Source organism: Phyllostomus discolor, chromosome 2 (assembly GCF_004126475.2).
Source record: "Phyllostomus discolor isolate MPI-MPIP mPhyDis1 chromosome 2, mPhyDis1.pri.v3, whole genome shotgun sequence".
NCBI classification, from domain to species: domain Eukaryota; kingdom Metazoa; phylum Chordata; class Mammalia; order Chiroptera; family Phyllostomidae; genus Phyllostomus; species Phyllostomus discolor.
The window spans coordinates 190,267,372-190,500,556 of NC_040904.2; the positions used below are offsets into that span (position 1 = coordinate 190,267,372).

Genomic DNA, 233,185 nt, shown 5'->3' on the forward strand with positions numbered 1-233,185 from the left:
CTCAAAGAGCACAGGTGTCTAAACAGAGCCAAGATGATCATGTTACTCCCTGGGCCACATGGGTCTGCTTGGCACATGTCCCTTGGGGAACATCAGAGAAAAAGGAAGCTCGTTAAAATACCTTGTTAGGCTCCAGCTGGTTTTCCATTAAATTTGACACATAAGGGTCTAAGAATTTAAAATTTTTCTAGCCCTTGCCAAACTTCCATTGGAAATGAAAATTGCTTAATTCAGTCCTGGCATGGAGATGTTTGCTAGACCCATCTCCAATCTCCAGAAATAGAACTAATTAACAACAATGCCTACCAAGAAAGAAACACCTTTGTGAAACCTCCCGTGGTAATTCTGACCCACTGTAACATACTCCACACACATAGGGAAGAAGGTATCCTGCAGTCATCACAGAAGTGACCAGCTGTTACTTCTCTGTCCCTGCTTGTCTTTTCAAAGAGTTGATCATCTGTCGCTGAGTAATAAAAATTTTAAAACAGCATGGTTATACAGTGAATCTGTGGATAGTTCAAATTTTGACAAAGAGACTGAGAAAGGAAAAGAGGAAAACTATTCAAAGAAAAAAACAAACCTCTGATTGAAGAGAGGTAGGGGGTGGCATGAGATTAAGTGAGGAGGGTAAGGGAACAAAAATTAACCTTCTTGTAGAAACCTCGAACAAGGGGAACAGTACAATATTCTACATGCAGGAATGCCATGGCTACGTTGATATGTAAATCTGGCACTCAAACAACAGAGTATTCTTGCTGCTGATATGGTAATCTTGAGAGGTACAGAGAAAAAGTGGGCGGGCCATGTGAAATTTGTGAAATACTTGAGGTGAGCTCACTGCTGAAGTATTAGTCACATCTTGCTTCATGTGTGTTTTGTTCCCAACTTACTGTATAGATAAGTACTCCTCTGTACTTCTTGTTCCCGAGAAGATTAGTTTATTTTCATGAGGCTGTAAAATATTTCATCTCAAAAGTTTGTTTCTGTTCTAAAAGGCACTTTGCAAAATGCCTCCCTTCTTTGGCCTACTCTGACAAATATGCCTACATTTGCATACAGCACAGTACCTATTTACTCTGCATCGGGTAGAAAGTTCAGAGGCAAGGGCCTGAAGGAACACTTTCAGACTGAGCACATAGCTCAACCTCCAGCTTGTCAGCAGGAGCAAAATAAATAAATAATTCCAAGAAGGACTGAAACAGTGTGTTGACAAGGAAAAAGAGACCCCATCAGCATAAAAATAAGGAAGAGAAAATGAAGGTCAAGGAACCAAAACGTTCCATGTTCAAACTTTGCCCAGCTCCTTCCCTTCACCAATGTACTGAAACCTTCTCCTCAAACTCAATAGCTTTTCTTAATATTATCATAACTATCATTTCTACTTAAAATACTATTTTTGAAGTACAGCAGTATTAGGAGTATTTTATATTAAAATACTCCTAAACCATATATATACACACCTCACCTAGTAGAAAAGAATAAAGTGTGCCCTTATTTGAGGTAATAATAGGAAATTTATTTGACCTATAAGCAACTGCCTAAAACTGAACTACCCTTTGTAAGAGATGGCTTGCTAAGCACCACTGTTAGTCCTTTGCACTTTAGTATGAATATGCTTTTTTTTCACCACTTACTTGCTACCTACAGATTAGTTTAATACAGGGTTTAGGTGTGGAAGAAAAGAGAATTCTATGGTTTTGAAGGATTTGGGTAGACAAGATTGCTGTGGTGGAACTTGATCATTTAAAGAACAGCAAGTGGACACTGGATACCTGTAGTGTTAGGGTGACAGAGATAGGAGACAGATGAAGAACCAACAAGTAAGCAGGTACCTTCTTTCACAATCCTCCTGAGGGTTTACCCAACAGAAACACATTAGACAAGTACATCTTATTCTACTGACTCAGACCTGAAGAAGTTTAAACTTACAATGGCACATGTCATAGAGTAAATTAAAAAAACAAACAAAAAATCCAGCCCACATAATTGATCAGAAAACTTTTTATAAAAGCAGCTTTCTTCCATCAAAGTCCACTTTTGAGGTTGTTCCCAGTGTGAGATTTAGTAAGCCCAGGGTTGTTTGCTGAGTGAAAGTGTGGCAGAGCTCCTCTTCTGGAGCTGGTATTTTTAAGGAGCAAATGACTCTGGAATCCTAGGCTACTCAGGAAGGAGCGTGGTTTTCATACCTGGAGACGTCAGGAAAGCCGCAGAGGAACCATTTCTTATTTGTGAATAACCTTAACTGCTTCAAATTTTGCTTTCATCTTCTCAGTTTCTAAGGGGGAAAAATGCAGCCTAAAATTTGCTGTTGGGACCTCACCAGATGTACTTCTGACCCTAAAGATATAGTCAAACCACAACTAGTATTTATGAGAATTTAGTGTTAATATTTCTTGCCTCCAGTTAAATGCTATCTATTGCTAGATGCAAATACCTTTGACTCTTTCTTTCTGGCATTACTTTTTAATATTATGGATATTATGATTTTTCTGTTTGGTATATGTATCTATATTTATTTTTTACTCAATTATACATACTTAGATTAAAATGTCTTTTAAAGCATATTTTCAAGCCCTTCGACTTTAAAGGCTTCCTGCAACTACATAAGAAGACTTCCAGCCCTGGCTGGCATAGCTCAGTGGATTGAGCGAGGGCTGGGAACCAAAGTGTCCCAGGTTCGATACCTAGCCAGGGTACATTCCTGGGTTGCAGGCCAGAACCCCCAGCAACCGCACATTGATGTTTCTCTCTCTCTCGCTCTCTCCCTCCCTTCCATCTCTAAAAATAAATAAATAAAATCTTTAAAAAAAATTAGTTAAAAAAAAAAAAGACTTCCAACCCAGGATATATCTTTAAACCCTTTTGCTCATACACAGAATTGTTTCCAAAAACATTTAAGTCTGAGGCTGGTTAATGTCAATCTTCTTTGATCAATACAATGTTACCTGAATGGCACAGCACCTATTATTCTGTATGATAAAACATGATAATAGTAGTAATACTACTTGACAGTAAAATGTTTGCCTGAGTATTAGCTCATAGGAATGAAGGTATTGATTGCTACACAGTTGCTGACCAATTGTGCTAACAGTACAGGGTGGGGCAAAAGTAGTTTTACAGTTGTTCGTACAGAAAATAATACAATAATAAATAGTAATATAAGAATAAATTCTGTGTTTCACATCACAGCTGTAAACCTCCTTTTGCCCCACCCTGAATTTCTGTCACCAACAAGCAGTCTCTGGTGGAATGGCATGGTTGTTCTAGCTAACATTATCCTTAAAAGTTATCAGGAAAAAGTTCTTTTACCTTAAAGTAATTTTATCTTAAGTAATGCTGCCTTGCTAGTTCTGCCGAGCAGCCATCTCTGTCTCTGCCAGTCATAAATGAGTCCAAATCATTGCTCGCTTTGTGAAATAGTTCTAAAAATGTATATTCTAAGTCTATCTCAAATGGGTTTCAAAGGACACCCTTTGATTCTTATTTTGTAAACAAATCTGTGTTGACTCTGCCGCCACTGTTTATGATTGTTATAGATTCACAAAAAGCTATTTCCCAGCCTTTTCCTATCCAGTTGAAGATGAAATGTATTGTTTTAAAAAAAATCTCTCCACACACATGACCCCTGTGAACTTGGAGTGGACCTGGCTGAGCAGTTTCTAACACTCTCTTGGCAGTGGCAGTCACCAGAACTGTCTCAGTAACACCTCCCATCGTGTGCGGATGTGTGTGGAAGAACACTTCTGCTTGTTCGTGTTTTAACTCGAGTAAAATTATTATTCTGGTCCTGGCTGTTGTGGCTCCGTTGGTTGGAGTGCTGTCCCATATACCAAAAGGTCGCAGGCTTGATTCCTGGTCTGGGCACATGCCCAGGTTTTGGGTTTGGTCCCTGGTTGGGGTGTGTGCAACAGGCAACTAATTGATGTTTCTCTCTCACATTGATGCTTCCGTCCCTTTCTCCCTCCCTCCCTCCCTTTCCCTCTCTCTGAAATCACTGAGCATGTCCTTGGGTGGGGATAAAATAAAATAAAATAAAATAAAATAAAATAAAATAATAAAATAATTCTGTTTCCATTTCTGTTCTGGACTTGGTGCTGCCACACACTTTCTGGGACCTTCTACTAGAACTTATGGGTCATGTAACCACAGTGATCTATAGGAAATTTATATAGGCATATACATATTTTTCATGCAAATACTAAGCTTTTTGTTCCTTTCATTTTTTTCTCTTTAAGTTAGATCAGCCACCTTGTCTCCCCGCAAAGATGGTATTATCAGAACTGAGGGCTGATACAACTAACTAGTCTGTTACAGGACTCATTTTATAATGATCATAAGAATGTAAAAGTCTTTTAAGAGTTTGATGCTACAGCCTCTCCTGACATTCCCACTGCCCTCACGATGAGGAGATTCAAAACACAAAAGCAGCGACACCCTGCTTCAGCTTTTATCAGGACTACATATTGTCCATTAAACGTTTCACAGATTGACTTTACATTTAAGCTCTGGCCTCTAGATATTTTTCTAAGGCAGAGTATTCAACAGAAAGCAATTTTATCTTAAGTAACACTGCCTTGCTCAAATAAGCTTCCTGAGTTGTATCAGTTCCAGTTCGAGATGGCCTTGTGCTGGCTAATGCACATGCAGTTAGGGCTTGTGCAAGGAATGCTGACCTCTCACTGGAGTGTTTGGCACCTTGGTCATCAGCCTGGACTCTTACCTGCTCCTCCACACTTCACCCTTTCCCTTTTTTTTCGTGGGATTTTTCGTGTTGTGTTCTACTATTTTTGTTGTTTTGTATTTTCAGACAGCAGGTCCTAGGAGCGGGGGTTATTCTTTCCCTAATCCTGTAAGATTTTCTCCAGTTTGTTTTCTCTTGGAAAGCTTCAGGCCATCTGGTGAGTTTCCCTTAGATAGTCTCCTTTCTCACTCAGCATGGAACTTACCTGCTGATCTGCTCTGTTCTGGCTGCTGCAGGTGAGGCCCAAATACATACTTGCTCCCCACCTGCCCAGTTATAGCTTCAGAGGAAAAGATGGTACTTCCTCTCCATGGTAACCCCCATCCTCCTGACCACCTCCCCCCCCCCCCCCCGCCCCCACACACTGTTGGATCCCTGAGGTAAGTGGTACCAGCTACACTTGCCCAGTTTCCTGCCCTCCAGTTGTTTTCTCTCATTCAGGCTTGGGAAGAGCTACTTCTGCAATTTCTCCAGGTGCCAGCAGGCAGCTCAGTCCTCAGCCAATCAAAGTGCTAAGGTACCCAGCACAGCTGTTCTCTTGTTTCCACAGGTGCTATTGCTAATTTTGGAGGGGACAGTTTGTTGTGGGGAGGCTGGTGACGGAATCAGACCCCCTTCAGCATTCTTTAAGGGGGCTGCCTTCCCAGATTTCTCTCTTTAACGTTTGCAGCAAACAGGTGGACACTCCAGTGGTAGTGAATTCCTGGGTATTTTTACCCAACATCCCAGAGACAAAATGACAATGTTATTGGACATGTCATACAACCAGGCATATGAGTAATGTCCTCATTAATCAATTTGCCAAAGAAAACAGGTTGCTACCTAAGCTTGTTTGGAGAGATGTTAGCTATGTGAAGGAAGAAAAACTCAGCCATCTGCTTAAAAAAGTACACTGTCAAGATTAAAATGACATATACTTGGTGACTTGGTGTGTCTCAAAGTTAGCCTTTCCCTATGCAAGACAGCACCAACTGTACAGTGGACACTCAAGTAGTTGTTACAGGAACCTCCCTGTAATGCCTCTGGTAGTGCCCTTTGTGTGGGGACTGAGGTAGAGATAAGATGGAACCCAAGAGAGAGGCAAGTGTTACCAGATTTGTCACTCTATTAAGAAATGTCACACTAGAAAGAAAACCTTCTGCTGACGTATGCTTGATTCATTTTTTTTAATCCATCCATTCATTTATGAGATGGATTGAGTGCTCTTTCCCACCACGTGTCGTGCTATACACTAGGCACGTGAAGATTAATGAGACAGGGTCTCTGCCCTCAAGGAGCTTACACGCTAATGGAGGGTGCATTTGCATACTTCTCTGAGCACTTAAACAAATGCCTGCAGGATAGCATATTACATGGGATTAGAAAGGTATACATATGAATAAAATACAGAGAGGATCTGGGGGAAATCTTTCCTGAAGAGCTGATTTCTGAGCCAGGTCACAAAGGATGAGTACAAGCTTTTCAAGCAGGCAAGGAAAATAAAAAACATTTGCAAAGGCATACCAATATGAAGTAACAATGGGGAACTGCAGATATTTTGGTTTGGAGTAACGTAGGCACCTCAGGAGATGGGAAGAGTGGTGTCAAGAGCTAGGGCCAAATGACAGGAGACAGATGATAAATCACATTGAATGTCAAGCTGAAGAGTGGGGACTTAATTTGAAGGTGCATGGGAGCCACTGAGAGTTTAAGCAGGAGACTGGCAATTAAATCTGGGGGGAGCTCGGCTGTTTCACATGCAGTTGGCGGCTCCTCAGTATCTCTTATTTTATAATATCACATTACATTATACTGTGCCACACTTACAGTATGTGCTATATGATGCTGTGGTATATGGCATTTAATATTATTGTATAAGGCCTGACATATATTAAGCTCTGAAAATCTGATGAGTGAACAAAGACTCTGACATAAGTCTCTCACCTTTAGTCAGATGGTGGCAGCAATGACAGGACCATAGGCCAAGTCTCATGGCTTTCTTTTTCTCTAGACTCTTTCTGTCACTCACTAGCAACTAGTGACAAAGGAGCTGTTGGGAGGTCTTCATAGGTATGCATTTCAGCTATATGACAATGCCCAATATACATTCCAGAAATTAACTCCACCATCACCAAGAATTTTCATTTAATCTATTGTAATATCTCTGGGAAAGGACATTAAGTTTTAAAATGGTAGAAAAAACATGGAATTCACTCTAGAGAAGTCTCTTCTTTTCACTTTTGCTGAACTATGCCTATTTGCAAGGTGAGTGATAAACTGGAATGAATGAATACCTGTATTGTTTTTGATCCCACAGCCAGGAGCCTGCGGATGTGGAGGGCCAACCATATGCAGTGTTCTGTGTCACTTTGTATAGAGGACTTAAGCATCCATGGATTTGATATCCATGGGGATCCCTGGAACCAATATCCACCCCCAAGGCAGATACTGAGGGGCAACTAAGTTTGGGGGGAGTCAAAAGTTATACGCATATTTTTGACTGTGCTCTAAACTCTCTCATTGTTCAAGGGTCAACTATAATTCTATTTATTAGTCTTTTCTCTATGACTTCTGGATTTTACGACATACTTAGAAAAACCCTTCTCCATAACAAGATTATCACAAACATTCATTGCTTTTTTCTACTACTTTATGATTTCATAACACCATTATCCCAACACCACTTATCCCAACACCATTTATGGAATATTTTTCCTACTGATTTGGAATGCTCTTTTTATCTAAACTTATTTTGTTTGTACTTGGGCCCATTTCTGGACTGTCTAACTTCCTCCATTGATCTGCCTATCGATTTCAGCACTATACCAACTATTTTAATTAGTGTAGCTTTGGAATATATTTAAAAACATAATGGATTTAGATTTTTATCATACCATGAAAATACTCCTAATGACATTACAATAGTGGATACATGTCATTATACCTTTGTCCAAACTCATAGGACGTACACAACCAAGACGGAACCCTAAAATAAAGTACGGACATTGGGTGATTATGATGTGTCAATGTAGGTTCATCCTTGGTAAAAAAAATGTACCGTTCTGAGGAGTGATGTTGATAACGGGGGAGGCTATGCATACGTGGCGAGGTGGGAATACATGGGAAATCTCTGTGCCTCCCTGTCAACTTTCTTGTAAATCTAAAACTGCTCTAGAAAAAAAATAAAGTCTTTAAAAAATAAAATTTAAATTTAAAAAATCTAAGGGAACTAATTTTCATTCATCATGCTATTCTCATATTTATATTTCCAGATGATCTCTGTTCAAGTGCCAATCAAAATGTAATTATATGCCCTGTTGTACAGAGTAACAATGGCTAGTAAGATGATTTAAGGATTCTTAATAGCTAGTATAACTTTTATTGTTTTCATTTCCAATATTGTGGTATAAACAACATTGATTCATATCTACTTTTCATATAAACTTTTGGCTGAACACTGTTTGACAATGCCCCACTGTTTACTCAGTCTCTGTAATGAACCCTCTGAAATGCACAAAAATAGGCAGAGCCTACTGAAAACTGGAAACACCAGACCTGTTGAGAAAGAGCGCTCATGTTCATCATGCTTCTCTTCCCATAACGGCAATAAACGTAGAGGCCCAGAACCAGCACACACCGTCTTTTTCTCCTTACCAGGTATCTCCCATCTATGTATTTAGTTAGAGATGCAACTGTTCAGTCTTAGGGAAAGAGAAATTTACCAAAATGTACTAAAAAAAATTTGGAATCTTAGTAACTGCAGTCACTGTGGCCAAATGCTAACTGTTACGTGGTTTACCATAGGCTACATCGTCCTTGAACCCATGCCTTCCCCTTCTTGAAGTTCACAGGCATTCTGAAGGTCTCTGGAAACATATGAGTCACAGGTAGGGGGTTCGGAAATGAAAAGTTAGAAAGTTCAGAAATTACAACCAGAGGGAAATAACCAATGGTTTGTTGGTAAGTTCTGTCCTTCCTCATCATCAACACCCCCAAGGTCTGAAAGTTCAAAGCTAGACGTGACCTTTCTAGGACCTGCCTAGGGAATTTCTCAGTTAGGCTCCCAACTTCTGACTCCATTCATCTTGAGGTTTCAGATGGGCACTATTTTAACTACCATCTGCAGAAAAGCTGGGGAAACAGGAACCGATAGACTCAAAATAAGAAGTGGTTTTGACTGGCGTACGTGACCCTGAGCCAGATGCCTTGTGAAGTCATGAACTCTTCCTTTGAAGACTTTCTGCTTGGGTGCCTTAGATAGGTTTCCTGAATTGGGCCAGAGCTTGGCTGAAATGATCTTTCAGTCAGAGTGTGCGCGACTCATGGAAAGCTTCCCCAAGAAGGTGGCAGCCAAGGCAATCTAGAATGAGGGTCAAATACACAAAAGGGAGAGGAGAACAGAAAACAGCATTTCAACCAGAGGGAAGAGTACAAACAAAGGCATGGAGATGTGATACAGCATAGCAGGAGCTACAAATAATTCAGTGCTGTATTTTTGGAATATTAAATGCCAGGTAAGGAGTAATAGGGATAATGTTGGAGAAGTAGGGGGTGGCTGGGTCCCTGGGGAGTCCTGATATACCATGATTAGAAGATTTGGCTTTATCTTACAAATGTCTGAAGTGTTAAGCAGATGAATGACATATAATAGCCCATATATAAATATCATAATGATGACCTCAGCAAAAAGAATATAAGGCAATTTTGAAGTTAACCTAATTAATGAAAGCTGGTGAGATTCTTGTCATTTATGTGCTAGAGGATCATCATACCTATTCTAAGACTGACAAAGAGAAGTCTCTACCTAGCTTCTTACACTGGGTTAGGACGTTGCTGGGTTTATATATTTATTTATTTTAATTTTATGAAATTAATTGGGGTGACATTAGTTAATAAAATTATATAGGCTTCAGGTGTATGTACAATTTCATAATACACCATCTGTATATTGTATTGTGTGTTCACCGCCCCAAGTCAAGTCTCCTTCCATCACCATTTATCCCCTCTTTACCCTCTCTTACTTCCCCTGAGCCCCTGTTTCTTCTGGTAATCACCACACTGTTGCCTGTATCTATGAGTTTTTGTATTTTTTCTTAATCCTTTCACATTTTTTCACCTAGCTCTCTAACCACCTCCCCTCTGACAGCTATCAGTCTGTTCTCTATATCTCTGAGTCTGTTTCTATTTTGTTTGTTAGTTTATTTTGTTCATTAGATTCCATATATAAGTGAAATCATATAGTATTTGTCTTTCTCTGACTGGCTTATTTCACTTAGCATAATACTCTCCAGGTGTTGCAAAAGGTAAGACTTCCTTCTTTATTCATTTTTTTTTACCAAGTAATATTCCATTGGGTAAATGTACCACAACATTTTTATCCACTCATCTACTTATGGGCACTTGGGCTGCTTCCAAATCTTGGGTATTAAAAATAAAACTGCAATGAACATGGGGGTGCATATATTCTTTTGAAATTACTGTTTCAGGTTTCTTTGGACATATTCATAGCTGGATTTATCTATTGGAAAGATCATACTAGTAGTGTTGCAGGAAACTGTTTTAAGGGTATTGAGACTAGAAGTAGGAAAATATGTTAAAAGCATTATTGGAATTGTGTAGGTGAGCAATGATAGGGGCTTGAACTAGGGCAGTAAGTAGAGACATGTGTTGAAGAAAAAAATATCAGCAGATGTGTCTGAAGAGATAGTGTGGCACAATGTAGCAGCAGTGAAAAAGTACCTCTTAGAAAAGATCCAACTGACTGATAACCCTCGCTTCTGTGCTCTGAAATCCATCACTGCTTCTTGCTAAGGTTATGCTTCCTTCAGGCTGCTTCATGAGTGAATGTGGGAAGGATATTAAGGCAGGCCCATTCTGGGAAATGTGGGACTTCTCTGATGGCAAACTTAGTTCAAAGACATTTCATCAGCTTTGCTGAACTTTCTTAGAATTGCACTACCGTCTAAGATTCTTCCATTAACTCCCTTCCTCTCTCCCTCCCTCCCTTCCTTCCTTGATTCATTAGGGTTTGATGTCTCTCCCAGAGAACCTGGACTAAACTTATGGTGGGTAAGCTTTTGGGCTTTGGAGTCACAATAACCAAGTGTGAATCTGGCCCCACAATTCCTAGATTTGTAAGTTCAAGTAAGTAATTTAATCTGTTAAAAGTGCCAGTCTTCTTATTTGTGAAATCATAATTCTTGTATTAAATTTGTGAGGCTTATAAAGTTCATACATAGCACAGTGTCTGGCACATAGAATGTGCCTGATAAATATTAGCCATTCTTATTATTAGATATGGGGAATGAAGGAGAGGAAGAAGTCAGGGGTAATGCCTGGGTTTCTGGCTATTTACAATACAGGGGTAGGCAAAAGTAGGTTTACAGTTGTTCTTTTGGAAAAAGATGTGAAGGTTATGATTATGACAATAGCTTCATTAACTCAAAAGAATGTTACAATGTAACTGTAAACCTACTTTTGCCCACCCCTGTATATAAAGTCATCACAAATATTCCTCAAGTTGACTCCTTTTTCATATAACAGATATCCTTTTTGGGTACAAAATAGATTAGGAAATCCTTCCTTTCTTTTCTCCCACTCCTAAATTTCTTGACTCCTCCAGTTCTTATGGCTATGGAAGATAAACTGTTTTTTAAAATTTAAGTCAAGTTGGTATACAATCATAAATTGGTTATATTAGTTTCCAGTGTACAATAGAGTGGTCCAACATTTTTATACCTTACAATGTGATCAATCACGCTGCTAATTCTAGAATCATCTGTCACCATGTAAACTTATCGTGATATTATTGACTATATTCCCTTTCTCATTTTCAAGCATCCCCTACCCCCTCCTTCTAGTAACCATCCCTTTGGTCTATATTTCTATGGTTTGTTTTATTTGTTTATTTTGTTTTGTTAGATTCCACATGTAAATGAAAACACATGGTATTTGTCTTTCTCTGCTTGACTTACTTCACTTAGCATAATATCATCTAGACCCATCGTTGTTGTTGCAAATAGCAAGATATCATTCTTAAAAGAATGATATATTTCTATTTGTGTATTTATGTATATATATTAATATATATATATATCTATATATATATATCTATATATATATCACACCTTCTTTATCCATTCATCTATTGATGGACACCTGGGTTGCTTCTATATCTTTGCTATTGTAAATGATGCTGCACTGAACATAAGGGTGCATAAGTCTCTTCAAATTAGTGTTTTCATTTTCTTTGGAATAAATACTTAAAGATTAACTATTAAATGCTACATTGAAATGGACATAAAAAAGACTGCTCACCTCTGGGGTTAGAGGGTTGGTCTTTCTTTCACCGCACTACCCCAGGCACTCAAGTTCCTGGGAGGGGATGAGCTGTGAGAATTGTCTTCTGCCCTGTGAGGGAAACGCCCATTCTAAAGCTCCTTCCTGTAAGAGGGAGAAACGTTATCTGCCTTCCTTGAGGATCTGAAAAACTAAATGGGGAAACTCCAGATTAAGTGCTTTTTATAGAGTTTTATTCAGAACAATTTAACTATTAAATATGAGATAGCAAGCACACTGCAAAGTGCATATTAGCAAATGATCTTCCTCTCTCCGAAACACACTAAAAAACTTAACAAAGATGGAGTTAAAACTAGCAAAATGGAATGGAAAGGGAAAATGTAAACTCCTAAACAAAATTTTAGGAAATGAATGGTTTAAACCTGGTATGGAGAAAGTCTGGCTGATCAGAGGTTTATATGAAAAATACCACAGGTTTTAGAGTAACTGCCAGCTCCATGGAGCCAACGGTGTCATTTTGGCTTGTAAAGAAATGAATGTAATCTTTGGCTGTATAGTACTGTGGAAGCATAATACCCTAATAATGGGAAACTTCAGTTTGCTCATCTGCAAAATTAGGGGCTGGATTAGATGATTTCTAAGTCTCACACAGCTCTATGATTTTCTAAGTGCATGACCTGAAGACTTTAAAGTTCTAAACCTGAATTGCTACCTATTCAGGAAATGACCATAGAAAAGATAAATAGGCTTGATGAAAACAGATAATCCATTTTAATCTGGTTGACTTTATAGCTTGACTGATCTCAGGAGGCGGGCAGGGAGATCTTTCTGTGTGCCAAAGTGACCCACAGATACCTCCCAAAACAAGTGTGGCAATGAGACAACTTGCGTACGTCTATTTTGCACCATGTCAAGCTTTACACAAAACAATCTTTCTTGAGGTGGCAGGGTTGAACAACCAGTTTTTCCCGAAGTCTGCCTGGTACGTTTATGGTGAGCTGCTCTGTCATTCCTCTATCTTGCCATAGCCTTGAAAGGCCCCTCCCAAGCCAACTAGCTGCCTGTTGACATTGGTAATCAAGGATTTCAGAGGCAGAAATCAAGGTCAACATGGGCAGAAATGACAGAAAGGACTAGAGAACCCTGGTACACAGGGCCCCCTTACTAGGCTGTGCTGTATATGAGTTGCGGGAGGGCATAGATCCAAATTTTAGCCACAGCGTAATAGGCAGTCTGTGATGGTTTTGTGGGTAACCAGTGAGTTCCTCCCTCCATCAGTGCTGCTACCATTCTCTTCTGGACCCGTAAACAGGCATTTTCAGCATTTTAAACATCTTTTGAGAAAAGGGCATCAAAAGAGACCAATCATGGGGAATGCAAAGCTTTAATAAAAATAGAATTCCAAATATTTCAAATGGAATCTCTCTGTCTAGCTAAAAGAGATTTAGAGAATGGATCAGAAAGCCTGCATTTTCTTCGTGTTCTGCAATTAACCAGGTGCATGCCCTCAGGCAAGCCGCTCGACAACCCTGGGCCCCATTTCTTCACTTGTAAAATGAGGAGGAACACTATCTAGCTACTTCCAAGAGTATCAAAGTGCCTTTCGGCTGCCCTGGGTTATGGAGGACCCCTGACCTAGGAACAGATTATATACTAAGCAAGAAAGAAACTGTAGATAGACTTGGAGGTGATCTCTGTGAAGCCAGTTAGAAGAAGGACCCTAGAACCTTGAAGGTACGGTTCCGAAGGGCAATAAGCAAGAACTGAAATCACAGGGCTCCCTGGTTCCTGCCCCAGGTAAGTCCCTCCCAGGTACTGGCTGAGTTGCTCTGTGTCTCACTTTCTTAACTAGGTCAGGCAGAAGAGGTCACAGAGGGTGGGGCTATGACCAATGGATACCATTCTCAATGTTCTGGAAAAAGGACAGAGGTAGCAAAAAGGCCAGAAGAGGAGTTTCCACTGCACATTAGCCTCAACTGACTATCTCATTCTCTTTCCAGATTGGAAGGGACATGGGAGCCACGTAGCTTCAGCATCCCTGGCTTCTTAAATACTCATCACCTCAGCAGCACAGTCACCAACTGGGACAAAGAAATCAAGATCTGGAACCAAACAGGGTAAGTCCACGTGTTGCTAAATTAGATGTGCTTTTGGAGCTTTTTCTGGGATCCATCTACATTTATGTTTTCAGGGGAGACGTCTTTTTTTTTTTTAACTGTGGTATAATATACAAAACATGAATTGTGCCACTGTTAACTTTTTAAATATACAATTCAGTGGAGAAGCCTCTTCTGAGCATTTAGTTCTCTCCCGATGCTGATGTATTTATAGATTGTGTGCTCCCTACTAACAAAGTTTTTGATTATTCTGCAGGGTCAGACTACAGGGTCCCATCAGTTAAGCTGGGTTTGGCTCCTGCAATAGGGGAACACCCCAAAATACCAGAAACAGGACACAAAATTATTCAGTGGTCATTTCTCCTTGGTACAGGCTAAGATTGTATTTGCTGCTATGTCCCTTTATTTTTATCTCTGCCTTGGCCCTAACCACTTGTTGAGACCTGTGGCTTGCCTTTGGGCTTGCTTTCTTTCACTATACTGCATTTTTGTTCTCTGACTCCTGTCTTACTCTGACAATGAAAAACCTTTTTCCTGGGATCAGGCTTGTCTTGCCCCTCAGTGATCCTGCATAGCTTATTTGTCAGACGTGACTGACAGCTTCTGCTCCCTACCTGAGTTCCAATCCCACATCCCTGACTGCATACTGGTCATTTCCTCCAGAATGTGCCAGTTCTTCCAAGCATATTCTAATATGTACAAAAACAACCTTCATTTTTTTGCTACAAGCCAGATGCTCTTATTACCTCTGAGTCCCTGTCAATAGTTCATTAAGTCATTTCTTTTTATTTTTAAAGAGGAGTATCTTTTTATTTATTTATTTTTAGAGAGGGAAGGGAGGGAGAAAGAGAGAGAGAGAGAAACATCAATGTGCGGTTGCTGGGGGCCATGGCCTGCAACTTAGGCATGTGCCCTGACTGGGAATCGAACCTGTGATGTCTGGTTCATAGCCCGCACTCAATCCAATGAGCTATGCCAGCCAGGGCTCATTAAGTCATTTCTACAGGAGCCAAAGTCCCCTTCGATTTAATCTCCTTTCATTGCCTTTAGCTGCTCAGTCCCTAAGAACAATCAGATTTTCTTTCAAACACTGACCACTGTTTCCATCCTTTCCTCCACCCCCCCACCCCATGCCCATTTGTAGGTCCTTGCCACTTCTGACATGGTCCATTGCTGTGTCCACTCTTTCTCTAACTGAAGTTTCCATGCCAGGCTGATGCCAGACCTAGACCTACCTTCATTAATCAAGTCATGTCTGTTCAAAACCTTGAAGTTCTTCCCTATTCCTGTCCTGTAGGCTTCTTGCCCTTATCAGGTTGTTAAAGTTTCCCCTAATTTGATCCCATTATAGAAAATTCTTCGGCCATGCAGCTATGCTGTAACAGAAAGTTTAATGGACATGGAATTAGTGGACCTGCTTTCAGATCCTAGCTTTGTACTTGGCAGAACCACCTTGGGCCATTCAGTGACTGTTGGAGTCTTAGATCTCCATTTGCAAAATGGGGGATAATATCTATATCATAGAGAATTTTATGAGGACTTAATAAAATAAGTATGTGTGGAGGCAGGTTAGCATTGTGCTCAGAACCCACATTTGAGCTGACTACCTTGGTTTAAATCCAGACTTTTTTACTCAGTAATTATGTGACCTGGAGCAAGTTCCTTAACCTCTCTGGGCTTCATGCTTTTCATGGGTAAAATAGAGATACAACAGGGCATACCTCTTAGGTCTGTACATATATTGAGATAATATATCCAATGAGATAATATATGTAAAGTACTTAATACATGCCTGGCACATTGTAAGCGGTAATAGATGTAAGCTATTACTGTTATTATATGCAAGAGACCTGTTGCTTGACACTTAAGGAGCACTTAATAAATGTTTGTTAACTTTGTTGATGAATTCACCTTATCCACATGATCTCATTTCCCACTAATTCTTGCTATGCACATTTTTGTGCCACCCTTCCTCCAGGCAGGTTGACCACCTCGACTTTCTATTAAAATATCTTCCACTTTCCTTGTCTTTGGTTTTGGTATTTCTCTTTTCCAGACTGTCAATTTCTCTTCCCTGCCTCTCCAAATTCTTCCCATTCTTTAAGGTCTATCGTAAACCCTGCCTCCAGGAAACTTCCCCTAATTACTTATTTTTTCAAATCCTCACCTGAGGATATATTTATTGATTTCTAGAGAAGGAGGAAGGGAGGGAAGGAGAAAAGGAGGGAAGGGGGGAGAGAGGGAAGGAGAGAAAAACATCAATGTGTGAGAGAAACAAAGATTGGCTGCCTCCCGTACATGCCCTGACCAGGGATGGAACCCGCAGCATTTTAGTTCATAGGACAATGCTCTGAGCCAGTGCAGCCAGGGCTCCCTCATTACTTCTGTACTTACTGATTTCTCACTTTTCTGAACCAGTTACCCTTGATTCGGCATCTTGTACACTCAGATACTATTTCCTATGTATTCATTTATCTTCAACCAGTTTAAAAGATATTCCTCAGTCTAGCATTGTTTCAGAATACACAGTAAACACAGTGAATGTTTAATCTACTAGACTATTTTACCAACTCTGACTATCTCTTGGGATCGCATCCCCAGATTATAGTTAGGGTGGACTTTGGAGAAAGGGAAACACACATTGTTGTTTAAGGGTGAGGATAGATCCAGAATTCTGAAACGATTTTTCTGAACTAGAGTCTCTTATCAGTAGAATGGCACCTGAAGGTGGGCAGATGAGGGAGGTGCGGGAGTAAGAAGCTACATGGAACAAGGCCCAGCAGCCTCTGGCCAAAGTGTTGGAGAAATGCTTAAGGATGGGGTCTCTGCAGTTGAAGGGCTGGAGGCAGACCATAGCTGACACAGACAGAAAAGTGTCCCCATTCAAATTTGGTTCTTGCTATGACAGGCTTTGCCTTTAACTAGTTTCTCAAGCTTCTTACACCATGACACAACATTTGCCTTATTGAGAAACTGGTTTTGCATGAAACTTCCCATGGCTTGAAGCAAGTATCCATGACGGTGTTTGCATACCATTGGGGTTTTACCCCTCCCAGATGTGCCAATAAAGATGAAGTGGCATTGAGATGACGTGATATGAAGGACATCACTGCAGCCTCCAAAACTGAAAAGGCTGGAACTATGTGAAAGTTCATACCAGGATTTCCCAATCACAGTGAAGGCCAAGAAAGACTAGTCCAGATGCAAGGTAAAGAATGTTGTCTTTGCCCCAGTTCTCACGAAGCCTCCTTTGAGAACTGCAGCCTACACTGATCTCCCGTCTCTGACCTCCTGTAGTACATATTGTCTAGACTACACAGCTCAGTCCCTCATTTTACATGGTCTTCTGAAAATTCTCTACATGTTGGTTGTGTTCCCCTAGCTAGTCGTAAGCTTCTGAGAACACGGACTATCTCTTATACTCCTTTGCTATCTCCTGTGGAGCTTCTCAAAACAGTTTAACTCAGTGTTTGGTACAATAAGATTCTCAACAATAAGTGTTGATGATGTGTTTTTAGAAACAGGAATTCATAAAAGGTGGTTCCACAAACAGAAATAGAAGACTTGTGTTTCTCTTTTAAAGTTGTGGGCCATGGGAGTCCACCATCATTTATGGTGCTGTCAGCAGCACCAGCCTCCTTTCATCAGTCAGGGAGCTGAGACAGTACAGGTGGGACACAGAGTCCCAGTGGCTTCCCACTTAAGAGAGAGCGATGTGCTGCCCTGGAGCCTGAGACCCCTTCCTGGTTCCCCTTCTGCCCCACCACACAGCCATGCAGTAAGAGCTGTGAGGAGTATGAGAGATCACGGGACTCAACGCCTTTATTTTGTAGATGAGGAAACTTGGGGTTCAGGAAGGAGCAGCTGAGGGTGGTGGAGGAAGGACATGTGGGCTCTGGAGTCAGCATTGGACTCTAATCCCAGTGCTGCCACTTTTTAGTTGTGTCATTTGGGGGAGTCTCTTCATGTCTTGGAGCTGTAATTTTCTCATCTTTAAAGTGGGGTAATGCCTACCTACAAGGAAGTAGTAAGAATTAAGTGAGATAATGGTATGGAAATACAGTGCTTGGTAGTTAAGAGATGCCCAATACCTGTTGACCCTCTTTCCTTTCCTTCTCTTGAGTATCCTGCCCAAAGTTATAAAAAAAGAGTAAGTGCTGGCCTCTCTTGTTTTCCAAGCTAGATATTCTTTCAGTCACACACTAAAGCAAGCCTTCTACCCACTACAGAATTAAGATTGACCATTTAAATATTTTTAAATTAACTTCACTGGGGATTTGGACCAATTTCTTTGGAGCACATTTATTTGTGTCAAGAAAAAGAAATTAAAAGACAGAAATACTGAATTTCAGAGCAAAATTCAAAGGTACAGAGGTTTTCCCCATTTCCAACCACACTATGTGAACCCTGGTGATCCTAAAATAGTATGGATGGCCTTTTACCCCTTAAAAAAAATCTTGTCTCTGATATATTTACAGGCTTTGCCTTTCAACCTGATATTTTTCACCTGTTTTTCTTAAACATACTCTTCTGTCCATTAATCATCAGTTGGAACTAAACAGTGCTGTTGAGGTTCTGTTAAAGAAATAAGAAATATGCATTGATAATGATCACCATGGACTTGTGGAGTAGGTTGAGTCTCAGAAATGAAATGGACATTCACATCATTTGTAAGAATTAATGCTTGGTGATAAACCTTTCTTTCCCATGCTGGAGAAGATTTACTGGGATTGTTATTTCTTTTTCAAGTTTTAGCTAGTTAATATTCATTGTGTTTGGCTGCAGATATATTTCTAAGCATGGAGCAGAGCCAGGAGTAGACCAGAAGAACAATTTCAGGATGAAATACCCCCTCATTGTAACTGCTACAATGATCAAATTATGATCGACAGTTTGTCATTTAATGAAAAGGGTAGGTCTTATAAGGAAGAGGAGCAAAGCAGGAGCAAACCTCCCTGAAGTTTTCTTTGTGGAAGGTGTGTTAGGCACAATAATTCCCCCTCAAAGCCCTGGTCCCAATCCTCAGGACCTGTGACTGTTAGGCTACATGGCAAGGGGGGATTAAAAGTGCAAAGGGAATTAAAGTTGCTAATTATCAGACTTTAACAAAGAGGGATTGTTCTGGATTATCCAGCTGGACTCAATATCATTTCAAGGGTCCTTTACAGGAGGAGAATGGTCAGAGGAGAACCAGAGAGAGCATTAATGATGTGAGAAAAACTAAATCCACTGTTGCTAGCTTTGAAGATGGAAGAAGGGGCCATGAGCCAAGGACTGTGGCAGCCTCTGGAAGCTGGAAAGAGCCAGAAAATGGATTTTTCCCCCTAGAGCATCCCGAGGGGAACACAGCCCTGCTGACACCTTGACTTTAGCCCAGCAGTACCCATTTTAGATGTATGAATTCCAGAACTATAAAATAATAAATTTGTGGCCCTGGCCAAATAGCTCAGTGGTTTAGAGCATCGTCCTGATATACCAAGGTTGTGAATTCAATCCCTAGTCAGGGCACACACGAGAAAGATAATATGGTTGTGTTGTTGTCAGCCACTAATTTGCGGTAATTTATGTATAGCAGCAATAGAAAACCAATACAAAGGGTTTCGCCAAACAAAGGCTGACAGGCCATTTTGCCAAAAAGATGCTGCCTGGCATTCTGGGATTTCACCAAATCATGGGCAACATTTAAAGTTCCCAAAGGAACTGAGACATAAGGAGAGGCTAAAGATCAATGTCAAGGGAGCAGAGTGATCAGCAGTTAGTAGAGTGCTTCTCACATTTGGCTCCATACGCGATGGAGAAGAAATATAACTCATAACCTCTATTATTAACAGCTCTATTTGGTATCTGTATCATATCTTAAATTTCACAAAGGATTTCACTTAAATAGTCTCATTTAATTCTCCCATCAACCCTATGAGGTGGTAATTTTTACTATACTATTTTGTAAACAAGAAAACTGAAGCTTAGGTAGTTAATCTTCCTGAAATCAGACAATAGTAAGAAAAGTTGGGATTCAAACAGATCTGGTTCCAAAACATAGGTGCTTCAGTGCCTTGATATCGGTCCTGTATGTAGAGCCATTCAGGAAGGAAGTCAGTACATGTAGAAACTGCTAACTAGTTAGAGTAATTTCTATTAACAAATGGAGGTTGTGGGGAGAGGTATATACTTTATGGTGGATATCCACTCTCCATATGTCTGCTTCTCATAAATGTAAGAGTCTTCCTAGAATGCACCTATTATCAAAATCATCACTGGCCCAGTCCTGGCTGGCATAGCTCAGTGGATTGAGTGCCGGCTGTGAACCAAAGTAGTGCAGGTTCAATTTCCAGCCAGGGCACATGCCTGGGTTGCAGCCACGGCCCCCAGCAACCACACATTGATGTTTCTCTCTCTTTCTCCCTCCCTTCCCTCTCTAAAAATAAATAAAATCTTTAAAAAAAAGCATCACTGGCCCAATGGTGTCTTCTTGGTAAATGTTTTAATTCACTATTTATCACAAACCTAAATTTGACACACAAGGTCTGTCTGGAGAAAGTCCAGCCATTGCTAATATAATGAGAATGGTTTGTGTGACATCGATGTAACCTGGCAGCCAAGGAGAGTGGACTGGAATGCGCATGCGTGAACAATGATGACTTCACTGTTGACCACTTCACTGTACTAGTCAGTGAAAGAGGTAGAAGCCATTGAGTGAGTGAGCATATGTACTGTCTGGCCGTTGTATTCAAAATACCTGAGTGAGTACAGCAATGAATCTGCATCAAATTTTGTGTGAATCTTGAACATTCTTCTGTGGAAACTATTTAGATGATTCAGAAGGCTTTTGGGATGATGCAATGAGTGCAGCACAAATGCTTCAAAGATGGTCGAGCATCTGTTGAAAGTGACCCATGTTCTGGATGGCCTGCAACAAGCTGAACACCTGAGAATGCTGAATATGTACAGGCTGAAATCAACAAAGACTCGTGACTGACAGTGCAAGAACTAAAGCTGATCTGGGGATTCCAAAAACTACTGTGTCTGAGATTCTGATGCAGGATCTTGGCATGAAATGTGTTGTGGCAAAATTTGTTCTGTGGCTTCTGCTGCCAGAGCAGAAGGAACATCGTGCTGCAGTTGCTAATGACTTGATTCAAACCTCTACTAATGAACTAGATCTCCTCAAGAAGGTCATAGCCAGGGATGAATTGTGGGTCTACAGCTGTGATCCGGAAATGAGGGCCCAGTCATCCCAAGTCATCTGGTTCTCCATGACCAAAGGCAGTGCAGCAAAGTCACAGCAAGATCAAGACCACTTTAACCATGTTTTTTGATTGGGAAGGTATTGTCTATCATGAGTATGCCCCTCCAGGCCAAACAATCAGTAAATACTAACTACCTCAACGTTCTTCATCAATTGAGAGATTCAATATGATGAAAATGGCAGCAGCTATGGGCAAGTGGTGATTGGCACCTTCATCACAACAATGCACCCTCTCATGCATCACATCTTATGCAGAGTTTTTTGGTGAAACATCAAATCACCCAGGTGACTCAGCACTCCCACAGCTCAGATTTGGCACCCTGCGACACCTTTGAAAGGGAAGATATTTCAGGATGTCAATGAGATTCAGGAAAATGAAATGAGGAAGCTGGTGGCTATTCCAATAAAGGATTTTGCAGTGTTTTGAACAATGGAAGAAACACTGGGAGAACTCTGTGAGGTTCCCAGGTACCTACTCTGATGGGACTGAATTGTTCTATGTACCTTGTATCTTCTTCACTAGAGGTCTCTATTTTTCATATTACTTTCTGGACAGATGACATACAACTAAAATATAGGTCAACCCTACCTCCCTCACCTGAATCAGACCTCTACCCCGTTTCCTATTTCTTTTAAGAATTTTGTCACTAAGCAAGTCATTTAGACTCAACAGCTATAAAAACAATAACAGCTAATACTTACTGAGCATGCATTCCAGTTATTATGCAAGCATTTAGATGTCATACATTTATCCTCCCAACAACCCTATGAGGAAGGTACAATCATTAACCCCATTTTATAGATGAGGAAATTGAGGCTTACATAAGTGGCCAAAGGTGACACCCTAGCATCATCTTTCATTGCTCATCTTCTTCACTCTCCATAGATTATGAATCACCAAGTCCTCTCAATTTCCCCTCTGTGCATATTTGTTGCTTTCTTTCCGTGTCCATTATCACTGTACCAGTCTTGCCCCTCCCCCTTTTTTAATCCTCACCCAAGGACACGCTTACTGATTTTAGAGAGAGGGGGAAAGGAGAAGGAGAGAGAAGGGGAGAAACATTTATTGGTTTCCTTTGTATGTGCCCCAACTGGGCATTGAGCATGTGCCCTGACTAGGAATGGAAACCACTGCCTTTTGGTTTACCAGAGGATCCTCCAAACAGCTGAGCCAGAACAGCTAGGACTTGGCCCATTTTGACTTATGCCTGAATTGTTGCCACAGCCCAACATAGTCTATCTTTTCCCATGATCCCCTTTCTTAGATCTTTCTCATATGTGTATGCTTTGGTCAGACTAAGCCACCTAAAGTCCCACTTTTATCCCATCTATTTCTAAGTTCAAACCTTTAAACTGGAGAAGGTACACCCAAATGTCCCCAGAGGTTTATCCTTGGACAGTGTGATGCTGTGATGGTAGTAATATTTTTTATAAATTAAGTAATTTCATTATGTTAAAATTAAAAGGGAAATACGTTGCAACTATAGGTTGACATTGCAGAACAAGATACATAATAAAGATAAGCACACATTGTACTGTATAAATGTACAGCTCAGACTTCATTTGTTCCTGCACTGGGGAGCTCTCACTGGTCATCTGACCATCCCAAATATGCAATTCTATTTTTTAGAGGCAAATCTTTGCATAAAAATTTATGTAAATGTGCTTAGTGTTTCCTATGTATTTGTAAACTTCATTATTAGTATTAAAATAAAGGTACATGATAAAAGAAAAATTGAATCAAAATACCACCAAAAGATTTAGGAATGAAAAATTTTCTCTCTCCCCCAAGGGTAACCATCGATTAAGGTGATTTATATATTTTTTTACACTTGACACTTTTCTGTAATTTAAGACTTTCAGCAATGTACATGTATTGCTTTATAATAGCAAATAAGACCAATAAAGAATAATTTTAAAAAGAAATCAAATTTTCCACCATTCCCTGGTACTTATAATATAAAAGCTAAATTCTTTGGCTGAGGCCCTATGTAATCTGGCTTCAAACTACTTTCCAGGCTTATTATATACTATTCAATACAAATGTTCTGCTTCAGTTAAACTATTGTAAACACTATTTCCCTGCTGTGTCTCTAACTGTGTGTTTTCTCTTTCTGGAATGAGCTTCCCCATTCTCTTTTAATATCCCAATTCAACCTATTGTTGAAGATCTAAGTCAGTTCTACATACAGTCTTCCTAAAAAAGGAAGGAATCGGTATGTAGTGAGTATTTACAGCATGGGCTATGTACTATATTTGGTGCTTTATTTGTTATTCATTTGAACTTCAAAACAGCTCTGGATGACTTGTATTAATTACCTTCATTTTATAGATGAGGAAACTAAGTGTCCCTCCAGTCACAGAGGCAGTAGGTAGCAGAGCTGGAATGTGTAGCTGGCTAACTGTCCCGCCTCAGCTCAGTGAGCTGTCCTTTTTTCCAACTTGTGAAGCATATGTCCGAGTGAGCGGGACCAATAATCACAGAAGTGCATTCTAAGATTGCTTATACTGTTATTCTGAATACCTTATATTTTGTATGCCTTATATTTTATATGTTTGTTTATCTTAACAAAACCTCCCATGGGAAAACTGGTGTTTGAGTTCTAACTTGCTCTTTCCTAACTATGTGTCTTTGGGCTAACTCTTTAACCTTTCTTACCCTCAACTTCCTCCACTGTAAAGTAGGAAAGATAATAATAATACCTCACTCTTAGGGTTGTTGTGAGAGTTAAAAACTCAATATATGCTTTGTACAAAGGAGCTGATTGTTGTGTGTTTGACTGAACATGGCAATATTGTTTTTTTTTCAAATTCCATTTAATTCCTAGTTTCTTTATAGGGTTTAAGATATTCCTAAAACTCAGTGACCTTAAGAAGATCAGGCTTTTATCTTCAATATATTAAAAAACTGACTTTAGGGTAGGACAGGGGAGAGTAATGGGGGAAAATGGGGACAACTGTAATTGAACAATGAAAACAAAAAAAGCTGCTCCACAAAAAAACAAACTGATATTACATGAAATGAAAAAGTACTTTTGTGTTATTTGGTCAGAATATCCTGCCTTGCTGTTTAACCAACATTGAACTAGAGGTTCAGTAACTTGTTAAAGACTGTTCCTAACGGTAAATGTTTACTTACATTTATAAACAAGAATGTTGTTAGGGAATGTTGTCACTGTGAGTCCCGAAAGCCCCTGCGAATTTTTAAAGCTGAGCACATTGAGACCTATATTTACTTGGAAAATGGAAAAAAAAAAAAACTACTTAAAAATCCCCAACCTTCAAAAATAGACATCATTTTTTTCATATTCTTTATATCAGAGAAAAAAAAGAAATCACTGTGTCCATTCCAATTATTTTCCTTTAGGATCAGAGGAAAAAAAGCAAAATTCACAAATCCATTTTAGCCTTTCATTTGTTTTCAGCCTTTTGAAAGATGAAAATACACCTAATATTAGAAATGATCACTCTTTTATCCTTAATATTTTATTTCACAGTTATTAAAAAAACTTGTCAAAATAACCTGGACAAAACCCCCAAATGTGTGTTCTACATGACAGTGAAAATAAAGTTTGGGCTATGGACATCAAAAGTCCATCTGCAACTTTACTGAATTTGCGACTGAGAAATTCTCATTTCTCAGGGTACTTCTCTAATACCTGTTTGTTATGAATTGTTCGATTAAAACAGAACAGCCTGGTTATCAGGGCAGTGGGATCTCGTGGGGTTTAAACGTCCCACACCTGTCTGTAGATTGGTATTACCCCTTTTTTTTCCCTCTTAACAGTCAAGCTTCTTGAAAGAGTTGTTTCTGTTCTACTGAGTTTTTTTTTCCCATTCCTTCTTATTCCCTTTTCAACTCACCGAAATCCTGCAGAGGCAAGATTGTTTTCAGTTAAACCACTTTCTCCACAGTTACTACGGCTAAATCAAATAAAGTCTTTTCAGACCTGTCTAGTGGGGCTTCTCTAAGCATTAACTTTCTGGAAATATACTCTTTCCTGCTGAAACTCTCTTTTTTTTTGGCTTCTGTAACAGCCATGTACAACACTGCTTTCTTTCTGCTTTTCTAGTTTCTCTTTCTCAGCCTCCCTATCAGCTTCTTATGGATTGACTCTTCCTGAAACATCAGTATTCCCTTGATTCCCAACAGCTTTTTTCTCTTACTCTCCCTACATGATCTCATCCACTGGCCACGACTGCAATTAAATATGACAAATGGATCCCAAATCTTTGTTTCCTGCCCAGACATGGCCTGTGAGCTTCGGACCCATAGATGCAACAGTCTACTCCTCTAGAGGCTCCTCTATAGGCACCTTGAAGTCAACATGCTTTAAAATTAAACTTTCCACCTTTCCAACTGCCATAGTAAGCAGCACTATTATTCACCCATTTGCTCAAGCCAGAACCCTAGGAGTCATCCCTTGATGCTGCCTTCCCCTTAACAGTTCAGATCTAAGTGGTCAGCGGGATCCTTTTGATTCTAGTTTTTAACCCCTCTTACACTTGTTTTCTATTTATATTTAATTCTCTAATTTATACAAGTGTCTCTTACCTTGCTTTATGTCCTCCCCACCAAACCATTCTTTATATAGCAAAATGCAGATCTGACCCGGTCATTTTTCCTGCTTAAAATCTTTCAGTGGCTCCACCATTGCGTACCTTGAGTAAGTAAGGCCTGACCCCTTTGGCATAGCTCACAAGGCCTCTGTGATCTTGATTCTGCCTAGGTGTGTAGTACAGGCTACTCAGATCCCAGCTCTTCCATTCAACTGTGCGCTCTGGAGCACGTTAACCGTAAAATAGAGGATTAAATGATGTAATTTTCAATAGATGTTAGCTAATATTTTAAATTATGATTAATATCCTTCTTTATATGTCTTTGGGAAATAGTACTATTATTTCCTTAAGATAAATTCTTAAAGTGGAGTTGCTGGGTATACATTTTTGAAGACTTTTGAAAACATATTGCCAAATTGCCCTGCAGAATAGTTATACCAATTTATGCTCTCACCAATGGTATTGAGAAGGCCTGATTCTTCACACTCTTGACCCAATGCTGGGATTAACCATTTAAAAATCTTTGCCAAATGGTAAGTGGAAAATCACCTAGTGTTTATAACTTTTATGTCTATTTATATATTTTCCACAGAAAGATCAGATATATACTGAAAACAGGGAGTGTTACTGCTATGTACCCTTTCTTGGTTGTACACCTCAATTTGACATGGAGGTTTGTCATCTCCGTCCAAGCTGGATTTTATGTCCTTAAACTCCGTTAATGTCTCTCTTTCCTTCCATTTCTCTAGGGATAAGCATACCTCTATTTGAATTGAATGACTGAAACACTTAATTCCCATTGGACTTTTAAGCACTATATTTGGTTCAGTTTCTTCATAAACCTTTAGATGAGGAGCACCGGTGAGAGTTGGGAGACCTGTTTCTAATTCCAGTTTAGTCCCTAACTAGCTGTGTATCCTGGGGCAAGCCACTTAAACTCTCTGGACCTTCACTTGCTCTTACGTAAAGTGAGTGGGGTGGTACCAGGTAATGTCTTAGGTATCTTCTAGTTCTTACATTACACAGGTAAAACTTTTTTTCCAGGAAGTTCCTTTGGAGGCAAACTCTTGGAATACTTCCTCTTACTTTGCTGCAAATACGTCCTGCTCTCTTGCAACACAATGTCACCTCTTTGAGGCAGAACTTGCCTCTTTCCAGAACTATGATTCATTTGTATGGTGCCATGAGCCCTAGGACAATAGCAGCAACTACCACCCAAAAAGCACAGCCAAGACTTAAGTGTAAAGTAGGTCACAGTTATTTTGTGGATAGCAAAACCCTTTGAAAATCTGTTGAAAACTAGAGACCTGCTCGCAGAAACACACATAAGTATATATGCACAAAATTTTAGGGAATCCCTAGACCCTCTGAAGCCTATTATGTATTACCTATAGATCCATGAATCCTAGGTTAAGAACATTTGATTTGGGGATATTAAAGGGAACGCTGGAGACAAACCAAATTACCACAAATATTTCCTTCCTATTGGAAAAGGGTGCTGCTAAATTAAACAAATATTTATAGAATATTATTAAAACTTTAAAAAGCCAAAATAGTCATGCTTACATGCTTAAGTCTTTTAGAATAGAATGCAAACTCCTTACCATGCATTACGAGGTTCTACACCATGGTTCCTGCCCACCCTTGTTTTATACTTTTGAGCTCCACTGGCCTCTTTTTTGCCCTGGGAACACACCAACTTTCTCCAACTCATTCTTTCTGCTGGAGAGTCTCCCAGTGATTTGTTTCCTCTGCCCAGATGACTTCTCTTGTCATCTAGGCAGAGGAAACAGTTCAAATGTCCCCTCCTCATGAACGTGTTCGCCAACCACCTTTGTACCTATCCTCAAATTATTTGCTAGGCACAGCGCCAGTTTTCCCCCTACATAGTCAGTCTTGTCACAGTCCTGGCCATAGTTTTTGTTTATTTGCTCTTCGTCTTCTCTCCCTAGAAGAATGTTAGTTCCAGGAGGGAAGCGGCTTTGCCTTTCATTTATATCTGTATTCCCAGAGAGGGGCACGGTGCCTGTACATACTGGGCCTAGGCACTTGATCACCAATTGTTAAATGAATGCTTAAATTTTAGCCAGGGGTGGACGAAAACCTTAAGAAGGTCTAAGCACAAAAGATTATGGTGCTCCTCCTCCATTTAATTCTAATAACATGTTTTTGTGCCCCACCCCCATATTTAACTCTAACTAAAAACAACACTAAATTAACCATACATTTACATGTACTGAAGTGAATATAGCTGATTTGTAGATTAATGATCTGATTTAAGGCCTTGGAGCCCCTGTTTTGCTGGTGCCCTCAGTGGATGCATTTTGTCTGCCTTTGGAGAGCCTAGCACTCACGTGCCCCTTTAAACAGGCTGGAAGCAGTTTTAGGTTAAGCAGGTTTGTCTGTGCCTAGAAAAAAACCTTGCAGCAATTTTGATAGTAATTGTGTTCATCTCTAGATCAATTTGGGAAGAACTGACATTATTTACTATATTGCTCCTTCCAATCCATGAATGTAGTAAGTTTCTTTAGTTATTTACGTCTTTAATTTCTTGCATCAGCATTTTATAATTTTCAGCATATAGATTCCATACATGGCTCATTAGATTTATATCTAAGTATTTCATAGTCTTTGGAGCATTTGTAAACAGTACTGTGTTTTTAATTTGTTTCCACATGTTTGTTGTTAGCATATGTAGCTCTTTTAGTAGAACAAGGAGAAATGCACTGTTTAGTGAGTTAAACTTGTTCACTGTTAACCTGGAGACTAGTAACAATCTATTTATCCTGATAATCAAGAACCTCCATAATGTGCCTCTAAATCCCTTAAATTTAACCCAATTCTTAATCACTCCACACAAATCTCTACTATTAGAAGGTCTACTCATCCCCTCACCTGAATACACCTTATTCATTCCACCTCCTGTCTTTGCTCTGCCATTCCCCCCTCCCCCAGAACAGTCCTTCCACTGAGCCATTTTCCCCTGTTGAAACTGAACTATACTTCAAGGATGAGGTCAAAGCATTCTTCGGCAGAGGCCTTCCCTGACAAACCCTACATTGCTCCTTTTCTCAGTTAGATTCTTTTAATCAATATTGTATGCCACTCAATCATTCATTTAGTTTTGAATTAGTTTTAATCTCTATCTTGTTTTCCTAATTAGATGATATACATCAGAGAGGCTCCCATAATGGCTATCATAGAACCACAATACTTGAAAGGCACTCCAATTTAATTGCTGTATAGATGTAGAAACGGGAGAGAGGTTTCAAGATGTGTCAGAGGAAGGCTGCTGAAGGTGCAGTGCAGCATGGGTAGGGTACTCCACTAATTCTGAGTCTTTCACCCAGGCAAGATCCTTGCTCTCCACCACTAGAACAAGGATTCTCTGTCGTTTCCTTCCTTTCCCCAAATCCCAGGATCTCCAACTAAGCATATTTGAAATGCAGATCCTTTCCAACTACCCCTTCAAAAGTTCTAAAAGCAGCGGGTCTAGGGTTAGATTTTAAGAGGTTTTTCTAGAGCTCAGATAATCCATGGGAGTTGCAGTAACATTTCCTGGCCACCAGAGGACAGGGAGCAGCGGGGAAGATTGCTTCCCCTTAGCAGAAGCTTTAGAGGTCAAAGGCAGAAGTAGAACGTGAGCTCTCCATCTACGACTTTCAGGCTTTTTTAAAATTAAATACTAATGGGCTCCTTCTCCTCCTCCAGAAGATGGGCCAGAAATTCCCAAGGGCTTACCCCAATACTAACCTTAAATGATTATCAATCATAATGCACTTTAGTTGCAAGACCTAAAGGCAGAAAAGTATGGAGATGTTTTATCTTCCTCACCCACCCCAAACCTGCTTTTCAGTTCTTGAGCCAATTAAAAAGAAAATCCCTTAGGGAGGGTCCAAATGGACATTCCACAACAAAGATGTCTTTAGGGGCCAATGTCCCAAATGTAGTACATTGCAAATGGAATATTTTAGGAGCTAGATTATTCCTACACATAAATTCTGGCTCGAGCAGTGCATTCGCAGTGTGCTTTTCCGTCATTAATCACATCTTTGTTATGTGATATCCACGTGAGTACTTCTCAGTAGAAGCAGCTTCATGCTCAAATGCTCAAAGAACACTGGAATAAAGCCCCGATTGTCCTATTCAGTGATTCCAAGTCCTGGTTTGTCACCACCTCAGGTCTCTAGTTTTTCAAAGTGTGTAATGTGTCTCAAAACAAAGGTATTGTAATTAATCCAAATAAAAAATGCACAAAGTGCATAGAGTTAAATCTCAGGGTCTGGCACCTCTCAAGAGACAGTGAACCTCTGGTCTCATTTAAAGATGATTTTGCACTGCCCGATGTAGTAAACATTTTTAGAGAATTTTTAACTACTCATATTCGTTACATTTGTAAATATAAATAAGCATATGAAAATATAGCTAAGTAAAATAATAAATGTTAGGAACATTCATGTGGAGGGTTTCAACGACCAACATAATAGCTGAATGCCCGAAAACACCAGTGTAATTTTTCTTCAAGTACCTGTAACTTCTCTTTCATAACAGACGGCAGTGCCTTGCATTTTGGATTCGTCAGACTTTTTTAAAGTGACTGTAATTCTCTCAAATCATTGTTTGCGTTTCTTCAAGCTGGTGAGGCCGCTGGAAACAGCCCAAGGAGGAGGAAAAGGGTCGGGGTCTCGGGCGCGGGGGAAACCCTTCAGTACCTGTTGGGGCGCAGCGCTGAAGGCGCGCGGCCGGGGCGAGGACCCGGCGGGGAGGGGTCGGGGGCCGGTAGCTCGGGGGCGGAAGGAGGAGGCCGCGCGGCCGCCTCCTCGGGCAGCCCCGGCTCCTCCCAGCGGCGCCAGCGAAACCTGCCTCCGAGTCGCCGAACTGGGGAACGGAACGTGACCCGACCCCTCCCCGCGTGGCCGGAACGGGGCGAGGAGCCGCGCTCCGGGCTCGGGCGGCCCCGGGATGGGCGGGAGGGCGCGCGGCCCCGCCCGGCGCCCACCGCCCTGCCCTCGCCTGTCTCCTCCTTTCCCCCGGGCTCCGCTGAGTTCATTCACTGGGATTGGTTTCAAGTGACGCCATCTCTTTATTTTTAAACCAATGACCTCATCCGCGCTTGAAGTTTCCTGACCAGCGACTCTTTCTCTTTTCCCCCCAACCCCCCACTCCACCCCCCCGCCTTTCCCCCTTCTTCTGTGTATCACTGTTTGGGGGGGGCTTTGGTCAGTTTTTAAACGATTATTATCACCCCTTCCTCCCCCTTTCACGTTCTCCACGCGGCCCCCCACCTTCACCTCCCCAACTTTTTCACTCCTTTCAACATTGTTTTTTCAAGGCTGCCTGGGGGTGGGGGGAGTGAAGAAAATTTGCAAACGTCTCCTTTCTTCCTAAGCCTCCCGCCCCCGCCCACCCCTCAGAGAAGGAGAAGATAATATAGTGAAAAGAAGACGAGGAGAGCGCGACGGGACGGACGGAGCGGGAGCGCAGCCGCCCTCCCGGCTCCGCAGCGGCGCCTCGAAAGTCCGAGAGGCGAGGGGGGACCGAGGGGTGACGCCGTGACAACCTTCGCTTCCCCCACAGGGAGTCGGGAGGTCGGCGGCCCCAAAAGTAAGTGGCCTCGGACCGGCCGCGCGGACAGTGCGGGCGGGAGGGTGCGGGGCTCGGGTCGCCCGCCCGCGCCGGTAGCGTGGACGCTCCGCGGCTCGCCTCCACTCCGGACGCCGGGCGCCGCGCTCTCGCCCCGCCGCCTCTGCCTTCCCGGGCGTCCAGGCCACCTTTTCGGAAGGCAGGGTGGGGGCGACCGCGGCCCGTTGCCACACGAACGTTTGAAGCGGGGGTGTAGGCCTGGCTGGGGGCCGGGCCGAGCGGTAAGGGGGCGGGCGGCTGGGCGCGGGGACTCGGTCCGTGCGGGCCCGGCGGCCGGGTCCCGCCGCGAAGCAGCCCCTGCGGGTAGCCGCGGTGCTTGCGCGGGCGAAACTGCTCAGTTGCAGGCGCGTCTGTTACTCCACACGCCTGCCAAATGGGGCCCCGGCCTGACTGTTCCTATTATCCCAAATTCGCCTTTGGTGTAAGCAGCGAGGCCACCTAGGTGGTGACGGCGTTGCTTTCTTAAACCTAACTAACCTAGCAACAGCTCAATTTTTCATACTCGGGGCCCGAGTCATGATCTTGGGGGACCTGGTGCGCCGTGGACTTCTTTATTCACACTAGTCATAAAACGTGAGAAATAATCATAACAATAATAATAAAAAAGCCTTGGGTAGACAGCCGAGGATCTGTTTATCATGTGTGGTTCCATGTAATAAAACACCAGGAAGAAAAATATTTAGGTAAAACTGGGTTTACTTCCTAAAACACACACACACACACACACATCGGTAATTAACGAGAAAATATAAGTGGATCTTAAAATGAATGGATACTGCAAATTCTAAACAGGATTATTAAAAGTTGGCTGCAAAGATCGTAAAGTCCTGGGCGTCTCAAATTGTTCGCAGAAAGCACACCTCTAACCAGCCTATGATGGATAAAGTGGGGAGGAAAAACCTGTTGCATAATCTCATTTGCCGTGGGGTTTGCAGTGCCGTCCCCCTTGAATGAAGGGGAAGTGCGTTAAGATGCAGGGTTTTAAAAACTCTCTCAAGTTTTTATTTACCCAGTGCTCTGGCTGCCACTTCTGCTTTAAAAGACTGTAAGTAAACACTCTGCTCTTACAAGTGAACCAAACCTATCAAACCTGTTTAGAAAATGAACAGGTATGTTTCTTTTCTTTCTTTTGAGTGTGTGTGTGTGTGTGTGTGAGAGAGAGAGAGAGAGAGAGAGAGAGAGAGAGAGAGAGAGAGAGAGAGAGAGAGAGAAATTTACCATCCACGGAAGACCTTATGTCTACTATTTGGGAAACTGAAGGCTGTCAGAAAAATGCCTCTTTATGTCACTCATTTAATGGAGTGCACAGAGGTAACAACTGTTTCCTCAAAGGATTTGTACTCTTGTGAACTTCATCAAGAAAAGAGATTTCTAAAGAAAAGAATTCTTACCAGTTGAGTTACTTTTTAATTATTTACTTTTCCTCGAGAATCATGTGTATTGGTGGACACACAGTTCGGGAGACTGTGATTAATTAATTAATTAAGGCTTGTTGGAGTTCTATGTTTGGTGAAGGCAGCAGCCTGGAGAAGTAAATTGAAAAGCTAAGAACTTACGGCTCTATGTAGGTATTTCAGTCAAAATGTGACTAGGCACGGTGAAGAAAAATTAAAAAGAAAAAAATTAAGTTGTGGAATTTATTGAGTTTGAGGACTTATGTGAAAGATTGCTGTTAAAAATGCTTGGGGGTTGGTTAATATTTAACATCTTATGTAAAAATTTGGGCTAAATTACACCAGCTCAAAAGTTGATTTTTAGGTAAAATAATTTGTACTTACCAAAGTTCCACATGGAAGAAAAATTTAAAATGAGTTTATTATTAATTCTGCTGGTAACATGGTGACAAGTGTATGGGAAAAAAGTTGTTTCAGGCACTATAAACCTACATTCAGATGTAAGATAACTGAGTACCTGTAAAGGAAGGAAAAATAGTCCAGTAAAACTGAAGATTAGGGGGTCTCTTTGGCCAAAAGCTTAATGGTAGTAACTGAAAATGGGGGCAAAAGAGAAGATCCTGTTAACCCAGTCCTTTTGCTTATACATTTGAAACTTATTTGTGGAAATGAAGCAGAGATGAGATCTGAGGTGGGTGCAGAGTTTAGGCTGGGATCAGAAGGGCTAGGGTTGATGCGTGAATTTGTTTGACGCCATTCTCTGTAAATGTCTGTATTCGGAATTAAATTCCATAGAGTTTTTGGTCTGTGGGATTATGTATTGATGAAGCTGACTTACATAGCTGTCCAATATTCATGTTTTTCAACCAGTCATAATATCCTACTAAATATAATTTGCTGGAATTACCAGTGTAATTTATCCTAGAAACCCAACTTTTCCTGGAATATCTTTTTAAAAGTGGAGTTTTCTATGCTGTGTTGTTTGGACTAAAAATTTCCCTGGATGTTTAATGTTTTTTTAAAATGCTTTGCAGTCAAGAAAATAGTACTTTAAATTGAAGAAGTAAATGAATATAGGAAGTCTGATTTAGATCAGAATCCCAAGAAAAGAGAGAAAATATGTCAGGGGAAACAGAAACCAGATTTTATGACAGATCGGAAAACTAGTTAAAAGGGCTTCATAGAAAAAAAATCACAGTTGATGCTTGATGGGCTTTTAAAAAAATTAACTACATCAAAATTTAAAACCAAAACAGTTATCTACCATCATAAAAGAAAATGTTGCTAATGTTGGCTTAAGTAAAAACACAATTAAGAAATTAAATCTTGGTCAAAGCCACATATGATACAGTCCAAAGCCAGATGTCATTTTCTTCTTGATTTTCTTGTGTTGTGGGTAATTTGATATTTTTGTACATTTCATTAGCCCAGATGATCAAGGGTTGGCTATGTGAAGAGGTGAGGTTCAAAAAAGGTTGCTGGATTTAGAGAAGCAGGCTCAGGCCTTACGAAGATGCCATTCTTATACATAGACTAAGAAAGGGAGTTTGAAATGTAATCAAATAAATGATTGAACTGGATGAAATAGGAGTGGCTCAAAAAGAAGTATATAAGGCAGATTATCAAAGACAGGGACAAAGAAATAATGAAAGCTTGCCAAGGGTATGGTCAGTAAAGAAGGAAATGGGATACATCTTGGCATAAAAGGAAAAAGGCATAAAGGGAAAAAATACCCTCCTATCCGTCAGCAACAAGAAGAAGGTAATGAAACTTCACCTCTTTCTTGATTGAGGTTAGATAGATATCACCAAAAACTCACAAGATTCTTTTATTACATAAAAATTTTAATCTTGGGGGAGGTACGATGGATAAATTATGAGGATAAGTTATAATTGTATGAGCATGTAAAACTTGAAATTGCCAAAGACATTTAAAATAGAGGGGGGTCCACTACAGTTTCAGTTGAGTAATTGGAAAGGAAGGGATAAGTTATAAAAAGTTGAAACTTATTAATTTATTTCTAAATTAACTACAGATATAAATTAATCAACCCAAAACACTTATTAATGAGTGTTTTTGAGTAAAGACTCATGTACTGAGGTGGATATCAAAAGTTGGGGATCTAGGTCCATGCCTTTAATAAGGACAGAATTATTAGTATTTTAAGGCAGGTATGTATATATGCAAAGATAAAACAATTATCAGACAGCAGGGAAGTGCCAAATTCACGGTATAAAGGAGAATGAGATTGGAGGATTAGGTGAGGTAATCTTCATAGAGATAATGGAATTTGACCCTGGCTTTATAAAGTATCATCAACACGTGTATGGAGGAAAGGAAGTGGGGAAGGTCAAAGAAGGAGGCCATTCATCCATCTCTTCATTCAGCAGATTTATTTGGATTCTGTATTATGTGCCAGATGCTGTTCTAGGAACCGAACATAGAGTGGAGAATAACAAATTCTTTACCCTTATGGAACTTACATTCTAGTGAGAGAAGACAGAAGGACAATAACCAAGTAAACATTACGTGGAAAATATGATGTCAAGTGGTGATGTTTTATGAAGATAATAATGAGCAGCATCAGGAAATTATAAAAGGCTAGTTTTAGTCCCACTTATTCTGTGACAAACATATTTTGCCTATGATATACTGGTAAATAATGTTAATGATATAACCTAATATTTATTTTCAGACTAAACCAATTTAAAAGAAGTCTACACATTAACCTCATCTTTAACCAATTTTTTAAAAAAGAAACCTACAGAATGTTTTTTAGATTGAAGTATGTAAGCTTTGAGTTTTTAACTCCTCATTAACAATTTATCTACTTTTTTTTGCTGCCATTTGCTAAACTCATTTTTTGCAGTGAGGTTAATATCATTGTTTACAATTTACTTAGGGTTGTGATGTGTCAAGCTTTATACTTAGATTCGCCATTAGGATCAACGTCCCAATAGTGCTATATAGTAAAGCTAAATTCTAAGAACAGTTTGTTTTGATGGGCCTGTGTGATTGCATAGGAAACAGAAGTTGTATAGACAGTATATGTAAGCTACTTGGCTTTATTACCAGATATGTAAAATAGGTTAAAGGGTCTCTGTGTCTTGTCCACATGGTATAGAAATAAACAAATAAATTTGGACTATGTTGTGTTCCATGTATTTAATTATGTCCCCTTAAAGATTTGCAGGGGATTTAGTGGTCTCACTGGAAATACTGTCTTAAAATTGGCATTTTTACTCCCTTACAAGTAGTAGAAACCTGAAGCAAAGTGCCAGTTCTCAAATGGGGAAGTCTGGATTCTTCCTGCCAGTATCTGACTGCCAGGTTTTGTTGTTGAGATGATGTCCTTTACAGTGTCAGCTAGAAAGTTCTTGATGGCTATTTCTTGTTTTTGGACATATTTATAAAGTACTTCTCAAGCATTCTTGAAGAAATATGTTCCCTTCCCTTCTCCATTATTTCTGCAATTTTAAAGATAAAAAAATTATAGATGAAATTGAGGTAAAGGATTTATATTAAGTGTATCACTTTGGAAAATTTTTCTGTATGCAATCTAACCAGTTTTCATCGACAGTTCATTCTGATACACTTATGTAAATCTATGGAAAAGAAAATTTTTAGAGGAAGTAGGAAATATTTCAGCATTTGATACTTCAACATTCCTTTGATTTTCTTCTAAACGTAATACTCAATTTAGAGAAGTATTATAGATAGGAATACCGGGGTCTGTGGTATGTGTGTGATAAAAGCTAATGTGACGTGTACTCTTCAAAAATGTTTGAGAAGGATAGTAAAACTCAGATTTGTTTTAGTGTCTGGATGAGAAGTGGGGCAAACTGTGGTTTTCAAGAAAAAGATGTACTGTAGATTGTAATGGTATATGGCAAGGTAATTAATATTAAAAATCCTCATTCCCTTTGAAATTAATGTGGAAAGACATACAGAGAAATATATGCTACTTATTGTTTGCATTGTATAAATGAAAAAGCCCAAACAACTCATTCTGGGATAGTACCTGGTAGAGTTGTTTTTTTGATGAATGTTTGCTGAACAAATTGAATTAATTTTCAATTTCTATTGTGGTTCTAGTACCTGTCTAGCTTAAAGCACTGGTTTTTGAGGTTTGAGTTGAAATCCGAAGGGGGGTTGGTTGCCTTACAGCCTTAGGCACGTACTTGACTTGTTTGAGCAGTATGCTCACTCTGAAACCTGGACCCTGACCTCCAGATTGCCCGACCCTGTGGCTGACCTGACCTCATTTTTTTTTTTTGTAATGGCAGGTGGTTGTTTTGTATCGACTTCTCTTTCTGAGCAGCTGAGCTGTGTCCTCTTCTTGTTACTTCTCAGAATACTGAAGTGTCACAAATATGGCCTATTTTGTAGTGGGTTTCTTTTTTTGCTTTTATTTGTTGTTTGGTTGGGGGAGGGGAGAAACATATTCCTCAGGAAGACCGTTTGTTGTTTTGTGGGTTGTTTTTTTTTTAAGATTTTATTTATTTATTTTTAGAGAGGGGGAGGGAGGGAGAAAGAGAGAAACATCAATGTGTGGTTGCCTCTTATGCACCCGCAAAGGGGACCTGTCTCACAATCCTGGCATGTGCCTTGACTGGGAATCTAACCTGTCACTCTTTGGTTCACAGGCTGGTGCTCAATCCACTGAGCCACACCAGCCAGGGCAGGAAGATAGTTCTTGGTTTTGTTTTGTAAGCTGCTCATAACATATTAAGCATGGTATTATTTCTTTTTTCTTCCTAGCTTTTACTAGAAATCTTGTTTTCCTTGAAAGTAAACTGATAAGAATCATGTTTTTATGGTACAAACTAACAGACTTCATTGGGGGAGACAGTCAGGAAATTAGAACATGGAGTATATATTAGGTGGTATTTAAGAATTATAACCATAAATTTTTCTCTATATTATTGACATTGTGAGAGTGTTAAAAAAATTCATATGTTAAAGGTACATATGGAAGTATTTATAGGTAAAATGAGTGGTCAAGATGGAGGCATAGGTAGACACAATTAGCCTCCTTATGCAACCATAGAAAGACTTACAACCAGATCTCAAAACTAATTATACCCAGAACCATCAGAAAATTGAGCTGTATGAAAGTCCAACAACCAAAGGTTCAAAGACATATTCATCCAGATGGGTAGGAGGGGTGGAGTCGGGGAGACAAGCAGAGAGGATGCTTTGTGTGGGGTGGAAATGTCGTGGTGCTGGTGTTGGCAGTAGTCTGGTCAGGAGGGATACCTTGGGGGTGAGCGATTCCAGCTCCAGGCCAGACTGCACAGCGCAGGGTTCTAGTACAGGGAACATAGATCCCCATTACCTCTGGCTGTAAAAACCAGTGAGGGTTGGGGCGGTGGAAGAAACTGTCAGATTTTTGCTGCTTAAAGGGCCAGCGTGGTCTTATAACATATGCAAACCCACCCACTCGGGTATTCACCATCAGTGCAGCAGCTGGAAAGGCACCAGTTGCACGTAGGAAGGGGGTGAAGTGACTGGAAATGGAGCAAGTGCTGGGCTAACCTGGGCTAATCAAATGAAGCCAGGTGGCAGTATTTTCCCCTTTCTGAGCCTTCCCCACACAGCCACAAAGCAGTGAAGCAACTGGCAATCCCCTAAGGCTTTGCCCCACAGTTTACAGGTGCCTTTCTACATAGGCCATGCTATTAAGATGGAGTAAAAGCAGCTCTGCCTAATACACAGAAAAAAAAAAAAAAACACAGGGAGGCTGCCAAATTGAGGAGACAAAGAGACAAAGAAATATGGCCCAAGTGAAAGAACAGAACAAGAACTGAGAACAAGAACCCAGAAAAAGAACTGAGCAAAATGGACATAGCCAACCTATTAGATGCAGAGTTCGAAACACTGGTTATCAGGATGCTCAGAGAACTTGAGTATAGCACCCCCCCACACAAAAAAAAGAGGAAGAAATGAAGGTTACAGTAAATAAAATAAAGAATAATCTACAGGAAACCAACAGAGATGGGAAGGAGGCTGGGATTCTAACCAACAATTCGGAACACAAGGAAGGAATAAACATTTAACCAGAACAAAAAGGAGAAAAAAGAACGAGGCTAGGTTTAGGAACCTCTGGGATATCTCCAAATGTGCCAACATCCAAATCATAGGGATGCCAGAAGGAGAACAGGAAGAGCAAGAAATTGAAAACTTACTTGAAAAAAGAATGAAAGAATGGAAGAAAACTTTCTTATCTTCGTGAAGACATACAAGTCCAGGAAACACAGAGAGTCCCAAACAAGTTGGACCCAAAGAGGACCATACCAAGACACATCATAATTAAAATGCCAGATGTTAAAGATAAAGAATCTTTTTTTAAAAAGATGCTTATTTATTTATTTTTAGGAGGAAGAGAGGGAGAAAGAGAGGGAGAGGAACATTGATGTGCTAGAGATACATCAATTGGTTGCCTCTTGCGTGTCCCTAACCAGGGACCTGGCCCACAACTCAGGCATGTGCCCTGACTAGGAATTGAACCGGTGACCCCACTGGTTTGCAGGCCGGCACTCACACCATTGAGCCACACCAGCCAGGGCAAAAAGAATCTTAAAAGCCACAAGAGAAAAGCAGAGTTACCTACAAAGTAGCTCCCATAGGACTACCAGTGGATTTCTCAAAAGAAACTTTGCAGGCAAAAAGGGACTGGCAAATAAATAATTCAAAGTGATGAAAAGCAAGGACCTACAACTTAGGTTACTCTACCCAGCAAAGCTATCATTTAGAATGGAAGGGCAGATAAAGTGCTTCCTACACAAGGTAAAGCTAAAGGAGTTCATTACCACCCATCACCACCAAGCCATTATTATAGGAAATGTTAAAGGGACTTATTTAAGAAAAAGATCAAAACCATGAACATTAAAAAGGCAACAAATTCACAACTATCAACAACTGAATCTTTAAAAAAAAACAACTAAACAATGAGAACAGGAACAGAATCATAGTCATGGAGATCATTTGAAGGGATATCAGCTGGGAGGGGGGAGGGGAAAAATGGGGAAATGGTGCAGGGATTAAGAAGCATAATTGGTAGGAGCAAAATAGGGGGAAGTTAAGAATAGCATAGGAAGTGGAGAAGCCAAAGAACTTACATGCACGACCCATGGACATGAACTAATGGGGGGATTGCTGGAGGGAAGGGGGTACCGGGCAGAGGGGGGCATAGAGGGAAAATTATAACTTTTTATGCTATTACAACTGTAATATATAATTAATAAAACGTTTAAAAAATGAAATCATGACTAATATTTTAAAAGTTACAGGGTAAGCACAAATACAAATAAAATAGTATTGGCAAATTTTTTATTATTAAAGCTGGATAATAGGTACATCGGGGTTTGTTACCACTTTCTGTACTTTATGTATATAATTTAGAAATAGTTATAATTAGTTAAGTGGTATAGTTAAACTATGCATTACCAATTATAACTTTAAGGGAAGAAATCTAATACAGTAACCTTATGTGAGTGGATATTTGAGCTAATTGGCTAATGAAAAATCTTCACTTTGCATTTTTTGTAAGTTCTGCTTTTAGTAATATATTTTTAAGAAGGGAGAACTTTGTAAAAATATAGTCATTAGAAATGTTTAAAACTCTCTGAGACCTTGTAATAATATACCTGTAGTTGATAAATTGCTTTTTCATATTTTGTCTTTTATCCTCAGAACAAGACATGAGTTATCTATTTTGCAGCTGAGGAAACTAAGGCCTTAGGGAGATTAAGTGATTTATCCGTATCTCAGAGCCAGTAAGAAGTGCTAGAACGGATCCGAGACCTTCTGATTCATTTTCAGGTACCCAATTCTCTTATGTGTAAATAATTGTAAGTGCTTTTTTTTTAACCTACAGTTTTCAAAAATTCTGGTGCTTTTAAAAATTATTGAGGATCCCAAAGATGTTTTGTGTTTGTGGACTATGTCTATCAATATGGAGTATGTTAGAAATTAAAACTGAGGAATGTTTAAAAGTGTTCATCCATTTAAAAGTAAACTCATTAAAGGTTAATGTAGATAACATACTTTTATGAAAAGTATTTCAAAACAAAAAGAATACAGTGAGAAGTATGGTGGTGTTTTACATTTTGCCATTCTCTTTAATACATTGCTTAATAGAAGACAGATGGATTTTCAGTACTGCTTTTCAGTCTGTTGTGATATGTTGTTTGTTTGAAGTGTATAAAGAAAACCCAGCTATACACAGATACATAGGTGAAAAAGGGTGGATGGAATATTTCACTATCTCCTCACGTAATTGTGAATATTCTTTGTTACACCAAAATTAAAAAAATGGTAGATTCTTAAAGGTTAGTTGCAGTGTTAACTTTGAAACCGTATCAATGAATTTTTTGTGCTCTATAGGATTAAAAATCTATTGGTTCATTTTGCACTTTGAATGGATCTTTGTGTATATGATTTTATAACATAACACTGGTCATTTGAAAAATAATGGTGTACTGAGTTTGCAGATTTTTCAAATGTTGATATATTTGCTTATACAAATTACATTAATTAATATGACCATTAATCTCATCAAAAAAAGTCTTTAAGAATTGGAAAGCAGTCAAGATTTTAGTGTTGAGTTCAAGTTTTCCATAATTCTATTTTTTTTCTTAAAAGCTCAAATTTTATCTTTGGTAACAGATATTGCCAGTTTTTCCTTGAAGTATCAGGCTCACTTTATTCATTTAGGAGAAAATGTTTGCCAAATACCTGAGTCTGAATAAACTATAAGTTGTCTGCCAGTCATTCTCTTAAGTAAGAATGGTATACTATGAAGAAAAAACGTGTAATTTAGCTCACAACTCAATTTCGTACATGCATTTCCTTAAGGCAGCTATTGCTTTAGGTATGTAGCAGGACAGATTTTTGTGTGTGCTTCCCATTTCACCGCACAGAATGTTAAAAAAGTTTTCTAGGGTGAGATTTAATAAAATTAATAGCTTTTACCAAAAACATTGAAAGTGAAACTGGCTTTTTAAAAATAATTGATAGACAATGAGGAATATAATTATTAATGGTATAGTTTTGTCCCCCTGATTCATGCTAAAGCACTAGCACTTTGTTTATTGCTTTTGTACCATCAGAGCAGATATCAACATGGTTGTTTCAGGATAAATCATGAGATTCAAAAAGTTATTTAATGCTCTGAGTAATTCAGCAGCACTTGTATTTGTCGTCAAGCATTCACATAAAAGACGACCTTTTTTGATAATTAGTTGGCATGGATACTAGGATGAAAACAAAACTGGAAGTCTATCCACATCCATGGATTTGTCCACTTATAAAGCAAAAGTACTATCCTTGAGGCAAGATATTAACTTGCAGTTCATGTTAGCAGTAAAATATTTAATTTGATGAGATACTGCATCATTGGTAAGTGGCATTGCTGTGGTTTCCTCTGACTTTTCATTCAGCAGACATTCAGGAGTGTCAACCCTACAAAGCTTTATTAGTTCCTGGGCTGTAGTGTGCACTGCTTCAACCAGAGCTGTCTGATAAGTTACCCACTGTGATGCTTCTGTGGCTTTTTCATTTCTAATTTGAAAACAATGTTTTGCTTTTAAAGAGCTTATCACATCAGTGTTTAAAACATTAAATTTATTTATCTTTCAGTAAATTCACTTGATGATAGCAAGAATGAAGATGATAGCAGATATAACCAAGATTGCTATGCTAGGAAATACAAGTAATAAGAACACACTGAGTAAATTTCTTTAAAAAAATGCATACTTAAACCTTAAATTTGCTACCTTAGAAAATTCTGAGAAACAAGAATATACAAGCATAGGTTTCATTAGCTGCCAGAGCGATACGTTATCACCACACACCACGTGTCCTTTGGATTCACTGTTGTACACTCATGAGAGAATGAGTGTGAAAAAGGCAAATAACCTCTGTGTATGACTAAAAATAGTGGTGACATGGTGAATCCCCTGGAACGGTCTCGGGGACCTCCAACCAGGAGTCTCTGGACCATACTTTGGAAATGATGATATAAACTAGTACGGTGTCCTAATAGATTTTTAGAGCAGTCTCACATCGACATCTGTGTCAATAAAGTATTGTTTCCATTTTAACTGATTAACGTGCCAGGAGGATGGGAATGTGCTAGTGTGTGGGTGGAGCTGGGTGACCCAGAGACCGTAACCAGTAGAAGGTCATATATCATCAGTGAGTGGTGGGATAAAGGGTAGACAGGGCAGGAGTCGGCAGAAGCACTTGACTGTAACTTAAAAAATGAGCTTTTGCTTTTCCTGTGTTTTTCTTTTTAAACTAAAAAAGCACTGAGTCCACATATGTGTACAAAATACAGTGTTCCTTAAATGTCAGGATCAGTCAGCCATTTTTCCCTCGAATGTCAACAGGAGAGAGCTGCTAATGTACTTGAGAGGAGAATGGATGCTCATGGCGGTTGTTTGTCCTTTCCAAGTGGGGATGCTGTTGGTCTTTTCCGTTGTGGAAGCTGAGGGATGACAAGACGCATGAGGTTAGAAAGAAGACACTGTGAAAGAGGGGGAATTGGGAGCAGACATTGGTGATGATGGGAATAGCTATCGCAGAGTGGGCTATGGACGGACAGCGGAGATCAGCACTGAGGGTGGAGAGGAAGACGTGGGTAAACTGGGCTCTCCCATGCTCTGGGCACAGCAAGAACAGGGCCCAGGGCAGTGCAGAGATGGGCGAAACAGGAGTCATGGGGATGAACGTTATTTGAAATATTTCCATCAAAATGTGGTTGAAATAACTATTTAAATAATGGTACTGGATAGCCCAACTTTTAATGTCTCACCAGTATTTGAATTCTGTGGTTATAGCCACAGGGAAAGAACAACAATGCCATGAGTTTGTTTGTGGGGATGGTAAATTGCTAAGCTTCGGTTATAAGCATGGATATATGAAAATAATTGACTGAGTCAGGATTAGAGCTATAAATTCAAGATGAAATTTTAACACTTCATTTTATTACTAACATAGTTATGATTAAAGGAGACAGAAGTGTTTAGTTAAAAAAGATTTATCATTTATCAGTTTGGTATTTATATGGTAGTTAATTCCAAAAACGATTTGAGATGCAGAAGCAACTATCAGAGTCAGTAACCAAAAACAAACATGATCTGAATTATGTTTTTTCCCTAATATTTTCTCTGCTGATGACATTTATGTCAATAGGGTCATACAGTTGAGGTACTGTAACTGTAAAGTAATCAAACAGGTCTCCGTCTGCTATGCAGGAGAAACGTAATCCTGACACTTTTTAGTTGCATGTAGTGTAAACAATATATATGTATAATGGGAGTGAGATTGGGCAGGAAAATCAGAGCATGCCACAGAAAAAAATTTTTTTTGTAAATTTCAGGGCTGCTTTCAACTGCAGTTGACAGAAAGCTACCAACAGAGGCTTAAACCATGACCTGTTTGTATATGCAGTTCAGAGCAGTTTTGAGGTGGTCTCATGGTTGGTCCAGCTGCTCAGTCACGTCCCCAGTATCTTTCCCATCTTTGACTCTGCTTTCGTGTGTTCACTCATTGCCTCAGCTTTAGGTATCACATCCCTTCTCAGGGCAAGGAGGAGGCAGGAGACAGATCAAGCGATCCTTCTTCCTGTGCTTGCCTAACAGAGAACAAACCCTTTCTCAAAAGCGTCCATTTGGTTTTCTCCTCAGTATCATTTACTTGAACTGTTTCACAAGACTTCCCCACTCACAGTAGAGACTCGGGAAGTGGTGAATGGCTAAGGGAACGGGGTTTCCAGGGTTGGTGTAATGGGCATCATGTGTCATTTCCTGGGCTTACGTTGCTTGTTACCCAGGAAAAACTGGAGTTCTGTTAGCGAGTTAGAGGGGAAGAAATGTCTGTTGGGTAGCTGGCTAATTGTGTGTCTGTCACAAATATGTAGAAAGGGAAACACGAAAGGTATTAAGTAATTTGTTACCTTTTTTTTTTTTTTAGTCTGGAGACCGTTTTAAGTGTTCCCCACAAACAAGGCCACATCCATTTTCTTTCTTATTTTGGTGGGAGATTATGCAGACAAGGATACAAGGATACATTAGTTGTAGAGCTAATTTAGAAACAATAAGGTCTCAATTTTCTCAACTGCTAAATAAGAATATTGTATTAGGTAATCTCTGAGGTGACTTCCAGTTCTAAAACTCTTATCTCGTTTTTTCCTTGTCTTTTGACTATTTTACATTTTATTATCTTTTTTTATTAAAAAGTCGACAGGATTAGAGAGAGGATATGAAAATGTATGGCATTTTTAGGCATCTTTTAAATTTTTATTTATTTTATTCATTTATTTTTAATTTTGTGTGCCCCAGGCATGAAACAGCTCTGGCCACCAACACAGGCATCAAGCTAGGGTGAACTAAACACTTGTTTTTTGGTCATCTTGATAGCTGGGTATTACCTTCACTAAAGATCTTGGTGGTATAGAGCAGCGATTTTCAACCAATGTGCTACAAGAATTTTTAAAACATGCAATACCTGACTATTTAGTCAGGGGTACTAACCAGTCTTTTTCCTTAGATTGTCAAATAAAAAAATGACAATGGCCAACAGAACAATAGCTGTCCAGTGTGAACGAATCAAAATTATACCTATTTTTTGTCATATTTTTGGCTGCAGAATTTTAGTTATTAGTTTATGTGTGCCATGAGATGAAAAAGGTTGAAAATCACTGGTATAGAAGGTTAAAGCCAGAAATAGATTTTGGCTTTGTGGCAGTTCCTCATATTCTGCCCCAAATTTCCATTGAAAATAGAAAACTAGTTGCATTTTATTTTAATAGAGGATCATATACATATATGTAATAATCGGAATACCCTTAGTATTATACAGTGTTCTGAGAAAATGCCCCTTGTCCCAACAGAGGAGGCATTTTAAACACTGTTGTTAAAAACTTGGCAGAACATCCCCCTTTGGCCTTTGTTCTTATTTGTTAATAGTGTTCGCACTGCATATTTGCCTTAGATAAAATTAAAGGACAACTGAAGGAAAATGATTGCCTTCATGCACTATAGCAACTAAACTTTATTTGAATGAGGCAGAACCTTTGATGTTTCAGGTGCTTGAAAATGGGATTCTACTTGTGTTACAGAGATAGCAGTGATCTGGTTCCTCACGTAGAATCCTGTCAAGATTGCATGAATTTAGGTACACAGTGAATTGAAACTCATATTCCCATTTTAACAAGTTACAAAGCAATTACACTACTTACAAAAGAGGTTGTAAAAACATTGACCTAAAAAGGGTTACCCTTCTATTTATCAAAAATCTTACAGAAGGATCCCACTGTATTTCATTTGTGGTTTGTCAGCATTAGGCGATCCTGGAGATAAACATTATTAACTATGGCACTTAGGGGCCGAAAAACATCTGCAGTTTGGGGTGTATTTTTAAGAATAAAATGCACGTATGTGTATGCGTTTGAGAGCTTCTTTAAACAGCTTAAGGGCAAGTGTCTAATTTTATTACCTAAGAACATCCAAATATCAGAAGCTTTCCTTCTACCGAAACCCCTTTAAGCATGTAACTAAAACAATTTTCACTTTTCATTATGTGAATGACTAAGAGCCTTGTTAATGTAAATATTCAGGAAGCTTGGTTTTATAGCTTCTTGATTTTATAGCCAACAATAAAAATTATGTACAGCGGAAAACCCCTTCTTTTCTTGTCTGTAGTCCCAACTGAAAGACAGACTCAAGTGTTTTTTTCTGGCCAATGAATGACCTGTGACGCAGGATTGTAGATGCTGCCAGTGGCTATCTTGTTACAGAATGTAATTGATGTGATATCACTTTAGAGACATATAGTATTGGGATGGGGGAATTTCCAAGTGCCAAGTGTTGGGTAGTATGGGAACCATTTGCTAGGAAAAAGTCATTTTATACAAATTTTAAGTAAAAGTTATTGTGAAATCAGTAGAGATTTTTGTTAAAGAAATGACCTTAATTCATTTCTTAAAATTCCTTAAAATAAGCACTTTGGTTTCTGTGTCTAGTAAGCTTTTTTCTGAAACAAAGATTCATTCTTTTCCCCAGTGGTCATCAGCACGTCATTGTAATGAGCATGAACAAATATTTACTGAGTGACTTCTAAGAGTGAGGTGTTAGAAGGGGTGCAAAGAAGTAAAGCATCACCATCTTGGTCATCAAGGAGTTTATTATTGCCAGCATTTCCTTATTGGTTTAAACAAGTTACCATGAAAGTCTCCTTATTCTTTACCCTCAGGGTTCTTCAGCTGGGGGTCCAGCACACCATTCCCCACTCTTGTAGGCTGAGAGAGAAAGTCACAGTCAGAAGCAGAGGTCAGTCCACCCAAAGTCCTCTCCTGGCCATTTTGCCTCTCTCGTATGACTGCAGACTTGCACTACTTACTACTCAAGAGCAAGCAGTGTGCTCACTGGCTGCTTCTGCTGGGTAGTTTGGGAGAAGGAAGGCAGTGTGCTCAAGCAGCTCTTGGCTCTTTTTAGAGTATGAAAGGTTGGGAGGGACACAGCAAGAAAAAGTAACAGCCCTATTGCTGTTTTCTTTCTTTCTTCTTTTTTTTTTATTGAGGTAAAAACAAAATTTACCATTTTAATCATTTTTAAGTGTATAGTTCAGTAGTGTTAGCTATATTCATGTTGTTGTGAAACAGCTTTTTTGAACTTTTCATCTTACAAATCTGAAGCTCCAGATGTGTTACAAAACAAATTCCCTTCTCTCCCTTTCTCCCCAGCCCCTGTTAACCACCATTCTACATTTTTTTCTCTGAATTTGACTGTTTCAGCTACCTTATGTAAGTGGAATCATATAAGTGTCTTTTTGTGATCTATTAGTATAATGTCCTCAGGGTTCACCCATGTTATGTCATGTGACAGGAATTTTTAAGCTGAATAATTGTATCATTGTATATATGATCACCTTTTGTTTATTTATCTGTCAATATACATTTGGGTTGCTTTTGGCTGTTGTGGATAATACTGCCATGGACATGGATATACATACATCTCTTGGAGGCCCTGCTTCCAGTTCTTCTGGGCATACATTCAGAAGTGGAATAACTAGATCATATGGTAGTTCTATTTTTAATTTTTGAGGAATCGCTATACTGTTTTGCATAGCGGTTACACCATTTTGTAATTCCACCAAAAGAGCACAAAGGTTCCAATTTTTCCACATCATTCCCAACATTTGTTGTTTTCTAAGTTGTGTTTTATTTGTTTGCTTTTAATAATAGCCATTCTAACAGGTATGGGGTGATATGTTATTGTGATTTTGATTTGCATTTCTCTGATGATTAGTGGCACTGAGCCTCTTAATTACTTGGCTAATCATTTCAATATCATCTTTGAAGAAATGTCTACTTAAGTCCCTTGCCCATTTTTTAATTGGGTTATTTGATTTTTCTTTTTTATTGAGTAGTAAGATGCCATTTTCTTTTAAAAATATGAATAGCACCTTAGAACTAGTCTCAGATCGGGTGTGCTGTAGTGCAGGGGTGAAAAACAGAGTGAGTGGATATGCTAACTGCAGAGTAGCCTCTCCCATCTCTGCATTACCAGTGCAGCTTGCTTAGTTGAGAACTTTGTACTCCAAAGAGGGTAAAACAACTGTGGGACATTTACACAATGGAATACTACTCGGCCATAAAAAAGAAGAAAAATTTTGCCCTTTGTGACAGCATGGATGGACCTAGAGAACATTATGCTAAGTGGAATAAAATACCATATGATCTCACTCATATGTGGAATCCAATGAACAAACTGAACTAACAAGCAAAATAGAGACAGGCTCAGAGAGCAGGCTGACAACTCTGAGTGGGGGAGTTAGGGGGTGGAGGGATTGAGCAAAAAGGAATAAAGACTCATGGACATGGACAACAGTGTCGTGATTCCTGGGCGGTGGGGGGGAGGTATAAGGGGCTTACATGGTAATGGAAAAAATACAATAACAATAAATTTAAAGACATGAAAAAAAAAAACAGTATTGGAGGCCTCAGATTTATTCTCCTCTTCCTCATTACCTGCAAAATCAGGGGGGTGGACAAGACAATACCTGAGGTATCTTCCAGATCAAAAATTCTGAGTTTTGAGAGTATTATCTTTTACTAACTGACTTCTAGCATCTAAAATTTCTTTGGAACTTTGGTGGTATCTGTTCTCTAGACTGAGAAATCTTTGTATGGCTAGTATGAAGCAGTCCACCAAAGGTCTTGGACCTTTAGTTTCTGACTTTTTAATCTTATTGTTTCCTTGGGATTGCTTCAAATCCTGGGCTGAAATGTTAATTCTTTAACTGCTGCTATACACAGTCTTTCAGTGGGCACGCCATGGAGAGGTAGAGCTTGCACTTTGCCCTGGAGCTATAACAACAGTTGTTATATCTTCTTACAGAGGAAATAGAAGTCAAAGTTCATTGGACAGTGTATTTGTTGTTTTAAATACGTAGAGCAGACAGAATAACCAATTCAAATTCAGTGTTTTCATCTCTGTAAAATCAGCTATATTTTTGTTTTAAATGCCAGCTTTAAACATTACCCTGAAACAGACTCACAGATACAAAGAACAAACTGATGGTTGCCAGATAGGAGGGGGATTGGTGAGGGGACTGGGTGAAAAAGGTGAAGGGAGTAAAAAGTAAAAATTGGTAGTTACAAATTAGTCACAGGTATGTAAAGTGCAGCACAGGGAATATATTATAGTAAATAATATTGTAATAACTATGTATGGTGCCAGCTGGGTACTAGGCTTATTGGGGGGGCATCACTTCATAAATTATGTGTCTAATCACTCTGCTGTCTACCTGACACTGCTATAAAATAATATTGACTGTCAGCTGTAATTGACAAAAACATATTGCCGAACTGATCTGTTTATTCCTTGTCCGTGACTTTCATAGTGGTACGTATCACAGCAATTAAAGGAAAGAAGTGTGATTGTGGTGGTTGAGGTTGAAGGGTACTGTGGACTCTGCTGTGATATACTTAGAATTACTGTTAGGTTCCGTTAGGTTGATATTTTAATTTTTTTGCGTCTTACAGATTCTATCTGTCAGGTAACCAGTCTTTAGGGAACTTAGCTTAGTTATATGGAATTTAATGTTATTGCCATATGGTGCTATGATTAAAATGCTCTAATGCTAACAGTACTCTATGAGGTAATAAGGTAAACAAGCCAAATATGGTAAACCAAATAGGAATGGAGGAGGCATATGCATGGTGACTCAGTAAATGAGTTATTGGAAATTTCTGCAAGAGAACCCAATATATCTAGTCTTGTATTGTCTTTGTGCTTGACTGTGGCATCTACATTGCTTTCTGGCCTGTTGCTAGCATTGGAACATTACCAAATACTAAACACTTTTGCCAAAATACTAAATATAGCTGGGTGTGTGAGCGAGGAGGTCATGCAGGGGACTAAGGCAACTTTAGAGAGCTGTATTGTAGGAAGCTCCACAATGTTCGGGGCCACCCTAGGTCATTCTTAACCTGGATTATACAGTCAAGTCAAGGATTGAAATGCATTTGGTAACTTTATGACAATTTCATTGCAAAAGATTATCTAGGCTCTGAGGGGGCTTCTCATCACCATCCCTCTGATCATAGGTTTGTAATTTAACTATGAAAAAAATACAACCACCAGAACACTGGTAAAATGAAAAGGTAAAACTAACATATGGTCAATTACAACTACAGGCCAGAATTCATTAATGTCATTTTTCTGAGTCAGGTGTTAAGATTCCCTGCCATATGATAGCATTTCAGAAGTATATAATATATAAAACAGTCAGATGTTTTAATTATTTTCCTTTTATTTATGTTGCATGGGAAATGTCTTATTTCAATAATATAATTTCATTTGTGGTTTCTAAAAGTATATAGTGTTACTGTTATTACAACATCAATCATCATTTGTAGTAGAAGTTCTTTTTCCTTTGGATGCTTCAGAATCCATACATTAAACTTTAGAGTGGTACGTGAGGCTCTAGGACTGTGCCTTGGTCACCGTGTCTCTGATGTGCTTTGTACTTGGTGGGGAAAGATCTGTCAGGAATTATGACTGAAGTGATCACAGAATTCTGGCTAGAGGGTAGCTTTTAGGATATCATTAGACTTCATTTATCCATGTACCTTCTTATCTATTATTACAGTAACTTAAGATTTGCCCATAATTTATACAATAATAAGTAGGCTTTTCTAATTAAATAGGGCATATATGTATAAAAATATTTTGATAGTAGTAAAAAACCAGTTAATATAATTCACTGTAAAAACAACTGCAAGAAAGTAGAAAAACCATCTGACTATCTCACTGGATTCAGACAAAGCAGTTCTTAAAATCTAGTATCTGTTTATGACAAATAACTCCTAACAAACAAAACTAGGGAATTCCCAAATCTGATACCAAGATCTGGTGAGGATGCAGATCAAATGGAGCTGTCATATGTTGCTGATGGGAATGCACAATGGTGTAACTACTTTTGAAAACTGTTTGGCAGTCTCATAAATATAAACGTACCCTTACCACATGACTCATCAGTCCTACTGCTCTTAGGTAGTTACTTAAGAATAATGGAACCTTATGTTCACACAGAAACCTGTACTCGGATGTTTATGCAGCTTTATATATACTCACCAAAAACCAGAAAGAACTCAAATGTCCCACAATGGTGAATGAATATACAAGCTGCGGTACATCTCCACAAACTATTGATGCGTGCAGCAATGTGGATGCATCCTGAAACATGTTGAGTGAAAGAATCTGCACTCAAAAGGCTATATACACTATGTGATTCAGTTTAAGTCATATTCTAGAAAGGCAAACTGCAGGTATGGAGAACAGGTCAGCGCTTGCCAGGGTCTGAGGGTGGGGACGAGGTGTTGATTACAAAGGAGTGGCATGAGGGAATTTTTTGGCGGTATTGAGAACTTTACACCAAAAAACATAAATTTACACCAAAAAGCTTTATATAAATTAAAAATAATACTTTTAAAAAAGTAAGTTTAGTAATATTCCTAGATACCAGGTCAATATAAAAAAATCTGTATTTCTGTATAACAGTAATAACCAGAAAATGAAATTTTAAGATGACATAATATCATAAAAAAGAATATCAATACCTAAGGCACAGCCTAATGAAAGATGTCAAAAACCATTACAGAGCTGATTCCAAAATTTATATGGAAATACACATGGTAAGAATATCTAAGGTAAGAATATTGAAGAAAAACAGACTTGCAGGATTTACACAGTTGGGCATGCAGTACAGGATAAACAGACTGATGGAATTGATAGAGACCAGAAACAGACCCGTAAATAATTACAAAAATTAATAAATCTAAGTATATATATTTGTGTGTGTGTGTATACACACACACATACACACAATTTATGATTAAGATGGCATTCATTGTACAGCAGTGTGGAAAGAAAAATCTTTTTTCAATCTTTATTGTATTTAGTCCCCTTATATTCCCCTCTCCCCAGCAATCACCACACTGTTGATCATAGGTCAGTTGCCTATCCATATTTTTAAAAAACTTGATTTTGACCCTATCTCTTACCATACACACAAAAAAATGTCCAGGTGAAGTGTAGATTTAAATATAGAAGGTTTAAAAAGCTTTTAGAGGCTCTCAACACATTAGTCATCAAATAAAACCATATGAACTGCCACTGCACATGGACCAGAAAAGCTAGCATTTTAAAACAAATACAATTTAAAAACTTGAAAAGATCAAGTGTTGCAAGGTTGTAGAGCAACTAGAAGCCTGAATACTGATGGTGGAATTGTAAATTGATACTTTGGAAAATGGGTAGTGCAGTATTATGTTAAAGCTCTAATACTCATCATGCCTCTGACCCAGCAGATCCACCACTAGGTGTGTACCTAACAGAAAGGTGTACTTACATTCACCACATGACATGTATAAGAATGTTCACAGCACAATTCACAGCAACTCCAGACGAGAGACAGCCCAAAGGGTTCCTTAGTAGGAGAATGGATAAATGCATTGCCTGTTGTATTTTTAATGAAATACTGTATAGTAGTGAACTGTTACTAATCACAACAACATGGGCTCAAATATTATGTTGGGCAAAAGAGTTCAGGCACAGAAGAGTTCAAAAAAACAGGCAAAACTAATCTGCAGTGCAAAGTCCTTTTGGGAGGAAGGCAGATTAGTTGATGGGATGGTATATGAGGCTGGCGTCTGGAGTCTTCTATTTCCTGATTGGGTGGTACTTACATGAATATGTTAAATTTGTAAAAGTTCTTTGGACTGTATAGTCATGCTGTGTATGCTTTTTGGTATATATGTTTATAATTGAATTTTTAAAAGTTAAAAGAAATATTTAGAGTTAACCATAGGAGCGATTGGCATCCAAGATTGTATTAGTTTTTTTTTTTTCATTAGAAAAGTTCATAGTATCAATGTTGTAAGAAAGCAAATTACTTGTATCTACAAATACAAATAACTAGCTCCATAAATAAATATAGAGAACAGGCTTAAATTCTTTCCTAACTAAATCAAGACGTTCCCAGGCTTCTTGAATTTTTTATTGCTTTTGTTACTAGGGGTAAACCCATTCTTCCTGTATCCTGGTTTCATTTTGTTTTTTTCCCTTAACAAAAGAACATATTTTTGGAAACCATTCTATATCAGTGCATATAGACAGAATCTTTCTTTTTAGACAGTCATGTGGAATAATACTATATTGGTAATACATTTAGTCTATATCTCATTCATTGACATTGAAATTGTTTCTGTTTCTGACTCTACAATTAAAATGTTTCGGTGAATAATATTTCACATATAATATACTTGGGCAAGTATTTATATAGGATAAATGATTGGAAGTAGAATTTTTATTTTTATTTATTTTTTGAGTTGGAATGAGAGATCACTATCTTTATTGTCCTCATTTGAAATAACATTCTTTTATTTCATTTTCAAATAACATCAGAGTTACATGAGACCAGTCATTGGTTAGGACTTTTCTATTTTATTTAGCTTTGATTTACATCAGCACTTTTCAGGTTGGCAGCTGCTTCCATAGGCGGCCATCTCCTGGTACCTCCAGGGGACTGATACCTGGGTCCCACTCCCCAGAATTGAATGAATTTTTTTTTAGAGAGGGGGAGGGAGGGAGAAAGAGAGGGAGAGAAACATCAGTGTGTGGTTGCCTTTCATGCACCCCGCACTGGGGGCCCAGCTGCAACCCAGGCATGTGCACTGACTAGGAATCGAACTGGTAACCCTTTGGTTCGCCAGCTGGCACTTAATCCACTGAGCCACACACCAGCCAGGGCTGATTCATTGAGTCTTATGTGTGGCCAAATTTTTAGATTTTATTTAAAAATTTTTTTGTCTAGAAATAATTTTAAAATCACAGAAAAAAATATCATTGTCTACTGTTAACAGTTGTTCCTTTTTCTTTATCACTTGCTCTCTTGTTACATGATGTATTTTTCCAATTGAGAGTAAGTTGCACTCATGAGGCCCAGGCACTTCAGTGAGTCTGCGAAGAACAGGGACATTGCTGCCCACAGTAGAGCTGTTATTGATTTAATACCACTGTCCAGTCCACCCCTTGTATTCTCATCTTCTCAGTTGATCCAACAAGATTCTTCATAGCATTTTCCCCTCTAGTACAGGATCCAGTTTGAGGATCAAATGCTGCATTCACTTGTCATGTATCTTTTTAGTTTTCTTTATATTGCTAGTTTCTTGGCTTTTCTTTGTAGGTTTTTTTTTTTTTTTTGAATAACAACTTTTTGAGATACAACTTAAATACCATAACATTTTGTGAATTGAGATATAATTCACAATTATTTTAAAGTATACTGATCTGTGATTTTTTGTATATCTACAGAACTGTGCAATTATCACCACTGTCGAAATCCAGAACATTTCTGTCATTTCCAGAGCAAACCCTATATACATCAGCAGTCACTCCCCAACTGTCCTCACTCTTCCCCACAGCCTCTGGCAACCACTAATCTACTTTCTGTGTGTATAGATTTGCCTGTCCTGGGTATTTCACATATATGAGTTCATATGCTATGCTATGTGGCCTTTTGTTTGTATCTTCTTTTACTTAGCATAATGTTTTCAAAGTTTAGGGATGTTGTAGTAGGTGTCAATATTCATTCCTTTTTAATGCAGAATAATATTTCATTTTGTGGATAAATACCACATTTTGCATATCCATTCATCAGTGGATAGCCTTTTGGACCATTATAAACAATGCTGCTAAGAACATTCTTATTTAAGCATTTGTGTGTCCATGTTTTCAGTACTCTCATATCTAAAATCCTAGCTCACACTACAGTGTGTCTCACTGTAGCGCTCTGCAGAACTTTCTTGTCCATTGTTTCCTCTGGGGTCTGTAGTGGATCATTAGTTGTCAGAAACAATTGGCAGACATGGACCAGGCAGTTGAGTCACTCCGAAGTGGTCTGTAGACTAAAGAGCTTGAGGACCGTGGATCAAGAGCCTGACTTCTCTGTAACAATTATTATAGATTGTCCATCTCCTAATAGTTCATGCTTTTTGCCTACCTTACTGGGCCTTCCAATAAAATGGACTAATTTTACTAAAGGTTTCTCTCTTGTTTTTCCTGCTTAGCTTTGTGGACGATGCTGTTGAGCAGAAATAATGTCAGTATCGTCTTGTCAGATAGCTGTCTTGTGTTTGTGTTTGTGTTTGTGTTGGGGGAGAGGACTCTGTGTACCTGCGGTCCGAAGGAAGATGAACTGTCTTCCCCACCCTGCTTTCCCTCTGCTAAATCAGTGCCACAGTGAGAATCAGCAACCTACCTGTCTTTTGAAGATGAATCTGTTTCCTGGCAGGAAGCCCCCAGCTGTCAGGGAACAGCTGAAAAAAGGTTGCCTTCAGAATCCGTGGAAGAGTTTGATGGCTAGAGATGTCCTCACTCCTTCACACTTCTCTTGGCCAGAGGTTGCTTGTGAATACAGAGATTATGTAGCAGCACCCTAAAGAGTTGGGGTAGTAGGGCACTCCGAGGAAATAAATGTTGGTGAGGTTTCTCACTTCTTTCTTGTTGACTTCCAGACGTCACCACTAGAAATTCTTTCCCTTTCTCACTCTTGGGCCACTTATATACTAGGCCTTGTAGGAATGTGTGTACAAGTTTTATTTCTACGATATTATCTTAAATTGTGTCCTCCAAAAGTGACTGAGCAAAAAGGGTTGCACAACAAAATAGATGTTCAAAAACTGTTGTGTATGTGAGTGAGCCACAAGTTAGACCCTCTATTCCAGGGAGACCATCCAATGAGCATTTTCTAGTCGTGTTTCTCTTGTATGTCAATCAGGTACATTATCGAATACAAACTGACTCTGCTTGAATGCCACATTTTTTTTTAAAAAAAAAGTAATTGCAGGTACAACCTTGAGAAGGGTGAGGAGGATGTCCTTTATTTAATATAATATAGAATGTTTGGCTGGAGGCCCAAATCTTGGTTTCCGTCAGCAGCTTATTAAATGCAGTTTTACAGGACTGGATTAGAGGGAGGGATTACGAAAGGTTGCCTGCCGGTAGTGACGGGGGATTCCTGTGTGGAGATGTTTAACTTGCATTCATACACAGGTGAACACTGAGCTCTGTCTTGTCTCCTGCTAACCTTGAAAAATCTTTTCTTAACACATCTACACCTTAAAAATGATGGAGAAAGATTAGAAGCTGGATTGCTTCAACCGTAAATTCTTTTACTGAGCCGGAATGAGGCTCCGTGCCCCAGCACATCCTCGTGCTCTTTCGGTGGTCCTCGCAAGTCAATTGTTGTGCTCCTTCATTGTTCTTGGAATTAAAGAATTTGTGACGTTGGGAATTGGATCTATTACCCGACCATGTATTCAGGACCCCAGACTTGCAGCAGATTTTATAAAACCCACACCTCAAAATATAGGTCGGATGAATTACAGTATTGTGTGTGTCACCAAATTTCTGCTTTCCTTCTTCCTCTTAAATTTTGCCTTCCAAGTGGCCCGTGCTTTGTGACCCTTTCCTTGGGAGGAGGTAAAGAGTCCATCTCTACCTGTTTGTGTAAAAAGACTGATGCCCGGGCCCCAGCCCCCAGCCCCCAGAGATTCTGAGTGACTTGGTTGAGGTACATCAGAGTAGCTGCGAGTTTCCCAGGTGATTTTAACTTGCAGTCAAAGTTCAGCACTGCTGCATTAGCCAACATCTCCTCCATTAATTCTGGATCGAGTTACTTTCTTTTTAGCAGATGTTGTAATTCACAAAGTACTATCCTTCTGCACACTATTCTCACAGCAAACAAGCTTCTGGTTCCAAGGTTCCTTATTTTTCATGAGTGTTCTGTGAGAGCTTGTTGTCTCAGCATTTTGTCCTTTCATACATTTGTCTGTAACCTCATGGCAGGCTGGCATTTGGTGAGACCACCTCTCTTCACAGCCACTCATGTAGAGTGCTTAAAAGGGTATGTTTTTTTCTCACTTTTTGAAATCTCTTGCTTTCTGTGCCTTTCACAAGTCTATTAAAATTTGCAGAATATTTGGTAAGCCCTATAGTGTTGTGGAAAGCACTGTTCTGTAGAAGCTCTAGTTTCTGTTCCACCATCGATGAATTGTGTAACTTTGGGTCAATACGTAACATTTTGTGAAAGGGTTATTATTAACCTACCAGAAGGCATGCATTAGGCTAAATGGAAATCCTGTTTCAGCGATAAGATTTAAGTTTTTCTCTGGCTGACCTCCCATTCCTCCCATTATTGGCAATAACCAACTTCATTATTTTCAGTTCAAAGACAGCTTTTGCACCTTTATGTCCTCCATGTGAGAGAGACTGAAAAATCAACAGGTTGTGAGGACTGATCGATGATAAACATTGAAAAAAACAGGTGTGTTTTTCACACTTGCCTGATCCTAAGAACCTCCTGGGCATTTGTTAAAAATGCATATTCACAGTCTACACTACAGACCCCAAGTCAGGCTCCAGGGGAGGGGCCTGGGTAATCATTTAAAAAAATTTTTAATTAAAGTATATTTAAAAATTTTTTAAATTAAATTTAAAATATGGCTGCAAATTTTTTTTTCAGCAGAAGGAAGTTTGCATTGAATGTTACTCTGTGTCTGAAATAACTCAGACCAGATGGAGTAAGTGACTTACTGCCTAACTACTTAGAGGCTTGTTACTCAGATGTCACTTCTTGATGGGATTTTCACTGGTTATCTTATTGAAAATTATAAATTCCCCTCCCCTACGTACATCGGTGTACTGCTGCCTTATTTTTGTTCTTTACGTGTTCCCTTCATTTGAATCTTTTAAAATGAGAATATATTCCAGAAATTACTGAAAATACTAAGATACAAAATTGGGACATTAAATGCCATGCTAAAATTGGAGTAAAAAGAATAGAATAGAAAAAATTTTAATTTGGACTGACATTGGTTGATTGGGCTATATAAGTTTCAATTCCATAATATATCATCTGTATATTGCATCATGTGCTCATCATTCACAGTCTAGTCTCCTTTGGTCACTGTGTATTTGATCCCCTTTACCTTCTTCATCTTCCCTCATCCCCCTGATGCTCTGATAGCCATCATACTATTTTCTGTGTCTGCAAATTTGTTTTGTTTGTTCATTTGTTGCTTTCTGTTACACATCCCACATGTGAGTGAAACTATATGATTCTTGCCCTTTTCTGTCTGACTTATTTCTCTTGGCATGATACTCTTAAGATCCATCCGTGTTGTCACAAATGGCAGTATTTCATTCTTTCTCATGGCTGAGTAGTGTTCCATTTTATCACATTTGTTCATCAGAATTTTTAAATGATTCTTGTTATTAGACAAAAGTGGGAAGCTGCTCATAGGAAACTGAATGTAGTTGGTTTTCAGTAAATGAACACATGCCTATTCCACTAACTCATTTAATTTTTCTTCCTGGAGTTTTACAGATTAGCTACAGTCTAAAACCCCAGAATTCAGAAGAAAAACACACTATTTGCAAGAGCAAAAAACTGAACATTTACTGTATTATATGTAGAGGGCCTTTTAGTCTCTGATATTTACTGCCATGTGGAGCTTAATGTATCGATAGCAACTGTTAATGGTTTGGGGTTTTTTTTAACCTATTTGAGAATCTCTGCAGTGGGATAAAAGAGTAGAGCTTTGTAAAATAAACATTATTCTTAGGGTCTGTGCCATGGGCTACATTTTAGATGAGATGGCGAAATTAGATATTTTGGTATTTAAGTCATTGAGTTTCTTAATAGACAATGCTGTGTCCTTGCTTTATACTGAATTTCACTTGTGGCAGACTTAGTGTATTTGTAATGATTTTGTTTTAAATTTTAATTTGAAATACGGTCTTTGATATTGAAAGTTACATTTGGAAAAGGAACATTGCCTTGTGCTATACCATATATACTTATATTGCTTTGTATGGGATATATATGTAATGCCTTGGAGCCTGGCTGTCATGGGGATATGTAATTATATTTTTAAAATCACTTTAATTTTTTCATGCTACTAAGTCATTGTTGAATGAATCTGAGATTCTGTATTAAAACTTATTTGGGTTGATGATCATACAAAATATTTTTTTACTTAGCTCATGCGGAGAATAGGACTCAGTATTTCGACTTCCAAATCTTCTTTCTTCCTCTGAATGACATGAGCATGACTTGAGTTGTGATGAGTTGTGACCGATTAAAAATATGTATATTTATTTCCCGTTGCAGGTGTTTTACGTTTATAATGAAAAATTTGGAAATTACTGAAGACTGTGAGAAAGTCTCCCATAATGCCAACATTGAGTCCACCTGTTTACATTCTACTTTCTTTAACTTTGGCCTTTTCATATGCCTAATTCTTCTGGTTTTATAAACAGTGACCTGCCTACTACGACTTGAACCTGTACATACTGCTCTTTTTGCTTGATACTGGTCCATTTGAAGCAGGGACAGAATAGAGTACTGAGATATTTTCAGATGCTTTATGGTGGAATAATTTAATAATGTAGTTGAAATAGCCATTTTCATGGGCACATTCAGGCAGGAAGTCAGTTATTTAGTAAGGGTATATTTTGTGCCAGGAACACTGCCTTGGATTTCGACCATCACCAGTCTCTTGGGTCTTTCTTTTCCTGTCTGATTTTGTCGTCACCATTCTAGGCAGAGCCATCCTTGGAATACTAAAGCTGTGTAGTTGTAACTAGTCAGTCTCCTTCCATTTTTTCCTCATTTCAGTCAGTAGAAAGTTATGAGTGAAGCTCTTGCAGTGATTTTTCAATATTTTGTTCAGAAAGCTCACAGTGGCTTGGGCGGCTTTAGGCTTTCAGGAAACCTCACTAGAGTATTCTGTTTCTCGCTGATAGAATCTGTGCTCCAGCCAGGAAAATCTGCACAGCCGTCCTCCTACCTTAGCTCATGCACTTTCCTTGTCTGGAATTTTGTTCCCTCTTCTCTGTGGCAGCTCATGTCCCTGTTTTCCTTCAAACTCTAGGACACCTTTCTCTTTGACTTGCTGTACATCTGCTGGCATATTATCTCTCTCTATTTTTCCAAATGTCATTTTTCAGCTACTTAATATTAGGGATCTGCTATCTCTTCTGTTTTTCCCCACAGGGTCCTGTACTGGTTTAAAAGCCTATGTTGATTTAACGTAAACCAATACGGGCACTGACATTTTTCAGGGTGGGAAACAGAGGCTGTGATAGGAAGGTGTTCACTGCTGCATGTGGCTTGCCCAGACCTGACTGACATCACGCTGGAATTTGTAGAGGGAGCAGAATGTGATACCATCCAAAGTGACAGAATAACCTCTTAAAAAAGAAAAATAACCCCAAACAAATAACAAATAGAAACACCATTTTCACAAACTTTCATTGTAGAGCAAGTGTTTTGTGGGGAATCTCATTTTTTTGGACTAGGGTATTTATTTTATTCTGTGGGTTGTGAGCCATGGCTATTTATTTTATTATTCAAATTGTGTGTGGGATGTCCTTTATAAAAAACATAGCCAATAGAGTTCCTGGGAGCTGAGATAAGGGGCCTGTAATTATTTAGTGTTCCACTCTGCCCTTTCTTATTTCTCTTTGAAGATCCTCTGGATGATGGGGTTTTGCTCAAAGGGGAGGAGAACTGACGGCTCACCCCAGGTTGGGGGGCGGGGCAGGCCAGGCAGGGAAGCTCCTGGCTGGGGTGTCAGTTGGGCTCTAGGTGAAAAATAGCTTTGTCCACACATGCAGAGGTTGCTCTCTGCTTTAGGAACCTGGGTAGTAGATTATAAAAGAAATCAGAAAAAAAAAAAGAAATCAGATCTTTTTACTTTTCTTATATCTAGTGTGAAAACATTGATAATTTGTGCCGTGCTCTGAGAGTTCAGATAGAGGGTTAACCTCTAGTATCTAGATCATCAGGGCATTTGAAGGCTATTGAACATGTGAGATACTGAATGAATCATATCTACTCAGTATAACTGTAGATGAAATAGGAAATTGGAAAAATTTTACCTCTATCCTCCAAAATAAAAGTTTTTATTTTACCCTAACAAGTAATCAGAAGATTTTAAAGGTTGATAAGACACCTGAATCCATAGATGACGATCTTCAAAACCATCCAGGGCAGTTAGGATTACTCATTATAATAGTGTGACATTAGGGCCTCAGCAGCCCCCCCAAAACAAACAAACACAAACAAAATGGATTAAGGATGATAGCTTAACTGTAGAAAGGAGGCTTCCCTCTAATCATGAAGAGAAATGAAGATGATACGAAGGGGAGGGGGAGAGACAGGGAATCAGCAAAGCCTCTGAGAACATATATGGGCACAGAAACTGCAGTTACATGATGTGATGGAGCCAAACTGGAGGGAAAAGACAGGAGGTGAAAAGGACAAAGTGGAAAAGAATTGGATGAGGACAGGGAACGTCTGGCTCTCGGCATTGGGCTGCTCTGCAGATCTTGGAGTGCGTGCTGCCCTGTGTGCTGTGATTCTCCCGCCCAGGTCCTGGCCTTGTCATCTGCTTTGCCCTGTAGTGGTGGCTCCTGATATTAACTGCATCCCCCTCCCCTCCCCCCACCATCAGGACCCCTGAAGGAGGGACAGATGTAGCAACTTAAATTAGCACAGCCTTAGGAACCTAGAGTGAGCAGGGATGCTGCAGCCCCCTGGCCTTCCTCCCGTTCTTTCTTCCTTACCTGGGAGAGTAACAGGTTCTGGGGGAGACTCCTATAGAGTCTGGAAGTTCTATAGAGAAGTGGAAGTTCTTGCCTCAGAGCCAACCTTGGAAATTCACCTCAAGAGAAATGATCTGGCACAGTGGCCATACGTTTGTGGAGCTGTTGCCCAGGAATCACCCATTTAGTTTGTGTGCTGTAGGGTATAAACTCTCAACTCCTTAACGTGACATCTTAATGATCAAGTCAGCCCTGCTACTCAGACCCTGGCAGGACACCCTTACTGAGTCAGACCCAAGGTGCACCAACAGCGTTGTTGTGTTTTTGGTGAAATAATCCTTAAATGTTAAGCCATTGCAGGATTCCTCCTTCTGCAAGTGAAAAAAAAAATAGGCTTAGGAATGTCAAGTGACTCTTGATAGGACATACTAGTATCTTTGAAGAAGAGCTGAAGTTAGGAACAAAGTCTCCTGAGTCTTGGTACAGTTTTTTTTTTTTTTTTTTAAACAGTGCACCATACAACCTCACTGTTTCTAAGTTCCTGGGATTAGTTTTGGTGTCAAGGGTCAAAGAAACTGAGCAGGCCCAGGATGGCGGTACAAAGCTTGTGGTGGGGTTTTTGTGACTGTCGGGTTTTGTAGCTCCTGCTTTTACTGTTAGTGGAGCTGAGCAAGGGGCCTGCAGCTACCCTTGGGCCTGGCTGGTGTCCCATTTTTGAGGCCCCAGAGTTATTTTTAGCCTCAGGGCCTTGGAAGCAGGTGTGGTCCAGGCTTGAAGGCCACGCCTGGAATGTGTTCAACTCTTGTTGTGCACGTCTGTTTGGGAGCTGAGAATAGTGACGAGGCCGCTCTATACAGGACTTTGTCAAAAGAATCTGCTTTTGCAGCAAGAGGAAGGAAAGTCACACTATGTTTCATTTGTAGTCTTTAAACAGGTTTACTTTGGAAACTTTATCAAATGAAATACATTTTAAGAGTTAGGGAATATATTAATTTTGAAAAGAAAACTAGCTATAAATCCTTTGTATATGGAAGAAACTCTGTATTATGAGTCATACCCCACTGACCTGTTTTAAAAGCCCACGTATATAAGTCACAAGCGTGTGATTTAAAATTTAATTTTTCTTGTCCCACCCCCACAAACATTATTGTTATGGAGAGTAATTCTTTCAAGTTTTTTTGTGAAGCAGAAATTCAGCTTTTGCCTTGAGGGTAAACATAAATTTTTCTCTATTGTATTTGTTCATTTTCTTACCTCACCCAAACCCACACCTTTGTTAACAGCACTGGTGAGGAGGAATGCAAGCAGGACTGACGCAGATACTAGGACCTGGTGCTGGGGTGCATCGTGCCCTTTTCCTGATTTTTTTTTCACTTTCCAAGATTGTGGAAAAGAATATAACAGTATTTTTAATTGCCCAAGCAGAACTATTACGTGTGTTTGAGGTCCTACTTTCCCTACTGTTCTGTAACCTGATTTTATTTTCTTAATATATCATGACCATCTTTCATTGTCAAAAACTATACTTTTGCACCATCCTTTTAAAATGTTGCATGATACTATGTCATAGGATTTTTCATAATTTATAACGTATCCATTTCCCTTCTCTTGCTCATGCTCTTCCCTTTTCCAATATTTTTAACATGCGTTTTAACTGAAAGGTGAGAAGTGCCTTGTAAGTCACTTTGCAAGTATTCTTGTAAGCCATTTTGATATCATTACCTGCAGAAGAATGTAGTTTGGCATTCTAGTTTTGCTTGTTTTAGTATTAAGAGATTTAAAGTAGGAAAAATTCTGGAATATTATTGTTATAAAACTTGGGCTCAAGTGGAGGTGGTGGGAGAGTTTGGTGTTGATCATTTTTATTGTGTCTCTTGCTTGTTCCTAGAGCCTTCTGATCTTCGTTGGAAAAATTAAATTACAGCCCCTCTTCCCATTAGATTGTGTTCTAAATTGTCCAGATGTTTACCCTGGTCATAATATCTTTAATAATTTAGCTCTTTGTCAGGAAACATACACCTTATCTTTCACGCAGTGGAATTTTGTTTTTTCAGAGGTGGGGCGGGATAAAGATTATAAACTCACATTAGTGTTAACCAGCTGCTTGAGTACAGTGACCTAACTTAGCAAGTCCTCATGATATTTGATACACCTGAGACGGAGAGCTCCTCGAAAGCATTTTTCATTATTTTAATGGAATGATCCTTTAAACTAACTACTTCCTTGTTATATAAATCTGTTCAAGTATTTATCTTGTTTAACATGTCTTTGATATTTTCCTGTATTCTGCGCTATAAAACCAAGATTCTCTTATTAGTTACAAAATGTTCATGGAATTGGAAGGGTTGTATTAAATTAACAGTAGGTTAATCTTTCTTATTATAGAATTTCCTTTCATTTCTTTGGCAAATAATGCACTAATACAGGAATCAAAGTTTCTCTGTTTGTAGTTTTATGGAAGAAATAGTACTAAACTTTCTTGTATGTGTATTATAAAAGTTTAAGTACCTGGAAATGCTTTATAGATATAGCCATAGTTCTGAAGAAAAACTGAACACCTGCCACATCTTTTATGGCCATTTGCCCAATTCAGCATTACCTTGGCCAATATACACATTGGCCTCAAGCATTTGACAGAGACAGAGAGCTGCAGTCTCCAGGCATCCAAGTAGCTCACTCACCTCCCCCATGATCTTGACTTAACCATTAGAGTAAGGCCTTCTCTGACTAAATTTTAACCACCTATCCCAGCTCTTCCTTCCCTGCTTTACTTTTTCTCCATAGTACTTACCATCTGTCATAACAACGTTCTGCTTTTGTTGGTGGTTTTTAATATGTGTCTCCTGTCACTAAATTAAGAACCAGGAGGACAGGAATTTTTGACCACTTCAGTTTTGCAGCATTCCCTGCTGCAGTTCCTGACCCTTGTTAGGTGCCCAGGAACTATTAGTTGGCTGAACTTGTTACAGTAGGCCTGGCAGATGCTGAAGAAAACCAGGATGCACAAATTAGTTTCCATTTGACCTCTCTTTGGTTTGTTCTGAAGCTCTCCTCTTCAGCCTCTAGAACATCTTTATTATAAACATCCTTCCAAAACATTTTCTCCTTAACTCTCAGATTAAGCCAACCCCCTGTCACATTTTCTCTTGCCCAGGGACTCCATCCAGGACCTTCCATTCCCACTCCCTCAGGACCTCCACCCTTATCTCCATGCCCCTCTTCTAGTAGGGAGAGTTCTTAGTTCTCAGGCAGGATTCCAGGAGGAAGCACTCAATGGAGAGGGGTACGTGGTGGAGCCTTAGGGGTGGCGAGGGCTTTGTCTAGGACAGATACATGGTTTGGTGGAAGGAAGAAGAGAGCTCAGGTGGATCAGGGACAGGGACGCTGGTGCAACAGGTGTGCATAAACAGGAGGCAGTGCCAAGGAGGAATGATGGAGGCTCCACCTGAGCCCATCAGTCCCACAAATGCCTTAGCAGAAACTTCATGAAGACTTCTCCCAAACCTGGACTCTGTCTGGGCTGGCCTGTGTCTGCAGCAAAGGCATTACATTCAGCCTTTAAAGGATGGCAGCTCTTCCAGCCTTTATCTGTGGATCCTTGAGATGTATGTAAACAACCCAAGCCTCTGATTGGAGTGAGTTCTTTCAACGTGCTATTAAGTAGTGAGAGGTGGCTGGATTTTACGGTGCTAACAAGTGTTGTTCTATGTCTAGTACTTTCTAAACAGTTGTGCTTCAGGCACTCTGTCCAATTATTACCACCGCTTGTCAGAATATGTGTCCTCTAGTTTGGGCTAAGAAAATATAGTGAAGACATTAATAAGCAACTAAAAAAACATATGAAGTTCATAAAGCCTTCTTGCCATTGGGTTGTTTTGTTTGTTTTTTGTTTTGATACTAAATATATTTTATCAAATACCAGACATCAGAATTTCTGTCAGGGTTAACCCACAGCATATGAGGCAGAGTTGCTGTAGTCAGTGTAGAGCGATGATGGCCCACAGGCAAGGTGCTCTGCTTGCTTCCAGGCATCATAACCTGCTTTTTCCTCTTGTGATTTGTTCAGTTTTTCTATTATTGAAAATCTGTGCTTAAGGCTCCATTGAAAGGTTGTTTGGTGTATCTTGTTGCCTATTTTTTCAGTTTTATTGAAGGAAAAAAAATTTAAGACTAGCCTGTAGTTTAATAAAAGTAAACTTCTCACCTGATTATATCCTTTCCATAAATTCTCTGAGAATTTGAACTTGAGCTCAAGCCCAACCAAATAAGGCTCAGTTGTTCTCCTCGCTGAACAGGCCTTTTAAGCACCCCATAACTGTAGGATCCTTTTCCTTTTGAGAATTTCTCTGTAAAAAGGAAGTTTTTAAAATGGAAATGTGCCTCTCTGAGGGGTAACCCCTGCCTTCTCATGGATCCCACTTTTTAGACCAGTGGGCGTGTTCATGAGGTTTGTCCCTGACCCTGCCTGCTGTAGGCCTTGATGTGGGCCTTGGGAGCGGAAATGTTGGGTCAGCAGTGCCTGGTGTTGACAGAAAATAACCCATGGGTAGATGTGGAAACAGTGTGAGAAGGGTTCTCACCTTTTTTTTTTTTTTTTTTTTAATATGCCTAGTGTCAGTATGCCTGACTTAGAAGCCAGGATTGTGTCTGGTAAGCTGAACAATCTAATGCCTCATCTGAGAAGGGGAGAGAGATGCTTAATAGAATCATTTAAAAAGGACCGTAATCTTTTTAGAATTTTCTGGTTGGGCACCAGCTTTAAAGGCTGCAAGTACTGAACAAAATCAGAAGAAAATATTTTTTTGTCTTAGCTAGTTACTGTAATGGCAAGTGTTGGTTTTTATACAGTTAGACTGTATATTGTTAATAAAACAGACTCCACAAGTTTGCTTTATCATTAAAATAATCTTGACTTATGGTTCTCTGACATAACTAATTTAGTAGTATACTTTATTTCACTGATATTCTATTTTTTATTATCCTCACTCAAGGACATGCTTATTGATTTTAGAGAGAATGGGAAAGGAAGGAGAGAGAGAGGGAGAGGAAAGTAATATTGATGTGAGAGAGAAATATCGATCGGTGGCCTCTTGCATGTGCCCCAATCAGGGACTGAACCTGCAACCCAGGCATGTGCCCAGTCTGGGACTTGAACCCACAACCTTTCAGGTTACAATTGGAATACACTGAACCACACCAGCCAGGGCTTCGTTGACAGTCTTGCAAAGTTGGGTGCAGAGTGAATTTCAATAAATAAAACTCTACTGATTTCCATTATAAAGTCATAGGTACATTTCTGTAGGTAACCAAATGGAATTTAACACATGAAATAAATGACAGAAAAACTTTAAAAATTGTATATTAAAAGGGGAAGGTTCTTATACAACTCATGTTAATATTAAATGTTGTAAAATATGAAACATAAATTGCTTGCTGAAATGTGGGCTATATCTAAATTGGCATTTCTTTAGGGGACTTGCCCATTGTGTTCCCTGGCTTGTATGGTCATTTTGTTATACTAACATGTTCTCTCAGCCTGTCTCTAAACCTTCCTAGATAAAGTCTTTAAAAACCTTTATTTCTGGAAGTGGGATACTTTGCAAATATTTGTTTAGTGGCCTTGGTTAAGGTTTCTGGCGTTCAGTTTGATAAATACTAGTTTATTGACTTTTTTATTTTAGAGACATAGAAAGCTTTATTGTATGTATAGAAAAGGGTTATTTACGGTAGTTGTCTTCTGAAAGGAGATAACAGCAAAAGTGCCTCTCATGTAATCGAGTTGGGAAAAGTCGGACATTGGGCATAAAGGCGTGATAGGAGGGCCCCAGCTGGCCTGGGGACAAGGTAGAGGGGTGTAACTTAATCTTCATTTCACTTCCACTCTTTTACTTCAATTACATTTTCATATTAGGGTCACTTTTACCAGACCTTTGCTTGGTTAAGGAAAGGGTCCTTCTGTATCTGGAACTACTGACTCCGTTTCTCTGGGTAGTATTGACCATTTTCTGCCTGGTAAGATGGTTTGTCCTAGCCAATCTTTGGTGTCAGTGGTTTGGGCTCATGAGACTTGGCTAAAGGGAAGCAAAGATGAGAACTTCTAATTCACCTTTTGCATGTTTGCTGTCATCTCCCTCCCTTTGTCCATTGATCTGCTAACCCAGATAACTGCTTTGTCCCATCTGGATTTTATCATTGCCAGGAGCCAATCAGACTTGGAGACTCGCTGCCATTGTTGGAGTCAGCTTGCTCTTGTTCTCGGGTTTCCACTTTCTGTGCCACCCGGGCACTCTCATGGACAAGTCACGTCATTCTTTCTCAGTTCAGTTTCATTATGGGATGGGCACTTAGGGAAAACAGGGTCACCCAGTAGGAGGAGCCCTGGTTGGGGAATCAGACAATCTGAGTACAGGACCTTGCATTGCTGCGAACTGTGTCACTGAGCAGTCAGGACTTGATTCAGTGCTATAGCCTTGGCAGATGCTTTGAAAGGGTATTAGTTGATTAGCCAGGACAGATTCTGTGCTCTAGTTTCTTCATTTGAAGGCAGAGATGACTTTTGTACCTCATTGCCATTAAGTTATACTAAAAATAAATACGTTAATATAATGAAGACAAGAAATGGACTGATAAGGTAGTCTCTGGAGCTGATTTGTAACAGGTCAGGGTGGATGCAATGATTTCTCAGGTGCCTTCTCACTTTGTGTGCCTGTCTCTGTATAAGGGGCACGGCTTGGTTGAAGCTGGTCTGTAGGAGGGTGGAATTGCTTCTGTTTTCATCTGCCGAGTGGTGTCTTTTAGATTGCAGATGCAGGGCAGCTCTGTTCACCGTTTTCCTGCTTTTCTCTGTATAATCTGTAGTTGCTTTTTCACTTACTTTAGAAAACTTAGATAATTTTGTCTTCAAAACAGAGTTTGTGAGGAGACAAGGCAACAACATTATATCCACATTTTCCAGATGAGGAAACTGTGGTTCAGAGACTATGTGATCTGTCCAGAGTTACATAACATGTAAGTGCAGGGCCACTTCTCTCTATGTCCTGCTGCCTCTTCTCTGTGCTTCCCTTTCTAATTTGTAGGTCTGAGCTTCAGAAGCAGGGGCTCAGAGATGTTTGGGGGCTCTATAATTCTGGTCTGAAATCACTTAATCAAATATTTATTCAGTATCTTAAACTGTTTTTGGAACAAGGAGGATTATATTTATAACAGTGTCAACTGAGTGTCTTAGGTGCAAAACACTGTGGAGGTGGGAACGGTAATACAAAACCTCTGCCATCAAGTACGTTACCCTCTAGAAGTTGAGTGCCCATGGATGTTTCGTTTTATGTAGCAGAGAATTTCACATAAGCAGAGACGGACCAGGGGAGATAGGAATCTGAAAATGCTGAAGGTCAGGATGAGGTCCAAGCTATGGGCACAGAACTCCAACTAGTATTAGGAAACGGTCGATGACAGGAGTTTGGTAAGAACAGGAAGCACTGGGTCTAGTATGAAGGGCTCTCTGTGTGTAGGCTGCAGTCCTAGGTTAAGGTACGAGATTTTCTAAGGAGGGAGTCAGTGATTCTCTTAAGAATGAGGCACAAGAAAGTGAGGGGTGAGCCTGTGGAGAGTCAGGGAACTCTGAGGGGGGTGACCTTTGGGGGACTGGCCAGGGTTATAGCTGAAACTATTTTGGGTGGAGCCGGGTACATCACAGGTGCCCATCAGTTAGCTCAGCAGTTGGTATGACAAGAGTATTACTCACTTTTCTGCCTTTCTTCTCCCTGAGGGCACTTTAAAGGGATGTGTGCTGTTTGCACCATGGAGTGTGTGTGTGTGTGTGCGCGCGTGTGCGTGGCACACTCTCATACCATTATAGTAATTCTCAAGCCATTAGAAAAGGGGTTTTTTGTTGTTCTGAAAATAGGGGATTGCTGCCCTGGTCCTAGGCTATTGTTCTTTGTGTTATTTGCAAGAAATAAGCAAAGAAAATGGAGGGTACCCATTTGGAATAATAACACTTCAAGCAGCTTTATATAGCTCTTTTAATTTCATGCTGTAACTCATTTAGTTCTGGGTCCATGGTGATTATAATTCATGAATATATCTTGTTTTGTCTTCTTCGTATTTTTATATTTTTGAGGTAAAACTGAATTATCATTAGCATGCTTTTCTGAAGCCATACCCAATTGTCTTTTTTGTTTGTTTGTTCAAATGAAACAGTGCATCAAGTATGGAATTAGATTAATGGAGTAAATATTATGAATCATACACTCTCTCTAATCCGACGCGCTTTCTTTTTTTGACCCCATGTTTTGTTTTCTGTCTGTCTTTCTCTCTTCATGTAGGCTTCTCAGTCCAGTGTCAAGCTGTTGCAGCGAGGGAGCAAAGGTAAAGAATGATGTAATGCACTGGCTGCCCCAAAGCATCTTTTGTTGTGGAATGGTTATTCCAGTCATCTCTTTATGAATCAACTGTGAGGGGCTGCTTTGTGGAAGGAGTCCTTTGCAAGAGCACATCAACGGAAAGAGAAAGAGACATTCACTTGGAGGGCTCTTGCTGAAAATGGGTTTAACTCTCCTTTTGCCAGTCACCACCAGCCTGACCTCATACATTTCTAGTACAATGGAGTGGCTGAGCCTTTGAGCACACCACCATTACATCATCGTGGCAAATTAAAGAAGGAGGTGGGAAAAGAGGACTTATTGTTGTCATGGCCCATGAGATGATTGGGACTCAAATTGTTACTGAGAGGTTGGTGGCTCTGCTGGAAAGTGGAACGGAAAAAGTGCTGCTAATTGATAGCCGGCCATTTGTGGAATACAATACATCCCACATTTTGGAAGCCATTAATATCAACTGCTCCAAGCTTATGAAGCGAAGGTTGCAACAGGACAAAGTGTTAATTACAGAACTCATCCAGCATTCAGCTAAACATAAGGTAAGTGCTTTCCATTTTCCTTTTTATAATAAATGGATATGCTGAATGGGGAAATGAAGCCTCCTTTTTAAGGGGTGAAAATAATTCCAGGAAGTTTGGTTTTTAAACTTTGGTACCTTATGATAACTCAAAAGAATTATTAACCATATTGTCACATTTAAGACTACACATCTAGACTATATAAAGAGGCTAACTTGTTTTACTTTGGTTAGGTGCTATTTTTCCATTAATGGATTGCTAAAATTGTTTTATTAATTTAAACACTAATACAAAGTTATAGTTAATAATTGTATTAATAATTGCTTTATTGGTTATTATGTATCAATATAAAATATTGTATGTATTGATAATATATTAATACATTGTTTTATATAATCTACAAATTTATTGAAAGGAAATCATTCTTTTCAATTGTCTTGGAAAGACAGTAGAAATAATTACATTAGAAAGTGCTTTTGATATGTGGGAAAGTAAGTTGACATTGGCAAAGACTTAAGGATGTTATCTTTGAGGATTTATTTCTAGGATACCAAAATGTCATCTTTGTGACATAAATAATAGGTAAGACTATTATTTATTTTCTTCAGGAATAAAAATGAGTTTATATTTTAATTTTATTAACTGATTTCTTCATTGTTATAGAGAAGCCATTTTTAAATGGGTGTTTATTTCAAGGATTGTTATGTTTATTTTGCTTACTATTTTGTTTTTATGCTTTACCCTTTTGTAGTACTAAGGATTTAAAATCAAGTAGTTGGGAGCACATCTACTCAGAAGTTGTTTCAAGTTGCCTTTTAAAAATTGATTTTTTACAAGCATCTTAAAACCATATATATATGCTAGGTTTATTCAGTAAGTTTATGTTATTTTAATAGAAAACAGGAAGTACTTAATTTGCTTTAGCACCAGTGGTTTATGGGATTGTTTTTCTCCACTTTCTTTCTAATAGCCTCACATTTGCATTTTAGGTCGACATTGATTGCAGTCAGAAGGTTGTAGTTTACGATCAAAGCTCCCAGGATGTGGCCTCTCTGTCTTCAGACTGTTTTCTCACTGTACTTCTGGGTAAACTGGAGAAGAGCTTCAGCTCCGTTCACCTGCTTGCAGGTGAGGCTGTGGTAGCAATGAAATGGCTTGGGATCTCACTGAACTCTGAATAAGCAGTATTTCACGATGAGCTCAAAGTTCAGTAATCATCACAACTTTGGGGTTATTGTGTACAGTGATTTGTTTATTGCTGTAAACTATTCTGTTGAATACTGTCATCCTTCCACAGTGGCCAGTGAATTTTTGACTTAATTCTAATGCCTCTTCACTTGGTGTTTATTAGGTAGAAGTGCCACATACATAGATCTGTGTGCCTGTACAGATAGCTCAAAGCCAGCTGCTTCTGTCCAGGTATTTTCCTTTCACCTGTGATCTAAGAACACCAGATGCTCCACCTCTCACTCCTGCTCTGGTATTAGTTGTTACTCCCTGCCAGTGTCAGCCTCTTATTAAACATTTATAGTTCAAGCATACTGCAGCAGTCAGATCATGGTTCTTAGACATTGTGAACAATGAGGAAGGGAGAGAATATGTGTAGACTATATCTTCTGATAATTAAGGGGAATATTTTAAAACTCATTTACTTGTTTTGTGTTTACAACTGAAAGAAAGTCTCTTGCAAATGCTAAGCAACAAGGTGATTTTATAAAGTAAATGGGAAGACTACATATTTCATATCTGCCCTAAAGGAAGGCCGTGTGGGAGTTCTCTCTCATTGAATTCCAAAGCCTAATGTTCATCCCTTGCTTCCCCTGTTTTGCAAATATTACTGAAGCCCTTTCACTCACACCGGCTCACAGAGCTGAGAATACAGTTTGACAATGCACAGTAACCTTTCACACAAAGCTGCTGTGTCTGGCAGATTCTACCAGTGATAGGCAAGAAAGGGTGCTTTTAAAAATGTGATCTAAGAAAAACAAAATATTGATACTATCATTTTCACACCTTTACTCTTATTGGAAGGAGAGTGCTGTGAACTGGATGTTATTGGCAATTTGGTGTTAGAAGTATAGACATTTCAGTTTTAAGAGTGTAAGGTTAATCAGTTGCTGGTGTGTGAACACTGTTAAACTCTGTACAGGTTTAGATAAGATTTCCATGTCTCTAGGTCTTTCTTATCAGCCTTTGCTTCAGTTCCCAAAGAACAAAGATAGTTTCTTGTGTCCTTTAGATCATCTATTGCCACACCTTTCATTTACTCTGTGATTTTCTGCCTGACCTCTCTATGAGTATCCTTAAGTGAAGCCAGTTTTTCTTAGAATGCGGCTTTCAGAATTTTGTAGCTGGGAATTATAGTACTAGGTTTGGCTTTTGTTGATAGGCACATTCTTTTACTGCAAGTGTTACTGTGTTAAATGTGACAACTGTTAGTCTAGTTCCACCAAACTAGGTTGGTGAGTTTAGGAACTCATTTTGTGTTTCTTGTAACCACAGTGAGGAGCTTTGCCTTGGAATCCTGTTAATGGGACCTGAGTTTTTCCCAAAGACAGTACAATAAGATGTGCTGCCCAGCAAAGTGATTATCCCACCTCCCACCTTGCTCTTGTTGGAGACAATTTTCCTTATGGGGACTCTGACTTGACCTTTGGCTGGATGAACACTGCCCTGGAGGAATGAGCTTGTGCTGAATTTCTAATTCAAGTGTTCTAGTTACTGTTTTCCCCTTTACCATAGAGCACACCTTTGTTACCTGGGAAGGTTCTTACCAGTCGTGTGTAGCTTTGGGCGGGGCATTTATTAGGCAAGGAAGAAAAAGCACTCTGTCTGATCAGCTAGGTCAACCCTAGGGACATATGGAACAGCACACGACGTCAGAACTCTCCGATGTCTTCACACCACGCAGGAAAGGTCTCCTAGGCCTGAACGCAAGTCTTGGGAGGCAGCACCAAGAACCACAGTGAATGTATGGATGCACCGTATCATCATCCACGCTCCACAATCCTGTATTTCTTTAGTTTAGGAGGTGGCTTCAGGGACGGGGACTGAAGTGCCTTGAGAGTTTCTGAGAAGCCAGCTCTCTTACCACACCTAAGAGAGGGTTCTGGGTAGTTAAAACTCTCCCCAACCATCCGAAAGGTCCTGGCCAATTGGCAGTTTCCTTGGTTACTGTGTCTGTTCCACAGAGGAGACAGGAAGTGGGGTGAGTGGGAGAGAATGCTTGGAAAGGTACAGCCGTCAGCTCTTGGCTCCTGTTCTTTTACCAAGGTTCAGATGGTCGGAGGATGTTCCAGGACTATGAGGAAGAAGGACATCTCCACAAGTGTTTCTTCAATATTCGCTTGGTGAGGGTTGGGGGAGTAATCGTAGAAAAGCGCACTAGCTTCTCGCTGGTGCTACAGGAAACTAAAAGGTCACTGGAGACCTTTTTCACCACAGAATACCCCTGTTGTTTTCAGCAGTTAGGGATGCTTGTCAGCCTCATTTGGATATGGTAATAGAGAGACAGAGTGGTTTCTTGAAGTAATTTCTCCATCAGTTTAGAACTTTCAGCCACCCTGAGATTATTCAAGAAGAGAGGCTCAGATGTGTGAGGCGTTTTTATGGTCATCAGACGGGGAAGTGAAGCACTGGGGCCTTTCCAGTGCTTCATTCAGTTTCATTCCAGTCCATTCAGTTTCTCAGGGTGCCCTGACCAGAGAACAGTGACTTTGGAGAAGGGGAGCAAGAGGGCCTCCCCAAGTAACTGGTAGGAGGAGCGTCATAATGAGTTCTTTCCCTCAAACACGAGGAGGCCCAAACTTACCTATAGGACATAGTTCTAAGGGCACAGGAAATGAAGGCTTACTTGAAGAGTAGGAGAAGTTGTATTGGAATGCAGTGGGCTTAATTCATGAATATGGACCAGGTCCTGCTTTGGGGATGGGGCTAGCCTTTAATAGCTATTATCAGTGGGACTGGATTCCTAAGCCTTCTAACCTTGAAACTTAGAACCTGGTTCTGCAATGAACCCTGTGTAGTGACCACACGTGTGACACTTCTCAGCCAAGACCTTGATCCCTGCCTGAACAGCTTTTCCTTTTTCTGAGCCAAGTCAATATTCTAAACGGACTGATTAATTTGATAGTCATATACTATCCTAAGCCTTTCATTTTTGTCTTAAAATCTTATTTAACATTATGTTGTCATTTATCTTATTAGCTGAACTCCCCACTGGGCTCTCTGCTTCAGTTGAGGACAGTGTCTTGTTCATCTTTGTATTCTGCACAATGCCTAGCACCTCTTAAGTTTTTAGTAAATATTTGATATATAAATTAGCTTGCATGTAGGTTTATACCATTTATAGTTCATATGATTCATTTTATTAGTTTAGAATATAACTGATTGTATTAAACAGAAATGAAACTGATCTGAAAATGGAGCAAAAATGAGATTGTTTTGAAATAAACAACTTCCAAAGTATATTTGTTCAGACAGAGCAAGCATATAGTTGTTTGGGAGAAGAATCTAATATGAAAATATTTTCATCTATAGGTAGATTTAAACATGATTTTAAGATTTAATAAAAATACTCTTGCAATTAAGCTGTGCTAATTTGGGTAATCCTTTTTTTTTTAAGATTTTATTTATTTGTTTTTAGAGAAAAGGAGAGAAATATCAATGTGCTGTTGCCTCTTGCAGGCCCTGCCCTAGGGACCTGGCCCACAACCCAGGCATATACCCTGAGTGGGGACTGAACCAGCAACCCTTAGGTTCTCAGGCCAGTACTCAATGCACTGAGCCATACCAGTCAGGGCAAGGGTGATCCTTAAATATTGAACTTTAATAAGAGCTAACAGTTCTTATAAGAGTTAAACCTAGCTTCACTCATAGGAGAATATAAGTTCTTGAATCTATTGAGAGCAGTATAAGTAATTTATATAACTATTAACATGTAAATAAAGGTACTAAATCAAACCAAACCATAGCATTGTTTTACCCCATGAGGATTAAAGGGTTTATGTATCAATAGCACTCTCATCTTGGCAAAAAATAATGAATTTTGTATCTTTGGAAAGTTTTCCATTATCATTGATGGAGAGGTAATGTCAAAACCATTTTTCCACTTTCAAAAAAATTTAAAGTCAGTTATTAAATAAACACATACATATAGTTACAGACATATATCCTCACATAATTGTCCTTAAAAATAAGGCTAAAGCCCTGGCTGGTGTGGCTCAGTGGACTGAGTGCTGGCCTGCAAACCAAAGGGTCATCAGTTTGACTCCTGGTCAGGGCACATGCCTGGGTTGCGGGCCAGGTCCCCAGTGGGGGGTGCATGAGAGGCAACCACACAGTGATGTTTCTCTCCCTTTCTTCCTCCCTTCTCCTCTCTCTAAAAATAAGTAAATAAAATCTTAAAAATAAGACTTAAGAATTTGAATCAATAGAATGACAGAATGGTGTGACATAAACATTTGTTTCACAAAAAATGATTGTAACTGAGGATCCCATTGTGAGGGTCATTTATTTATTTATTTAACTTCCAAAAATTTTTACTGATTTGAGAGGGGAGGAGAAACCTCAGCATGTTGTTCCACTTATTTATGCATACATTGGTTGCTTCTTATATGTGCCCTGACCAGGTATTGAACTTGCAACCTTGGTGGATCAGGACAATGCTCTAACCAACTGAGCTACCCAGACAAGGCTATAGTCTTTTTTAAAAAAGAAACTATTATTGTTAGAAAACAAAATAACATTGTTATTGGTACCTCTAACATTGGTTAGGCTAACATTGGTACTGGTACCTCTTTTGGTCTTGTTAACCTTCAGAAAATTGGCTCTCTAAAAAATAATTTCATTTCTTGGCCTTTACTTATTTATTATGTATCATTTTATTATACTTGCCTTTATTATATTTCTAAGGGTGCCAGATTGAAAATAAAAAATAGGAAAAAAAGATGACTGTATTTGCTAACAGAAAAGTGATTAAATGGGTTAATTTAGTAAAAATAAAGATCAGTCTACAGCTGAAAAATTCTGTTCTATTATCTTTCTCTTTCCTTACTGTTGTAGCTCTGAGTAAAAACAAAAGGGATCCACAACTCTATTTTTAAAATTCTACAGCACTCATTTCTTTTTTTTTCTTTCGATTTAATCTTTATTGTATTTTTTTCCATTACCATTTCGTCCCTCTTATACCCTCTCCCCCCAGCAGTCACCACACTCTTGTCTGGGTCCATGAGTCCTTTCTCCTTTTTGCTCGATCCCTCCACCCGCACCCCAACCCCCCCAGCTGTCATCTGCTCTCCATCTACAGCACTCATTTCTATCCTGTGCTGAGGCACAGGATAACCCTACAGCAAAAAAAAAAAAAACCCAAAAAACATAAATGAATCACAGACTTCAGCCCTTTCATTTACAAATGAGGAAAATAACAGAGCCCTTGAGTGACTCTCCTAGCCCTCACTGTTCCCACTGTGTGCCCAAGGCCCATATCCGCAGTAATTCCAGAGTCTTCTGGAACTTCATCAGGAGGCGGGACTGGGAGTCAAGGGTGCCCATTTCAGACCAGGCTTATCCTGAAAGGCTCTTTTTGTGGTGATCCTCTCTCAGCCTCTGTGGATTTTGTCATATTCTTACTTCACATTTTATGGAATGAGCAGTGTATAAAAATATCTTGTATATTACAAATGTTAAAGCATTAAGTTGTTTTAGCCAGAGGGTGCTGCCAAATAAAAGTCTGAGTACTCTGTTTTATGCTGAAGTACAGCTCTGAATAAGGATAGAAGATACCATTTCTTAAGCACTTGCCATTAGGTACAGTGTTGGGTACAGTGCTGAGGGCTTTTATGAACATTTAGTCTCCAAACACACCTGTGGTCCTAGATTAACGTTTGCTGCAGTTACAGGGCCAAATGCACACTTCTTTGCTTTAAGTTAGATTTGCTAGGGTAGTCAGAGCTAGGAGTGAATAAAAATGTATTTGACTCTTTACACATTTTTCAGTTGAATGGGGATCTGCATTCAGTCAGTAGCACTGTGTAATAAATATGTAGTTTTGGTTTAATGGAATCAATTACTATTCTTCCTACTGGAAGTTCTGTAAAGCCTGCTTTTCTTGGTTATAGATTTTGCTGTATGTGCTATTGTTATCATCAGTTCTGTTATCTAGTGTGGCATTTCTTCTGTCCCGTCATCTACAGAAGGGAGATCTTCAGTCATTCCATTTCAGACCCTCTTGGTAGAAGAGAGTGAATATTAATGGATTTCAGTAGAAGTACTAGTTATTCAGGAATTGGCTGCTCTCGTGTTTAAAGAGCCCCAGTCACTGAGACCCACTGAAAACAGACTAAAAACAGGTGCTGTTTTGCCCACTGGTTGCCGTGTATTCGCTGGCTCTGCTCCAAGCTTCCGTTTGCATGAGGTTATTCAAATTGGATCATCTTTTCTCCAATTGCCACTTGCCAGTGTGTGGTAAGCCAGTTTGTGTCATTTCCCAGCTACCAGTGGCTGACATAATGCCTGAGGCTGTGTCCTTTTAAAAAATGGACTGCAGAGCAGACTAAAGATAGTTCCTCAGTTCCTCATCCTGATATTTTGCACAAGGCAAACAAAAACACCCTAGATGACAATGGTGACATCAGTCTTCCCTTGCCCCGGTCGTGTCATCTGTGTGCTCTGGAGAAATGCCAGGTCCAGACTTTTTCATTCAGTCAGCCTCTCAGTGTTTGATGGGCACTCTTATGGTTGGGCTTGTGGCTGGGCTCTGGGGCGTGGGATACCAGAAAAGCAAAAGGCTTGCAGATGTAACCTAGAAGCATGTGATCCCATGCTAAACTGCATGCTATAGCGACAAGGGACGATGCCTCAGTGTAGTCTGCAGAAGTTGGGGAATGTTTGATTGTGGCAGTGAAATTTTAATCGAACCTTGAAAGAAGAGTGAGACTTGGGTGGGGCACTCTGAGAGGAAAAGCATGATTAAAAATGTCAGGAATGAACCTAGATTTTAGGGAGCAACAGGAGACTAGAGTGGATTTTTTTGTGATGGGGAGAAATGGGAACTGAGAGGAAATGAAGTTGAATGAACATAGATTTTAGGGGGCAGCAAGAGATGGGAGCAGAGTTTTTTGTGATGGGGAGAAATAGGAATTGAGAGGAAATGAAATCAAATTATGTAAGCCCTTTAACTCAGAAGAACAGATTTGTACTTTGTTGCAGTGGGCACTGTGGGCCATTGGTGTTTTGACTGCGGCACCTCTCATCCGTCAACCACAGTGTCTTTTCTTCTGAGCTCTGCTCTTCCCCTGCTACCAGCTAAGTCCAGCAACATCATGCCTCCCTCAGATTGCTCCAGGAGCCTTCTCACATCTTCTGTCTTGCCACCTTTCAATCTATTACTCACACTGTAGCCAAACTTATATTTATGTATATATATTTTTTAGATTTTATTTATTTATTTCCAGAGAGAGAGGGAGACACACATCAATGTGCAGTTGCCTCTTGCATGCCCCCATATGGGGACCTGGCCCCGCAACCCAGGCATGTGCCCTGACTGGGAATTGAACTGGTGACCCTTTGGTTATCAGGCCGGCGCTCACTCCACTTAGCCACACCAGCCACGGCTTATTTTTATTTTTAATGTAATGCTGGTTATGTCACTCTCTAGTTTAATATGCATCAGTGTTTGAATTTAGGAAAAATTCAACAGTTCTTAACTGACTCACAAGGCCCTGCAGTGGCTGGCTCCTGCTTAACTCCACCTGATACTGCTTTAAGTCCTCAGTTCGTTTTTGTTATTTGAGCTCCTCAGGCCTTCTCTCAGGACCCCAAGCCTGCAGTGCCAATCTCTCTGGGCCTCTGCCCCACTCACCTAGGTGTCACCTGCTGGATTCATTGAGGATGTCAAGCCTTCCCTAGTTCCCAGGCAAAGTTGGTTTCCACTAATGTATGCACTCCTTTGGCCACCTACCATAATTAGTTAATTACTCATCTAATTATTTGGTTAACATGTATGCCACTAAACTGTCAATTCCAGAGAGGGCCTCTGTCTTGGTCACCACGGTCCCCATCACCTAGCACTGAGTCCAGCTCACTGTAGGTGCTCATTAAATGTCTCTTTGAACTTACGTGTGAATCCCTATGAACAGGTATCAGTCAACTTCCTCACTGCTCTGGGAGGTCATCGGGGAAGTGTGCAGTTAGCAAAGAGGTGGACCGTTGATGGAGTGGAATATACCAAAGCAGTCCTCTGGGAGGGCCTGCTGCAGGGTAGATTAGAAAGCTTTGAGCGTCACATAGAAAGGCTTGAGAGGTGAGTTGTACGGTGATTCAGGGACAGTTCACAAGTTAGTCAAATTTGATTCTTAAGAGTCATTCTCCAGAGACCAGACTCATACTCCTTTTTCCTCTTGACTCATAGCATTCTCTCCTGATCAATAACCTCAGTCCATTGTGCCCTTTGATGATGGCTGTCCCCACATCCAGCAGCCACTCCTCCTCATCTGGGGTGACTGTAACTGGTCTCCCCAGTTTCTTCAAGAATGTGCTCCTGATTCCCTGAGCCATGGGGGTATTACTGGACTCTAGACTTCGGGGCATCAGAGGAAATTCCTCTCCCCCGCCGCTCATGTAATGGTCCCGGGACAAGGCAGAAGCACACTAAGAATGTGGGTAGAAAGATGTTTTTCTTGCCCTTTGCTGCCTTTCACTCAGAGAGTCTTCTAGGGCGTTGTTGTCTAGGAATAGGAAGCGTGGTCTGGGTCCCCACCTGTACCAGTTTAGCTTTCAGCTGTCAGTGGAATCAGGAAATCCCTTTGAACACCAAAAGTGTACAAGACTTATGTCCATCAACAGCTATTCATTGTAACAAGGAAAGATTCAATAAATACGTATTGAATGTTAATTATGTGCCGAGCACTGTGCTCAATGCTGAGGTGACTACAAATACAGGAGTATGAGGCGTAATTCTTATCCATGAGGAATTTACAGTGTATTATAGCTGGAGAAATAAGAGGTCACAACACACACAAGGATAATTCGCGGTCCCAGGTCAGTGGTAAACACCAATTGCCAGATGATTGCTATAAATTTTATAGAAGTTCTGAGTTGGCAAGGCCATATCTAGATACACTGGTCAGGTAAGATTTTCTCTTCTTTTTTTTCGATGCAACAGAATAGAATTGAAACTATCAGAGAGCATTTCACATAGTAATGGAAGATTTCATCATGAAACTTGTTTCAGTGGTGATTGTATGTAGATGTTCAGAAGGCTTTAACAAAAAAATAATTTTATTGGTCATAGCAAAAAAAAAAAAGGGACATACTGCTATAGAAGGGGTGTGCCTTGTGCTTGCCTGTGGTTTGGAAAGAAATATAAAAGGGATTAGAAGGATTGAATTGCCAGAGGCAAGGGAAAATTAGGTTGGGTCATAGATTGGGAATAGATTTTGAAGGGTCTTGAATGTCTAAGAATTTTGGGTTTTATTCTATTTGGGAGCAGAAAATACATCAAAACTTTATTTTAGGGTTCTTAATCTGGCCACGGAGTGGAAACACGTTGGATGAGGGACAAGTGGCTCAGAGAGAGCTGTTACTGAATTTGTCTGAGAATGAGGCTCAGAGATGGAGAACTAGGGTGGTGGCAGGAAACTGGAAAGGCAGGGACAGGCAGAAGAGACCGGGAGAGTGGGCCAGGCAGGGATGCAGGATGAAAGAGAGGGAGATAGGGCTTTGGGTTTACTTTGAAGTGTCAATTAAGTTTTTGGCATGGAATTGACCAAAGGAGATTAAAAATGTTAGATTGGAGTTTGGGACATGAAGCTCAAAAATATAGACTTGGAAAAATTTAGTTTTCAGGTGAAAATAAGCAAATGTGATCTTCTTAATAATTCCTCCTTCCATGGCGAGGCCTTCTGATTCCTCCTCAGGAAGCCCCAGCATGCTCCTTACCCGGGCTGTTGCCTTCCTGTGTTTAAAGACGCCACAGGAACAGTCAGTGAACCTGGCTTTCGTACTTGATGGTTTTATTCTGCCAAGTGGTAGATTCTGGCCATATTTCTATCTCTTTGATTGGTTATTTTGGTTGCATTTTTCAGACCAATCTTTTTTTTGAGGAAATTTATTAAGAGTCTTGCCTGGCTGGTTTGTGTGTGTTTAAAGAGGAGGAATTTTCTGGGCATAGTATTGCCAATTTGAAATATCAGTAAAATAGTAAAAATATCACTCCATTTTTCTGAGCACTCTTTACTAAATGACACTTCAGGATTTTGCCAGTTGTTCTAGTTAATGTTATCTTGAGGAATAATAACATCTAGATGTACGAATCATAAGAAATTTTAAGTGGCATTATTTTAGCATTTAGTGATTGTTTTATGATAGTACTTTGAACAGTTTAACTCATTTATGGTATATGTGAAACTGTTAATTCAAAAATTAGGTTAGATAGAATTTCCCATTCCCCATCTGTGCCGGGTGATAGAGTTGTGTAATGTAGAGTGAACTTTTGGGCGGTGTTATTTAATGGGACATGACTTAGGAGACAGAGCTACTTTTTAGACTCCCTGGAGGGTCTCCACAGAAATGCTTGTCTGTTCACTTTCCTCTCGAGTGGATGGAGTGGATGGAATAAGAGGTTGAAAGTAATGCTCTGTATCATTTGGGACTTTTCTCTAGTTCAGTGCTGCTCGGCGGAGAATTGAGTAGATAGAACATAGATGGAGTGACCTAGTGTCATTGCGGAAAACACGCCATGCTCTCTGCCCTTCTGGAGCTGGTCTGTCCAACCTGTGGGGCGTTGCTTACCCAGGCCAACCTGTATGCATTCGGATAGTACCGTTCCATATTTTTGTTTGCTTTCTTTGGGAGGTACAAAATTACTCTGCCTTTATTTTTGTGTTCATTTTATTTAACCAGTTTTAACTCCCTGTGTGTACAGTCTGCTGACCCTAGAAGGATTGTAACCATCTTTTAGTCTGTTTTTAAGTAGCTAGAGAACTAAGTTGCCTGAATCAGTCACTTCAGACTAAAGCAGAAAATAGTGGTTTTTAATGACAATTAAAACACATCATTGTGAGATATACATTTCAGCACTTTATTTTTTAATATTTGGGTTGCCTCGTTTGTGCCCCAGGAGTACAGCAGCAGATGTGTGTTTTCAGTGAGGCACGAACTTCACTTCTCTCTGCAGGTGCAGGCTGGCTTCCACTTAAATCCTCCGCAGACATTCTGGAATACGTACACGAATGGGGTGCATTTATGTCACAGGAAGGGAGTCATTGTCTTATAAAGGGGTTAAATGACATGAGAGCTATATTTAAAAATTATGAAACTATAAATTCTGTGTAAATTCTTTAATACACAGAAATTAAGCTTTTATGTGACATATACTACTGTTTCTGTGCAGAGCCATGGAACCGTCCACCAAGGGGTAGGGAGCCGCCTGTCACTCTCCCCACTTTGGGCATCTCTGCAGACCTGCTTGACCTGAAGCCTAAGTGGAGAAGTGCTGCTTCTCCTCGGAGGGAACCATCTAGAGTAATAATGGAGTCAACGGCTGTCTCTAGTTTCACAAGAAGGACAGGGGTCCATTTTTAGAATTTGAGACTTACATTTTTAACATCACTAAGCTGCAGTAAAGTGCTACTTTGGTTTGTTATGTAAATATTCTTTCATTTTAAGAAACATTGTGATTTGTAACTGCAAGGGTCAGAGGGAAAGGAGTGACTACTGGGAATTGTTTAGTACAGTTGTGATACGTATTTTATTCTGTGTGGCAGGTTTCTTCCCTCTAAAAATTGAACTCTGTTCACATTGGCTTTCACAGAAAGTGGCGCCTGTGTTTGGGGTGGGAAGGGGACGCGCTGAACGGAAGGACTTTCCTCGGCTGAGTCAGAGTAAAGTGACACGTAAATGATGACTGCCTTTCAGCTGTACGAACTATTTTCTCTGTCCAAAGCAATAGATATGTTTTTGTTTGCAAACACACATGCTAACGGTTGGATTTGTGGAAGACCAACATGCAGGAATGTGGATTTTAACGTTGCGGTTTGTCTGCCTGTCCATCCAAATCTGTAGAGGCCGAATGCGTGTGCGCATCTCTGTCTCCCAGGACCCCATCCCCGTTTCTCCACAGGCCGGGGTGTCTGTGTGAGTCTCTGCCTCCCTCTTAAGAACAAATCCTTCTGGCATGATGGGCAGTAGCAGCTACAGCCATTCCTAGATTCAGGTCTAGCTCAGGGGAGCACGAATGGGCTGTACGACTTTTTGTTTCCTACGTTCCCAGATGATAAACAGCGTCAAATCCAGGGATAGAAGGGACTTGGCAAGACTGGATAGTGAATGAAGTCCTTGAACAACTTTTTAGAAATATTTTAAAACTTTTTCAGGAAGCTTATCGGTTCACCAGTACTGCTTTTCATGCTCAGCAAAGGAGGGTGATGAGCTGCCCTTGTGTCTTCTGCAGCGCAGTCCAACTTGGGGGGTGTGGGGCGGCCCGGGGCTGTGACAGGGTAGATAACATGCCTCTTTATTTCGGGTCAGCCATTTGTAAGGAAAAGTTTACTTACGTGAATTGTGCTTTTCTTCTCTTTAGATTTAGTTTGTAAGAGGAGAGGAACATTTTAGACATATTTCAAAGCTGAGTTGCTGATGAGACCACAGATAGTTTTTCAACAGTTTGGGGAAATCAGGCAGTGTCTCATCTGTTGTTAATTAATGAAATGAAACTGGGGTCACCAGAGTACAACAATGAATGAAAGGTCAGTGAATGGAAAAAACTGTCAGTGAAAGAGGATGTCAGCAGAGTGGAACATTGTCATAGATAAAGATCAGGGAAAATGTGCCCTTTGGCTGAGGTAGTGGTTTAAAAAAATTTTTTTAATTGTTTTGAGGGGTGGGGGAGGAGGGGTTGATTTTGTTGTCCTACTTATTTATGCATTAATCGGTTGCTTCTCGTATTTACATGCAGCCTTGGTGTATCCCACACACTTTAACCAACTGAGCTACCTGCTCAGGGCCGTGATGTAGCGTTTTCTGTGGGCAACTAGGTGCTATGGTTTGGGACATTTTAAGCTAGACTGAACACCAAGTAAATGCTCTGAGTTCAATGAAATCTGCTAAATATTTTAAGGCTGTTCCAGTTTGTGCTGGAGGTTCATTGAAAAAAATTGTGAAAAATAGGTTTCTTTTTGTTTTATAATGTGTTTTACAGTGTTATTGCTGTTTTGTTTGCCTTTTGGGTTTTGTTTTGGGGTTGAACATGGGTTTCTTCTTTCATTTATTTCTGTTCTCTGTCTTACAATTTTCTAGAAGCCACACTCACTTTTTTGAGGTCCACTGAAGTTAAAGTGCTTTAGGATCACTGTAGTACTTAATGATGGAGCAGGATCTGGAAGAGCCCAGGCAGGCTGACTCGCAGTTATGGTGGTTGCAGAATCACATCCCCTCTGAAAGTGGTTCTGAGGGTGGCCCGAAAGCCATCAAGACATAGCTTCAGCCTCACTGCCAGCATGCAAACTGTGATGTTGAACAGACCGGTGACTGTGTTTCAAATAATCCACGTGAAGGGCATTTAAAGAGGCTCTTGTGTCTGGGCTCCTGTCAGACTCCTTTCTCCTTTTTTCTCTGTCACTGAAGCTTTTGGAACCATGTGGCTTTGGGGAAGCAGGTCTCTTCCATCACTTTGGGAGAGGCCCACGCTGTTTTTAGCCTGGTACTGAGACCTGGCAGGTCACCACTGCTGGTGAGGGGAGGACTCTGCGGGAATCAGCGGGGCAGTCCCACATCCTAGAGCAGGGGTGTCACACTCATTTTCACCAGAGGCCACATCAGCCTCGCGGTTGCCTTCAAAGGGCCAAATGTAATTTTAGGACTGTATAAATGTAACTCCTCTTTCACAGTTAAGCAAGAGCTCAGTGCTACTGCCAGGTAGAAACAAGGTGCCAAGCTGGATAAAACAAGGTGGAGGGCCTGATGCAGCCCAAGGGCCTTGTGTTTGCCACCTGTGTCCTAGAGAGAGTTGAGCCCACAGTGTCTGAAGAAGTGATGTAGCACCGCAGCTGAGGGGACAGTCTCGAGCCAGGCTTCAGAGGCTCATATCCCAGCCCTGCCAGTTAGTATAGTGCCCTCTGTCTTTCTGAACCTCTATTTTTTATATCTGTACTATGGAGATGATAACAGCACCTAACTCATAGGGTAGTTGTAAAGATTGAATAAATATTTGTAAAGTGCTTAGAGCAATGCTTGTCATGCAGTAAATGTCCGATAATTCTGATTGCTCAAATTATTTGTGAGTATGATTACTTATACATTTAAAATGGAATTTAAACAGTTTCCTTGGATGGTCTTATTTCTCTTTTCTCTGAGAACACTTACTGGAGTATTGTTTTGTTGAATGTGAGTGAGAGACCATCCCATGAACTGTTTTAGAGCCAGAATAGGAAAAAAAGTATGGAACAGTTCTTCAGAGAAACATCAGAACACAGAAGTTAATAGAAGTTAAAATTTAAACTCATACAGTTAAATTATAATCAAAATAGTGCCTGACAGTTATTTTTGTTGAGTAGGTGCAAGGTAGGCAAAGAAGGATGAGATGCTTTAACATTTGGACAAAAACTACTTGGGGAGGATAACTGTGCTATGCAATTAGAGAGGCTGAAAAGGAACAAAACAATAGAAACAAAATTATGAATCCTAAACACTGATACTCATGTACATATGCCAGTGTTGGCTGACCCCTTTTTTAAGTGTGTCTGCGGATTGTACTTGCAGGTATAGTAATTCTAATCGACTTTTTTCAGTAGGTGCAGTGGCCCTATAATAGCGTTTCCTATGTGTGCGTTCCATTAACTTTTTATACATTTAGAAGGAGAGATGAGTTAGGGGGATTCCATAATCAAATAAGTTTGGGAAACTATTTGAGTTCAGTGAAATTAAACAAGTTTCTTTGGAGATACTTTTTGGAGCCTTTAATATCCTTTAATATGCTAATGTGTGCTGTGACACTCCTGGGGACATGCGATATGCTGTATTTGTCTTACTTTTTGGACCAGTATCTCGTCAGTCAACTTCCTGCGGGGCACCAGTGCTCTGGAGCACAGTTGAGAAATGTAACCTTAGAAGGATTGCTTCCCCCCGCCCCCTGCCCACTTTGTGTCTCTGGTGAATCGTAACACAGTGAAATTAAAACAACTAGGTGTAGATAAAGGTTGGATGAAGGCCTCACAGGTAAGGCTGTGTCCTAAATGTATGATCACTGCATTGAAGTAATCATTACTGATGCCTGTTAGAGTGCTTACTGTGTGCCAAGCACAAAGCACTCAGATGTATTCACTAATTTAATGCTTTTGGCAGGTCAGTGCAGTGGCTATGACCATTATCCCTGTTTGTAGATAAGAAGGCTAATAACCAGAGGGCTTAAATAACTTGCCCAACTCAGGCTACCAGAACGTGGTGCAGCCAGGATGTGAACTTGGGTTTAGGAGCCCAGTGTTCTTCCTTCTCTGCTGCTCGGCCCCGGGGCTCGAGTGTGGTTTGTATGCTGTGGAGGAGTGGGGGGTGGTGTTCCTGGATGAGTGGAGAGCATGACAGTGTGAAGTAATGAGTTTTGTGTAGCTGGAGATCCTGGTTGGAAATGGTTTCATGAAAATGTGCAGGTACAGATCCTGAGGCCTCGTCTGTCACACAGAGGAATTGGGGATTTCTGTAACGGCACCACCCAGTCTCCCTATCCAGTTACCTCAACAACTTGAGTAAGCAAATTGCTTCTGTGAAAACAGTGCAGACACTTAGGGGGAAGGCTAGGAATGCACACTTCTACATTTTGTAGGTGGCCTAGTTATCACTGACTTCCTGCCATCCTAGCTGGCTGAGTTGTGGCACCTATACAGAGCACAGGCAGTAGACACGGGAGTCTAACAGGTTATGCTTGAGTTGAACATAATCCAAGGGATAATGTGAGATGGCACTCTCTCCCTCTCCCCACACTTTTGCAGTTTTTGAGGTCATATTTTGTATGCCTTCTGGAAGGGGACTGAACACTAATAGAATGTAACTCAAGGAGATGGCTTTATGGATCTCATAAATATTTAATGAGGTTTTAAGGTCTTGTTTAAGGCTTGATTAAAGAGGTAAAAGTGGGGCTGCCCGCCCTGCCTTCTAATTAGACTTAACATGTTAGTTTTTTTTAATTAAATAGTATTAAAATATATAAGTATTTTCTATGATCCAAATATCTTTGGCTCCTGAGTTTGAACTTAGTGAGTAGTGAAGGTTTGGATAGCAAGACATTTATCTGACAATTTATCAGAATCTTTTTGGTTGCTGGGTTTGGATTTAGAGAGCAAGGAATATTTAGATTGGAAACCCAGCGAAAACCTTACACATTCTCCTTTTGTCCACCCTCAGAGGAACTGAGAGTGCCTCTGTGGCTGGATAGTTTTCCTTGTTAAGAAAGGGCAAGATTGTGACTTAATTAAGGTCATGGAGCAGGTCGTTGTAAGAACAGGACTAGAAAAAAGGGAAATCATCCGAGTCCAGGAATCTTGCCACAAAGCTGCACGTACCCTAACCAGTTAGGGTCTGTCAGCACGTCTTACAGTGCTCTGCAAAGTGAACAGGAGACCCCAGGACTCGGTAGCAACTAGGGGGCCCATGACTAACTGCCTGCCTGGGGAATCCAGGACTTGACATAGACAAGATTTGTACGTAGAGCTGAGTATGTTTCTAATACCTTTGCCATGAAAAATCTCCACAGTAGGAAGATTTAAACTTAATTCCAGGCAGATTTTTAACTTGATCAACATTCTATTTTGAAGAAATGTTGTCTGACCCCAGTTCACATTTTTTATGTCCACATTTTGCTTCTGTGGATAATTGTCTTGCCTTGGTTACTTGCTCCTTACCTCGAATCCTCTTTACATTCCACAACGAACACTCACGGGTGGGGGCTCGGGGAGTGGGGAGCAGATGTTGCAGGACATGTGCAGAGAGTGAGGAAGGGAAGAGTCATCTTGGATCAGGGCCCTCCAGGCCTGCGAGTCCCTGCTGTGGCCCCACAAGCCAAGACTTGGCGCTGGGTCGTGTGTCAGATGCAGCAGTCAGCAGTGCAGGCAGGAAGAGTGGTGTGTGCATGTGCGTCGATGGGATTTCATATTTCTTTTTTCTTCTTTTAAAATGTACTTGCTTATAAGTTGCATTCATGTACTGCTGTACTTACATATTATGAAAATTATAAAACATAAGATTTGATATTGGAAAGGGTAAGATAAAAATAAATATATCTATATATTTTCCTAATAATTTCTCCTTTTTATTTTATTTTAAATTATAGTTTACATTCAATGTCTTTTGTATTAGTCTCAGTTGTACCACATTTGATTTTTCCTTTTATTTTATATCAGTTTTAAAATTTTTCAATTAAAGCTGACACGCAGCAGTATATCAGTTTCAGGTGTACACCCCAGTGATCAGACGTTATATAACTTACTAAGTGGTCATCCCCACAAACCTCGCACCCATCATACACTATACATAGTTAATTAGAATGTTACTGACTGTATTCCCTATGCTGTACTTCACGTCCCCACGATGACTTTTCTTTTTAAACAATTTCATTGGAGTAGTTCACAGAGGCTAATATTCATTCACCTTTGTGCCTGGCCTAACTTTGTCCTGTCTGTCCTTAGGTGGGTTTGCCGAGTTCTCCCGTTGTTTCCCTGGCCTCTGTGAAGGAAAATCCACCCTGGTTCCTACGTGCATTTCTCAGCCTTGCTTACCTGTTGCCAACATTGGGCCAACGCGAATTCTTCCCAATCTTTATCTTGGCTGCCAGCGAGATGTCCTCAACAAGGTGGGTGCTTTGAAAATGTCCTTCATTGCAGGATTTATTGTTAGTAGCTGGAAAAATAGCGATCACTTGTCCGCTGTCATTTCAAACACACCTGGCTCCCAGGAAGGACGTTCACTGTCCTCAGGGTGACTCCCCAGTGAGCACTTGCATTGTCTTTTGGAGCGCTGTTTTGTTTGGTTGTAATAATGGCGACAGGAAACCTAAACTGTTGTCATATCTGCTTGCTCCTCATAGGTCCAAGAGACCTAGAATGGGATAGGATTTTTCAGAAGTTTAGCCTTATTTTCTTAGTGTATTCGTTGTTCTATTTTAATAATTGGGCACACTCAGGAAGGCTCATGCTTCCCAACCTCATGTTAATAAATGCATTTGTTTACAGCAGCACACTGGAAACGGACTGGGGTTGGGCCTGGATTGAGGACAGACTTCATGCTGATTGCTGGCTGGAGGGGAGGGGCAGCAGTAAAAAGATAATGAGGACAGGGATAAGAGTGTACACTGCAGGTCACACTGTCGGAAGCTCATTGGAGCAGTTTGGTTGAGAAAGAAGAGGGAACAGCATGGATTCTGGCTGGAAGGGACATGGGCTACACGAGGTATGCGCAGCAGAGGACCCTGGTTGTTGAGGCTGTTGTTGTGTGTGACGGTACAAGCATGACAATAGTAGGAGAACTGAAATCTTTCTGCTTCCCCAGCTCATATCCTCTTAACCAGTCATGCTAGAAAACGATGCTCTCAGTGCCCAGAAAGGTCGTTTTTCTTTAAAACCTCTAATTTATATCACCTTTAGTTGAAAAAGCAATCAAAGATATTAATTCAGCTGTTGGTGATTTACAAGTGCTGCTTTCCTAAACAAGGCAGCACCTTAACATTTTCTCCTTGAAGAACTGAAAGAATTGTGCTGGCTATAAAAGAAGCATCCCCATTGGCTCGTTCTCGCAAGGGGGAAGCTGGCTTTTCAGGGGGTGGGGGGTGGGAAGAATTATCTATCACTGAGATGCAGTGAGACATTCATATTTTTTTCTTTTTTGTTCTCAAAACTCCTGCCTTGACGCTGTTGTTAATATATCAGCTCTTACCTCGGGAGCTGCTTGTTTGAAATGTGATAGCTTAAGCTTGTAGGAGTCTTTCTGGTGAGGTCACCTTTGAGCATGTGATGATTATTAATTCTCTTTTAGAGATAAGCAAACTATGTCACAGAAAGCAAAATTGATTTCTAAAAGTCACATGCCTCCCTCGGGCAAAGCTGGAGATACTTTAATCCTCAGATCAGAAAATAAGCTAAAATTCCTAGCTAGGGATCCTGTGCACAGTTACCCCAGTAAAACTTAACCAGTCAGCCAGGATGCAAGTTCACAAATATTGTTACAGGTCATTTTGGTTACGTTTAACATTAAATTAAATGGCACATTCATTTTGCTACATACCTTTTGCAAATGTGTCAGTTAACAACCTTATGAGTGCCCTCAAGGTGAGAGCAGTTAAACCTGAGCCTGGAGTTGAGGGAGACCATTTACCAAAGTGGGCACATACATAGATACATTGGGAAGAAGAGGTTGTGGGGGAAGAATGAGTTTGTGGAAGTTCACGGGTGAAAGAACCTGGGCAAGGAGTTATTATGGAATGTTGTCAGAAAGCTTCTTTATTAGAACATGTAGGCTGGGGAATAGTGAAAAATAGGAATGCACTGGTAGGCTGGACAGCTTTGAAACTGATACATGGAAAATTTACACCCAGCCTCCAGATTCAGTGTTGAGAAGAATCGTAGTGATAGAGGATTTCGGAGATCATTTAGTCATCCGTCATTCTATAAATGAGGAAATCGGTATTCCAGAGATGTCAGATGAATTTCCTGATGATGAGTTTTGGAAACAGATTGGCCTCTCTCTCACAGATAGTATAAACTGATCTTCCTGCTCAGCTCTTCTCTCTGACTTAAACTTCCCAGGAAAATAATATGCTTCTGGAAGTTCTTCAAAGATGAAGATTTTATAATCTTCCCTAATAGTACATTCCTTTTGATTAAAATCTAGAAGCTAAAATCTTTAAAAACAACACCCACAAGACCACTAATTTTATTAGTCCTTTAAAAAAAAAAAAAAGCCCTGGCTGGTGTGGATCGAGTGCCAGCCTGTGAAACACTAGGACGTTGCCAGTTTGATTCCCGGTCAGGGCACATGCTTGGGTTGTGGGCCAGGTCCCCAGTTGGGGGCACACAAGAGGCAACCACACATTGACGTGTCTCTCCCTCTTTTTCTCCCTCCCTTCCCCCTCTCTCTAAAAATAAATAAATAAAATCTTTAAAAAAATAAAGTGACACCAAAATATGTTAACAGAAATTTCCTTGGGAGGATTGTAATATTTACCATTTAAAATGCTAGCCTCTTTATATTAATTCATTTAGCCCTCATAATAGCATTAGGAGATAGGTTGGCCCAGAGTTAAGTCATTTACCCAAGACACTGTGGCTAGGAAGTCCTTGGCTTCAAAGCTGGTGAGTGACAGAGATTCGACTCAAAACCAGGCCTACTCTGGCTTTAAGTCCTGTGTGAAACCAGAAGCGCCCATCTTCTGGAAAGAGGAGCTTTCTAGAATAAGCTGTTGTGAAGGACTAAGAAATTTTAACAGTCTATTGAATCGCAACTGAGATTCAATCAGTTGAATCTCTTTTGTTCCCTGCTTTTTCCATATCATTTTTTTTTTAATTTATTTTCCAAGAGAGGGGAGGGGAAGGAGAAAGAGAGGGAGAGAAACATTGTTCAGTTGCCTCTTGCACGCCCCAACCAGGGACCTGGTCTGCAACCCAGGCATTTGCCCTGATTGGGAATTGAACCTGCCACCCTTCAGTTCACAGGCTGATGATGCTCAATCCACTGAGCCACACTAGCCAGGGCTCCATATCATATTTTATACCAGCACTGTCAAAGAGAAATATAATGCAAGCCACATAGGTGACTTCAAATTTTCCAGTAGCCTTCTTAAGCAAGTAAAAGGAAACAGGTGGAATTAATTTTAATAACATTTCATGTATCACAACATATTTAGAATATTATTTTCACATGTAATCAACATAAGAATTATTGAATTATTTTACATTTTTTGTTGCAAGTCTTTGAAACCTGGTGTGTACTTGATAGTTACTGCACATCTCGGTGTGGATGAGCCACATCTCAGGTGCTCAGCAGCCACGTGAGGCTTGTGGCTACCACCCTGGACAGTGCAGGTCAGTACTCCCCATGTGTGCTAGTTTTTACTTATGTTTCCGAGACATGGCTGTGTGTAAAAGGCCATAGGAAGTCACTGATAGCAAAAAGAACACTTTTATTTTCTGTCTCCCTCACAACTGTACTTTTGTTTCTCAGCCTGCTCTTTGTCCTCTAGCCTTTGTACTCGAGCTGGAACAGGAACAGCTTATTCCCCTGCAAGTGGTTTGCTGGTGCCCAGTTCACATCGGAACTGAGTGGGGTCTGAGCAAGAATTTCTAGGTACCGTGTGAAGGACCAAAGTTTTTGATCAGTTTTCTCCCTTATCACTTAAAATTTCAAATAGGGACTTTTGTTTCACACTTAAATACACAAAGTGTACGATGGAATTACCCATTTTGAGTAGTGACTGAGCCAGAACTGGATCTGGTGAGCCACTCCAGCCTCCTTGCTAAAGTAGTTCTGCGGTTCCCCTTTCCCCATTGTAAACAGTGTGCTGCCGGCGCTCTTTGCGTAGCTCCTGGTTTCAGTCTCTTAGTGTGCAAAATTGGCGTCGCTGTGCTGCCTTACCGGTCTGCCCGCCACAGGGACTACTGCTTCTTTCTCTGTCGTTTTCTTATAAGAGTTAGGCAGTAGCCTAGACACAGTATATGCTGCTTTCAGGGTTTCCCTGTGGCCTAGGAAGTCAAAGGTCCTCAAAATTATCGGTAAAAATACAGCCTTTATTCAGTGTCTACTGTGTATAGAACACCCCACAGTGCACAAATTGGTTAGACCGGACGTGTTCACTGACCAGCAGTTCACAGGACCGGGTGACTAACGGTCTAACTCCCGACGCTGAGGCAGCGTGGCGTAGTGGCTGGGAGCCGGAGTGGGCAGTGTTGCATCCCAGGGCTCCACCTTACTGTCCATATCACTCTAGCCACATTACTGAATCTTGGTTTTTTCACCTGCAAACCATAATGATGCCTGCCTCTTAGTGTTCACGTGAGGTTCAGATGAAATGACATATGCCAAGCACCAAGTCCAGTGCCTGGTTTCTAGGGATACTCATTACTGGCATCACAAGGTGGACTGTACCAGAATGTAGGGTAAGTGGTACGGACATACTGTGAGTGTGGTTGGTTGAGGAAGGCCAGGTGGAGGAAGTAGAAGTTAAGGTCACTTTTGAAGGCAAAAGGAGTGGCAAATGCAAAATCATTCATTGAATTGACTTCCAAAAGAAAAATTAGAATTCCATTATCTAGAGTTGCAGTGCCTGTGGTGATTTTACAGGATCTCTGTTTTCAGCATAGCTGGACATGGGAGGCTTGACCAAATACAGCAGTTTTATTAGGGCTATATATTAATCTGTATTCCGTGTGTTACTCCACAGTGTACATCAACAGATCATAGAGTCCATATTTAAAAATCAGTTCAACTACAGGGGAAAGTGTATTTAGGTTTAGGAGAAAGAAGCTTAATGGGAAAAATAGTGCATGAAAATCATAATAAAATTAAGACATTTTTGATTCACAGATAATTATTTTTAAAAGTTTTCTTAATTGTATATTGAAACCAGAATCCATTTTTAAACAATGTTAGGGGATAATCTGTTGTATCTTACCACATGAAGCCTTTTTTATTTCCAGCTTGCTCTGTTCAGTGTAATTTCCCTACTTAGAGCCAGTTAGGAGAGAGGACAGTTTGAATTAGTGAAAAATATACATTATAGGCTTTTGGGGGGAATTAGTGAAAAATATACATTATAACAGCTTTACTGAGTATAATTCATATATCATATGATTTCTAAGCTTTTTAATTGAAATATAACTGGCATATAACATTGTATATCACCTGTTTTACAGGTGAGAAAGCTGAAGCTGGGGGAAGTTAGGTAATATTCAGTAGTGTATGTTTTACACAATATACTGAAACAACTGAATGAATAACATAAATATCTTCAGAATTGAGCAAGAAGTCATTGAGATCCATCTGTGAATAAAAGCAACCACTATTTTATAACATAGTTAGACCCATTCTTCATAACTGTGGTGCCGACGCAGTTCCATTGTTGGAAACGTTCACGGAGATGCCCTCTCAGCCACTTGTGTGCACGTGAGGACGATCAGGAGATGGAGTGAGTGAACAGTTATGTGAAACCTCAGCAGGAACCGTAACTGACTTCCGAGCCACTCGCCGCCTCTGCCCTGATGCCCTCGGCGGGCGAGCACCCGTCTCAGGGCGCACGGGGCTCCTGGCTGCAGCACGTCCACCGTCACCACTGCCAGAGGGAGTGCGCTTGTTCTCAAACCTGTTTAGGCCAGTGCGCTTGTTTTTACAGTTATGTACATTCATTAAAGTATTACCTACACCAGTGAAATATGAATGCGGGAAGAGAGTTGTTTTTCTGTGACCTAAATGAAATGTTTTCAAAAGGTTCAGGAAGGACACATTACATTACATTTTTTTTTCTGTCTAACTTAGGTAGGAGGAAGGCAACTATAAAATACTTCGGAGACAGTTACGATCTAGAAAGATTCTGTTCTGATACCATTTCACAAGTTCTTGACCATTAGAGAAATGGAAATAGACGTGGTAGATGCATTTGGTTGTGACTTGCCTATGAACTCCAGTCAGCAAACCCGTGAAAATAAAAGCCATGCTCCCTCCTGCACCAGAAGTTAGCAGATTAATGCACTATTTTGGTTTTGAGTTAAAATGTTTCAAGTACATATATGTCATTTTCTCCTTTAACTGATTTTTTCCACAGATGTAGTAATTACAAATCCAGATGAGAGAGTACTTATTTGTGGTATTTAATTCAGTAGCCAAATCATATTTAAATTTTATATGGTGACATTTTAGAATTTTTGTTTGCTTTTTTGTTTTTAAAATTGACTGTGTTTTATTAAGTCCCATGCTATTACAAAAAGAATTTTCAGGTACCACCTGGATACATTGATTTAGTAAATAGATTTTCTGAAAGTAAAATTTTTATAAATCAAGTAAAATTATTCCATTTCTTTCTCAGTTTGTTTCAGTTATTCTATTATCACTCCATTTCAACACTTCAATGTCTCTTTCCCTCCCCCTTTGCCATTTACATAAAGCTAGTATTTAAATGCATCTTTTTTAGTACCTTGCTTTATAAGTGAAGAATACTTTTGAGATATAAACAGTGTTATAAGCTTGCATTATTGATGTTTCTTAAATTAGGTCAGGACTGCCCCTCTCCACGTTTGCTGCCTGTGCGGCGTCACAGTGCAGCGTGGCGGTGGCAGCAGGCAGTGTGAGGCCAGGGAACGTGTGCTCTGTAACCGTCCCCAGCCTGCCACAGCAGCTCTCCGAGTACACGTGGCAGAAAGGCCAGCTCTGTGGTGCCTGCTGCCTGCAGGGGAGGCGACAGATGGAGGTGGGGGATAAGACTCAGATAAGTCTCCTCAGATAGACACCTGGTGTTGAGTCAGTCTCGCCTGACCCTGTTCTTACGTGGGAGATACGGTAGTAGGTGATCTCAGCATAGAAAAGCAGACGTGACCTTTGCTACAAGCACAGGGTTTAAAAGCTGTAGTAGTAAACACCATTAAGGTCTTTGCCACCTGATTATTAGTCTCACAGAAACCTCCAAGGTAATCAGAGGACTGGGGCTTGGGCACAGCTACAGGTCGGTCACTGTCAGAAGCTCCCCTAGTTCCAAAGGCTATTTCTTGACCCTGGCATCTCACAGTGGAGATGGGGTTGCAGCTTATCTATAATAAAGTCTATTGTGCCATATGTGGTAGATGAAGGGATTAGGGAATTGGCAAATTTTAGGAGGGTAAAAAAGGAAGAAAATTGCTGTCTTTCAGGTCTTTGGAAAAGATTTATAGAGGAGGCAGCATTACAAGAACAGGAAGAAGTGACCAGAGTTGCTTTAAGAGAATTATTTCAGGTTTAGAACACTTCCTGAGAGGCAGCAATGGATGACTAAATGCAGCGGGTCGTGGAGGCTTGCCTGGGAGGTGGTAGACGGGCGTAGCTGAAGAAACACGTATTGAACGCAGCTGTGTGTCTGGTGCTGAAGGTAGAAAAACAAGCAAGAATCAGTCCAAGAGCTCATACTTCACTGCTTAATAGCGCAGACAAGAATTATCTGCTAATTATAACATAGTATGCTACATGCTTTGCTAATAGTGTGAACAGAGTGCTTTGGAGGGACAGAGAATGCAATGGTTAATTATGAGCAGCAGGGAAGAGTTCACAGCGAGGTTAACTTAGAGCAGAAGAGGAACAGGACCTGCTAAGCACAGGAGCAGCGAGAGCAGCAGCACGGAGGGCGCGTGTCCATGCGACGCTGGGGGAGTTGGAGGTTGTGTGGACCTGATGAAATCCAAAGTGTGGACGAAGCACTCAGCCCTGTTAATTAGCCCTGTTAACTGTGCTCGTATGCTATTAGTCATTTTAATTACTCTTTCCCTCCACAGGAGCTGATGCAACAGAATGGGATTGGTTACGTGTTAAACGCCAGCAATACCTGCCCGAAGCCTGACTTCATCCCCGAGTCTCACTTCCTGCGGGTGCCTGTGAATGACAGCTTCTGTGAGAAAATCTTGCCGTGGTTGGACAGATCTGTTGATTTCATTGGTAAGCAGCTCAAGTAATGTTAGAAGTCCTCTGGTGTAGGTGTGCCCTCTCCCTCCCTCCCTCCCTCCCTCTCCTTTTCTTTAGAGAAGGAAGCCTGTTTCAGAGACATCAAAAGTCTGAGGACAACACACGATGCTGCTCATCTCATCTAGTGGCCAGGGTGACATGTGTGTGCCACACGCTCCCCAGGGCACTGGCCGTGTGACATTCTAGCTGACTGAACACTGCCCGGGTTAAGCCTGATAGGACCTGTGGTCGGGTGTCTGCAAGTGTTCAAAAATCAGACTTTCGGGGTTGCATCTCTCACCCACTTTTTCAAGTCCTATAGAATACTTTGGAGACTTGGGTGGCTTTCCTTAAACCATTTTGCCTTGCTGCTATGTTTTTCCCAGAGAAAAGTCAAATCCTGTTACATTCAAAGTCTTTGTGTCACAAGATTTCTGAGCCTTAGTCCATGTGCCAGTAATTTCAAGTAGTGGTGGATCTAGTAAAATTCTCTCGCACTCACACACACACTCACACACACCCTGTTGCTCATTTCTTTGGCGTTAGTTGTGACACGATCTGACTGGTGCCATGATGTCAGTCCTGGAGCCACTCCACCCCCGCCCGACTCCCAGCTTCAGGTGCTGTCGCGCCATGTGGGTGCCGCAGGGTCCGGCCTGCTGCAGTCAGTTGGTGCTGTGTGTGTGCAGCGTGGTGTTGTGGGGAGTGGGGAGCAGGAGAGACATTGCTGCTCTTGAGCAGCGTAACAGGGTCCACTCTCAGTGTTCCGCATGAGGAGTTTTTGCTCCTCCCCCACAAGGCACACAAATTTCAACACTATGTAATTAAATACTCTGAGTTGGTTAACTGTGATCTTTAAAAAAAAAGAACTCATTCCTTTTAACAAGTGAAATTATGTAAATTAAGCCTCTCACTATATATACTTGCATCTGCGAGGGAAATTTTTTATTTTTTAAAGATTTATTTATCTTTTAGAGAGGGGAAGGGAGGGAGAGAAACATCAATGTGTGGTTGCCTCTCACGCACTCCCAGCGACCCTTTGGTGCTCAATCAGCTGAGCCACACCAGTCAGGGCTTCCAGGGAAATTTTTGAGATAATGTTTTTAGAACTTTAGGTATTTCTGAAATAGTTCTCTTTTTTTAAGATTCCAGATTGCCAAGAGTTTTCATCTTTTTTTTAAAAATTTATTTATTTTAGAAAGGAAGGGGGGAGAAACATCAATTTGTTGTTCCATTTATCTATGATGCATTCACTGCTTGCTTTTGTGTATGTGCCCTGATGGAGAGCGAACCACAGCCTCAGAGCTCTGGGACGATGCTCTAACCAACAGAGCTACCCGGCCAGGGCCGAAGAGTTTTCATCTTTAAGATACATCTGTGAAACATCTTAAGATAAATAGCTTAGCTATTTCACATTCAAATAGTCACAAACAAAACTCCTAAAATGAATCCCCCCATTGTACTTCTAGGAAATACTCAGCATATCATTTAGCTTTTGCCTCTTTAAAAGGTAACAGTTGTGGTTAATGTGCTCATTGCCTATGGCTTTGATCCAGAGACATTTGGCTCTGATCTCAGCTCAAAAGTGCAATTTCAGAATCTATTTAAGAGAACCTGATCGCATTAAGTCATTGCAACGTCTGAGCTTATGGAGCATTAATTGAAGAGAGAATGTGAATAGCTTTGCCCTCGACTTATTTTCTTCTTTCATGGGAGATGCTGGTGTCATCCTGCCACTTTTAATTCATCCAAAAGGAACTTCACTGTGTTCCCAGTTGGTGAAATACACACACATACAAACATATAAGGTAATTTATTTGTAGTATCTGAAAATATTTTCACTTGCTTGACACTGTGTACTAGGGCCACCATCCTTGTCCCGTTGAGAATTCAGGGAGAATTCTCCAGCCCAATATAGGAATCAGGCCCTTGTTCACTATGGCTGCTAGGCAGGGCGTTTTGAAGCTATGATCCGTCATGGCAGAATATATAATTAGGAGGCATACCCTTGTGCCAGGAGTTAGTAACTTGTAGACTCGTAGGTTTTTTATTATTTAAATTTCAGTAAGTTTCTGGGCTTCTTGGGAGGGCTCAGGTTTTTGTGGAGCTGGCCTTTATTTGTAGTTAACGAAGGCAGCAGTGAGTGTGGTCCGCCTGTCCATGCTGGGGGGATTCATGGGGCGCCCCCAGGCCCAGCCAGCCACCTGCACTGTCTCTGGCTCCCTCCTCACTTGGCGCCGCCCCACCTCACCCACACCAAACTCATGACTTTGCATGGAGGTGAATAGCATGTGCTTCGGAGCCAAACTGGATTTCAGTCCTGCCTTAAGTGATTTTGGGTAAGTTACTTAAAACTTCTCTGTTCCTCAGTTTCCTGAGCTGGAAACTGAAGATAATGTATCTACCTCATAGAGATATTGTGAGGATTAAAATAGATAGTGTATGTAAAATACCTTGCAAAGTGCCTGGCTAATAAATAGTAGCTATTTTAAAAATTATTATGAGTCCTTTTTTCTTAGAGCTGTACTCTGTAACCTTCATTATTGCTACCTTCTTGTTAGCCTTTGAAACTTGGTGCCCTCACTGGTTCCCCCTTACCCTTTACATCTGTCATTTTCTCAGCCTTTGTTAACCGATTTCACCCCTGAATTGCTGTGGTTGTCACTGGCTTTTCTAAGATTGCCCGTCTCCACCCTCAATGTCGTCTTGTTCCTCGTTCAGGAAAGTGCAGAGGCTCCTGAACTGCCCCGGAGTCCTTAGCCTACAGACCCAGACCCTCCAGCACCTGCTCCCCTCCTGCGAAACCTCCTCTCTGGTTACTTCCTGCGCAGCTTGTGAGCACCAGCCACTGCAGACTGTTTCGGGGCAGTTTATCCCCATAGAGCTTTCCTGCACACATTTCCCTCCTCCCTGCCAGGTCTGCGTGTATTACTTCCTATGCTTTAAGGCTCAGTTTAGCATTCAGTTCTGCCAAGAAATATGTGGTAATGATCCCCACTCTGGTATAATCACTTTTTTAAAAATACGTCCTCAAAAGACTTGTAAAAACAGTGTGATGTGCAAGAAATTTGTAAAACAGGGAAAAATGAAACCTATAACCTCAACATCGTAACACATCTGTTACCATGATTTTAAAAATATTTTTCCAACCTTTTTCAAGTTTTTTAAAATAAAGATTGCTTTTTAAATGTGTATCAGTCAGCCAGCCATGTGACCAGTGTTAAGTCCTTTGCGGGGAATTTTAGAAACAAGACCCTCTAGGTCCTTGTAATCTAGTTTTGAGATGATTATTTAAAATAATGAGAAAATACTGTCAACATTAAAATAATTTTAAACCCAGGCTACTTCCAATAAGAATTTAAAGCAGCCTACAGTAGGAGATTGAGATGAAAAGATACACATATTCACAGAAATACACATTACAATGGAAGAAAAGGGCAGGAACCAAGTAATAAGAGGTATAGTGAAGTCTGAATTACAGTTACCTGTTGAAAAGCTTAGTTTTGAGCTTCTTAGCGGCCAAGGTGAAGGGGAAATCCTAAGAGCAGTGTAGGCTAAATAATCACTGTGCAGCTGAGAGAAGGAAGGGAACTGTGCAGGCCCAGGAAGGCACAGGACTTTAGAACATAGGTTAGTGTGATAGGTTATATAGTACCTACTAGTGTCAGTGTTGCTCTGTATTCATTTGTTTTATTGTGTCTGATTTCCCTATTTAAAGGGAAGCTGCTTGGTTGTTCACATACTATTCAAAAGCCCTGTCGTGTCTTGTACATAATGAATAATCGTATACATTAGAGATTTGTAATACTTATAACAGGTGGTAAGATTGGAGTAGCCTTGCATTATTCAGCTGCCAGGCCCCATTCCTTGGATATCTGTTAATCACAAGAAGTTTAATGTAAGGTTGGTACACGTTCGCCAGCATCCACTAAAGCAGGAATGAAAAGGGAAGAACTGAGCTGTGGGGCGGCAGCTCACGGCAAGCACACATGTAGTCGTTTAGCATCGAGGCAGTCACAGTGCTGGTACAGTGTCTGCTGCCACCAGGCCGTGTGGGATCATCTCGCCCACCCCCACAAAAAGGCTGCGGAAGCTCCTCAGCAATGAGAGATGGCAGTGTTGTCTGCTGAATTGCCTTGGTTCTTGGCTCTTGGCTCTGACAAGTGCCCGAGAGTCATTCCGCCACGTTATGGGTGTGAAGATCATGTAATCAGACAGTAACTCCTGGATCTCAAGGAAGGGGTAACACTTCTCTTGGTCCTCACTAAAGTGACATACTAAACCTGATTTATAGTATGTTTTGGTTTTCCTCTTAAATTCAGCAAATAAAGTTAAGCCACTCTATGACATATAGAAAAGTCTCCTGATGAAAAACAGGGATACTACAGGTTCTACGAGTCAGCATTTTAAAAGTAGCTTGACCTGGCATCTTTTTGTGTTCTGAAGTGACACCACTGTGACTAAGTCTGTCTGCCTCCCTGCTATTGAAAGAGTAATGTATGTCACATGTTTGAAATGAAGAATATTTAGAAAAACTTAATATCTCATATCAAATTATTACTTGTACACCTATGTCAGCTGTATCTAAAAACTGGGAAAAATGCAATCTCTCTTAACTAGAAAAAAGTTGAAGTGACAGTCAACATGAGTAAACAAGGTATTAGCTAAATCTTACGATTTGGGATGTTATTTCCTTTACATTTTTCTGTACTTCTGAATTTTTCTACACTAAACAAGTAGAATCATGTAATCATAATGTAGGATGTATACTCTGGGAAAGTCATCAACACAACGCATAAAATACATGATGGACAGTACTGCGTAAGTCAGTCAAGCTGAGTCAGGGGCAGACTGCTTACTGACATGGTTGGACCTTCACTGTCCTAGATGTAAACGGTGGGGAGATCATCTCCCCCTTCCTCCTTAAAAGAATATTGACAGGGAAATACATGAGGCGGACTTTGGAGTTGTCAGATGAAAGACACTGACCCTTTTTGAATCTGACTCATACAGAAAAAGCAAAAGCCTCCAACGGATGTGTCCTGGTGCACTGCCTGGCAGGGATCTCTCGCTCCGCCACCATCGCCATTGCCTACATCATGAAGCGGATGGACATGTCCTTAGACGAAGCTTACAGGTGAGGACAGGAGCATGTCCTGTGTGGCTGCCTCCCCACGGGCCCTGAAACATGGCGAGACGTGAGGGGGGTAACCAAATTAAAGCTGGTCATGCTTATTCTGGTTACACTCTTTACAGGGGACTGGGTTTTTAAATGTCTTTCCAAAGATTGGAGAAGGATGTATTTTCATAATTTAGCATGAATTCTCTGCATGTGTCAGGTGTGTCCTCAGCTACTTTGTATGTTTCAGGAACAGCAAATCCAAACAGATCTCTATCCCGTTATGTGAATTTATATATTTTCCTAATTGGGAATATATCATTTATTCTAATTAAATATGAGGAAAAAAGCTCCAGGCAACTACTCATAGAATTTCTACTTTGCTTCAAACTTCGTCATTTTCATTGTAAGGAAGGAGCCTAACCCATGCAGATATCTCCAGACTAACAACTGTCAGACCTCTTTCACTGTGTAAAGTCTCCTACTTCTGGAGTTGCCCAGATTTTGCAGTGTGTGATTTTGACTGAGTTCTCCCTCCCCACTTTCTCAGAATGGAGGGCAAGCAGGTGACAACAGCCTGCCAAGGACTGGGGTTTCCTTTTGTAACTGGAGAATCTGGGTTCTCTGCGTGTCTTATTGGATAGAGGTGGTTAGTCTTCATGTGATTAGGAATTAATAAATAGAGATGCATGAAGCTGGCCTGTTTAGGGACTTTTTTCTTTCAAATTGGGAAAAACAGAAATGAGCTGCCTGAACAGCTTCCATTTGAGGAAGCAGGTGGAGGAGATGGGTCCTCCCTGTCTGCATTAGCCCCACCATCCCTCCTTCAGCTCTTCTCCCTGTGTTCCTTGCGCGCCACGCAGAAGCCAGGAGGAAAGGCACCCTTATGTCAAGTACAGTCTTATGATGAGGACTCCACGTTCATACTTGTTACAGCTGAGCCAGTCATTTCTAGCTTTGTTAAGTTGCTTTAAGTCACTTGATATACAAGGACATTATTTTTTATTTTTCTCTTTCCTTATTCAAATGTAAATTTTCCATGTAGTTTCACTCCTGCATCTTCTGAAGAGTATCCATGAGGGCCAGGGGTCGCTAGGGTGTATCTGTTATCTCTTAAGTGTCTTTATTTCTGCAGTGAAACATAACAGCTGTTTATTGCTAATGTTGATTGATGAATCTTCTTTAACATGATGGTGACAAAAACAGACCTTAGACCTGGTTTTGAATCCCAGTGCCATCACTTAGTAGCTGTGTGATTTGGAGCAAGTCACTTAAGGACTTCGGTCCCCATATGATGGGCATAATTATACCGACCTGGCATAGCATGGTTTTGAGAACTGAATGAGATAATACTGTTACTTGATTTAAAGCATTAGCATAGTGCTAAGGCACACCCGGACAGGCCACTGTTGCTGTTGTGTGGGGAGAGTAAAGAGAAGGAACTTGGAAATGTGTGCTTCGATGCTCTGGCCATCTTTTTTGGTCATTAATTTGAAATGCGAAGTGTCTTGAGGCACTTTGGGGACTGTGAGAAGGCATGATGTTGGGAAATCAAAGGTGAAAAGGAGCTGCTACACGTGGCGGGGGGCTGGTGGTGAGGAGAGAACCGTTTCATCCATTGCATTGGAAGCTTTGGGTCCTTGAAAATAAGGAGACTAAAACTAGAGCTTTTGGGGACCTGGCATCCCCCCCCTTTCTAGCATGTTCCAGGGACATGTTATAAAGCTCTCCCCAATGCAGAGGCTCTTCTGTTCTCTACCTTGAGGTGTCTCCCTAATTAAAATAATGATCTTCCAAAGGTATTTGGGAGGATATGTCTAATAATTCTCTATCATTTATTCACTTAATATTCTTAAGATAAAGAGTAGTCATAAAATTCCAGGGTTGTTTTTTTTTTATTTCCTCTCTTTATAGATTTGTGAAAGAAAAGAGACCTACTATATCTCCAAACTTCAACTTTCTGGGCCAACTCCTGGACTACGAGAAGAAAATTAAGAACCAGACTGGAGCATCAGGGCCAAAGAGCAAACTCAAGCTGCTGCACCTGGAGAAGCCGCACGAACCTGTCCCTGCAGCCTCAGAGGGTGGACAGAGAAGCGAGATGTCCCTCAGTCCACCCTGCGCCAACTCTGCTACCTCAGAGGCAGCAGGGCCAAGGCCTGTGCATCCTGCCAGTGTGCCCAGCGCACAGCAATCACTGTTAGAGGACAGCCCACTGGTACAGGCGCTCAACGGGCTCCACCTGTCCTCAGACAAGCTGGAAGACAGCAATAAGCTCAAGCGTTCCTTCTCTCTGGATATCAAATCAGTTTCGTACTCAGCCAGTATGGCAGCATCCTTGCATGGTTTCTCCTCGTCGGAAGATACTCTGGACTACTACAAACCTTCCACGACTCTGGATGGGCCCAACAAGCTATGCCAGTTCTCTCCAGTTGAGGAAGTGTCGGAGCAGACTCCAGAAACCAGCCCAGATAAGGAGGAAGCCAACATCCCTAAGAAGCCGCAGACTACCAGGCCTTCAGACAGCCAGAGCAAGCGATTACATTCAGTAAGAACCAGCAGTAGTGGTGCCACCCAAAGGTCCTTTTTGTCTCCTCTTCATCGAAGTGGGAGTGTGGAGGACAACTACCATACCAACTTCCTTTTTGGCCTTTCCACCAGCCAGCAGCACCTCGCGAAGTCTGCCGCTGGACTGGGCCTCAAGGGCTGGCACTCAGATATCTTGGCTCCCCAGACCTCCACCCCTTCCTTGACCAATAGCTGGTATTTTGCCACAGAGTCCTCTCACTTCTACTCCGCCTCAGCCATCTACGGAGGCAATGCCAGTTACTCTGCCTACAGCTGCAGCCAGCTGCCCACGTGCAGTGACCAAGTCTATTCCGTGCGCAGGCGGCAAAAGCCGAGTGACAGGGCCGACTCACGGCGGAGCTGGCATGAAGAGAGCCCCTTTGAAAAGCAGTTTAAACGCAGAAGCTGCCAGATGGAATTTGGCGAGGGCATCATGTCAGACAACAGGTCGCGGGAAGAACTGGGGAAAGTGGGCAGCCAGTCTAGCTTCTCGGGCAGCATGGAAATCATTGAGGTCTCCTGAGAAGAAGGACACTTGGGACTTCATTGACAGTTTTTTTCTTGTTCACACACACAAAAAATTCCCTGTAAATCTGAAATATATATATGTACATACATATATATTTTTGGAAAATGGAGCTATGGTGTAAAAGCAAAAGATGGATCAACGCAATTGTTCTCAACATCTGCATTTGAGAGACCAGCTAATACTTCTCTCAAGGCAAGTGCAAGGGCAGATGCTCGAGTTCCCGTAGACAGATAAAACAGTTCCATGCAGTGAATTGCACATCCTCTTGTTCTTACTAAGTCAAGTTTTATTTGGTGTTGGAGGACAAAATCCCCTCCTGTGTTCATGTTGTGCTGCAGAAATCTCCAGTACTAGTCTTTGTCCCTTCCTTCCATAGTGCACCTTAGCGCTGAGACTGAGCCAGCTTGTGGGTCGGGTGGGTAGACCCTACTAGGGACAGAACCTAATGGTAAATCCAAGAGAAATGATCACATCCAAAGCTGATGCACAAATCCAAGATCACTGGACAGCTGAGTGATTCGAGCATCATTCTCCTGTTCAGACCATTAGGGGCCTTGCCAAGATCTACTTTAGAGCAAACCCAGTACCTCAGACAGAAAGTCGGGGCTTTCACCACTACCACGTCCGGGAGCCCGTTTTCTCAGCATTGTGAATAGGTTGGTAGCTAGTCACACTTTTCAGACCAATTTGAACCATTTATGCACAAATTTCCAGTTGGGCCTGGATGGAGGTGGTATTTTCCTTCCTTCTCAGCTTTATGAAGAAAAAGAAGGGAAACCATCTAGGGTTCAATTTAACAGCCAGGAATCTAGCAGGTGATGATTTAAGCTAAGGTTGGGAGGCTAAACAAGTCTGCCTCCCTCTTTATAAATCAAAGAATTCTTCAAAATGGGATTGGTAATCCTTTAAATGAAGATTAACTTGCTTTAAAGCCAGATGTGAGTTTATCTGGATTGTGAGCAGAGCAGCAGCAGCAGCACCTTCAAATTCTCAGCCAGAGCAGATGTTTTCCATTTGCTTCATTGCACAGATACATTTTTGTGAAAACAATAAAGTAGACTTTTAAGGGTAGCTACCAAGAGGGAGAAAGATTAAAGAAGTTTGTAAAATTGCTGAGGAGAAGCAGGAAACTTATTTCTCAATGGTTATTTTTTCCCCTTAGCATGTGATGAGGGTGATATTTCCATAATTTCCTTAGACTTTTAGATTTGCTAAAATCAGGCTGAGAGAGGCTTTAGTGAGCAAGGAATGTTCAAAACCAAACATTAGGAAGGTGAGGAGAAGGTGGCTGAATTTTGTTTCATTGAGAAGAGTGGGGAGCCAGAGCCAAGCTCTTCTCAGAAAGTACACTCCGTTACGTGTTCATGGAAGGGTCACACTATACTGAGGGGGGACCGTGGCAGTCTCTCAGTCCTTGACCTGCTATCGCTGCGGGGTCAGTCCTGGTGGTTAAAAGTAGGCGATTAAAACAAGTACACAAGTGACAGTACAGATCTGCTTTTAAAGTCCTGGCTTGGGTTTTGTCACCTACAGTATGGTCCTCCTTTGAAGCCTTAATTCACGTCAGCAGCATTTTCTATTGGGGGTGGGGTGTTACCATTGTTCTTTACTGTAAGTGTAGCTAGTTGCTGACTCATATCTCAGGTTTTTCTATGTTTGAGAAATGGACAGTCTTTTGACAAGGATGTGACTTAATGTTTCCTATGGTGACTGCTAAAACCAGCATAGAATGACATGACTTGATCATAACAACGTGACCGGTGATTGATGCACAGGTAGCGTGCTATGTGATGTGGGCTTAAATTGAAGGCAGGAAGAGTGTAAACTGCACAGGGAGTACATTGTTACCATGTTGAAAAAGTTCTGTTAAGTCATCTGAGTTAGTTTTTCTTCATACTTTCAAATTTTGGATGTAATCAGACCTTCTCAAGGTTTCACACAGTAACTTTTGATGCGTTACGTGTACACACACACAAATGTGTAACAGCTCACTGCTTTCAGAGTCTGGTCACAGCTGCTGAACATTTTTAAGAAATGAAAGCAATAGCTCCAATGTTAAGTATGTTTCCGGAGGGTTAGGGGACTTGGTTTAGATGGGATATCTGGGCAGAAATTTGCCCTCCATCGTTTGGCATTTCTCTTGGCCATGGTCCCCTTCCTTCTTGTGACTGTGATGTAGTCCTACATTACAACCTGTAGCCCTTGATTGTTAATGTCAAATAATCAGTTCTTGGAATCAAGACTCCCATGCTGAAGGGCAGCCTGCGAGGCGCGCGCTGGAGCACGTGGGCGTCTGCAGGCAGCGGGGCGGCCGCCTCTCCTCAGCATGCGAACCCAGGGGAAGCCCTGGAGTCTACTGGGATGATGCAGAATGGTGATTTTGAAGAGCAGAACTAGACTTCTGTGTGAGAAATGCTGGGAAATGGTTTAGGACATTTGTAAAGTTAGGTGGAAAGACTGTATAAATGTTTAATATGAATATAGTGTTCTTTTGGAGTAAGGTAAGCTGTTGAATGGTTAAATTGTGCATTTCTCATGTTGATGTGTCATGTGTGTTCATACGATGAAATAAAATCAAAACTGGTACCTGTTTATACTTAAATTGAGAAAGGACCTCTCTTTGCAGCTATAAACTTGGTGGGAACAGCAATGTCCAAGTGGCTAAAGGAGCGGTGGTGGAACCTATCCTGCTGTCATGTCGAAGAGGACTTAGCCTGAGCTATCAGGTCTTTTATGTGCCCTGTCATTCACATGAAACAGTGGGTTGTGAGCAGTTTCATGCCAGCCCTCATTCTTTCACACCTGCACCAAATGCACACTACAGTGTAGAAACCCAAGGCACTTGGTAAGTATCTGCTGACTGATCAGCAAGTACACAGCGTAGGAAGCACAGCGTAGGAAGAAGACGGACCAGGTACACATCTGTGGTGCACTGTGGTGGTACACTTCTGGTAGGGAAAAACAAGGAGGAATAGTTACTGAAGGTCTGTTCTCCATTCTTGCCATGTACATCTTCATGACTTCTCTGCTTATCAGTGACACTGGACATGATGACTTAAGAGACTAGAAGGTTAGTCTCATCAGTTTGTTAGTAAGGAATTACGCAGTGAAGGAATAAAGCATTTACCTTCAGTGCAAGCAGATGGAGTGATGACGATAAGAATCACAGATGAAGTCATCATTTAAGTTGGTGGTGCAAGGTGAAAGTTATAATAAGAAAATTTAAAAGGAGGATTGGGCTGGGTGAGTAAAGACAAGGAGAGCTGCATTGGCACAGACCTTGCAGAAAAACGGAGGTGTGACCAGAATAGAGGGCGTGTGGAGTAAACCTGCCTCAAGATGGAAGGTGGCAGGTGGGAACAGGTGTTTCAGGGGGAGGTGTAGATGAGGTATAAGTGTTGGGAAGGCCTGAAGGTCACCCCCCGCCCAGATCTGTCTTCAAGGCAGGCAGATTTGGGGGGTGAGTACACTAGTGTTGGAAGGACTAGTTAGGGTCTAACAACTAAAATGTAAACCAAGGGTTAGGCTGAGGGGAAATAAGGTATAAATGTGAAGGGTAGGCTGTGCATAGTGGGACTAGTTGACAAAACCGTTCTTAAAACTTGAACTGCCATTTTTAAGTACTCCTGTTGGGTTTTGTTTTTCTGACACATAAATAGGAATGTTTTCAGTCTAGTAAACAAATTTGTCTAGGTGCTTTTCTCTGAGTATTAGTCTTCCACGTCTATAAATGGAAGAGGGAAGTAAGTTATTTCTAGCATTCTGTGGGGCCCGTGCATCTTTGTGCCGCATAGTTATACTGGTTATATCTTGAAAGTGTTGCAAAAATCAACTGGAAACTTACAGCACCTTCTTGGAAGATGTTTACAAGTCATATTGTTGCAGTTTATGTGCATAAACATCAAACTGTGTTGATGTAAAAACAAGTTTCATTCCTTTGGTTCTGGAGTCTGAAATGCTAGGTCACAGGAAATGCAGACTGTCACCTTGTAGGAGGGTTACTGCAGCCAGGGTCTAAATGAAAAGTACTTGCTTCACAAAAGCTCTCGGGTAGATCGTGCCTCACCATGTAATAAAAGGTAGCAGCATCATTAATGCCATCAGGCCTCACGGTGACACAATGCAGACCAAGTTCCTAAGAGTAACAGGTGGGTGTGTACACACCTGCATACCACATGAGACACAGGGTTACACTAGGAGCCAACTACCTTTAGTTGCTAAAAATGTTTTGATTTTTTTATCTGAAACATGAATAATTTATCTGATTACCCTTCCCTTTTGTAGCCCTGACACTGAATGCCTTGTATGTGTGCAAGAAGTACAATGTTACTTGTAAATGAGTGAACAGTGACATCTCTGGGGCACTATGTAGCTCTTAACCGAGGGATGAAAGGGTGGGGGAAAGAAAAGCGAAATTCTCAAATGATTGAGAAAAACCTTACACCTAAAAAGTCTGCAAGATGAAAATATTTTACTTCACTCTACAATCTTTAGTGTCAACATTTAAGGTAACTTCCTACTGAATACTATATATCTAGGTTTAGCTGAGGTATAAAAACAAGTTGAGAAGAGAAAAATTTCAATCTAGAATTTACTGTATAGTAAATTTCTGTAGAAAACACTGTATAGTGTTTGCTCACAACCCCCAGTTTCTGAAGATTCCTGGTATTGCTTTGGGCCTTGTTAGGGGTGATACCAAAGCTCAATAAATTCCACAAATCCACCCAGAACCAGTGGCACATGTCAGTCCCCTAGGGCTACTGGCTTATGTAACCTTGGAAGTGGCATGGTTGTAATACCTGTAATGTACCTTTCTCATATATTAGAGGAAGAAACAAACAAATGACAACAACAAAAACCCACCTCTTTTCCCAAGTGCACTCCTGTATTTCAGGGTATGAAGTCCTCAAAACTGATTTCATCAAATAAGCACTCTGGCAGGGAATATAAGTAAGTTACTAACAGTGAGGAAATTTTGAGGGAAACCAAGACACAAAATCTGTACTAAGGCACTCATGAAGTCTACATTACCGCATGCTCTTAACCCCACAAATCATTTTTTGAAAATTTACATACACATAATGCAAGGAGTGAGGGCCAGCTTCTGCAGACCTACTGCAGCTAGTCAAACAAGAAGTCTTCATTACAGGGGCCTGTTTGGTGGTGTTCATAAACACAGATGAATAAACGGACGGGCAAAACAGATTCATAAAAGAAGGGAGCCACGGGATACTAAATTTATGATTACCAAAAAGAAGGAAAGCGGCTCTCCCTTAGGAACTCAGAATTCAGAGTCATTACGCCAAGGCCCGTGGCCATTGCTTGGGCGTGACAGTTAAAGATGGTCCTCGTTGCTACTGAAGAGTGTCAGAATTGAGTCCCCTTGGACTCAGAGCTGGAAGGTCTTGAGCACCCATCCAGCCCAGCTCATGCCGTAGGGAGGTGGCAGCAGGTCCAGGGGAACATGACTTACCGGGGATCAAGGCTGGAAACTCCAAGCCAGGGCTCTCACCACAGCTCCAGTGGCCTCCTTGCTTGAAACATGCTGTAAGTAGCCAGATAGGTCATTGAATATTACCCAACAGACATCTAGCATAACTTTCTTGAAATAACAAATCATTCAGATTCCCAGAATCTGCTGGAAAAAGTAAAATATTCAGGAGGGAAAGGACAGGTAACACCAAGTTACCAGAGAAGAATCACTAGGAATGATGTAGAATAAGGGGGTTCTTAAAGGCACTGATCTTAAGCAATTGATTACAGGAGTTGGTAAAAATTGAGTCCCAGTTCAGCTGTTTTTGCTCCACCTAAAGTCACGAGGCCAGTAGTCAGGCGAAGCTGGATAGAGCAGAGCCAGTACAACTGAAGCCTGCAAGCAACAAGATACAACCAGCACCTGTCTCTCACCAGAACCCACGCAGGCCTCTCTTCTAAGCCTTCGTCCCTGCTGCAGACGCCCTGAAGGAGAAGCTGACCCCAGGGTTTGGAAGAGCAGCAGGCAGAGTTCTCTGGGATCTGGGGGAGCTGGAGAAGCTGTGGGCCCAGCTGCTTCCCACAAGACCCATGAAATGTGCATGAGACGCAACATGGCCTGACCGATAGCAACTCTCAGTGAGTAAGCATGGTCATTGCATTACACTAATAAATCTCCTGCACATTTGTCTTGTGGCCAAACTTAGCCAGAAATAGACAAGGATGGAAATTCTGGGAAACAGTGTCAGTCAGCCAAGTGGACAACACTGCAAAACCACCACACACCATAAATATTTAATGAACTAGAATTCTTTAAAAAAAATATTGAATTTACCTATTGTTCTTCTCCACTGCTCCCTAGTCATAAGTAGCTTACCTTGTTAGGACTCAAATCTCAGTGAATGCCATGTTTTGTCTAATTCATGTTATTATGTACATTGTGAAGTGCAGTGAGAGGATTGACACCTGAGCCCTGAGCTCTATAACAGCCCTGTGGACAACCAGCCTTTCCTTCTTTGAAAGCTACAAGCATGTCCTCATGTTCAGAGCTGGGTCTGTATCCTCCAGGAACTCGAAAACAGATCATGATGGTAATGGCTTTAAAATGCCACTTACTGTCAGTCAAGGGGAAGGGGAGACAAGTATTCTTTGTATAACTTTTTCACTTTTCTGCCAGTTTGAAGATTTAAAAAAATAATAATGAGAGTAGGTGGGATTTAGTAATAGCCATATTATATTAGAATAATATAAAAACAAATAGACAACATGAAACAGTATGCAAAGAAAGATCGGTGGACTGGAAGACAGTCCGGAACCAGGTCTCTACTGCGTGGAAGTGTAACGCATGAAAGAAGGGGCACTGCACATCAGTAAAGGGGAGACACGTTATTCAATCAATGTTGCTGTCTTCTCCTCCATGGCATCTCCCAAATAACCGAGCTATTTAATAGGTTTCTAAGTTACTGAGCATCTCTCTTGATTTGACCTTTCTAATAAACTGCTCTAGAAATAAATGGTTTATGGCCCCATTAAAACCCTGACCATCATCAAGAAGATAGAAGATTCCCAAACTCTTTTTATGAAGCCAGCATCATTCTAATCCCAAAACCAGATGAAGACATAACAAAGAAAGAAAAACCTCAGGCCAATATCACTGATGAACATAGATGCTAAAATCCTCAACAAAATATTGGCAAACCGCATCCAGCAATATGTTAAAAAGATCATACACCACGATCAAGTGGGATTTATCCTAAGGATGCAAGGATGGTGCAATATTCGAAAATCAATAAACATAATACATCACATAAAACAAAAGACAAAAATCGCATGATCATGGCAATAGATGCCAAAAAAGCATTTGATAAGGTACAGAATCCATTTATGATAAAAACACTTAGCAAAGTGGGAATAGAGGGAGCATTCCTCAACATAATAAAGGCCTTATATGAGAGACCTACAGTCAACATCATTCTCAATGGGCAAAAACTTAGAGCTTTCCCAGTAAGATCAGGAACAAGACAAGGATGTGTGCTTTCACCACTCCTATTAAACATAGTATTGGAAGTCCTAGCCACAGCAATCTGACAAGGAAAAAAAATAAAAGCCATCCAAATTGGAAAGGAGGAAGCAAAACTGTCATTGTTAACAGATGACATGCTAGTGTACATAGAAAATCCTAGAGACTCCACCAAAAGACTACTTGACCTAATAAGTGAATTTGGCAAAACAATGGGATACAAAGTCAATATTCAGAAATCAAAGGCATTTTTTTTACACCAACAATGAAATATCAGAAACAGAAATCAGGAAAAAATGCCCATTTGATATGGCAACAAGAAAAATAAAGTACCTACAAATAAACCTAGCCAACGATGTAAAAGACCTGTACTCAGAAAACTACACAACACTGGAGAAAGAAATTAAGGAAGAACCAAACAAATGGAAGCATGTACCACGCTCATGGATTAAAAGAATTAACATTATCACAATGTCCATACTACCCAAAGCAATTTACAGATTCAATGCAATCCCTATTAAAGTACCAATGACATGTTTCACAGATATAGAACAAACATTTCAGAAATTCCTATGGAACCATAAATGACCCTGAATAGCTGCAGCAATTTTGAGAAAGAAGAACAAAGTAGGAAAGATCACAATACCTGATATCAAACTGTATTACAGGGCCACTGTAATCAAAACAGCCTGGTACTGGCATAAAAACAGGCACATGGACCAGTGGAACAGAACAGAGAGCCCAGAAATAAACCCAAGTCTCTATGGTCAATGTTTGACAAAGGGGGAAGAAGCATAAAACCAAGTAAAAACAGCTTCTTCAGCAAATGGTGTTGGGAGATATGGACAGCTACATGCAAAAAAAGTCAAACTTGACCAACTTACACCATATGCAAAAATAAATTCAAGGTGGATAAAGGACTTAAATATAAGTCGTGACACCATAAAAGTCCTAGAGGAAAACATTGGCAGGAAAATCTCAGACATTTCATGCAGCAATATCTTCACTGATATGTCCCCTAAAGCAAGGGACATAAAGGAAAGAATAAACAAATGGGACCTCATCAAATTAAAAAGCTTCTGCATGGCTAAAAAAACAGCATTAAAATGAAAAGAGAACCACCTATATGGGAAAATGTATTTGCCAATGATACTGTGAACAAGGGTTTAATCTCCAAAATATATAAAGAACTCACACAACTCCACTCCAGGAAGACAAAGAACCCAGTTAAAAAATGGGCAAAAGACTAGAATAGACACTTCTCCAAGGAGGACATACAGAGGGCCCAGAGACATATGAAAAAATGCTCAGCACCACTAGCCATCAGAGATGCAAATTAAAACACTATGACACCACTTCACACTGGTGAGAATGGCCATCATAAACAAATCAACAAACAAGTGTTGGAGAGGATGTGGAGGAAAGGGAACCCTAATGCACTGTTGGTGGGAATGCAGCCTGGTACAGTCATGGTGGAAAACAGTATGGAATTTCCTCAGAAACTAAAAATGGAACTGCCTTTTGACCCAGTGATTCCACTGCTGGGATTATACCCTAAGAACCCTGAAACACCAATCCAAAAGAACCTATGCACCCCAATGTTTATAGCACAATTTACAATAGCCAAGTGCTGGCAGCAACCTAAGTGCCCATCAGTAAATGAATGGATCAAAAAACTATGGTACATTTACACAATGGAATTCTATGCAGCAGCGAGAAAGGAGCTCCTACCCTTTGCAACAGCATGGATGGGACTAGAGAGCATTATGCTAAGTGAAATAAGCCAGGCAGTGAGGGACAGATACCATATGATCTCACCTTTAACCTGAACCCAATCAACAACAACAAAAAAAGCAAGCAAAATATAACCAGAGACATTGAAATTAAGAACTATCTGACAGTAACCAGAGGGGAGGTGGGAGGGGACAGTGGGAGAAAGGGTTTTCAGGAACAACTATAAAGACACATGGACAAAACCAAGGGGAGGGGGTGAAAGCAAGAAAGGGAGATAGGTTTGGCTGGGGTTGGAGGGAGTGGTAGGGGGTAAAAGCAGACAACTGTAATTGAACAATAAAATAATTTAAAAAATAAAACAAAACCCTGACCATCAAAAGGCATTATAAAGACAAACTTTTTTCACCGGCCTGGCCCAACAAAGGTTAAAGGTGTAGCTCCCCTTTCCCACACATTGCTTCTGATTCCTCCATGGCTCGTGCAGACCACTTTACCTCCTCAGGCTGCTGGCCGCACCCCACCTTACTGAGGGGGAAAGAGACACCAGCGCCCAGGAGGGCAGAAGTGGAAGCTGAGGGTTCCCTTGGAGAAAGGTAGATGGTACCCTGGCTTCTTTCTGGGGCTCTGGTTTCCATCTTTGCCTTTCCAGGTTAGAGGGAATGAATAATCTTGGCTTTTTTTTTTTTTTTTGGTCCTTAGAAAATCCTAGAAGCTGTTGTTGTTTTCATATGTCTGAATTTTTTTACGTTATTTTTTTCCATTTAGCTTAAAATGTCCATGTTTCTTCTGTCACTCAGAATGTAGTTCAGAATATAGTTCATCTTGAACTATATTCCATTCTGGACTACATCTGTCATCCACTGATCCTTCTCTGCACATTGTTTCAGGCTGTTTGCTTCTGTTCTACATTTTATTCTGGGTTCTAACAACCTTGCAAGATAGTATCTGATTAAAATCCAAGATTTTAAAAATGTAAAAATCCAAGAAGCAGATAAAGTTTACCTGAGATATGCTAAGTTAAGTGAGACCATCTTAAAACACACCGCTGAGGTTTGGAAGAGCAAAGGGAGCACCGTGAGCCCTGCACCCTGCACGGTACCCCGGCCTGGCCCCAGGCTCCCCCTCATCCCTGCTCTCAGTCTCAGTTTCCCTGCCTGGATCTGGTCCTACATTCCACTGCTTTGCTTCTTCAGTCTTTTTTTCCATTAAAACATTTATGATGTGCGAAGTACTGCATGAAGTACTTTTGTGGTTACTCAAATTGCTTTATTTCCTAAACTCCCGTAGAATTTCAGCAGCATTTTGAGTTCACTGTCTTCAGAGAAGCAGGGCAGGGACTCTGCAGCCACTTCTGTGTCCCCAGCACATCACATGGGCTCCGTAAGCACCTGCCGAGCGAGTGCTCTCAGGTGCCCTGTCGAGGCCTGGCCGCACCACAGGTTTGCCAGGCCAGGAAGACGAATGCTGGCTAAACCCTTGTTATAAAAACTGGAGTCCGGCCAGGGCTGATGTGGTAAAAGGAAACCTACACTATGCCCCAAGGAAACTAGTTATCAGTGGGGAAGATGAACCGCTGAGGGTGTGCAGAGGGAGTCATCAGTTTGCGAATGAGGACACACAAGGGACACCACAACCTGACGCACAACAGGAACACCAGTGTTTCACCAGCGTGGAACGAGGGTGCCTTGGACGAAGGCCTGCTAGGGCGGAAACAGGGCAGGGACAGTCACAACACACGGACCTGGGTTAAATCACTTCTTTATGTGTATAGCCTGTAACCCAGCGAGCCTCGTGAGTAAAAGTTCATGGAGGCATCAAGGACACAGAGCTTCTTAAAACATTTCTCCCCTTCTCTCCATATTTCCACTCCACACACCAGACTAGATAATACATACTCTCAATTACAAAAAACTAAACAAAATAAAAATAATTCCCAATGCAGAGTTCTGTAAAGAATTCCTAATAAAACTGTCCCAACTTTCAGTAACACCGAGGATGGCTTGGGTTCACTTTGCAAAAGGAACCGCATCAAGGAAAGGGGGCGGAAGGGCAGAGTCAGGTTTTTGAGCCAGCGGGGCTGCTTTGCCTCCCCTTCAGCCAGCTCCGAGCCCTGGCCACACCGCATGACTTTGTTTCCAAGTGTCCTCAGGGTATCGGTGGTGCCAGGCTCTGCTCCCACGGGTCACCCGCCCGGCGGGAAGGGAGAAACGCCTCTACAGCTTGAGCTCCCGGTCTGGCTTCATGCTGAAGGGCTCCAGCCGCTCGGCCTCCGGCAGCATGCTGTTGAGCCTCTCCATCAGGGGCACGGTCTGGTCAATGCCCATCTGTATGCGGCGGAGGATGGCGGACATCTCGTTGACTTTCTGGATCTGCTCGGCGTATTTGGCATATCTTTTCTGGCGCTCTTGCATGAAGCTGAAGAGAGTTTCTACAGACAGATCTATCTGCAGAAGGAAAAGAAATGAAGTGCATTAATGTAGTTCAAACAAGTCCTTTCAAAAGTGTCAGGTGGTCAGCATGCCTGGCATGAGGTCACAGCTGACATCAGGCGGGAGCTCACGAGAGCTTTAGGGGAAGCGCCGGGGGATTAAAACACCCTTCATGACCAAACCGTTACCCCAGAACCGTCTTTAGAGGGAGACGAAGAGACGACTGTCTCTGGCTCTCTGTTTGGGAATGGGAGCCACTTACACCTTGAGGAGACCCTGAGATTTCTATCTTGACCTCTCTATGTGAAAGAATCCTGAGCCTGGAAACCAGACAGACCTGGGTTTGAACCTGGCTCTGCCACTTGGGTTGACAATAATTATGCTTTGTATCTCAGGCCTCCATCTGCAAAACAAGGGACAAATTCCAGAGTCGCAGGGCTGCTGAGGGGATAAATAACATGCAAACACTTCTAGCACAGCCCTCGGTGCGGCACAGAGGGGCTTTAAAATGTGTTCTTCGTGCCCCCTGCTCTTCCCCGAATGGCTGCAGGTGGGTGAAACTGCAGGAAAGGAGTGGCTCTCCCTGCAAGGCCAGAAATGCCAACCAAGGCTCAAGTCCACACCCTGTGAGGCGGCCTGTGTGAACCGCTTCACGGACCCTCTCTGCCAGTTAGACAAATGATAGGCTCTGGGCTCCCCTTCTGGGACCTCTTGCTTCCCTTGGTGAAGTTTTTTGCAACCTTCCAGCTGGATAAAATAGCAGGAGGGAATCTCCAGCATGCTGGATGCCTGTACCCCCTCCTCTGAGTAGACCCCACATCCACTCCCTCCCCTTTCCTTCCCCAATCGGGAAAGAAATGGTCAAACCATCGAGATTCACTCTGCCATCCTGGAGTTCAAATGCCACTTTGCCCTCTTCTTATCTATTCCAGAAGCATGCCCCTTCCCAACCCAGAATCATGCAAAGCACCAGCACTCAATCCTGCTACCATGGAGCCTCTGAAAATGGTGTGATCAAGACAAAAACAGAACCAACACGTAAAAGACCAAAGCTAACCTCAAGAAAAAAGAACCAGTTCTATTTTCATATGGTGTCTGTGTGGAGAGGGCTAGTGAGGAGGCAGGTACTAGAACTTAGTATGTGATTTCTGGGTTGGTTCTTCCCTTCCTTTCTCTTGTTTTGAAATGCCTTGGGGACAAAAAGCAAGTGGGAGAGAGGGTGCAGGTAGGGAAAGAAACATCTGAATGGGAAACCCCAAATAATGTGGAAACAGCTGATACCTTCAGAGGGTTTTCTGCGACCCTGCTCAGTCACTCGGCACTTTGGAGGTAGTGAGCCAGTAAATGATCATGTTCCTAACAGCCGAGTGCCAGGCCTTTTTAGGATGGCAGTTCAATCCAGCACCTTGAATCCACCTTCCGAGATACAGTGGGAGATGTGGGAGCCAGTTGGAATCCTCATAAAAGCCTGCAGGACTCATTGAACGCCCTGCTCCGGGATTCAGAACCTTCTCAGGTTATCACATTTCACTTGGCAGGGCATTCCCATCCCCCGAACCCCCAACTCTAACAGACTAGACATGCACTTGAGGAGTTTATCTGAAATGGCTTCTAGGGCTCTGATTTATCCTATCCCAGCCCTTGGCTATTGACCCATTCCCCCTAATTCATCCTTAATCAGACAGTTTTACAACCCTATTATAGGCAAGGTGTTTGTCCAAATGGCACTCACTTCCCCACACATTTCCACATGCAGCTGGGGCCCATGTTTAATGTAGCCAAAGCTTTGTTCAAAGCCACATCATATTTCATGCTTACGTGAGAATACATCATTCAAGCATGCTGTTCATAAATTCTTATAGTATGTTTTTCAAGAGTCAATTCCGTAACAGTCCACAAAAAAAAAAACAAAACCCACAGAGGAGGTTGAGTGACCTCCAAGGTCTCAGAGTGACAGAAACAAGATCTCCTCAGTCCAGCATCTTTCTTTTGCGTGTATTTCCTAGGCAAGAGAGTGTACCATCAGTGACACATGAGATTTCAGCTGGAATGTGGCTTGGCACTAAAGAACGTGGAAGTGTGTGATGGAAAAGTCATAGCCTTAAGCCTGTTCCCATTTTTTCTGAATGCTGCAAGAAAGTCTCAGTTTGGTGCAAGTTAAGACTTCAATACCTGGAGAAGTATATAATAAAATTGGTGACACCTACTTCTCTTGAGCCAAGACTGTTCCCTAATCCCTATCTTCGTATGTGGCAATGAGATGCAGTTCAGACTTACCCTTGCGCATCTGACATGACTTTAGGCAATAAAGTCAGTATCTAATGCAGTTCTGGATCTTACCATTTTGACAATTTGGGACTTATCCTTATTCACCTTTCCTGTTTCTATTTTTGGCACAAGGATTCTAGAAACAGGAATATAATATACAGTCAACGGACATTTATTGAGTACCACAGGGTGCACCATGCAAAGTCCTAGGTATACAGATTCTGAGAACCAAAACTGTTCACACCCACACAGCTTAGTGTACATTCATGTGACTTTTCTTTTCCACTTCTTTGTTAACTAACTTTACTATTCCAGAAAACTCAGGCCCAGAAAGAGAAATGTTGCAAATAACTTTGTTTCAGGAACTTCCAGAAACACCATTTAAATGTTAGAAAAAAAGGTGCAGATTTTCCAATACAGAGAATGACTATTTATTCTCCACAACTCTTGCCGTGAAACCCTTGCTTTGCTGTGACCACATGACTCGGCTCCAGTCAGTGGGAGGTATTACATATGTGGAAGTCTCTTGCTCAGGCTGTTAGCGGGCACACAGTCTTGGTATCTCCTCCTCCTCGTCTTGGTCCCTTTCCTCACTCTGCCATTGCTGGGATGTGGATGCGGCCCCCTTCGACCACAAGAATAACTAAGGTCACATCATCGGTTGGGCAGAGCAGTCCGCTAGAGAAGTCTGCGTCCACCGGGACTTCTGTGACTGAGAGCAGCACTGGGCATGGGAGAGAAGAATACATTCCCACTCTGTGTAAGCCGCTGCAATTTCGGGTCTCTGTAGCACCAGTTGAATTTAATCTTTTACTGATAGAAATGAATTTGATAAAGTCCCTGTCTTCAAGGAACCAAATATTTACTCTCAACCTCATACTTCTAACCGAGTCCTATATATTGTGTTGTTTTTCATGTCAGTACATTTCAAAAGACAGGTGGAAAAGGAGGTGAGATTATTTGGAGGGTACCTGCAGGCTTCACTAACACTTTAGATTTCTGCAGAGCGTGCTCAAAGCTGTCCCAACATCCTGCATGAATGCTACAGCCTATCTGCCCTCATGGACAGGCCACTGCCAGATATGGATCCAAAGTGTTAGCACATCAAATCCAGTAATGTACAACAGGGTAATATGTCCTAACCGAGTGAGGTTTAGCTCAAGGATGCATGCTGTGTCAGCATCTGAAAATTAAAATAATCTGCCATTTCAACAAAATACAGGTTAAAAAAATCATATAATCAATTCAATAAATGCAGAAAAGCATTTAAACAAACTTAATTATAAATAATTTCAGCAAACTAGAAACAGAACAACAGTCTTCAATCTTATAAAGACCATCTATGAGAAACCTACAGCTAACATCACAGTTAGTGGTGGGAGACACTTTGCTCCCTAAGATCGGGACATGGCAAGGATGTTCACTCTCATCACTTCTACTTAATCATATTAGAGGTCCCAGCCAGTACCATAAATCAACAGGTGGAATGAAAAGCACAGGAACTGGAGAGGAATGAATAAAAGGGGCTTTATCTACAGATGACATGATAGCACAGGATCCGGCAGCAGTAAGGCCTGCTTGAGTGTGGTTGGTAGGCTAACAATATGGGTGTAATAACTTCCAGTTTTAATTTGAACATTTCACCTAAAATGTCATATGGTATGCTTGAGTGTGATATTGTTATATCACAGAATTGAATGCTTATGATTTTTGTAATAAAAGATTTTGCAATAGCCCTGGCTGGTGTAGCTCAGTGGATTGAGCATGGGCTGTGAACCAAAGGGTTGCCGGTTCGATTCCCAGTCAGGGCACATGCCTGGGTTGCAGGCCAGCTCCCCAGTGGGGGCCATGTGATAGGCAACCACACATTGATGTTTCTCTCCCTCTTTCTCCCTTCCTTTCCCTCTCTCTAAAAATATTTTTTAAAAATAATTTTAAAAAAATATTTTGTAAAATATTTTGTAAAATATTTTGTTGTTTGTGCTGGACCCTGTATATTTAGAAAATCTTAAGGAATCTACCAAAAACTAATAAAACTAACACAGGGATTTTGCAGGGTTGCAAGATATATGGTCAATATGCAAAAATCAATTGTACTTCTACATACTTGCAATGAACAACTAAACAATGGAATAAAAAATACTATTTAGAATGTATTAGCAACCTGAAATATGGAAAGATTCAACACACTATGTACAAAATATACTAATATTACCTGTATAATAATGTTACAAAACCCTGCTATGAAAAATTAAAGAACTCAAAAACTCCAAAAATGGAGAAATATACTGTGTTCACAAATTGGATGATTCAATACCATTAACATGTCAGTTCTTGCCAAATTGACTTATTGATTCATTTGCATTGTGAATCAAAATTCTACATGGCATTTTTTGGTAGGTATTTGATAAGCAGATTCTAAACACATAGACTGACCAAAAGAATTTTGAAAAAGAACATGGTATGTACATTTATAGTATTTGATTTCAAGACTTACTATAAAGCTACAGAAACCAGAATAGTGTAGTATCGCCACAGAGACAGACATATATCAATAGATCAATGAAACTGAACAGTGTAGAAATACAGTTAAACATATTTAGTTAATTGATTTTTTTAAACAAAGGTGTCATGGTAATTCGATGGAGAAAAGGAAGTTTATCAATTATTACTGCTAGAATAAAGAGATACCTACACAGGAAAAAAAACAACCTGGGCCCCTACACCTCACTCCAGGAACAAAAATTAACATGAAGTGGATCTCAGACCTACACATAGAAGCTAAGGCTTCTAGAAGAAAACACTGTACAAAAACCTTTGCTACCTTAGGGTGGACAAGGATTTCTTAAGACAGATTCAAGAAGCACTAATGATAAAAGAAAAAAAATCATTAAGCTGAGCTCCATCAAAACTTAAAACTTCTCTTTGAAAGGCACCATTAAGAAAATGATAGGACAGCCACAGACTAAGAGAAAATATTCATTGTGTGTGTGTATATATATATATATGTGCATATATATATATATCTATATACACACACACACACACACACACACATATACACATATACACATACATGTTATCTGATAATAGACGTACCCAGAATATAGAAAGAACTGTTATAACTCAATATTAAGAAAACATCCAAATCTGGGATCCTTCCAGAAGAACTGCCCTGGCATCCCTGTCATAAAAACACTAATTGTTTTTATGGGGAAAAAATCAGCTCTTACGATCTTTAAGGAGAATCAAGATCCCTTCTAGGAAGGTGAGCCTCCAACGGATCAGTTGAACATCAACCAAGTTTATTTTTTTTTAAAGTAGGAGGAGGGGCCAACGAAGAGCCACCAGAAATGAGCAAGGAGCACAGGGACAAGGCTTGCAGGAGACCCCGGGCAGTGGGAGCTGGCCCTCTCGGGCAAAGGACCCAACGAGGTATGAGTGGAACTTGTCTGAAGGTTGTATCTGAGGGCACTGTTAAGCAAGCTGGACTACAAGTCAGGAAAAAAAGGGTAGGTGGGTGTTAACCAGACAAGACAGTTGTCTGAAGGGAACACCCTTGTTGAAGGCCTGACACAGTGTGGAAGGAAGACGTAATTCTGGTCAGTTCTCACACCACTTTGAGGATTACAGAGGCTTTCAGCTCATGACCAACAGCACCCTGAATCCAATCCTTTGTCTCTGATGCTTACTGCTGTCAAATGAGAAGTGGCTGTCCACGACACCCATGCCCACACCGAGGTTGCACACCTAACCTCGGCAGAGGCCTGTTCTGTGGAAACTCCCTGCCTGCCTGTGCTGGAGTGGCAGAATAGGACTCTGTTTCAAACTCATTGGCTTAAATACTCAATGGTTCAGTCCTGGCCAGGTGGCTCAGTCGATTGGAATATCATCCTATCAAAAGGCTGAGGGTTTGATCCCTGGTCAGGGCACTACCTAGGTTGCAGGTTCGACCCCCAGTCAGGGTGCATATGGGAGGCAACCAATCGATATTTCTCTCTCACATCAATGCTTCTCTCTCTCTCTCTCTTCCCCCACCCCCGGTCCCTTCCTATCTCTCTAAAATCAATGAAAACATATCCTCAGGTGACGATTTAAAAAATATATTTAATACTTTACATTCTGAGGTGCAGCCAGAGCTTTTACCCCAGGTGTAAAATAACCATCCAGACCCTTCAAATATTTAGATATTTGGAGGCATTGCTGAGCTCAAGTTGAGCGACTCAGAGTCACTTTGAATGGAATGGGCCTCTCTCAGAAGAGGAGAGGGCCTCTATAGAAGCAACAAAATAAAGAATTAATGTGAGGCTGAGTAACCAACCATCTAGCTTTATGACCAAGTACTCTATACACAGTTTGCGGACGAAGACAGTAGTGTCAAACAGAACTGGGGTAAAATCTTGGTTCTGCATATGATTGATTACCTGTGACCTCGACCCAGTTACTTAACCTCTTTGAACCTCAGATTCTTCACCCTTAAATTGGGGTTAATAATCATACCTGCCTCCCAGGGTTGATGTGAGGAGTGATAACATGTACAAAACACCTAAAAGAGCCCCCAGAAAAACAGAGCTCCATAAATTATAAAATTCACGTAACTGAAACAGAAACTACATCTAGAAACCTCTTCTACACGAAGAATGGAAAAGCAAGGTAAGAAGCTTAATCAATAAGGGCAGGGAAAAAGCGACGGCACGTTGCGGTGTGCGAGGAGACACCCCCTGCCTCTGCTGTGCAGGCAGGGGCGCTCACGGTCGTGACTCATCTCTGTTACGCTGACTGTCTTCCTGGCTTTCACAATCACTCAGGTGGCAATTTACCATTGTGTGTTTTTTGCTGACATGTTTTATTTTTGTTCTAAATTTCTGCTACTGAAAGTCTTACAACAGAGTCCCATTACTCATCCCAAAGTTTCCCGAACAGGGAAACTGTTTCCAGAAACAGCTCATACTACGTACTCACTGAAATCACTATTTGCCTACAAGCCCTGCCCTGTGTTTTCGGTCTGTAGGTTCAGCCGTGAGAATGAGTAACTGTTACCAGTGTTTGGTGTTACACAGCACGGTAAAATACAAATACAAAAGTGCTGACATGTGTATTTCTTTTTCGAAAAATATTTTGAAAACAGACAGAAGAGCTTTCATATAAGTATCTTCTCCAACAAGAGCACAAAGCTTAAAATTTTTTGTTACATAAAATTTTCTGAAAAAATAAGTTCTGATGCTGGTGTGGGACAGGTGGGTCATCCTTTGGAAGATGGCTAAATGCTTGATATGCTTTCCTTTTCAAAGGAAAGGTAATCTTTTTAAAGTAGTGATACATACTACAAAGGCCTATAGTTTTAAGTTAGAAAAGATGCATGATACAACAAGAGCCTCATATAGATATTGTACATCTTCTAAATTTGAAAACCTTAATTGAAGGTATGTACAAGATGGCCAAAAACAAGTTTAATAAATTTTTCATGGGTCGAAAGACAAATGAGCAGGTAAACTGTGTTCCATGGTTAACAGAGTTCAAATCCACATGATCGATAGGCTGTTGCTTTTCCCACCTACCCCTAAGATACTCAGGTTTACAAGAGATGTGAAAAACAAAGAAGACTGCTTGCAGGGGTGTCCAACCTGTGGCCTGCAGGCCGCACGCAGCCCAGGATGGCTGTCAGTGCAGCCCAACACAAAACCGTAAAATTACTTAAAACACTATGAGATTTGTGTGTGTGTGTGTGTGTGATTATGTGTTGCAATGTATTTAACGTATGGCCCAAGCCAACTCTTCTTCCAGTGTGGCCCAGAGATGCCAAAAGGTTGGACACCCCTGGTTAAGGACTTAACGGAGACTATATTTAAAAAGTCATTCACCTCTCCACCCTTTAAAAGTAATTTTCAGCTTTTAATGTGATTGTCTCCCAGTTAACTTAAGCCTGAAGGTCAATTTTTATTTGGTCTCAATAGCTAGTTCACTTTTTCTGCACTCATCCTACACTTAAATTCCTGTTTCCCAAGGAGGTCAGTTTAGGACTATGAAGACGGGGAGGAGGGGCCACGATGGGCCGAAGCCAGCTAACCAAGGCGTATCCCACCGTCTTCTCGCATTCTGAATGCAGCCCCAGCTCTGCTCCTCCTGTGCACGGCCATCCTCTGTGCTCCGAAACGTAATCACTATACAGTGATATACAAGTCTGCTCTTTCATGGCGACTTTTTCTGGTTAGAGGGGCTAAAAGAAAAGAATGGCACTTCCTCCTGTTTTACGGCTGTCCAAATAATGAGTTCTGAGGTCAGTATCAATCTGTAGGGACTTGGCCATGCCTCCACTGTCTATTTGAAGATGGACATTTTACTGATTTTTGGCAATGTTGGCTCACCCCCACCCTAAGTCCTTGACATGGCTATAATTCATTACTCTAAAAAGAGAGAAGGCTTGAATTTAAATCCCATTATTTGTATGACAAATCACAAACGGAGTCTCAGCTTCCACTTTTTTAATGTGGTAATCATATCCTGTCGACCTATTTCACAGTAGTGTCATAAAGATTACCATTGAGAGGATATACATAAGAGTGATCTAAAAATAGAGCTATAAAACTGAAAGTTTGTATTATTATAACAAATTCCACTGAATGGTCAAATATGCTTAGAGACTGGTTTTTCTTTTTTTTTTTTTTTTGAACTTTATTCTTTTTACTGTTTGTAGCATATTAAATTCCATCCTAATTTAATTATGGACATATAATATGATATAATATGCTACTTGGATTTAAATTCCAGCTCTTCCAAAGAATTGTGAAACATCTTTTTCTAGCAACTGAGACTGGTTTTTCATAATACTAAAATACAATTAAATTCTCAGACTCTATGATCCCATTCAAAGGAAAATGCTTCAATACTTTACATAAAGCTTCTCCCCTTCACATGTTCTGAATCTCAGAGCTACCAATTCTCCTAATTAGAGAGCAATTAGCATAACTACATAAATCAGCACTGTCCAAAGGGCAAAATCTGGTGTTGGAAATATAGCTCATTTCTCCAAAGAAAATCTACAACAATAAGTAGATGAAAAGATGTTCATCCTCATTAGTCTTTAGGGAAGGGAAAACCTTAACCACAGAGAGATGCTCCTTTGCACAGACTAGGACGGCCAGACTAAAAAGACAGACGATAACAAGTGTTAGTGAGGAGCAGTTAGAACCCTCACGCACTTTTAATGAGGATGTAAAAGTGTACAGTGCTTTGGAAAACAGTTCGGCAGTTTCTCCAGAAGCTAAACATAGAGTTTCCATATGACCCAGTGATTTTACTCCTGAGTGGACATTCAAGAGAACTGAAACATCTATTCACACAAAAACTTGTATGGAAATGTTCATGGAAACATTATTCATAATAGCTCCAAAGTGGAAACAACCCAAACAGCCATCGGCTGATGAATGGATAAACAAAATGTGGTATATTCATACAACGGAATATTACTCAACCATAATAAGGAATACAACACTGACACAGGCTGCAATGAGGATGAGACTTGATGATATCATGCTAAGGGAAGGAAGCCAGATACAAAAGGCCACACGATTCCATTTATATGAAATGATCAGAACAGGCGATCCATAGACATAGAAGGTAGATTAGTGGCTGCCTGGGGATAGGAGAACAGAAGATGGGGAGTGACAGCTAATTTAGACAGGCTTTCTTTGGGGGGTGATGGAAATGTTCTGGATTAGACAGTGGTGTTGGTTGCACAACTGTGCGACTATACTAAGAACCACTGAACTGTGCACTACTAGAAAAGGGGAAGAGGCACCTCAAAATAGAGTTCTTAGCAATCTCCTGGAGGTTTCTTTGCTTGTTCTTAAACTGACTCCATAATGGCCACATTTTTAATCTCACTTCTGATCAGAGGCACCTTCTTTGTAAGGTGTTTCTTCTACTCTAAGCACCTGGTGCTTGGGCTCAGTTGCTCTAGCTTGTATCCATCAGCTACCTCCTGATTTTGTCTTTGACTCATTAGCTGCTTTTACTTCAAAGAATGGCATGCCTCTTGCCACCAATCATAAATTTGGCACGTTCTAGCCCACCCTCCTTCCCTTCACTTGACCTCTCTTGGGGATTCAGACAGATTATAAGAGGTAGAGCGTGCTAGGCTGCAACACAGACTTTTCCAGATCAGCTCTGCGTGTTCTGGCTGTGTGACCCTCCTCCAGATCACCACTCCCACAGAGGGTTTGGGCGTTCTCTGTGGGAATGTTCTCTGGGATGCCTCTCTTGCACAATGGACAAACAACGTGCAGATGTCTTCGTTACATACATCACAGGCTAAATGTCACCAGTCCCCATAGACTGTACATGTTGAAGTTACCCTATTTCTGAAGACAACAGTTTTCCGTGACAGCTTATGAGAGTAAACTTTTGCCATTTATTCTCATATCACATGTTTGATCTATAAATCAGACAAGAAGGGAAACAACCCTTCTCTGGCAAATCTCAGTCCACATGGTCTCAAAAACAAAAACTGAAATGCATACTAGGGGGACGATATCTTTTAGGAATCTCTGTATATCACATTAGGATGACTGGGTAGGTAGAACACAGTATATGGTATTCAGCAATTCCCTACTTATTTTAATTAATGTAATAAAATAATGCACAACAGTTGCAACTACTATTAACTAGCTATTAAGCATCAGGCATTACACTATGTACTGTATTGTCTTTGCTCCTCACAATGACCCTGTAATGAAAACATCATTCACCCAGCAGAGACGCAGGCGGACCTGGAGATTCAGAGGTCACAAACGTGCCCAGGGTCACAGCTAATACCGGCAGTGAAACCAGATTTTAAACTCCTGCTTTTTCACCTAATCTTCACCTATCTTTTCTACAGAGCTCATCAACTAGAATGCTGATTTGGTTCACTGAAATACATGCCATGTTGAGCGGTGTGTTCAATACGTTTTCAAACATACTGAACAGACGAAACTTAAATGGCAATTTTTACAGTTTTCAAGTGCAATGAAAGAATACTTTTGTTTCTAACTTCAGCACCAATATTTATTTTCTTTAATAACAAAAGTAACAAATTATCAGACACAGCATATATATTTATAAAAACAAAAACCCAGAGGAGAGCAAAGGGATAACTATCATTAGCAGATAAACTTGAGTGACGTGGCCACTGGCGAGGTCCCTGTGCACACTGTGTCCTCTGACATTGACTCCTACGAGCATTCACAATCCTTGACTCCACCAACGGGGCAGAGACTACAGAAGTTTAGAGCGACAAGGGTCCTGAGAGAACATTTGGTCCTGCCCCCTCATGGTCCCAGACCACTCCAGAGTGGCCGGGTCATGGCTGGTGCTGCCAGAGCCAGGCTGGGCTCCACATCTCCTGAGTCCAAGGGCCACCGCATGATGTTACTGTCAACTGTCCCAAGCAATTAAGTTGGCCTGGGACACCTCCTTTTCCATAGTTAGTTCTACCTTGTCAGATGAGTTGTAACTGTGAGTGAAAACTGTGGTCTAAAAAAAGTTTTTCAATACACTATTTCTGGCCATAAGGAAAATGAAAATCTACTGTTAATTAATGTCAAAATCAAATGACAAGGTCAAAACAAACCAACACCTCCAAGTCCATTAGGAACAGAACCTGTTCAGGCGGACCTAGATCTGCGACTAGAAGCCCATCGGTCAGAACTGTGTGCAGTCTCTGCTTCCTTCTGCAGTTACACAAGCCTTCTCCAGCTCCTTGTGAAGTCTGCCATTTCCTGTTGCTCAGCTGTTGAACAATGGGCAGACTGTCACCGTGTTTTCATTAATTACACCACAGGCTGAATGGCACGGATTACCACATAGTGGACATTCTGAAGTGACCCTGTTTCCTTTGTTCAAACAATGTATCTAAATGTGTCAGTAAAGGAACAAATTTTATTTGTATCTTCAGGAGAACAGAGATATCAGGACCTCAGGAATGTGAATTGCATCACATTGTTTCAATTGTTATTTTATGACTTGCCCACCTTCCCCTTATGCCTTTTTATCCTTGGCAGTTATGTCTAGGTGGGAAGGTGGGAAAGAAATGTCAACACCTTTAAGCAGTTTCCAAAGCTAAATTATGTTCGTAAGGCAGATTACCCTCTTCCTCCCCATCCCCCCAGAACAGGGCTACAGGGACCCTGAAAGGCAGCAAAGCCGGAAAAGAAAAAGAAGGTCAGGGTAAACAGGTGAGCGTGCCCTGGACTCCATGAAGACATGACTCGTTCGGAGCACACTGACACCTTGCGAGATCTTTTGCCTCCTTGAGAAGTCTCTGTCTGCTTTCTCTCTAATTAAAGGCCTCCTTTCTCTGCATTCCTTCCAGAGTGGGGCTGGGGAGGCACGAGGCAACTCACACAAGTCCACTCTGGCTTCCCTGACTGTGGCTCTCTCAGTCCACCTTCATTACGACCACAGTCCCCAGAGACCCTGTAAAAGGGCCCTTTCACCAAAAAAGTGATGGATGGGGGATGTAGATAAGTCAGCCTCAAAATAGGCAGAGCTGGCACTTTAAAGATGTAAATGTGGGTTTTTCAGGGTTACTTTAAAAAAATTATTGATTGATTTTTAAAGAGAGATGGGAAAGAAGAGACAGAGAGAGAGAGAGAGAGAGAGATGGAAACATCAACTGGTTGTTCCACTTAGTCATGCATTCACTGGTTGCTTCTTGTATGTATATACCCTGACTGGGGATCGATCCAACAACCTTGGCATATGGGGACGACACTCTAACCAACTGAGCTACTTGGCTAGGGCTTCAGGGTGATTTAAGGATCACTTTTGAAATACAAAAATATACTGTGCAACTATGAAGGAAATATTATAAAGGGATACTGGGTCAGGGAAAGCTAGCATTAGGTACAAACATGGAGAGAGGCTGGGAAGTAAAAACTCTTGCATTAAGGATTGGAGAGAATGAAACAAGAACTGCAGAAAGCATCTGGAGCCTCAAATCTGGGTTTGAGTCCCAGCTCCAGTACTTCACAACAAGGCCACCTTGAATGGTTTACCTTTCAGGTCTCGGAACTTGTAAGAAATGACAGCTGTGTCATTATTGTTACTACTACTACTGCTGCTACTACTACTTCCGTCAGAGAGGCATTGTGGACGCCATGTTGGTAGGTGGGGAGGGTGGACGATGAAGAAAACCTGAGCGCCAGCCACATCAGTAACCTGGATGCCCCTTCCCAGTGTCCAGGGTGAAAGGGAAATTAAAGTAAGTTTGTATGACCTAAGTGACGCACTTGATACTTTAAAACCTGAGCTTAGGTGATTATTAAACACCATAAAAATGGATTAATTGTGTGCTCTGTAACTGCCTTATTTAGGCACCCAAACCATCCATGAACACAACCCCTCGGGGGAGAGAACAGGCCTTGCAGGTGGTGTGGAGACAAAGAGTTTACAGCTGAAATCCTCTAACTTGGCGGTGCCCAGCTTCAGGCATCAGGGACTGGTTTCGTGGAAGACAATATTTCCACCAACGGGGGCTGGGTGGGGGTGGGAGGGAGACAGGAGGTGGAGCTCAGGTGGTAATGCAATGGTGCCCACAGACATGGAGGACAGAGGCTGGGGGTCCCTGCTCTAACTTAAGCCAAAAAACCAGACAGGAGATCCCTACTATTAGGAGGAGGTGATGACGACGATGATGACGATGACAATGATACTAAGAGACTATCTGGGTATCTCAGTTGACGCCGGAGTCTGTGCTCCTAACAGTGAGCAGGACAACCTCTCCTGGCACATGAGAGCCTGTTCTCAAGCGTCCAGAGGCTCACAGCATCACCCATGCAGACAGCTGAAGTGACAGCTCATCTTCACTACACCAGTTCATCCAGCTAGCACTTCCTGAGCACCAGGGGAGAAATGAGGCAGGAGACCCCCTGTGACCAAGGGGAACCGAGAATGTGTTGTGTTCGCGCTGTTGGCACGTGACACGTGCTGATGGGAGTGCTGAATTCATCAGGCAGCGAGGGGATCCGATTCTAGCAGGGGGAGGACAGCAGAAGGCACGGAGCAGGAGTGGGGAGCAGGAGTGGAGACCAGGGAGCTGTCTGAACTTAGAGGATTCTGGAGAAGACGATGATGATTATTACAAGGTGCAAAAGCAAGTGAGTGGCTGGTTATACAGACTCTGGTCTCAGAAAGGGTGAAAGAGAGAGTGGTGAGGTACCTTAGGCTACAGGAAGAAATCACTGCTGACTCTTTGCTGTAATTGTGCCGCAAAAACTTCTGCAGATTAACATCACCTCCTCCTTGGTCTGGCTGCATTTTAAATAAATGGCTTTTACTCCCTAAAATAACTGTACAGTCCTACAGAGTGCTTGCCCATTCATTATCCCACTTGCTCAGAGGGCACCTTGGCTACCACCTTAACTTTCTGCATGAGCCATCCCTAGTAATGGCTTGATACAACCTTAGACAAGGGATCCATTCTCCACTCACGTGTAGAATGAGCACTGAGGAAGGAGTACACCTGAAGTCTTATAACACTAAAGTTCAGCCTGTTGGGATGGGCAGGAAAAAGTTCACTGTTGCCTCGAGCCCAAGGAACTGATCCTTGAGAAATCCCTTGGGAATTCTTGGAACCTAAAAGAATTAGAGACTTTTTTTAAAAGAATATCAATCTGAAAGTGTCCTCCCAGCTAACAAGAGAGATAGCAAATAAGTCCCCAGTCCAAAATACCCAGTTGAGTACGGCAATGACTAGCTTGTTAATAATGCATAGACTCTTGGGTACTGTGATAGTTATTGGTCCAAATACTGGATACATTGTGGGTATAGACAGAGACTGAGCGAGAGTCTCTGGGCTTGCTCTGTACGAACACTGGTCTGCAGGTCTTTGTATTCGAAGTTCCTTTCTAGCAACGCCTTCCTGGCCCACCCTACCTAAGCTTTCCGCCCCACTGACATTTCAAGTCCCCTTTCTTGCTTTATATTTTATTCTTAGCACTTGTATTACATGCTATATATTATACTTCGTTGCCTTGTTTATTGCCTGTTTTGCCACTGGAACGGAAGGTCTATGAGGAAAGGATTCTGTTTTGTTCAGTGACGCATCCTCAGCACCTAGAGCAGAGCCTGGCGCACAGCTGAATGGGTTCATAAATGAGACAGACACGTAAAGGCACATGCACACAAAGTTCTGAAAGCCTATTGTTATCCCAGTGAGTCAAAAATTACGGTGCTGTGTGCCGGTTTTTTCTCTTAATGTTAAAAGCTTAATGGTTTTCCTAATATCACTTGGTTTCCATTGATGGGAGGATTTAAAAGGAGTGCAATTTACCATGGAACCTTGCACCATCTAGTCTTAATATCAAAGTTGGGCTATACATGCACTTTAGGAATGTAAGTTCAAGGATAACACAGATGCTCAGAATGTAGCTCCAATTTTAGTATGACCCTGGGCACACATGTAGATGACATTTCCCAGCCTCCTTTGTAGTTGGCCATGTGACAGAGTTCTAGCTAAAGTGATGTGCAATACTTACCCCTTTGGCCCCTAAAAACCTCCATCTGTGCTGTTTTACTCCTTTCCCCGTCCAACAACTGATTCTATCAGCAATGTGGCCCCTGGGTATGCCAGAACCACAGATGAGAGCGGCCCGGGCCCCTGAGCTTAACGGAGGAGAGTCACCTACTGACCAGAAACATCCACCTCGAGCATGAGCAGGAAATGACCCTGTGTAGTGTTTGAGCCGTCACACCCTTCCAAGTCTGCTTGTGGGCGTGGCCCAGCCCACCCTACCTAGTGTAGCTCTCATAGCCTTTATTTTTCCAATAGAATAAGAAAGCTTATACTGAAATAATGGAAGAATATATTAAATTGTTCATTTAACAAGCATTTATTAAATGTTACTGTATGCCAGGCATTGTTCTCAGGATTGCAGCGATGCTCACACTTGTTAAAATCCCTTGTTTTTCTTCCCTCAAAGAGATAGAGGTCAGAATCCCAGCCCTACTTCTGGTTCTATAACCCATGTGCCCTTAGAACCGCTTACTAGCTGCCTTACGGATACCAGTCACTCTGCCACCCCTCACAAGACAGGCGGCTACATGGAGCTTCTTACACTGCCCCCTGCAACAGACTGGAAATGAGCTGGGGAAAGGCGAGGGAACAGGGGCTCTGGTACCTGGCACATGTGGCCAGTACTAGGAAAGCTGGCAGCGCCCGCTGTCTAGGGGCATGTCTGGGGCAGACAAAATGTGGGGGCGGGGGGGATAAGGCTGCTGTTCGCACATACTCACATGTCAGTATACAGAATCTGAATGGAGTTAAATCTCGGAGTAGTCAAATAACTGGGCTTTGCTCATGCCTCGCCAAAAAACACAAGCCTACATTTCCAAAAGGCAAGTAATGAACTTGATTGGGCCCCCTTCCAGGATTTCTGCCTTTTGGCAGGGCAGTGCTGGTGTAAAGGAAGCGTGGGGCCAGGCCGGAGGAAGTGGTGCACGGCAGCCCTTACAGCCAGACGAACCAGGATAAGCCCAATCCCCCATCGCTGTTTCCTGCCACCCAAGGGACCAGTTGTATTTCTTACCAAAAAGAAAGGTTGCCTAAAGGACAAGAAGGGGCGGGGGGAGGACACTATAATTATATTGTAAACTCTTAATCCAAAATTTACACCAGGGTCACTTGTAAGATAGAAAGGGAACACAAAACTTTCTTGAAATGCCTTGCCCTCATTATTTCAGTAAAAAAAGAAGCCCAACATGTCAACATTCTCATGACAATTTGTAGTTTTAAATAAACACTCCCACTCCATTTTATAGTTTGAAGTCAAGCAAGCAGCAACCAATGCCAGGGTATGTCTCAAGGAAGCAACAGCAATCTAACAATGTCATTTAAAGGAGAGTCACAGTGCAAGGTAGCAGGCAAAGGGGAATAGCCTCCCAACCAATGGTTCCCAAGAACCAGGCTGTGGACTGAAGGAGATCGGAAGGAGCGCTCACCGCAGTTCAGACACTGCTTCTCTGCAACATTGTGAGCGACAGATTTAACCTTGACCAAGCTCTCCCCCGGCTCGTGGGAGGAAACATGGGACAGGAAGTCAGGTCAAATACTTGGAAAATGGCTCCAGCGAGGCCTTAAATATTGCAGTGCCATGGACAGAGAGAATCCCTGCCTGCTCTGCGCGCAGGCCCCTGAACAGTAGCTCACACCTAACACACCAGATGAATGCCTATTGCATGAAAAGGAGTAACTAAAAATGAAATGAAAGATTCCAAAGTAGACATAAGTAGTATGGAAAAGCAGAAGAGAGGACTACAATCAGCAAGACTCATCTAATACCTTACTCATTGACTAAGAAGAGTGTTGGTTGGGCAAGTCCCAAGTAAACTCTAAGAACCTTGGTTTCTTTATTTGTGTAATGAAACAACTAAATTAGAGAAACTTTCAGGTCTCTTTATAATCCTATGTAATCATGTGGCTTTTTAAGGATTGCAACTCTTTTTCACCTGTTCATCTAAACCTACCCTTCCACGCTTCACAACGGTTTATGCTAAAATAGCCTGGCTTATGCCCTAGCCGGGGCGGGGCTTGGTTGGAATGTCCTCCAGTACACCAAAAAGGTAGTGGGTTTGATTCCCGACCAGGGCACATACCTAGGGTGCAGGTTCGATTCCTAGTCAGGGCGTGTACGAGAGGCACCCAATCAATGTTTCCCTCTCATATCTCTGTCTCTGTCTCTCTCTCTTAAATCAGTGAACATATCCTTGGATGAGGAACATATATATAATAGCCTCCTTGTCAGTGCACCTAAGAATGAAAACACTGAGACTCCTGGAATCATATCATGAATTTAGTTTCAAGGCCTTTAAGCAAGCACATAATAACTGTAACAAAATAAACCTAGTGGCTGTATCCTAGTTAAGAAGTATTCTAATTTATTTACACATTGATAGCAACTAGAATGAGGCAGAAATTCGATCTAGGTCAGTGGCAAGGATTCCACTGAATGTCTCAACTATGTCTTCCTGGGGCTATTTGCCACCTCCCTCCATCCCTCCACCCTCCTCGCCCCTGGGGAAAAGCACCCACATTAGGCGGACACATGCCTCTTTACCTTTAATTTAACCCAAGTTTCAATGGCAGGTGTTGACAGACAGACACTTTGTCTGTCTTAAGGACAAGTAGAAATCCTTAAGTAGAAATATGAGATAATCACAGAAAATTCTGGAAATCATAAGTATGTATCTATAGTCTAGAAGCCAAGAACAAATCATTTGCTGTCATCCCATCTCAAATTTCTCATGAACCTTTGTGATGGATACTGGCCAGCAGTATCCATCGCTGCAGATGCTTGTCGAAACACGAGAAAAACACACACACGGACAACCGAGTCCTGTAGGGAAACAGGGACGAAACGGCCATTCTCTCTAGTGGGGAGCACGCTGTTTTCCTGCCCAAGCAGGCTTTTATTAAGAATACAGACACAGTTTGTGGATTACAGTCTGGCAGGGAAGATCAAACGAATAGGTAGCTTTCAAAGAGGCTGACAGAACTCCTGCTGAGATTTGGGGGGTTTATCATTTAAAAAGACTACAGGACCTAAAAGGCTAGTTTTGTTTCCTGCCCATGCCTTCATATTCTAATTCAAGAGCATCCTCCAGCAAGCAGATCTCACAGGATCTTGCATATTCTATGTTTCAGGTCTGATTACCTCGGGGGTCCGCTGACTCTGGTCTGGACTGCACCGCCCCTGTTATTTCTGCAGGCTTGAGTCGGGCAGAGGAGACAAAGGCAGCCAGGAGACTTGGATTTCTCACAACTAAGAACAAGGACTCAGGCTTTGACAAAGCCGAGGGGACAGGGGTCGATGTTGATCACCCCTTCATTTCCACAGCCCCCTGAGTCTCTTCCCTGAGGCCTCCACATGATCATGCCTGTCTTAGATGATTCCTCCCTTGGGAAATCTTACCCGTCATTGGCTAACTGATCAAGTATTGGGGGCCAGGCAATAGAACAGGCAGCGTTCATGCCAGGAGAAATAAGTTTTGTCTCCTTAGTGCCTCCTGGTTCGGAGGTCTCTTACTCAGCCTTAGCCACGGGGGGTTACAGCTTCCTCAGACCAGGCAGGGAAGACCCCAACAAACCTCACTGAGGTGAACACTATTCTCATCCCCATTTAACAGAAGAGGTAACTGAAACTTAGAAGAATTAAGTAACGTGGCCAGTTAGTTAGGGGGGAACCAGGACTTGAACCCAGGCAAGGAGGCTTTGCAGTTTGTACTGAGAACTGCTATGCTAAATCACCCACAAAGACAAGGCAGAGGCATTCCTGCGCATCTGAGCCCTTGGTGACTCCCAGTGCTCACAACTGTACCACTCTGCAGTGGTCGCTCAACAAACGACCTCCCTCTTCTTCCGAGAGAACGCACGGGCTCCGCAGGTGTGAGCGACCTGTGCCAGGTGCCCGCTTTTCATACACTTGCCCACATCCTTCGTTTTCTCTCAAAAAAAAACACCCCCCCTCTCGTTCCCTCAGGAATCTTGCTCTATGAATCCCCTCTCAGTCTTTCATCTCTGATCTCTTCTGTCTCTTCCCCCTTAATCTGTAAACATGCTCAAGTATACCACCTTCAAAAAATAAAAATAAATACAAACGAACCCTCCGTCTATCTTCGCCCACTCTAGTTCCATAATTAAGGCCACTCTCTTACTCTGTGACCCTGGACAAATGACTTTCTCTAACAGACTTCAATTTCTGCACCTAAATAACGACGGCGCTGGACCGGGAGGTCTCCAAGTGCCCCGACTCCAACATTCTGCAGTTGTCAACGCAGAGAAGACCGCTCTGACCAGGTTTAGTTTCTTTACTGTCCCCCGAAGCCCCAGAGTTAATTTTCTTCTAGGACTGCCAAGCTGTTCCCCCAGCCAGCAATGCTCTCTCGTTCTCTTCATTCATTTCCCAAGCCCTGGTCTTCCTTCAAGACCTAGCTTAACTCTCGCCTGCTCCAGGACAGCCTGATCTTTAAACTTAGAGAACTTCAAACAATTGCAGGCCATAACTGAGCACTCTCCATCGGCAGTGCCTTATCTCTCACATTACTGTTCTGCGTAGCTTTGTTCCCTCACCTAGACAACTCTCGGCGAGCAGGGACGCAGTCACATTTCTCCGCAACCCCTAACAGACCTTGCACTCAGTGGGTCTGCAACAGGGGCTCAGCAGTGCGAGCTGGCCAACTGAGGGGTTGTGGTCCTGCAGCCATTGCGGAAACTGGTGGTCAGTGTGTATTACAGCCCTCCCTGATTATGAGGGAAGACCACCTCTGACTTCTACTTCTGTCTCATACACACACTTCTAAAACATGAACTTGTCATTCAAGAGGAGTATCCAAATTTAGCAACAGGAAAGCTTAGCCAACTCCTTGATTTTTCTTTTATTTGAATCGTACACGGTTACAGTCATGTTTCCCTTTGACCCAAACTTAAGTGATCACGAGCGCTGTAACTCTATAGGCCTCTGGGTGATCCAGGTTCTGCACTTCCACTAACACATATTCGCCATGGTTATTAGGTCCCCTCACTTTTCAATACATACAGCATTATGTTACTTCCTCACTCTGGCAACCAAGCTTCAAGGAAACATCTGGAATAATAGTAGAGTTGGTGTTTGATTAGAACTACATCCTCAGCTTTATTCATTTGGAAATGACTAATTTCAACCTTTGGGTCTGAACTGAGCACAGAGGGAGGTATGCTTCAGGAGTTTGCTAGCACTTTCCCACAGAGACAACAAGTCGCCAATGCAAACCCTTAAACAGCACTCACCTCCTCCGCCCTAGGAGAACGACGGAGGGACCTCTCTGTGCTGTGAGTGCTGTTCAGGGGCTTCCAACAGTCCTGGGTTAACTACTGACGACTCAAGGTGAATCCCTAAGTTCCTCAGACAGAATTTTTCAACTCAGCTTAATTGTTGTAAATGAATGCTCCAGAGCACTGGTTCTCAGCATCGGTCACAGATTCAGGGCACTTTCATAAATACCGATGCTGGGCTTCCTACCCCTCGCCCGCCCCCTTCAAAGATTTCAGTCTAACTGGATCAGAGTGACATCCATACCTTAGTATTTTCTTAAATGCAGCTCAGCTGTACTGAATGATTTAAGATACTATTGTTAAGTATTTTAGCTACGTTAACAGCATTGTGGCTGAGTTTTTGAAATGGAGTTCTTTATTGGTGGAAAACCTGGTGAAATTCAAACAAGGTCTTGGTTTAGTTAATAGTACTGTACCAGTGTTAATTTCCTGGCTTTGATCTTGGTCCGTGTGGTTCTGTAAGATGCTCCCTTTAGAGGAAGCTATGTGAGGGATATACAGGAACTCTCTGAATTATTTATGTGATTTTTCTCTAAGTCTAAAATTGATTCAGATTAAAAAGTTTTTTTAAAAGAGTCTTTTAAAGATACATGCTTAAATATTTATAAATGAAATTATATGCTCGCTTGAGATTTACTGTCAAACAGACCGGCTGGGGAAGTGACGGGGAGTACGGATGAAACAGGAGATGATGCCTGCAGCAGGCGGGCACCGAGTACATGACGGTTCACAGTATTCGTCTACTTCAGCGTGTGTGTAAAATTTTCCATCATATATATGGGAGGAAAAAGGTTCCCAGGTGATTCTGACGCATACTCAGGGCCAAGAAACACTGCTCTGAGTCTTGAAAGTGTATAATGAGAAGCTCTGTCTTTACTACCTTATTACCAGCTAAAACACTTTATGCAGCTCTTTAAAAATGAGCTGGTCAATCTTTCTGTAGTACTACACTTTCCTAAACTACAAAATGACAGACATAGATTAGAGGATCTCTCAAAAAGAAGATAAGCATTTAAAAGTTCATTTTTTCTAAAATCATCTCTCTAAAAGTCAGTATCATGGTTAATTTCTAGCACAATAGTCAAAAATGGTAAAGCCTTTATGTGAACAAGAGCGTTTTCTAAAAAAGTTTCTTAAAAAATGCTAATTCTATAAGATGTTAATTGATGTTAACTAATATAGGAGTTCTGAGATCAAAAAGCTGGAATAGTGCTCGTTTTCTTTACTGTAAGATTCCTATGAACTTTTTAAAAATAAGATAATATGCATGTGACTTTCCAAGGTTGTGATGGATTATGCAAAAAGCTGGAGGGAGCTTCCTTACATGGACTAGTTTTGTAGAGCTTATATTGGAAAACTGTGCTGTAGATCAGTGGTTTCCAAATCCCAGGTAAGGGAGAATGGTATCAGAATCATTTGGTAAACTTACTAAAACAATGGTTCGCAAAACACTACCTAGACTAGTGCTGGGACAGGGGAACTTGGTATTAAAACAAACAAAAATCCAAGGGATTCTAATGCTTAGTCATGTTTGGGACTTGCAGCTATGCAGATCATAATGCAGTAACCTAGTTCAGACCATTTGAAAGGCCACGGCATTGCCAAACAATATGAAAGGTCATACTGAACAGTCTTCCAAATAAGAGACTTCCACGAGAGAACATGTGCAGGACTTTGCACATACTAGTTAGAGCTAACACTTGAAATAAGTTAGTCAGAGAAAGACAAATACCATATGATTTCATTTACCTGTGGAATCTAATGAACAAAATAAATAAAGAAAATAGAAACAGATTCATATACAGAGAACAGACTGATGGTTGCCAGAGGGAAGGGGAGTTGGGGGACCAGGTGAAAAGGGTAAAGGGATTCAGAGTACAAATTGGTAATTGTAAAGTACAGCATAGGCAATATAGTTAATAATATTGTAATGACTATTTTGGGGGCCAAATGGGTACTGGAAATAACAGGGAGAACACTTTGTAAAGTATATGACTGGCTAACCATTATGCTGTACACTTAAAACTGATTCAAAATAATATTGAATATAAATTGTTATTAAAAAGTAAAATTTAAATTAAAGAAAAAAGAGCTAACACTTAACTGAGCAATTTAATCTTCACTCAACCCTTGGGGTAGGTAGTACCGTTTAGCCCCATTTTTCAGATGAGGAAACTGAGACCGAGAGAAGTTAAGTAGCTTGCCCAGGCAGTAAGTGGTGAAGCAGGATTCAAACTCCAGATTTGTCCAGCTCCGTGGACTACTCTTTTTTATCATCATATTTTGCTGTTAGGAAAGAATCCCCCAGGACTTTCAGCCAAGATGGAGGCATAGGTAGATACACTTTGCCTCTTCCCACAACCAAGAGAAGGACAACAACAAATTTAAAAATAAAAAACAACCAAAACTGCCAGAAAATAGAACTGTATGGAAGTCTGACAACCAAGAGTTAAGGAAGAAACATTCCTTCATACTGGTAGGAGGGGTGGAGACGGTGGCCAGGCTTATTTGAAACTTATTTGAAAAAATAAGGAAGGAAAACTTCCCCAATTTGGTGAAGGAAAAAGACTTCCAAGAAGTCCAGGAAGCTCAGAGTATTCCAAAGAAATTGGACCTGAGGCACATCATAATTACATTACCCAAGATTAAAGATAAGGAGAGAATCTTAAAAACAGCAAGAGAAAAAGAGACAGTTACCTACAAAGGAGTGCCCATAAGACTATCAGCTAATTTAAAAAGGAAACTTGCAGGCAAGAAGGGGCTGGAAAGGAGTATTCAAAGTCATGAGAGGCAATGACCTACATCCAAGATTATGCTAGCCAGCAAAGCTATCACTTAGAATGGATGGGCAGATAAAGTGCTTCCCAGATAAGGTCTCAAGTTAAAGGAGTTCATCATCACCCAGCCCTTATTATATAAAATGTTAAGGGGACTTAACTAAGAAATAGATGATGAGCAAAAATATGAACAGCCAAATGACAACAAACTCACAACTATCAACAACTGAACCTAAAAAAAAAAAAAACTAAGCAAACTAGAATAGGAACAGAATCACAGAAATGGAGATCACATGGAGGGTTATCAGCGGGGAGGGGAAGGGGAAAGAATGTGGGAAAAGGTACAGGGAATAAGAAACATAAATGGTAGGTACAATAGGCAGGGGGAGGTTAAGAATAGTGTGGGAAATGGAGAAGCCAAAGAACTTATATGTATGACCCATGGACTTGAACTAAGAGGGGGAGAATGCTGGTGCGAGGCAGGGTACAGGGCGGAGGGGAATAAGAGGGAAAAAATGGGGTAACTGTAATAGCATAATCAATAAAGTGTACTTTTTAAAAATAAAATAAAAATAAAAGAAAGAATCCCCCAAAGCAATGAGGCCACATGTTAAAACTTAGGTAGAAAATGACTACTTCCTGTAAAGCTCTAGTGCCCAGGTAGAAGAGGACTCAGGAGTCACAGGGAATCACAAAAACAAGTCAACAATGTCATTTTCCCACAACACTTACCTCTTTGATTCGTTTAACCAAAGCATTCTGGTCAAAAGCAACGGCCTCCGCACACTGGTGGAGGTGATCCTGATATCGGAGGCAGAGCTGCAACACCTGCTGAGAATCCAGTTTCTCCAGTTTGGTGTTGGTTGGGGAAGTCTGGCCACTCAATAGCCCTTCAAAGCAGAAAGAAAGAATGAAATCAAATGAAATGGAAATAACTGTTAATAAGCCTAAGAATAAAGTAGCTTAATAATAAGTTTACTATAGACTGGTAAGAGACCTAAATTTAATCTTGTATCTTTTGTTATATGCTAATGACATCATAGCAGCTATCATTTACAGAGCATCTATTATGTGCTAAGCACTGGCAAAGTGCTTCCTGTGCATTGTTATATACTCAATATCACCACAGAAAATAAGGCATTATTAGCCCCATTTACAGAGGAGTCCATGACACAGAGAGGTTAAGTAACTGCCCTAAAGTCACACAGCCAATAAGTGGTTTTTCCAAGATAGAGTTCCTGACCTTGTGCCACTACTTCAAAGCATCAGGAATATAAATCCCTTCTTGATTGAAAATTTGGAATATGTATTTACTTCATTCCTTTTAATAATTAAAATGGCTGTCTGAGAAACTGAAAAAGAAATAAAATGTATAAAGAAACTACTAGGAGGAGATGCAAAAATTTTAAAAAATGAAGAAGTGAACAGAATATCAGCTGACACACCATAAACTTCATTCTTCATACTTTCTTCCAACAAAAGTTTAGTCATATAACTATTAAATTCCTTTACATTTGCATAGGACATTATACTTTCAAAGCTTTCCATGTAGAATGATCTTACTTTTCTTTAAGGCATATAGAACAGGATAATTATTAGGATTTACAGAAGACAAAATCAATTAAAGAGGTTAATGACTTCCCCATGGTCACACAGCCAAGTCCTGACTAAGCCCACCAACTTTTGGCCAAGTCCATTCTGTTAAGCCAAAATTTCACGCAACCTTTTATCTGAAAAATTACTGAGGACCTCAAAGAACTTTGGTTTATGTAGTTAATATCAATATTCACACGTTAAAAATTAAACTGAGAAAATCCTTAAATACTGATTAAATCTTTTTAAAACGATAATAATCCCATTAAATATTAGCAATTAACATATTTAAAAAATAATTATATTTTCCAAAACAAAAAAGAGGGGCACTTGTTTACATTTTTCTAAGTCTTTTTCACGCCTGGCTCAATAGAAAACAGCTGGAGTTTCATATGTGCATTTAATACATTGCTTTTTCACATCATGTAACCTCTGGAAAACTCTATTGTACACTTATAAGAGAATGAGTGTAATTAGCAAGTGCCTCAGTATTATTGCGAAAATGATTTTGACTTGAGAGAATCCCTGGCAGGGTCCTGGGGACCTCAGGGATTCCCCCACCACACTCTGAGAAGCACTACGCTAGACCACGCTCTACCTCATACCAGCGCCAGTGCCAGCGACTCAGCGCAAGGTACACCAAGATAAACATGACGGTGGGCACATGCTGGGCCTGACCAGGGGGGACCTAGTCAACACCAGAAGTCGTCTGTCTTGGGAATGCTTTTGCATTCCTGCTCCCAACAACTGATGATGTCCAGCCTTCACTGGTTCTGAGGTATTGGAGCCCACACCAGGGTTCTTCAGCCCCCAGACAGGCTGTATCCTGGGCTGTCCGGCGGGCGATCCAGAGAATGCTCGGAGTGCCAGCCACTGCTCTCAGACCCTCATCTGCCTGGCAGAACAGAATGCAGGGCTGGGCGAGCCCCTGCTTTGCCCCCCAACACTCCACTGTCAGCTCGAGGTCCCTCAGCTGTCCCACTGTGGATCCCAGCATAAAGAGCCCCGGTACTCCGGTGGACCTGCCCTCCACAGCAGCTTTTGGTGAGGCTGGAATTTGCAGAAATGGGAATTTATTTTGTAATGGAAATTTTTATTGAGATCCTGTGTACAGGATCTTGTGTATCTCTTTACTCAGTTTCCCTCAAAGGTAACATCTTGTAAAACTACAATACATTATCACAACCAGAATATTGACATCAATACAATCCACAGATCTTATTCAGATGTCCCCATTTTATTGTACTTACGCTCATTTGTGTGTGTGCACATGTCCACCACCACCATCAGGTCCCGAGCCATTCCATCACACAGGATTTCCCGTACTGCATCTTATAAACACACCTACCTCCCTCATCATTGCTAGGGGAGCATCCTTAATCCCGAGCAAACAGTTCACCATTTCTAAAACTTTGTCATTTGAAAAATGTTTTATAAATGGAATAATACAAAGCCCTCACTCTTCCCCTTAAAAAAAATTGGGGGAAGATGGATTTCAAGAAAGCTGCCAGGTCTAGAAGGCACACTAAGGTGTTCAAGTGAAGTTGCCCACCCAACTTCAAAGTAAAAAAAATTACACTTTAAGTCACCCTTAAAAGTTACAATTGTGCCCTCTTAATCATCCGAAAACAAAGCCCAGGCTCATGGATCTATTGTCAGAATATGCTTCTTTGGCTCACAGGAATCTGCCACAAATCCTGCTCTAGATCAGAGAAGGAACACCACAGAGAAAAAGTGATGGGCCACTTTTTCTACTCTTGAAGTTACAAAGTTATGGCAACTGAGGCAAATTCTAGAAGCAATGAATACAAAGTACTCCCATCTCTCTCAAGCGGCAAGAACCCATCTCCCTCATTTTGATGAATGAATCACCCCTATATCTTCTGATAAAAGGAGGAAAGAGAACAGAATGCTAGATTGAGAGATGGTAAATTGTGTCATTTTAAGGAGACCACAAACCACCAGACTTCAGAACCGTTTTTATTCTGAACACACATTAAGGATTTTTACAAATCTCCTGCTCTCTCATCCCCACCCACCACTTCCTATGTCTGGTACCCAACCAGTTCACTCGTTCGTATTACCTTCTGGATGAACCTCTGGGGGCCTCTAGGTTCACCCCTCTGTTTTAATTCTTACTTACCAACTCTGATAATAACCTAAACGCTTAGGTAATAGAGAATGAACCATATGTCACCTTGAAATCATTTTTGTATAATTTTATAAACATTCTTTATAATTACAATTTTATCTTATTCTACTTATTATATACATTTTCAAACATATACAAAAGTAGGAAAAATATATATACCCAAATATTCCCCAAGTAGATTCAACAAATAAGACTTTATCATATCTACTTCATCTTTCTCCCTATATGTTTTCTTTTCCTGAGCCCATTAAACATCACAGATATCATGACCTTCCCCCCTCATACACTATCCTTCCACATATTTTTGGTCAGTCTCCCAAGTGAAATAAAAGTGTCTAAATCATGTCTTCCTTGCTGTGCTAGGGAACAGAGCCATTACCCTCAGCTTTCTAATTCTCCTTTACCTTAAATCAGTGATGTACACAAAGTAGATGTTTATTGAGTTAAAAACCTGACCTAATAGGTTCCATATATTTGGGTTTGCAAATGGTAAAAACTGGAGACATTTCCTAAGACCCTACTGAAACCACTTTGTTTATACAGGAATGTAGAGTGGGCTCAGGGAAGGGGTAGGACCAAGACTGAGCATTACACTGATCAAGCAAACTGCCATCTGTACCCACCTCTCTGTGTAAAGTGTTGAGTGGAAAAATAATCAGGGTTTGAAATTTGGAAAATATTTTGCTGAGCAATCTTTTTCTTTCTGAAATGTCAGATAGGGGAAAACGTTTTTCTGAAATATAGTAAAGAGCCACATGGGTATTAACCTGGGTTATAACCAAGCGGAATTCCTTGACTTTTAGAGGCTTAGTCACTTACAGGACTAGAAATAAGTATTATGAGTAGTGGGACTTAGATTTGAGAAATAGTAAAACAAGCTCCATTTCCTACCACAGAATCCAGAAAGCAGAAGCTATGTAACTTTGCAAAAGTTACCACGAAGGTACAATTAAGCAACAGATTATTAGAAAAGAAATTCCCCCTCAAACTAATAAGGAACTTTTGACTCAATTGGTTATGGTACATTTCAAAGACAAAAAAAAAAAAGCATAGAACCCACGTGTATTCTTTACTTAAATAAACTCTAGTTCTCACAGGCACTCTCTCCCCTTATCTTAAAGAAAATGAAACAGTCTAAAAACATCTGCCCAACTTGAACAGGACCTTATGATGTCTGTTAATGCTCAATTTCTCCAGGGCATGTAGAAAAAGGGCACCCTCCACGACTGGTTCCCTTAGGAACTTTTGTGTCCATTCAGTCATGACAGAGGAGCACCAATCTCACCCAGGAGAAGGGGCCGCTCAGAATGGCTATCTTCGTTTTGGTTAAACTGTATGGAAGAAGAAGCTGCAAGTACAGACGAGCCCAACACAATATGCCAACCCACCATAATGTTCAGTGTGAATAAAAACAACGCTCCTAGGATCTCTCTCCTAACAGTCTCCAAAAACCACCAGAAAGCCAAAAATAAACTGTCTCACTGAGGTAGTGCTACAGACTGGATGTTTGCATTCCCCTCGAAATTTGTATGTTGAAACCTAATCCCCAGTGGGATGGGATGGAGTTGGGGCTTTCGGAAGTGGTTAGGTTATGAGGGTGGAGCCCTCATGAGTGGAAATGAGACCCCAGAGCACTCACTTGCCCCTCCTAGTATGTGAGGACACAGCAAAAGGAAGGCCGCCTGCAAATCAGGAAGCAAGCCCTCACCAGACACTGAATCAGCCACCGCCTTGATCTTGAACTTTCCAGCCTCCAGACCCTAAGAAACAAATTCCTATTGTATACAAGGGACCCAGTCCATGGTTATTTTGGTATAGCAGCTTGAACAAACAAAGAGAACGGGAAAAGATGAATTCAGTCCCATTATTTCTTACCTGTGTGAATCTGGACAGTGACAACTCGTGTTTCCCGAACTAGAAGACAATACTATGAAAATGTCTATGCTACCCAAAGTGATCTACAGTTTCACTGTAACCTGTCAAAATTCTAATGACATTTTTGCAGAAACAGAAAAACTCATTCTAAAATTCATATGGAATCTCAAAGGACTCTAAGTAACCAAGACAATCTTTAAAAAGGACAAAGCTGGAAGACTCACACTTACCTGATTTTGAAACTTACTACAAAGCTCCGGTAACAAATTAGTGTGGTACTGGCATAAAGAAAGACATATAGGTCAATGGAATAAAATAGCCCAGAAATAAATCCTCACATATGTGATCAAATTATTTCCTACAGGGACCATGCAAAGGCAGAAAGGACAGTCTTTTCAACAAATGGTGCTAAGAAAACTGGATATCCACATGCTAAAAAAATGAAGTTGAACTCATCTAACACAACATACAAAAATTAACTCAAATGGGCCAAAGACTTAAAGCTATAAATCTCTTAAAAGAAAACATAGGGCAAAAGTTTCACATCATTGGGTTTGGCGATGATTTCTTAGCTATGACACCAAACACACCAGCAACTAAAGGAAAAATAGGCAAATTAGAGCTCATGAAAACTTAAAGTTTGTGCATCAAAAGGCACTATCAACAGGGTAAAAAAGGCAACCCACACAATAGCAAAAAATATTTGCAAATCATGTATGTGGTAAGGAATTAATATTCAGAATAAGACACAGAGAACTCCTAAAATGCAATGTAAAAAAACAACAACCCACCAGCCTGATTCTAAAGCGATCAAAAGAGCTGAATAGACAGTTCTCCAAAGAAGATATAAACTGGCCAATGAACACAGGGAAAAGATGCTCAACATCACTAGTTGTAAGGGAGATAGAAATCAAAAAGTGCCAGTGAGAATGTAGAGAAAAAGGAACTCTAGTGCACTGTTGGTTGGAATGTAGACTGGTACAGCCACTGTGAAAAACAGTATGAAATTTCCTCAAAAAATAAAAAATGGAACTGTCTTTTGACCCAGCAGTTCTATTGCTGGGAATATACCCTAGGAATCCCAAAACACCAATTCAAAAGAACCTATGCACCCCAATGTTCATAACAGTGCAATTTACAATAGCCAAGTGCTGGAAACAGCCTAAGTGCCTATCAGTAGATGAATGGATTAAAAAACTGTGGTACATTTACACAATGGAATACTATGCAACAGAAAGAAAAAAAAAGGAATTCCTACCCTTTGAGACAGCATGGATGGAACTTGAGACTATTGTGCTAAGTGAAACAAGCCAGTTGGTGAAAGACAAATACCATTATGATCTCACTTATACGAGGAACCTAATGAACAAAATAAACTAACAAGCAAAACAGAACCAGACACATGGAAACATGGAACAGACTGACGGCTACCAGAGAAAGGGAGTAGAGGGGAAATGGTGGAAAGAAGGAGAAGGGATTAATCAAAGAACATGTATGAATGACCCAGGGACATGGACAACCGTGTGGGGGTTGACTAGGAGCAGGAGGTGGGCTGGGCAGAGGAGGGCAAAGGGGGACAAATTGGGACAACTGTAAGAGCACTAGCAACTTAGAAGCTAGTGCTCACTAAACCCAGGTGTCCTCCACTTGCTCAAACATCAATACCCCAAAACTAGAGCTTTCCTAATGAAGTAAGGGAGCTTGTTTAGAGCACCAAAGGGCCCTTCCCTTTTGAAAGAGTTTGCTTTAAGGAAGTGAAAGTACTCTTTTTAAAACTGGCATTTAACACATTATCCCACTTACAGTAGTTTGAAGCACAGAAATACAGACTTTGCAAGGCACACCACGATGACTATAAAAGAGAGGGGGGCGTCATCAGAATCAACAGCAATCACAGCGGGGAGATGATTTTTTTTTTAGTTTTCAGAAAGATGAATCACAGAATTACTTTAATTGAAAGCAAATGAAGTACTAAGAAAAGATGCAACAAAAAAGAAATCTGAAATAGTAATGCTAGGACTTCGTTGCTCAAAGGAATTGTCCTTCTTATTCTCCTGGCTTCCCTGAAGGATTACATACCCTATACTCGAATGGATAATGGAAAACACAGGATTGTCAACACTGGAAGAAAATACCTTGATCAGATGAAAGTTCTCACTTATTAGTAGCTTAAAATGCTGAGGAAATGCTACTAATATGTAACAGCTAATTCCTAAGAACAAGATTAATTTTAGATTGAAAAAACCCTGATTTTTCTACACACGATGTCTACTAATAAGGAAAACAATCTCAGTTTCTACCTGATTATATATAATCAACAGGAAATAGAAAATGTTTCTTCTGTACAGGAACAGTTAAGACCCAAAAAGCTGGCAATACATTATTTACAATCGCTAAGATATGGAAGCAGCCCAAGTGTCCACCAATAAATGAGTGGATAAAACAACTATGGGACAGTTACACAATGGAATTCTACTCAGCCATAAAAAAGATGAAAATTTTACCCTTTGCAACAGTAGGGATGGACCTGGAGAACATTATGCTGAGTGAAGTAAGCCAGTCAGAGAAAGAAAAATACCATATGATTTCACTTCTATGTGGAATATAACAAACTGAACTAACATGCAAAACAGAGACAGACTCATAGATGGAGAGCAGGTGACACCTAGTGGAGTGGGGGAGGGTGTGGGGTGGAGGAAAAAGGAAACTGAGAAAAAAGGAAAAGGACTCATGGACATGGACAACAGTGTGGTGACTGCTGGGAGGAGGGAGGTATAAGGGGACTAAATGGTAATGGAAAAAATATAATAAAGATTATGTATTTCTTTAAAAGGTGGCAATAGGACTTCCGGCAAGATGGAGGAATAGGTGGACGCACCGTACCTCCTCGCACAACCAAGAACAGAACAACAATAATTTACAACAATGATTTGCGGTCATAATATCAGAACTGTCAGAGGATTTATCTAAATGGAAGTCGGACAGCCAAGAAGTTGAAGTAGACCCGTACATCCAGACTGGCAGGGGACGATGAGCCGAGCGGGCGCGGGGCTGGCGCGGGTCGCAGGCGTGCGTAGGTCGGGGGAAATTTGGCGCAAAATCGGCGATACAGCCAGCCAGGGCGCAAGAGTGCAGCGGTGCAGCAGTGATCCCTGAGTACGTAAGCAGCGGCTGGGGGAATCAGTGGGGCAGCGACTGGGGACCAGGGCAGAGCTCACGGTCCAGAAGCCCAGGGAAGTGTCTGACTCCAGGAGAACGGAACGGTCGCCATTGATCCCCCCTGTCCCCGCTCCCGTCCCTGCCCCCACATATAACGTCACAATCTAGCAACTGGGGCGCCCAGCCCCGGTGAACACCTAAGGCTCGGCCCCCCACCGTAACAAGAGTGACCAGACCGGAGAAAAAATTAATAAATAAATAAAATAATAGGAGAGACAGGGAAAGACATAAGACGTTTCCAGCAGAACAGATCAGTCCCCCAGGACTCATCCTTTTGAGTGACCAAGAAATAGCCAATCTATCAGATGCACAGTTCAAAACACTGGTGATCAGGAAGCTCACGGAACTGGTTGATTTTGGATGCAAATTACATGAAAAAATGCAGATTACCATAAAAGAGATGCAGCAAGATATACGGAGGAGAGCCAATAGTGAAAGGAAGGAATCTGAGTCTCAAAACAACACAGTGGACCAGAAGGAAGATAGAATCAACCAAGCAGGAAAGCATGATGAAATAAGAATTCAAAAAATCGACTTCCGGCAAGATGGAGGAATAGGTGGACGCACCATACCTCCTCGTACAACCAAGATTAGAAAACCAATAATTTACAACAATAATTTACTATCAGAATAACACCCAGATCCGGCAGAGGATTTATCTGAATGGAAGTCAGGCAGCCAAGAAGCTGAAGTAGACATGTTCATCCGGACTGGTAGGAGAAGATGAGCCAGCGGGCGCGGGGCTGGCTGGGTCGGCGGCGCGCGGAGGTCGGGGGAAGGTTTGGCGCGAAATCGGCGCAAAAGCCATCGGGCGCGTAAGAAGGCAGCGGTGATCCCTGAGTACGCAAGCTGCGGCTGGCAAACCCAGAGGGGCAGCAATTGTGGACCAGGGCAGAACTCGCGGCCCGGAAGCCCAGACAAGGGTCTGAGTCCAGGGAAACGGAACTACCGCCATTGTTTTCTCCCGCCCCACTCCCGCCCTGCCCCCACATATAACGTCACAATCTAGCGACTGGGGTGCCCAGCCCCGGTGAGCACCTAAGGCTCCGCCCCCCACCGTAACAAGAGCAACCAGACCAGGGGAAAAAAAAAAAGGAGAGACGGGGGAAAAAAAAAACATGTTTTCATGTTTTCAACAGAGCAAATCAGTCCCCCAGGACTCATCCTTTTGAGCGACCAAGAATTAGCCAATCTATCAGATGCACAGTTCAAAACACTGGTGATCAGGAAGCTCACGGAACTGGTGGATTTTGGACGAAATTTAGATGAAAGAATGCAGAGTACCATAAAACAGATGCAGGAAGACAAGCGGAGGAGAGCCAATAGTGAAAGGAAGGAATATGAGTCTCAAAACAATACAGTGGACCAGAAGGAAGATAGAATCAACCAAGCAGGAAAGCATGATGAAATAAGAATTCAAAAAATTGAGGAAAAGATTAAGAGCATCCAAGACACCTTTAAACGTTCTAATATCTGAATTATAGGGGTACCAGAATCGGAAGGGGAAAAGCAACAGATTGAGCACGTATTTGAACAAATAATAAAGGAGAACTTCCCCAATCTGGCAAAGGGAACAGTCTTCCAAGAAATCCAAGAAGCTCAGAGAGCCCCAAAGAAGTTGGACCCAAGAAGAAACACACCAAGGCACATCATCATTACATTAGCCAAGGTAAAAACGAAGGAGAGAATCCTAAAAGCAGCAAGAGATAAGGGGACAGTAACCTACAAAGGAGTTCCCATCAGACTGTCAGCTGATTTCTCCAAAGAGACCTTACAGGCAAGAAGGGGCTGGAAAGAAATATTCCAAGTCATGAAAGACAAGGACCTACATCCCAGATTGCTCTATCCAGCAAAGCTCTCATTTAGAATGGAAGGGCAGATAAAGTGCTTCTCAGGTAAGGTCAAGTTAAAGGAGTTCATCATCACCAAGCCCTTATTTTATGAAATGCTAAAGGGACTTATCTAAGAAAAGAAGATAAAGAAAAGATATGTATAGTAAAAGGACAGCAAACTCACAAATATCAACAACCACACCTAAAGCAAAACCAAAAGAAACTAATTAAACAATTAGAACAGGAACAGAACCACAGAAATGGAGGGCACATGGAGGGTTAGCAGCAGGAGGGTGGGAGGAGGAGAGAGGGGGAAAAGGTATAGAGAATAAGTAGCATAGAATGTAGGTTGAAAATAGATAGGGGGAGGGCAAGAATAGTACGGGAAATGTAGAAACTAAAGAACTCATAAATATGACACATGGACATGAACTAAAGGGGGAAATGTGGGTGGGAGGGGGGTACAGGGTGGAGGGGAGAGAAGGGGGGAAATGGGACAACTGTAATAGCATAATCAATAAAATATATTAAAAAAAAAGAAAAAAAAAAGAATTCAAAAAATCGAAGAAAAGCTTAAGACCATCGAGGACACCTTTAAATGTTCCAACATCCGAATTATAGGGGTACCAGAAAGGGAGGACCAACAAGTGGAAAAGTTATTTGAACAAATAATAAAGGAGAACTTCCCCAATCTGGCAAAGGGAACAGTCTTTCAAGAAATCCAAGGAGCGCAGAGAGCCCCAAAGAAGTTGGACCCAAGAAGAAACACACCAAGGCACATCATAATTACACTAGCCAAGGTAAAAATGAAGGAGAGAATCCTAGAAGCAGCAAGAGATAAGGGGACAGTAACCTACAAAGGAGTTCCCATCAGACTGTCAGCTGATTTCTCCAAAGAGACCTTATAGGCAAGAAGGGGCTGGAAAGAAATATTCCAAGTCATGAAAGACAAGGACCTACATCCCAGATTGCTCTATCCAGCAAAGCTCTCATTTAGAATGGAAGAGAAGATAAAGTGCTTTTCAGATAAGGTCAAATTAAAGGAGTTCATCATCACCAAGCCCTTACTTTATGAAATGCTAAAGGGACTTATCTAAGAAAAGAAGATAAAGAAAAGACGTGTATAGTAAAAGGACAGCAAATTCACAATTATTAACAACCACACCTAAAGCAAAACCAAAAGAAACTAAGCAAACAACTAGAATAGGAACAGAATCACAGAAATGGAGGGCACATGGGGGGCTAGCAGTAGGGGTAGGAGGAGGAGAGAGGGGGAAAAGGTATAGAGAATAAGTAGCATAGAATGTAGGTTGAAAATAGATAGGGGGAGGGCAAGAATAGTACGGGAAATGTAGAAGCTAAAGAACTCATAAGTATGACATATGGACATGGACTAAAGGGGGGGAACGTGGGGGGAGAGGGGGTACAGCGTGGAGGGGAGTGAAGGGGGAAATGGGACAACTGTAATAGCATAATCAATAAAATATATTTAAAAAAAAAGGTGGCAATAAAGCCAAGTGCCATATATGAAAGCCTATTTGCCCATTACACTAAGAAGCTGAAGAACCTCTTTTTCCCCACCTGTCCTGCAGCTAGTAGTACACAAGCACATGACAGAAATTCCAACCTATACACCCAACCCAGACCCTACACAGGGAGCAATGTTACAAAACAGGGACCTTCTACAACGTACACTTTCCAGTGATAGCACTTTCCAGAAAAACATCTCTGAGGCAGCAAGAGAAGAAGAATCATTTGCAAAGTCCAGGCACCACTGCCAGCTAGCACTGTTTGTAGTGCAAGGCGTGTCAAGTGCTTGCTGGTGGCAGCAGTAGTGGCCTCAGTGGGTCGGTTCTGTGGCATGATTTTGGCCACTATGTTTGAGTAGGTAGCCCAAACCTGATTCTAGAGCTCTTGTGCAGATTCTGTACACTATCTATCCATCATCCTTTCAATAACACTTAGCCTGAATTTCTCTACCTGTAAAAGAGAGGTAATACTATATACCTTAAAGGTGGCTAAGAGAATTAAATGAAATAATATACAGGTAGGGCAAAAGTAGATTTATAGTTGTGAGTACGTGAAACATTTATTCTTGTATTGTTTATTATTGTATTATTTTCCATGCAAACAATGGTAAACCTACTTTTGCCCCACTCTGTATGTTAAAGCCCTTTGTAAACAATAAGTCACATATTATTATAATTTACTAAAATTTAGCTATTGTTAGTCACTATGTAAACTCATTTTACACTATGTAAACTCACTATATATACTCATTTTACATCTCACAAGCAAGAAAAACAATAGCTAGCATTAATAATGGCACTCACTCAGCCCAGCACTGTGCGAAGCATATTACATATTTTATCTTGTCAGGGTGACTGAGGAGGCATGTCATTATCCCCTCTACTTAGTAAGGAAAGCAATATGGTAGTAATAATAATTATGACAACAAATCACAATGGTGGAAATAAATGCTGGAATTCACAGACAGAAAAAATACTGTAACGATTTTTGGTGACAGAAATATTACTGTAATTAACAATTTAAGGGAGATAACACAGTAGCCAAAACATGAGAGCTCTGGAGTTGCCAATTCTTAAAATTCTAGTGTATATAATCTGACAGCTTACTTGAGGAATTAATTTAAAATACGACTTTACTCTTAATTTATGCTTAAGATAGTGTTGCTTGTTTGAGATTTGGTTTGGAATCTACATGTTTTCATTTATAACTAAATCTTACTCTTCATGGGCTGTATCTCTGGAGCACACTTGGTTAACAGTTCATTTTGTGGATTTACCAGAACATCATTTTTGTGTATTATTATTGACATTCTCGCTCTCTCCCCAGTTACCTGATAAGGTCCTTAAGGGAAAAAAATCATGTATTTTTATCTCTGGAAGACTCAAGCTACAAAAGTGCCTTATAAACATATACAGAGTAGTTCCCCATAGATGTTTGCTCTTTTAGATACAGAGGAGTGCTTGTGTTTGAATGAGTTCTACAAACACACAGCTGGTGCCCCCTTGGGCCTTGGCTAAACATCCCCAATGTCTGAAGGCTCAAGTGCCCAGTTACTCCACTCCATTTCCTCCAAGCAAAGTTCTTATTTAAATTTATTTCTCTGCAGAGCAAGAGACACACATTCTCTTCATATCTCTCCAAAGAAATGAACTCATTCCCGCCTCTAAAGTAAACTTACGTCACCCATATGTGAAGATATGGGCTCTTCTTGTGCAAGTAGTGCGTGAGACCTTGTCTATAAATCACTTGACTGCAGTCTTTTGAAAATTCAGCAAAGGCAGTTATGTGAAACTACAAGATAAAAGTGATACCAAAGGTCAACAAAACCAAGGATTAAACTTTGTTCCTTTTCCCCAGTAACTACATAAAAATACATACACCATATATTCCATCATCACTCAGTCAAAACTTGATTGATCTAGAGTAATTAAATCATATATTCAACAAACTCACTCCTCAGTTCCTTCACCCTTGGTCTCAAGTTCACTGAGATAACATATCAGAATCCCAATGTGACCATAAACACAAAGATTCCTGTCACAGGGCTAGCAGAACTGGCTTCCACCTTCCAAGTCCCTCAAGCATGTGCGTCACTGCCTTCCTTGTAGAAGATAACCAACTTATAAAAATTCAAACTTTTCCCACCATCCCTAAAGCACACAGCTGTGGAAACATCCTCCTTTATGAAACACATCAATTGATAATATTCAGAAAAAATATTATGTAATTATTCGTTACTCTTTTCTCATTCTATGCTTTAGTATCCCCAGAAACAGGAAGGAGCACCATCAGGAACTAGGGAGAGATGGGCAATCGTGGGAAGGGAACCCTTGGTGTTCCAACCAAGGGAGAGGAACTGGGATTTAAGTGAAGCAAGCAGAAGCAATACACTTCCAATATGACACACACACACCTCCAATGTGATGCACTAACCGAGTAAACCAGCGATTTTCACCTGGTGTGCCACAAGAATTTTTAAAACATACAATACCTGACTATTTAGCCAGGGGCACTGACCTCTTTTCCCTTATGTTGTCAAATAAACAAATGGCAACAGCCAATACAACCATAGCTGTCTGGTGTGAATGCCCTGTCTTGAACCATAAATAGACAGGTCATGTAACAGAGTTGCACACAACTCTTATTGGTCACATCACATAATAAGGTTACATCTGATTGGTTAATTCTTGGTACCAAAAATCCTTAGATACAAGTACAGACACCTGATTTTTGAAAAAAGTCACTTTGGCCCTGGCTGGTGTAGTTCAGTGTACTGAGTGTCGGCCTGCGATCCAAAAGGTTAGTTGCTGGTTTGATTCCTGGTCAGGGCACACACCTGGGTTGCAAGCTGGATCCCCAGTTGAGGGTGTGTGAGAGGCAACTGATGTTTCTCTCACACATCAATCTTTCTCTCCCTCTCTCCCTCCCTTCCCCTGTCTCTAAAAGTAAATAAATAAACAAATAAATAAACAAACAAACAAAATCTCTTTTAAAAAGTCACCTTGGAGCAAAAAGGGTATGTAATAACTATTAATATTTTCTTTGTAAATCAATCAAAACTATACCTAATTTTTGTTAGATCTGCAAAAAATATATTTTTTGGTGTGCTGCAGAATTTCAGTAATCAGTTAATGGGTGTCATGAGATGAAAAAGGTTGAAAATCGCTGGTGTAATCCAAAGACATGAACATCTTTAGAATAGAAATACATTTGATTTTATGACACTAATGTAAGTTACTTATGGAGACAGAAGACTTGCAAACTGGTTACATATACAGATTTTAGATTAGACCTGGTTTAAATGCTGGCTCTGCCTTTAAAAGCTGTGTGGCAGGAAAGGTCTTGAACCCCCTCTGACCCTCAGCATCTTCATCTGCTAAATGAGAAAGATGCCTACCCTGAAGGGCTATACAGGGATTAATGGAGGTAATATAACACCTTGTGTAAAAAAGGAGGGGTGGGGAGGAAAAGTAGAAGAAGAAGAAAAGAAAAAGACAGGAAGAAAGAAAGAAGCATAAAGGGGGTTGTTATTATGTATTGCATGGAAAAGTGGGAATGTGTATACCAAAACCACTGCTTACATGCAATTTCTAAAAATATAATAATAAAATAAGTGGTACTTAAAAGCACTCTGGAACTTTTCTGTCCACCAAGTATAAAAGTGTGTGGAAAGTTTTTCTATCTGACCCATTTTCACACACATAATTTTCACTGTAAAGCCAAGATAAAGTTAAATTATACCTTGGAGGGAAACAAAAACTAAAAAGAGGTAAAATGTACATTTGTTTTCATGCTAATTATAGCTGAAACTAGTAGATAATTATATAAAGGTGAAATATTTCCAGAATTATTTTTAGGGAGCCTTTCATTAAAAAAACAAACAATAAAACTCACAGACATGGACAGTAGTGTGGTGATTGCTGGGGGGAGGGGGTATAAGGGGACTAAATGGTCATGGAAAAAATACAATAAAGACTAAATTTTAAAAAAGTGGAAGTTATAGAAAAATCAAACTAATCAAACTAACCCACTAATCAAAGCTGTCCAATAAGGGAACAGATTGCCCTTGATGACAATGAGCTGCTTGGGATCAGATACTCAGCAAGTCAAGGCTAGAAGTCTACCTACTTTGATGACACATTCTACAAAACACTCAATGCAGGGACCCTGCGAGTAGTAGACTGTATGATAAAACTCTAAAAGTCCCTTCCAGTTTTAAGTTTCTGTACTCTTTGAACACCAGAATGCACAACCAGCTCTCTGGCATCAATGTTAGGGCAGAATTCACCTCCAACTTGCTCCGACTAAAAGAAGGGTCTCCAAATTCAGTTAGGAGATAGATTTCTCACTCAATTCAAAAATTGATAAGCTGAGTTAATATATCTCATGACCCTCAGAACCTTATTATTTTCCTCTCTCCTGACTGCTTTTTTTCCTCGCTAGATGCCTTTCTTATAATCTTTTCAATCGAATTCCATAAATATTTACTGGCCTCTTCTAGAAATCTATCCAAAAGAAACAAACTGAAACACAAAAGAAGACTTATATACCAAGATTGTTTACTTCAGCATTATTTTAACACCCAGAATGTCCTCCAAGGAGAGAATGACTATATAATTACATAACTAATACACTTATACAAAAAAATGTTATGTGGCTATTAAAAATGGTGTTTTCAAACAATATCCAATGAGATAGGAAATGCCATACTATAATATTAAGTGAAATGTGATATAAGAGACAAGGTCAGCATGGTTTGAAATCCAAAGTGTACATATTTCATGTATGTGCTTAACTTAGAAGTAAATACATAGCAAAATATTAACAATGGCTATGTCTAGGTGGTGGGATTTTAACATTCTTTTTAAAAACTATGCTTTCCAAATTATCTAAAATAATCATAGAGTCACTCTACTTCATAAAAAAAGAAGCATTATTTTAAAAAGTAAATATGAGCAAACAGTGCTAGGCTATAGAAATCTTGGATTTGTAACTCAAAATGAAAACAATTCCTTTAAAAGAAGAAAGCTTGGTGTAAAAAAATATATCAGTTTGCATCTGACTCTACATTTGAGATAGTTGCTAAGCACAGTGCTGACTTTAAATTAATCAGTGAACAAGGAACAGCTGGGACAATATCCATTTTTATTGCAGATGCAGAACACGAGGAACTCATATATAGCTAATAAGGACATAAATCAGCACGGCCACTCTGAAGAGCAATTTGACTGTATCTAGTAAAACTGAAAATACATGTGCTTTATCGGACAGCAATTTATTCCTAATGACATACCCTGCACAAAACTCTCACGCACGTGCACAAGAAGATATGTATAAGGACGCCCACCGCAAATGGGAGTAGGGAGGAGAAAACTGTACTTGAACAATGATTAAAATTTAAAAAAAAATTAAAAATAAATAAATTAATTAATTTTTAAAAAAGAGTGAAAATTTTAAAACAATTCAACATTAACTGTAAAATATTCATTCAATGGAATACTATACAACAGTGAAAATGAGGCATATACAGACACGGATAAATTTCAAAAATATAAGCCAAAAAGAGAAAGTTAGAAAAATATATGAAAGATGGATACAGTAGAATGCAATTTATATAAAGCCAAACACATAAAAGAATATTAGACATTGTTTAGAGATACAAAAATATGTAGTAAAGCTGTGAAAAATATTCATGGCCATGATAAACCCCAGTCAGGTCAACGATTCCCTGAATACAGGAAGGGAGAAGTCCTAGGGAAGGTTACAAAAGGGTGGCAGGGGGCCTTAAACGTATTTGAAATGTTTTTCTTCTAGGGTCAAAAGAAAAAAAAGATCTGAAGCAAATATGGCAAAATATTAAAATTTGACAAAATTGGTAAGTGAAGATACAGGTGTTTGCTATTTTTGCAAAAATGCTCAGATATTCCAAATGAAAAAAGAAATTTTAGGTAGCAAATCTCTGGCAATCTCTGCTGAGGGCAAGGCTCTATCCACAGCAGTAATTCTTAAATTCTTTTGAGTCTGAGACCCCTTTGCAAACCTCATGGACGCTATGGTTTTGCTTTCCACAGAATTTATTACACCACCACCACTCCACCCTCAGCCACCTTAGGAGACATTCAGGAAAATTTAAACTCTCTCTTTGCTATGTGGTTGACCAAGGTAATTTCTACTGATGCTAAGATATAGCAGAACTAGCCCATTAGGGAGGGAGCAGTGCCCTGGCTGCTCAGAAAGATCGCCTGCGACAAAAACAAGACTCACACTGAAGAAAGACTGCCAGAGTGTTTGACAACCAGTGCGAAGGCTAAAATAAAAACCCGGTGATACATGTGTAACTGAATGTCTTTAGACTAATTAAGAAAGTTTAGGGAAACATTAAAAGAAATGTTCTTCTACTTAATTAACTAAGCCTTGGTGTAAAACCAAGGTATAAATTAACCTGTGACTGATAATAAAGATGAGACAGATTTGTGTTCCTATTTCTTAAAACTTCCCTCTATTTCCACATCTTACTTAATACATTGAATTTGGCTAAGTTTTGTGCTAATATTTGGCTAATGTTCATGCTTAGCTTTTCTAATAAAGCACTGTATTATTTTCAGAAACTCCAAATGAACAGAAAAAAAATGACACTTTTAGTTAGTGACTAAGTTAACAAAATCTAAGGAAAATGGCTGTTGAGATCAAGAAGCCATAATGAAAGCAACAGCTGATGCTATATCAAAATTGCTGGCCATGTATCTAGAAGAAGAGAGTCTTTCAAATGTAACGCTTAAATATCAAAACTACAAAAGCACAGTAAGTACTATAATTCAACATTTTCTTAGCATATTTTATTGATTATGCTATTACAATTGTCCCATCCCCTCCTTTATTCCCCTCCGCCCTGCACACCCCCTCCCACCCACATTTCCCCCCTTTAGTTCATGTCCATGGGTCATACATGTAAGTTCTTTGGCTTCTACATTTCCTGTACTATTCTTAACCTCCCCCTGTCTGCTTTCTACTTACCATCTACGCTACTTATTCTCTCTACCTTTTCCTCCTCTCTCCCCCTCCCACTCCCTTACTGATAACCCTCCATGTGATCTCCATTTCTGTGGTTCTGTTCCTGTTCTAGTTATTTGTTTAGTTTACTTTTATTTTTGTTTTTTTTTTTTTAGGTTCAGTTGTTGATAGTTACTAGTTTGCTGTCATTTTACTGTATTTTTTAATTTTCTTTTTCTTAGATAAATCCCTTTAGCATTTCATATAATAAGGGTCTGGTGATGATGAACTCCTTTAACTTGACCTTATCTGGGAAGCACTTTATCTGCCCTTCCATTCTAAATGAGAGCTTTGCTGGATAGAGTCATCTTGGATGTAGGTCCTTGCCTTTCATGACTTTAAATCCTTCTTTCCAGCCCTTTCATGCCTGTAAGGTTTCTTTTGAGAAATCAGCTGACAGTCTTATGGGCACTCCTTTGTAGATAACTGTCTCCTTTTCTCCTGCTGCTTTTAAGGCTTCTCTCCTTATTTTTAAACTTGGGTGATATAATTATGATGTGCCTTGGTGTGTTCCTCCTTGGGTCCAACTTCTTTGGGACTCTCTGAGCCTCCTGGACTTCTTAGAAATCTATTTCCTTTGCCAGATTGGGGAAGTTCTTTATGATTTGTTCAAATAAGTTTTCAATTTGTTGCTCTTCCTCTTCTCCTTTTGACACTCCTATGATTCGAATGTTGGAATGTTTAAACTTGTCCTGGAGGTTCCTAAGCCTCTCCCAGGTTTTTTTTTTTAATTCTTATTTTTTTATTCTGCTCTGGTTGAATGTTTATTTCTTCCTTCTGGTCCAAACCATTGATTTGAGTCCCAGTTTCCTTCCCATCACTATTAGTTCCCTATATATTTTCCTTTATTTCACTTAGCATTGCCTTCGTTTTTCTTTTCATTTGCGACCAAGTTCAACCAATCCTGTGAGCATCCTGATTACCAGCATTTTGAACTTTGCATCTGATAGGTTGGCTATCTCTTCGTCACTTAGTTGTATTTTTTCTGGAGCTTTGATCTGTTCTTTCATTTGGGCCACTTTTTTTTTTTTTTGGTCTCACTGTGCCTGCTACATATAAGGGGCGGAGCCTTAGGTGTTCACCAGGGTGGGGCAACCCACGTCGATGTGTTGTGATGCTGTATGTGGGGGAGGGGTCAGAGAGGTTACAATGGCACCTGCTCCACTCTGCTGGATTTCAGTTACTTCCCCCGCTACCCACAAGCAAAGTTGGCCCTTCAGGTGCTGATTTCCAGGTGGGCGGGCTTGTGTACATTCTAGGACCCTGTGGGTCTCTCCAACAAACTCTCCTGTGAGGCTGAGAGTTTCTACTGCTGCTGCCTCAATCCTCACAGGTATTTTCAATTGGTGGTTTGAGGCTTTATTTCCCCACTGGAACCCTGGGTTGTGAGGTCTATCTTCTTCTCCAGTTGTTTCTCCCAATTTATCTGCACATGAATGTGGGACCACCCGATCCACCAGCTGCCATCTCGCCAGGTCCTCTTGCTGCTGCCTTGTTGGCCAGCTGCTGCCTTGCTGGCCAGCTACAGTCTTGCCTGCCCCGCTCCACAATCCACTGCCTCGCTGGGTCCACCAGTCACCACCTTGTTCCCCCACCCTGGCCTCCACTGCCGCTTTTCCAGGAGTCCTCTCCTCCCAGCTGCCAATCTCCGCCCCTCCTAGCAGCCTGGATGGATGTTTCTTCTTTAACTCCTTGGTTGACAGACTTCCATAGAGTTCAATTTTCTGTCAATTCTGGTTGTTGTTTGCTTTCAAATTATCATCCTTCTTTTGGTTGTGCGAGGAGGCACAGTGTGTCTACATACACCTCCATCTTGGACGGAAATAATTCAACATTCTATGTGAAGGTCTTTAACTGATTAGATTTATCTCCGACAAGTTTTTCCCCTGGAAGTTCTAGATCTGTGATGCACTAAATTGTCCCAGAACTAGTAATACTGTGAGCTTAACAATGCCATGTAAAATCTCCAATTTCTTTCCTATTGCCTTTTATTACCTCCATGCCTGCCATCTTCATATACCAACCCAAATCTTTTCTTCACACATGCCTCTATCCCCATATCACTCTGTCCCATTACCCACCCCCACCTTATCTCCTAACCCTGCCTCTCCTCTGGGGTCTATACTTGCTGCCTGCCTCTAGAGAAAAAGGAAACACCTGCAAAACTGGAGATCTGGGGAAACACTAGCAGGCTAGTTGAGAAGCCACTTCCACCTCACCCTTTTCTTTTCTGGCAAGGTCCATCCCTGCCATCCAGCTTTCCAAACTGCTTTTCCCAATAGTGGATTTTTTTTAAAATGAAATCTCTTCTGAATCAAAGCTATAAATGCATAATTTCCTAAGACTTTCCGAGACCTTATGCAAAACAAACGATAAAGAAAATTGTGCTGCTTAATAATGCTGAAAAGCACATACTGGTTTTAGGTCTGCCCCATTTTGGTGGGGGGATTTGGAAGAATGGGGCCTCTCTGCTGTCAGAAACTGGAGGCACTAGTGATAGTTAGTGGAAAGGGATTGCTCATCATCCTCCAGCACACAGGGCAGTCCCATACAATGAAAACTGGTCTACTCCCAACCCACTCCCATACCCTTGTTATGTAACACTGGACCATAGACATTCACTGAGCCAGAGAACTCCCCCTAAATTCAATAACTAATTGACTAACCTTGACATTTCCTGGCTTTTAGAATATGTAAAATTGGCCATCAGGTTGCCCAAATTCCTAATGCTGCATGAAATTCTTGGGGGAGGGGGGAACAGGTGGTGGCATATCACTCACACAGTCTGCAGTATTACCTTCTGGAGTTTGGAAATCCTAACTTAAAATGACTATGTTTTGAGTTTGGTGTCACTGTGTTTTAGAGACTTCACTCCTACTTGATACAGCACTCGACTGAGCCAAAACAGCTACAGGGGCCATTCTTCCCTGAAAATGTGTCAAGGCAGTTACATAACCCTCCACAGGGATCAGCACACAGGGCTTGGGAGGGAGTGTAGGAGGAGCCCAGTAAACATCTCTCCCCTTCATCACTTCATGTTCCAACTCAGATTCCTCCTAACAAAACAAACATGGCTTTTATATCATAGTAATTCTTTTGTAGCAAGCAACTCATTCTCACATTCTTTCTGCTTATTTTCCCCATAATTCTTTACCCTTTGCCTGCAATTCCTCTTCCCCGCCATGTTGTACTATTTGTATGGAAAAAAAAATTGAGTTCCTTCTTGCCAAGTGTGACATCAACTCATTCTTATTTAGTGATGTCCAGTAAGAAGAACTTGCTCTCCCAAAACGTTTGCTAGTTTTGAAGCAACAAGATTATGAACTGCATTTTGTTTTCCCTGTCTCTTGCTTCTGATGGATTATTGCACCTTCTGAAACAAATGATGTAACACCTCATTTCTATGACCCAAAGGCACTACCCACGTATGTACAAAAGATCTTTTCAAACAGCTTCAGGAAGACAAAGTATTGCCTCTGTTACTAAAAGGGAACAGATAACATGATAATGAGTTAACTTGATAATTAAAGCTCCCTGAAAAAGATACCTCTCAGTAACAAGAAAGAGCTCTCAATACTAAAGAAAATGTAAGCCCAAAATTCTGTTCTAGGTGAAGAATTTTCATTATTTAGGAAGAAAAAAGGAAGAAGAAATATGAGTGACCTTTAAAATAGTTAACCAGACATATTACACTACTTCATGCTTAACATCTCTTTGGCAAAGTGCTACTTTACTTTATGAATAATTTTGGAAAGCCAACAATTTTATTCTACATATAAAATAAGCTAAAATTCAGGTTAGTTTCTTGGAAAAATTGGTGCTGGTGTTTTTAATATGTGTCCAACTATGATGGAACTACTGAGCTATGTCAGGTACTAATCCTTCCTCCTGAAGTCTTCTGTAAAACCCTTTCCATTCCACTACTCTGTTAATTAAAAGGCACAATTGGAAACAGTATTATTCCTCAGTTCTCCTTCCTTCAGGGGATAGTACCAACAAACCACACTTAATTATCAGAATGCATTAGTTACAGCAAGAACAACAAAAAATATTATTGCAAAGCTATGAAATGAAAATAGTAAATAGTAAAAAAAAGAAAGGATGGTATATAAAAACAAAATATTGCATCTAATGACTTTTACATTTATTTGATTCAATATTTAAATAGCTAGTAATTACTATAATTTTCAAATCAAACAGTATAAAAACTCACTGAAAAGCTTGTTGACCATGTCCCAGATCTTATATTCAATTAAGACAAATATATATTCTTATTTTTATCTCTTTGCTACCTAAAGATAACCTACTGCTTTTTAAACCTAATATATTTTAGAAAATTTTCCATATCAGTACACCTCCTCTCATTTTTTATTATTTGCATAGTAGTCTCCTATTGAATGGCTGTATCTCTGTTTGAAAAATTGGGTTGTTTCCAACTTTTTATTTTTCCAAACATTGCAACAAATTAATGGTATATGTAAATATACATACATGGATGGACAAAAAGGAGTTTTAATGTTGTAATACAAATAAATAATATAATAATTAAGAAATAATAATACAAAAAAAACTGTTCCACATACTCACAACTGTAAACCTACTTTTGCCTACCCCTGTGTACAAAATGCATCGGTTAGGCCAGGTGTGGGTCTGTCCTGGGCATGAGTGCCTATGCTGTCACATTCCAGTATTTGCTGACCAGGATGGCACCGAGGAGCCTAATCCACACAGAAAATCTTTCGTGATGACTCTAACATTTTACTGGTTCATTTTCTACAATGTCAAGGCACTTTGAGGTTGCCACTGCTACCCTAGAGGCATTAGTTTAGATACCAAGCACCGAGATATACTTTCAGAGGTGTTGCTCACAGCTCAGAAGTCTTAAAGGAGACAGCTAGTTCTGTTTGAGGGCTTCCAAAGTCCTTAGAGATGCAAGGCTTAAAAACTGGGAGAGGAAAAAGAAAACATATACATTCCAGGGGGACTGCAACTACAGAACAAAAGCAAATGCAAAAAGTCTACTGAAAAAATTAAGAAAATCATAGGTTTGTACTTCTGTGTGTGTGTGTGTGTGAAGTCAGCCTGAAAAAGACAAAAGAAAAGGCCTAGAAAGTTATAATTAGAGAAATTGCTCAGGTGACTTCATCCCACCCACATGCTTTTGATTTTCAAAAAGTATGATGAGCGCTTTTTAAGTTAGTGTTCCGGAAAGGCTGCAGCTGCTCAGCACAGATTTTACATGCTCAGTTAAGAATATTATTTTATCAACATAAAGGTTAATGGCTTCTAAACGAGGGTAGCAATTTCCAACGTGAGTACTGTAAATTCATACTAATATTTGCTCTGTTTAAAGATACAGACCCAGAAAGACGAATTGGTTCTTGGCATGAACAGTGAAATAATAATACAAAGATTCGTAATTCCTTTCGACTCCCACCTAAGATTTTTAACTTACCCTTTATAAAACACCACATCTGTGTTTAAGCACATCAGCACGACGGTATTTGCCATGACTATAATATTGTATTCAACAGATCCACCATAAATCAAGTCAGGAAGACAGCAAACTTCGAAAGATACCTATCTGCCCCTCCCATTCCTTACACTCCCCACCCTACTCCATCCCAGCACACATGCTGGTCCTCAGCGACCAGAGGGGCACCGTAATGGTGCTAGGCCAGGGAACCTTCAGTGTGCAGCACTGAAATGATTCCTACCAGCTGCAGGTTTGCAGGGCCATTTAAAAAAATTAATCTCCCCTTTCCAATTCTGCTATTATTCTGCTCCCTGAGCAAGAAACCCTATAGCTACTTCCATTTCCTTTATTTCCTACACCCAATCTGTGAAATCCTGTCATCTCTTCCCTGAAAGTGTCTCTTAAAATTTGCTCTTCCTTCCACCATTCTCACCCCAGTCCAGACTTTCACCAGCTCATCAATAGAAAACCACAAGTCTCCTAACTGATGTGCCCATATCAGGTCACTGTCCTACCAATAATCCAAAAACCACAGCTATCAATGTGTCAATATCTTGCTCCCTATTGCAACAAACATAAAACTATAATTGCTTCTTACACCAGCACCTCCAAACTCCCTTCCCTGGCTTTCAAGAGCATCCATGATCTGGCCACCATTTAGCTTTCTTACCTTACTCATTACTCTTCTCCAAGATGCACTTTTCTCTTTGGTCAAGCAGGTATCTCACTGTCCCCACCCCACTTCCCCAACAGTGGCATACAAAGGCCCACTTTGCTCCTCCTGTCCTCCACCCTTCCTTACCCAAGCCACCATATCCCACCAAAATCCTGTTTGTTCTTTTAGGCTTTGCACAATTAATATTCCTCTATATAGTTGTTTTCTATGTCTGTGGTCCACCTCTTCCAGTGTGATGAAAAGAACTGGGTCTTTGGAATTTGACAGGCCTGAGTTTTAAATCTCTGTGGGTGCTGAGCAAGTTGTCTAATCTCTCTCATTCTCATAGCTCAGCATTCTTACTTACATAATGAGAGTGATCTTAAAACCTTCTCTGTAGGATTGTTTTGAAGATTTTAAAAAGATTCTGCACAGAGAGCAACTGGTGCAGCACTTGACATATGGTAAACAGGCACTCAACAAATGGTTAACTATTAGGCTTTAAATACATTATGATGTTTTGTTTTTTTCTACTAGGTTGTAAAACTCAAGGGCAAAAATAGTGTCCCATCTAGTTGTATCTCACTTATTTAATAATTTCAACTCACTGGACAGCCAAGAAACAGGGAAAAACAAATAAAATGGCCTCCAGGCCACACAAATAGTTTATTATAAATTCTGTGCATTAATGCCAATGTATTTTAGTAACAGGAAGCTCTTCAGTCTGCCCCTAAAGGCCTACTGATTTTTATTTTGGTTTCCAAGCCTACAGTAACAAATTACAAGGTGATTGTAACTTGCTATCAGGAAGGAAGACAACAGAATAACTGTACAAAGTAGACATACACAGCTGATCTGTACAAAATTGTAAAGGAAATCAAGTCTAGCAACCAAAACTTTTGTGCTAATTGGAGTATTAGCAAGTATAGTTTCAGAGATAAAGTAGCTTGTAGCCCTAATGTTACATAATACAGAGAGAAACATACGAAGTTATAACGATGATGGTCTAAGTCCAACAAACGTAACTGTTAAGATTAGAAGGAATTTCTGTACAATTACAACAACTACGTGTTGAGTTCCCAATATACCAAATACCTACTACATATAACCCATGGTGTTCACATAAATTAACCCTCTCACTAACTCCCTGAGGTAGGTATTAGTATCCTTATTTTATTTTGAAATTAATTATTTTATTGTTGTACAAGTACAATTGTCCACATTTACCTCCCCACCACTCCCCCCACCCCAGCCATCCCCACCTCCCTCCCCTGCTTCCATCCCCCCTTGGTTTTGTCCATGTGTCCTTTATAGTTGTTCCTGAAAACCCCTCCCCTCTTTCCCCCTATTACCCCTTCCCACCTCCCCTCTGGTTACTGTTAGATTGTTTGTAATTTCAGTGTCTCTGGTTATATTTTGCTTGCTTGTTTGTTTTGTTGATCAGGTTCCAGTTAAAGGTAAGATCATATGGTATTTGTTTTTTACTGCCTGGATTATTTCACTTAGCATAATGCTCTCCAGTTCCATCCATGCTGTCGCAAAGAGTAGGAGCTCCTTCTTTCTTTCTGCTGCATAGTATTCCATTGTGTAAATGTACCATAGTTTTTTGATCCACTCATTTAGTGATGGGCACCTATGTTGCTGCCAGCACTTGGCTATTGTAAATTGTGCTACTCTGAACATTGGGGTGAGGATGGCATGCAAATTAGTATCCTGATTTTACGGATGAGGAAAATGGGGCTCAGAACAGTTAAGTGACTAGCCCAAGATCATAAGGCCAATATGTGACATTTTCCATCCCTGAACTAACTCCAAACTTTGTGCTTCCCCGCCCCCGTTATGCCACACTGTCCCTCCACACGCTTATGAATTGCAAGAATTGACTCTAAGTATAGAAGAGGATCCTTCCCATTCTGCTTAAACATATCTAGTAATGGAGAGTTCATTACTTTGCAAGACAGCATAGTGGTTATAACATAGGCTTTTGAGACTAGTCAGATATAGGTTAGGAACAGCTGTTGAGCCCTGGCTGGTGTGGCTCAGTGGATTGAGCGCTGGCCAGCAAACTGAGGTCACCGGTTCAATTCCCATCAGGGCACATGCCTGGGTTGCAGGCCAGGTCCCCAATTGAGGGTGTGCAAGAGGAAACAGACTGATGTTTCTCTCTGTGCATGGATGTTTCTCTCCCTTTCTTTCTCCCTCCCTTTCTGTCTCTCTAAAAATGAGTAAGTAAAATCTTTAAAAATAAAACAGCTGTTTAGCTACTTCCTAGCTGCACAACACTAAACAAATTAATTTCTCTGAACAACAGTTTTCTTATCTATAGAATGGAACTAAAAAGTACCCATGTAACAAGGTTGCTGTGTGGATCAAATGTGAGGTGCTGCATGAAAAGTGCTGGGCTCATTGCCTGACACACTGTAATTGCTCAATAATTACCATGAAAATGGTTATTATAGAAAGTTCTTTATATCAAACGAAAGTCCACCTCCCAGTAAACTCTCCCCAAAGGCCTCAGTTCTGATCATCCAACTTCACAAAAGTAGATGTAACCCTATATCTATTCAGCAGCCATTTATGATAATATTAAAACACAGATGTGTTCCCCCTAGCCATCTTTTCTCCGACCTCAAAACTCTTACCTGCTCCAAGACTTCCTTACATGAGAAGGTTTCCAGACAATGACCTTCTGGTTAGGCGATTCAGCATATTCCCTAGTTTATAAATATCTTCTTAAGCATGACGCCCAGCACACTCTCGCAGGTATAGAGTGACCAGTGCCAAGTACTGTGCCTGAGACTCCTGCTCTTCTACTCTCTGATCTTGGTAGCAATAAAAGCCCCCAGTGAATTACTTTTAAGCCAATTTTCTCATATTCTGTCCTTATGCAACTTATTGTTTTTAATCTAAATGTAGGACTTGGCACTTACTGCTTTTAAATGTCAATGTGGTCTTAGCCCATTTCAAATCTTCTGAGATCATTTTGGACACTGGATCTGTCATCCATCATATTAGAATCCCTTCTAACATTTCATCATCTGCAAAATGATTAATATGCCTCTACCTCCTTATTTAAGGTCAACCAACAAATCTTTAATGAGTATCAAGTATGTCCAGGGTCCTTTGGTAGGACCTAAGTCAACTGACATAATGTTGAATAAGATGTCTAGGTCAGAACCCTGTGGCATCTTACTTGTGATCTGTGGGCTTATCTTGAAAATTTTTAGCTTGTAAAAGACAAGGCTGATGTAGACACAATATTTTAAAAGGCAGCAAGCTCTGTAGGTACGAAGAGTTGCAACCAATGGATGGAATGTTACATGGATGCACATTTTGGAATCCTCTCCTCTTTCAACTGTCCCACTCTCCCTCCATCGCTCCCTGTTTTGATGGGGGTACTTTTTCTTTGTCTAAACTTCTGCACCTCTTCAGTTCTCCACAATTCATTAAAGATGGCAGTTCAGTAACTTCACTGACAAGTTCTTTCAGTTCCCTGGACTGGAGGGGTGAGGATGGAGTGGAGGGCTCTTGAGAGAAAATAGGGAAGTAAAGTAAGTGTCCAATAGTTCTGCTCTGCCATACATTAGCATCACCTCAGCTGGCACAAGAGGCTGACTACATCTACTTACTGCTACCTTTGCTCTGAACACAGCTTTTTATATTTCTAGGTATTCTTTATGCCTCACACCTCAGAAGCCTCTGTTTATTCTGTTTTTATATATCCCGACCCTATTCAAGTCCATATCACTCTTTTTATATCTTTATGCCTTTTATACATTTGTTTCTTTCTACTTTTAGGACAGAACCTTTAAAAATTAGAGCATTTAGAATGTTCTCTGCCCAGCCACAATGATCACTTCAAATATATTACCCTTTTCTTTCTCATCATAATAATTGTGTAAAGGTGTAGCATATCAATGGAGAGAAAGTAAAAAAGATGATGAAGGAGATGGCTTGAGGCAAACTTACATTCTTGTGGGTGAGCTACTAGAAAGTATGCTCCATGAGAGCAAAGACTTAATATTTTGCTAGAGGCTCACCTACTAGAACAGTGCCTAGAGCTCACAGTAGCCACTTAAATATCTGTTAAACAAATGGACAATCAAACTCATAAAGGATGGCCCTGGCCAATGTGGCTAAGTTGGTTAGAATGTCCTCCCATAAACCGAAAGGTTGCAGGTTTGATTCCTGGTCAGGGCACATGCCTAGATTGCAGGTTCAGTCCCTGGTCAGAGCACATATGAGAGGCAATCCATTGATGTTTCTCTCTCACATCAATGTTTTTCTCCCTCCCTTCCCCTCTCTCTAAAATCAATAAGCATGTCCTGGAGTGAGGATTTAAAAAAAAATCTTAAAGGATGGTAAGATTTTAGCAAGCTTCAATAGAGAAGACAGCTTTCAGATAGAAGAGCATAAGTGAAGGCGTGGAGGTGGTAAAGCAAGGGAAGCAGTCCACTTTGGCCTGGAGCTCAAGACACACTCAGGCAATGGGAGATGAGGATATAAATACTTCTTGAGATCTTCATGTCAAGCCAAAGAACTCAGACCTGAATGTGCCAGGCAGTATGGAGCAACCAAACATTCTGATCAGGAATTACATACTTCAGCCAGCCTTAAGAAAGATTCTAGCAGAGGTCTGTACAAAATGAATTAGAATTATCACTGTTCATGAAAAATGTATTTGTATGGGCCTGGTGGGGCCAGGGCAACTCTGGCTAGGGATAGCTAATACCTTTCTACATACTTTCTATTTGAATCCAGAGCATTTGCCCCAACAACCTGTGTCCTGTCCCCGTGTTGGAAAGAGTAAGAGTCAATGAGTGTTACCAAAGCAAAAGCAGGGATAAAACAAAGCCAAAATAAAAAGGCCCCAGAACTGCAGCTTCTTGCCAGAATTTATGCAAGTCGGAGGAGGACTGGCTTCAACTTGCTAAAAGAATGGTTTAGTTGTCTAATCAAAAGGAGTTAAGCTCATATCTGGGAACATTGTTTTTCATTTCCATCTAGCACTTTTAACATGCGGGGCTGTCTTGATATTGTTTCAATCTTTTTTAGTATATTCGCAGGAAATGGAAAGAACAGCAGAAAGATAAAGCCCATCTGGCCACAGTGTTAATGTCAGCCTTCCTCTGGTCCTTGGACCAGACTTCCAAATGACTTACCTTTTCTTATATGTGCCCCTTATGAGTCTGGTTTCCTTTCCATAATAATTCATGCCTTGTCCTATTTTCCTTATTGTATTACTATGGAACATTCCCTGATACAGAGTTTTAATAATATGCTTATCTACTACTACTCAATGTCCACATCCAAAGAAAACAGTGAATGTTATGATGAAATTTACTTCTTTATTTATGGATTATTTCCTTTGCTTTTGGATATTAACTACCCTTGACTAACAGTTCCTCTTTGTTGATTTCATGTAGTCTAAATTAGCAGCAGTCATGACATTGCTACCCTATTTAGGTTTGGAGCAGGTCTTAAAATAGAATTTTTACTCTCCTTTGAATGGTGTGATTTTTATCTCTCTGGTCACAGCCACCATAAGTTTGGGAAGTATGGTCTACAATGTGGTTTCTATCTCAGAAAAAAACGCTTCAACATTTTAAATAAGTATGGCAGGAGTAATAAATATATGTAGTGGTAATACATAGGACACCATAATAGACACTGTATTAATGATATATATAAAATAAAACATGGTGCTAATAAAAACATACAAAAAGGACTCTCAATAAGTCTCACAATACCGAACACTACCTCTCACTAATTACATGTAAGATGGCAATCTCCTTATGCCAAAAAAATACTAAATAGAAATTAGAAATTTAAAAATATTCCTAACACATAGCAAGAGTTCCATATCAGTTAACTGTGATACGGCAGGAGCTCTCCTCTGGCTCTCTGACCTGGGTTTGTGCTATTGAACATTTTTTAGTGACCTCATCAGAGGTCACTCATAGTAGGTTAATCATGGGGGTTCAGAAAAAAAACTCAACAAGCTAAAAACACATGCCAAATCTGACACTGAATTACAGATGATTATAAAGTCTTGCACTGAAGGTACAAAAACTACCTGTAGAAATACAGAATGAAGGAGGAGTGACTTAACAGCAGCACACGTGAAAAACACTTTAGGATTTTAGACGATTCAGTTTTGGCAGCCACAACTGCATGTGGCTGCCAAAAAAGCTACTCCAAGCTTGGACTGTATTAAAAGAAATAACAGCATGCAGAGCAAAGCAGAAGATCCCGCTCATACCTGGAATACTTTGCTCAGTGCTAGGGGTCATGCTTTCGAAGGGCCAAAGTGGAGTATGTTTTAGACCAGAAGGCTGAGTGACACAACATCATGTTACACAAGGGACTGAAATTGTTAACTTATGGAGGAAACAGCTCTACAGTTATTAATGAGCACATATTACTTTTATGATCAGAATAAAAGACATTTCTATTTTGGAGGAAAAAAAACATTTAAATAATGCCCTGTGCTGAAGAGGATATTATGAATATGATATGTTCAGATACTGTTGGTTTTGCTATAAATTGGTTTATTAAATTTTTTGGAAAACAATCCTGCCATGTATTGTTGAAGCCACAAAACTTGTTATAGTGGTTTCATAGACAAACTGGTAGATTCATAAAATGGAATACTGATCAGCAATAAAAAAAGAACAAGCTCCTAATACAAGCATATGGGTGGATCTCAAACACATTTTTCTAAGTGAAAGAAGCCAGACTCAAAAGGCTACATTACCATATGTAGCCTTCATTTAAATGACATTCATTTAAATGATATTCTAAAAAAAGGCAATACTGTAGGGATAGAAAACAGACCAATGGAAGTCCGAGGTTGAGGTGAGGAGTGAAACTGACTATAGAGGGACATAGGATGAGTTTTTGAAAATGATGGATCTGTTCACATCCTGATTGTTAGGATGGTTAAACAACTGTACAGATAACATCAATGGTCACAGAACTGCATGTCAAAAAGGGTAAATTTTACTTTATTTAAATTGTATCTTAATTTTTTTAAAGGAAAAGAAGAAAAAAATCTTTAAGGCAACCAGAAAAAAGAGATACATTACATACAGAGCAAAAAAAGATAAGAATTTTCTTTTAAAAATTACAGAGAAATAGTTTTCCAGAACTATGAAACCTGGAAGAATTCATTACCAACAGATCCATACTACAAGAAATGTCAAGGAAGTTCTTCAGGCAAAAGGAATATGATACCAAATAGAAACTTGGATCTATATAAAAAATGATGATCCCTAGAAATAGCTGAAATGAAGGTAAATATAAAATACCTTTTTCCTATTTTAATAGCTCTAAATAATTGATTGTCTAAAGCAGGGGTCAACAAAGTGTGGCTCAAGGGTCAAATTTTACCCATTTCCTGTTTTTGTAAGTAAAGTTGTATTGAAACACTGTAACACCCATTCTTTTATGTATTGTATATGACTGCTTTCACGCTACAGCGACAAAACTGAGTAGTCGAGACAAAGACCAGATGGCCTACGATGCCTAAAATACATACTATCAGGGCCTTTACAGAAAAAAGTTTGCCGCCCCTGATCTACAGCAAAAATAGCAATGTATTGTGGGTTTACAGCATATGTAAAAGAAAAATGTATAACAATAGCACAAAATATGATAAGGAAACTGGAGTATAAAAACCTTCCTGTGATAAAAATCCTACACTAATATGTGAAACGGTGATTAGTCAAAGATATGTACTCTAAACCCTAGGGCAACCACACAAAAATATTTTATGTCTTAAATAATAAGCCAATAGTAGAGATAAAAATTAGGTCATAAAAAGAATTGATTAATGTAAAGTAGACAGGAAAAAAACAGGAAAAAGAAATAAAGAACATGTGGAACATATGGAAAATGACAAATTGGGAGAGTTTAATCCAACTACACTGAAATTACATTAATATAAGATGGCTAAAGATATTGTTTAAAAGACAGAGAATTCAACATGAATTAAAAAAAGCAAGACTCAACTACAGGGTAATGCAAAAGTAGGTTTACAGTTGTTCATATGGAAAATAATGCAACAATTAATAAATAACAATACAAAAATAAACTCTGTATTTCACATACTTACAACTGTAAGCCTACTTTTGCACCACCCTGTATAGGCTGGCTACAAGTAACTCCTTTAAATATAAACACATGGCTAGATTAAAAGCAAATGGATGGGACAGGTGTGACTTCTTACTATAGCCAAGTGAGGCAATAAACAAATCCTCTCTGCAAACAGCCACTATGAAACTAGACAAAGTTCATAAAAACAACCCATCTGAGGCTTGTAAAACCACCTACAGGCATACAATATTCTGAGAAACATTTATGCCTAAAAAACATGACGCTGAATAAGAACAGTGGGAATCTGTAGCATTCTGACAGTTGAAGTGGATGTTGCGTCAGAATGGGGGCAGGTTACCAGAAGAAGAAAATTTTTTGCTGCAGTAGGAAGAGGCTCACTTAATATTGGAGCAGGGCGTAGCACCATGCTCAGTGGTGGTGTCAGTGGAATTGACTATCTCAGAGATGGCAAGTGGAAGGGCCAGTCTACTAGCACAAGGTTGTGGTCATGGCTGGGGCAAGTTTATTCCTGACGGAGGCTGCATACTTTTACAGCAAAATCTGAGAGGATTCAACAGGTCACACACTCCTGGCTGACACTGAGACTGTGTACTTGCCAAGCGAAGAGGTGAACAGGCCCAGTGGAATATAAAAGGTGAGAACAACTTGAAAACACCCTAAACTTTGAATGTTTACCCCTACCCTCACTTAGGTAAACTACTTACCCTCACACAGATCCACTGACAGATGACCAAACCTACTACATCAAGGTGGTTCAGTATAACCTCTATTCAAGCACTGGCTGACTAGTAAGTCATGTAGATATAGGGGCAATCCCTGGGGGGAAAAGACTGAAAATAAAAACCAGTTTAAAAAAATGAGCAGAGACATCAGTGGCCGCAAATCACAGCAAAGTGAGAATTCATGGGTGTAATAAGCATGTTACCAAACAAGGAAACAATGAACAAATGAAAAAAGTAACAACAGGATACATTAATTACAGTGTGGTGATTGTGTCACAATACATATTTATATCAAATCATCAAATTATATAATTTAAATATATACCATTTTCAATTGTCAAATATTCAATGAAAGAAAATAAAATAACACAAATCTTGGAGAGATCAGACTCCATAGGTCCTATATTATCTAAAGTACTCAGTTCTCAACAAAAAATTAAGAGACATACAAATAAACAGGAAAGTGTAATTCATACTCAAGGAAAAAAGCAGCCAACAGAAACTCCCTAAGTATCACAGTTGAATATAGCAGACAAAAATTTCAAAGCACTTATTACATATAAATGCACAGAACTAGAGAAAGTCATAATAAAAGAAATAAAAAATAAAAGTATGGCAACAATGAATGCTCAGATAGAGATTTTCCATGGCAAGAAAGAAATCCTGGAGTTGAAAACTACAATAACTACAATAAAAAATTCACCAGAGCAATTCAACAGCATTTTTTTAATTTAATTTTTTTAAAACCTACTTTAGTTTTGAGGTGGCAGGAGAAAGATTTGGTGAACCTGAAAACAGAAATTACCTAATTTTAATAACAGAGAAAAATTGAAGAAAAATACACAGACCTTCAGAAATATGGGGCAACATCAAGCATCCCAACACATACACAACGGAAATCCAAGAAGACAGAAGTTTGTCAACTTTGATGAAAAACATTAATCAACACATTCAAGAAACTCAAGAAACTCCAAGTAGCCCCTGGCTGGCGTAGCTCAGTGGATTGAGCATGGGCTGCGAACCAAAGTGTTGTAGGTTCAATTCCCAGTCAGGGCACATGCCTGAGTTGCAGGCCACGGCCCCCAGCAACCACACACTGATGTTTCTCTCTCTCTCCCTCCCTCCCTCCCTCCCTTCCCTCTCTAAAAATAAATAAATAAAATCTTTAAAAAAAAAAGAAACTCTAAGTAAAAGAGATCAACACCTAGATATATAACAAAATCTGTAAGCCAGAGTCAAAGAGAAAAAGCTAGAAAACAGCATGAGAAAAGTGACTTATCTGAAACAACAGAGATTAGAATAGAGTTGAATGATATACAGAAAAATTATGGGAAAAACAACTTTTTTCAACCAAGAATTCTATATTTAGCAAATTTATCCTTCAAAAATGAAAATAAAAGATATCTCCAGATAAACAAAAACTTCGTAAATTTATTGCTAGTAGACCTATATTACAAGAAATATTGAAGTAACTCTCTTTAGGTTAAAAGAAAGTGATACCAGTTGGTGACTCAAAGCCACAAGAAGCAATAAGAAACACCAAAAATAGTAAATATTTGAGTTAATATAAAATATAAATGTATTCTTAATAATTTTTTCTCTTAATGTACTTGAAAGATATAAACATTTCTAAAGCAACAACTATGACACTGTATTTTTAGGTTTATAATATAAATATATTTTTAATATGAGACTTTAGAGTCAATGACACAAATGAGTTTAAAGTAAAAGAACAACAAATATATATATGTCTGTATATACATATACATAACACAGAATTACAAGATAGCAGCTATATTAGTTATCAGGTAAAAAAGACTAAGGCAAACAGTTTTATCAGCAACAGAGCATTTCATAATGATAAAAAGTGACTACATTAGGAAGTTATAATAATCGTAAATGTATATATACCTAATACTTAAAGTTCAAAAAAAAAAAATGAAGGAAAAACTCACAGAGTTGAAAGGAGCAAGAGACAATTCAACGGTAACAGATAAATAATTATTCACCTCACTCTTGATAATTGATAAAACTAAACAGAAAATCAGTAAGGATATAAAAAGTGTTTTGAACTGAATGAAAATGAAAACACATATCGAAAAATTTTTAAATATTTTATTTATTTATTTTTTAGAGAGAGGGGAAGAAAGGGAGAGAAATATCAATGTGTGGTTGCCTTTTGTGTGCCCCTTCTGGGGACGTGGCCTGCAACCCAGGCATGTGCCCTGACTGGGAATCAAACCAGCAACCTATTGGTTTGCAGGCCCACACTTAATTCACTGAGCCACACCAGCAAGGACCATATATCAAAATTTAAGAGATGCAGTTAAAGCAGTGCTTAGAGGAGATATAATAGCTTTTAAATGTCTATTTCAGAAAAAAAGAAAGCTGTCTAATCAATAAACTAAACTTATACCTCAAGAAACTAGAAAGAGAAGTACAAATGAAACCCAAACCAAGCAGAAGAAAGGAAAATAATAAAAACAGAACAGAAAGCAAGGAAATAGAAAGCAGAAAAAGAACAGAGAAAACCAGTGACAACCAAAGTTGGTTTACAAAACAGTTCAACAAAACTGACAAATCAGTAGCCAGATTGACCAAAAAAACAAATAAATTAGTAAGATACAAATGATCAAAATCAGGATTAGAAGAGGTAAAAATTTCAGACCCAGTGGCTTCACTGTGAATTATGTCAAATATTACAGAAGGAATAAGTGCCCATTCTTCACAAACTCTTTCAGAAAACAGAGGAGGAAATACTTCTGAGCTGCCAGTATGAATCCAGGACCGCCCTTACACCAAAGGCACAGCCTACAAACCGCTCCCTTGTTTCCCGCAGGTCAGAGTGGTCTGACTGTCCAGATACGCGCATGCCGACTTTCCTTTCATTATAAACCTTTAAAGTGCAGGGGTATACGTATATTAAAGTGTGTTTTATTGAGAATTTTAAAAAATTCCAAGGTTATAAGTATATGTAAAATTCATGCACTGATTTTGAACAGAAGCATACCCAATACCTCTACAAAGACAAGATGTCCCCCCACGATTATTTGGGCCTGCAGGGTAATCTAAGTAAAGATGATGAAATATATAGGGAAAGACCAAAGTCAGAATTCTGTAGAAAGCAATTTTTAAAAATTGAAATGCAAGGTGTGAGTTGACAGTAAAGCCCTGGGAATTCCGTCTCTTTAGACTACTGTTCACGTCCTGAAAAGGGGGTGGGAAGTATTAAATAACGCTGACGAGCCACTGTTCAAGTGGCCTAAAAAGCCAGAGCACTGGAGAAATGTATCTCTTAGCAACAACATGTACAGAGGCGTTAAAATGGACTCCAGGGTCCTCAGAAGTTCTGCTTCCCTGTCTTCAGGGGAATTCACTCCCACCTTAAGCCACCCTAGTGAATGTCTATCCTAAAACATCTACAAGGTATGAGACTCTTCTAAAGCCTTTCTTACAGCATCTGACCTCTCAGAAAAACAGTCCAAATATGGAACTGCAATCTTTTCCAATTATGTTATATTATGTTACGTTATGTTCCCTTTACCAGCTTCCCCTAATATTAATGTAGTACATACAATTATCGAAACCAGTACATTAACATTAGGACAATACAATCAACTAAACAACATGTCTTATTCAAATTACCATTTTTACCACTAATACCCTTCTCCAATCTAGGGTCCAACTCGACCTCACACTGCATGTCTCCTTTGCTCCAGTCTCTGGCAGTTCTTCAGTCATCCTGGCCTCTCATGACTTGGACTCTTATGAAGAACAGTGGTCAATTATTTTGTAGAATGCCCCTAATATATTTTTTCTGTTTTAATAATACTATTATCAACAAGAATCAGTTATTAAGGGTTTACTAAAATTCCAGGCACTGTGCTAAATAGAAGTGTTTCTAATAGACTTTAGAGAAGCAGCATTTTAAAATCAAAGAATAATCATCTTTAATTCACCCTTCTTCAAGTGCTAGTGTTTTGTAAACTACAAAGCACTACCAAACATATTATTATTATTCACCTACCCCAATGTTCTTTAATGTCTCCTCCCCCCTAAAAAGTATTAAGTCCAAGTATAAACTTTAAATTCAGGGCCCTTAATCTTACCTTTCTGAATATTTACTGAATATAATTTCCTACCCTTGAACCCTGACCCCACTCCTTTCTTCACTTGTACCTGACCTACCTTTTCTTCTCTAAATACCCTTTCTTGAGGGCACCTCTGATCCCTGACCCTACCTCCCAAGAGCTACTAATCCTCTGAAACACCACAGAATTTAACGACTACAGCACTCATGTGGTACACAGATACTACCCTGAGCTGTGGACATATGCTTTTTGCAGATTCTGTCTCCCAAATGAGACTATCATGGCCTACCTTTTTCTCCCTATGACATATAATATAATACAATACCCTAATGCTTAATAACACTGAATACCTACCAAGCGTCAAACTTTGTGCTAGGCTCTGGGAAACTAGAGATGATTGTGATACAATCCCAACTGTTGAGAAATTCTTGGTGTAAAACTGTTTTTGAGTATAGTGATAGCCTGGAAATAGTTTTCTCTTCAAAAAATTAAGGTCACTGAAAGTTTCCTATTGCAGTAAAGTTTTCCCTTTTCTGTTCTGATAAACATTAAAATAACTAATTATAGATTACTAATGTGTCACAGAGCATGTATATTCTCCAGCTAGCTTGTGCTAGAAGCTGTACATGGTTTTATGAAAAATCCAGATACTACAGAGTAAACTTTAATTAGCCAAAGGCTTTTGCAAATATTGCCACAGGCTGTAGCAGTTGCAGTTTACTAATTGTTTTTGTCTAGTGACATCTAGTGGCAAAAGTGTTAAAAACAGCACTGCGATAAAACGACATTAAAAGGAGGCCATCTTATAAAAAAGGCAAAATATGAATGAATTATGATATTTATTAGCATTATAGAATGTTTCAGTGTCTCTCTGGCCTATATTACTGTTAACTCTCTCCATGGGACTTATCATTTGTTTCCTTATCTTGTAGCTGGTATATATTAACCTTGATAATGACATAAGATTTATTGAAATACAAGATACTAGTATTTTAACTATATGTTAAAGAAAAGCCCTCAATTAAAAAGACTGAATGGAGAACACAGCTATCCCCAATTGTGATATGCCTGCTCCAACAATCTTGCAATTCAAAACTGCATTGTTGTTTAAATATATTTGCTTACTGACACATTCATGTTGATAAACTTATTTAAAAACCTGTTTAGAAACTTTTGTTAATGATTTTAATCAGCTCAATAAGGAAAATTATTATCTATTCAAACTCATTCTTTACAATATCACTTTGCATTTCACTGAAATGCAAAATTTGAATTTTGTGAAAATGAATTTTGATAGAAAAAATATTTAAACATTATGAAAACCTGTTTAAAAGATTCTTCCTCAAACAATGAATTGTCAATGAGCCCAAAATTTAATGTACAGTCATTCAATGTGAATCAATTTTAAAAATAGAGTTCATCCTAAAATAGTAAGAACCTACTAGCATACTGAAAATACTCTTTTGATAACCAGATTTTAAAACACCTAAGTCATTTGGTTAAATGATTTAACAGCTCTGTGATCTCAAGTAGGAAACTTAAGTTCTAGTTCAATTTCTTCCAAAATGTGCTCCATGGACCCATTTCAGAATCACCTAGAATGCTAGTTTAACATATAGATGCCTTAAACCTCAACCTACTGAATAGATTCTCTCTCTGAGTTTCGGGCTCTATAATCAGCATTAAAAAAAAAAGTTTCTCCAGGTAGTTTCTTATGCATAATAAAGTTTTGAAAATAATTACTATCAAGACCATGAATATAAATTCTTCTAAGTTGTTCTGGTTCTTTCTAGTCATTCTTTCCTACCTTTCTTTAAATAAATTGTTCCATCCTTTAAGTTCTCCAAAGGGTTACACTTTATAGCAGTTATCATGTTGAGTCACAATTTGTCTGTTAATGAAAACATAGTTTCCCTCACTGGACTGTGAGCTCCACATGAGACAGAATAATGCTTTTTGTTTTTGTATCTCTAAGTCTCACAGTATCTGATGAACAGCAAGCTGAAGTGAATATGGTTGAATGAATACATGAAACATCATGATTCTAAAAAGAGCATATGACTTCCACTCGTGCCCAGTTCCAAATACTATACAATTGGCATCAACTTAATCTGTCCAATAGCCAGTCAAAATTTGGGGGTTGGGGGGGTACAATGTTTTTCCTTTATTCTAGGAATACCTTTAAAGCTCATCTTTCCTAAACATTTCAGTCTCCAATGCCAGTACTGGTGTTTAAGAACAGAAGAATTTTTATATGTGTTTTTTGGAAAAGTAGAAAACAGCCTTAGAATATTTCTAGGCTGTCATTTAGCAGAAACTGCTAACAAACCAGAGCCATAAAAGGAAATATATACATATATCTTTATTGTCATATTCTAGGAGTAATTGGCTAGCTCAGACAGGAAATGACACTGTTTAGAAATATATATCCTTGCCCCGACTGGGTAGTTCAGTTGGTTAGAGCATCATCCCAATTCACCAAGGTTGTGGGTTTGATCTCCAGTTGGGGCACATACAAGAAGCAACCAACAAATGCATGAATAGATGGAAAAATAAATCTCTGTCTATGTCTCTCCTCCACCCTCCTCCCCTTTTCTCACTAAAATCAATTTAAATAAAAAAAAAAAAACAACAAAAATATATCCTTGGGTACTAGCTAAAGTAAACCATGTATATTTTATTTAAACTCATAATATAACACAAACTAAAAGTTTAAAGAACCAAAAAAGAATGAGTAATCAGTTATAAACAACCTGACAATTAATTATTCCAGTAAGTTAATGTTTAATATGGCTTGAAATTGAAATCAGAGTTTAACCTGCATACTTACTGGTACCTAAGTATATCCCAGGTATAATTTGGGGCAAGAATTCTTTTGGTACCTTTTAATTATGTACTTTTATTTATGTGGAAGACTCTTTACACCATGAATACCCTCCCTGACCCGATCTTCTGTAGGTGACTATCTCCTGTTCTCTCAAAGCTCAGCTCCAGTGTGACTTCTGCTGTGAAACCTGCCCCGAGTTCCCAGGTCAAACTAGTGATTCTTTCTCCTATGTATGTGTAGTCTTTTGGGCACATGGTGAGTATTACTCAGACTATCTTATTATGAGCTATTAACCTGTCTGAATCACTCACAAAACCATAAGCTACAACTGTGTCTTATATTCTTGGTATCTGCATTGCCTGGCATATTATCAGGCTCTTAGCAGATTTTTACCAATATACTGCAGAAATGAATGATCAATTCAATAATCAAGGTTGTTGGCATGGGGCTCTCAAATAAAATGGAAAAGGTAGTAATAAACAGAAAAATATGGATTAAAAAGCATTTTTTAGAGGATTTCTGATTCTGTTCATGAAAGATTAACTGCTATAATGCCTTCTGGTCATGAAGAAGTAAAAAACCAGACAAAATACACAAAACACTCTTTTCATAAATTGTGTAGCAGGCAAGGCAGGACTTTGATTCCCGAGAAAGGGAAAATAAGTGAGCTCCACCATTTCTCCAGACCAGAGAGGGATACCCATAAAGAACCCAGCAGCCTTGGTTCGAAGGCTTGAAGAGAGTGTGGAGTTTGAAGAGACTGAGGTGCTAGACACCTAGAATTCACATTCTAGAATTTACACAACGGAATGCAGGAGAAGAGGGAGCTCCAACGAGATCTGCACAGGACACCCTCAAATCCCTGGCTATACACTAAGTTGCACATTTATGAAGCAAGATTCCACAAGGTTGAAGAAAGAACTACAGGAAAGCAGTAGGCCAAACAATTTCTGAAATTCATACAGAGCTAAGAGCAGTGCATGTTCTCACCAGCTAGCGTGGAAAGGCCTCAAAATACATGGGGCAACAGTGGAGCACGCAGAAGGGCAGTGCCTTAGCAGTGAGGCTTCGTCAAACTAGACTAAAGGCTGCCGGGTGAGCCCTAGCAAAGCTTAAAAGCAAACCTAGAAAGGGCCAAATTGGTTCGAAGTGACGACCTTATACCAGAACAAAGTCTAATATTCTTTAAAGGAACAAACAAAATCCAGCACCCCAAAACATAAAATATGCCATATTTGGCATACAATAAAAAATTTCCAGCCCTGGCCAGGTTGTTCAGTTGGCTGGGGCATCGTCCCATACACCAAAAGTTTGCAGGTTTGATCCCTAGTCAGGGCATATACCTAGGCTGCAGGTTTGGGAGGCAACTGATCAATGTGTCTCTTTTACATCCCTCTCTCTCTCTCTCTCTCTCCCCTTTTCCTCTCTCTCTCAAATCAATAAACATATCCTTGGGTAAGGATTAGGCAAAAAAATCCAGGCATGCAAAGAAGCAGGAAAATATGAGTTATAACAAGGAGAAAGTTCATTCAGGAAAAAACAGATCCAGAAATGATGGACTAGCACATAAGAAAGTTAAACACTATTATAAATATACTCTATATATTCCAAAAGCAGAGGAAAACATAAGCACGATAGCAGAGAAATGAAAACCTTTTTAAAAGGGGGGTGAGGGAGGGACATTTAGTATAAAAAATACTGTTATCTGAAATTAAGAATACATTGGATGGGATTAAGAGCAGCATAGATACGACAGAAATAAAGACTACTATACCTGGAAACATAGTAGTAAAAATTATCCAAAGTAAAGACAGAAAAAAAAAGGTTTGGTTTTGTTTTTAAAGTAAAAGATGAGTCACCTGTGAGAAAATATCAAGTGGTCTAACATAGAAATTAAAGTCCCACAAAAAAGGAGAGGTGAGGACAGAAAAATATTGGACGAAACAATGACCAAACTATTGGATAAAAACTATAAACCTATAAATCAAAGAACTTGGAGCACTTAGTGGGGATTCATCACTCTCAATATATATAAGTAAATATAGAAATAAATATAGGTGCAAGTGTGTGTGTGTATTTCCTTCCTAAATGTAATGAGAGGGCCTGGACGTGGTTTTACTACCACATTCTACTGAGAGAACCAGGGCCCCTAGAGAAATGCCTGATTCGAGGGCTGAGGCCAGGAAAGGACAAGGCAAGTATGGAATATTGTCTATATATTGTGTCAGAAAACAAAAGCATGTTCAAAGAGTAATGAGAATGTCAAAAGAACATAGGAAGCTAGACTGATGGGGCTCTGACTAGCTAAATTTAGAGCATTTTGAGAATAAAAGTAAATAATGACTGTAACAGATTATAACTCACTGAATAAAATAGGAATTCACTGTTCTACATTGGCTTAAATAAGTACATACATGGGGAGCAGACAAGGTCCTCCTTACAGTAAAATCCAAGCAACCATCACTGTATAATTAATGCAAGCAAAAAACATCCACAGATATTATAACCAGTGAAAAAACTGTGTTCAAAATGAGATTTCAGAGGCTCACAATATCTCCTCAAACACTTGGTAATTACAAAAAAAAAACACTGTAGCATGAAAAATGGGCAAAAACTGACATTTTCAGATAAATAAAAACAAAAAGATGTTTCCAGCTGATGTGAACATGCAAGGATCTAAATTCTTCAGATTAAAAATAAATGATATCGAATGAAAATGTGAATCTATAGGAAGGGATTAAGAATTCCAGAAATGGTAAACATGAGGGCAAACCTAACAATCAATATGGGTTTTTTGCAGTTTTTTTCTTCTCAATTTCTTTAAAAGCTTCATGATTGTTAAAAGAAATACATTTATGCTACAGGATTTCTAACATACGGAGATGCATTACTGATGACAACTACAGCACAAAGAAGCGGGGTGAACAGACTACTGAAAGGTTCTTGTATTTTACGTGAAGCAGTGCAATATTAATGGTATTTGCACTATTACATATTAAGGACATGCTATTGTAATTCCTAGAGCAATCACTTAAAAAATAATGCAAAGGTGTACGACTAAGAAACCTAATAGAATTAAAACAAAATACTAAAAAATACTTGATCAAAAAAGGTCAGGAAAGAAGTATGAGAGAAAACAAAAGCAGGCAGTAACAAATAGAAAATGAAGAGCAAAACAGTAGACCTATATCCAACCACATCAATTTATTCCCCAATTAAAAGGCAGACTGTTGGCCTAGTTACAAAAGCAAAACCCAATTACACAATGTCTACAAGACGTACACTTTAAATATAAAGACACAAATAGGTTAAAAATAAATAAAATAATGGAAAAGGATATATACTATGCAAACAGTTAAGTGTAAGAAAGTTGAAATGACTATATTAATATAACACAAAACAGACTTCAAAATAGGGGATAATACCAGAGATAAAAGGAATTTCATAACGATAAAAGGGTCAATTATAATAATCATTAATGGGTATGTGCCTTATTACAAACTTCCAAAACAGAGACAAAATAAAAGCAATAGACAAATTCACAATCACAGCTTGAAATTTTAATACCTCTCTCCATAAGTGATAGAATTAAAAATATAGAAGATTTAAACAATACCATCAACCACACCTTGACTTGTAACACTGTACCCAAAAACACATTCTTTTCAAGTGCACCTGAATGTGTCATGTTCTCCTAATAAAAATAAGGTTCTGTAAATGTCTGTTAAATAAATAAACACATACATATGCAGACAACAGTGCATGCTGAAGTGAAAGTAATACTTGGCTGTATTGACTAGTTCGTAGTTGAATCAATGGACAAGAAGTTGAAACTTATGCTATAGACAGAATCATCCAAGCCAGTGATTTTCAACACTTTTTTTTTAATCTCATGGCACATATAAATTAATTACTAAAATTCTGCAGCACATCAACAAATATATTTTTTGCTGATATGACAAAATAATAGGTATAATTTTGAATCATTCACACCAGACAGCTATTGTTATGTTGGCTGTTTTCATTTTTTTTATTTAACAATCTAAGGGAAAAGAGGTCCATGACCATGACTAAAGTCAGGTACTGCATACTTTAAAAATTCTTAAGGCACCACAGTGTGCTGGGGCACGCTGGTTGAAAATCACTGACCTAGATGTCTGTATTTCACAATTACTTAAAGTTCACTAAACTAGATGCTAGAGACAAGGAACCTACAGAGGCAAAGACCCAGCAGGTGAAGGGAAAAATTAAATGAAGAAGCATTAAGTTTCAGAGAAAGGCATAGATACCTTCTCTGAGATTTGTGCCAAAGAAACAAAACTGGATGCAGGCACAGAGAGTTATTGGAGTGAGGAAAAGGGTGAGGCTGCTCTTACAAATGGCTTCACCTCCTCAATTGGTTTAAAGGACCCTTCGCTTGGGGCTTCCCATTCTTCTGAGTAAGGCTCACTTTGCTGGTGAGCATCCTTGTTTAAAAGGTTGACTGAAGAGCCATTACACATACAAATCAGTCAACAACAAGGTAATCAGGAATAAGTTAACAACTTTTCAAATATGATGTTTGGGGGAAAATATACTCTTAAGATTGACCTGGGCTTAGATCCACTTTCAGAAACGGCTATGCTCTGATTAAGATCCATTCTCTTGTCCCCTCTTTTCACACCCCATTTTCCAATGCAGAGATGAGGTCTGACATCTGGAAAAGACAGGTGTCTGACAAGTGCAAAGACTCTCTACCTTCATATTAATTGTCTGGCTAATAGATAAGTGGATGAGAAAGGTGTGGAGAAACTAGTCATTGGAAATCTAGCTTCCTCATGTCCTCCTCATCACCCTTTTCCATTGACTCATTCTAGCCCAAAATATATTATATTCTTCACAGCCAAGCACAAAACTCCCAAGAAAGCTATTTCGTATCACTAAAGCAACTACTGGACATGTTTGACCTTCCCTGTTCAAGGACAGCCTCTTCATTAGGCAGCAAGACAATCTTATGTTGTATCCAGGGTCAACAACAAAAAATGATTGGTCAGCTGCAAAGAATGTCATATGTGTACCTGTGCATGTGTGTCTGTATGCACACATATATTCATCACCAGAAGGAAACGGAATAATTATTTATGTAATTTATATATGCACATATATATAACACAACATTGCATTTATCTGTGAATATTTCATTTTTATAGAACATAAAATAATGGGGTTCATTAAAAAATATGAGTGGTTAAGTTTTAAGTAAGAATTCTATAGAGCTTGTTTAATCCCTGGGAATCTGATTTTCATCAAATCTACATTTTGACTTTGTGTTCTATCATGATCATTTATTGCTACTTTCTAATTTTTTAATTTTCTACTAAATGCTTTACATTTTAAAATAAATTGGGTAATTTGCACACAAACTGAAAAACAGAAATTCTTTTGACTTAAAAAAAAAGAGGAGCAGATATTTGGCATTAGCATGGAGCATAAATTATACTCTGGTACACTTATCCAAAAGGGTTAAGACCAAAGAAAGAATCTGCTTGCTTATTAAAAATGCAAACATTACCTCAGTCATACAAATGGCCCCAAACTCGCCTGCTCACGGCCTCTGCAGATCACCCACCAGCGCTAGCATTACATCATATGACATTATGGAACAATAGTGAACTCTGTGTAATACTTGAATATATTGTTTTGGAAGAATAAACTGTCATTAACTTGAATAAAAGCTTTCTGAAATCAAACCTGGGGGGTAGAGCCCTCACTGTGTGGCCCTTTTACTACTTCAAGAAACAGCCTTATCCTGAAAGCAGCAAAAAGGGAAAAAAGAGATTAGCGTATAAAGGCAACAGTGATGAGTGGCCCCAGCAGGCAGCCGGCAGGGCTTCAAATTACCGGGCAATGCAGGAGGCACAGCCTCACACCCATCACTCTATTTCCTATTACAGCCTAGGGACTTGAACAATGGGTTTTGCCAGAGTTGGAAACTGAGTCGTACTCTATGTACAAAATTGTTAAACGCTTGATGTCCTGATGCCATCAGAAGATGGGCTATCACTTACAGCTATGTGATTTTAGGCACTGAATTTAAGCTCTGAGCACCAATGTTTTAACCTATAAAATAGAAAGAATAATAGCTATTGTGCAGAGGTATAGGGGGAGGGAATTAGCTATTATGATTATCACAATTATACTTACTATTTCTGCCCAATTGTCCCCTTTGCCTATCTTTTCCAATCACTGTCCAAGGTGTTTCTACTTCACAGTGAAACACGAGCATCAACTTAAATGCTCACTTGCTTTGTTTGTTTCCTGCAGTCTGGCCATTGTCACATGTTGCTATTTCTATTTTCATGCCACTCTCATCAAATGATTTCTCTGTATTTCCAAATCCTAGATCATCTCTTAATTGCAACCTGCTACTCACTAGCTTTCCTCCCTCATACCTATTCTCAATGTTCTCCACAACCAAAATTCAAAGAGGTGAAAAAACAAAACCAGAGCAACACAGCTAGTTGGTGGCCAAGTCCAATGAAAACTTAGGTATCAATGCAACCAAGTCCAGTTGCACTGCATTAACTCTACCATTCATTATTCACTTTACAAATTCCCAGTGATCATTTTAAATGTGAGGTTAACTTCCCTTAACACCACGCCTTTTCCCAGATGTTTCCCTACTGGTCAACTTATTATCATAAAAAATGAATTATTTCAAATGCTTAAAAAAGAAACATAATCTCAGAAAATTATTAAATATATCTCAATGTTCTAGGGGGTTTTGTTTTTTGTTTTTTAGTATTTCCCTAAAGCAGAGACAAAAATTGGTCACATAAGGCTTTACCCAGGAGTAGAAGACTTTGGGAGGAGAAAGGATGCACTAACAGGAAACAGAGCCAGGAAAATTCTGACTGTGAGCAGTACCGCACTCAATTCCAGAAGGGAGGGAGTAGAGAAAACCAATATCCACCTCTAAGTTTCCAAAGATCAAGGCTACATCTTTTAATACTATTGTACAAGGATATGTGAAGGTGGAAATTTCATTAATGTTGGCTTTTTTGGAGAATCACATCAACCCTCAAAATCATGAAAACTAATAAAAAGATGGAGAATCACATCAACCCTCAAAATCATGAAAACTAATAAGAAGCTGGATAACAGGATATAATGTGTTGTTTTATGTAAGAGCCAGAAGAGTTTACCAAAGTCTAAGTCTAAGGACTGTGGGGAATGGACTAAAAGCTTGTATTGCCTCATTGGTAAAGCAGATGAAGTGCTAGGAAGAATGGGTTGATATATATGGATCATCTATAAAGTACCATTTATTTTTATATTTTTCTTTTTTTAAGTATAGTGTGGAATACTTAACTATTATAGAATTTTATATCAGTGATGAAGGTTCAAATTCAACCTCTCTATTGGCCAGCTGTCTAACTGATCTAGCACAAATCATTCAAACATATTTAATAATATAAGAATTAAAGGAATGATATGTGTATGGAGAGGCCTTTAAAATAGATATATAGCCCTGGCTGGTGTGGCTCAGTGGATTGAGCACTGGCCTGCAAACCAAAGGGTCATCAGTTCAATTCCCAGTCAGGACACATGCCTGGGTTGTGGGCCAGGTCTCCATTTAAGGGCACATGAGAGGCAACCACACAATGATGTTTCTCTCCCTCTCTTTCTCCCTCCATTCCCCTCTCTCTCACAATAAATGAATAAAATCTTTTTTTAAAAAGTATGTAAATGTAAGATGACTTATATTCCTATACATTGTACCAGGTTAAAAAATCGAGGACATTATGTTCATTTTATGCCTCCTAATCTTTTGGGGGAGAGGGAGACAGAAAGAGAGATTCTTATAGCAGAAACCCCACTCAATGGAGATATGAAAATAATAAAATAAATTAATATACTTACTAATATAAATAAAATATAGAATTATTAAATGAACAGTAAAATTCATATCAAAAGGTAACTACCTCAATATACACTAATGAGGAGGGCTGATGGCTTGTGTCACTCTCTCCCCTCAATATATACATTTTCCTCTCATTCAATATGGTTGCCAGAATTATATACATGTATTTTTTGGACCATAATATGCACCTAGATTTTAGAGGAAAATAGGGAAAAAAAACTTTAAGCAAAAAATGTGGTAAAATATTTAATAACATAAATTACATAATATTTCACCAATAAGTAAATGTAAACAGAACTCAACAGCAGCATTAACAACCATATTCCTCCCAAATTGTGGGGAGAGGGCATCTTACAGTCTGAAAAATACAGTAATCGAAAGTGTATCAGTGGTCATGGAGATTTTCCTCTATGAAGAAAATCTTCATATGGGTGCATCTGAACTAGTCTACCAACAGTCCAGATGAAGAATAAAAATCATGGAACTATAACAGGTGAGGGCCAACTCCAACATCATTCACTCACTCACTTATTCAGATCCTACTTTATATCAAACTCCAGTCCAAGTGCTGAGGATTTGACACGTGGAACCAAGGCTGTCATGGAGCACACATTCTACTGCAGCAGAAAAGTACAGACAGTAACAAAATAAACTATGCAGCAGGTCAAAAATGAATAAGTGCAACAGAGGAAAACAGGCAGGGAAAAGGGCTGCAATTCTAAATGAGACAGTCATGGAAGGCTTCACAGAGAAGATGCCATTTAAGCAAAGGCCTAAAGGAGGTGAGTAAAGCACACAGGTATCTGGGGAGAGTAGTGGGCTATGCAAACCTTTCCAGCAAATCCAGAAAGTCAAATGTAAGCCCTTACCTTTCAAAAGTGGTTGGAAGGTTGGAATCTCTTGCAATTTGATGACATCAGGATCATTGCTGACATTCCGTGAGGCCTGGGAGCCCTGAGCTACAACCACGATGTCATCCATCTTGGCTCTATGCTTAGCTGGAGAAGGAGTCACTGAAAATAAAATTATTTTATTTAGTCACCTCTGTCTCACCAAAGCTGCTTCACTGTAGTCAGTAAACAGAATATTTTTATACAACAACAAAAAAAATGCTAACTGGATTTATCCTGCAGTGGGGTCATAAGTAAGGGACAAGAATCAGGGAAGACCTCTATTTTCTATAGTAGTTTAAAAAACTCAAACGTTACAGGAATATATATGAAATTGTTTTTGCAATTTAAAATATTTTACTATGCAATACACAAATGAACAGCAGATTGTGTTTTTAATTTTTAATTCTTTGATCGATCTGCCCTGGCTGGTGTAGCTCAGTGAATTGAGCTCAGGCTGCAAACCAAAGGATCATTGGTTTGATTCTCAGTCAGGGCATATGCCTAAGTTGTGAGCCAGGTCCCCAGTGGGGGCCATGTGAGAGGCAAACATACATTGATATTTTTCTCCCTCTCTCTCTCCCTCCCTTCTCTCTAAAAATACATAAATAAAATCTTTAAAAAAATAAAAATAATAAATTCTTTGATTTTCTTTATGTCTGTCCCTATTTTACCAATGAAGAAATAAGGGTACTAAATTTGGCTGTGATTTGTCCAAGATCAACAGCACTAGACACAGGTTAGGAAAGGAACTGGAGGTTTACAGATTGTTGGTATACATGACCCATCCCTGTGACACAGCATTTGCAAAGCTGTCTAGCCACCCATGTTTAACAGGTCCTACTTATGGAAAAAACAAAACAAAACAAAAAAAGCCCTGACACTCAACCCTAGATAATGGGTGTATTTCTCAGCCACCAGCCACCTCACCCTTAAAGTTACAGGCATTAGTCCAGAAGGTTAGGCTGAGGCAAAATTAAAAAACTTGGGAGGACTGCCAGAGAGGTGGTCAATTTCAGGTCTCAGGAAAATGTAACCTATTTTGTAGGAAGCGATTCAAACCACTAAGGACTTCTTAACCCAAGACATCCTCCACTCACCATATACTTTCCTGATTGGGGCCAGAACACACCTTCAAAGTATTTTACACTCTATAAGGTAGTATTTGCAAGCTCATCAGTCAGGTTCTCAAAGGTTGGTCCACGGATGCCACAGAACTGCCCTGCCTCCTAGAGGCTAGAGTCTCCCATGGCATGGCATTCACTCTTCCAGAATCTCTGCTACTTTTATTGCTCTTTAAAAAACGTCTCTTGGTACTTTACCTAACGCACCCAAGGGTTAAAAGGCTGTACACCTGTCACACATCCCTTCTGAAAAGGAACCTCTAAGACCCATTTTTAAGAAGGAACCTGTTCTTAGAGGTTCCGTCTACGATCCATCCACCGTGAGAACCAAGCGTCACTGTGTCAGTCTGAGTACCAAAGCCAATAATCAATCAGGTCATCTTTTAAACGGGTTGTGGCTGGGAAAAACAGCTGTTTTGACAATAAATAATGGGTATGGGCGCCTATGCTGACTTAGCTTGCGGAGACAGGCACTCACATCCATCAAGGGATTTAAGGTTAGGATTTTTTTTTTTAAGAAGAAAAAAAAAAAGCACAATGAAGGTTTTCTGTGCGTCCCAGTTCACGGGTCCCAGACCTTCTAGGCTGGGAGGCAGCAGGCTACGCACGCCGGCACGACTGGCTGGAGGAGGTGGAAGTTAGGGCACCGACCTGAGGAGTTCAGATCGTTGGGTCGGCTCTCGGCCTCGGAGCTCTGCTCACTGCCCATGGTGCTGGCAGCGATGGCAGCGGAAGAACGGTGGGGCTGGCGATCACCGTTCCGGCGGGGCGACAGGGCAGGGACTGGGACTAGTACGGGATTGTAATGAGTCAGGGAGCCGCAGCCGGGCCGCGTGTGCGGAAGGTGCGCTCAGCCCACGTAGGGGAACCGGCGATGGGGAATGAAGAGCCTCTATTTGGGGAACGGATGCGCAAGGCGGGGAGATTAGGCTGCACGTTGTTCCCCCGCCTTCCTTAAAGGAATCCCAAGAAGAGGGAGGCATGGAACACCAGGCTTCAGCCTCGCCCTCCACCGGCTAGCAGTACCGCTCTCGCTCACTCGCAGAAGCGCCACCGAATGCCTCCTTCCGGGACTCGGATTGGCTGCGCGGGCTGCGCAAGGCCGTCAGTTCCGGGTTAGAGGGCCACCGCCCCTAGCCCCAGCTGGGGCGGGGAGACTTGCGCAGGAAACTAGGGCGACGCCCACTTAAAGGGCCCAACTGCCTGAAAACCAGACACACCCCAAAGAGTGAGCTCCTTCCTGTTGCACTGATTTGTCACCTTTAAGCATCATATACACATTAGGCATTGTATCCTTATGTTTAGAACTTTACAACATAGATTTTTTTAAACTTTGTTTTACAGATAAAGCGAGGTGCTAGGTAGAGTTAGGATCCGAATCCACAATTGTCTGGATGCAAAGGCAGTGGACAACCATACAAAAAATACTAAATGATGAAAGAAGGAGCTGGAAATGAGACGCAAGTGGTGTGTGTGCATCTTCAAAGGAAAGTGGAAGCCGCTACAATCACTTTCTGGGGGCCTTGACAATGATCAGGAAGCTACCATCCTGAAACAAGCAAAGGCAAGAAAAGTATATAGGAAAAGAGAAACGGATACTGCCAGTTTGGGCAGGTCAAGGACGTGACCTAGCAATGCACTGCCATCAAGGAGTTGGTACAGTCAGGGATTCTCAGAACTTTGCGACTCATTTTATATATATTGTTTGCTTCAAGAAATTTCAAGCAAATGCCCTAAGATTTTACACACATACATATAACCTCAGAAGGAGTGCCAAATTCACTAAATGATTGAGTCCCTTCTATTCTATATCACAGACATTCCCCCTATTTTATTTTATTTAATTTTCACAACAACTGAGTCCCATAAACAGGTAACTTCCCCAGGCAGAATTAGTATTTAGTACTGTCTGATTTCAAACAACAGGCTCTTTCTTCTACTCAGCATTACAATACTGTGGGGAAAAAGTGTAAAATGCAAATTCAATATTCTGTGGGGTTATGTAGAACTAAAAACTACCTGAGAGATCAGAGTAAGCTTCTGAAAGGTGGTGTTTGCCTAGCCTTGAGGTTTACACAAACCACCAGTCTGATGGGACTGGGAAGGGCCTACTAAGCAATGTGGCCATGTCCTCCTGGAGAACCTTTCTCTTCCCTCCCATCTATGCCCTCCTCTGGTGTGGGTGAGAGAGGAGATAAAAGGGGAATGCATAACTCATATTCTAGCTCTTATTATTCCACATCAAAGCATATGTATCCTGTATTCCATACCCTACTCGATGCTGATGTGATGACATTTTTCATGCTTCCCTTTAGATGAACATTTCATTCTAAAAGGGATATTATATTCTGTCCATCAACTGAGGAATTGATAAATGTATCATCCCATTCTCTACTGATTTGCAAGGTCTTTGGCTGAGACACAACTGATAGATAGCCTTATGAAAGTTACTTTGATAAGAAAAATTATTTTTCTAGCTCCTTTTAAAATTATATCTTTGTCTTTAATTTTAAACAGTTTTATTGTAGTTTGTCTTGCTGAAGAATGTTTTGCATTGAAATTTTGAGGTGATGTATTAGCTTTATAAACTCGGATATCCAAATCTTTCCCCAGAACTTAGGGAAGTTCTCAGCCATTATTTCTTTAAGTGAGATTTCTACCCCATCTCCTTCTCTTTTCCTTCTGGGACTCCAATGGCACCTACTTTGTTTCTCTTAATGGTGTCCAATATGTCCCATAGGCTTTTTAAAATTCCTTCTCATTATTTTTTCTTTTTGTTCCTCTGATTGCATAATTTCAATCTGTCTTCTGCACTAATTTTAGCTCACTGATATTTTTTTTCTGCTTAGTCAAGTCTGCTGTTGAAGCCCTCTGTTGAATTCTTTAGTTCAATGTATTCTGCTTCAAAATTAATTTTGACTTTTTTATGTTTTTTATCTCTGTTGAACTTCTCGTCTTCTTGTATTGGTTTACTGATATCATTAAGCTACTTATCTGTGTTTGTTACCAGTGGACAAGACTCTATCTTTTGCCGCCCCTTCTCAACAAGCCAAGCTAAGGCACTTGTGACAAGCTGCATGAAGGAGGGAGCACCCTCTGAGGGCAGGGCAAGGAGCCTGGAAGCTCGGCTGATCACAGCATCTTGGTGGTGCAATGCTTGGCCCCAGTCAGCAGGAACCCTGGAGGACACCAGGAGTGGCAGGGTGTTGCCTCCCGCAGTGGGAGCAGTGGTTGGTCCTGGCCACAGCAGAGCATTCCCTCAGAATTAGTGGAGCTTCCTGGGAGGGGCCTGGAGGGCAGGGAAGCCGGGCAGCCTCAGGACCCAGCAGAGTAGGGGAATCTCTCCCCACTGGCAGAATGGTGGCAGAATGGCAGCAGAGGGAGGTTCTTTTTAAAAGATTTTATTTATTTATTTTAGAGAGAGGTGAAGGGAGTGAGAAAGAGCGGGAGGGAAACATCAATGTGTGAGAGTAACATCAATCAGTTGTCTCTCAAATGTATCCCCCAACTGGGGACCTGGCCCACAACCCAGGCATGTTCTCTGACTGGGAACTGAACTGGCGACCATTCACTTTGCAGGAGGATGCTCAACCAACTGATCCACCCCAGTCAGGGGAGAGGAAAGTTCTTACACTGAGTGTGCTAAAAGCTGAAAATGTGAATGGACAGGGCCCTAGTACACACAGAAAGCTGGAAAGATGAATGGATATGGCCACTAGCAGGCCAAAAGCTAGAAAGATAATAGGATAAGGGGAAAAGCCCTTGCCCTCAGCCTTCCGTGCCAGAATGAGGGTGGGACCAGGGGAAGGCAGGCACATGGCCATAGAAACCAGAAGGGTGGCAGGAAGAGGTTCTGGACCCTTTTTTTTCTGGGGAAAGAAGGAATTGGTTGGAAGGTGGACCCACCAAAAGTATGTGAAAGTTTAGGAAGTTGATTCTTTTTCTGAGAAAGCACCTGGCCCAGCCCATACCCAAAATGGATATAGCCCCAGGGGAACAAAGAAACTGTCTCTCCTTCTTGCTCCTTGCTTGCTGTTTAGGACCAGCTCTGCTCCCTTACTCATTGCTTGTTGCTTGGAACCTGCTCTCTCTTGCTCGTCCCTCACTTAGCAGTCACGTGGCCCATAGCGTCCAGGAGGTAGTCAGAAGGTAGTCTATCTCTCCTCTTTCTCTTCCTCTCTCCCTGACCTGGTTAAGCATTTGCTAGTGTGTTTGGGTGCTCTCCATTTAGGAGCATGTGACCTTTGGCCCTGGCAGCCACATGGCCATGGCTGTACCAGCTCCATACACAGCCTCCAGGAGGGGGCCCGAAGCTGGACAGCAGCTGAGAACAAGGTAAGCCACCTGGATGATCTCTGAGTAGCTGCCTAGGGCCCCATAGGATGGTACTTTAAAATGGGGCAGTAATTCTGGGTCATTCCTTTTGTTCTGGTCTTGCTGAGGATGGCTGGGTTTTATCTGGGTTTGCAGAGATGAGCTTTGAGAGAGGGAGTCCCTCATTCTCCCAGATGGCTCAGCATCTGAACAAAACCTTTTCCTTTTGCATCAGCACCCACTCACAAGTTTGGCTTTTGTGGTGACAGGCATCCAAACCCCCATTTTTCTTTGTTCAGTAATGTGTGCTCTTGTAGCTCCCTGAAACGATTATTTTGAATTCTTTTTCGGGCAATTCCTAGAACTCCATTTCTTTGGGGCTGGTTACTGGAAGTGCACTGTATTCCATTAGTGGAAACATATTTCCCTGGGTCTTCATGATCCTTGTAGCCTTGAGTAGGTGTCTGCACATTGGAAGAAGCAGTCATTTCCTCCAGATTTCGTGGACTGACTTCAGCAAGGGGAAATTTTCACCTGCAGGTGGAGGTACTCTGGAGCATGTCGTGTCCCCAGTGGTACAGGGCACCAAGTGCAGGGACACATGGGGGCACAGGGCACGGGGGGCATGATGTCTTTTTGGCCACAGGAGTCCATCAAACCAACTACTCTGTAAGCCTTGGCAAGCACTGTGGGATATTTTCAGTGGCTGGAATGTCTGTTGGAGTCTTACGTGGCACCTGCAGCTTCAGTTGCAGAGGGCCAGCAGTAGGTGCCTATGTAGAGCTCAGGGCAGGTTGCAGACACACGGTAGTGGGAGGGGCTGGGGAATGCAGCAAGTTCTAGTGCCAACTACGTGCTCACTGGCAGTTGTAGGGTCTCTAGTTGTTAATGTGCACTACTGTGGCTGCTGGGTCTTGCCAAGGCAAAAGAGACAGGGCTCTCTCCAGAGGTATGCAGGTGCACAGTTGGAGGGGCTAGCAGCAGATGAGTGCAGTGGTACAGGCGAGTGATACAGGACAAAGCCAGATCTAGGCCCACAAGCAGCTGTGTGTATGTGTGTGTGGAAAGGGGGAGAAGTGGTGATTGGTATGGTTTCTTGTGGCTGCACAATCCCCTCAGGTGTACACACTACAGTGGAGACTGCTGACAGGTATCAGGCCTGCAGTACTCAAATGCACTGCTGGAGGGGCTAGCCGAAAGTGTGTACACAGCAGTGGAGGTCGACTGTGGGGGTCTAGGCTGCATCTTGCACTCATGCAGCCACAGAAGCCTGCACTGGTCGCCAGTGTGGTTCTGGGTATTGGAGCAGGGGAGAAAGCGGGGAAGGAATCCGGCATCAGTCAGCAGCAAATAGAAATACCTGTGGCGTAAAAGTTGTGAAATCTGCGGGGCCTTTATGGCACCTGTGCTCACCATTGGTTTCTTCAGCGGTGCAATTTGCTGGGTCTGTCTGCAGGGCAGGTCACCAGGCGCCTCAATCGTCGTCATGTAGCTGCTATTGTAGCCCTTGATTTTCTTCTGTATTCCTAGCCATGTGTGCTGGTCTCAGCTTTGCCAGTCGGAGTGAGGTGCCCCGAAAGTGCGGTGCCTCACCCAGCTCTTCCTATCTCAGTGAGGGGAACTCTCTCTCGCTGGGAAGTTCCCTCTTGGCATTAAGCAATGCTGGCTTGGGGGGTGGGACGGTGCAGACAAAATGAAGCTGTCTTCCTTCTCTTCTCATGCTATTATTCCCAGGGTTTTTTGTTCTGCTGTGTTGTTTAAGTTTCTTAAGTGTACTCCAGAGCTCTCCCAGAACTGTTTTTGTTCGTGAATAGCTTTCTAATTATTGATCTTTGTGGGGGGGCAGAGGCTGAGGACTCCTATGCCACCGTTGGGTTTTTGTGTTTGATAAATGGATAAATAAAATGTGTTATATCCATATAATAAAGTATTATTTGCCCCCCCAAAAGAAATGGAGTAGTAATATGTGCTACAAGATGGATAAGCCTTGAAAACATGCGATGTGAAAAAAGTCCATCACAAAAGACTGAATATCGCAGATGCCATTTACATTCGTGTAAATATCCACAAGAGACATATAGAAACAGAAACAGGTGAGTGGTTACCTGAGGGTGAAGAGGAAGAGGGTGGAGGAGAAATGGGGAATGATTATTTATGAGTGTACTTGATCACACAGTTAATAAGTGATAAAGCCAGGAATCAAATGGTTTTTTTTTTATATTTTATTTATTTTTTAGAGAGAGAGGAAGGCAGGGAGAAAGAGACGGAGGGAAATGTCTATGTGTAAGAGAAACATTGATCTGTTGCTTCTCAAAAGCCCCTACCTGGACTGCAACCCAGCTATGCGCCCTGACTGGGAATCAAACCGGTGACTTTTTGGTTCATAGGCTGGCACTCAACCTACTGAGTCACCCCAGCCAGGGCAGGGATCAAGTGTTCTAAAACTCACAGTGTCTCTAATCCACTCCTGACCAGCTTCTCCTTTTATGTCTTTATGTTGCCTGGCAATCCATCCATGTGCCATCCCCAAGCCAGAAATATGCTTACCCTAACCCCCGCATCAACCAGTCACAAGTCTAGACCCTCTAGTCTTAATTTCTCTTCCATCCCTGTGCCCTGTTCAGGGTCCTCTCATTTCCTCCATTTCTTAGAAAACAGAAGGGTCTTCTGGTCTTATCTCCTTCAACCCATCCTACATGTGGCCGGCAGAGAGAATTTTCTAGAATACTAATTAGGTCTCTGGAGTTGTCGTTGCCCTACTAAAAACCTTCAATAACTCACCATGTCTTCAGAGTACAGCTTGAAATGTAGCATATGAGAACCTTCATGCCCTGGCCCCAGCCACTTTATTCCTCTATGCACACTGATAACCTTCATGCCAACCTTCAGGATGGAGTTCCCTGAATCTTGCATAGTCATGCTATTTTGTCTATCTGGAATATTCAGCCTCATCGCTCCATCTAGCTAACTGAACTTCATCCTTCAAGGCTCAACCTGTTGAAAATGAATATCCACACTGAACCTGCATGAGGTGTTTGCAGTGGCTTTATTCATAGTTGCCCAAACTTGGAGGCAAACAAAATGTCCTTCAGTAGGTGGATGGACAAACAACAACGGGTTGTTATCCAGTGAGAAAAAGAAGTGAGCTATCAAACCATGAAGAGACACGGAGAAAACTGCACATTATTAAGTGAAAGAAGCCCATCTGAAAAGGCTAAATACTGATCCAACCATATGACATTCTGGAAAAGGCAAAACTGTGGGAACAATAAAATGATCAGGGATTGCCAGGTTTGCCAGGTGGGAAGGGATAAATAGGCTGAAACGAAAGATTTTTAGAGCAGTGAACATACCCTGTATGGTACTATGATGGCGGATACATGTCATTGCTCATGGTCCAAGCCCATAAAATGTACACCACCAAATGAGCAGAAGATAAAAATATGGACTTTAAATACATACAGTTGTAACAAATGTACCTCTCTGGTGTGGGTGTTGGTAATGGGGAGGTTATGTCTGTGTGGGGGCTGAGGGTATGTGGGAAACCTTGGCACTTTTCCTATAGTTTCCTTGTGAACCTAAAACTGCTCTAAAAATACTGTCTTTTAAAAAAAAATGGTTGAACTTATGCACCTCCTCCCAGCAGTCCACATTAGATGCCCCTCTTCTGAACTTCCTTAGTGAACATCTTCTATTATGACACTGATTTACCTTTGTCTCCCCTACTGCTCTGTATGCATCTTGAAGGTAGATTCTGTGTCTTGTTGGTCTTCAGTTTCCCCCACAGGAGCTTAATACATGTTTTCTGGATAAAACATTTATTTTAAAAATGTGCCTCCACAGAAACGGGACTCAGTTTCAGGAGAAGAGAATCAGTAATCTCTTCAGGCAATGAGGAACCAATGAATATAATTTCTAATTTAAACACCTCATTCATGTTAATAGAAAGGTTCTTTAATCATTGTTTCCATCATTAATCATTATTTTAATTATGTTCAGTGTCATAACTGAATACATAATATCACTTCAATGATACAGGTTCATTGTATCAAAATGCTGAGTCTCAAGTTTCTGCGTGAGGGAAAAGTCACTTAGTGCTTAGTATGGATACTCCTTACAGGGAGATTCAAAGACTGTGACCTCTCTATGCCTTGGACCCTCAAATATATCATCAGCAGAGAGAAAATGTACTGTGTATATTAGTTTCTTGTTGCATCAGGAAAATCACTCCAGTGGAAAATCACTGTGGAATTTCCTTGTCTTTGATAACTCTTTAAGACCAAGTTATGGTAACTCAATATTATGGTAATTCAAAAGTAGGTCACCCTCTGTGTACCCATAGTTAAGAGTTAGTGTCACACAATGGACCATTATTTATGGGCAGTCTGTCAACATATGTTTCGTGTAGCTATTGGTAAAAGCTAGGAATAGCAGTTGCCTTTATCAGGACTGGAATAATAATCTACGATCGCAAAGTGCTTTAAGTTTGAAAGCTCTTTCACACCTACCAAAGTGGAGATATTGTCAAAGGTAAGACCTCTTGGCAACTTCAGTGTCAATGGTTTAATAATGTCGCATTTGTTTGCATGTGTTTAGGGGTGGGGTGCAGTGTGCACTAATTAAAAACACACTTCCTAGTAGTTCTTTTCCACTCCTTCAGTCAACAAATACACTTCGGTTAAATATTTACTGAGCAACTCTTAAGTACCAGTCACTATGCTAAGTGTTAGGGATACAATTTTAATAACTATAACAGACACCATTGTTTTTTAAATCATTATACCTATAAATAATAAATCCTGCAGAGTTCAAATGTCTTCCGTGTGGCATGACTTGCACACAATATTTAACTTAAGAATTGCCAACTCTTATAAGTCAAATAGAAAAAAAATGCAAAGTTGAACTCTTATCAGGAGGATATTTAAGTTTATCATTTACCATAATGTGAATCTTGAATCTTTCTATTAAACATTTTTCCTTAGAAAAAGGAATGCCAACTCTAATTGAGGACTCTTCAAGCCTCCAATTATCAAAATACGTTCTCATAACTATGCCCCAGATAGAATGCACTGTAGATTCTTGAACGTGGAGAAACTGCTCTCAGTGACCACCTCTGGGGACGGGAACTAGACCAGGACACGGCTGAGAGCCAGACTTTGCACTATGTGCACATTTTTGTAGTGTGGCTTTCCTCCTGTGTACATTCATGTGCGTTCTCTGGCCCTGGGAAGGGAGAAGGCACAGCGGTAGACCCCCGGCACCCACGAGGGTCATGCCCGCGCCCCCTCATCTCGCCCTTGGCCTAGGTCCTTACGTGGGTAAGTGAGGTGAGGGCTGTGTGGGCCGAGGGCTCTCTGTGCCGCTCGCTCGGCCACCAGGAGCTGCAGTCACTTGGGGGAGAGGTTCGCGTCCCTTGCGGGTGCCCAGAGGACAGTGCTGGCGGTTGCTGGGAAGCAGCTCCGGGTTGCAGGGCAGGAATGTGCACCCTCCCCCGCCCTCCCCCCCGCAAACTTTCGCTGCTGCGACGGAAGCAGGAACTTGCGAAGCACAAGCCAGCTGGTCCGGAGGCAGCTGCGGAGCATCCCCAGCCATTCCACCGAGAGCCTGGCTCAGGGTGGCCGCTGCTGTCCCGCGAGCCCCTCGGGCGTCCTCGCAAGGGTTGGGCCTCTCCGGGTCCCCACAGCGCCAGGTAAAGGCGTCCCCGGCTATCCCCTCCCGACCCACCCCAGGTAGCGTCGCCTTCCCTCCTTGTCTGGGGCGAGGCTGCACCGCGCATCCCGGAGCAGCGGAACACCAGGCTGGGGCGCAGGAGGGCTGGCCGGGTCTCTGTGGCCAGCGGTGTCCCGGAGGGCTTTCCAGGCAGGCCGGAGGCACCTGCCATAACCGGCACCGGCTCCGCGGTGGCGTCATCAGCGCCGGCAGAGGAATAGTTTAGTGAGCGACATGTATTTCCTAGAAGGAAGGGGAATTTTCCCATTTTTTCCCTTTATGATTTCGGCCCTGTATTCTGGTTCAAACCTACTAATTGTCTGGTACTCTGCAGAGGGGGTGTGTGTGTTGATTAGATTATTCCGGGAGTTAAGTGATTTCCAATATTTGACTTGGTTAAGTACACGTCTGTTTGACGATGGTAAGCAGGCATCAAAGCTCAGGCGCTTTCCGCTCACTCCCACCTGCATCCTTTTCCCTTCATCTTTCGACAAGACTCAACTTCAGACCTTTAAGGCCTAAATAATAAGGGCTTAGAAGGTTAATTTACCTAATTGCCGAGTATTTTTAATGAGATAAACTCTTCAGTACTTCTCGCTGTCCAGGAGCTACAAAGATGTTGCATACTGGGAGCATAGCTCCTACCCCAGCCCCTAAGCATCATCCAGGTTTCCTTGCAAAAACTTCAGGAGAGATTCTGTCAGAAGCCATTCAAAGTAAAGCACTGGCCTGGATTTCCTCTTTTGTTCCTGTTTTGTTTTCTTTAGGGCTAGAAGAACAACCTGCAAAATGTGGCCGCCTAAAAAGTAAACTCCTGCCAGGACTCTTAACCTGGGGAGGCCATGGATAGTTTTCAGGAAGTCTGTGAACATTGTGGTTGGGGGTGGGGGTGAGGATTTATTATTTTACTGATTTCTAACTGAAATGTAGCATTTCCTTCAAGAGGCAGGTAGGCAAAAGCCATCGTAGGGCTGAAGGTAGCTGTTTTGCCACCAGGAGAAAGTACTGGTATTTTTATATTAAATTATTGCACATATCTCCAAGTATCATTTACATTCAGCACTATTTCGAAATTGTGCCAGTTATTGAACATACTGCCATTGTTATTTAATAGATTAGGAAGCACATATAATACATAGCTGTTTTTATTTTAAAGAATGGGGATAATAATGGGATCTGTCTCATTAGGATTCTTGTAAGGGTTAAATGACATGTGTAAAGTGCTTAGTATGGTAACTGCCATGTGAGAAATAGAAATGTTATTTATTATCTTATTGCTTAGAAAGTTGGACATGACAGTTAGCAAAGTAGCTGTTACACTCATGCTCTGTTCCCATATACAGGTTGCTTTGGTTTCTGGGGTTTTAAACTATTTTGTTGTTTTTCGCTTACTAAAGTCTGTTTATGTTAGAGTTCACTCTTTGTGTTGTACGGTTTTGTGGGTTTTGACAAACATAAGGATATGTACCTATCGTTACAGTGTCACACAGAATAGTTTCACTGCCCGAAAGATCTCCTGTGCGCCACTGACTTTTTTTATTGTTAATGTAGTTTTGCTTTCTCCAGAATATAATCTATTTGGAATTATACCTTTTCAGACTGTCATCCTTCACTCGGCAATAGACAATTAACTTTTCTCTATGTCTTTTCGTGGCTTGATAGTTTATTTGTTTTTATTGCTGAATAACGTTCCTTTGTATGGATGTACCACAGTTTCTTTATCCATTCATCAATTACAGGACATCTGGGTTGCTTCCAGTTTGGGGGCAATTATCAATAAACTTACTATAAATATTTGTGTGCAGGTTTTTGGTTTTTGCTCATTTTAATTGGGTTGTTTGTTTTCTTATCGCTAAATTTTAAGAGTTATTTGGTATATTTTGGCTACCAGCTCCTCACCAAATATGTATTTTGCAAATATTTCATCCCAGTCTGTGGGTTATCTTTTTGTTCTGTTAACAGTGCCTTGCACAGGGAAATTTTTAATTTTAATGAAATCCAACTTATCATTTGTTTTCTTTTCATGGAGTGTGCTTTTAATGTTGTGTATAAAAAGTCATGGCCTATTTTAAGTTCACAAAGATATTCCACTGTGTTATTATCTAGGAGTTTGATAGTTTTGCATTTTTACATTTAGATTTATGATCTATTTTGAGTTGAGTTAATTTTTGTGAAGGGTGAAAGTTTTTTTTACATGTAAATATACAGTTATTCCAGCACTGTTTTTGAGAAGACTATCCTTTCTCCATTGCCAAAGAGCAGCTGACTGTATTTGCGTGGGTCTGTTGCTGGGCTCTCCCTTCTGTTCCATTGGTCTAATTCGTTTACTCTTTTACCAATGCCCCACTGTCTTGGTTATTGAAGTTGGGTAGTGTCGGTTCTCCAACTTGATTCTTCAGTGTTGAAGAGAGGCTCTTTTGGGCCTCTTTTGCATTTCCATGTAAACTACAGAATCGGTTTGTCGAGACCCACAGAATAACTTGCTGGGGTTTTGATTGGGATTGTACTGAATCCATAGATGGAACAGGGATGAACTGACATGTTAACAATATTGATGAACATGGAATAGCTCTCCAATTATTTAGATTGTCTTTGGTTTCTTTCATCAGAGATTTATAGGCTTATTTAACAAATTACTTTGATAATTATTTTTCAACATAACTGGCTCTTGTGTAATCCTTTATATTTCATTTTATGCATTTTACAATGTCTCTTAGAAGAGATCCTAAACCTCACCTGGCTACCAAAGAGTTCATTAACCACCCCCTACCCTACCCCCCCCCCCAAAAAAAAACCTTAAAGAAGCAGTCATTCTGCTCTAGGCTATCATTTAGTGAGTAATTGCATTCTGGAAATGTAGGGTGAGTGGGTGAGGATAGTTTATGGTATGGCATTGACAGGCTAACATTTATTTATATTATTTCTAAAAGAACCAGCATACCAGTGGAGTTGGCATTATACATAGTGTGACTTTAGTGTTTTTAGGAATGTCAAAAACAACACCTGCCCCTAAACTTGCCTTCAGCTGAGCCATAATGTCCCCCTGCTGACTGGCTAACACCTAGAATTAGATTGTTAGGGTTACTTGCCTCTGGTTTGATACTTAAAGAGAAGAAGCATCAAGAAAAGCAGCCTCCTTGCCCTCATCTATAAAATGAGGAAAATAATAGCTTTTTTGCAGAGCTGGTATCAGGATCAAATAGGACAATATATGTAAATTTCTTAGAACATTGCCTGCCACCCAGTAGGTGATTAAAAGCTCTAATTGGTAACTATGAGAAAGGAAATATGCCCAAACCTATTATCACTGCTTCATCAGTGACTAGAGATTTTGTGTCCCCTATCCTTCTGGTTAGGAGAGGCAAGAAGAGGAAGGATTCTAGACCTCAGAGGCAGTCCTACTGCTTCTACCTCTTCCTTCATAGACACTTGTCAGCTTTTAAGCAGTGACAGCATAGTATACGTGTTTGTTAGTTCTTTGCCAAGTTTTTAACAAAAGCTTGTCTCAAATCTATTAAAAGTGAAATGAATACAAATACTTGTTTATTTCTGCCTTATAAATTGTCATTTACATTGACTTAAAGGAAATGAAATGTCTCTTTTCTAGATTTGCTAAAAGAAATAAAACTCATTGATGATTTTTTCTTTTTTTTGGTTCTAGAGAGAAATTCTTTCATCTGTGCAATCTTCTTGAAGCAAACTAAGACCAGAGGGAGGCTTATCCTTGACCTTGGAAGACTAAAACTATACTGAAATAGGAAATGTTGTCCCGAGGAGAATGGACCTTGACCTACACTTCCGTGATCGCTTGTTTCCTGACAGTGAGGCTGTCCGCCAGTCATGACTGTCCTGCCCAGAGCCTGGGAGAAGTCGTCATTGACATTCAGTCCTCTCTTACTAAGGGAATCAGAGGCAATGAGCCCATACATACATTAACTCAAGAAGACTGCATTAATGCTTGCTGTTCAACAAAAAACATATCAGGTCGGGAATAGCCCCTTGACACCCCTTTATTCCACGTGTTTTCTGACATAAGTGGCTGGTTGACATGGCTCAATAGTTTATACTAGTGATTCTCAATGGGATAGAAAGGTGGGTGACAAACTCACCCGGGGAATGTTCCACAAGTATACCCTCCCCTCCCCTAAGCTGAGTTGAAGTTGCTGATGAGTGTGTGTGTATATCACTCAGGTGTGTGGGTATAAAAAAGTTGAGGACCATCCGTGTTAGGTTCTAACAGGCATCGAGGATATTGAAACAAAACTGCTCTTTAAATGCCATTGTTGTGGAGTATTGCAATACAATGTGATATTACAAAGAACATTTAAGTGGAGAAAGAGAATTGAGACAAAAAAGAATTCTTAATTCATCCCATAGGAAAATCAGCATTTGATTTTTAAGTGGAAACACAAAATCTCCATTTTGTCTCCCTTCCCTGGAGCCAGTGATATAAGGTGAGTCAGGAAGGAACTGACTGCTAACTGAAGCTTCTAGGACGCCAAGGGGTGTGGGAAAGCCTTTAGTGTGACCCACTCACATGACACGGAAGGAAACTACGACCACATGTTTAATGAAGACTTTACGTATTTCAGGTTCCAACCCTATTACCTGAAAAGAGAAGTGTACACCTAAGTGGAACAACGGTTGTTTTTCAGTTGTATATGGACCTACCCCAATTCCCTAAATGCAAAAAAACAAAACAAAACAAAAAACACCCTAACTTTATTGAGCACTAATGCATTGCTGGGGATAGGACAATAACATGGATAAGGGCTTGCCCTCAGAGCCTAGAAGAGCTAGTGAATGCTGGACTAGTGATTCTTACTTGACTTATTAGCCAAAAAAATCTTGTTTTCTCTTAGATCTTCCTCTTTTTTTCTGTAATGGTTGTGATATCAAAAGGAAGGAAGGAAGGAAGGAAGGAAGGAAGGGAGGGAGGGAGGGAGGGAGGAAGGAAGGAAGATTTGGTCTTTGTCCCTGGTTCCTGGCACAGAGGTCCTAAAACCCTTGGAATTTCCTGAGCATAGGAACTCTTTTGTTGTGAGATTGCACCAGATTGAGGTCAAAGCCAACTCTAGGCCATGATAGTTAGAATAATTCCTATTGGACATAAGACAAAGAGAAGCTAGAAATGAAAGTTAGGAGTGAACTCAGAGTCTTTGTGGAAGGAGGCATGTTAGGCAGGATGCTGAATTTACTGACGCTGCCTAAGAAAACCACGGCTTCATAGGTGTGTGAGATACCTTCAGGATGCAAGGGATGTATGAAATCATTAGGTTTGATCCATTTCTGAAGGCCCAACTCAGCTGAGAGGTATGTAAAGATTGCAAAGTCAGTATATTTTGGTGGATATTTTAGCCAACAGAAAGCTTATTTCTAAAGAATTAAATGTACTATTAAAAATTGGTTTTGCCAAAATTACCTAATTCAGGTTTTTAAACCTAATGTCTTTAAACATTGCTTCAATGGACTAAACTGAGGAAAAGGAAATGATTCAGCTGTCAGCAAGCAAGCGAACAAAAGTGTTTGTGTTGGACACCAGAATAAATGAAGTTCTTCCTGCCTGCCATACTCCCTAGAAAATCCTGTTTCAAAATAATGCTTATGAAACCTTTTGTTGCAGGGGACAAAGTGTGTAACTTGATGATCTTCGACACTCGAAAAACAGCTAGACTACCCAACTGCTACCTGTTCTTCTGTCCCAGTGAGGAAGCCTGTCCACTGAAACCAGTGAAGGGACTTAGGAGTTACAGGATATTTAGAGGTAATAAGAACATTGCTCATTTTCTTTTGTGATTGGAATTATTTAAGGATATGGTTCATGTGAAAGATTTTCTACAGAGGAGTTTAAGTAAAATTGCCAAAAGGGGTCACACATGTAGAGACACACTAGAAAAATCTCATGATCTAAAATTCAACTTTTAGCCTTGGCTGGTGTGGCTCAGTGGATTGAGCAAAGTGAAGCAAGTGGTTGCCAGTTCAATTTCCAGTCGGGGCACATGCCTGGGTTGTTGGGCCAGATCCCCAGTAGGGGGCGTACGAGAGGCAATCACACAATGATGTTTCTCTCCCTTTCTCCCTCTCTTGTCCTCTCCCTGAAAAATAAATAAAATCTTTTAAAAAGTAACTAAAATTCAACTTTTAAACCAAACTACTTCTTTCCAGTGAAAGACCTCTGAACTATAGCTTTTATTTTGCTTTGTTTTTGTTTTTACCTTTCTTTTTTTTTAAGATTTTATTTATTTATTTTTAGAGAGAGATGGGAGGGAGAGAAAGAGAGAGAGAGAGAGAGAGAGAGAGAGAGAGAGACATCAATGTGCGGTTGCTGGGGGTCATGGCCTGCAACCCAGGCATGTACCCTGACTGGGAATCGAACCTGCGACACTTTGGTTCGCAGCCCGAGCTCATTGTTTTTAGCTTTCTAAGATAAAAGGTGCACAGACTTTTCATGACAACATTTTGAAACACCTGCTTAGAACAATGTCAGCAGCACTGGAATAAGGGTACAGATCTTCTGTTTTGAAAGGATTAGGACCTATGCAAATATACAAAATTCTAGTATATTTATCATTAGGTTAGAATTATTTATAATCACATTATCTGAAGTCAAACTCAGTGGATTTTGTTCTGTAGCCCCTGAGAAAAGTTCATTAAAAAATATTAGTTGAACATCTACCATGTGCCAAATTCTGTGCAAAGCAGTGGAAATACAGTCTCCATGCATATGGAACTTACATATTTGTTCAGAATACAGAAAGTGAACTAAGAATTATATGGATAGATCTTGGGGGAGGATTTGACTTGTTAATTTTTCAGATGAAATGCTTTCAGTATCAAATTTTCCTTGAAAGTTTTTGTCATTCTATCCTTGATTATTAATATGAATTTCTTTATTCAATAAACAAGTATTATTTAGTATCTTCTATGTGCCAAGCACTTTTTACACCCTAGAAATACAAGGATACAACACTAAAAGGCACTCACTGAAACTTAGGTTTTAGGAGAGAGAGAAGAAATAAAGACTGAAGAACGAAGTGCTGGGCAGATGACTGAGCTGAGACAATGTAGAAGATAACCCCCGAGTGATAATCTCTGGGTTAGGTGATCAGAGGAAGTGTCCGTGAGGAAGTGTCCCTGAAGAAGTGACCCCTAAACTGAGACCTGAATGGTAAGGGCCCAGATGTGAGATCGCAGGAAGGCCTTCCGGGCAGAGAAAGTGGTCTGTTCGAATATCCCAGCTGGCTGACTGATAGTGAACCAAGCACCTAAAGAATGATATGCCAGGTGTAAGAAAGGTAGATCACAAAAATCTTTGTGAGCCAGAGCAGAGTGGGACGTTTTGTTTTGTTTTGTTTTTTTCACTATATTTTATTTTTATTTTTAAAAATTATTTTACTGTCGTTCAAGTACAGTTGTCTGCATTTACCCCCCACCGCTACCTCCCCCACCCCAGCCATCCCCACCTCCCTCCCCTGATTCCACCCCCCTTGGTTTTGTCCATGTGTCCTTTATAGTTGTTCCTGAAAACCCTCCCCTCATGTCCCCCATTATCCCCTCCCACGTCCCCTCTGGTTACTGTCAGATTGTTCTTAATTTCGATGTCTCTGGTTATATTTTGCTTGCATGCTGGTTTATTTGTAGTGTGTAATAGGAAGCCATTGCAAGTTTTTAATCCAATAATTCTAGTTCCATAAAATCTACATTAAATAAACAACACTAAAACATGAAAACCCTCTTGGTGTAAAACTTTTTATTATATAATTAGTCGAAAAATCTATAAGCAAATAAATGTCCAATTGCCAAAGCACGGTTGGGTATAAAATATGAAGGATCTACATGAGGGAATATGATGCAGACGCTAAAAAATAAGTTGCAGGTGTAGAAACAAGCAAATTCACCTAAATATCTGGTGAAAAACATTCAGTTGTTTTTCACTTGCATGAAAAAACTGTTTTAAAGGTATACAGACATGTTAATAGTGGCTGGGACATGACAACAGAAATTATAGTTGAATTTGTTTTCATTTTCATAATACTTTGGTAATGTTGTTGCTTTTATAATGCATATATAAAAATGCACATATAAAGGAGTATGCGGTAAAGGTTCTCTCCAGTGGAAATGAGAGAAAAGGGGACTTGGCATGTGCGTAAACCTTTTCAGGGTTAGTGTAAAGGTAATGAAGTAGAATTAGAATCAAACAGTTCCGCTGGTAGCCACCAGGGGGTGTCATCAGCTCAGAGCAGGTTGATTAATAAGTACATGCAAAGTGGCTCCATCTCTGGACCTAGTGAGCTGCGGACTGTTTCTATCTACAGTATGTTTACAAGCTGTGTGTATAATTCTGTTTATGCAAATACCCATGTTCATGGATTGAGATTACCCATAAAACTAAATTATCTGCCTCCTGTTTGGAGTGAAATTAAATACCTGTTTGGTGATGTGTTTCCGGATGAACTCTATTTCACTGACTAATATTTACAGACTGAAAGTTTGAAAGATAGCAGTATATTCTGTTCATTCTATGAAACCACTTAGCATGGCATCATTTAATTTTCTTTTCAGTTTGTGGGATATCATTTCTACCAAAGACTAGAATACGTGAATTCCGAAGTAGAATACATTGGGAGTCCATTTCCTCAACTGGTTTTCAAGTAATAGTCAGTCCCTAAATTTTTTACTTAGTGAAGTCACTTAAAAATGAAACTCCAAAGAGGGGCTGAGGGAATGGCTGTTTCCCAGCCCCCTGTGGCGCACCTCTCCGTGACTGTGACCAAGAGAAAGCCCCATGCCCCAAAGGCAAACTTCAGTGGATGAGGTCAGGGCAGCAGGCGTGCGGGCTCTCTGCGTGGTTCTAGGCTCGCTGCCAGTAGATGCATCTTATTGAGAATGGGACCAGCCCCTTCTTTGCTTTATTTATGAGCTTGCATTCTTGAGAAAGAAATAGCTGTTTTGCTCATTCTTGTCAGTGGCCTTATATAAGTTCTGAGTTCACACATATCACAGAGTATGTACTTTAAATAGTCTTTTTTTAACTTTAAAATGAAATATATTGAGTCCTGCTCTTTTTTAAAGTATCTGATCCTACCTAAAAACAGTGCTCTACCTAAAAACGTCCTGGTGACGCCGCCTATGAATGCGGTATCACCAGCAGCAGAAACTCTTTTCTTCAGTGTTGTTGGAGGAAGGCGAATTCCAGGCATCCAGACCCTGTTTTAGGGTAAAGTACTATATCCTTGAGGAGGTGTCCACAGACTTTTTTGGTCGAGGGCCAAATAATAAGTATCACACGCTTTTCAGGCCAGCGTTTGAGGTTTCATGGGTCCAATGCAATCCATCGTACTTAATCACCTCTGTCCTTGTATTACAAAACCAGTGAGAGCCAATGTGTAAACAAGTGAGCACGGCTGTGTGCCAGTATAAGTTTATGGACACAGGAGTTTGAATTTCATGTCCTTTTCATGTGTCACAAAGTATTTTTTTTTTTTTTTTTTAGAGAGGGAAGGGAGGGAGGGAGAGAGAGAGAGAGAGAAACATCAATGTGCGGTTGCTGGGGGTTATGGCCTGCAACCCAGGAATGTACTCTGGCTGGGAATCGAACCTGGGACACTTTGGTTCCCAGCCCGCGCCCAATCCACTGAGCTACGCCAGCCAGGGCTAAAGTATTATTCTTTTCATTATATATATATATATTTAAAATTTTTATTGCCTGATCCTCTTCCATGCATTCCTCTTCTCCTCTGTCTCCTCATTCTAGAAATAAACCACAGCATCTGGTGGAGAGACACTGTCATCAGGTCTGACTTAGCAATTTGTGTTTTTAACATTTTGTACAAGTTTCAGTGAAATGTCAAGTACCAACAGTATGGGTGCTTATTGAACAGACTGATACATTTGTCTCTTTTAACCTACCTTATCAACTTGTCTCCGTTTCATTTTCTTTACATTTTCAGATTTGCCCTCATCGAGCAGAGCTGATTTGCCAAGCCCAGCAGTCACATCCACACCTCCTCGTCTCACAGGTCATTCAAAGCCCACTGATGCCTTACAGAGAGATACATTTTCCTGGAAGTCTGGAGCTCCAGATCACTTGGAGAAGCTATTCAAGACTGATCCTGTGAGCACACAGTTCCCTGTTTATAAAGAAAAAGGCCATTCTCAGAGCTCACAGTTTTCCTCAGAACAAAAAACAACTCGTCTGCTGCCTGAAAATGTGACAACCTTCCCCACTACCGAGGCCGTGGCTTCTCGACATAGCCTCCCTGTCACTCCAGAGCCCGCGCTTCTCCTCCCCACCAGTGCTCCTGCGATACCATCTGTGACTCCTCAACCACAGGTGGCCTCCACAGCTCCGCCTGCAGGGACCATCGCTTCCCAGCCTCCCACAGTTGCTTCTACACTTTTGACACATGCTGCAGTTACCCCCCAAGCTAACATGACTGTAACCGTAGTTCCAACTACCATCTTTCAGGTACCTACAGACTTGCAAGGCCTAGCAGAAATGGTGCCCTTTAGAGAGATGTCCAACCTAACGTTGACGGCAGAGGCGGCCCATAACTCTGCTACAGGTCTTTCACCCAGTGTGGATTCTTCCACCAGTAGAACGGCTTCCCGGGAAAATGGGAAGACCAGAGCAGGCGCCTCCTCCCAGCGCAGTTTTCCAGAAAGTCAACATGGCTTTCCTTTTGAAAAGTGGCTCCTCATTGGGACCCTGCTCTTTGGGGTTCTGTTCCTCATGATAGGCCTTGTCCTCTTGGGTAGAATGCTCTTGGAATCCCTGCGCAGGAAACGTTATTCGAGACTTGATTACTTGATCAATGGGATCTATGTTGACATGTAAGGACAAAACTAGATGTCTCTTCATTCATGTAGTTCCTCGTAGTCCAAGTGTACTGAGTTTCTGCTAACTTGCTGATTTTAGGGTTTTTGAAGTACTTAAGGCAGGCAAATGCCCCTACCACTTCATTTTTGCTTTGTTTTTTTTTTTAAGGGGAAAGAAAACAAATCAGGTAATTTGTATGATATCTCTCTAAAATAGTAGCTGAAAAAAAGCTCTACCTAAAATAATAAAGTACAATTACCATATAAATTTAAAAAGTGACTGGCTTTTTGCAAAAAAAAAAAGGTTAGAAATTTTAGGCTCCAATTTATTAATATTTCTAGCTCTAGATAGAGTCAACTATTTATGATATTAATTCTAATGGATTTACTTTCCTTTTTATGTATATTCCAATAAAATTTATTCCAGATATATTTCCTTCCAATTAAATATTTGAATAAATTTTTTGCTACTCATAATGTTCTTGTAAGTCATATGCCCATCTGGATATCTTTTCATTTATTCTACCAGCAAAATGATTAAATGATGAAAATATGTGTTCTAAGTTAAAATGACAACCCCTCTCCCCCTTTTACCATCAATGAGCAAAGAGGTTCCTTGGGGAGAATTCTAGCAGAATATTAGCCTACATGGAGACAATGATAAATCAGTTCTGATAAATGGCCAAATCTATTGGGTTGGCCAAAAAGTTCGTTTGGGTTTTTTTTTTCCGTATAATGGCTCTAGTAGTGCTTAGTTGTCTTTGATTTCATTCAAAACAACTTTATTTGGTTGTATTGTGACAATTGTCACAGTAGGGTGCCTTTTTAAAAATCTTATCAAAATTGGTGAATTTCTGTGCAGCCATTTTAATATTGGAGATGGAATAAAATGCGTAACACTTCCAGTGTATTATGCTGTATTATTTTAAGCAGGGTAAAAACACAACTGAAACACCCAAAAAAGATTTGTGCAGCGTATGCAGAAGGTGCTGTGACTGATCAAACACGTCAAAAATGGTTTGCAAAGTTTCTTGGTACCATTGACATTTTGGCCAAATAATTCTTTGCTGTGGGTCTGTCTTGCACACTGGAAGATGTTTAGCAGCACCCCTGACCTCTACCCACAAGAAGCCAATAGCAGGAGATAGCTGACATACTCAATATCCAAATCAATAAAGTTGTTGGTGAAAATGAAAAATATGTCTTTTATTTCACAGAAAAAACTAAGCACACCTTTTGGCCAACCCAATCCTTTTCAATCTAGTTAACTTTAAAATAATAATAATAATAATATAAGAATTTTCTAAAATTTACTAAGTTTAAATGTAATCATATTATTCATAAATCCTTATCTAAACCTGACCAACACTCACTTTTGGCTTTACTTGGAATAACATTGGAAATAATAGATAGCACTTAAAATTATCATTCAATGATTAGTGTGTTGTAACTTTCATTGATTAGTAATTGAAATGCCTGAGAAATGCTTTTAATATATAATGTTTGCCAGACAAGTTACAGTGGGCAACTAAGAAGCCAGATCACCACATAGGTCAGTTTGACACCTCACCTCTCTGAACTTCCAGTTGCTTATCTGCAAAACGAGAGGTTTGGTCCCTTGCTGGTGATTTAATGGAATTCAGGTGAGAACTTTACACAGTGAACACTAGAGGGCAGTATATGGTTAATAAGTACAGCAAGGAAGACAAATGAAGGAAATCACAAAAACAGGCTTTTCTCCACTTTCCTCCTCACTTCTTCCTTCCCATCCCATCTCCTGGAACCCCTCCCTCTTCCCCCAGGTTTATACTAAGCTCATTAAGAGAAAAGCTGGTCTATTGAAAACATTACTTTTCATATATTTTCCAACTTAACAGCTTGACGCAAATCTCCAAGGGGTTTACATAAGCTTTAAGTCAATGAGTAAATAAAACCTTGAATCAATTTAATTTAACAAGCATTTATTGAATAGCCACCTGTAGGCCAGAATCAGATTAGTAACTAAGTGCCTCAGGACTGTAAAATTTCTCCCCTCTTTGTTAACGGAATTGCATCGTGGAAATAAGGCTTTCTGTGGATGTTTATAAAAGCTTTCTCCTGGTTCTCCTGGAGCTCTCCATCCACCTTGCTGCACGCAGCCTTTCTGGAGATGGAAACTTGATGGGGAGCCCAGACCAGAGGCCTTAGCAGGAGTCCAGACGAGAGATGCTATGGGCCCAGACTCTGGCAGGGCCTGTGGGGAGGGATGTAGATCGAGGGGGAAATGCTGGATGTAAGAAAGACCTGCTTCTGAGAGGCAGGGGAGCTCTTCTCACGCTGCCCTCTCTGCTTGTTACCCCTGCCACCGTGGGTGCGACTGCGGCCAGGGGAAGTCAGAGAGAAGGAAGCCTGCATTTGCTTTCTTTTAAAGAACAGGAACAGCGATTAGCCTAGCCAACCTTGTGGACAAGGTGCTCTGAATCACAACCTCTTCCTTTGGTTTGTGGGGAGGGAAGGTGACCGCCTAGTACAAGTGAGAAGACCACAATGGTTCCCCTGCTCAAAAATATTCTCTCTCCATTTTTCACCAAGATACTCACCTGGTACCATTGACCATTAAAAGGGTATTCTTAAAACCGAGAGTGGCCATGAAGAATAGAGCCTATGGCTCATCCCCTCTCGATGAATACTGATGCATTCTTGTGTCTCAGTCATCCCTGGCCTGAGCAAGGCATCCTTGAAAGTCTCTGGTTCCCAGATCGTGGTGGGCACTACAGGTTATCCACACAACAGCCACCCCCAGTTTCACTGCTGCCTTCTTTGTTTAGGTTGCAAGTGTCAGATTCTTTCTCCGCCCCTCTCATGGTTAGGGATGGGCCTGTGACCCATTTCTAGCTGAAAGGAAACCTACTGAGGGCTTCTAGAAACCTAGGGGGCTTCTAGAAAAGATCCTCCTCCTTGACAAGTGAGGGTTGCACAAGTAAGAAAGCCCTTTTTGCTCCCAACCTCTTATTTGCTGCTTGGAATGAGGGTCATGTAGGTACAAGGACTTGGAGCCGCTGCATGCAGCCTGTCTGCCACCATCAGGGGAGAAATGACTAATGAGCCAAGCATGGCAAGGCAGGATACGGGAAGGGCCTGGGCCTTGATGCCTGGGTTAGGCAATGTCACCAAACCAGGAACTGCCCGATTCCAATCATGTTCTGTGCTAATAAATCTCTAATTTATTTTGTAGCACTTTTAGTTAAGTATTCTGCTACTTATTGATAATGATGGCAAACACCTACAAGGTACTTGTAGTATGTGCCAGGCACACTTTTACACACACAAACTCATTCCTACAACAATCTCCTGAGGAATTTTTATGCCTGTTTTGCAGATGAGTAAACTGAGGCACAGAGAGGTTTAAATGACTTGCTTGAGGTCACTTGCCCAGATCATCTGGCTCCAGAGTTCCCATTCTTTGCATTCTTATGCCTGGGATGATACACAGCATGGCCAAAAAAAAAATGAGGTTTGCAGTAGATCAGACATATTCTAGATGACAGTGTTTCAATTTTGTTGAACTAAAGGATACCTTGAGCCAAAATCATCGAAATTAAGAGCTCAGTGGTCTCATTCTGGGATCAGCTTCCTGTACTTTTTCAGCTGCTGACATCCTGTCTTCTTGCTTAGTCACTGACCACCTGGGCCAAAGTTAACGGCCACTCATTAGCGGGAGGCGCACCAAAGTAAAGGACCCATCCTGATCCTGGCTTCTCACCCTCAACTACTAGTACTCCAGCCCCTAGTCTCCCCATACTGAGCAACTTCAAAGTCATACTCTACTTCTTTCTCTCCCTCAGCCTCTACCTCCAGGGTTGACCAAGTATTATTTATTCCCTTTCAAGAATGCTTCTCAGAATCAACCCCCCTCACTGCCACCTCCTCCTGTTTAGTCTTCCTAACCCATTTCTCCTGACTCCCAAGTTACACTCTCTCTCCATGCGACCTCCAGTTATAGCAGAAGCACAACACACACAATCCGTCATGCATGACACCTCTGTGCCCCCCATTACCTGCAGGGATGGTTACCCATTGAGTGCTGCACAACAAGGCTCCCCACCCTACAGCCCCAACCTCCCTGTCCTCCCCTCTGCCTTCCCGCCCGCAAAACCTGGGCTGCGGCTCAACATCCCTACTCTGTTTCTCAAATGTGCCGGGTGCCTGCAGGAGCCATGCTATTCCCTCTGCTTGTAAATGCCCTTTCCCTTGTACACCTGGCCAATTTCCACTCACCTTTCAAGACTCAGCTCAAGCATCACCTCCACCACTGTCTTCCCTGAGTTCCCGGGAGAGACATAATTCCTCCCGGATTTCTGGCACGGTTCTTGATTTGCACCATTAGCAAGGCAGTTCCACAGTGTCTTCTAACGTATCAGTTTATACGTAGACTGTGATATGTTAGAGAGCAACATTTCTCTGATTCTCCATACTTAATAGTGTGCCTGGCACATAGCAGACACTCCATAAATGATCATGAGTGAATTTTAAAACCTCTTTGTTGAAGTTCATTCCTGTCAGCAAAGAGCAGTAATGTGATCGGCTGTACACGCAACAGCTTCTATATCACGAAGAGAAAAATCCAGCTAAGACCCCCATTTATATGCATTTTTTAAGAGAACGGGATGCAATCCAAGTGCACAGTGATGAAGTATATATACTTAACTAAGACCATGTGCTGAGGACCCAGTAGATAAGTATTTTGATTTTGTTTATTTCTCTCCTTCAAGTTGAGGCAGAGCAAATTACTTAGCCTATAGAGAGAGTGAATTGACAGAATGTTTTTGCTTGTGTTCTTATATTTTTGGTTAATTTTTAAGATAACTTTTGGAGTACTCTTATAGCCAAAGTAAGACTCAGATTCTAAGTTGTCTGTCCCGAAATCGATGCTGGTTAGTGAAAGAGTCAAAAATGAAACCCAGAGCTGCAGCCTCCTGATTCAGTATTCTCTCTGCCACAGTGTGCGACCAAGAGCACAGACGTGTCTCCATGGAAATCGTGCGCCCAGGAACACACACACCCAGACACGGGGTTTGGGGGGGCCCATTTGATGTTCAATCTCATTGTATATACCATAATATATAGTGTCTTTAGTAATCATTTGTTTTCCATCTTTTTTAAAATGAGAAACATGTATTTACATTTAACTAATAGAAAATGAGGATGTAACACTTACTAAAGCCTAAAGTTTGTTTTAGTGATCATATGCAAATACTGTCCTTATATGCCACTTTACACTTGTCTTTACCTTTTCATTTGGATGATTTGTCTTCCCGGCAACATTGAAAGTACCTGGACGAGTAGCGCTTCGTCTGACATTTCCTTTGACTAGCTCGTGCCACTTACTGTTTGCCTCCCGTGGCCACTGTGTAGGAAAGGATAAGGAAACCACAACCCAGAGAACCGAAGGACCTGCCCGACCTTGCCCCTGACTCTCCACCCTTGCTTTTTCTGCCATGACAGCTCCTGCCGGCCCTTGCATCGAATAGGTGAGCAGTAAATATCGCTAGTTTTAACATCTTTTGGACACTGAAGCTCTAAGGTTCTTGGCCTTTCTTTCATGGGGTGACAGGAAGCCCAAATGCAGCCAGACGAGAATTATAACAGGTAGCAGTGATGGGCCCTTCACAGGTCTGGCCTATGCCACCCTTCATTTCTCTTGTGCTTCTCCCTTTTCTTCCCACCACCATCCTTGCCCCTCAGGCCCTGAGACCTGTGTGGGCCTTCAGCCCCTGTCTTCCAGAGGCTCAGCTCCCATGGGAAATGGGGAGACACAGGAATGGGCACACCCTGCTTTGATATCCTCAGAGACTAGGTTTGCTCTCACAGTTGCTGAAAGCCACTCCCTCGCACCGTGGGAGGAAAACGGAAACCCTCTCCAGTGCTCACATCAGGTACCACGTTTGCAGGTCCTTTCTGCAAGCATATGCCTAATAAGCTTTCAAAATCCAAAACAACAAAATCTGAAAAGATGATATAGAAGAAATAGAATTTGGAGCTAATACATAAATTGATAAGTGGGCAAGTGAGGGTAAGTAGGTGAATAAGAGGGGACTGGACAGAGGAAATATGGACCAGTAAATGGATATTATTGTTTAATATTTAATGAATCTGTACATGGGGCTAGATTTACCAGCCTTAGCTGGTGTCCCCTAATGAACCACGAGGGAGTCCCATGCTGGGCTGCTCAGGCACGGTGGCACACAGGCCAGACACTGCTGTCACCCAGCCTCCTTTTCGGGTGCCCCAAGGCAGAGACCAGCCTGCACAGCTGCAGTTTTGCAGACAGCGAGGAACTTTGGAGAGTCCCTCCTTCCCCCCTGGCCCTGCCGTGCAGGCAGGCGTTCTCACACTCAAGTCGTGTTCTGCTGGTCTCAGTTTCTCTTCACATCCCCTCCAGTCAGCCTCACCGGCCATCTCCGGCTCAGCTTCTTATCTTTTAAAAAAACGAAAGTGCTTGCATTCGGAGGACTTTGTCCAGCGTGGTCACCAGTGACCTTCGTCCTCCCCGGACCCTGCCCAGCCACAGACACAGAACGCACCTCTGGCTGGACTTCTGACCTCCCCTCCCACCCTCCGTCGTGGAGAGGAAAAGGGCACGACTTTGAGAAAAACAAGTATCAAGGGTGGATGGTGTGTGCTGAACTTTAGAATGTTAAATTACGGTGAAAAATATTTTGGAATAGAAACCATCCTCAAAATTGTGCTACATAGTGAAGTTAATGGAGCCCATATGTCGTCTACTAAAACTTAGAAAAACAAACTAAAAACAATACTTTAGCGCCTGCCAGACTGAAATGGGATCGACTTCTTAATATTCACTCAACCCAGAGTAAAACGCTTTAAAACGGTAACGGTTCCAAAGTGCAGCCGAGCTCGGCGGGTAAACAGCAGACCTGGAACACAGGGGGCTTGTGTTCTGATCTCAGCTCTGGGCAAATCGCTTAATCTCCCACTCAATTTTCTCAGCTCTGAAATGGGGATGTCGGTATTTCACAAGGTGTTTACAAGGCATACTAAAATGATTGTAAAGCACTTTACAAATGTTCAGTAACTGACGCTTTTTTCCTAACTTGGCTCTGTCACATCCTTCATTATTCACTCAGTGGTGTGGAAATAAACGGAGACCAGCCAAGGGAGCACAGAGGCCGTTTATTCGGAGCTCGCTTTCGTGAGGGAGTCAGCCACCATCACTTGCACTTGGCAGAGACTCAAGCCAAGTGCAGTGCCGAAGCTCGACAGGGAAAGAACAGTTCAGGGGGAGGGAGGCTTCAGGTACACCCTGATGGGAGGTTGCTGGCATGGGGCTACCTAGAAGAAGCTGGCATCTTATGTGGTTTGTTTGGGGAGCATATTTGGCTTTCTCAGTCAGTCCTGGATGGAAAGGGGACGGAGATCCTGAGTGGGAAGCAAACCAGTTAGACTTCTCCAGCTGATTGCGGCAGAGGTTGTGGGCTGGAGTTCTGTGTTCATGTATGAGTTGGTCGTTGCCTGTCTGGGTGTTCAGTCTCTCACTGAAAAATAAAAGTTGGGAGGGGTCCTGCCTAAAGTAAGCCTAGGGAGTACATTGCACTTTTTATAGCTTTGACTCACTTTAGAAGCAGCAAATTTAGAAGATAGACTGCTGAACCAATAACTTTTACATTCCACAATCAATGGGCCGACTATTGGACTAGCCACCAGCACACACCCCAGCTCTCTCCCTACCTCCACCCCCCTTTCAGTCCCCTTGGGAATAGGCTGAGAATTCCTAGCTGTCTAGCTTAACTCAACCTTTGTTTTCGAGGATAAGTAGCTCAGTGTTTGTCAAAGGACCCTGTAAAGCAGATGTTTTAGAAGGATTGTAGAGGTGCGAGAAGGCAGACCCTGGCACAGGCCTTTGAACTCCCACCCAGTGAACTGCAGTTCTGAAAAGGTTCTGGGCGTCCTGTGGGGAGACTGGCTGACCTGACCCTCCCTCAGACTCCCCTTCTTTCCCACCTGTGCCTCCACTAAGGTCGCCTTGTTTCCACACCTCTGCTCCTCCATTTTCCATCCCAGTGAAAGGGGCCGTTAGAAACGACAATTTCTGTGGGCCCCTGCAGGAAAGGCGCATACTTCGGCTCTTCCTCTCCCTCTCCCTCATCTGCCCATTTATATAAAAATAAGAGGCTTCTTGTTGTTATTTTTGAATGAAGAAATATTTTTTAAATTTCTCATTTTAATTTCTAATATAGTAAATATTGATAGCTATAATGATATAAACAGACCTAAGCATGTATCCATCGATGGATGGATAAAGAAAAAATGTGCACTCTCTCTCTCTCTCTCTCTCTCTCTCTCTCAGGAACTACTGTATAGCCAGAAGGAAACCTTGCCATTTGGAAGCACAGGGATGAAGCTGGAGGGCACTATGCTAAGTAAAATAAGCCAGATAAAGACAAATACTGTATGGTATCAATTACATGTGGGAACTGGAGAAAAAAAGGTCAGACTCATAGGAAGAAAGTAGAACAGTGGCTGCCAGGAGCTGGGGGAGGGGAGGGAAGAAAGTGGGGAGATGATGGTCAAAGGGTGTAAACTTCCAGGGGTGCGATGGGTGAGTTCTGAGGGTCTAACGCACAGCATAGTGGTTATAGTTGATACCATTCTATCCGTGAAATGTGCTAGCATTCTCACACGCACACACAAAAGTAACTGTGGGGTGATGGTGTGTGAATTAGCTTGATTGTGGTAATCACTTCACAATGTACGTATGTATATATCAAATCATCATGCTGTACATTTTAAATATATTAAGATTTTATTTTTTGATTATACCTCAATAAAGCTAGAAAAAGAAGAATTGTAGTGATACAGGGAATAACTAGCAGGATAATATTAAATAAAATACGAGACCATATTAGGTATAATACAAATGTTGTATATATATGCATGTTTATGTGTGTGTAAAATCTTAAAGAAAATTTATCAAATACACCAAACTGTTCACTTCCATTATCCTTATTTGTGTTATTAGAATTTGGGTTTATTCATTTCTTTATATATATATATATATATATATCTGTATTTTACTCGTTATTTATAAAAAAATTGAGGATTTTTTTATAGTTAGAAAAACAAGTTATTTTTTAAAACACATAACACTATATCATATTGTTTATACAGAAGCTTCTGGCTCCCCCCAAAGGACAAGGATCCACAGTTTACATTTTTTTTTTTGGGAAGGAGCATTTGCTACAGCACATGTAAGTGCAAAAATGTATGTAACTACTGTTTAAATATCCAATCACAAATCTGTAGTCTGAAAAGTCCTCTCCTTCATATACACAGAGCCCAAACTACAACAAAGTTAGGCCAGAAATCAGGCACGCTTGTGGGAGTACACAGAGGACGCTGGCCTGGACATCGGTGCACGGCTAAGGACATAAGCCTTGGTGAATATGCCAAGACCGAAAGGTAGGCCTAAGGGGAAAAGGAAGATGGACCCTCACTTTCATAAACCAAGTCACTGTAGATTCTGAGGGTCAGCTCCACCTGGAGCGGGGAGGCAGTTGGCAGGTGATGGATGAGGCCAAAGGGGCCCTAGACAACGGAGATTCAGCAGGAGAGCCCCCAGCCAATCCCAAGCTCTGGAACTGTGGAGGCAGTAAGGAGCCAGAGCATACTACAGTCCGCCAGTTCAAGGGGTCAAGGATGTTACACACACACCCCCACAAAGGTGGGAAAACCTGGTTTCAGTGACACACCTGCAAGACCTAGTTCAGACATATTCAGTTCAGCCAAGTGGCGTGGTGCTAGTTTCTACCTCACAGGGTTATGGTGGGACTTAAATAAAATGTGGCAGGTGAAATATTCAGCACAGCGTCTACATAGTAGAAATAAATTAAAGTCACTATTTAGTATTATTGTTGTTATTGCTTTTTCTACTCTCATAAAATAGGAAATTGGGTGTATGTAGGGAAGAATCAATGTTCCTCGGGGACAGTTTGCCCAATGGACCAAGTTTAGAAATGCTTCAGTAAAGACCTGGACACACGCGTTCCTTCCGGACCCGCAGGGGCCTAGGGCAAGGGCAACGCACAGTGACACGCTGGTTGTTTGATATTGGAGCGAGTCTTGCTCACCTGGAGCAGCAACACCTTCTTTGCAACACAGCTGTGTATGCAGGCTGTACAAATGAGGCTTTATTGCTTGTACTGGTTTGTCTCTGTTGGAGAAAGAAGCCAAAGCAGAGGTCACCTTCTTCTCTTAGCTTTAAATCATAACATTGACAAACATCTTACACTTTATGATTAAGAAACAATTACACATATCAATTATGAATAATTTCTTAACCCATTGGCTATATGTTACATAACACATTTGAAAGTTACAGAGGCATTTTAAATGTTTACATTCAAATTTCTGACATTATACGGTATTAACCTTAACAAGAAAAAAACTGGGAATTTCCCTCCCAACTTTTATGCCCTGTACTCAAAGCTAAGAAAAATATGCCTGTACCTCTTGTTTCTATCTGTATTGGATCCTGCATCCCAGCCTTGTTTACTTACAGGTTCAAGCTCAACTCCACCCAGGTCCTGAACTAAAATAAGGCTTAGGCAGCTAGTAATTGCTGTTTAGGCTCAGTGTATGATCTTTAAGCCCTGCACAAAATTATACCAAGTGTAGCAATTTTTTTCACTTTTTCCCATGCCCGGCATCCCTCCTGCTTTTTCTTGTAATAGTATCCTATTTTTTTGGTGGGCATGGGGGATTGGCAGGGGCAAAGAGGGGGTGAACAATATACTCAGGGGGACTCTCACAGTGCTGTGTTTCCCTCACATCGGGTGGGCACCGTTTCTGAATCAGAAGACTTGTCACAATGCAGATATATTTAAGCAGCAGCTAGACTGACTATTCCTTGAGATTCTGATTTAGTTGGAGCTGGGGCATCAGTATTTTAAAAAACATTTATCCATCATTTTCTTTTTTAAAAATTGAATGTATTGGGGTAATATTGGTTAATTACATTATACAGATTTCAGGGGCACAGCTTTACACTTTTTAAAGTTCCCCAGGTGGTCCTGGTGTGCAGACAGGATTGTGATCCGATGGGGCAGAGCAAGCAAGCCTGAGAGCTCCTATCTCTCTCCAACTCAAGAAACTCTCTTCCCTGCTGCGCTTTCTTCCACTTTCTAGCCCTTGAACTTCCACCTGGTTGCTCTATGTTACAAAGTGGGCGTTTGTGCTGTAAAGTTAATACAGAATTAAGATTTTTAGATTGAAAATATCCACCAGAGTCGGTGCGTGGCAGGAGAAGAAAACCCCATGAAAAAGCTTCTATGCTCTGTAGCTTCTTTGATAAGCAATGCTCCCTGTAACACTTACAAAACATCACAGTGCCTTTGTTTTTATATGACGGGGAACTGACTAGGAGCCATCACCAAGGTAACAGTTATCTCAAGGCCAAAACACTGACCTTCGCTCACCCCTGCTTCTGTATGCTTGCTTCTTCAGATGACTCACCCCCTCCTCCCTTTCTGCCTGTGTAACCAATATATAAAGAAAGCTCCAGTCCAGCCTTCTGGGGCTCAGAATTTGGGATTCCCCTCTGAGCCCCCTGGGTAATAAAGTTTGTGCTTTGTCATCTCTCCGAGAGTGAGTGATTTTCCACAACAGGTGGACTCTTTGTGCCATTTTTATTATTCTCAGACCCAACCGCAGGGCTTGTGTTATCCTGAGCAGACTCTACAGTTTCCACGCAGGATGTAGTCATGTTGACAGAAAGGTTATTCTGCCAGTCTTGCAAAGAAGGAGACTAGTGAGGAGAAGCAGCTCAGGCAGTTTGGAGGCTGTTTCTAGGGTGTAGTGGGCATATTCATATAGGACTTCCCTATGTGGAGAGAGACACGTGGCCCAATGAGATGAAAATGAGTCTTGTAATTCTGTGAAAGGACATACTCTTCTAATTTTTGTGCTGCCTGGATGCCAGAATTTTGATTCTGATACTCACATAGGACTCATAGGGTCCAAGTATTAGGTATACCTATATCTCAAAGTCATACTTTTAAAGTTACTTAAATCAAGACTTTACAGATAACAAAGAAATGGGTTTGTGTGAAAGGACTGACTCCATGTACCAGGATGCAAAGCATGAGCAGCCCTCACAGAGGTTTGAGTATAACAAACTATAACGTGCTACTTTCTGTGGAACATCAGTCACTATTTCCCTGGCAGCAGCAGCAGCTAGAAATTACTGCTTAACCACTTCATGCTCACTGATGCATGGGCTACCAAGCACAGTGCTCACAGTATTTAATTCCATGTCCTGGAGTTAGCCTTCCACCTGCTTTCCAGGTCAATGACAAAGACACCTGCTGTAAACCCAGTCTGTGTAAATGATAGCCAGTGATCTCTGGGCAAGCTACAATTTTTATTGGTGAAAGCTGACGGTGGTATCTGTGACAGTTTTCTTCATTTTCACTCATCCATTTAACAAGCAGTGATGGGGCAACCATCACTCTGTGTCAGACATTGTGTTAGGAACAGGGGATTCAAAGGCAATTCATACACAAGCAATTACAACAAACTGTGCCACAGATGACCCTAGAAGTATGAACAAAGCAGTGTGGAGAAACAAAGTTTTCTTAAGAAATTTAAGCTTTTTTTTTAATGGGGGAAGTCAGGTTTACATTGGTTCTTCAAGAGTAGATGGGCTTTTCCCTAAAAGAAGAGTGGGAAGGATGCTCCGGGAGGAAGAACAGTACGTACAAAAGCATGAGGGAAAAAGCATGGCAACTTTGAGAAGAGTGAGAAATGCAGCATCACTAGAGCAATGGGTTCACGGGAATGGGCTTGTGCGTGGGACTATCAAGGTAGTTCTTGGTGAAGGGCTTTTTGTAAGCCTTGGTTGAGAGTTTAGATTTTACCCTATGAGCACACAGAATAAAGTCATCATTTCAAAGCAAGTCATATTTTTGTTTCAGGAGAAAATCTACCAGCCAAGTGAGAAAAAGACTAGAAGAGAGAGGCAGAAAGTGTAGCTTCAAGGCTCTTTCTAGAGCAGTGGTTCTCAATCAGGGAAGATTTTGCCCCAGGGAGTGTCTAGCAATGTCTGGAGGCACTTTTTTACCTCATGGGGGTGGGAGAGATATAGTGTGTAGCGATCAGAGATGCTGTTAACATCCTAACATGTACAGGACTCCCTCCCTCAACCTCAAGAAAGAATTATCTGGTCCCAAATAACAATAGGGTCGGCCCTCCATATCCACAGGTTGTACATTCCCACCCCACCCCCAAAATCATGTTCTTGCTGACGTGTACTGTGTAGCTAGAACTATGATGATCGTGTCTGTTCTGAACATGTACACACTTTTTTTTCTTGTTATCACTCCACCAAAAATATAACAGTGATCTACATAGCACTTACATTGTACTGGGTATCATGAGTAATCTAGAGATGATATAGATTACACGGGAGGGTGTGTGTAGGTTGTATGGGAATACTGTGTCACTTTACTTTGTGGACCTGAGTATCTGCACATTTTCGAATCCTTCTGGGAGGTCCTGTTACCAACACCCCGTGGACACCGAGGGATGACTGCAGTGCGGATGCCATGAGACCCCGTTCTAGGGCTTAGTGGACGATTTCTGCCCTTGGTTGCTCAATGTCCATGCCGTCGTTTTCTTTTCTTCAAGGAAAAGCACCTTGATTTTTATTTGGATGTTTCTTTCCTCTCTAAAACCCATGTGCTTCTGGAGAAGCTGACCCCAGCCCCATCTGCTGGAGGTGCCCCACCATTGGATTAAACCAATCAGCTCATCCCATTCCCCTAGTGCATAATTTGGGTAGAGGCCAAGCTATGGTACAAAGAAACCCCAAAATAGTGGTTTAAATAGATGGAAATTCACTTCCAATTCTCATGAGAGTCAGTGCTCAGAGATCCAGGGCCAGCTGGGTAATTCGGCTTCTACCCTCCATTAAGGAACACAGATTGCTCTCATTTTATCGCTCCACCATCTCTTGAGGCACCGTCCTTACGTGGTTGAGACTGGCTCAGCTCCATGCCTACGTTCCAGCCTGCAGGAACTGCCGAGAGAGAGCTTACTGCTAGCATTCTTCTGCCTTGAAGAAGCTGAGCAAGAAGACACACACATCACTTTTCCCTTCTGTCCCATTGCCCTGCACTCAGTCACACGGCCCTGAGGAGCCAAAAGAGAAGCTGGCCAGTGGGCCGTGTTCTCAGCTAAAGCTGGGGGAAAGTGGTGGTTCTGGACCTAAAAGGAAAAGGAAAGTGTGGAAGCTGAGGAATAGTAAGCATCTCTGCCACACCTATATTGATTCAGTGTTTGATCCAGGACCCACGATTTAATATAGGCCTGGAAGACTAGGAAAAATAAATTTAAAAAGGTACTTTCTGGAAACTTCTGGGAAAGAAGCTAGTAAAATTCAAATAAACCTAAAATAGCTGACAGTGCCCTGGTAATTTTCCCTTAACCTTTATTAGAAATTTTCCCCCAAAGTACGTTTCACTTTTTCAGTTTCCACAACGCCCTATTTTCCAATCAGTGGAAACCACCACCACAGTCTTCCAATCATGCATGAATTGAATGCTTGACATTCTCTTTCCCTCCTTCGCCTTTGCAGCCCCCTTTGTATATTAGTTACATACAATTTATGTATGTAACTAATCATACATGAAGTCTGTGCTACCCTTCTGAGGTAGCTCCTTTTCTTCTTCCCGTTCCCCATCCGCCTTACCACTGTCCATTCCGATGGCCTACCACACCCTACCAGACCCAGTCTCTGCCTAACTCTTGGAGCGCTTTCCTCTCACCCTCCCCTTTGCTTACTGTCCTCAGCTCACACCAGCCTGGAACTCTCAGGCCAAACCTGCTGCCCTCAGCTTTTGCACCCACGGTGCCCTCAGCCTGGAGCACTAGAGCCCCAGATACCTGAATGCTCGACCTTTCTTCCATTTGGGGTCCCCTGCTGTGATGCCTACAATCGCCAAAAGGACCTTTTGCAAACGCTCCATCTAAATGTTAAATATTATCCATCATCACTCTCTGTCTCCCTCCTCCGCCTCTCCCCACCTTCATAGCACTTATCACTACACTAGCCTTGCCACATTGGCTTGGATCTTCGAAAATAGAGAACACAGTTGAAGGCTCCTTTTTCCCATTTTCCCCAATATCATTCCATTTTCTCTCTTTACCGGAGGAAACTACTGTCATAGTTTTCAATCTTTCTGACCCTCGTGCAATCTACTCATGTTTCTGTACTCGTACTGCATATAGGTATGTGTGAGCAACAATTGCTTTTCCTGTTTGTTTTAAGTATTTTTATATGGTTATCTATTATACTGCATGTATCTCTCTGCAACACACACATGTTTATATCAATATATATCCAGTTTAATATAGTTTAATGGCTATTCTATCTTCTAAAAAATTAATATACTTCCATTTATTTAACCCGTTATTAATGATTATTCAGGTACCCCCCCCCCCCCAATTTATAAGATGCAAGATTGTATCTGTGCTTGTGCTTTTGCACACACACGGAAAAATTTCTGTAGGGTGTAAACCTGGGAGTAGACTTGTGGGTCATGTGATCTGTGAGATGTTTTCCATTGGCCCCTCAGATCTACTCTCTCTCACTCTGCTGGGGGAGGGGCATTAGAGCTAACCTTTATGCCTATGGACTGCATCAATGAATTTCCTTTCCCTCTGGCTTCTGTTGGATGAAGCCAGTGAGGGGAAAGGGGTGGGGGGTGGAGGAGAGTGAGATCAGGGCATGTATGCTCTTGGCTCTCATCCTGCTGGGTTTCCAGCGTTGGCTGCACTCCTCCCTGTCACTGAGGCTGCTGCTTCTGGGGTTCTGTGGACCTAGTGACCACTCCTTTTTTTATTCTTTTAGGAATAGTAATAAAGTTCCCCAAGCTCCCTGGCTATCCCTACCCTTGTTGCTTTTCTAAGTTTCCATGAACCCTACCCGTGTTTCTGTAAATAGTCCTGTCATTAAACGGTCCTCAGTGGCACAGGGTGAGAGCACATTCTGTTTCTTGGAAGATGCTGACCAGTGCCTATGACATGTACATTTTCAACTTCATGAGATGCTCATCCATCAAGCCTTCCGATTTTTGATTTCTCCCAGAGGACTTTTGATGAAATCTGAGATATTTTGCAATGCTACTCAAATAAAACTTCCGTATTTTTTAGCATCTGCAATCTCTGCTCCAGTCACATTAGCCGATTCACTGGTCCCTGGACATGCTTTTGCTCTTGGATCTTCCTTGAATAGAATGTTATTCTCCCCCACCATTTCCCCCTTTACATATTGTGATCATCTGAGCCCTTCCATTTCTCTCCCTCTCCAAACTTCCTATGAGGGAATCTTCGTTGCTCCAGAAAAATCAGACTGCTGAGGGAGCTGCTGCCTGTGAATACCTAGGCACTTACTTTCTCCGCCACTCAGTTGGCACTGTGCTTCTCAAAAAACCCTTTGTGTGAGTATTTTCCACTATTACTAGTTTTCCTATGCGCATGTCTATAATGTCTTCGATGACGCTACACTTCTCTATAACCGTAACTGATTTTGACCTCTATTGTTTACTATTTACCCCATTATATAAGTGCTGTGTACAAGAGGCTCTCAGTATTTTTAATGAATCAATAATTGAATTTCCTGCTTTAATGTCTATAATCAAGAATGGTAATAACATGTGCTCTGATGACTTGACATCTGCAGTTGCAAGTAGGTGTAATTTTTCTTTTTCATGCCAGTGCAGTTCATTCCTATGTCAGATATATCCTGCTAAATGGCCTGTGTGTCTGAAGTCTGAGAAGTATATGCTTTGGTAATGAATGAATTAATGCCTATGAGTTTACTTTAGATATAAAACTGCATCAAAATAAAAATATGTTCTCATTAGGAAAACTTTTCTTAGCAGTGAAACAACAATGATGATACCCAACTGAGTTAGTTAATAGGGAGCAAAGGCCCTCCATTCTCCACCCACTCCAGTGTGAAAATCTGAGAGGTTTCTTTATCAACTTTGAAGTATCTGTTAACATCTGCAGACATCCTAAGGGAAATTGGCACTAAATAAATAGATCCATGCTATTTTTAACTCCACTGTGGGGGAAATCAAGGAGAAATTAGGTTTCTATATGAAAACAAGCAGAGAAATGTGTTTTAGGAGCCAACCTAAACAAAAAGAAAAGAAATTAATCCCCTAAGCTCCTTCATGGCCGCTCCAATCAACGACAGCAACAATCGCCTATCTCTGCCTGATACATACGAGGGGTACAAAGTATCCTGGGTATGGGGGCCCTCAAAATAGTTTTCTCCTGAACATTGAGCTTTAAGCTTTAAAAAAATGAATTTGTGAGAGGCACTTCAACTGCATTTGTAAGCAGACACTCATAGTAATATGCAAGTGCCAGAGACGTGTTTTTAGTCAGGATGAATTAGACTGCAAGGAACAGAATGCCTGACTAAAACAGTGGAGATCCTTGGTACTCAAAGTGTGGTCCTTGGATCAACAACACAGGCATTGCTTGGGAGTTTGACAGGAGTGGAGAATTGAGGCTCCATCCCAGAACACACACTTGAACAAGACCCTCAGGTGACTCATATGCCCATTAAAGTTTTAGAAGCACTAGTTGGGACTACATTGGGGATAATTATTTCACAGAGCAACAAGTGTGAAGATGGAGAATGCTGAAGTTGGTTAATTCTGCTGCAAAACAAAGTTGTTGATAGCCTAGGTGTTTTCCAACTTTCTTTTTTTTCCCGATGCTTTGGCATCTTCAATGGGTTGGCTTCTGGTTTAGATGTAGCCCTTTATTGTAACAAAATCATTGCCACAGCTCCAGGCATCGCATTCTCATGTAAACTGGATTCAAAGCAGGGAAAGGACTCTCCTTGTGCTTCTTTTTTTCTAAAGGAGAAAAATAATGCCCAGAACCCCCTCCACCAAACCTCTCCTTTTGTCTCATTGGCCAGACAGAACTGTAGACGTGTCTTTAAACAAAAAAGGACTACAACATCACACCTTGTCAGCAGTTTCAGTTACGTGATCAACCTTGGTCTGAAAATATAAAATGGAAAATTCCAAAAATAAATAATTCATAGGCTTTAAAGTGGGTGCCATTCTGAGTGGCATGAAGAAATCTCACCCCATCCCTCTGTTCTGCCTTGGACGTGACTCTCCCCTTTGTCCAAATGTATTATCTATGCTGTGTATGCTCCCCATCCATAGTTAAGTCACTTGGCAGCCTTCTCGGTTCTCAGATTGCCTGTCGCAGTATCACAGTGCTGGTGTTCAAACAATCCTTATTTCCCTTAATAATGGCCCCATGGCTCCAGAGTAGTAAAGCTGGCGATTAAGCTATGCTAAAGACAATTCGTGGAGTGCCTCCTTTAAGTGAAACTTCTCATGTTAATGAGGCACTTTATCATCTGACGTCATCGCAAGAAGAATGAGTAAAGTACGATAAGGCACTTTGCATGTGAGAAAGACCATATTCACACAACTTTTGTCACAGCATATTATTATAATTGTCCTATTTCATTATTATTAGTTTTTGTTAATCTCTTACTGTGCCTATTTTATAAATTAAACTTTATCAGGCATCCACGGGGGTTCTCAGAATGTATGTCTCCCTGCCCCCAGTGCATAAGGGGGCACTGTTATAATATGTTTGATTAAATCAATCATGATTCACCTGGAAGTAGGGAAAGGCCTACCTAACCCAGATGCCTGAACCAAAACGCGGTTCTATTAGCAAAACGTATTAATCTCTGCTGGGTAAGTACTATTCAAGAATATTATAGAAGAAAAGTGGCCTTAGTAAGGAGAAGCAAAAATGAGTTAGTGAAGGGATGGGGACATATGGAAATGTTCTAAACATAGAGCTTTTTCTTATAAATATTGAGAATAGGTGGTCAACCATATCGAATCTGTGTCACATAGTAAGTTTGACAAACAATGTCTGGATCTGGTCATCACATGGTTACAAATAATCTTTACAGACAGAAAGTGGTAGATGAGGGTAGGTTACAGGGCGGCAAAAAGAACCAATGGTGAGGAAATGAAGGTCATCGCTATGAAAAATTTTAAAACTTTTCAAGTGAAAGAGACATAGGGAGTGGTGGTTAAGGAATAGCTCTATTGAGGAAAGGTGTTTGGTGGGGGGATAAGGGGACTAAATGGTGATGGGAAAAGACAATAAAAATAAATAAATAAAATGTTAATGATATAACCTGGGTAAAAAAAAATAAAAAAAGGAAACGTGTTTTTGTCCTCCTCCCCTTCCCTGCCCCCTATAGCGCAGGTCTGAGAATGCCAAGAGGGGAATGCATCAGTGAAGGAGTGAGGGATGTTGTCAGCAAGGAGAGAGGTAAATTTTGGATCACGGGGGAACTTGCTTGTCTCGGTAAAGGACTGGCAAGCTCATCTGTTGGGGAGAAAATGTGGAGTGGGTGTTAGGGTGGTGGTCCTCACACTGTTGTCCCCGAGACCAGAAGCACCTGTTGGGAACTTGTTACATAAATAAGCTTTCGGGCCACACCTCACACACCTACTGAATCAGGCCCTGCAGGTAATTCCGATGCACGTTCAAGTCTGAGATGCACCATGCCAGGGAATTGTTTATATAGTACCTACCTGAATGCGTGTCTCTGCAGTTAAACTGTTTTGAGTTTTTCCTGTCAGAAAATGTTTCCTACTTTGTTCTTCATTGCTCACTCCAGCCCAGTACACCTGTGGGCTCAGGTAGACTCCTGCTCTGAGGCACTTCTGGCCCCGAGGAGGGTG

At 40.8% G+C, this 233,185-nt stretch overlaps 3 protein-coding genes and 1 long non-coding RNA gene across 7 annotated transcripts; 2 read left to right on the plus strand and 2 right to left on the minus strand.

Moving 5' to 3' along the window:
* Nucleotides 1–16,650: 16,650 nt before the first annotated feature.
* On the minus strand, nt 16,651–26,180 carry LOC118499133. The gene is made up of 2 exons (XR_004901652.1): nt 26,048–26,180; nt 16,651–18,153 (listed from the first exon to the last, which is right to left on the minus strand). It is a non-coding gene; the product is annotated as an uncharacterized LOC118499133 (long non-coding RNA).
* Nucleotides 26,181–30,679: 4,499 nt separating this feature from the next.
* On the plus strand, nt 30,680–108,531 carry DUSP16 (dual specificity phosphatase 16). 2 transcript variants are annotated; one of them, XM_028533464.2, is made up of 8 exons: nt 30,680–31,549; nt 40,678–40,806; nt 70,493–71,085; nt 72,054–72,192; nt 89,736–89,899; nt 97,548–97,707; nt 102,727–102,850; nt 104,747–108,531. In XM_028533464.2, exons 3-8 carry the CDS (start codon nt 70,858–70,860, stop codon nt 105,921–105,923), a joined length of 1,992 nt encoding a protein of 663 aa, XP_028389265.1. In that variant the 5' UTR covers nt 30,680–31,549; nt 40,678–40,806; nt 70,493–70,857; the 3' UTR covers nt 105,924–108,531. The 2 variants fall into 2 exon arrangements, with proteins under 2 accessions (XP_028389265.1, XP_028389266.1); XM_028533465.2 differs by lacking the exon at nt 40,678–40,806.
* Nucleotides 108,532–116,897: 8,366 nt separating this feature from the next.
* Nucleotides 116,898–193,569, minus strand: BORCS5 (BLOC-1 related complex subunit 5). The gene is made up of 4 exons (XM_028532532.2): nt 193,185–193,569; nt 191,389–191,532; nt 142,209–142,366; nt 116,898–117,599 (listed from the first exon to the last, which is right to left on the minus strand). The coding sequence occupies exons 1-4, from the start codon at nt 193,240–193,242 to the stop codon at nt 117,369–117,371; spliced, it is 591 nt and encodes a 196-aa protein (XP_028388333.1). The 5' UTR covers nt 193,243–193,569; the 3' UTR covers nt 116,898–117,368.
* A 7,785-nt stretch (nt 193,570–201,354) lies between these two features.
* On the plus strand, nt 201,355–213,952 carry MANSC1 (MANSC domain containing 1). Of its 3 annotated transcripts, none has more exons than XM_036019328.1 (4): nt 201,355–201,377; nt 206,218–206,540; nt 208,180–208,320; nt 212,507–213,952. In XM_036019328.1, exons 2-4 carry the CDS (start codon nt 206,318–206,320, stop codon nt 213,391–213,393), a joined length of 1,251 nt encoding a protein of 416 aa, XP_035875221.1. In that variant the 5' UTR covers nt 201,355–201,377; nt 206,218–206,317; the 3' UTR covers nt 213,394–213,952. The 3 variants fall into 3 exon arrangements, with proteins under 3 accessions (XP_035875221.1, XP_028388424.1, XP_035875220.1); XM_028532623.2 differs by lacking the exon at nt 201,355–201,377 and adding an exon at nt 202,289–202,536; XM_036019327.1 differs by lacking the exon at nt 201,355–201,377 and adding an exon at nt 202,557–202,576.
* The last annotated feature ends 19,233 nt before the right edge of the window (nt 213,953–233,185 follow it).

Coding starts and splice junctions, on each gene's coding strand:
- DUSP16 (XM_028533464.2), top strand. CDS start 70,858: ATGGCCCATGAGATGATTGGGACTCAAATTGTTACTGAGAGGTTGGTG. Junction 72,193..89,735: donor CTCCGTTCACCTGCTTGCAG/GTGAGGCTGTGG, acceptor GTCTGTCCTTAG/GTGGGTTTGCCGAGTTCTCC. Junction 89,900..97,547: donor AGCGAGATGTCCTCAACAAG/GTGGGTGCTTTG, acceptor TTCCCTCCACAG/GAGCTGATGCAACAGAATGG.
- BORCS5 (XM_028532532.2), bottom strand. CDS start 193,242: ATGGGCAGTGAGCAGAGCTCCGAGGCCGAGAGCCGACCCAACGATCTG. Junction 191,533..193,184: donor CAACGATCTGAACTCCTCAG/GTCGGTGCCCTA, acceptor TTTTATTTTCAG/TGACTCCTTCTCCAGCTAAG. Junction 142,367..191,388: donor CTTCCAACCACTTTTGAAAG/GTAAGGGCTTAC, acceptor TCTGCTTTGAAG/GGCTATTGAGTGGCCAGACT.
- MANSC1 (XM_036019328.1), top strand. CDS start 206,318: ATGTTGTCCCGAGGAGAATGGACCTTGACCTACACTTCCGTGATCGCT. Junction 206,541..208,179: donor TTCAACAAAAAACATATCAG/GTCGGGAATAGC, acceptor CTTTTGTTGCAG/GGGACAAAGTGTGTAACTTG. Junction 208,321..212,506: donor GAGTTACAGGATATTTAGAG/GTAATAAGAACA, acceptor TTACATTTTCAG/ATTTGCCCTCATCGAGCAGA.